Raw genomic sequence first — 288,358 nt, 5'->3', positions numbered from 1 at the left:
GTACTCCCGGAGAGGGGGCAACTCCTGGACACCACTCTCGGAAAATACATCTAAAAATTCATGAGAGAAAAGATGGCACAGTCTTGGTAGAAACCTCTGAAAGAGATGCCGTGAGGCAATTCTCTCTGCAAAACTCACTCCAACCATTTATTTGCCTTGCTTGCCAATCAATGGTGGGATTATGTTTATTGAGCCAGGGTAGCCCCAACACTAGAGGAGTAGGTAATCCGTTTAAGACGAAACATGACATATCCTCAATATGAGCGTCACCAACAGTCAAACGGATATTGTAAACTATCCCCTTTAACGATCTTTAGGAAAGTGGAGCGGAATCTATAGCAAAAATAGGTATATACTTTTCCAAAGTGCATACCTGGAAACCATGCGTTGTTGCAAATTGATTATAAATTAGATTGAAAGCTGCTCCACTATCTACAAAAGTCTCACAAACAATGTTCTTGCTGTCTAGCGCCACCCTGGCAGGTAGGAGAAAATGGGAACTACAAGCAAACGGCAAACCTTCAATTTACGCATCAACCTTGCCAATAGTAGCAAATGGAAAGTTTTTAGAGGGTTTTTTTCTTTTTGTTTTTCTTTTATTACCCTCAGAAAACTTCATGAATCTCCTAGAGGCGCAAACATTAGCTAAATGATTTATACCCCCACAGCAGAAACAAACCCTCCTCTGAGAGCTAAATCCTCTACTATCAGAGGCAAGCAAACCCAGCTGCATGGCCTCCTCCTCAGAGGGGATTGAGACAGAGTGAGATCCCTGCGCACTGAATGAGACAGCCCCACTGTCCTTGGGCTGTATATGACAGGAAAGAGTAGTCTCCTCTCTCTCTAAGACGCTAGTCAATACGAACAGCTAGAGACATGGCTGACTCTAAGGACGCAGGTCTCTCATGAAAAGCGAATGCATCTTTCAATCTTTCCGAAAGACCATGGCAAAATTGACTTCGAAGTGCAGCATCAGTCCAACCAGTATCAGCTGCCCATCTCCGAAATTCAGAACAATATATCTCTGCGGACTGTTTACCCTGGCATAAAAAACGCAGTTTAGATTCAGCCAGAGCAATACGATCCGGGTCATCATATATTCATCCACCGATCGGAGTGGCTGTGCCCCCACCGGCAGCAAAAAGGCCCAAGACTGAGCATTATCCCTGAGCAGCGAGCTGATGATCCCCACCCTCTGCTCCTCATCACCAGAGGAATGGGGAAGTAGGCAAAAATAGGTATATACTTTTCCAAAGTGCATACCTGGAAACCATGCGTTGTTGCAAATTGATTATAAATGAGATTGAAAGCTGCTCCACTATCTACTATTGATCCCGGAGACAGATACTTGATTCTTTCATTATTAATTGGTGGACGTGAATTCACCTTTCTTAACGCCTATGCCCCCAACCAAAACCAGGCCTCCTTTATTCTGGACCTAGTTGACAAAGCCCTTCCCCTGATTCGAGGAACGGTTGTCTTTTGCGGCGACTTTAACCTCACCCATGACCCAACACTCGACAATTCGACTGGACGTGCCTCCCTTCCCTACTCCGCTATTAAAGTTAAGAGCATTCCTCAAATTACAACTCTGCGACCCATGGCGCCTCCAACAACCAGCAGACAAAGACTATACTTTTTATTCTGTCCCTTACTCTTCCTACAGCTGCATAGATTACATTCTCCTCCAACAACCGGCTCTATCGTGGTTGGACTCCACACAAATAGGCAACATCCTGTGGTCGGACCATGCCCCGATATTTTGCTCCCTGAAACTTCCCTTTCTTACAAAAAATGAATGGACCTGGGGTTTAAACAAATCTCTCCTTCTTGACCCGGTGTGCGCTGTGGACTTTACCAGCACTGTGTCAGATTTTTTGGTCTGATCACATTGCGGACACCACTCCAATGAAATGGGAAGCCCTGAAATGTGTCTTTTATTAAACATGGCTCCCGTCTCAGGAAGGAGAAAGCACATTCCCTCAAACTTGCATTTCAAATGGTCACCACCATGGAAATTGCCCACAAAGGAGCAGTCTCCTTGCCGACTCTCCGTGATCTTCAAAACGCACGTTTGGACGCCAAACGCCTGTTAGAAGTGTCTTACAAACGCATGATACAAATATGTCGTAGTAAATTCTACGAATATGGAAATAAGAGTGGGTTCAGTTGGCAAGGGCTATTTGGGGAAAATTAGCTGTTTCACACATCCCTGCAATCAAAAACCCTATGCATCGCATGGTACACACCACAAATATTGCGTCTTCCTTTCATTCTTTTTATTCAGAGGTCTACAATCTGCCCTGTGCTTCCTCAACACAGGCAGACTATACATCTGAACCCCCCCCCCCTCAGCTCCCCAAATTATCTGCACTAGAATCTGCTAGCTTGGAGACGCCATTTACAGAAGCCGAGCTCCATACGGTTCTCAAATCCTTAGCAGGAGGCAAGAGCCCAGGCCCTGACAGGCTCACAGCCAGGTTCCTTAAGTCCTTTGCAACCTCTCTCCGCTCTTATGCTTCTGGGCTTCCCTTCCCGGCACAGACCACCGAGGCCCATATTCTGGTAAGGACCCACACCTATGTGCTAGCTATCATCCTATCTCTCTTTTGAATGTAGATCTCAAAATATTTGCCAAGCTATTGGCCAACAGGTTAAACGCACTCTTACCCTCAATTATCAACCCTTATCAGGTGGGGTTTCGTGCCGGGGCGGGAGGCCTGGGAAAATACCCTTAAAACTCTGGATATCATCCATCATGCAAAAGCAAGTTAAACTTCTCTTCATGATCTTGTCACTTTATTCACACCGTCCTCTCTCACCTGGGCATAGGTCCAGCTTTTTTGTCGAAGGTTCTCAGTCTGTACCAACAACCCTTGGCGCGAGTTAAGATTATCGGCACTCTTTCCCCTTCCTTCCCTATCCATAATGGGACGCATCAGGGTTGTCTGCTGTCTCCTCTGCTTTACATTTTGGTAATGGAGCACCTTATGTCCTCCATACGCGCCAACCCGGACATCTCGGGAATAAAGATTGGAGAATGTGAATACAAATGCGCGGCTTTCGCAGATTATCACTTGCTCTATATAACTAAACCGAGCATTTCTCTGCCGTCTTTGCTCCGTGAGATCTCCCAACTTCAAAATTAACATGTCCAAGTCGGAGGCCTTGGATGTCTCCTTATCCAGTGCACTGGTCTCTTCCCTTAAAACTTCCTTTCCCTTTTCCTGGCCGTCAAATGGAATAACATATCTAGGTATAAAAATCACCGCTGACCTGACGCGGCTTTTTAGATTAAACTTCACCCCTCTCCTCCAACAATTTCAGAAGAATCTTGAAGCCTGGCGCCAAAAGGATTTCTCCTGGTTTGGTAGGATTAGCATCCTGAAAATGACTATCCTACCAAAACTATTCTATCTCCTGCAGACCATCCCCCTCTGTATTCCGTCCATATTCTGGTCTCACATACGCCGATGCTTCACACAATTTTGCATGGTCACCCGGTAAGATGAATCAAATGGAAAATACTGACCTGTTCTAAGGAGACAGGGGGAGTGGGTCTCCTGGATTGTCGACTATACTACCACGCTACTGCCTATGCCCGGCTTTTAGACAAGTCCTGGGTTCACATTGCACGTGACTCCTCCTGCTCTATAACAGCCCTACCATGGCACCCCACGTCCTACTCTTTCTAAGTTATCCTTCACAGCCCATCATACGTTTGCAACATTAGCATCCATAAGTCACCACACCTCACTAATTGACCCTAAAGGTCCTCTGGTTCCAATAACGGATCATCCTCTTTTCCCTCCGGGACGCTCGTCACAGCCCTTTCTCCAGGGTACGAGGATCAACCTGATCAGATTTTGCCATGTCTTCTCGGGATCCTCATTAAAACCTCTCCCTTAACTACTTGGGACTCCCACCCGATCAACCCGAAACTCCTTTGAATATTTACAACTAAAGCACTTCCACTCATCCATCTGTAAGACCCACACACTGACTCGAAAACTTAAATCATTTGAGCAGATGTGCATCTCCTCCTCAGCGGTTTTTAGAAACATATCAACTATATATAAGCTGCTGATACATCAACGCTCCTTGTACCCTCCTCCATTCTGTCAGGCCTGAGAACAGGACTTAGGTACTCACCTCACCCCATCCCAATGGAATATAAGTTTTCTTCTCTCTCACAAAGCACAAATCTTTACCAAGGCTCAAGAAACGAGCTACAAAATTATATCCAGATGGTACAGAGTACCTGCGTTGCTCCATAAATGGTTCCCCACAGTGTCAGATCGCTGCTGGAGATGCCACACGGAAGAAGGTACGATGATCCATATCTGGTGGCATTGTACTATTCTACGTCCATTTTGGAACTCCGTACATAGGGTAATCGGAGAGGTAATAGGCATCCCCATTCGGAATACCCCTGAAGCTCTTTTATTGCTTATATTTGAACGTTCCGTTCCTCAGAAACTTTCTGGAACAAACAAATGAAAACTCTACATATCTAGCTATTGATATCCTCCTAACCTTAACCCCCCCCCCCGTCTAATGTCCACTCTTATATGTCTTTTCTTAAGTATTTGATTTTGTACTACTTTAATGTTTGTTTCCACACGGTTGCGTGGCTTACTATGTTGAGCAGAGTAACATTAGAGTTCGGGCTCATGCACACGACCGTTTGCCAGCCATGCCCGTGCTGCGGTCCGCAATGCAGACACCGACCATGTGCCTGCTGTCTACGGACACAGACCTATTCACATGAATGGAGTCTGTGATCCAAATCCGATAGTCCTCACAGCAAAAAAGTAGTGCAGTGCACACACCGTATCCCCCGCAATACAGGCATGGGCCACCTACTGTCGTGGTTATGAGCTCTTTCTTTACAGCTCCGGAAAATTGTCACACTGGTTCTAATCCATCCACGTGTCTACCAGGACAGAATGAACAATCTTACTTCTACTGATATGAGTATTCTTTCATTTCTTACTACTTTAATTTATATTCATTTTCCTACCACAGAAAAAGAAAACTAGATGAGTATATTCTACACAAACATAGAAGAGGATTCTTTACGGTAAGAGCAGTGAGACTATAGAATTCTCTGCCTGAGGAGGTGGTGATGGTCACTTCACTAAAAGAGTTCAAGAGGGGTCCTGGATATATTTCTGGAGTGTAATAATATTACAGGCTATAGCCACTATAGATGGGTTGTTGATTCAGAGAGTTATTCTGATTGCTTAATTGGAGTCGGGAAGGAATTTTATTCCCCTAAAGTGAGGAAAATTGGTTTCTATGGGTTTTTTGCCTTCCTCTGGATCAACTTGCAGGGTAACAGGCTGAACTGGATGGATGGATATATTTTTTATTTATTTTTTGCCTTACAAACTATGTTATATTAATGGCTTCTCATTCATCAGCAACTACAGTATAACAAGTGTAGGATAACTTGTGATATTGGCATTCAAAAGAAAGACCTGGCCATAAACCTAATATATATGAAAAAAAATGAGGAAAAAAGTGCACAGATTTATAGTGCGCAGGTGCCGACATCATTTCACCTGCAAGCATTCTTTATCTCTTTCCTGACATCTTCACTTCCAGGTGGGATGTTAATCTGCACTGTCGTAGAGCACATGTGCCAATTTTGTGCACAACAGCGCGGGCGCCAGATGAAAGAACTAGACATGATGTCTAGAGCTAGCAATCAAAGGAGAGGAGGAGGGAGTGTAGTGAGCACTAGGGGCATGGCAGCAGTGGTGCTCGCAGCGTAACAGCCCTTACACCCCTTGGTGCTCCAACTGCCTAATTTGAAAGAAGATAAAAATCCACATAACTCAGCAACCCTGAGAGCTACAGAGAAAATAAACTTTTTCTATCAGCATAATCAACCCTACCAGGCAATATGCCTTGTTTAATAGGGTTGATCATGCTGACAGAGGCTCTAAGTACACTTACATTTCTCCCTGCATATCAGCTGATCAGCAGTAAGCCTGGGGCTTGAACTACATAGTTGTTCCTGCTGCTGAAGCAGTGCTGCTCAATCCACTCCACACAGGCTGAGGCCTGCTTCTCGTCTGCTGTGCCTCTCACTGCCCATGGTTCATACTCTGCCTGCCCTGACCTTGAATTGTCTTCTGGCTACAGTTTTGCTTGATCCCTCTGCATCGGTGTCTCTTGACCCCTGTTGATCAGCAGTCACTGAACAGAGATTAACTCAAGGGGTAGTGGCCTGGTGGTTCCTCTGCAGTGGAGTTCAGATCCCCTTGTATGGGTTAAAGGTTGGAAACCAGGTTGGCCACTTAGATAATAGCCTTAGGATTAGCCCTAAGTCAAATCTGTTCAGTAGCACTGCACATACTTATCCACTTCATAACAGAATGTTAGAACTAGGCACTTGAACTACACAGTTCCATACAATATGTAGCATGAGCATGCTGCTCCCATTCACTGAAAACAGCTTATCAGCAGGGGTGGCGGAAGATGGACCTCTGCCAATCTGATATAGATGACTTTCCCTAAGGATAAGCCATCAGTATTGAAATTCTGGAAAAGTCCTTTACCAAGTATGGATTGTCAAAAGCAGACAACTCCTTTTCAGTGGTACGCAATAATTTCATATGCTCGTGTACTGTACTCTCAATGTTTTTGGGATTTCCACCAGCATCTGCTTTATACTTACAGTTGACCACCCAGCTTTTAAATGTGGGAGCAGCTCAAACTGAGGATGTGTGCTTTTACTGAATTCATGAGGGATTCAGCCACTGTCAGACACCCCTGGCAGTAACAAAATACTAGGCATGTTGAAATCCAACGTGCCTAATTCTCGTTTCTCTTGACGTTTCCTTTAGGCTGAGGCTGTAAACTTTTTGTGGAATAACTTTTTTCACATATATTGACAAGTCATTTTCAGGTTAATCTATGGAACAAAATAAAGTAGTTCCAACTTCTAAAATCACTAACAAGACTTCTGACCGAGGTGATTTTGAAGAGACTTTAAGTCAGGCATGTCCAAATTGCGGCCCTCCAGCTGTTGCTAAACTACAACTCCCAGCATGCCCTAATAGCTGTAAGCTATCCAGGCATGCTGGGAGTTGTAGTTTGGCAGCAGCTGGAGCGCCGCGATTTGGACATGCCTGCTTTAAAGAGGACCTTTCACTAGTATACAAACTAAAAACTAACTATACCTGTGGGCAGAGCGGCACCCAGGGGTCCCCCTGCACTTACTAGTATGCCTGGTCGCCGGTCCGTTCGCCCGGTATAGGCTCCGGTGTCTCAGCTCCGTCTGTTGTACTGGACTGATTTTTTTGTAGGAGGCGTGTCCCTTGCTGCAGTGCTGGCCAATCGCAGCGCGCAGCTCATAGCCACAGGTATAGTTAGTTTTTAGTTTGTACACTAGTGAAAGGTCCTCTTTAAGTGACTCAACACATTAATGTCAGTGATTTCAGAATGTTTCCTTTTTTGTTGTAGTAGAATGATAGGAATTCTAGGTGTAACTCTAAGAGATCTCACAAACAGCTGTCCAATCTGTCATGTAGGTAATTGGGCAACTCCCATATGAGATGGGCAGATTAATGAGCAAAGTTGTGTCTAGATAGACTGTGATCACTGAACAATATATATCATTCTCACCTTTGAATTTCCAAAAGCATTAAGGCCCTATTATATTGCATGATTTGTGGGCAAATTATCAGGAAGAGCGTTTATAAGAAGGCTCATTAACAATATTTGGCCCATACAGTCAAGCAGCCTATCAACCGATCAAAACGATTATCGGTAGCACATCTCACTGTGTAATCAAGGATGTGCTGCTGATAATGAATAGACCTCAAAGAGGGAGGAATGACTGCGATAGCAAATGTTCCTCCCACATTCAAACTTTGCATCAGCCTGTGCAATCAGACTGGTGCAAATGAGCGCCAATGGATGTGTTCATCGGGCAGCGTAATAGGGCATTTTTAGTAGCTTTATTTGCTCTTTAGTTTAATTTGAGACCTGAAAAATGGCAAAAAAAATCATATTTTACATTGTTGGATCTTAACAAGGTTCCAAGTAGAGCTTCAACATGCAGCAAGAAGAAATGAGAGTGAGACAAAACATTTTTTGAGCATTCGATTAATTGAAAATAACGATTAAACTGAAACAGGCTGTTTTTCAGCTGATCCAAATTTTAGGACCACATGCCTTTAAAAGGCCAAATCTGTGCATAGATGTGGATTCATTGTCATTTTCTGTCAGGTAGTCACACGTTGTGATGGCAAAGGAAAAAAAAACGTTTCCCTTTTTTAACGTGGTCGGGTTGTTGAACTGCATAAGCAGGGTCTCTCACAGCGTGCCATCGCTGCTGAGGTGGGACGCAGTAAGACAGTCATTTGGAATTTCTTAAATGGTCCTGAGGGTTATGGAACAAAAAAGTCAAGTGAAAGACCCAAAAAAATGTCATCAGCACTGAGCCAGAGGATCCAATTGGCTGTCCGTCAAGACACTGGACGATCCTCGACCCAAATTTAAGGCCCTTACTGGTGCTGACTGCAGCCCCATAACCATCAAACGGCATCTGAGACTGAAGGGCTTCAAAAACAAAAAACATCTTCAAAGACCTCGTCTCCTTGAACGCCACAGAACTGCTTGTTTGGACTTTGCAAGAGAGCACCAAACATGGGACATTCAAAGGTGGTAGAAAGTTTTATTCTCTGATGAGAAAAAATGTAACCTTGATGGACCTGATTATTTCCAACGTTACTGGCATGACAAGCAGATCTCACCTGAGATGTTTTCTACTCGCCACAGTGGAGGTGGCGCCATAATGGTCTGGGGTGCTTTTTTTCTTTTAGTGGAACAATGGAGCTTCAGGATGTGCAGGGGCGTCAAACAGCCGCTGACTATGTCCAGATGTTGCAGAGATCATTCCTCATGACTGAGGGCCCTCGCCTGTGTGGTAACGAATGGGTTTTTCAACAGGACAACGCTACAGTACACAATGCCCGCAGGACAAGGGACTTCTTCCAGGAGAATAATTATTTTGGCCCATCCTGCGTGTTCCCCTGATCTAAATCCAATTGAGAACCTTTGGGGATGGATAGCAAGGGAAGTTTACAAAAATGGACAACAGTTCCAGACAGTAGATGGCCTTCGTGCAGCCGTCTTCACCACTTGGAGAAATGTTCCCACTCTCCTCATGGAAACGCTTGCATCAAGTATGCTGAAACAAATTTTGGAAGTGATAAACAATAATGGCAGAGCTACTCATTACTGAGTTCATGTTTGGAAGTTGGATTTCTGTTTTGGGGGAGTTTACTTTTTTTTGGGAGGTGTGGTCCTAAACTTTTGATCAGCTGAAAAACAGCCTGTTTCAGTTTATTCGTTTTCATTAAATTGAATGCTCAAAAAATGTTTTGTCTCACTCCCATTTCTTCTTGTTGCATGTTGAAGCTCTACTTGGAACCTTGTTAAGATCCAGCCATGCTAAATATGAAAGGCATTAAGAAGTAACACATTTGTATTTTAAGTAAAAACATTATTTAATTTAAATGTTTTATATTTTTAAAATAACAAAAAAGGAAAAGGGGCTGGAGCAAAACTTTGAGCACCCTGCAAGGTTGGTACCTAGTGGCACCCTCTTTGGCAAGTATCACAGCTTGTAAACACTTTTTGTAGCCAGCCAAAAGTCTTTCAATTTTGCTTGAAGGATTTGCAACCGTTTTTTCATTGCAAGTCTTCCAGTTCTGTGAGATTCCTGCCAATACAGTATAGAATCCAATTTAAACTGCTCGTTCTCACCCACAGCTCGCCACAGTGCTGCACTGCCCTGCCCTACATCTCTTCCCTCATCTCTGTCTACCACCCTTCCTGTGCTCTTCGCTCTGTAAACGATTTATGACTGATATCCATCATAATCCGAACCTCTCACTCTGGCTCCAAGATTTATCCTGAGCTGCACCAGCTCTCTGGAATGCCCTACCCCAATAACTAAGGTTAAATCACAATAAATCACAATATACAGTCGTGGCCAAAAGTTTTGAGAATGACACAAATATTAGTTTTCACAAAGTTTGCTGCTAAACTGCTTTTGGATCTTTGTTTCAGTTGTTTCTGTGATGTAGTGAAATATAATTACACGCACTTCATACGTTTCAAAGGCTTTTATCGACAATTACATGGCATTTATGCAAAGAGTCAGTATTTGCAGTGTTGGCCCTTCTTTTTCAGGACCTCTGCAATTCGACTGGGCGTGCTCTCAATCAAATTCCCGACTGATAGCAACCCATTCTTTCATAATCACTTCTTGGAGTTTGTCAGAATTAGTGGGTTTTTGTTTGTCCACCCGCCTCTTGAGGATTGACCACAAGTTCTCAATGGGATTAAGATCTGGGGAGTTTCCAGGCCATGGACCCAAAATGTCAACGTTTTGGTCCCCGAGCCACTTAGTTATCACTTTTGCCATATGGCACGGTGCTCCATCGTGCTGGAAAATGCATTGTTCTTCACCAAACTGTTGTTGGATTGTTGGAAGAAGTTGCTGTTGGAGGGTGTTTTGGTACCATTCTTTATTCATGGCTGTGTTTTGGGGCAAAATTGTGAGTGAGCCCACTCCCTTGGATGAGAAGCAACCCCACACATGAATGGTCTCAGGATGCTTTACTGTTGGCATGACACAGGACTGATGGTAGCGCTCACCTTTTCATCTCCGACAAGCCTTTTTCCTGATGCCCCAAACAATCGGAAAGAGGCTTCATCAGAGAATATGACTTTGCCCCAGTCCTCAGCAGTCCATTCACCATATTTTCTGCAGAAGATCAATCTGTCCCTGATGGGTTTTATTTGAGAGAAGTGGCTTCTTTGCTGCCCTTCTTGACACCAGGCCATCTTCCAAAAGTCTTCGCCTCACTGTGCGTGCAGATGCGCTCACACCTGCCTGCTGCCATTCCTGAGCAAGCTCTGCACTGGTGGCACTCCGATCCCGCAGCTGAATCCTCTTTAGGAGACGATCCTGGCGCTTGCTGGACTTTCTTGGATGCCCTAAAGCCTTCTTAACAAGAATTGAACCTCTTTCCTTAAAGTTCTTGATGATCCTATAAATTGTTAATTGAGGTGCAATCTTAGTAGCTACAATATCCTTGCCTGTGAAGTCATTTTTATGCAACGCAATGATGGCTGCACGTGTTTCTTTGCAGGTCACCATGGTTAACAAAGGAAGAACAATGATTTCAAGCATCACCCTCTTTTTAACAGGTCAAGTCTGCCATTTTAACCCAATCAGCGTGACATAATGATCTCCAGCCTTGTGCTCGTCAACATTCTCACCTGAATTAACAAGACGATTACTGAAATGATCTCAGCAGGTCCTTTAATGACAGCAATGAAATGCAGTGGAAAGGTTTTTTGGGGATTAAGTTAATTTTCATGGCAAAGAAGGACTATGCAATTCATCTGATCATTCTTCATAACATTCTGGAGTATATGCAAATTGCTATTATAAAAACTTAAGCAGCAACTCTTCCAATTTCCAATATTTATGTAATTCTCAAAACTTTTGGCCACGACTTGACACAGTTTTAGATGCTCCCTAAAAACACATATTTTTTAGGTCGACCTATCACATCCACTGATCTAACACCTCTCCATAGATAGCCCATTTATCATTTCCTGAACTCCCACCAAACTCTCAACCGCACCCATGCACCCAGAAGCACTTCATATATCGGCTGGTGATTGTCTCATGCAGCTTTATATCTGCTCCCCTATTTTCCCCAAATGGCTGGACCATTGTACAAAACAAGCTCTTTTACTTCACCCCTATAGATTGTAAGCTCTTGCAAGCAGGGTCCTCATTCCTTTTTATTTTATTTTTCATGTCCAGATTTTCTCTATTCACTTCAATGGAGACAGTAAAATCCGATGTTCAGATCAGGGGACTGTGAGGGCCACAGCCATGGAGTAAAAAAATCTCACCTTCTCCCTGGCTGTGAATCTCCCTGCTGCGATTAGACAGCTCACAGCCAGGGAGAAGAAGATGCCCATTGAGAAACAGAGCAGTCTCCTCCTCCCTGTACCAATGTGAAAATTAGCATACAGGGCAGGAGAACTTAACGGGGGCCACAGCGGGCGAACAGAGCGGCGCCCAGAAAAAATAGCAAACAATATTAGATCCCCGCTGTATGCCCTACATACCCTGATACTGAGTTTATAAAGTCTGGACCCATAAAAGTTGCTCTTTAACCACTTCAACCCCCCTAATTGAAACCCCCTTGATGACCAGGCCACTTTTTACACTTCTGCACTACACTACTTTCACCGTTTATTGCTCGGTCATGCAACTTACCACCCAAATGAATTTTACCTCCTTTTCTTCTCACTAATAGAGCATTTGGTGGTATTTCATTGCTGCTGACATTTTTACTTTTTTTGTTATTAATCGAAATGTAACGATTTTTTTGCAAAAAAATGACATTTTTCACTTTCAGTTGTAAAATTTTGCAAAAACAAGGACATCCATATATACATTTTTCGCTAAATTTATTGTTCTACATGTCTTTGATTAAATAAAAAATGTTTGGGCAATGACCCCATTTCGGAAAGTAGACACCCTAAGGTATTCGCTGATGGGCATAGTGAGTTCATGGAACTTTTTATTTTTTGTCACAAGTTAGCGGAAAATTATGATTTTCTTTTTTCTTTTTTTCTTACAAAGTCTCATATTCCACTAACTTGTGACAAAAAATAAAAACTTCTATGAACTCACTATGCCCATCACAAAATACCTTGGGGTGTCTTCTTTCCAAAATGGGGTCACTTGTGGGGTAGTTATACTGCCCTGGCATTTTAGGGGCCCAGATGCGTGAGAAGTAATTTGAAATCAAAATCTGTAAAAAAATGACCGGTGAAATCCGAAAGGTGCTCTTTGGAATGTGTGCCCCTTTGCTCGCCTAGGTGGCAAAAAAGTGTCACACATCTGGTATCGCCGTACTCAGGAGAAGTTGGGGAATGTGTTTTGGCGTGTCATTTTACATATACCCATGCTGGGTGAGAGAAATATCTTGGCAAAAGACAACTTTTCCCATTTTTTTATACAAAGTTGGCATTTGACCAAGATATTTCTCTCACCCAGCATGGGTATAAGTAAAATGACACCCCAAAACACATTCCCCAACTTCTCCTGAGTACGGCGATACCACATGTGTGACACTTTTTTGCAGCCAAGGTGGGAAAAGGGGCACACATTCCAAAGAGCACCTTTCGGATTTCACAGGCCATTTTTTTACACATTTTGATTGCAAACTACTTCTCACGCATATGGGCCCCTAAAATGCCAGGGCAGTATAACTATCCCACAAGTGACCACATTTTGGAAAGAAGACACCCCAAGGTATTCCGAGAGGGGCATGGCGAGTTTCTAGAATTTTTTATTTTTTGTCACAAGTTAGTGGAATATGAGACTTTGTAAGAAAAAAAAAATCAAAAAAAAAATCATTTTCCGCTAACTTGTGACAAAAAATAAAAAATTCTAGGAACTCGCCATGCCCCTCACGGAATACCTTGGGGTGTATTCTTTCCAAAATGGGGTCACTTGTGGGGTAGTTATACTGCCCTGGCATTCTAGGGGCCCTAATGTGTGGTAAGTAGTTTGAAATCAAAATGTGTAAAAAAATGACCTGTGAAATCCTAAAGGTGCTCTTTGGAATGTGTGCCCCTTTGCCCACCTAGGCGGCAAAAAAGTGTCACACATGTGGTATCGCCGTACTCAGAAGAAGTTGGGGAATGTGTTTTGGGGTGTCATTTTACATATACCCATGCTGGGTGAGAGAAATATCTTGGCAAAAGACAACTTTTCACATTTTTTTTATACAAAGTTGACACTTGACAAAGATATTTCTCTCACCCAGCATGGGTATATGTAAAATGACACCCCAAAACACATTCCCCAACTTCTCCTGAGTACGGCGATACCACATGTGTGACACTTTTTTGCAGCCTAGATGCGCAAAGCGGCCCAAATTCCTTTTAGGAGGGCATTTTTAGACATTTGGATCCCAGACTTCTTCTCACGCTTTAGGGCCCCTAAAAAGCCAGGGCGGTATAAATACCCCACGTGACCCCATTTTGGAAATAAGACACCCCAAGGTATTCAATGAGTGTCACATGTGTGACACTTTTTTGCAGCCTAGATGCGCAAAGCGGCCCAAATTCCTTTTAGGAGGGCACTTTTAGACATTTGGATCCCAGACTTCTTCTCACGCTTTAGGGCCCCTAAAAAGCCAGGGCGGTATAAATACCCCACGTGACCCCATTTTGGAAATAAGACACCCCAAGGTGTTCAATGAGGGGCATGGCGAGTTCATTAAAAAAAAATTTGGGGGCACAAGTTATTTTTTTTCTCACAAAGTTTTTCTTTCCACTAACTTGGGACAAAAATTTAAATCTTTCATGGACTCAATATGCCCCCCACGGAATACCTTGGGGTGTCTTCTTTCCAAAATGGGGTCATATGTGGGGTATTTATACTGCCCTGGCATTTTAGGGGCCCTAAAGCGTGAGAAGAAGTCTGGAATATAAATGTCTAAAAAATTTTACGCATTTGGATTCCGTGAGGGGTATGGTGAGTTCATGTAAGATTTTATTTTTTGACACAAGTTAGTGGAATATGAGACTTTGTAAGAAAAAAATAAATAAAAAATGTCCGCTAACTTGGGCCAAAAAATTGTCTGAATGGAGCCTTACAGGGGGGTGATCAATGACAGGGGGGTGATCAGGGAGTCTATATGGGTGATCAACCCCCTGTAAGGCTCCATTCAGACGTCCGTATGTGTTTTGCGGATCCGATCCATGTATCCGTGGATCCGTAAAAATCATACAGACGTCTGAATGTTATGTTATGTTACTAAGTCCTTGTATAGCGCTCTAGAGGAACTCAATCCGATCGAAGCGCTTGTCGACGGCTATATTGGTGGGCCCCTACGTCATCCTACACAAAAAGCCAGGTCTTAACCAACTTCCTAAATTCCAGGTAATTTGATGTTGTTCTAATGTGTTCTGGGAGGGATTTCCAGATCTTGGGGGCCAATACTGAGAAACGTCTGTCCCCCTTGTCTTGAGGCGGGTTCTTGGCACCGATAACGATGGTGACGTGTTATCTTGTTTTGCAGGTAGATGGGACCTGTTTTGTAGAAAGCTTTGTGTGTTAAGCAGCACAGCTTAAACTGCACTCTCTCTTTCACTGGGAGCCAGTGGAGTTCCCTGCGTGCTTTTGTGACAGAATCTGTCCAGTCTAGTTTCTTGATGAGCCGGATGGCTCTGTTTTGACAGTGTTGCAGAGCTCCCAGATCTTTCTCTGGCAGCCCCGCATACATTGCATTACCATAGTCCAGGTGGGAGTTGACTAGAGCTCCCACCACGACCTGTCTGCATGTGTTGGGGAGAAACGGTAGGGCTTTTTTTAGAAGGAATAGGGCGAAGTTTGCTTTCCGTATTACTTCTTTAATCTGGGGACGGAGGCTCATTTCTTGATCCAAGATTATCCCCAGACTCTTTCCTTGTGTGGCGATGGCAACGTTTTCCCCAAAGATAGACGGGCGGCAGCCTCAGGTGTTTTATGTAGTGCAATAAGCTCAGTCTTGGTCGGGTTGAGTTTGAGGTGGTTATGTGCTAGCCAGTTCCTGGCCTTATTTAGTCCTTCTTGTGGGAGCTTGTAGTCATCAGCGGATTTCGATACTCTCAAAAGGATCTGTGTATCGTCCGCATAAGACTCATAGCTGATGTTATACTCCTTCAGAATAGCGAGCAGAGGTCGGACATATATGTTAAAGAGCAGTGGCGTACCGCCCATAGAGGCAGACCACGCCACTGCTATGGGGCCCGCGGCACTGGGGGGCCCGTAGCGGCTATGCGGCTGCTTTTCTCCCCAGGGCCCCCCCCATGTTTAGCTGAATCGCCTCCCAGAGGCGCGGCTAAGTCCTCAACACCCGCCCCCCTCCTCAGCGCTGCGCTCTGAAACACCCGATCCTCCTCTCGTCGGCGTCCCAAATCCCGCGCAGGCGCAGTGCCGGCGATTGCCTGCGCCTGCGCTCTGATAATACAGCTGAGGGCAACAGCTTCAACATCGTCACTGGGCATGCGCCGAGCCCAGTGACGATGTTGAAGCTGTTGCCCTCAGCCGTATTATCAGAGCGCAGGCGCAGGCAATCGCCGGCACTGCGCCTGCGCGGGATTTGGGACGCCGACGAGAGGAGGATCGGGTGTTTGCAGAGCGCGGCGCTGAGGAGGGGGGCGGGTGTTGAGGACTTAGCCGCGCCTCTGGGAGGCGATTCAGCTAAATGATGGAGGCGTTAGTAGTTTTCATATTTAGGCGGGCACGGCACTAATCAGAGGGGCACCGTTCCTGGGCACCGTGGAGAAAGAAAAACGCCCCTCTGGGCTCCAGTCCTTACAGCGTCATTTGCATGTCCTAAGAATCGATTTTTAGAAGAAAGGACAAGACTGACATGGAAAAGAAGAACACAGATGGAAAAAAGGTACTTTATTAAACATGGATCCATGAGTACCTTTTTTCCATCTGTCTTGTTCTTTTGATTGTGAGTCTTGTCATTTCTTCAAAAATCGATTCTTATGATATGTAAATGACGCTGTAAGGAGCCCAGAGGGGCGTTATTCTTTCTCCACTGTGCCCAGGAACGCCCCTCTGAAGTGCCGTGCCCGGCTAAATTTGAAAACTAATAACGCCTCCAAGTTCATCTAAATCGCCTCCCAAATCCGATCCTCCTCTCGCTGGCATCCCAAATCCCGCGCAGGCGCAGTGCCGGCGATTGCCTGCGCTATGATAAGATGACTGACGGCACTGCGCCTGCGCGGGATTTGGGATGCCGGCGAGAGGAGGATCGGGGTGTTTGCCGCAGAGCGCGGCACTGAGGAGGGGGGGTGTTGAGCACTTAGCCGCGCCTCTGGGAGGCTATTTAGATGAACTTGGAGGCGTTATTAGTTTTCAAACTTAGCCGGGCACGGCATTTCACAGGGGCGTTCCTGGGCACCGTGGAGAAAGAATAACGCCCCTCTGGGCTCCTTACAGCGTCATTTACATATCATAAGAATCGATTTTTTGAAGACATGACAAGACTCACAATCAAAAGAACAAGACAGATGGAAAACAGGTACTCTGTTAAACATGGATTCATGAAAAAAAAATTGGGGGTAAATTGCTAGTGACAGATTCCCTTTAAGGCTACTTTCACACTTGCGTTCAGAGCGGATCCGTCTGGTGTCTGCACAGACGGATCCGCACCTATAATGCAAACGCTTAGATCCGTTCAGAACGGATCCGTTTGCATTAACATGAACAAAAAAAAAAAAAATTTTTTTTTTTTGTTCATGATAGTGCAAACGGATCCGTTTTGACTTTACATTGAAAGTCAATGGGGGACGGATCCGTTTGAAAATTGAGCCATACTGTGTCAACTTCAAACGGATCCCTCCCTATTGACTTACATTGTTCAAGTGTCCGCCTGCTGAGCGGAGGACAGACGGAGCCATACTGATGCATTCTGAGCGGATCCGCATCCACTCAGAATGCATTAGGGCTGGACGGATCCGTTCGGTGCCACTTGTGAGAGCCTTCAAACGGAACTCACAAGCGGAGACCCGAACGCAAGTGTGAAAGTAGCCTAACATGGCACCCCAAATAAGGAGACCTGCAGGCTGCAGCAGATATCCCATGTGACAGGTCACCCCCAGGAAACCCCTAACAGTTTCTGTAGGTCATGTATAAATTTATTTAATGGGGGTGTGGCATGGGAGGAGCAAAGTCAGGAAGTGGGAGGGGCCATGGTGGGTAGTGGGCGGGGTTAAGGGGCCCAATTCAGATTTTTGCTATGGGGCCCAGTGATTCCTATGTACGCCTCTGTTAAAGAGTAATGGCGAGAGGGGAGATCCCTGAGGGACTCCCCACTCCACCTTCTCGACTGGGGAAAAGAATGAGCCCAGTTTGACTCTCTGAGTTCTGTTTTTCAGAAAGGAGTCAAACCAGGCAAGTCCGTGGCTATCTACTCCGATGTCAGCTTTTAATCTATTTAGGAGGATGGGATGACTGATAGTGTCAAAAGCTGCCGACATGTCTATGAGGACCAACCAGGTCCCCCCTCCCTCGTCTGCGACCCCTAGGGCTTCATCCCATAGGCTGACCAGGGCTGATTCCGTGCTGTGTGTTGGCCTAAAGCCCGACTGGTGTTCATCTAGAAGTCGATGCTTTTCTACGTGCAGCTGGAGTTGGCTTGCCACTGCTGTCTGCATGATTTTAGCTATTAGAATGATGTTGGTAATCGGTCTGAAGTTGGCCATTATATTTATGTCTGCTCCTGGTTTCTTGAGGAGGGGAGTTATGATTCCTAACTTGAGAGTCTCAGGGACATTGCCACTGAGAAAGGAGTCATTTATAATTGTTAGAATTAACGGGGCAATGGTGGTCGTGCATTCAATAAGAGATTTAGTTTGGATATTGGAGAGGGAATAAGTTGCTTTGGACATGTTTTTCATGCTTTTTGTTAGGTCTTCAAGTTTTAATGGGCATAGGGTGAAGGTGTGAGTAGGGTTTGTCACGTTGTTCTCTATGGGGGGGACAGTTGCCTGTTGAGCTAGCAGGATGTCGTTTTGGATATCGTCGACTTTTTGTTTAAAAAATTTCGAGATGTCGTTGCAGAGGTCTTGGGATTCGGGGATGGTGGTTTTGAGGCCATTGGGGTTAGCCAGATCGAAAATGATCTGAAAGATCTTTTTAGGCTTTTGAGCAGGGTTTTCGATCTCGCTAGCAAAATGATCTTGTTTGGCCTTAAAGATTGCTTTGTGGTAAATCGTCAGTTGGGTCTTATATTTTAGCTGTGAATGGAGCCTTACAGAGGGGTGATCAATGACAGGGGGGTGATCAATGACACGGGGGTGATCAGGGAGTCTATATGGGTGATCACCCCCCTGTTATTGATCACCCCCCTGTAAGGCTCTATTCAGACGTCCGTATGTGTTTTGCGGATCCGATCCATGTATCCGTAAAAATCATACGGACGTCTGAATGGAGCCTTACAGGGAGGTGATCAATGACAGGGGGGTGATCAATGACAGGGGGGTGATCAGGGAGTCTATATGGGTGATCACCCCCCTGTTATTGATCACCCCCCTGTAAGGCTCTATTCAGACGTCCGTATGTGTTTTGCGGATCCGATCCATGTATCCGTGGATCCGTAAAAATCATACGGACGTCTGAATGGAGCCTGACAGGGGGATGATCAATGACAGGGGGATGATCAATGACAGGGGGATGATCAATGACAGGGAGGTGATCAATGACAGGGGGGTGATCAATGACAGGGGGGTGATCAGGGAGTCTATATGGGGTGATCATGGGTGATCAGGGGTTAATAAGTGACAGGGGGGAGTGTAGTGTAGTGGTGTTTTGTGGTACTTTACTGAGCTACCTGTGTCCTCTGGTGGTCGATCCAAGCAAAAGGGACCACCAGAGGACCAGGTAGCAGGTATATTAGACGCTGTTATCAAAACAGCATCTAATATACCTGTTAGGGGTTAAAAAAATCGCATCTCCAGCCTGCCAGCGAACGATCGCCGCTGGCAGGCTGGAGATCCTGTCTCTTACCTTCCGAACCTGTGAACGCGCGCATTCACAGGAAATCTCGCCTCTCGCGAGATGACGCACGGATGCGTCCAGGAGGAATAAATCAACTGCCTCCCGGACACATCCGTGCGTACAGTGGTCGGGAGGCGGTTAAAGGGGTATTTCCATCTAAGTGATCAGATTTCATATTGCTCTTGAAGCAAAATTTATGAAATCTGCAATTACTTACAATCTTTGTGCAGCTTTCTCTATATATTCTTCCTGGTCCTTTATGTAGTTTACTTCAGGTTTCCATTGGATATAGCTACGCTTGCACACTGGTATCTGCGTATTTGTCTATGTGCCACTGCCTTGCCAATCTTTCAGGAGCACGTATTGTTTGCTCATATGAATTAGCTCCCAGCCTGGCTGCCTCTCTCTTTTGCTATTGAGTTGTATGGGACGGCTCTGGTACATGCACGGTAGTATTTCAGCTGTCCTACTCTGTTGTGCTTGACAGACAGCACTGAAAGTTATCTTCCTAGATAAGTCCATGGTGTTATTAGCACTGAAAGAATAGAGAGACAAGAGTTCTGTGAGATGTTGCTTTGTGAATGGATATCAGGTGCACAATATTGCTCACTCTCTAGGATGACTACATCAAAGGCTTTCCCAGGAGCCAGATAGAAATCATTACTTCAGTTTGCTTCTATCACTATTGTATAGGAGCATTGGGAACATGCCCCATAAACCTTTTTGCTTTGTCATGTGAAGAGCAGGATAAGTCCTGCCCACATAACCGGCGCAGTAGGAAAACAGGAAGTTTATGGGTATGAAGCTAGGAGAGAGAAATAACCCTTTAACCTCTTGGTAACCACTCATATGCTGTTTTATAGCGGTCACTAAGGGGCCTTAGGCTGGGCAACCATGTAGCAGAGAGAGGTGGCTCGGCTCTGACATGAGAGCTGCGCTACTGTTCTAACAGCCTGGACTGGCAGGAGTGCAGACCCGGGCTGTTTCACCACGGGCAATGGTGTACGATGTATTTAATTGGTAACAGAGGGAGCAAATGTGAGTGTGTGCAAAGGTAGACTGGGACCTGGTGTAGGCCCCAAGCCTTGCTTGAGTGTTTTCCAAAAGGGTGCGCCAGAGAGGTCAATGTCAGTATAGCACTGCCCATGAAATGCAATGTGCTATAGGGATAGTGCATTGCATTTTAGTAGCAATCAAAAGATCGCCTGTTATAGTAACTATTAAGTGGTAAAAAAAAGTTTAAAAATTACATTTATTACATTTAAAAAATTCCAATTTAAAAATGTGCTTTTTTCCATTATTAAGACGCTTTTGAATATAAAAAAAAAGCAAAAATAAAATCTTCCCCACATGTTTGGTATCGCCTCGTCTATAACGACCATCACTACAGAAATATCATGTAAATTATCCCCTATGGTTAATGGTGTAAAAAAAAATGCCAGAATTGCAAAAAAATAATTTTTCGCCACCCAAAAAACTTTATAACAAGCGTTTAAAAAGTGTTAATTACCCTAAAATGATACCAATGAGAACTACAAGTTGTTCCACAAGAGTCAAGCCACAACTCCATAGAAATAAAAATAAAAATGTTATGGGTCTTGGGATGCAGTGATTTTCTTCTTTTTTTAAAAAAGGGGTTTGTTGCACAAAAGTTGTAAAATGTAAAAAAAAAAATATAATAATTGATGTATTTAGTAATCGTACTTACGGTACCCAGAGAATAAAGATATTATTTATTGTGAAAAATGAATGCTACAAAATTTATAAAGTAAAATCTCAGTGGCAGTATTGCTGTTTTTTCCCATCTCCCTCCCAGAAGGAGTTAAAAACAGTTAATCATTAAGTTATGTGTACTGCAAAATGGCACAATTCAAAACTACAAATTGTCTCGCAATAAACAACCCCTCATACAGCTACAGTGCCTTGCAAAAGTATTTACCCCCCCCCCCCCCTTAACTTTTCTCTTGTTTTGTTATATTACAGCCAAAAGTTCAATGTTTTGTTAATCTGAATTTTAGGTGATGGATCAGAACACAATAGTCTAAGTTGGTTAAGTGAAATTAGAAAAATATATAAATAAAACTATTGTTTAGAAATTGAAAACAGAAAATTGGCATGTGCGTATGTATTCACCCCCTTTGTTAGGAAGCCCATAAAAAGCTCTGGTGCAACCAATTACCCTCAGAAGTCACATAATTAGTGAAATTATGTCTACCTTTGTGCAATCTAAGTGTCACATGATCTGTAATTACATATATACAACTTTTTTGAAAGGCCCCAGAGGCTGCAACACCTAAGCAAGAGGGATCACTAACCAAACACTGCCATGAAGACCAAGGAACTCTCCAAACAAGTAAGGGACAATGTTGTTGAGAAGTACAAGTCAGGGTTAGGTTATAAAAAAATATCCAAATCTGTGATGATCCCCAGGAGCAGCATCAAATCTATCATAACCAAATGGAAAGAACATGGCACAACAGCAAACCTGCCAAGAGACGGCCGACCACCAAAACTCATGGACCAGGCAAGGAGAGCATTAATCCAAGAGGCAGCACAAAGACCTATTGTAACCCTGGAGGAGATGCAGAGTTCCACAGCAGAGACTGGAGAATCTGTACATAGGATGACAATAAGCCGTACGCGCCATAGAATTGGGCTTTATGGCAGAGTGGCCAGAAGAAAGCCATTACTTTCAGTTAAAAACAAAAAGGCACGTTGTGAGTTTGTGAAAAGGCATGTGAAAGACTCCCAAAATGTATAGAGGAAGGTGCCCTGGTATGAGGAGACTAAAATTGAACTTTTCGGCCATCAAAGAAAACGCTATGTCTGACGCAAACCCAACACATCACATCACCCAAAGAACACCATCTGTGGGGATGTTTTTCAGCAGCCGAGACTGGGAAACTGTTCAGAGTGGAGGGAAAGATGGATGGTGCTAAATACAGGGATATTCTTGAGCAAAACCTGTCCCACTCTGTGCGTGAGCTGAGGCTAGGACGGAGGTTTAAGGGGAAACATGTAAATGTGTTGGAATGGCCTAGTCAAAGCCCAGATCTTAATCCAATAGAAAATCTGTGGTCAGATTTTAAGATTGTTGTTCACTAGCGCAAACCATTCAACTTGAAGGAGCTGGAGCAGTTTTGCAAAGAGGAATGGGCAAAAATCCCAGTTGTAAGATGTGGCAAGCTCATAGAGACTTATCCAAAGCAACTTGGAGCTGTGATTGCCGCAATAGGGGGCTCTACAAAGTATTGACTTTAGGGGGGTGAATAGTTATGCACATTAACTTTTTCTGTTTGCTTCACAATAAAGAAAATAAAAAAAATCTTCAAAGTTGTGGGCATGTTCTGTAAATTAAATGATGCAAATCCTCAAACAATCCATGTTAATTCCAGGTTGTGAGGCACCAAAATACGAAAAAAGTCAAGGGGGTAAATACTTTTGCAAGGCACTGTACATAGACTGAAAAATAAAAAAAAGGTTATAACTCTTGGAAAGCAACAATGAAAAAAGGAAGAAAAATGTTTGGTCAGTAAGACCCAATATAGGCTGGTCTAAGGGGTTAAGAGAGATCAGATGATTCCTTAATGTGCTGTAAAAAGGGAAATCAGTACAGGAATGAAGTTGTGCTAATATGTGATAACTAGTGTTGAGCTAATTGAAGCATCAAAAGTGGAATTCAATCCGAAGTTTAGGATTCGCAACCAATCCGAAATTCCTCTAACTCCATGGTAATGTATTTTTCCTAAAATGGCAGCTACATGTTGTAGAAAGGCACAAGGGACCATCATAGATGGAAGATATGTGTCACCGAGGTTCCTGGCCTCGGGGAAGTAGGAGCCAGTAGTGTATATGTCCGCAGCAGTTGCTGATGGACACTTTGATAGTTAGCATAGCTGTGAAAAGCTAATCCGAGCCGGCTCTTACTGGGAGCAGCCAAAGTGCAGGGGGGGGGTGGCTGTTCCCCATGGTCCAGGCCGGGTTTTGACGGGCTTACAAAAAGTCAGCCAGCAGGGTCAGGGGTGTGATTACCTGACTGATGGTGGAGCTCTGTGTAGCTGGTTTTGGAGCCGAGTGAAAACCAGAGGGTCTCTGCCGAGAGACAAATTTTGGGAAATCCCTACATTGTTACAAAGTGAAAGTATGAAGCCCGGGAACACAAGATCGTCCATAATGCCATGCAGACAGCCTATCAGCAGTTAGCTAGCCCCTTTGATGTCACACTCCTTTAAAAGTCTCATACCATGCTGTCTCCGCCATTTCACTTTGAGTTGAGCATAGAGAGAGAGACGTGACAAGTGTTAGTGTTGTCGGCGCTGTGTGAAGGAGGGCTGCATGGCACATGTCTTTAATATGGTTGTAACCCGGTTCCTGACGTCTTCCACCCAACTGCAAGATGTCTTTAAAATGGCCAGGAAACACTGCATGCACTATAGCCACTCTTACCATGCAAAACACACCCTCCTTGAGCTGCAAAGGCAGAATAGTGTTTTCCACTATCGCCTCATATGTGACGTTGCCAAACCCTCCACATGTTGGACAAAGAAAGGCTGTGAACGATTTTTTGATGATACAGGTGGACAGAAGTAATTGTGTAACTTTGAAGGTAGCCAGTGGCAGCTCATGCACGACACTTGCCATTTGCTCATGCCCTTTGAGGAGGCCACTTTATTTGTCAGTCGTCAGGACTATGGTATAAATTATGTTATTTCACTCCTTCACGTCCTGGAGCAGATGCGGATAAATCTGGCTGGCAGAGGAGAAGGATGACGACATTAACGCCCAGGAATTACAGTTGCAAGAAAAAGTTTGTAAACCCTTTGAAATGATATGGATTTCTGCACAAATTGGTCATAAAATGTGATCTGATCTTCATCAAAGTCACAACAGTAGACAATCACAGTGTAAGTGCCTAAACTAATAACACACAAATAATTAAATGTTACCATGTTTTTATTGAACACACCATGTAAACATTCACAGTGCAGGTGGAAAAAGTATGTGAACCCTTGGATTTAATAACTGGTTGAACCTCCTTTGGCAACAATAACAACCAAACGCTTCCTGTAGTTGCAGATCAGAGGTGCACAACGGTCAGAAGTAATTCTTGACCATTCCTCTTTACAGAACTGTTTCAGTTCAGCCATATTCTTGGGATGTCTGGCGTGAATCGCATCTCAATCGGGTTGGGGTCAGGACTCTGACTGGGCCACTCCAGAAGGCGTATTTTCTTCCGTTTAAGCCATTCTGTTGTTGATTTACTTCTACGCTTTGTGTCGTTGTCCTGTTGCAACACCCATCTTCTGTTGCGTTTCAGCTGGTGGACAGATGGCCTTAAGTTCTCCTGCAAAAGGTCTTGATAAACTTGGTTATTCATCTTTCCTTCGATGATAGCAATCCATCCAGGCCCTGATGCAGCAAAGCAGCCCCAAACCATGATGCCCCCACCACCATACTTCACAGTTAGGATGAGGTTTTAATGTTGGTGTCCTGTGCCTCTTTTTCTCCACACATAGTGTTGTGTGTTTCTTCCAAACAACTCTACTTTGGTTTCATCTGTCCACAGAATATTTTGCCAGTACTGCTGTGGAACATCCAGGTGCTCTTGTGCAAACTGTAAACGTGCAGCAATGTTTTTTTTGGACAGCAGTGGCTTCCTCTGTGGTATCATCCCATGAAATCCATTCTTGTTTAGTGTTTTACGTATCGTAGATTCGCTAACAGGGATGTTAGCATATGCCAGAGACTTTTGTAAGTCTTTAGATGACACTCTAGGATTCTTCTTCACTTCACTGAGCAGTCTGCGCTGTGCTCTTGCAGTCATCTTTACAGGATGGCAACTCTTAGGGAGAGTAGCAGCAGTGCTGAACTTTCTCCATTTATAGACAATTTGTCTTACCGTGGACTGATGAACAGCAAGGCTATTGGAGATACTTTTATAACCCTTTCCAGCTTTATGCAAGTCAACAATTCTTAATCGTAGGTCTCCTGAGAGCTCTTTTGTGCGATGCATCATTCACATCAGGCAATGCTTCTTGTGAAAAGCAAACCCAGACCTGGTGTGTGTTATTTATAGGGCAGGGCAGTTGTAACCAACACCTCCAATCTCATCTCATTGATTGAACTCCAGTTGGCTGACACCTCACTCCAATTAGCTTTTGGAGATGTCATTAGTCTAAGGGTTTACATATGTTTTCCACCTGCACTGTGAATGTTTACATGGTGTGTTCAATAAAAACATGGTAACATTTAATTCTTTGTGTGTTTATTAGTTTAAGCAGACTGTGATAGTCTATTGTTGTGACTTAGATGAAGATCAGTTCACATTTTATGACCAATTTGTGCAGAAATCCATATCATTCCAAAGGGTTCACATACTTTTTCTTGCAACTGTATATACATAAATGTGATTTATCTGCCCAAGTGACAAGAGAGGAAAAGGAGGAGCTGTCATGGCAGACAGGATACAAGTAGAGTTGAGCGAACACCTGGATGTTCGGGTTCGAGAAGTTCGGCCGAACATCCCGGAAATGTTCGGGTTCGGGATCCGAACCCGATCCGAACTTCGTCCCGAACCCGAACCCCATTGAAGTCAATGGGGACCCGAACTTTTCGGCACTAAAAAGGCTGTAAAACAGCCCAGGAAAGAGCTAGAGGGCTGCAAAAGGCAGCAACATGTAGGTAAATCCCCTGCAAACAAATGTGGATAGGGAAATGAATTAAAATAAAAATTAAATAAATAAAAATTAACCAAAATCAATTGGAGAGAGGTTCCATAGCAGAGAATCTGGCTTCCCGTCACCCACCACTGGAACAGTCCATTCTCAGATATTTAGGCCCCGGCACCCAGGCAGAGGAGAGAGGTCCCGTAACAGAGAATCTGTCTTCATGTCAGCAGAGAATTAGTCTGCATGTCATAGCAGAGAATGAGGCTTCACGTCAGCCACCACTGCAACAGTCCATTGGCATATATTTAGGCCCAGCACACACACAGGCAGAGGAGAGAGGTCCCGTAACAGACAATCTGGCTTCATGTCAGCAGAGAATCAGTCTGCATGTCATAGCAGAGAATCAGGCTTCACGTCAGCCACCACTGCAACAGTCCATTGGCATATATTTAGGCCCAGCACACACACAGGCAGAGGAGAGAGGTCCCGTAACAGAGAATCTGGCTTCATGTCAGCAGAGAATCAGTCTGCATGTCATAGCAGAGAATGAGGCTTCACGTCACCCACCACTGCAACAGTCCATTGGCATATATTTAGGCCTAGCACACAGGCAGAGCAGAGAGGTCCCGTAACAGACAATCTGGCTTCATGTCAGCAGAGAATCAGTCTGCATGTCATAGCAGAGAATGAGGCTTCACGTCAGCCACCACTGCAACAGTCCATTGGCATATATTTAGGCCTAGCACACAGGCAGAGCAGAGAGGTCCCGTAACAGACAATCTGGCTTCATGTCAGCAGAGAATCAGTCTGCATGTCATAGCAGAGAATCAGGCTTCACGTCAGCCACCACTGCAACAGTCCATTGTCATAAATTTAGGCCCAGCACCCAGGCAGAGGAGAGAGGTCCTGTAACAGACAATCTGGCTTCATGTCAGCAGAGAATTAGTCTGCATGTCATAGCAGAGAATCAGGCTTCATGTCAGCCACCACTGCAACAGTCCATTGGCATATATTTAGGCCCAGCACCCAGGCAGAGGAGGGAGGTCCCGTAACAGAGAATCTGTCTTCATGTCAGCAGAGAATCAGTCTGCATGTCATAGCAGAGAATGAGGCTTCACGTCACCCACCACTGCAACAGTCCATTGGCATATATTTAGGCCTAGCACACAGGCAGAGCAGAGAGGTCCCGTAACAGACAATCTGGCTTCATGTCAGCAGAGAATCAGTCTGCATGTCATAGCAGAGAATCAGGCTTCACGTCAGCCACCACTGCAACAGTCCATTGGCATATATTTAGGCCTAGCACACAGGCAGAGCAGAGAGGTCCCGTAACAGACAATCTGGCTTCATGTCAGCAGAGAATCAGTCTGCATGTCATAGCAGAGAATGAGGCTTCACGTCAGCCACCACTGCAACAGTCCATTGGCATATATTTAGGCCTAGCACACAGGCAGAGCAGAGAGGTCCCGTAACAGACAATCTGGCTTCATGTCAGCAGAGAATCAGTCTGCATGTCATAGCAGAGAATCAGGCTTCACGTCAGCCACCACTGCAACAGTCCATTGTCATAAATTTAGGCCCAGCACCCAGGCAGAGGAGAGAGGTCCCGTAACAGACAATCTGGCTTCATGTCAGCAGAGAATTAGTCTGCATGTCATAGCAGAGAATCAGGCTTCATGTCAGCCACCACTGCAACAGTCCATTGGCATATATTTAGGCCCAGCACCCAGGCAGAGGAGGGAGGTCCCGTAACAGAGAATCTGTCTTCATGTCAGCAGAGAATCAGTCTGCATGTCATAGCAGAGAATGAGGCTTCACGTCAGCCACCACTGCAACAGTCCATTGGCATATATTTAGGCCTAGCACACAGGCAGAGGAGAGGTTCATTCAACTTTGGGTAGCCTCGCAATATAATGGTAAAATGAAAATAAAAATAGGATTGAATGAGGAAGTGCCCTGGAGTCCAATAATATATGGTTATGGGGAGGTAGTTAATGTCTAATCTGGACAAGGGACGGACAGGTCCTGTGGGATCCATGCCTGGTTCATTTTTATGAACGTCAGCTTGTCCACATTGGCTGTAGACAGGCGGCTGCGTTTGTCTGTAATGACGCCCCCTGCCGTGCTGAATACACGTTCAGACAAAACGCTGGCTGCCGGGCAGGCCAGCACCTCCAAGGCATAAAAGGCTAGCTCTGGCCACGTGGACAATTTAGAGACCCAGAAGTTGAATGGGGCCGAACCATCAGTCAGTACGTGGAGGGGTGTGCACACGTACTGTTCCACCATGTTAGTGAAATGTTGCCTCCTGCTAACACGTTGCGTATCAGGTGGTGGTGCAGTTAGCTGTGGCGTGTTGACAAAAGTTTTCCACATCTCTGCCATGCTAACCCTGCCCTCAGAGGAGCTGGCCGTGACACAGCTGCCTTGGCGACCTCTTGCTCCTCCTCTGCCTTGGCCTTGGGCTTCCACTTGTTCCCCTGTGACATTTGGGAATGCTCTCAGTAGCGCGTCTACCAACGTGCGCTTGTACTCGCGCATCTTCCTATCACGCTCCAGTGCAGGAAGTAAGGTGGGCACATTGTCTTTGTAGCGTGGATCCAGCAGGGTGGCAACCCAGTAGTCCGCACAGGTTAAAATGTGGGCAACTCTGCTGTCGTTGCGCAGGCACTGCAGCATGTAGTCGCTCATGTGTGCCAGGCTGCCCAGGGGTAAGGACAAGCTGTCCTCTGTGGGAGGCGTATCGTCATCGTCCTGCCTTTCCCCCCAGCCACGCACCAGTGATGGACCCGAGCTGCGTTGGGTGCCACCCCGCTGTGACCATGCTTCATCCTCATCCTCCTCCACCTCCTCCTCATCCTCGTCCTCCTCGTCCTCCAGTAGTGGGCCCTGGCTGGCCACATTTGTACCTGGCCTCTGCTGTTGCCAAAAACCTCCCTCTGAGTCACTTCGAAGAGACTGGCCTGAAAGTGCTAAAAATGACCCCTCTTCCTCCTCCTCCTCCTCCTCCTCCTCCTGGGCCACCTCCTCTTCCATCATCGCCCTAAGTGTTTTCTCAAGGAGACATAGAAGTGGTATTGTAACGCTGATAACGGTGTCATCGCCACTGGCCATGTTGGTGGAGTACTCGAAACAGCGCAACAGGGCACACAGGTCTCGCATGGAGGCCCAGTCATTGGTGGTGAAGTGGTGCTGTTCTGTAGTGCGACTGACCCGTGCGTGCTGCAGCTGAAACTCCACTATGGCCTGCTGCTGCTCGCACAGTCTGTCCAGCATGTGCAAGGTGGAGTTCCACCTGGTGGGCACGTCGCATATGAGGCGGTGAGCGGGAAGGCCGAAGTTACGCTGTAGCGCAGACAGGCGAGCAGCAGCAGGATGTGAACGCCGGAAGCGCGAACAGACGGCCCGCACTTTATGCAGCAGCTCTGACATGTCGGGGTAGTTGTGAATGAACTTCTGCACCACCAAATTCAGCACATGCGCCAAGCAAGGGATGTGCGTCAAATTGGCTAGTCCCAGAGCTGCAACGAGATTTCGCCCATTATCACACACCACCAGGCCGGGCTTGAGGCTCACCGGCAGCAACCACTCGTCGGTCTGTTGTTCTATACCCCGCCACAACTCCTGTGCGGTGTGGGGCCTGTCCCCCAAACATATGAGTTTCAGAATGGCCTGCTGACGTTTACCCCGGGCTGTGCTGAAGTTGGTGGTGAAGGTGTGTGGCTGACTGGATGAGCAGGTGGAAGAAGAGGAGGAGGAAGCCGAGAAGGAGGAGGTGGCAACAGGAGGCAAAGAATGTTGCCCTGCGATCCTTGGCGGCGGAAGGACGTGCGCCAAACAGCTCTCCGCCTGGGGCCCAGCTGCCACTACATTTACCCAGTGTGCAGTTAGGGAGATATAGCGTCCCTGGCCGTGCTTACTGGTCCACGTATCTGTGGTTAGGTGGACCTTGCCACAGATGGCGTTGCGCAGTGCACACTTGATTTTATCGGATACTTGGTTGTGCAGGGAAGGCACGGCTCTCTTGGAGAAGTAGTGCCGGCTGGGAACAACATACTGTGGGACAGCAAGCGACATGAGCTGTTTGAAGCTGTCTGTGTCCACCAGCCTAAATGACAGCATTTCATAGGCCAGTAGTTTAGAAATGCTGGCATTCAGGGCCAGGGATCGAGGGTGGCTAGGTGGGAATTTACGCTTTCTATCAAATGTTTGTGAGATGGAGAGCTGAACGCTGGCGTGTGACATGGTTGAGACGCTTGGTGACGGAGGTGGTGGTGGTGGTGTTGGTGGTACATCCCCTGTTTGCTGGGCGGCAGGTGCCAACGTTCCTCCAGAGGCGGAGGAAGAGGCCGAGGCGGCAGCAGCAGAATAGGCCGAGGCGGCAGCAGCAGAAGAGGTAGCAGGGGGAGCCTGAGTGACTTCCTTGGTTTTAAGGTGTTTACTCCACTGCAGTTCATGCTTTGCATGCAGGTGCCTGGTCATGCAGGTTGTGCTCAGGTTCAGAACGTTAATGCCTCGCTTCAGGCTCTGATGGCACAGCGTGCAAACCACTCGGGTCTTGTCGTCAGCACATTGTTTGAAGAAGTGCCATGCCAGGGAACTCCTTGAAGCTGCCTTTGGGGTGCTCGGTCCCAGATGGCGGCGGTCAGTAGCAGGCGGAGTCTCTTGGCGGCGGGTGTTCTGCTTTTGCCCACTGCTCCCTCTTTTGCTACGCTGTTGGCTCGGTCTCACCACTGCCTCTTCCTCCGAACTGTGAAAGTCAGTGGCACGACCTTCATTCCATGTGGGGTCTAGGACCTCATCGTCCCCTGCATCGTCTTCCACCCAGTCTTGATCCCTGACCTCCTGTTCAGTCTGCACACTGCAGAAAGACGCAGCAGTTGGCACCTGTGTTTCGTCATCATCAGAGACATGCTGAGGTGGTATTCCCATGTCCTCATCATCAGGAAACATAAGTGGTTGTGCGTCAGTGCATTCTATGTCTTTCACCGCTGGGGAAGGGCTAGGTGGATGCCCTTGGGAAACCCTGCCAGCGGAGTCTTCAAACAGCATAAGAGACTGCTGCATAACTTGAGGCTGAGACAGTTTCCCTGGTATGCATGGGGGTGATGTGACAGACTGATGGGGTTGGTTTTCAGGCGCCATCTGTGCGCTTTCTGCAGAAGACTGGGTGGGAGATAATGTGAACGTGCTGGATCCACTGTCGGCCACCCAATTGACTAATGCCTGTACCTGCTCAGGCCTTACCATCCTTAGAACGGCATTGGGCCCCACCATATATCGCTGTAAATTCTGGCGGCTACTGGGACCTGAGGTAGTTGGTACACTAGGACGTGTGGATGTGGCAGAACGGCCACGTCCTCTCCCAGCACCAGAGGGTCCACTAACACCACCACGACCATGTCCACGTCCGCGTCCCTTACTAGATGTTTTTCTCATTGTTATGGTTCACCACAACAACAAATATATTATTTGGCCCAATGTATTGTATTCAAATTCAGCGGGATATAAATTTGAGGCCTAGTATTTAGGCGCTGGGTGACCGGTATGGATTTAGTGACAGAATTAGACTTGGAAATGCACAGAAGCGTGTGTGTGAAGTTATTCTGAATGACCCTATGTGCACCTTCAATATGATCTACCCTTTTAGGGATAGATTTCAAATAGCTCTGATATAGCAGAAACGACTAAATTATGAAATTGCTAAATTGGGAATTGTATTTCAACCCAGAACAAAAAATGTGCTTTGACGGACACTAAATAACTTTCCCAGCCACAACAGGACAGCGGTAACGAGAGATTTAGCGGGATATAAATTTGAGGCCTAGTATTTAGGCGCTGGGTGACAGGTATGGGTTTAGTGACAGAATTAGATTTGGAAATGCACAGTAGCGGGTGTGTGAAGTTATTCTGAATGACCCTATGTGCACCTTGAATATTATATACCCTTTTAGGGATAGATTTCAAATAGCTCTGATATAGCAGAAACCACTAAATTATGAAATTGCTAAATTGGGAATTGTATTTCAACCCAGAACAAGAAATGTGCTTGAACGGACACTAAATAACTCGCCCAGCTACAGCACTAGGGACAGATTTAGCGGGATATAAATTTGAGGCCTAGTATTTAGGCGCTGGGTGACAGGTATGGGTTTAGTGCCAGAATTAGACTTGGAAATACACAGTAGCGGGTGTGTGTGAAGTTATTCTGAATGACCCAATGTGCACCTTGAATATTATATACCCTTTTAGGGATAGATTTCAAATAGCTCTGATATAGCAGAAACCACTAAATTATGAAATTGCTAAATTGGGAATTGTATTTCAACCCAGAACAAGAAATGTGCTTGAACGGACACTAAATAACTCGCCCAGCTACAGCACTAGGGACAGATTTAGCGGGATATAAATTTGAGGCCTAGTATTTAGGCGCTGGGTGACAGGTATGGGTTTAGTGCCAGAATTAGACTTGGAAATACACAGTAGCGGGTGTGTGTGAAGTTATTCTGAATGACCCAATGTGCACCTTGAATATTATATACCCTTTTAGGGATAGATTTCAAATAGCTCTGATATAGCAGAAACCACTAAATTATGAAATTGCTAAATTGGGAATTGTATTTCAACCCAGAACAAGAAATGTGCTTGAACGGACACTAAATAACTCGCCCAGCTACAGCACTAAGGACAGATTTAGCGGGATATAAATTTGAGGCCTAGTATTTAGGCGCTGGGTGACAGGTATGGGTTTAGTGCCAGAATTAGACTTGGAAATACACAGTAGCGGGTGTGTGTGAAGTTATTCTGAATGACCCAATGTGCACCTTGAATATTATATACCCTTTTAGGGATAGATTTCAAATAGCTCTGATATAGCAGAAACCACTAAATTATGAAATTGCTAAATTGGGAATTGTATTTCAACCCAGAACAAGAAATGTGCTTGAACGGACACTAAATAACTCGCCCAGCTACAGCACTAAGGACAGATTTAGCGGGATATAAATTTGAGGCCTAGTATTTAGGCGCTGGGTGACAGGTATGGGTTTAGTGCCAGAATTAGACTTGGAAATACACAGTAGCGGGTGTGTGTGAAGTTATTCTGAATGACCCAATGTGCACCTTGAATATTATATACCCTTTTAGGGATAGATTTCAAATAGCTCTGATATAGCAGAAACCACTAAATTATGAAATTGCTAAATTGGGAATTGTATTTCAACCCAGAACAAGAAATGTGCTTGAACGGACACTAAATAACTCGCCCAGCTACAGCACTAGGGACAGATTTAGCGGGATATAAATTTGAGGCCTAGTATTTAGGCGCTGGGTGACAGGTATGGGTTTAGTGCCAGAATTAGACTTGGAAATACACAGTAGCGGGTGTGTGTGAAGTTATTCTGAATGACCCAATGTGCACCTTGAATATTATATACCCTTTTAGGGATAGATTTCAAATAGCTCTGATATAGCAGAAACCACTAAATTATGAAATTGCTAAATTGGGAATTGTATTTCAACCCAGAACAAGAAATGTGCTTGAACGGACACTAAATAACTCGCCCAGCTACAGCACTAAGGACAGATTTAGCGGGATATAAATTTGAGGCCTAGTATTTAGGCGCTGGGTGACAGGTATGGGTTTAGTGCCAGAATTAGACTTGGAAATACACAGTAGCGGGTGTGTGTGAAGTTATTCTGAATGACCCAATGTGCACCTTGAATATTATATACCCTTTTAGGGATAGATTTCAAATAGCTCTGATATAGCAGAAACCACTAAATTATGAAATTGCTAAATTGGGAATTGTATTTCAACCCAGAACAAGAAATGTGCTTGAACGGACACTAAATAACTCGCCCAGCTACAGCACTAGGGACAGATTTAGCTGGATATAAATTTGAGGCCTAGTATTTAGGCGCTGGGTGACAGGTATGGGTTTAGTGCCAGAATTAGACTTGGAAATACACAGTAGCGGGTGTGTGTGAAGTTATTCTGAATGACCCAATGTGCACCTTGAATATTATATACCCTTTTAGGGATAGATTTCAAATAGCTCTGATATAGCAGAAACCACTAAATTATGAAATTGCTAAATTGGGAATTGTATTTCAACCCAGAACAAGAAATGTGCTTGAACGGACACTAAATAACTCGCCCAGCTACAGCACTAAGGACAGATTTAGCGGGATATAAATTTGAGGCCTAGTATTTAGGCGCTGGGTGACCGGTATGGATTTAGTGACAGAATTAGACTGGGATATGGCCAAAAAATAAACAGACTATTGCTGGTTAAATGCACTTGGTGTGACAGCTTCACCCTGATGTAGGCTTTAGCCAAAAAACAACCACACCATTGAGGGTTAAATGCACTTGGTGACAGGCGCAGCTTGCCCCTGATTTAGTATATGGCCAAAAAATGAACAGACTATTGCTGGTTAAATGCACTTGGTGTGACAGCTTCACCCTGATGTAGGCTTTAGCCAAAAAACAACCACACCATTGAGGGTTAAATGCACTTGGTGACAGGCGCAGCTTGCCCCTGATTTTGTATATGGCCAAAAAATGAACAGACTATTGCTGGTTAAATGCACTTGGTGTGACAGCTTCACCCTGATGTAGGCTTTAGCCAAAAAACAACCACACCATTGAGGGTTAAATGCACTTGGTCGCAGCTTGTGCTGGCGCACCACAAGACACAAAATGGCCGCCGATCACCCCAGAAAAATGTGACTGACAAACGGTCTGGGCAGCCTAAAAACAGTGAGCAATTGAGGATCAGCAGCTCAATGATCCACAGCTGCAGATCGATCAGTTAATCAAGTCCTTTGGAGGAGTTAATCTGCCTAATCTCGCCCTACTGTCGCAGCCGCAACCTCTCCCTACGCTAATCAGAGCAGAGTGACAGGCGGCGCTATGTGACTCCAGCTTAAATAGAGGCTGGGTCACATGGTGCTCTGGCCAATCACAGCCATGCCAATAGTAGGCATGGCTGTGATGGCCTCTTGGGGCAAGTAGTATGACGCTTGTTGATTGGCTGCTTTGCAGCCTTTCAAAAAGCGCCAAGAAAGCGTCACAAAAGCGCGAAGAAAGCGACGAACACCGAACCCGAACCCGGACTTTTACGAAAATGTCCGGGTTCGGGTCCGTGTCACGGACACCCCAAAATTCGGTACGAACCCGAACTATACAGTTCGAGTTCGCTCATCCCTAGATACAAGATACACAGGATATAAACAAACAAGTGTCTTGGCAAGAAACTGGGGATAGAGGTCACCTCCTGACAAATCCCTACCAGCTCTCTATAGACTTCTATGCCCACGTTCAGACCCTGAAGGAGGTGGGAAAAAACGTGTCCTCGTGCCTAGACTGAAGATTCCCTAGACCCCTTAAGATGGTGAAAGGGGGAAAGAGGCAGCCTGCTCCCTCAGGACCTGGAGGGGGCAGGCGTCTCTCTAACAGCCTAGACAGACAACCACAAGAAAACAAAACCAACTTATCTTTACTGAGCAGGAACAGCAAATCCTTCCTTCCTTCTTCTGAGCCAGACAGAAGCTATAACCCGCACAGGACACTGGGAGTGGGCGTAATTTAAACTCAAACCAACGACCCCACACAGTGCACCTGAAGGGAGGCAGATATAGCTCAATTCCAAAACAAAAAGGCTACACACGTGCTGCTAACCTAGCAGACCTCCGCACATAGCCTGAGCAGGGCATGACAGTATCCCCCTTCTACGGGTGAACTCCGGACACCCTGGCCCAACTTTATCCGGGTGGGATCTGTGAAAAGCCCTCACCAGTCGGCTGGCACTAACATCCACAGCCGAAACCCACATCCTCTCCTCAGGGCCGTATCCCCTGCAGTGTACCAGATACTGAAGGGAACCCCGAAGAACTCTTGAGTCGAGAACCCTGGAGATCTCGAACTCTAAATTTCCATCAACCAGAACAGGGGGAGGAGGCAATAGCGATGGTTCCACCGGTTTCACATATTTCTTTAGTAAAGACTTGTGGAACACATCATGGATCCTCCAAGTCTGTGGAAGATCCAGACGAAACGCTACTAGATTTACCACCGCAGATATTTTGTAAGGTCCAATAAATCTTGGACCCAGTTTCCAAGATGGTACTCTCAGTTTAATATTTTTAGTAGATAACCACACCAGATAACCCACACACAGGTCCGGACCAGTCATACGTCTCTTGTCAACCATTCACTTATACCTCTCATCCATCTACTCCAAATTCACCTAGATCCTCCGCCAGATAGAAGACAAGGCAGAAGAAAATCTCTCCTCCTCTGGCATCCCAGAGGAACTAGTCCCAGAAAAGGTACCAAACTGAGGATGAAAACCGTATGCGCCAAAAAATGGCGACTTACCCGTGGACTCCTGCCTACGGTTATTCAAAGCAAACTCTGCTAGGGACAAGAATGAGGACCAGTCCTCCTGATTCTCAGCCACAAAGCACCTCAAGTAGGTCTCCAGGTTTTGATTAGTACGCTCTGTCTGCCCATTCGACTGTGGATGAAAAGCCGAAGAGAGCGAAAGTTGAATGCCAAGCCGAGAGCAGAACGCCCTCCAAAACCTGGAGACAAACTGCGTGCCCCTATCAGAAACCACATGTGAGGGAATGCCATGCAATTTCACAATATTATCAACAAAAATCCGAGAAAGAGTCTTGGCATTGGGCAGACTGACTAACGATACAAAGTGAGCCATTTTACTAAAACGGTCAACAACCACCAAAATTACTGTTTTCCCGGAGGAACTCGGCAGATCCGTAATAAAGTCCATAGACAAGTGTGTCCAAGGATGAGACGGAATAGACAAAGGAAGAAGTGAACCAGCAGGTCGAGTATGAGCAACCTTAGACCGTGCACGGGTTTCACAAGCTGCTACGTAATCCTCAACACTCTTACGTCGCCCGGGCCACCAAAACCTCCGGGACACAAGATCAAAGGTGGACTTACCACCAGGATGTCCAGGAAGGACAGTATTGTGATGTTCCTTGAATACCTTGTATCGCAGTCCATCAGGAACAAACAACCTCCCTGGGGGACAAGAGCCAGGAGCCCCCTCCTGGGCTCCTAACACCTCCATCTCCAATTCGGGTTACAGAGCGGAGAACACCACCCCATCAGCCAAAATCGGAGCAGGATCCTCTGAATCACATCTCCCAGGAAAACTGCGAGACAACGCATCAGCCTTGACGTTTTTAACCCCCGGGTGAAAAGTAACCACAAAATTGAACCTGGTAAAGAACAGTGACCATCTGGCCTGTCTAGGATTCAGACACTTGGCAGATTGCAGGTAAGCCAAATTCTTATGATCCGTATATACTCAAAGGCCAATTTGATGGCCAGCAATTCCATATCTTCTACATCATAATTCCTCTCAGCGACCGAGAGCTTCTTGGAAAAAAAAGCACACGGAACCCATATGCCAGGGGATGAACCCTGCGACAGCACTGCTCCAACCCCCACCTCTGATGCATCAACCTCCACCACGAATGTCTGAGACACATTGGGCTGCACCAGAATGGGAGCAGACGCAAAACATTCCTTAATAGCCGAAAAGGCCTGCAATGCCTCATCCGACCAGACAGAGACATCGGCGCCCTTTTTAGTCATATCAGTCAGAGGTTTCACAATGGTAGAATAGTTCAAGATAAATTTTCTATAATAATTAGTAAACCCCAAAAACCGCATCAAAGCGTTCTGATTCTCCGGTCAGTCCCATTCCAGAACCGCCCGGACCTTTTTGGGATCCATACGAAAACCAGAGTCAGAAAGCTGATATCCCAGAAACGGAAGCTCCTGCACAGAAAACACACATTTCTCCAATATGGCATATAATTTATTCTCCCGAAGGATCGTCAAAACCTGTCTCACGTGATCCTGATGGGTCTTCAGATCAGGAGAGTAAATTAGAATGTCATCCAAGTAAACTACCACGAACCTCCCCACAAAATGATGGAAAATGTCATTGACGAATCGGTGAAATACCGCTGGCGCATTAGTTAACCCAAAAGGCATAACCAGATTCTCGAAATGACCCTCGTGCATGTTGAAGGCCGTTTTCCACTCATCCCCTTCCTTGATTCTGATCAGATTGTAGGCCCCTCTTAAATCCAACTTGGAGAACACCTTGGCTCCAACAATCTGATCAAAAAGATCGGAGATCAAAGGAAGGGGATACGGATCACGGACCGTAATACGGTTCAATTCCCGGAAATCCAAACAAGGTCTCAGTGATCCATCCTTTTTCTTTACAAAGAATAAACCCACTGCCACCGGAGACTTAGATGGCCTAATATGACCTTTTGCCAAACTCTCGGCAATATACTTCCGCATGACCTCTCTTTCAGGTTGAGAAAGATTGTAAAGCCGAGACTTTGGCAATTTAGCCCCTGGGATGAGATTAACTGGGCAATCATAGTCACGATGAGGGGGCAATTCCTGAGCCCCACCCTCCGAAAAGACATCTGCAAAATCTGAGACATACTGAGGTAAAGCCATAGTAGACACACCAGAGATAGATGTGCCAAGACAATTGTCCGAACAAAATTCACTCCAACCAATGTTCTGTCTTGCTTGCCAATCTATAATTGGGTTATGTTTTGTCAACCACGGTAACCCTAAGACTATAGGAGCGGGCAAGTCCTTCATGACAAAACAAGACATGATCTCAACATGTGAATCACCCACCCTTAACAGAATACCATGAGCAATATAAGTGAGACTCCTTTGAGAAAGAGGGGAAGAATCAATTGCGAAAACCAGAATCTCTCTTTCTAAAGTGCAAGTACTTAGACGCAGATTTTGAAGAAAAAGAAAATCAATAAGGTTTACCCCAGCACCACAGTCAATGAAAAAAAAATCTTGAGTCTAGTGCCACCATAGCTGGAGGGAGAAAATGAGTACTACAGGGAGCTTGCATACCTGCTTGCTCCACCACCCCACACTACCAAGAGTCAGGGATGTTTCTTTTTTCTCTTTAAGTAAACCTCTTTGTGATTCTTTCTCATCAACATTCAGTTTAACAAAAGGACAAGCAAAAATAAAATGACCACTTTTTCCACAGTAATACCATAGTTTATGCAACCTCCTAAAGTTCCTACTACCAGAACGGATAGATACCTGACCCAACTGCATGGGTTCCTCTCCTACCCCAGAGTTACATGTCATATCACCCTGGGGAGCAGGTGAGACGAAACCACTCACAGAAGGGATCCCTTGTGCGGAGGGAGCCTTACACCTCTCTCTAATACGTCTATCTAACCATACTGCCAAAGACATTGCATTCTCCAAAGTATCTGGGTACTCATGAAAAGCAAGGGCATCTTTCAATCTCTCAGATAACCCCTGACAAAACTGACTACGTAACGCGGGGTCATTCCACCCTGACTCGGTAGCCCATCTCCTAAACTTAACGCAGTAAGTCTCTGCAGTATGTTCACCCTGTGATAACTTACGCAATTTAGATTCCGCCATCGAGACCCGATCTGGGTCATCATAAATTAATCCCAAGGCTTTAAAAAATTCCTCTAACGACTGGAGGGCCAGAGAACCGGACGGCAGAGAAAAGGCCCAGGATTGCGCGCCCCCTTTAAGCAGAGAAATGATTATACCAACCCTCTGACTTTCTTCACCTGACGAAGATGGACGCAGCCGAAAATATAACTTGCATGACTCTTTAAAGCGGATAAAGTCATCCACACCCCCTGAAAACCGATCAGGAAGAGCAACCTTAGGTTCAAGGTTGGGCTGACTCCCACCAGCGGAGCCATGAAGCAGCAACAGCATTGCGGAGGTCAGCTACCTCCCAAGTTAATTCCTACATACGATCAACCAACGAATTAATTAACTCCATCTCAAGGCTGCTGCGAAATGGCAGTCTAGATTATGGCGGGTTATAATGTCACGGCGGACAAGATATCAGATACACAGAAAAATAAACAAACAAGTATCTAGGCAAGAAGCTGGGGAACAGGGTCACCTACTGACACTTCCCTACCAGCTCTCCCTATACTGCTATGCCCACGTTCAGACCCTTAAGGTGGGAATAACGTGTCCTCGTGCCTGGGCTGCAAATACCCTAAAATCCCTAAGATGGTGAAGGGGAATAGAGCCAGTCTGCTCCCTCAGAACCTGGAGGGGACAGGCGTCTCTCGAACAGTCTAGACAGCAAACAACAAGAAAACAACAACCAACTTATCTTTTCTGAGCAGGAAAAGCCAATCCTTCCTTCCTTACCTCAACAGAGCCAGACAGAAGCTATAACCCGCATGGAACACTGGGAGTGGGTGTAATTTAAACCAACAACCCCACCCAGTGCACCTGAAGGGAGGAGGATCTAGCTCGACTCCAAAACAAAACAAAAGACTAGACACGTGTTGCTAATCTAGCAGACCTCCGCACGTAGCCCGAGCAGGGCATAACAGTCTCCGTGTTGGTGATCCCTCGTCCCTCTCTTTGTTCCTATCTCTGGTCGTCTGCTGGCAGCATTCCTTTGGTGTTCCGGCTGTGTGCTGGTTGGGGAGTGGCTGCTGGCAGTGACCTGGAGTGGGAGTATGTTTTGAGTTGGACGCAGTGTCCAGTATGTCCTTCAGACTGCTTTGCTTGCTGGCAGCCAGGGACCTAGGTGATGGTCCTGGCTTGCTGGTGGCAGTCTAGGAGGGACATGCTGACACTGATCTTTTATTCGCCACCCCCCTCCCATTGTTTGTTGGGCCCCACCAACTTCTCCTTTTTCGGTTGGGGGGGGGGCTTTGAGGGGTAGGAGTGTCAAGGCCAATTTATGTTTGACCGTGACACTGTTGCGTGCAGACTAGTTGCCGGGGGCAACGTGTAGTTTTCTGTTTGCACGTACACTTTCCTTTCTTTGGTGCTTTCCCCGTTTTGGTTGTCACCGGGTTAATTTAGGTGTGTTTGCTAGGTGTGGTGGGTGTGACCTCAGGCCTCTTTATATGATGGTGTGTTGGAGCCTGTGGTCATTCTTATTTTGTCGTCTGCCTGTATAGGAGCTCTGCTCCCTGGCGGTATGTCTTTGTGTCTGTGTGAGTCACCCTTATTTATTATATTGTTTCCTTGCCCTGGCTGTGTGTCCCCTCCGATCTGTCTCTTTTTTCCTCCCCCACCTGGTGTATGTTGTATTGGTGTGGTTGGTGTATGGAGGTTTTCTGGTGGTGTCTTGGCTCCAAAAGGGGCATGCTTTCCTGGAGGGGTTTAAGCGAAGACAAGACTGTGGATTTCCCAGCCTGGAGCCGCATTCCATCTTGGCTACGGCAGGTAAGTGTGGATAGCATAGTTATGTTGCTGTGTAACTTAACTGCCATACTGTTTATCCCATGGTCTTGCTTCCTGTCTGCCACTGGGCCTCTGGAAACACCTTTTCATCCGTGGTGTAGGATGAATGGGTTGTCACTGCCCTGTCATTAGGCCTAGGGCATTACAGGGATAGTAGGGTCCTAGGTTCGTGAACATGAGGCCCCCTTACCATCTGAGGTTGCTCATGCGCTAGGTGTCCAGGGAGAGCTCAGGGTTACTTTAGGTGTTGATCAGCTCCCTGTGTCCTGCTATCTGGTGTTGCAGCCACTGCCATTGCACGGTGGGGGGGGTTTCCCCGCTCCCCGCCGTGACATATTTCCTTCACATGTCTTTTTCTGTTTTGTACCCACTCCTGTTTTTGCCTTACAAATACTGATCAATTACTGACCGTGTGAAGATGGATACTCAAAATAATTTTTTTTTTTTTTCTTTAGTTGTTCTTCTGATGGATTTGAAGAAAGGAAAAATAAACAGTGACATCAACACAAACTTACTGCTGACACCTTCCACACTCTGTGACTGGGCCACTACTTGTATCAGTGGCTAACAAAATAGGTTATCTATCAATCTATATGGAAGCAGCAGACAGTGTAAAATGAGACAACTCTTTCACTGTATAGCAGAATCAATGCCTAATAGAGCAGGTTATCGAGCAATCTATATGGACACGGAACAAACAGTGAAATGAGACAGCTCTTTGCCACTTTAGTAGAATCAGTGGCAACAGATTAACTAGCAATCTATGTGGAAACAGCAGATGGTGTAACATGATGGGTATTATTAAAAGATCTGCACCTGTTCTGTGTTTTTGACCCACAAGTGACCAAATAAGTGAAGTGTGAACTGAGCCTAATAGTGACGCACAGTTATTTTACAGCTAACAGAGGTGATTCAAAACCATGTGTTTGCCCTGCTACAACATGGCTTAAAAGAACCTTCTTTTTTTTCTCCACTACTTTATTGGCACTGCCTACATATCATTCTTTTGTTCCACTAAAGTGTCATTAGGACACAGTTGTTGCAGGGGCACACAGTGTTTTTTTTCTTTTACTAAAGACTGCTGTATGCTTTTCTTTGGTTTAGCTAGGGGTTAGCTAGGACTGTTGCTGGCCTGCATGAAAATGCACACATCCATATACTGTATTATAACTGCCTGTCATACTGATGCACAGTAACTGTTTCACTTTCAGAAAGGACTAGCTATGCATGTTTGTCATGAGACAGCAGGTGTGAACCCACTTGTGCCACGTGTGCAATCTCCTCTAAGTGGATTGTCTAAGTGAACCCTTAGTTCTTCATAGTACCCCTAATGGTGGGGATAGCAGGCAGGGATCAAACAGGTAGCGGTGTCCAGAAACACAAGCATGGGTTACGTAAACAGGAACAAACAGAGATAACAGCAACCTTTGTAGAACACAAGGACCTTGACACTCGGGAACCTGGGAAGGGGGCTGAGCCACTTATATAGGTGCAGGTGGGTTAGGATTGGTCAGCAAGGTCACATGCGCTAACCTATAAAATAAATCACAGGAAGTGACGCTCGCTGGTCCTTAAGGAAGTGCTACAGGGATCAAGCTAAAAGCATGCTGTGCCCAGGGCTGGAAAGAAACCATGGAGGGGACTCCAGGACAGACAATGCCTGCAAGGACAGAGTCCAGGACTGCGGCATTGAATAGGGAAACACTGGCAGCAGATCACTGCCAAACACCATTGTGACTGTCCCCCTTCCCTCTTACAACCCCTTTTCTTGAGCCCAAGGCGAGACAAGAAACTCTTTACCAAATTCGGAGCATGGATTTTCTTTTCTGGCTCCCAAGACCTCTCCTCAGGACCAAAGCCTTTCCAGTCCACAAGATAGTTGGTCTTCTTTCCACACTTCTTGATGTCCAGGAAGTGTTTGACTTCAAATACATTGACAGAATCTCCAGATACTAGAGTTGGGGTAGATGGAACAGTAAAAAAGTGATTTAGAACTACTGGTTTCAGTAAGGACACGTGGAAGGCATTAGGAATCCGCAGAGAGAGAGGCAGATGTAACTGATATGTGACTTCATTGATCCTCTTCAATACTTCAAAGGGTCCAAGGAACCTAGGTGCAAATTTGAAACTTGTAACCCTTAGGCGCTTTTTAGATGAGTCCTGTCAGTGTTAACCAATACATTCCAGAACTGTAAGGGTTACATAGAATAATAAATAAATATAATGCTATGTGACCCCGTCAGTGCTTGGAGGACAGGACGGGAGCTGTCTCATAGTGCTGCTGTGAGTTCGGAGTATGCAACCCGCTTGTCTGAAAGGTGTCTTAAGTGGATATTTTTAGAGGAAAGCTTATCTTCTGAAGGGAACTAAGGCGGTCTTCTTCTTCTCTTGTCTGCATTCGCTTTCATACGAATCACCGCTTTGTTGATGCAGCTTTTAGTCTGACGCCAAATCTTCAAGAAATCCTTAAAAGAAGAATCCACAGCTGGTACCCCAGAAGACGTATGAACAGGAAGAGGAGTACTAGGATGTTGTCCACAAACGACAAAGAATGGAATGGATCCAGTAGACTTAGAGTGACTATTATAGGAGAACTCTGCCCAAAGTGGCAATTTGCTAGAGATTGTTCTCTAGAATTTGATTGACCAGCTCTACTTGCCCGTTGGTCTGGAGATGATATCCTGAACAGCCGGCAAAGAGCTCTATGTGCAAAGGTAATCCATGCAACTGGAATATGTGTTCCATGAACAATTTAGCAAGTTCAGCGCCGAGGGCAATCTGGCCAAATGGACGAGGTGAGCCATCTTAGAGAATTGGTCCACGACCACCAAGATAGCTGTACATCTGGCAGAAGATGGAAGATCTGTAACAAAGTCCATGGCAATGTGTTGCCATGGGGCATCAAGAACAGTAAGAAGTAACAACAGCCTGGGGACTCCCTGGAGACTTTATTCTGAGCACAGACTGTGCAGGCAGACATGTAATCACACACATCATTTGGCAGTGTGGGCCTCCAGTAGTGATGTGATAAAAGTTCTAAGGTCTTGCGGGTCCCTGGATGACCGGCCAGTTTGGAGTTGTGCCCCCGCACTAGAATACATCTCGTCTTGACAGGTGGCATGAATGTCCTCCCAGAAGGAATGTCTTTGACCAGGACAGGAGCCACAGTGATCAAGCGAGCAGGATCAACAATGTACTGGGGCTCCTCTTGCTGGTTGTAAAAAACAAAAGACCGAAACAGAGCATCTGCCTTGATGTTCTTCTCGGTTGGGCGAAAGTGAAGCTTAAAATTAAAATGGGAGAAGAGCACCCATCTGGCTTGGTGTGAGCAAATATGTAAGGTTTTTGTGGTCAGTGAACATTATCACGGGATACTGGGCCCCTTCCAATAAATAAGCCACTTCTCCAAAGTATGGCCAAAAGCTCTCTATCCCCTACAAAGTAATTCCTCCCGGCAGGGGAGAAGAGCTTGGAGAAAAATCCAGAGATAAACATCTTGCCGTTGGAACCTTTCTGTAGTAAAAGAGTACTGTCATCCACTTCTAAAAATAATTTGCTGGAGACATCTGAATGGTGTAGAACAGGTACAGAGGCAAAGGACCTCTTTAATTGGATGGAAGCAGCTTCAGCCTTAGGAGTCCAGACTCTGGCAATCACCCCTTTCTTAGTAAGGGCAGAGATTGTGGATGTAAGAAAATAAAAATTATCAATGAATCGGCGGTAAACATTAGCAAAACCTAGGATGTCAGTTGTATATTGTCCTGATGAAGAGGGCTTTTCTGTCCTTGAAATGCGTTGACTGTACTGCAATAAAGATCTTCCTTACATCATTCTCAATGTTCGTTTGAATCCTGCCTGGACAGCGCCATTCACCATTCAAGTGGTTCCACCACTCATTTTTTGCTTGATGTGAACTTTTCTGAAGATCGCTCGATGAGCATTACAAAGAACCGCGGCTGCAGCCTGATCACTACTGTTAGCTGGTCAGAATAATAAAAAAACAGCAAAACATATTCTAGTTGTTGTGGTTGTCCACAACATCCTATGGTAAGTGCAATATAGCTTTATACCTTCTCTACCTTCACACTGACACCACACATGTGGCACTGCCTCCTGTATCCCTTTTTTATCTTACAAAGAATGGAAAGGAAGCAGGGTCTCAGCCTTGCTGAAGACATCCACAAAACTGGCATTCTGCGACAGAAGTCCGATAAGCAGGTAGACCGATAGGAGGATCCCCAACGCAGAATGTGACTGGAGTGCCAGTACAGAACTGAAGTGTGCTGATGCAGACAGGGAAGACCAAGGATAACAGGATTCACGGAAGCTGGCAGCACATAGAAGGAGATCATCTCTGAATGCAGAACCCCTATTTGCAACTTAAGGGGCATAGTGACATGGAGCACAGTTTCGGAAAGTGGCAGCCCATTTACAGAAGCCACTAACAGAGGCCTTTCTAGACAGATGATAGGGAGCCAGTACTGATGGACCAGAGCCTGCTGAATGAAGTTACCGGCTGACCCAGAGTCCAAGACTGCAGGCACAGAGAGAGTAACTCCCTTGTGAGAGAGAGTCACCGGAACTGAAAGTTTCGGAGAGAACTTCTTGTCTAGGACCACCTCTCCAACTGATTCTAGACATTTGCATTTTCCGGCTTCTGTGGACAATTACACACAAAGTAAGTCTTGCCTCCACAATACAGACACAGGTTCTCTGCTTTGCAGCGAAGACGTTCCTGGTCATATAATCGGAGGCGGCCTACTTGCATAGGCTCTGCAGATGGTGTGGACAATAGAGCAAGAACCGGCCTCTGGAAGGATGGAGCCAGGCAAGGTGGTCTTTAGGTGCATGCGACCTTCTTAGAACCTTTCCTCAATCGCATATCAATTCTTGTGGCCAAGGTGATCAGATGAATTAGCAACCTGCTAATTCATCCTTAATCCGGTCAGAAAGGCCCTCCCAGAACACCAGCAGTTGAGTCTCATTGTTCCATGCAAGTTCTGCAGCCAGGGTACGAAACTGGATGGCATACTGACCCACAGACAAGGAACCCTGACATAGATGCAGCAAAGTTGAAGCAGTGGAGGACATGCAGTCAGACTCTTCAAAGCCCAGTCGGAAGGTAGCCAGAAAAGACTGCAGGTTAGTGTTCTCTGGAACTCCATGTTCCCAAGCAACTGCATCATCAGACTGCAGGGACACAATGGAGACGACCTGTGCAACTCGAAGTGGATCAAGCACCGGTTCAGGAATCCATGACAGGTTTTAGGATCTCCACTATAGCAAAAGGAGTTACACACCAGTGGCACTCAAATTCGGACTCACAGGTACAGTAACTGCAGGGGTAGCTGCAACTCGCGACCCTGCAGTACCTTGAGGGGAGATGGCATACAGGCGAGCAGTGACATTATGCATGAACTACATCAAGACGCCCTGTCGTTTGCATCTCATGTAACTATTCCTGTACAGCAGGCTTGGGGTGACCAGTGGGGTCCATGGCCTGTAAACCCACTGTGCCACGTGTCCTATCTCCTCTAAGGGCGTTGTCTAAGTGAACCCCTCGATCTTCACAGTACCCTTAATGGTGGGGATAGACTTTCCCGAGGGGAACACCAGGTCGCTACCTCTTGAGGAGGATAGGCACATGAGGCAGCTGGTCCAGGCGGACCAGGATGTACCTCAGAAAGGTACCAGAGATACAGGCATTGTCAGCAGGCTGTCTTGACCAGGAGCAACAGAGCAGGACCGAAGGATGAGGCAGAGGCAAAGTCAGATAGGCAATAGGGCAGGCAGCAAAGGTACAGGTCAGGCAATCCGGGTCATAAACAGGAGAGTCAAGGCAAGCAGGTAGGGATCAAACAGGTAGCAGAGTCGAGCAATACAAGTACAAGTCAGGAGCACAAGAAAATATCGGGAACCTTAGCAGGACACAAGGACCTTGACACTGAGGCATCTGGGAAGGGGGCTGAGCCACTTAGATATGTGCAGGAGGGCTAGGATTGGTTGGCGAGGTCACATGATCCAACCCATAAAACACAGGAAGTGACGCGCTGGCCTTTAAGGAAATGCTGCAGGAAACAAGCAGCAAGCATGCCGTGGCCAGGGCTGAAAGGAAACACTGGCAGCAAATCACCGCTGAACACGGCGCCAGGGACCACGGTTCTAAGCAAGGGAACAGCGGTGCACAACAGCCGCTGTTACAGTACCCCCTTCCTTATGCCCCCTCTTCTTGAGTCCACGATGAGACAGAAACCTTTTTATCAAGTTCAGAGCATGAATGTTCTCTCCCAAGACCTCTCCTCAGGACCAAAGCCCTTCCAGTCCACAATATAGTAGGTCTTCTTGCCATGCTTCTTGATGTCCAGAATGTCTTTGACCTAAAATATCTTGTCAGAATCTTCAGATACCGGAGTTGGAGTAGAAGGAGCCGTCGAGAAGCGATTAAGAACTACTGGTTTTAGTAAGGACACGTGGAAGGCATTAGGAGTATGCAGAGAGAGAGGCAGGCGTAACTTATATGTCCTTCGTTGAGCCTCCTCAATACTTCAAAGGATCCATGGAGCAAACTTTTATACTGGGAACCCCTAATCGGATGTTTTTAGAGGAGTGCCATACCTTATCTCCAGAAGAGAACTGAGGTTGTTTTCTTGTTCTCTTGTCTGCATTTATTTTCATGCAAGTCACCGCTTTGTTGATGCAGTCCTTGGTGTCACGCCAAATCTTAAAAAAATCCCTAAAATAGGAATCCACAGATGGTACCCCAGAAGATGTAGGAACAGGGAGAGGAGTACGAGGGTGTTGTCCATAAATGACAAAGAATGGAGAAGATCCAGTAGACTCACCTAGAGTGGTTGTTATAGGAGAATTCAGCCCAAGGTAACAATTTTACCCAGTTGTCGTGCTGGGCTGAAACAAAATACCAGAGATAGTTCTCTAATATTTGATTGACCCGCTCTACTTGCCCGTTGGTCTGGATGATAACCGATAGAGAAGTCCAGCTCAATTTCGAGCAGCCGGCAAAGAGCTCTCCAGAGCTTAGAGGTAAACTGGACTCCGCGATCGGAAACAATATGCCAAGGTAGACCCTGCAAGCGGAATATGTGTCTCACGAACAGTTTAGCAAGTTCAGCAGTCGAAGGCAGTCCAGCCAAAGGAACGAAGTGCACCATCTTGGAGAACCGGTCCACGACCACCCAGATAGCTGTACATCCAGCAGAAGAGGGCAGATCTGTAACAAAGTCCATGGCAATGTGTTGGCATGGGGCATGAGGAACAGGAAGAGGTAACAACAGCCTGGGTGGTTTGGTCCTGGAGACTTTATTCTGAGCACAGACAGACACATAATCACACACATCCTTAGACAGTGTGAGCCACCAGTAGTGGTGAGATATAAGTTCTGTGGTCTTGCGGATCCCTGGGTGACCAGCCAGTTTGGAGTTGTGCCCCCAAGCTAGAATAAGTTTTCTCTTGGCAGATGGCACAAATATCTTCCAGAGAGGGATGTCTTTTACCAGGACAGGAGCCACTGTGATAAAGCGAGCAGGATCTACAATATACTGGGGCTCCTCCTGCCAGTCAGAGAAGTCAAATGACTGAGACAGAGCATCCGCCTTGATGTTCTTCTCAGCTGGGCCAAAGTGAAGCTCAAAATCAAAATGGGAGAAGAAGAGTGCCCATCTGGCTTGACGAGAGTTCAGACGCTGAGCTGTCTGCAGATATGTAAGGTTCTTGTGGTCGGTGAAGATTATCACTGTATGCTGGGCCCCCTCCAATAGATAACTCCACTCCTCCAAGGCAAGTTTTATGGCCAGAAGCTCTCTGTCTCCTATACAGTAATTCCTCTCAGCAGGGGAGAAGAGCTTGGAGAAAAATCCACATGTAGACATCTTGCCCTTGGAACCTTTTTGTAGTAAAACAGCACTGGATCTTATAAAGGAGGCGTCCACTTCTAAAAAGAATTAGCAGGAGACTTAGGGATGACACAGAACAGGTGCAGAAGCAAAAGGACCTCTTAATTGGATGAAGGTGTCAGTATGGGGTCCGTGTCCCCACCACAGGGTGGCAGATCGCTGTCTGCACATCGCAGCATCATGGGTCCCAGTACTGGCTTACCTTGTAGGAGACGCAGGCGCCCGCCAGCATACCGCCGCATCCGTCCTCACTGCCAGGTGTCATCTGATGCGCTATAGCGCGCGCGCACCTCTCCCTTTCTTATAGGAGTAGGCAGCTGGATCCTGATTACCGTCTCCACCCAGAGGCGGGACTATTTGTATTTAAGGCAGCTTCACTTATCATGAAGTGCCCAAGCGTGGTTGTTATACCTCTTGACTCCCGCTGAAGCGTCCCACTGTGTCTGTTTATTGGATTTCCTGGATTCTGAGCTCTGCTTCGTTTGACTACGCATCTTCCTGCAGTCTGTTTATTGGATCACCTGGATTATAGACCTCTGCACTGTCTGACTACGCATCTGCCCATCGTCTCCTGTAAGTCTGCCCGGATCCTGACCCTGCACTGCCTGACAACGAGACCACTTATATCTGCACGCTATATTGCTCTGAACTTTGTTTCGCCCGTATCTGTCAAGTGACTTTTGAATACTGTCTGCCAGTGAAGACCATCTGTTATGTTACTCCGCCTTTGTTGGACTCTGTTCACACTACTGCAGGTAGCTGCATTCTGGTTAACTGGTGCACCAGGGTCCTGAGACTGTCGGTATAATCAGGAAAAGGGGGGGGTTGAACTCCATCCTCCTTCTGGCCCCCCATTCCAATACCCAGAAACCCCTTCAATAAGGACACTGACACTGTTCATCTTTTAACCACTTTTTTGTTGTTGGGTGGTAATCGGCCACAGCTAATTAATTAAACGGTAAAACCATAAACTTTAGCACCGTGGTCTCCCAGCGGGCAGTTCCGCCCATTTGCCTCCAACACCTCTCCGTTGTAATAACCTGCCGCCACGGAGGAGAACCGCCCTAAAACGGGGCTCCGACCACCACCCAACAAAAACGTGGCCTGCTCCACCCCATCCTGAAGACCTGAGAGGAAAATATCCAATCCAATATCAGAAAGATGCACCCCATTGGGCCTCATCAATGAGCGATTATCGCCTTCAAGCTGCCGGTGGCGAACCACCACCCTGGGACCTAACAAAGCGGGATATACGCGCATTCACCATTCTCCTGCTCCTCTCAACTGCCTCCCCACCCTGCCATACAACACGAGGGACAACTTTGGACCACACCAGAACCACTTCACGAAAAAAGGACGGTAACCGCCCCAGATCAGACCGCATGAGGGTCAACAACTCCACCAGGGGCACGGAACCTATATTGTTTCCTCCTGCAGGTATGACCAAAATCACCAGGCCATTGGCTTGCAAACCAATATCCACTACTTGGGAAAGGAGCTGCGACCATCGTAAGCCACTGATTCCTCTCCAGGATACATCAACTTCCCGGAAACCGAGGGATCTCCCGCCAGGCCGGCAATCAGCTCTCTGTGCCGCCCAGAAAATGTAGGAATGGCTGATCATCTATACAGCCGGACGCCCTGGACCTGCAAGAAAACAGAATTAGAACCAAGCAGTCACATAAATCAAAAACATGAGGAACAATGCGGCCAAAGTCTCCTGGAATTAAAACGGCTATGTTATTAATTATTTTTATTTATTTTTCATAACAAAATATCCGGCCTAATATACCTCGCAAAGCAAGCCGACTTCCACCTGCCAATCCTCATAACTTCAGGCAAACCTGTCCTGGTCGCTTCTGTAGCCACCCAAATCCGGAATGAATGAGAACCGAATTCCTTGGGATTCACTCCCACTAACTCCAAACAAAACCGCAAAACCCTGGTGAACTGGAATTTGGTCATAGGGGAACCATCTGCATGCGCAAAGAAATTGTGGCCCGCCGGGCGCAGCGCACTATAGCTACCTACCAGCCGGACCGGGCAAGTTATTCCAGGAACCGGATGTAGAGGAATCCAGGAACCTCTACCAAACTGGTCTGTATTAGAACAACTGACCCTGTTGTGCCTTTTCATAGGTAAATGCATTGATATCCAATTAATTCTAGTCAAGATGAATGTTCATTGCCTTTAAGAACCATGCTCGACTATAGTTACAATTTTGTATGTCTTGAGTAGGCCAAAGTAAGGTCGTACAAAGGTTTATACTTTTTAGTGTTATTCTTCTCATGAATGTACCAGTCTGAGAAGAATCCTCCTTGTCTACTTATAAATTTATGACGGGAGATAAAGATAAGCTCTATGCAGCTGGAAATAATTACCTATACAATTAGGCATTTATTAATGAAGCAAAATATATAATATCCATGTATTCATTTAATGACCCTAAGTTAGTCCTTAGCATAAGACAATCAGTAGGACATATAATATATATATATATATATATATATATATATATATATTGTATTTTTATATGTTATAAAGACAATATGTATCCAGTATATTATATATATTTCTCATTAGGAGAATATTTGTCTCTAAAAGAGTGTCTGTAAAGATGTGTATTTTGTAACAATGAATCATATCTTTGGTATGACAGGAGTTACTGATATCTCTGTGAGAAAACAAGGCCATTCATAGCATCATGGTCCATAAATCAACAGTGTGAGAAACATTCAGAGAGATGCCTCTAATTGCTACAAGTGTCAGAAGGAATCCTTATAGCTTTGAATTAAAGCTTCTAAGGTCAAATGTATAGAATACCTTTTATTCAGACTTACATAAGTTAACCCTTTATACGATGATGCAAATAGCTTATACAGCAGTGCCACCTAGGTATCAGTAGGTGACAATACAACAGTAACAAAAGTGCATTCTGGGTAAGGTTATGATGTCACATTTTTATAAATGTCACGCCCATCCGACAATGATTGGAAAGCTCCAAACTAGAAAGGTGTACCTAACTGATAAGTTTGTGATCATAAACCACACACAAGAGGAGAAAAAAAAAGGGAAAAGAGAGGAAGTTGAGCTCTCTAGAGGGGTCTATCAAGATGAAAGCAATGGTGAGATGCGCTATGATGGACCACCCAGCTTTCCTAGGAGCAGAAGTGAGGTTCCTACTAGGACTTGGTAAGAGACACAGAAAATGATATTTCATTTTATTAAGACTAATTTGACAGTGTGGGTGAAATTATGCCATCTAGATTGGCAAATAAATAAATAAATTAATTGATCATCTCCATATTGAGATGTAGTCTTAGGATATTATGTGGCTTCATTCTACCTGCAGAAAAATCTAGACTCATAATCTAGCAAAGCATTAAAGGGGTTGTCCCACTTCATAAAATAGGTTTTATCTAATCTATTTACCCCCACACAACATATCTTCCTATCCATGTTATTATCCAAAAGCTACCTTTCATTCAAAAAATCATGTAAAGCGATTCCTTTGTTGTTTTCTGTATCCCATGGATACGGCCTCTTTCGTCCGGCCGCATCGCTGTGCCGCGCCTGCGCACAACAGCTGAACAAGTACTCGGGCCGCCTCTCCATTCTTACAAGTACGCGCACGCCCGCGCATGCGCAAATACAGCAGGCGGGTGCCGGAATCAAATAGCCGGCACCCGACCTCTATGACAGGGAGCGGGACCTTAGGGGTTAACTGCCGCTGATTGCAGCCCCCTATCATAGAGGTCGGGTGCCGGCTATTTCACTCCGGCACCCACCTCCTGCATTTGTATTAACATTGGTGGCGCAGTGCGCCCCCCCCCCCAGTATAATATACATTGAGTGCGGCCACCCCCCCCCCCCCCCAGTATAATAAACATTGAGTGAGGCCCCCCCCCCCCAGTATAATATACATTGAGTGCGGCCACCCCCCCCCCAGTATAATATACATTGAGTGCAGCCCCCTCCCAGTATAATAAACATTGGTGGCGCAGTGGGAAGTGCCAATGAGGGTTAAAAAAATAAATAAAAATTAACTCACCTCCACCAATTGATCGCACAGCTGCCGGTCTCCTGTTCTATCTTCAGGACCTGTGGTGACGTCACTGAGCTAATCACATGGTCCATTACCATGGTGATGGATCATATGATGTACCATGTGATGACCAAAGTGATGTCACCAAAGGTCCTTTCACAGGTCTTAAAGAAAGAACAGGAGACCGGCAGCTGCGCAATCAATTGGAGGAGGTGAGTTAATTTTTTATTTATTTTTTTAACCCTCATTGGCACTTCCCACTGCGCCACCAATGTTTATTATACTGGGAGGGAGCCGCACTCAATGTATATTATACTGGGGGGGGGGGGTGGCCGCACTGAATGTATATTATACTGGGGGGGGGGGGTGGCCGCACTGAATGTATATTATACTGGGGGGGGGAGGGGCGCACTCAATGTATATTATACTGGGGGGGTGGCCGCACTGAATGTATATTATACTGGGGGGGGAGGGGCGCACTCAATGTATATTATACTGGGGGGGGTGGCCGCACTGAATGTATATTATACTGGGGGGGCGCACTAAATGTATATTATACTGGGGGGGCCGCACTCAATGTTTATTATACTGGGGGGGGGGCGGGACCTCACATACGGCTCCATGTGGATGACTCATACACATGAACGAGCACGCAGGGTGAGTCATGAGGAGGTGTGGCCTTCACTCAACTGCCTGAGAACCAGGAAGTTATCAGGACATCTACTGCTGGTAAGATTAAAAAAGCAAAGTGGGACAACCCCTTTAAATGATTGCTTTTATATATATATTTATATATATATATATATATATATATATTGATAGAACATTCTTCGCCAAGCTAAGTGATGGATTCCCACAGGAAAGACTTGTTTCAAGTCCTTCCCATTTAAGATATGGTCTAGCAAAGATCCTAGATCCCTGTTATTTGTCTTAATAGTATTACCAAAGTCATATGTGTGAAAATAGTCCAGGATGGGGTGGAAGGATACAGTTATCTCTTCTAAGTTATATCCTTGAATGGATTTGACCATCTTGAGGTCATGTGATGTGTAGTTGGTTAGAAGGGGGCGGAATGTATTTAGCATTCCATATTGATGTCTAGGATTAGACATGCCCATCTTGATATCATGAGGTTTCCTCTGAACAGACGTAATATATATAACTTATGTTCCTACTTTGATATCCTAACCCAGTGGTCGGCAAAGTGTGGCTCGCGAGCCACAAGCGGCTCTTTTGATCCTTGAATGCGGCTCTTTGGTGCGGGCTGGCGGGTGGGCGGTCACGCAGCCATATCGCGCCGCTCAAGCTGCTTGCAAAATGTCCGTCATGCGCCTCCTGCCCCGTCTGTCTGCTCCTTCCACTTTATAAATGAAGCAGGCAGGCGGGGCAGGAGGGGCATGACGGAGGCTGAGATGTCACTCTGCGCACAGCAGCAGAAGGGCGGGCAGCGGCGGACTTTCGGCAGAACACCGGCCATGTGAGGAGTGGTGAAGAGGCCGCCGCTCAGGAGGAGCGAAATGTCCTGCAGCAGAAAGGTAGGAGCTGCCCCCGATGTGTGCACAGCGCCGGGCACTGCACTGGCCCCGCTGCAAGTGTCCCTGCCTCCTCCCTCCCCCCCCACTAATACATTACTTTACTTACTGGAGGGCACTTATGGGGGATATCTGTGAATATCTGCCTTCATACATTAGGGACACCAAGGATGTGGTCATCAGGCTCCAGGACATTCAGGTCACTCCAGAAACAAAACTAGCTAGCCTCGACGTTGAGGCCCTATATTCAAATATTAGGCATGATTTAGGGATTAAGGCAGTTTCCACTTTTCTTTCTACTAAGAGCATTCAGTTTTGTGCACATAATGAGTTTCTTTTGACTCTCCTCCGATTTTTGCTCACACACAATTACTTTCTTTTCAACGGCCACTATTATTTACAAACTGTTGGGACCGCGATGGGAAGTAAATGTGCACCAAATTATGCTAATTTATTCTTAGGGTGGTGGGAGGACACTATTGTTTTCACAGCTAATTTTTCTGATTTCACTCAACGCATACTATTTTGGGGTAGGTACATCGATGATGTACTGATACTTTGGGAAGGCACTACAGAGAAATTTCACAGTTTTGTCGCAGCACTGAACACCAATGACATTGGTATGGCATTCACATCAGAGATACATGAGAGCACCATTAATTTTCTGGATTTTAAATTGGTCCTGGACCCTGATGGCCACATCCGGTCAGAAGTTCATCGCAAGCCCACAGCGATGAATAGTTTATTAGAATGGAACAGCTTTCATCCAAGGCCCCTCAGGAAGGGCATACCTGTTGGGCAGTATATCAGGGCCCGCAGGAACTGCTCGGATGAAGCATCCTTTCAAAAAGAAAGTAAGATTTTATACGATCGCTTTTGTGCTAGGGGCTATCCCAAAAAGGTGTTACATCAAGCCTATGCTAGGGCGAGTAATATCAATAGGACTGAGCTTTTGACCACCCTACCTAAGGTTTCCAGTAAACATACAGTCAGGTGCATTGGCACTTATGATGCTCAAAATGATAGGGTATTTGGAATACTTAGGAAGCACTGGCATGTCCTGTGGGCAGACAATGATTTGAGGGCGGTGATTACACAGAATCCAAGTGTAACCTACCGCCGTGGGAGAAATTTAAAAGATGCACTAGTTCACAGCTTTTTTCGTCCAGTACCACCTAAAACAACCTGGCTGAAATCAAATCTAGTGGGTACTTACCCGTGCGGAGACTGTGTCTTCTGTCCTCTTGTGAAGAGGTGTCGGTCCTTTGTTAACCCTGTGGATAAAAGAGAATATCAGATCAGACAATACATTAATTGTAAGACCACAGGCATTGTATATGCCATTCAATGCCCCTGCTGTAAGATTTATGTTGGAAAGACATCCCAACAGTTCAGGAGAAGGATCTGTCAACATATTAGCAGTATTAACACCTCAGCAGACACTTCCGATGCAATATGTGCGTCATCCACAGATATCCCCCATAAGTGCGTCATCCACAGATATCCCCCATAAGTGCGTCATCCACAGATATCCCCCATAAGTGCGTCATCCACAGATATCCCCCATAAGTGCGTCATCCACAGATATCCCCCATAAGTGCGTCATCCACAGATATCCCCCATAAGTGCGTCATCCACAGTTATCCCCCATAAGTGCTATAAAAAGTAATGAGATCCGCACACCCAAGTGGATAGTGGGTGCCCACAGAGGACGAAGAATCGTCACGTAATAGAGTGAAGAAATTCGTGGCACACCAGAAATAGTTTATGTTAACTATTTCTGGTGTGCCACGAATTTCTTCACTCTATCCCCCATAAGTGCGTCATCCACAGATATCCCCCATAAGTGCGTCATCCACAGATATCCCCCATAAGTGCGTCATCCACAGATATCCCCATAAGTGCGTCATCCACAGTTATCCCCCATAAGTGCGTCATCCACATCACATCTGCAGACAAGTTTAATAAAAGTAAAAAATGATAAAGATAAAATGAAATAATAATCAAGATCCAAATAAAAGAAAGTACCGTATATACTCGAGTATAAGACGAGTTTTTTGGCACATATTTTTGTGCTCAAAAAGTCCCCTCGTCTTATACTCGAGTCTTTGCTCCGGTAATAGCTTACTTTGGATATCTTACTTTGTCTTTGCTCCGGTAATAGCAGGCAGTGCGGGGGGCGGCGCTCACTCACTGACGTCACGCGCCTGCGCCGCCTAGTGGGAGCAGGCGCGTGACGTCAGTGAGTGAGCGCCGCTCCCCGCACTGCCTGCTATTACCGGAGCAAAGACAAAGTAAGATATCCAAAGTTAAAGGTTACTGATAAATACTACTTTATAAATATACTGCTGTGAGCGTCAGGGAGGGGGATCTGTGGATGGCACTGTAGGGGGATCTGTGGATGGCAGTGCCATCCACAGATCCCCCTACAGTGCCATCCACAGATCCCCCCTCCCCTAAACAGTGCCATCATGGCACTGTTTAGGGGAGGGGGGATCTGTGGATGGCACTGTTTAGGGGGGATCTGTGGATGGCACTGTTTAGGGGGGATCTGTGGATGGCACTGTTTAGGGGGGAGATCTGTGGATGGCTCCCTGTATTTAATGCAGAGTGTATGTGTATATAATGCACACACTCTGCATTAAATACAAGGAGTCAGAGTCAGACTCCCATCAATCTGAGTCACCCTCTTGCAGATGTGTGTATATAATGTAGAGTGTGTGCATTATATACACATACACTCTGCATTATAGCTGCATTTCCCACCCTAGTCTTATACTTGAGTCACTAATTTTTCCCATTTTTTGGGGGTAAAATTAGGGGCCTCGGCTTATACTCGGGTCGGCTTATACTCGAGTATATACGGTACATATAAAAGTATTCAAAAACACACTCTGGGCTCATGCCCACGAATGTAAGGGCGCCGTGCCTGTGCTGCAGACCGCAAATAGCGGTCCCCAAATACACGGACACAGACCATGGGGCAGCTGCATGAGGATCGCGGACCCATTCACTTGAATGGGGTTCGCGATCCGCATCCGACTGCCCGCACCGCAAAAAAGTAGCGCATGCTGAAGTGAATGGGTCCATGATGTGGGCTGCACACAGCCTGCATCATGGACCTATTCACTTCAATGGGTCCAGGATCCGGGATATGAGTGCTACAGTGTGCTTCCGTGGTGCTTCTGGCTGTGCCTCCGCACCGCAAAAAAGTAGTGCATGCGCTACCTGCCAGTGCCCGTGTATTGCTTACCCGCCGTATGCGGCCTGCAATATGGCAACGGCGGGCACGCGGTCGTGTGCATGAGCCCTAATTGTCCTCACTGGTACTGTTGACGCAATATTTTAGGTTTTAGAAATGTGGCTCTCGAAAGAAATTTCAAGCGTGGTTTTGGCAATATTTGGCTCAGTTGACAAAAAATTTTGCCCACCACTGTCCTAACCTAATAATAGCGTGGTTATATGTGACAAGTTATTTACACTCACATCTATTGTTAAGCTTGCAATGCTTTATATCCACGCTATATATATTAATTTGCATGTTTATTTACTTATATATTTGTTTATAACCTTGTAACCAATAAACCTGTGTATTATTGTATTATTATCTGAGGAAATAGCTGGACTCAGATGTGAATTGTATCGATTAGTTTGTCTACAATTCCCCAGGTCATGATTTTAAGAATTTATGACAAATTTTATCCAATTATTTTTTTATTTTTTATGGTTAATTATTTTTTTGACCATAATAAACAATTCTTAATTGAATTACCGTATTACCCCCCCCCCCCCGAATCCTCAAAGAATCATTGCCTAGCACGACATCCTGACAAGAAAGACCCCCCCGATCTGCGACAAGAGGGGGCAACCAACTCACCCACCCGGAGGGCCGCAAAAAAGGCTATACTAAAACTACACGAGAACAACGATGCGCAAACCTCAGGAAGCCTGGCAATAAGCCTACCTAGCAGGTTAAACGAGATCAGCCGCCGACTCTCCTGTGACACAAACTCCTTCCTCCAACCCCTTAGAGCCTGACGAATAATAAACTGCTTGGTCACTTCTAACCAGCCGCGCAATTTGAAATGAAAGGCGATACCCGACAGGCGTCGTTGCGCGACCGCCGCAGAAACACACGTAGCTCGCAAACGCAATAACCACTCAATTGTGTCTTCAAAGCGCAGGTCATCTCGGGAGACCACGTCTCTGTCGTCCACCATTCCCCATCATTCAGCCCATGCCTTACCATGCGCCTGCCATGTAGCGGGGGAAACTGAAGATCTGACCAGCGTCATCAGCTGCGGTCCACCAAGTCCCACAGGTACGACGGGCATCTCTTGCCCTCCAGATCCGCTTCCGGTAGAAAGGACCGGAAATCCTGCCAACGAAAATGGGAAAGGGCATCCGCAATTTTATTACCAACCCCCGGAACATGACGAGCCCTAAAATAGATATTACGTTCGAGGCATCGCAGCACTAGATGCCGCAGCAAAGCCAAAACTGGGAGGGAAGAGGAAGACAAGCTGTTGACAGCGTAGACCACACTCAAATTGTCCGTCCAAAAAGAAACATGCCTATTGGCCAACCTGTCCCCCCATAATTCCACTGACACGATAATTGGGAACAACTCCAATAACGTGAGGTTCCTGCACAATCCAGAGGATCGCCATGAGTCAGGCCACCCAGCGGCACACCATTAGGTCTCCAAAATCGTTCTTAAAACAGCATGATCCGGAAGCATCCAAAAACAGGGACAGTTTGGAATTGGGGGTCACCCCGGACATGTAACAGGTGTGGCCATTGAAGGATTGTAAAAAGGCCTTCCAAACCCGCAAGTCTTCCTTCAGTGAGGCAGTCAGTTGGATGCGATGCCGGGGAGCCCTGACACCCCTGGTAGCTAATGACAAACGCTGAGCGAAAACTCGCCCCATGAGCATCACCCTACATGCAAAACATAAAAGGCCCAAAAGAGACTGAAGCTGTGGGAGGGTAACCTTTTTGACTACTAAAAACCCATCAATCAAACCCATAAGCTTTTTGAAGCTTTTCAAGTGGCAACCGGAAAACCATATCCACTGTGTCTATTTCAATACCCAAAAACGATAAACACGTAACTGGGCCTTCCGTTTTCTCAGCGGAAATGGGGACCCCAAACTGAGCCATAATAATGCAGAACTGACGTAGAGCCCGACTCATAACGAAGAAACCCATTCTAGGAAGGAACCAAACAACTCAAAATAATGACACAAAATGGAGCAACCCATAGGGAGACACGTATCATAGTAAAACTGACCATCCACCCAGCAACCTAGCAAGTGAAAACAATCAGGGTGAACAGGGAGAAGACAGAAAGCCGATTCAATATCCGACTTGGCCAGGAGAGCCCCCTTGCCCGCCTCCAGACTAATGGCATCATTCACCGACAAACCCTTCGAGTGGGATAAGTGATGTATCAACCTGAACTTACCCGGTTCTTTCTTAGGGACCACGCCAAGCGGGGAGACCTGTAAATTAGGGAACGGTACCTCATCAAACAGATCCTTAATCCTACCCAAAGAAACCTCCTTATAGACCTTTTCCCTAAGGACCTCTGGAAGCTCCCGAGCCGATTTCAAGTTAACCGAAAAAAACCAGGAAACGGTTAAGAACAAAGGGGATAAAAAACCCAAAGTAAAAACCAAACCGGAGTTGGGCAGCAGCCTGTTTATTGGGGTACCTGTCTAACCAGGGGCCCATCTCTGCCACGCTCACCTGGGTCCTTATATCCCCCTTGTTTAAAATGTTTGGAAGGCTTAACTGCAGGGTGGGTGCACTTACTAGCTGGGTGAGGGCCGCCGCAGGCAGAGCACTCATGTTTAAATCTATACAACCTGGCAAACCTGCAGTTCCCCTCGTTAAGCAACCAGCAAGACCCGGGCAGCAGACGGCCACTGGTCCATGGGAAGACGATCCCCCTGAACTAGTTGCCGCCGCTGGAAAGGGAGGGGGGCTCTGCGCCACCATTAATCTCAACCACACATCTGTAGCTTTTACCCCCCATCCAATCTTGGGTTGTAACGCTAAACGACGACGGAACTCCTCATCATACCGCCACCAAGCGCTACCCCCATGAGATGTAAGCGCTATAGATTATATCCTGATACACGAACAGTTTGGAACACCGCTCAGGATGACGCTGCCCCATGATGCAACCCAAAACAGAGAAGGCCTGCAACCAATTGTTCATGGTCTTAGCCACTCTGGGTCTGCGATCAGAAGGTTTATCTGAGAAACGCCTCTCCTTGTCCACTGCATGTTGGTCAACCGATATGAGGGACCAAACATCCACATACTGATTAGCCCACACCTTATCCTGCACCGTTTAGTCCAGGTGGGTGCCAAGGAGGCTAACCCCGCAATAGCATGAATCCTTGAGTACCCCCGCCAACATGGGCACTTGCTTAACACTGGGAGGAGGGGGCCCCTGAGCTTGGGCAGGCTGTTGCAATAGCTCTAACAGCGTCTTCAACAACTCGGCTGTGTTCGCATCTCCCGTCCTTGCCCCCCACTCCCCTGTAAATTGGTACTCACCGGATGAAGACGGGACTGGCACCACTGGAGGAACAGGCACCGGAACCTCGGGCTGAATAGACGTCGCTGGAACCAGGCTACGAACCCTGGACGAATGACGACGCATCCGCCTCCTGCGGTGCGAATGCGTTGCTCGACCAGACTCCACCGAGGCTGCCAATGACCCTTCAGAGGAAGGCGGCGAGCACCACCTGGAGGATCTGGAGGGCCTGATCCACGCCGAGTCGCCAGACCACGTCTCCTGCTCTCCCAAGAGGAGGATGACAAACTGGATCGAACCCTGTGCTGGCGTGACCTCTGTGGAGTCAAGAGGGGGGGCTGGCAGCGAATGGGTACTCAACGCAGGGGCGGGGGAAGGGTGCACCTGCGCTCCATTATCAATGGGAGAAGGGGAGGCAACAACATCTAAAGCTGCTGCTGGTGGCAAAGCCCCCTCATCTTGTAGCCGCCCCTGGGGTACGGGGGGGCCAAGGGCTGAGTAACTGGAGGGGTGAGGGGGAGACCCTGAGATGAGGAGCTGCTTGCCTGTGCTCCCATGACTGACCGTACACTATTGCCCCACGCCGCACTCACACAAGCGGCAGCAGGACGGGACACGTGGGAAGAGGAGGCAGGAAGGGGCGGAACCTCCGCTGGCACGGCAGCACAGGGAACCTGCCGGCCAGCCTCATCCGATAGCAGTGCTTAAGGTACGGGGAATGAAGGGGGGGGCTGTGCCCGAGCCTAGCGGGGGACGGATGAGCCGAGCGGACCGCCTGCCCCCCGCTGAAGACCTGGAGCCGGACATTATTTCCTCCAAAAGGAGCGCAGCCATCCCTCACCCCTCTCCGCCATTCTCGCCATCAAAGCCTCCCGCAGGGGGGCGTCTGCTGCGGACATCTCTATGCAGACAGAGCGCTAGCTTATCCACACAGCGCTTCCGCTCAAAGAGGGAGAGAAGAGGTGGGACAGTGGCTTATATGTCCTGCTGGACGCCCGCCTCCTCCCCTCTAACCTGGATCGCAGCCTCCTTGCTGCTGCCCGTCCGTCAAGGAAGCTGGTCGGTGGGCCAATATGCGATTCAGTTCTGCACCTTAGCACCTGAAGTTTCGTGGAATACGGAGGCTTTGGTGACGGTCTTTTGGGAAGGCTTGTCTGGACGTATTAAAGACGAACTTGCAGGTCGTGATGTGCCTACCTCCCTTGAGGCTCTGATCTCTTTCTGGCTATTAAAATCAACATACGGTTTTCGGAGCAAGCTCGGGAGGTCCGTCAGGGAAAAAAGACTTCCACAACACCTGTTTAAGTCTACTATGTCTCAGCCTCCATCACGCACCTCCTTTTCAGATCCTGAACCCATGCAGGTGAATTCCACTTGGCTCTAGGATGAGGAACGTTGTCTTTGCATGTCTTCTAGACTCTGCCTCTACTGTGGTGGTCCGGGTCACCGTGTCCACAACTGTCCCCAGAAGTTGGGAAACTCCAATGCTTAGGGTCTTTGGGAGAGGCGAAAACTGTTCCACTCTCCAAATTCCTGTGACTCTGGTTCTTGGGGGCATCAAGGTCTCCATATCCGCTTCCTTGGATTCCGGGTCTGCGGGGAACTTCATACACCAAGCTATGGTGAGTCAATACCACATTCCTGTACGCCTGCTTAAAAATCCCCTGCTGGTGAATGCCGTCAGTGAACAAGTACTGACGGATTTAGTGCGGTTCATCACTGAGCTGTTGGAACTGCAGGTGGGGTGGTTACATGTTGAAAAGATTTCTCTATATGTGCTCCCTGAACTGTCCCATTCTCTTTTGCTGGGGTTGCCCTGGCTTAGGATGCACAATTCAGTAATCGAGTGGAGTTCTGGAGAAGTTCTTCAATGGGGACAGCTGTGCCAAGGCAAGTGCTTATGTTCTATTCAACAAAGGGTTTCTATATCCCTCCTAAAAACCTGGAGGCCTTGCCGGTGGTCTGTCATTCCTTTGCGGATGTGTTCGATAAAAAAGAGGCTGAGATATTACCACCCCATCGACCCTATGACTGCCTAATTGATTTACTACCTGGGACATCTCCTTCTCGGGGTCGCGTTTATCCTCTGTCTCCCGCTGAATCGCAGGCTACAGCAGATCTCATTAACCGCCTCCGGACCGCCTAACGCAGGATTGCGTTCTGGAGGCAGCTGACTCGGGCACCTTCACGCGCCGGCGCGTCATCTCGCGGGACGCGAGATTACGCTCACAGCTGGCCCGCGCATGCGCATCGCGGGCCGGCAAAAGTTAGAGGACAAGTTCGTCATCAGCATGCCAGCCAATGATCGTCGCTGGCAGGCTGATGATTTTCAAAAAAACAAATCAGAAGCCATATAACACCTTATATTTATAAATATAAGGTGTTAAATGGCTTCTGTGCTCCTCTGCTGGTCCTTTTCATCGGTTGGTTCCAGCAGAGGAGCACAGTTCACAGTGAGTACACACCAACAGTACACTTAACCCCAGATCACCCCCCATCACCCCAATTAACCCCTTGATCACCCCTGTCAATCACCTAGTGAAAGGGAAAAATGTGATCAGTGTAAACTGTCACTTTTTTTTTTCACTAGTATTGACGGTTAGGTTTAGGATAGTTTAGGCCCCTTTGTTAGGCAGTTAGCGTCGGTTAGCGCCCAGCCCATCGCACCGCAGTCGCTGATTAGCGTATCGCTAATCAGCATTGGTACTTTTATAGTATCTGTAAGTGATCAGAACTGATCACAGTCAGATCTATAATAGTATTAGTGTCACCTTAGCTCGCCCTCCACCCAAAACGCAGTGTTTGCCCGATCAGGCCTGATCGGTCGCCCACACGTGCGTTCACCCACGCCCGCCCCGCCGCAGTGACAAATTTTTTTTTTTTTTTTTATCACTGCACATCCACTTCACAAGTGCTGCGGCGATAAAAAAAAAATGATATTTGAGTTTTGATATTTTTTATCAATCGCAGCGGCTTCCGGTACTTCGCTAGCCTCCCATTTGTAAGACAGGCTTGCTTTTTTTCTTGGGTAGTCTCAGGGAATACCCCCTAAATTTAGTTGACCAAATGGCAAATAAGGGGTATTCTTCTGAAGAGGCCTACAGGTTTCTGACCCAGTCGGATGAGGAATGGGAACCCTCATCTGACGAATCCAGCGGGTCAGAATATGAACCTGTAGAAAGCAGTGGCAGTCTGACCCAAAGTTCGGATGAGGAGGTTGAGGTCCCTGATACCACCAGGCGTACCCGGCCCCGTGTTGCTAGACCACAGGTTGTGCAGGATCCTCTTCAAGGGCAGCAGAGTGGGGCTGGCGCTGTTGGATTACGTGGTGAGGCATACACCAGCAGCGCAGCCCATCCTGGACCTAGTACCAGCACTGCCGTACAACATGGTCAAGTGGCGAGCATCAGAAGAGCAGTTGAAGCTGGTACAGTGACACGTGCATTAGTTCCCCCGTCGCAGCCACCGCACAGACAGGCCCGTAGAGCCCCTAGAGTCCCTGAGGTGCTGGCAAACCCTGATTGGCAGCCCCCAACTTCAGCCGCACCAGTAGTTCCCCATTTTACCACCCAGTCTGGAGTTCGGATTGAGACAGCTCAGATTGGTTCGGCACTGGGATTTTTTGAGCTGTTCTTGACTGCGGAGCTCTTGGACTTAGTCGTGGCAGAAACAAATCGGTATGCCACTCAATTTATAGCCGCCAACCCGGGAAGCTATTATGAAAGCTATTAAAAAAATGTCTGTCTTCTCCTCAACATGGGCCTAACAAAAAAGCATGAATTGCGGTCATATTGATCCACGAACCCAATTCATCACATGCCCATGTTCTCTGCTGCCATGTCAAGGGCACGATTTGAGGCCATCCTGCGTTTCCTGCACTTTAGTGACAACAGCACCTCTCGTCCCAGAGGCCACCCAGCTTTTGACCGGATCCACAAAATTCGGCCCCTCATAGACCACCTTAACACCAAACATCAAACATCCCAAGCAAGCGCGCCCGGTATGGGGTCAAATTGTATAAGCTCTGTGAAAGGGCCACAGGCTATACGCACAAATTTAGTGTCTATGAGGGTAAAGATCAGACCCTGGAGCCGGTCGGTTGCCCTGACTACCTGGGGAGCAGTGGGAAGACAGTCTGGGACTTGGTGTCACCCTTATTTGGCAAGGGGTACCATCTTTATGTGGACAATTTCTACATAAGTGTGCCCCTCTTCAGGCATTTGTTCCTAGAACAGATTGGCTGCTGTGGCACCACGCGACCTAGTCGCCAGGGCTTCCCCCAACGGCTCGTTACCACCCGTCTTGCAAGGGGGGAGAGGGCTGCCTTGTGTAACAAAGAACTGGTCGCGGTGAAATTAAGAGACAAGCGTGACGTTTACATGCTCTCCTCCATTCACGCAGACACGACAATACAAATATAAAGAGCAACCAGTGTCATTGAAAAGCCCCTCTCGGTCCACGACTATAATTTGCTCATGGGAGGGGTGGACTTCAATGACCAGATGTTGGCTCCTTATTTAGTGCACCAGACGCTGGTATAAGAAGGTGTCTGTATATTTAATTCAATTGGCTATATATAATAGTTTTGTTCTCTACAGTAAGGCTGGGAGAACAGGATCCTTCCTCAAATTTCAGGAAGAGATCATCGAGAACCTCCTGTATCTAATGTCGTTACTGGTACCTCAACCCAAGCACCACCCCGAAAAAGATGTTGTGTCTGTAGCAGGAGTGGAATAAGGCGTGACACCCGCTATTTCTGTCCTGACTGCCCTGACCACCCTGCCCTATGCTTAGAGGAATGTTTCCGGAAGTACCACACACAGGTACACTATTAGCATAGGGATTACGTTACACAGGATAGGCACACAGGGCTGTTAGGGCCCTTTCACAGCTGCTGCAAACCTCTCCTTTCACCTGGGACAAAGTGCATAATGTACTTCGCCACATCTCTGGGTGATTTGCGCTTTGCACATTGTCCCATGGGGAAAGAGAGGTTTGTTCTTTAAAAAAAGGTTTAAAAAAAGCAAAACAAAAAAAAAACTCACTGGTAAGCAAAAAAGTTAATGTTCTGTTCAAATGTTATTATTAAGTTCATGTTAATACATTTATTGCGTTGCGGCCTGGTTTTTTCTTTTTTTTTTTACCTTCTAGGTGGACCAACCGATGAACCAACTGCAGCACTGATGTGCATTCTGACAGAAGCATTGCGCTGCTGTCAGATTACACAAAAGTCGGTGTATGCGGCGCTGCAAGACGAGATTTCTCCTCTGCAGTAAAAAAGATACGTTTGCCGAGGCTTATGAGCTGAAGGGGCGGCGGTGTTCATATGCTTTGGCAAACACTTTGTATATAAAAAAAAACAAAAAAAAAGAAACGGCAATGATTTTTTTCATCCACATCGATTGATGTGGATGGAGAAATCGGGTTTGACAGGGCATACGAGCTAAGTGGGTATGGATGTTGGGCGGAGCTCCTATGTCCTAGCAGACGCCTTTCCCCTCCTCCTCCTCCGCCTTCTCCCCTTTTTTTTTTTTTTGGCAGAGTTTTTTTCATCCACATTGATCGATGCGAATGAAGAAATCTGTGCCGTTCATTCTTTCAGCCCAGAGGCTGAACGGAAAAAAAAAATCTCATTACCTGTATGCTCAATATAAGGAGAATAGTAGAAAATCCTAATGCTGGCCCCACATGTAATGATTGCGGAGACCCTCAAATGCCAGGGCAGTACAAACACCCCACAAATGACCCCATTTTGGAAAGAAGACACCCCAAGGTATTCGCTGAGGGGCATATTGAGTCCATGAAAGATTGAAATTTTTGTCCGAAGTTAGCGGAAAGGGAGACTTTGTGAGAAAAAAACAAAAAAAAATCAATTTCCGCTAACTTGTGCCCAAAAAAAAAAAAAAGTCTATGAACTCGCCATGCACCTCATGGAATACCTTGGGTGTCTTCTTTCCAAAATGGGGTCACATCTGGGGTATTTATACTGCCCTGGCATTTTAGGGGCCCTAAAGCGTGAGAAGAAGTCTGGAATTCAAATGCCTAAAAATGCCCTCCTAAAAGGAATTTGGGCCCCTTTCCGCATCTAGGCTGCAAAAAAGTGTCACACATGTGGTATCGCCGTACTCAGGAGAAGTTGGGCAATGTGTTTTGGGGTGTCTTTTTACATATACCCATGCTGGGTGAGATAAATATCTGTGTCAAATGACAACTTTGTATAAAAAAAAAAGGGAAAAGTTGACTTTTAGAGAGATATTTCTCTCACCCAGCATGGGTATATGTAAAAATACACCCCAAAACACATTGCCCTACTTCTTCTGAGTATGGCGATACCACATGTGTGACCCTTTTTTGCAGCCTAGGTGGGCAAAGGGGCCCAAGTTCTAAAGAGCACCTTTAGGATTTCACAGGACATTTTTTACACATTTGAATTTCAAACTACTTCTCACGCATTAGGTCCCTAAAATCCCAGGGCAGTATAACTACCCCACAAGTGACCCCATTTTGGAAAGAAGACACCCCAAGGTATTCCGTGAGGGGCATGGCGAGTTCCTAGAATTTTTTTTTTTTGGGCACAAGTTAGCGGAAAATGATGATTTTTAAAAAAAAATTCTTACAAAGTCTCATATTCCACTAACTTGTGACAAAAAATAAAAACTTCCATGAACTCACTATGCCCATCACGAAATACCTTGGGGTGTCTTCTTTCTAAAATAGGGTCACTTGTGGGGTAGTTATACTGCCCTGGCATTTTAGGGGCCCTAATGCGTGAGAAGTAGTTTGAAATCAAAATGTGTAAAAAATGCCCTGTGAAATCCTAAAGGTGCTCTTTGGAATGTGGGCCCCTTTGCCCACCTAGACTGCAAAAAGTGTCACACATGTGGTATCACCGTACTCAGGAGAAGTTGGGCAATGTGTTTTGGGGTGTCTTTTTACATATACCCATGCTGGGTGAGATAAATATCTCTGTCAAATGCCAACTTTGCATAAAAAAATGGGAAAAGTTGTCTTTTAGAGAGGGTTTTTCTACTGTCTGGGCATTGTAGAACCTCAGGAAACATGACAGGTGCTCAGAAAGTCAGAGCTGCTTCAAAATGCAGGAAATTCACATTTTTGTACCATAGTTTGTAAACGCTATAATTTTTACCCAAACCAATAAATATACACTTATTGCATTTTTTTTATCAGACATGTAGCACAATAAATTTAGAGAAAAATGTACATAGAAATGTAGTTTTATTTGAAAAATGTTACAACTGAAAGTGAAAAATGTCATTTTTTTGCAAAAAAAAAATCGGTAAATTTCAATTAATAACAAAAAAAGTAAAAATGCAGCAATGAAATACCACCAAATGAAAGCTCTATTAGTGAGAAGAAAAGGAGGTAAAATTCATTTGGGTGGTAAGTTGTATGACCGAGCAATAAACCGTGAAATAGTATAGTGCAGAACTGTAAAAAGTGGTCTGGTCATTAAGGGTGTTTAAGCTAGGGGAGCTGAGGTGGTAATGACTAGAGATGAGCGATTCGTGGTAATTAATCTTTTTTTTTCCTAAAATGGCGGCTATACATGTTACAAAGTGAAAGTAAGAAGCCCGGGAATGCGATATGACCCATAATGCTGTGCAGCTAGCCAATCCGTACATAGCCATCCCCTGTGATGTCACTGCCCTTTAAAAGCCTCATCCTGCATGGTCTAACCATTTCATTGTGAGCTGAGCGTAGAGAGAGATGTGCTAGGGACTAGGGACAGTGTTTCAGAAAGCTTTTAATTGTAGAATATTGGATAGGGAGAGTGTTGGATCAGTTAGGGAGATTGTAGAGAGAGTTTTTCGACATTGTAGGGAGAGCATAGGGAGACTGCAGGGACAGTGCAAGCTGAGTGCAATCACCCTTTGCTGCACCATTAATACATATGCATAGACTTACTGTGCGTCAGACTTGGTCTCAACAGGTAGTCTAATATATAGGCGTGTTTATCTAGTTCACCTGCTGCGCCAATAATACCTAATCTGTTCTGTTATAGATAGACTTACCGTGCATCAGACTCAATGCAGAAGTGAAGCTGAAACGCCGCCCCTTGGGCAGAAAGAAGACAGATTACATCAGGTTATAAAAAAATCAGTTAGCAGTGTTCATAAGGTGGACAGCAGTTAGACTTATATGTTTTTAATACACAATAGAAGACCTGTGCATGCATATATATATAGATAATTATGCTTATTGGGCCTGTCAGTGTCCCTTTAAAGCAAAACTTCAATAATGTGCCTATTTTACAGTAGCATTAATGATTATCGGGAAGAGGATGCAGTGTTGGTTACCAGTTAAGGATGCCTTCACAGGCTGCAGATTTTGTAGCAGAAATTTCTATTTATTTGAATGAGGCGGCAAACACATGGATTTCTGCAAGCCCCATTCAGGTGAATGGAATTGATTTTCAGTTGCGGAAATTTCTGCAACAAAATTTGCACCATAAAGACATCCCCCATGTTAGCCTATGGGGTTGAAAAAGCATCAATATTAACCCCTTAGTAACCACCCATAGGTGTTTTTACGGTGGTCACTAAGGGGTATTAGGCTTGGCCGCTCCTTTTGTACGGCGGCCCAGTCTAAGCGCTGCACGCTGCACCCGCCGCATGTAAAGTGCTGACAGTGGGACCGAACTCCCTCTGTCTCCCATTGGCACCCCACAAATGTGATCGCGGGGTGCCAATGTGTGTGAAGGCTGCTTGGGGTCTGATGTAGGCCCCAGACCAGCCTTCAGTAATTTCCAGCAGGCTGCGGCTCTCTGGCGCAGCCTGCTGGTCAATATTAGAGTAGCATTGCCATTAAAATGTATTTTAAAAGCAGTCTGTTATAATCCCCTTGTGGGACTATTAAGTTGTAAAAAAAAGTTTTAAAAAAAAAACTAATTTATTTAATTAAAAAATCCCATTAAAAAATTATGCTTTTTTCAATTGAAAATACGCTTTTCAATGAAAAAAATAGCTTATTTCTTTTTTCCCCATATGTTTGGTATTGCCACATCCCTAATGACTAAGACTACATAAATATCATGTACAGTTGTAAGAAAAATTTAATGTTTACATGGTGTGTTCAATAAAAACATGGTAACATTTAATTATTTGTGTGTTATTAGTTTAAGCAGACTGTGATTGTCTATTGTTGTGACTTACATGAAGATCAGATCACATTTAATGACCAATTTGTGCAGAAATCCATATCATTCCAAAGGGTTCACATACTTTTTCTTGCAACTGTAAATTATCCCCTACGGTAAATCCGGTAAAAAATCTAATAAAATACAGAATTGCTCATTTATTCTTAGTTGGCACTGAAAAAAACGTAATAACAAGCGATCAAAAAGCGCCATTTACTTCAAAATTATACTAATGAAAAATACAAGTGGTACCGGAAAAATCAAGCCCTTGCATAACTCCATAGGAAAAAAAAAAAAAGTTATGGGTCTTGGGAAGCAGCAATGCAACCAAATTTTTATTTTTAAAAAGGGGCTTTATTGCAAAAAATAGTAAAATGTAAAAAAAAATCTATGTATTTGGTATCACTGTAATCGTACTGACCCAGAGAATAAAGATATTATGTTATTTATACCGAAAAATGAACGCCGTAAAATTTATTTTAAAAAAATGCAGTGGCAGTATTGCTGTTTTTCCCATCTCCCTTCCAGCAAGAGTTAATAAAAGTTAATCAGAAAGTTATGTGTACCCCTAAATGGTGCCATTAAAAACGACAACCTGTCCTGCAAAAAACAAGCACTCATAAAGCTATATAGACGGAAAAATAAAAAAGTTATAGCTCTTGGAACGCAGCGATAAAAAAAGGAAGAAAAACGCTTGGTCAGTAAGGCCCAAAACAGGCTGGTCACTAAGAAGTTAACATTCTGCAGCAGAACAGAACAGAAATAAAGTTTTGTTTGTGGATTTCCTGTAGCTGAATTTCTCTATTATAATATCCGCAACATTATGCACACATAAAATCCAAAGCATAATCCACAACAAAAATGTAACTTTGAAAAATCTGCAACATCTGAAGGTATCCCCAGGGAAAATAGGGTGTAGAAGAGCAGAGGATCCTATCAATGTGGTGCAAAATGGGAAATCTCTGATCTTCCAATACTTGGGGATCATCCACACATCTCCTAAAACCACATGGTCATTTAGAACAGTTCAGTAAAGAGTTCTTTAGGTCACCTGCACACGATGCAGAATACGTGTGGTTTTTGCCACGCTGATTACCGATTGGAAAAACCGCAGCGTACCATTTTACAAATCTCATGTACACTTTGCAGATTTTTCTGCGTGGAAATTGACCTTCCAAATTCTCAGCATGTCATTTATATTAATAATGAAGGGTGAGATCAGCCACAAAACCGCACACATAAATCCTCATTGAAATTCGTGTGTACATTATGGGGCACATTTATTAAGACGAGAGTTTGACGCTTACTTCTCCATAACTTTGGTGCATCCAGCACCAGTTCTAAATGCGAGACAGCTTCTGAACTGTCTTATGTTTAAATGATTTTCTATGCCTAAAACAGGTGTAGAAAATGGTGAATGAGACAGGCCTACCTGCCCATCCACGCCCACGTGCACAATTTTAAAGCTGGCGTAAGCGGGGCGAAGTTGCAGATAACCCATACCTAATTTATCTCTAAAGAATAAATCAAGACAACTGGACTGTTGTATTGATTTATTCTTTACAGATATACCATGACCTGGATAAATGAGAACCTTCACAGACATACCTAATTTAGGCGTATTTCAGCTAAGTAAATTAACCCAATCTGTGTTCACCTGCACTCGTGAGCACGTGGCCTTAGGGTTTTGTGGGCAGATTTGTGCACTCCATAACCAGGAGTTGGTTCAAAAAAAGTAGTAGTAGCTGTCCATAATATTTTCTTTCCTTTCCAAAACTGCAAAAAAAAAAAAAATAACCTGAACAAAAACTGCATGTGACAGCACCCTTAGGCCTCATGCACATGACCGTTCCGTTTTTTGCAGTCTATTGTAGAAATGCCTATTCTTGTCCACAAAACGGACAAGAGTGCTGTCCGCATCTTTTGCGGCCCGATTGAAGTGAATGGGTCCGCACCCGAGCTGCCAAAACGGCGGCTTAGATGCGGACCATAACTACGGTCGTGTGCATGAGGCCTTAGGCCCCATTCACACGAGTGAGTTTTCCGTGCGGGTGCAATGCGTGACGTGAGCACATAGCACCCGCAATGAATCCATACATGATATTTTCACGTATCAGTCCTGCATTGCGTGAAAAACGCTGATGGTTGCTAAGAGAAGTTGTTTGTAAACCTTCAGTTTTTTTTATCACGCACGTGAAAAATGCATCAAAACGCATTGCACTTGCATGGAAAAAACTGAACGCAATTGCAGACAAAACTGACAGAACCTGCATGCAAAATGGTGCGAGTTTAACTGAACGCACCCTGAACGCATCTGGACCTAATCCGTCACGCTCGTGTGAAAGAGACCTTTGGATGCTGCCCCATGTCATGGCGCTGCTGCATTGTAGATGAGGCAAAAATATATAAAAAAAGTTTACCCAATTTGTTTTGTAACAACATATGGGTTTATGCTGCAATTCCTTTCAGCAAGGGTTAAAAAAGCAAATCACACACAGCAAACATAAATTACATTAATGTAATTCAATTTTGTAATTAATGTAATTTAGGTTCGCTGTGTGTGATTTGCTTCTTTTCCCTTTGCCGGAAGAAAATGCAGCAGAAAAGCAGACATGCTGTTGCAAAAACCACATATTTATTTTATTTTTTGCACCATCCAAAACACAACAACACCATGATGTGTAACAACACCCTTTACCTGTAGAGGACCCATGCCGTACATGGATGGCGCAACCGGATGTGACTTAAGAACCAGCGCTGTACATGTACGGTGTGAGGTCCGCAGGGTTCTGGGTAAAAATCGTGGGCGGACCGGAGCGCAATGGCTTCTCTTACCGACAGGCAGCCATGCCGGGTCAGGGCAGCATCGGGTATTTCGGCCCCCCTGCAGCTCCGTGCACTGCGATTGGCCGATCAGTGAAGACCGACACATCGCAGCGCCGGAAGCACATGTAAGCTGCGGGGCGGTCAGGGGGAGGTGACTGGTGCTGAACAAGTTAGCAACTGTCCCCTCCTAGGTTAGGCAGGGGACACCAGTGTTTGGAGTCCCCTGGCAGCGCTGCGATTGGCTGGAACAACACTCCAGCCAATGGCAGCGCTATAGCTGCACAGGAAAGGGCAGAACCTCCATGCATGCAGCCATTCTAGCTGGTGACTGCATGCTTAGAGGTTCTGTGCTTCTCTGTGGATTTGTGGTTCTACCACAGCTTTAACTGCCTTTACTGCTCCTGTATAGAAGAAGATCTGCTACAGAGAGTTTTTTTTTCTGCAGCAGAAGTTTCAGATCCCTAATCCCCCCCTCTTCCCAAGTCCTAATCCCTGTCCCTATCCCACCTCTCCCTCCTCCCCATGCTCCTCCCCCCCCCCCCCATCTCCCAGTCCGATTTTGCCTGTGGCAAAGAAATTTTGACTTTTTTGTCACTTTTATCTGCACCACTTTTTCTGTGTGCGAGCTGTACTTCACTGCTCAGCACCTGGGTTCTTTTTTTTTTTGGCGCAGATATAAAAAAAATCATCTGTCCCTTTTTTTTTTTAACAAGTAATAGTTAGAATTATATATATATATATATATATATACACTCACCTAAAGAATTATTAGGAACACCATACTAATACGGTGGACCCCCTTTTGCCTTCAGAACTGCCTTAATTCTACGTGGCATTGATTCAACAAGGTGCTGATAGCATTCTTTGGAAATGTTGGCCCATATTGATAGGATAGCATCTTGCAGTTGATGGAGATTTGAGGGATGCACATCCAGGGCACGAAGCTCCCGTTCCACCACATCCCAAAGATGCTCTATTGGGTTAAGATCTGGTCACTGTGGGGGCCATTTTAGTACAGTGGACTCACTGTCATGTTCAAGAAACCAATTTGAAATGATTCGAGCTTTGGGAAATGGTGCACTATCCTGCTGGAAGTAGCCATCAGAGGATGGGTACATGGTGGTCATAAAGGGATGGACATGGTCAGAAACAATGCTCAGGTAGCCCGTGGCATTTAAACGATGGCCAATTGGCACTAAGGGGCCTAAAGTGTGCCCAGAAAACATCCCCCACACCATTATCCCACACCACCAGCCTGCACAGTGGTAACAAGGCATGATGGATACATGTTCTAATTCTGTTTACGCCAAATTCGGACTCTACCATTTGAATGTCTCAACAGAAATCGAGACTCGTCAGACCAGGCAACATTTTTCCAGTCTTCAACAGTCCAATTTTGGTGAGCTTGTGCAAATTGTAGCCTCTTTCTCCTATTTGTAGTGGAGATGAGTGGTACCCGGTGGGGACTTCTGCTGTTGTAGCCCACCTTTCTTTCCCATTCTGAGATTCAGTTTGGAGTTCAGGAGATTGTCTTGACCAGGACCACAACCATACATGCATTGAAGCAACTGCGATGTGATTGGTTGACTAGATAATCGCATTAATGAGAAATAGAACAGGTGTTCCTAATAATTCTTTAGGTGAGTGTGTATATATATATATATATACAGTGGAGGAAATAATTATTTGACCCCTCACTGATTTTGTAAGTTTGTCCAATGACAAAGAAATGAAAAGTCTCAGAACAGTATCATTTCAATGGTAGGTTTATTGTAACAGTGGCAGATAGCACATCAAAAGGAAAATCGAAAAAATAACTTTAAATAAAAGATAGCAACTGATTTGCATTTCATTGAGTGAAATAAGTATTTGAACCCTCTAACAAAAAAAGACTTAATACTTGGTGGAAAAACCCTTGTTTGCAAGCACAGAGGTCAAACGTTTCTTGTAATTGATGACCAAGTTTGCGCACATTTTAGGAGGAATGTTGGTCCACTCCTCTTTGCAGATCATCTCTAAATCCCTAAGGTTTCGAGGCTGTCTCTGTGCAACTCTGAGCTTGAGCTCCCTCCATAGGTTTTCGATTGGATTAAGGTCCGGAGACTGACTAGGCCACTCCATGACCTTAATGTGCTTCTTCTTGAGCCACTCCTTTGTTGCCTTTGCTGTATGTTTTGGGTCATTGTCGTGCTGGAACACCCATCCACGACCCATTTTCAGTTTCCTGGCAGAGGGAAGGAGGTTGTCGCTCAGGATTTCACGATACATGGCTCCGTCCATTTTCCCGTTTATGCGAATAAGTTGTCCTGTGCCCTTAGCAGAAAAACACCCCCAAAGCAAAATGTTTCCACCCCCATGCTTGACGGTGGGGACGGTGTTTTGGGGGTCATAGGCAGCATTTTTCTTCCTCCAAACACAGCGAGTTGAGTTAATGCCAAAGAGCTCTATTTTGGTCTCATCAGACCACAGCACCTTCTCCCAGTCACTCTCTGAATCATTCAGGTGTTCATTGGCAAACTTCAGACGGGCCTGCACATGTGCCTTCCTGAGCAGGGGGACCTTGCGAGCCCTGCAGGATTTTAATCCATTGCGGTGTAATGTGTTTCCAATGGTTTTCTTGGTGACTGTGGTCCCTGCTAATTTGAGGTCATTAACTAACTCCTCCCGTGTAGTTCTAGGATGCTTTTTCACCTTTCTCAGAACCATTGACACCCCACGAGGTGAGATCTTGCGTGGAGCCCCAGAGCGAGGTCGATTGATGGTCATTTTGTGCTCCTTCCATTTTCGAACAATCGCACCAACAGTTGTCACCTTCTCTCCCAGCTTCTTGCTAATGGTTTTGTAGCCCATTCCAGCCTTGTGCAGGTCTACAATTTTGTCTCTGACATCCTTGGACAGCTCTTTGGTCTTTCCCATGTTGGAGAGTTTGGAGTCTGCTTGATTGATTGATTCTGTGGACAGGTGTCTTTTATACAGGTGACTAGTTAAGACAGGTGTCCTTAATGAGGGTGACTAATTGAGTAGAAGTGTCTAACCACTCTGTGGGAGCCAGAACTCTTAATGGTTGGTAGGGGTTCAAATACTTATTTCACTCAATGAAATGCAAATCAGTTGCTATCTTTTATTTAAAGTTATTTTTTCGATTTTCCTTTTGATGTGCTATCTGCCACTGTTACAATAAACCTACCATTGAAATGATACTGTTCTGAGACTTTTCATTTCTTTGTCATTGGACAAACTTACAAAATCAGTGAGGGGTCAAATAATTATTTCCTCCACTGTATATATATATATATATATATATATATATACACACACACACACAGTACAGACCAAAAGTTTGGACACACCACACCTTCTCAAAGAGTTTTCTTTATTTTCATGACTATGAAAATTGTAGATTCACATTGAAGGCATCAAAACTATGAATTAACACATGGAATTATATACATAACAAAAAAAGTGTGAAACAACTGAAAATATGTAATATTCTAGGTTCTTCAAAGTAGCCATCTTTTGCTTTGATTACTGCTTTGCACACTCTTGATGAGCTTCAAGAGGTAGTCACCTGAAATGGTCTTCCAACAGTCTTGAATGAGTTCCCAGAGATGCTTAGCACTTGTTGGCCCTTTTGCCTTCACTCTGCGGGCCAGCTCACCCCAAGCCATCTCGATTGGGTTCAGGTCCGCTGACTGTGGAGGCCAGGTCATCTGGCGCAGCACCCCATCACTCTCCTTCATGGTCAAATAGCCCTTACACAGCCTGGAGATGTGTTTGGGGTCATTGTCCTGTTGAAAAATAAATGATGGTCCAACTAAACGCAAACCGGATGGAATAGCATGCCGCTGCAAGATGCTGTGGTAGCCATGCTGGTTCAGTATGCCTTCAATTTTGAATAAATCCCCAACAGTGTCACCAGCAAAGCACCCCCTCACCATCACACCTCCTCCTCCATGCTTCACGGTGGGAACCAGGCATGTAGAGTCCATCCGTTCACCTTTTCTGTGTCGCACAAAGACACGGTGGTTGGAACCAAAGATCTAAAATTTGGACTCATCAGACCAAAGCACAAATTTCCACTGGTCTAATGTCCATTCCTTGTGTTCTTTAGCCCAAACAAGTCTCTTCTGATTGTTGCCTGTCCTTAGCAGTGGTTTCCTAGCAGATATTCTACCATGAAGACCTGATTCACACAGTCTCCTCTTAACAGTTGTTCTAGAGATGTGTCTGCTGCTAGAACTCTGTGTGGCATTGACCTGGTCTCTAATCTGAGCTGCTGTTAACCTGCGATTTCTGAGGCTGGTGACTCGGATGAACTTATCCTCCGCAGCAGAGGTGACTCTTGGTCTTCCTTTCCTGGGGTGGTCTGCATGTGAACCAGTTTCTTTGTAGCGCTTGATGGTTTTTGTGACTGCACTTGGGGACACTTTCAAAGTTTTCCCAATTTTTCGGACCGACTGACCTTCATCTCTTAAAGTAATGATGGCCACTCGTTTTTCTTTACTTGGCTGCTTTTTTTCTTGCCATAATACAAATTCTAACAGTCTATTCAGTAGGACTATCAGCTGTGTATCCACCTGACTTCTCCACAACGCAACCGATGGTCCCAACCCCATTTATAAGGCAAAAAATCCCACTTATTAAACCTGACAGGGCACACCATTGAAGGGAAAACCATTTCAGGTTAGGGGTGGACGGTATAGGCGAAATGCAATATAAATTTGGGCCACGATATGGATTTTCGCCATATTGCCGGACCGCGATATGATCACGCTCTCTGCGCGCACCATTTTCTCCTGAGCCGGCCGGCACAGTGGAGGGAGAAGGAGGGAGTCCCTCCCTCCCCACTGTGCGCGGCTGCCACTGAACACCAATGAGGACAGAGGAGGAGGGGAGGGACTGTGACCACTGCGGCACCAATGAATGTGCCGGCCATATCCCACAGGGTCCCCCTCCTCAACCCCATCATTGGTGGCAGTGGGCAGTTCCGATCGGAGTCCCAGCAGTGTAATGCTGGGGCTCTGATCGGTTACCATGGCAGCCAGGAGTCACGCTACTGAAGCCCTGGCTGCCATGGTATGTTAGTGAGCAGCTTTATACTTATGTGCGCCGTGGCCGCTCCTTCTTCTGTCTCTGTGGCGGATTGCTAATGCTTACAGCATTAGCAATGCGCCGCACAGACCTATGAGAAGAAGGAGCGACAGGCGGCCACGGCGCACGTGAGTATAAAGCTGCTCACTAACATACCATGGCAGCCAGGGCTTCAGTAGCCTGGCTGCCATGGTAACCGATCGGAGCCCCAGCATTACACTGCTGGGACTCCGATTGGAACTGCCCACAATGATTGGGGGAGGAGGGGGACCCTGTGGCCACTGCCTCCAATGATTAATACTGGGGGGGGGGGTTTGTGTTACCAGAGGGGGCTGATCAGAGGCTGGGGGGGGCACATGAGAGACTGGCGCCATGGTCAGCTCCCTGCTGTTGTGTGCACAAAGCACAGGGCAGCAGGGAGAGTGTAAAGTCCTATTCACCCTAAGGCCCCATGCACACGGCCGTTGTTCACGGCCGTGTGCGGGCCGTGGAACCGCGGCCTGGATCCCTCCTGAGAGCAGGAGCGCACGGCGTCACTGGTTGCTATGACGCCGTGCGCTCCCTGCTGCCGCCGCAATGCAGTAATACACTGGTATGATCTATACCAGTGTATTACTGTACTGTGCCGGCAGCAGGGAGCGCACGGCGTCATAGCAACCAGTGACGCCGTGCGCTCCTGCTCTCAGGAGGGATCCAGGCCGCGGTTCCACGGCCCGCACACGGCCGTGAACAACGGCCGTGTGCATGGGGCCTAATAGAGCTCTATTAGGGTGAATATGACAAGGGTTCTAGCCCTTAAGGAGGCTAATAGTTATTAAATAAAAAGTAAAAAAAAAAAAAAAAAGAAGTTTAAACACCCCCCCCCTATAGAAAACAAAATATATCGCAATATATATCGCACATGCTTAAAATTATATCGCAATATAGATTTTAGGCCATATCGCCCACCCCTAATTCAGGTGACTACCTCTTGAAGCTCATCAAGAGAATGCCAAGAGTGTGCAAAGCAGTAATATGACATATTTTCTGTTGTTTCAGTCTTTTTTGTTATGTATATAATTCCACATGTGTTCATTCATAGTTTTGATGCCTTCAGTGTGAATCTACAATTTTCATAGTCATGAAAATAAAGAAAAATCTTTGAATGAGAAGGTGTCCAAACTTTTGGTCTGTACTGTAGGTGGCCAGTCTATGGAGACCACTGATGCGTGAAAGAGGCCTAAAGTATCATTCCTGTAACACTATGGCTATATGTGCCCCAATATTGTAAAACATATATATATATATATATATATATATATAAAAATAAATGTTGGCTGTCCGTGATTTTGGGATGAGTTGTCAAAAAAAATATATATTAATTCTGCGTCTACCCACACTTCAAAAAACCCCAAAACTTTTTCTGTATGACCCCAGGACATCCAGACACGATAACGCAGCTGTCCCATGCCGCCCGTTACTTTCCACCACCTCAGGTGCCGTAAGTGAACATGCCGGCTTGCAATGTGACAGTGTGTATGTCCGGGCATGAGGAGGAAGAGGAGGTGGTTGCTGTCTCGATGATGGTGGGAGAAGAGGAGGTGCTCAGCTGAAGCTGCTGCTAGTGCTCATGACGCAGGAAAAACGCACCGCCGGCCAAAAAGAGAGACGCTGAGAGACGGAAAAACCCAGGAATAAAATAAATCTCTAAGCGGAAGGGGAAAGGACGGCACTCGGAGCGCCCCGCTGCAAGCGGCCGTTGACAGGCCATACAAACCGACATACCGGCTCGGAGCCTCCGACAGGGAGGAGAAAACCGGCGCGGGAGGCAACGCGAAGAAGAAGTTTTGCTGCATCCGAAGTTGTGGGGGAGGATATAAAGGAAGCGAGAGGAAGACGGCCGCCCGCTATATTAACCTCTTCTCCGTTACTGTGTATGAACAGAAGCCTAGGAGGCGGCCTCACATGTCTCTCCCTGCGCCCCTGGTATGAGCAGCACCCCGGCTCCTCACCGTCTCCAGCAGGGGAGGACGACTCACTAGTCGGCGGTGAGTAAATGGCCGTCTGTCGGCTTGGTACTAACGGCAGGGCTGGTGAGGGCCCTGCCTCATACGTGTGGCAGACATGACATGGAGACGAACGTTATGTGTGCCGCCTCCACCCTGCCGCTCTCTTCCGCCTCCCCCCTTTTATTTTTATTTTTTTATAACATGATGAAGTGTAAGGGAAAATGGCTGACGTCTCTGCTCTCCCCCATCCTGTCTGGGGCTGACTGAGGATGAGCTAGCACTCCTCCTCCAGGAGCCATTGCTGTGCGCTCTCTCTCTCGCCATTTATTTTCTTTCTTTCCACTTAACCCCTTGCTGCCCGCCGGACAGGGAGGAGGCTGGTCCCGGCGGCGCTCCGTTCCCCCCATCCCCCCGTGTGTGTGTACCCTGGCAGGCCGGCATTTCCTCTCTCCGTCTCCCTCCCTTTGCCCTCTCGTTCTCTCCTCCCACTTCCCTCTTCTCTTCTGCTTTCTGCCAAACGCCATTACTGAGGTGGAGTGATTTCGAGGGGGTGGGTGGGGAAAAAGAAAAAGCGAGAGCCATGTAGGCCCTGCCTGCAATTACAGGCCTCTGACTAATTTACTTCAATGGCAGCCTGGTCTCCCCTCGCTGAAGCCCTCTAACAGCAGGCGCCCCCCTGCTGGGCCTACCCCGAGCAGCCCTCCCTGTAAAATAAAGACGGAAGCTGGCGGACATGTAAGTAGAAAGAACCCGGGCCTAGCGCACACAGCCTGGTGTGAATCCAGTCCTGGATTTGGTGGCTGTCAGTGTAACCTCTGTGTGTGACAGCCCTGGCGTCCATACTGTCTTATCTCACTGAGGACTACCTTGACTTCTGTCCCTGTTGTGTCATGCCGCTCTTGTACTGTGACTCACGGTAAAGACTTTACACTACTACTCCCATTCTCCTCCCTGCCATATGTGCACATCGGTGATAGCCAGTGCCTCCTATGATGGGACAGACCGCACGTAACTCGCACACAGGTTATGTCCTCGCTTTCTGGTCTGCCCCATGTTGTTCGCGTTCCGTTTTCTTGGCTTTTAGGGTGATCTGCGCGTCCACGTCCTGTCTGAGATGGCAGCATGTACTCGTTTAGCTCTTATTTTTATGCTAGGCTTGGCCATATGGGGCTGTAGAGAAGAGGGGGAAAAAAAAAACGTACAGCAAATGGAGACCTATAAACTCAGTTGGCGACAAAAGTGATGGACAATGCTTGGGGTTTAGCGGATAGAGCATGGACGAGTTTTACAGAGCCTTATCTGAATAAGCCCCTAGGGCTGATAGACATGATTGTGCTCGGTCCGTGCGTTGGCCTCGTTTCCCGGACTGACCACCTGACTGCGTCATAGTGATTTATGATGGTCCATTCCTATCAGATTGAGGGGCTGTTGCAGTGTACGCACGTGATGATGTGAGTACAGTACATTTAGACCCACCATCAGATAGGAGCTGACTTTATCATAAATCACTATGATGCGGTCAGGAGAGCTGCAGTCGGTCTGGGAGATGTGGTCCACGCACGGACCGCGTTTCCCTGACAGAGTGCGGTCGTGTGAATCGGTTCTTGGGGGGGGGGGGGGGGTTTCTGGATTTAGGGTTTCTGCACAGTACTAACAGAACGTCTGCACTGGTTTCTGTGCAGTTTCACCAAAAACTGCATGTGTTTTTGGGGCGCGTTTAATGCGGTTTTTCCGTAGATGTCACCCCTGCGTTGAGAGAGGGTAAAATCTGCACAACAGGTCAATTTCTGCACGGACAAAAAAATTGACATGAGATTTGTCTAATCTCCTACGCTTCGCTGGTGCCGTATTGCACTACGGTTTCTCAGCACAAGCTTCTGCGTGGAAAAACTCCCAGCATTCCTGGACAGCCTACAGCTATTAGGGCATGCTGGGAGTTGTAGTTTTGCAACAGCTGGAAGGCTGCAGGTTGAGCATGCCTGCCTAAGACAAACATTCAATGGATTGTGTTTCCTGCCTCCCTTGTGTTACCACTGCTGGATGCATGTGGAAGAGGGCTCTAAGGTTCTGCACTCCCAACTCTCCCCCAATAGCTGATGACAGGGGAGATTGTTTGCCCCATGCTTTTGTTAGCGGAAAGAGGAGCCTCTCCTCCCCCATTTACTGCATATGTACGCTGGCCTGACTATGCTTGTGTAACATATTACATAAGGCCGAAAAGACATTTGTCCATCCAGTTCGGCCTGTCATCCTGCAAGTTGATCCAGAGGAAGGCAAAAAAAACCCTGTGAGGTAGAAGCCAATTTTCCTCACTTTAGGGGAATAAAAAATTCCTTCCCGACTCCAATCGGGCAATCAGAATAACTCCATGGATCAACCACCCCTCTCTAGTAGCTGGAGGCTGTAATATTATTACACTCCAGAAATATATCAAGGCCCCTCTTGAATTCCTTTATTGTACTCACCATCACCACCTCCTCAGGCAGAGAGTTCCATAGTCTCACTGCTCTTACCGTAAAGAATCCTCTTCTATGTTTGTGTACAACTTTGTGCCTCCAGATGCAGAGGATGTCCCTTCGTCACAGTCCTGGGGATAAATAGATGATGGGATAGATCTCTGTACTGACCCCTGATATATTTATACATAGTAATTAGATCTCCCCTCAGTGGTCTTTTTTCTAAAGTGAATAACCCTAATTTTGATAATCTTTCAGGGTACTGTAGTTGCCACATTCAAGTTATTACTTTAGTTGCCCTCCTCTGGACCCTCTCCAGCTCTGCTATGTCTGCCTTTTTCACAGGAGCCCAGAACTGTACACAGTACTCCGTGTGGTCTGACTAATAATTTGTAAAGTGGTAGGACTATGTTCTCATCACGGGCATCTATGCCCCTTTTGATGCAACCCATTATCTTATTGGCCTTGGCAGCAGCTGCCTGACACTGGTATTTGAAGCTTACAAGCGAATACACCTAGATGAGTGTCTGATGGACAGCGATCTCCTGTATGTCCAGCTTAAAAAGCGTTGTCCTAGCTTAACGTTTATGGCATATTGCTAGTATATGCCACAGATATCGGGTAGGTGCAGGTCCAGAACGGGGCTCCTGAAGGGAAGGGAAGGAGAGCGCACCACACTATTTCGGCCATCTCTCCCTTTACTGCTGCATTCACTGTACGCCAGTAAATGGAGGACGGCTGTGCATGCCTAACTGCGCTCCTTTCACTTCAACAACCAGTGTCGGGCAGCTGCTACCAAGGCCAATAAGATAATGGGGTATACATGCCCGTGATGAGAACATAGCCCTACCACTTTCCATTCACTAGTCACCACACATTGAGTACTGTGTACAGGTCTGGGCTCCTGTTAACATGGCAGAGCTGGAGAGGGTTCAGAGGAGGGCAACTAAAGTAATAACTGGAATGGGGCAACTACAGTACCCTGAAAGATTAGGGGATATGAGGGGAGATCTAATAACTATGTATAAATACATCAGGGGTCTGGAGTGTAATAATATTACAGGCTATAGTTACTAGAGAGGGGTCGTTGATCCAGGGAGTTATTCTGATTGCCTGATTGGAGTCGGGGAGGGGGTCTGACATGCTGCGCTCACACCAGTCGGCTGTTCCTGTGTACCTCTGGCACTGGAACTACACTGGCTTCTTCCACTGTGTTATGGATAGTTACTGCAGCACTGCTCCCATTCACTTCAATGAGAGCACAGTTGTGTAGTTCTGGCGCTGACTTCCGGCCCCGGAGATACTCGGAAGCTGGTTGCAGGGTTGGACCCCCGTCAATGAGAAATTGATAGCCTTTGGAGGATAGGCCATCAATAAGAAAATTCTGGAATACCCTATTGATTACTACAGAGACTTCAGCACTGGACCTTAAAACTATAGTGTATCTATGTATCCCCCCTTAGAAGACGGTGAGCTCATCCAGTGTAAGCAGTGCTTGTGTATTATAAAAATGCCCTAACCTTTCCTGTATAAAGGCTGATTCAATTGGTGGTAGTCGGTCCGAGAAACATGTTCTGTATGTTAGATGCATTTCCCAGACCGACCATGGCTCCCCTGGCCCGAACTGACTGCATCATAGTGGTTTATGGTCAGTCTTTTCCTGTCTGATGGTGGATCTATTGCACTGTATGCACATGATGAGTACAGTACATAACATTAGACTTACCATCATATAGGAACTGACTTTGACTGCATCATAGTGAATTATAAAAATGTGTGGGACAGGTGTGGTGATCTCGTTTCCTGGACCGAGCGGTCATGTGAATCAACCCTAAATCTATTACTGGGGGTTCCCAGGGTTACATTATTGATGGCGTGTTTGATGCAGAGATCCGGCCAGCGCTGTAGTGATCTTCAGTGCGATATAGAGCATAACTGCTTCTAAAGCCGACCGTGCACATTCAGTAGTGGCTGACCGAGCAGTCATTCAGCTGACGGCTATTTGTTCCCCATACACATTCAGTTTGGTGAAGCATGTTTGTGTTGTCAATGGGAAGAGAAGAAAGCTGAAGCTAGACACCTCTGGCGGCAAAAGTATTGGCAAAAATATTCCCTTCACCTAATCCCTCTCTCCTCTTCACTGTCTGTAGAACCAGCCGTTTGGACGAAAATACACTAATGTATAGTGGGGCCTTAAAGGGTTGTTGTTGTTACCCCTGGGACCTTCACCACCACAGGTTCAGGTACACTAGGGTGAGCATGGCCAACCTGTGGCTCTCCAACTGTTGTAAAACTGCAATTCCCACCATGCCCTGCTGTAGGCTAATAGCAGTAGGCAGTCTGGGCATGCTGGGAGTTTTGCAACAGCTGGAGAGCCGCAGGTTGGCCATCCCTGCACTAGAGGGTTTATAGAAATCATACTTGCCTGAACCCTGCTATTGGGTTCCATCTCCATCTCTGCCCTGACTTGTCTGAAGGTTCTGTGACTCCATGCATCCATATTCGGTTTGATGAGGTCACGTGACCACTGCAGCCAATGACTGGCTGCAGACGTCATGTCTTCCCATGCATTTCCCAGTGACCTGACACATGGGTGAAAGGTCCACAGGGGTCACCAACCCTTTTAATTTATATTGCTCCATACATTTTAAGAGGCCAGATTATTTGCCCAAGTTCTATGGGCCCTTAAATAGATGATCAGCAGGGTCAAGGATTGGGCTCCTGACAATCTGATATTGATGTCCTGTTCTAAGGGTGGGCCAGTATTGTAGTCCTGGACATCCCCTTTCAAAGGGTTATCTGGGAATTTGATATTGATATCCCCAGGATATGTCCTCAACATATCAGCGGGGTTCCGACTCCCGGATCCCTGCCATTCAGCAGTTGAAAGAGCCCGCAGGTTTTGTTGAGCACCTAGTCTGCTCCCTAGTCCTGTGACATCACGTTCGTCGGTGACTTGGCCTGGGTCGGGGATGGGCAAACTGCGGCTCTCCAGCTGTTGCAAAACTACAAATTCCATCATGCCCTTCTGTAGGCTGATGGCTGTAGGCAGACTAGGCATACTGAGAGTTGTAGTTTTACAACAACTGGAGAGCCGCAGTTTGCCCATTCCTGGTCTAGGTCCAGCTCGGTGCCATTCAAGTGTGGCTGAGCTGCAGTACGGAGTACGGCACCGTGAATAGACCGCAGCACTCAATGGAGCTCTGGGAGCAGCGGCCTCTTCAAACAGCTGGTGTGGGAAGTTGGACCTCCAACTATCTGATATATCCTGAGGTTAGGCAATCAATATCAAACTCCCGGATAACCCCTTTAACATTGCTGGGAATTTCGAGGCAGTAGTGAATAATTTCCCAAGTATGTTTAATAATCCAGCTGCCCCTTGATTAGGCCACTTCTTGCGTTGTCGTTTCTGGGACGTCTCAGCAGTTGTGCCCTTACATTGGTTGTATTCACTGACCTTTGGATTCCTGTTTTTTATTTCAGGCCACAGGTGACGTTATATGGGTTGTGGTAGGGAGAAAGACTTCCTGGTGCTGGGATTGTTGGCATGTCTTCTTCTGATGTCCTACTACTTAGAAGAAGCTTTAGGGAGATAATGTTCTGATGGGAATTTTTCCGTACACACTGGTTTGTTCTGGTAAGGCCTCTTTCACACGGGCGTCATGTTTTTTGCCCGGATAAGAGGCGGGTGCGTTGCGGGAAAATGCGCGATTTTTCTGCGCGAGTGCAAAACATTGTCATGCGTTTTGCACTTGCGTGAGAAAAATCGCGCATGTTTGGTACCCAGACCCGAACTTCTTCACAGAAGTTCGGGCTTGGGATTGATGTTCTGAAGATTGTATTATTTTCCCTTATAACATGGTTATAAGGGAAAATAATAGCATTCTGACTACAGAATGCTTTGTATAATAGTGCTGGAAGGGTTAAAAATAATAAAAAAGTTAACTCACCTTCTCCTCTTGTTCGCGCAGATGCCACTCTGTTCTTTAGCTGTGGACTGAATGACCTGAGGTGACGTCAGATCACATGCTCCAATCACATGGTCCATCACCATGGTGATGGAGCATGTGATCTGACGTCATCAAAGGTCCTTTAGCCCACAGATAAAGAACAGACCGGCATCTGCGCTAACAAGAGGAGAAGGTGAGTTAACTTTTTTATTATTTTTAACCCTTCCAGCACTATTATACTAAGCATTCTGTAGTCAGAATGCTATTATTTTCCCTTATAACCATGTTATAAGGGAAAATAATACAGTGAATAGACTGTCACCTAGAACCCATGCGTGAAAATCGCACCGCATCCGCACTTGCTTGCGGATGCATGCGATTTTCACGCAACCCCATTCATTTCTATAGGGCCTGCGTTACGTGAAAAACGCACAAAGAGGAGCATGCTGCGATTTTCACGCAACGCACAAGTGATGCGTGAAAATCACCGCTCGTGTGCACAGTCTCATAGAAATGAATGGGTCAGGATTCAGTGCGGGTGCAATGCGTTCACCGCACGCATCGCACCCGCACGGAAAACTCGCCCGTGTGAAAGGGGCCTTACTTTACTATTATGCTTATGATATGCGAATAGTGGCTTCCACTAAAATCACCCACATCTTGGCACCATCAGGCTCGCTTGTGTATTTTAAGTCTTAAAGGGAGCTGTAATATCTAATATATGTGTACCAGTGATCTTGTGCATGCTGTGATCATGTGCCATGTTGTCACTCTGGATGGGACCTCTTGATGCAGCAAGTGATCAAGGAGACGGGTACTTTGAGAATTGGTAAAGCCAACAAGGTTGGAATCAGCCAACATTTCAGTATACAGTCCCCTCCAAGCCGTGTTAAGGCTGGAAACCTTGTAAGCGTGCGGTGACATGGGTTTTGGTGTTAATTAACAAAAGATGCCGGCTTTACCCCATAAGGAGCCCCTATTCTTTGTGATTTTTATAGTTATGGGTGGCAGAGAATAGCGGCTCCATCATTTATCAATCTAATAGAAGTCATCTTGATCTAAGAATTATTTTGTACATAGAATGTATTTCCTTAAAGGAAATCTGACACCTAGATAATCGATATTAAACCAAAACTATGTCCTTACAGCACTTCATACCTTATTGCCATATGTTTTTCTTTCATTCAAAAGTACCCAGGCCCGCCCCTCTACGGAGATCAAGCACACCTCTCTTCCGTTCATACACTATGCCCCCCACCCCCTACGTTACTAGCAGCCGTTAACCCTGTCCACCCTTTCCCTTCAGCATAAGGAACAGGTGCAGTACACTGCCTCCAGTTCAACTGAGGACATCAGCTTCAATGTTTCACTGCGCATGCGCTGAGCCCAGTGACGTTTTCGGCACATGCCCAGTCAAACATTGAGGCTGATGTCCTCAGTTGAACTGGAGGCAGTGTTGGGCACTGCACTTGTTCCGTATGCTGAAGGGAAAGGGTGGGCGGGGTTATCGGCTGCTACTGATATAGCTGGGGGAGGGGTGCGTAGTGTATGAGCGGAGGAGAGGCGTGCTTGTGCTCTGTATGGGGACTGGCCTGGGCACCTTTGAATGAAAATGCACCTTAAAGGGGTTCTCCAAGAGTTTAAAATGTCCCCTCATGTTTCGGGCACCCCACATGGAATATACTTACCCCGATCCCGCACCGCTGGTGCAGCTTTTCCCTGTACACGGGGATGAAAACAGCGGTGGTGCGGGGATCGGGGTAAGCATATTACATCAGGGGACATTTTATTCTCTTGGAGAACCCCCTTAATGCCTCATTAGCATATGATAAAAGTGGATTTTATGAAGATGTAATTAGAAAGCTCCAAAGAAAAACCCGAAAATAAGGTATGAAGTGCTCTAAGAACATATTTTTGGTTTAATATCTATTATCTAGGTGACTTTACAGATAAGCAAAAAAAAAATTAATAAAAATAACCCACACTTTAAGTATCCATGTGACCAAAATAACCGGTTATCTAGTGTGCAATATGTACAGTATAAACAAATAAGATATTTAAAAAAGCTTTTTATGTATTTGTCATGCAAGAGAAGTAGATACATATAAATGACTGTATTTAGTAAATTACTTAGGGTACTTTCACACTAGCGTTTTTCTTTTCCGGCATAGAGTTCCGTCACAGGGGCTCTATACCGGAAAAGAACTGATCAGGCATATCCCCATGCATTCTGAATGGATAGCAGTCCGTTCAGTTTGCATCAGGATGTCTTCAGTTCAGTCGTTTTGACTGATCAGGCAAAAGAGAAAACCGTAGCATGCTATGGTTTTTTCTCCGGCGAAAAAAACTGAAGACATGCCTGAACGCTGGATCCGGCATTTTTTCCCATAGGAATGTATTAGCGCCGTCCGGCATTCAGAATGCCGGATCCGTCGTTCCGGCATGCGCAGATCGGTAAAAATGCGAAAAATGTACAAGACGGATCCGTCGGTCCGCATGACAAGCGGAGAGACGGATCCGTCCTTGCAATGCATTTGTGAGACGGATCCGCATCCGGATCCGTCTCACAAATGCTTTCAGGCAGCAGCAGATCGGCGGATCCGGCGGCCAGTTCCGACGACGGAACTGCCCGCCGGATCACACTGCCGCAAGTGTGAAAGTAGCCTTAATCGTCAAACGGCACTAAAAATGAAATTTCTCTCCTCAAACTATGCTTTACTCAGCCATGTCAATGAAAAAACAAAAAGGTATGGCCGCTTTAATAAACAAACAAAAAAACAGCTGTTCATTAAAGGGTGTGTCTCATGAATACAGCCCATAGAAGGGGATCTCTCCGTTTGGACCCATTCTATGACCCAAAACAGACAGCCTCTCTGTCTAAGCAGCTTCTGTTCTGCAGAGAAATGGCGGCCACTGCTTTCCTCAGCTGATCACCTTAGGGGCTGCGTTCCCAAAGGGTTGTCTCTGATAAGATTCCCCCTTTTTCAGGGAGTCTGTCACCTTCAAAATCGGTTTCAAAGTAAGGACGCCATGACGTACAGTAAGTGCACTTTTCTTACAAAACGCCAGTCCTCTAGTGTCGAGAATTGGTTTTTATGCAAAGGTTTTTTGGTGCACTGTGGGCGGGTCTGCTCCATTTGGTGCACTTGGCTTCGTCATCACTTAGCTTCCTCAGGGACTATCAAGAGAGTTGGAGGTGCTGGGTGATACGTGACAATAACACACAGATTTGTTGTGGGGGGGGGGGGGGGACTCTGTGAAATCCACTTGCAAATCCTCATGAATGACATTCATGTGTGCTGGTAGCCTTATAGGATACCTGAACATGTCAGCCTGTTAACCCTCTTAAAGTGGTTGTCCATTTTACAATATTGATGACCTATCCTGAGGATAAAGCCTCATTCACACGTCCATGTCTTTGATTAATGAGGACCTTTCACCACTCCTGACACGTCTGTTTTCTTAGCTTAATGCATTCCCCACATACTAACAATTCCGGAGCATCTATTCTTATGTCTGTATGTTGTGCCATTACATTATTATTTCTACCAGAAGTTATGAATGAATTGTTATCAGTCTGCAGTAAGGGTACGAGGGAGGTAACCAGTTTCGGGGGGGGGGGGGGGGAAATGTACCTGTACAGAATAGATGTTTTGGAATTATTACAGGAACGGTGAAAGGGCCTCTTTAAAGGTGGTCAGTGAAGCTGTCCATGAAGGATCGGTGTGTGACCCATGTGTCATTCGTGTTTCGCTGATTTTCAAAGCACGTCTTCCTAATGATCCGTAATACATGGATGGCGTCTGTGGTATTCATGGACCCATAGACTATAATGGGCGTGATTGATCCGTGAACACAGACAAAATAGAGCATGCATCCATGCTAAAAACACGGATCCGTGGACGTGAGAAAAAGCCGATGTAATACACACATTAAAATGAATGGGTACATGTGTTGTCCGTGGAGAACACTTATGTGAAACACTGACGTGTGAATGAGGCTTAAGTAATATTAGTTCGGCGGGGGTCCAACTTGCAGCACCCTCCATAATCGGCTGTTTGAAGAGATCGCAGTGCTTGCTTGAGAGCTGAGTGTTCTTAACTGTTTACCTGCTTGCCATTGACATTGCAGCGTCGAGTAGTGTAATTGCAGCTCCACGTGCCATTTATTTATATAGGAAGGATCTGTTGTATTCAAGTGAATAGGGTGGAGGAGCTGTACATTACACCTGCTCGCCACTGCAATGTCGACGGCAAGCAGGTAAACAGGCAAGAGAATGCAGTGCTCGTACAAGCACTTCAATCTCTGCAAACAACTGATCATTGAAGGTACTTGGGAGTCTTTAGGCTAGGTCATCCATATTGAAAACCGGACATCCCTTTTTAAAGAGCTTCTATACCATTTCTTAATAATCAATTTTTTGGATAGGTCATCTGCATCTGATGGGCGGGGGTCCAACTCCCGGGATCCCAACAATCAGCTGTTTGAGAAGGCAGAGGCCCTCGCAGTAGCACCGCAGCCTTCTTGCTGCTTCTCGCAGGCCAGTGACTTTCTGCTTTTTAAGACACAAACGATTCCCAAATTAGTTATCATTCACCATATGTCTACTTTTGTAAATGTCATTTTATTTTTTAGGACATTAGAAGGCTTAGAATTTTAGAAGCAATTTTGCAAGTTTTCAAGAAGATTTAAGGACCTGTTCAGTTCTGAAGTGACTTTAAGGGGCTTAAATAATGGAAACCACCCACAAATGGCTCAATTTTAGAATCCCTTCAGATTAGTCAAAACTGATTTAGAAAATGTGGTTAGCAGTTTAGGAGTTCCGCAGGAATTAACGCAAAATGCATTTTAAAAGCGATGGAATATCCTAGTGATATCCCAGATGGCAATACCCCTTCAGTATTTATATATTAATGGCCTATCCTAAGGCTACAATTTCTTATTGATGTGTGTCCACCACCCTGCACCCCCACTAATCAGCTGTTTCAGGGTGGCTCTGAGTTTTAATGGGGGTTGTACAGGACCAGAATAGGCACTTGGTAGGGGTAAATCACACAAACCTATTTGGGGTAGATGGGGGGGCATGTTTGGAAAAAAACAGACAACTTCACCCCCCCCCCCCCCCCCCCAGCACAGTGTCTGTCAGCACAACAGATGTAGCTTCTTCATGGGCTGTAGAAAGACAATTAAATACAGGGATAAAGCTGTGCTGATACATGAGAGCTAGTGAAGACACAGGCAACCTGGGCACACAGTTCACATCCAGCATAAATGACTGGGACTTTCTCACATGAGAGTTCAGAAACCAGGAGCATGTTATAATCTTTATTTCAGGAGCTCTTGAAGTAAATTGCTGATTGGAGATTACAGCCTGAAGCTTAGTGCAACTTTTCTAAAGTATTTTGTTGGTCCGTATTTTTGCCTGATCCTTTCGTTATCCCGGTAGATAACTCACCGCCAAAAGTGTCTGACAGCAGCTTTCTCTGCTCTCCCAGAGCCAAATGTTTATAGGCTTCACTGAAGTTCAGCTTTGGGTTCTGTGTTCTGTAGATTTTATTTTCCATTATAACATGGTTATAAGGGAAAATAAAAGCATTCTTAATACAGAATGCCAAGTAAAATGTCCCTTGAGGGTTAAAAGATTACTCACATCATCCACTTAATCACGCAGCCGTTATAGTCTTCTTTCTTCTTGCAGGACCTGCGCTGATGTCATCGCACTCACCACGTGGTGAACTGACATCAGCGCAGGTCCTGAAGAAAGAAGACTATACTGGCTGCGCTATCAAGTGCATGAGGTGAGTGTATTTTTTATTTTTATTTTTTAACGTCTTAATGGACATTTTAGTTAGCATTCTGTATTAGGCTACTTTTACACTCGCGTTTGGTGTGGATCAGTCATGGATGTGCACAGACGAATCCGTTCAGATAATACAACCGTCTGCATGCGTTCAGAACGGATCCGTTTTAATTATCTTTTAACATAGCCTTGAAGGATCTGTCTTAAACACTATTGAAATTGAATGGAGGACGGATCCATTTTCTATTGTCATAGAAAACGGATCTGTCCCCATTGACTTGCATTGTGTGTCGGAACGGATCCGTTTGGCTCGGTTTCATCAGACGGACACCATAGCGCTGCAAGCAGCGTTTTGGTGTGCGCCTCCAAAGCAGAATGGAGACGGTACGGAGGCAAACTGAGGCATTCTGAGCGGATCCTTTTCTATTCAGGATGCAAACTGATCCGTTTTGGACCGTTTGCGAGAGCCCTGAACGGAACTCACAAACAGAAAGCCAAAACACGATGTGAAAGTAGACTAAAGAATGCTATTATTTTCTCTTATAACCATGTTAGAAGGGAAAATACAGAGAATTGACTTTAATGGAGTCCGGGGTTGCTCATCCCTATTGACTTACATCCTCTCCTAGCAACCATGTGTGAAAATCGCACCTCGTCCGCACTTGCTTGCGGATGCTATGAGATTATTATTTTTTTTTTCATGCAGCCCCATTCATTTCTATGGGGACTGCGTTGCGTGAAAAACGCAGACTATAGAACCTACTGCGATTTTCACGCAATGCAAAAGTGCTACGTGAAAAACAACGCTCATGTACACAGCCCCATTGAAATGAATGGGTCAGGATTCAGTGCGGGTGCAATGCACCCGTGCGGAATAGGCTACTTTCACATCTGCACAGACGGATCCGCACCTGTAATGAAAAAAGCTTGTATCCGTTCAGAACGGGTCCGTTTGCATTATTCTTAAAAAAAAAAAAAAAAAAAGTCAAAACGGTTCCGCCCTGACTTGCATTTAAAGTTGCTGGGGGCGGATCCGTTTTCAATCGCACCATATTGTGTCAGTGAAAACGGATCCGTCCCCATTGACACAATCCCATTGACGGATCCGTCCCCGTTCCCAGGACGGATCAGTTTGGCTCAGCATCGCCAGGTGGACACCAAAACACTGCAAGCAGTGTTTTGGTGTCCGCATCCAGACCGGAATAGAGACGGAGCGGAGCCAAACTGATGCATTCTGAACGGATCCTTATCCATTCAGAATGCATTGGGGCTGAACTGATCCGTTTTGAACCGTTTGTGAGATCCCTGAAATGGATCTCACAAACGGAATTCAAAACGCCAGTGTGAAAGTAGCCTAACTCTCCCGTGTGAAAGTAACTATGTATTTTGTGGTCCGCAAAACATGGACCTGCAAAAAATACGGATGATATACTTGTGCATTCTGTATTTTGCATAACGGAACAACTGGCTGCTAATTAAACAGCCCTGTCCTTGGTGTGCGGGGAGGAAGCGTTTGGGCCAGCGGCCCCGCAACAGTCATCGTCTTTTAAGCTAGTTTTCTTTGGTGGAAGAACATTGAAATCTATGCCAGCAAGTAGATGTCGGTATAGGCGCATGGATTGCAGGATTTATGACTAGGTGTATGTCGCAGTCTGATAGATCTGCCCCTATATGTTTCAGTCCATGTGGATTATAGTACGGATTTTCTGACATAAGTCATTTCAGATGGAAACGCAGAGGCTAAGTCTCGTTGTATGACATTTCTAAAACCACATTTCAAGGTAAAAAGTTGACATCTGCCGCCTCGGCTCAAGCTGGTGCCTGCGTGCGGATTAGCCTCGTTGAGGGGTGAAATCTTTGAATGAACCCACTGCATGCAAGATTACAGCAGAAGTTTTGTACTATGTCTCCTGGAGGGCTGTGCTCACATTTTGTAGTAGAAATCATGATGTGTTGGGTGAGTTGCTGGGTTTGATCAAGGTTTCTATGTTTTGTTGGTAAGAAGGGTGCAGCATGCAGAGCTAGTCTGGACGTAACAGGCCGTGAAGGTCTAAATTCCATGAAATGGTACAGAAAACAGTTTATACCAAGGTCTTGCGTAACTCAATAGAGAAATGAAACAAACAATATGAACTTGTGAATGTGATGAAGGCAGAAAATGAAATATTTGGAGTTTTTGGTGCATTTTTTTGACCCAGAGTCAGGCATTGATTCAAAAGGAAGGGAACATATATAAAGGAAGGATTTCGTTCACCTTCCTGCTAAACCTCCTTTGGCTGAAGGAACTGCACCGAAAAAAGAAAGTTCTATCAATCCATGAAGTGCGCTGATGTAGTGTTAACATTTAGGGGGTCATTTATCAAACAGAAATATGCCTAAATTAGGCGTATTTCTGATGCAGATTGTGGCGCAAAGGTCCTTTGCACCGCAATCTGCGACTTCCGCTCACACCAGGTCTAAAAACGTGGATGTGGCATGGGCGGGGAAGCGACCCGTCTAATTTACCATTTGTTACAACGTTTTTAGGCGTAGAAAATGGTCTAATTGTAAAACGGTAAGGAAGATGTCTTACATTAAGAAGTGGCGGAGGATCCGCCGAAGTAAGGGCTCTTTCACACCTGCGTTCTTTTCTTCCGGCATAGAGTTCCGTCGTTGGGGCTCTATGCTGGAAGAATCCTGATCAGTTTTATCCTAATGCATTCTGAATGGAGAGAAATCCATGCTGCGCTTTTTGCTCCGGCCAAAAATCCTGAACACTTGCCGCAACGAATTAATGCCCATTGAAAGGCATTGATCCGGATCCGGCCTTAAGCTAAACGTCGTTTCGGCGCATTGCCGGATCCGACGTTTAGCTTTTTCTGAATGGTTACCATGGCTGCCGGGACGCTAAAGTTCTGGCAGCCATGGTAAAATGTAGTGGGGAGCAGTATACTTACCGTCCGTGCGGCTCCCGGGGCGCTCCAGAGTGACGTCAGTGCGCCCCACGTCATCCATGCGTCCTGGGTGCCATAGTAACACTGAACGCATTTTGAAGACGGATCCGTCTTCAAATGCTTTCAGTTCACTTGTGTTTTTCCGGAACCGTCGTGTAATTCCGGCAAGTGGAGTACACGCCGGATCCGGACAATGCAAGTGTGAAAGAGGCCTAAGGTAACTTTCATATTAGCGTTTTTAGCGGATCCGTCATGGATGTGCAAAAATGCTTCCATTACCTTAAGGGTACATTCACATGTCCGTATGTGTTTAGTGGATCCGCAAAACACGGACACTGGCAATGTGCACATCGCCGCCACTCATAGAAAATGCCTTTTCTAGTCTGCAATTGTGGACAAGAATAGGACATGTTCTATTTTTTTGTTTGAATGGAAGTGCAGATCCGGAAATGCAGATACGGACAGCACATTCCGGCCCCATCGAAAATGAATGGGTTCACACCTGTTCCGCAAATTTGCGGAACCGGTAAGGATGCGTGAATGGACCCTAATGCAACCGCATGCATCCGTCACGAACGGATCTGGTTGTATTATGTCTTCTATAGCCAATAGAAAACTGATCTGTCCCCCATTGACTTTTAATGGTGCTCAAGACTGATCTATTGTCAGAGAAAACAGATCCGTCCCCATTGACTTACATTCTGTGTCAGGACGGATCTCTTTGGCTCCGCACCACAACGCGGACAGAAAAACTCTGCAGGCAGCATTTTGGTGTCCGCTTCCAGAGTGAAATAGTGACTGAAGGCAAACTGATGCTTTCTGAGCGGATCCTTTTCCATTCAGAATGTATTAAGGCAAAACTGATCCGTTTTGGACCGCTTGTGAGAGCCCTGAATGGATCTTGCAAGCGGAAAGCCAAAACGCCAGTGTGAAAGTAGCCTTATGTAGAAGCAGTCTCCTCTTCGTAACTCCGGCAGATCCAGCGCCAGGTATAGGGGTTATTAATACTGGCGTCTAAAATGCCGGTCTTAATGAATTTGCCACTTAAAGAGGACTTTTCATAGTTTACAATGTTTGGACCCATCAGGATATGTGGCGCTGCACTTACTATGATTTCTGAGCTCCACTCCGTTCGTCCGCTGTGCCCCCGGTATATTCTCCCGCTCTGTATGCTAATTGTTAGCATTGCAGCAATGGGGAGGAGACTGCCCTGTTTATCAATGGGAGTCTCCTTCTCCCTTGCAGTAGCGCTTTCCAATCACAGTGGAGAGCATCACAGCCAAGGAGAAGGAGACGCCCATTGATAAACAGGGCAGTCTCCTCCCCATTGCTACAATGCTAGCAATTAGCATACAGAACGGGAGAACATACCGGGGGGGCCACAGCGGGCGAATGGCACCCAGGAATAATAATGCAGTGAGATCCCTGGGTGCCGCTGCGCTATATATCCTGATAGTTAGTTTACAAGGTTTGGACCCATGAAAGGTCCTCTTTAAGACCCCATTCGTTCAACTGTATTTTTGGTCCACATCCGACCTGTACTCCCCCCCCCCCCCCCCCCCCCAGATTGGATGCGGACCCCTTCATTTCAACAGAGCTGCAAAAAAAATGCAGCCAGCCCACAGTATGCTGTATGGCCTTTCCACAGTCCTGCAAAAAACACATAACCTGTCCTATTCTTGTCCATTTGTGACATTGTTACAATGGGCCTGCAATTAAATGGATGCAACACAGATGTTATCTGGATTTTTTGTGGATCCGTATTTTGCAGACCACATAATACATAGTCATGTGAATGCACTCAGGGTTGTACTATGTTCGTGTGGTCACTGTGCTCATGATGTCACCAGCACAAATAGGATGGCGGTATGGGTATGCTCAAGATCTGTGTATATCTGTATTAAGAAATGCATGGCCCACTGCCTCCTTGTGACTGGTGTGGAAACCTGGCCTAAGGGCAGCATTTAAAGAATTTTGGAATAATTCCCAGCTGTTCTTACTTCATTGCTTACTCCTGCATATATCCTTGGTGACTACAAATAATAGTGGACCTATTCTCAGCCTAAGGTCTCATTCACATGGCGGTATTACGGCTCTTGCTGTATCTCCGTACAATTCTGATTTCAGTTGTCTCAGACTCCATACGAATGTACAGTACCAGTCAAAAGTTTGAACGCATGAAAATGATAGCGCACATATAGGATTCAGTAGTAAATCTAGAAGTGTTAAACCAAGCGTCTTGTATATTAGGTTCTTCAAAGTAGCCCCCTTTTGGCTTGACAGCGTTACACACTCTTGCCGTTCTGTCAGCTTCATGATGTAGTCAGCTGGAATGGTTTTCCTATAATCTTGAAGGAGTTCCCAGAGATGCTGGACCCACAAGATACGGCAAAAGATAGGACATGTCCTATATTTTGCACTGCAGAGGCACGGACCCGAAAGCCCACACAAGTGCTTTGTAGTGCTTGTGGGCTTCCGGTCCATGTCACTATTCCGCAAAAGATATCATGCGGATCGTGCACCCATTTAAAAACAACAACCCTTTTTCATGGACTCTGCAGGATGGAGAAGTGAAGTGTACTTTGCATTTGTAGCCCCCCTCCCCCCAAATTATACATTAAAATGGGGAAAGAACATGATGTGAACCCAGCCTAAGTGCAGGCCAGACAGGATGGCATGTGGTGGCCATGCTGGTTGTCACCTGCAAAGCACCCCCACGTCATCACACCTCCTGCTTCATGGTGGGGCAACACATGTAGATACCATCCGCTCACCTTTTCTGCGTCTCGCAAAGCCTTGGCGGTTGAAACCAAAAATGTCCCAATTAACACAGCAGACCAAAGTACAGATTTCCACTGGTCTAATGTCCGTTTCTTGGCTCAAGCAAGTCTCTTTTCTAGTCATTGTTCCTTATTAGTGGCTTCCACATAAAGGTCTAATTTTCAGTCTACGGTGAACAGTTGATGTGAGATGTCTGGTGCTCGATCTCTGTAAATTTGTGTAGGCTCTAATTTGAGGTGCTGTTGTGGTTTCACACTTGCGGCAGAGGATTCCAGCAGGCAGTTCCGTCGCCGGAAAAACGTATGCAAACTGATGGCATTTGTCGGGTGGATCCGGATGCGGATCCGTCTGACAAATGCATTGAAATGCCGGATTCGTTTTGCCAGCACACTAAATGCCAAATCTGGCAGAATATAATTCAATGTAAATTAATGCCGGCATTCCGGCAAGTGTTCAGTCTTTTTGGCCGGAGAGAGAACTGCAGAATGCTGCGGTATTTTCTTCGTCCAAAAAACGTAAGAGGCACTGAACTGATGCAACCTTATTGCTGACGGATTGCTCTCCTTTCGGAATGCATTAGGATAAAACTGATTTAGTTATTTTCCGGTATTGAGCCCCTAGGACAGAGCTCCATACCGGAAAAGAAAAATGCTAGTGTGAAAGTACCCTGAGGCAGATGACTCTAATGAACTTATCCTCTGCAGCAGAGGTAAGTCCATTCACACGTCCGTAGCGTGTTTTGTGGATCCACAAATCGCCGGCACTAATCGAATATGCCTATTGCGGACAAGAATCGGACATGTTCTATTTTTTTCGGGTATGGAATTGCGGACCCGGATGTACGGGTCCGCAATTCCGTATCTGGGCCGCACATCGTGCTGCCCCATAGAAATGAACGGTTCCGCAATTCCATTCCGCAAAATGCGGAACGGAATTGTGAATGGGGCCTTAGGGCTCATGCACACAAATTTCATTATTTTTTTTCTGTGTCTATTCCGTGTATTTTTTTATTTTTCTTTCCGGATAGTATGCGGACCCATTCATTTCAATGGGTCTGCAATAAATGTGCTGTCTGTTCCCCGTAGCCCTGCAAAAAAAGATAGAACATGTCCTATTCTTGTCCGTTTTTCAGATAAGAATAAGCATAATAGATGAGAAAAAAATCAAAAGCAATACGGATGTCACACAGACCTCACCCGTATTTTTTTTTTCGGACCACAAAACGCGTACGGTCGTCTGCGTGAGCCCTTAGTTTTCCTTTCCTCGAGCGACCTTTATGATTGCCAGTTTCATCATAGCATTTGGTAGTTTTCTATAACTGCACTTGCGGAAAATCTCCAAAACTTTAAAGATATCCTTATTAGACTGACACCTGGGGCAGCTGTTCCGGCAGAGAACAGCCTGCCAAAATTCTTCATATAGGTCATCGGTATCTCATTGGTGATGGTCTAGGTGTCGGACTCCACCAATCAGCTGTTTGAGAAGACAGCAGGGCTTACAGTAGTCCAGCGGCCTTCTCTCCAGTCACTGCACGTTCATCAATCGCATGACTTGGATGCAGCTTGGCCCCATAGAATTGAATGGGGCTGAGCTGCAATACCAAGCACAGCCGCTGTACAATGTGCCTGGTGAGCAGAGAGAAGGCCGTGGGGGTCCGGGTGTCAGACCCTTACTGATCAGATAGCGATGACCTATCCAAAAGATAGGTCATCAGTATTTCAATCTCTGAAAACCCTTTTAATAGTTTCATGACCAGGTGATTTCTGTGTTTTTGTTTTTTTACCCCCTGCCTTCCCTTAGCCATACGTTTATTTTTTTCCGTTCATGTAGCCATATGAAAGCTTTTAAAAAAAAAAAAAATACATTTAAATTTATTTTTTTTGCAGAAAAAGTTGTACTTTCTCATGGCACCATTTTATATTGCATAGGATATAGTGGGAAGCTGGAATTTCCAAATGAGCTGCAGTTGGGGAGGGGGGGGGGGGGATTGCAATTCTGCCATAGTTTTACAGGTTTCGCTTTTACTGCGTGCGTTCCCTATGCGATAAAACTGTCCCGTTACCTTCATTCTCTGGGTCTGTACAGTTATAGTAATGCATTTTAAGTTATTTTTCCTTTTAAAGGGAACCTGTCTCCTCAAAAAACGCATATAAACCCGCCAGCATTACCTCATAGTAGCCCCAAGTCTGTTAATAATCAGATGTTTGATCCGGTAGTCTGATGCTCCATAGATTCAAAAAAGTCAAGGGGGCAGTGGCTTCCTCGCGTCAAGGTAAGCACACCCCCTAAACGTCCCCTCTTTTGTTAGATTGACAGCTTGCAGTGCGGCTGGGATCGCACAAGTCTCGCGCATGCGCAGTGCGCCGCTGAAACCCTGCTAACAGCGAGAGCCGGAGATAGGATCATGCTTGGTACTTTCATACTTGTGGCAGAGGATTCCGGCAGGAAGTTCCGGATCCGGCAATCCTGACGCAAGCGGATGCATTTGTCAGGCGGATTCGGATCCGTCTGACAAATGCATTGAAATACCGGATCCGTCTATCTGGAAAAACGGATCCGGTATTTTTTTATTTTTTTGCATTCTTAAAGGTCTGCGCATGCGCAGACTGGAAAGCCGGATCCGTTTGGCCGGAACACTAAGTGCCAGATCCGGCATTAATGCATTTCAATGTAAATTAATGCAGGTTCCGGCATTCCGGCAAGTGTTCAGGATTTTTGGCCGAAGAGAAAACTGCAGCATGCTGCCGTATATTTTCTCCGGCAAAAAACGTAAGAGGGACTGAACTGATGCATACTGATTTTATTTTTATTTTTTCTGGTATTGAGCCCCTAAGACGGAACTCTCTACCGGAAAAGAAAAACGCTAGTGTGAAAGTACCCAAACCACGGAGTGCACTGTGCATGCATAAGACTTATGCGATCCCGGCTGCACTGCAGGCTGTCAAACCCATGGAGAGCCGGTCACTGGATCTCGGGGGGAAAAGCCCTTGCTGATGCTTGCGTCAGAGGGGCTGGGTGGGGAAGACGGATGTGTGTGATATATATACGGAGCTGTTTGAGAGCTTTTTTTTTTTTTTTTATAAAAAGGCGTCTGGATGCAATACGTTTTTTCACTGATGTTTACTAGGAGATGTTGAATATTCAGTTTTTCTTAATGTGTGTGAAAACGATGCAAACCGGATGGAGACACTGAACACTATTGCACACAAAACTATAAAATAATTTGCATGACAATCGGTTTTTCACAAAATCGACCCTGACCAAGTCTGTATTGCTTGTGTTTGAGGCCGCAGGGTAGGGGGAGCTGTATAGCTTCCTGTGACACCAGGGAGTGGAGATACAGTAACTTTATTTTTTTTGTTATTGCCCTCTCTACCGATCTTATTTTTAGGTGTTTTATGTCCCAGGTTCTGCTTGGGTTGGACTTTAGCCACCAACATACATTTTTACGTAACATTTAACCGGACTTGTCAATCAGACCGGAAGGGGGAGAGGCTCCTGCTTTACAGCCCGACACAGGGCAAGGGTGGCCTGGACCGATATCTTGGGACACTTTCTTTATATTTTTCTTCAAAATTTGTAATTGCACCATGAGACAAAAATTGCATCAAAGGAAAGCAGGAGATTAATGGAGGAATTTCAGGGATATTTTGTTTTTATTTTTCTCTAATTGGCGTTCCTTTACATTTAATAAACCTTTCACTTCTCGGTGTAAATGTTACATCAAAGTGAAGCTGCATCTCAATGGCTTCATAAGTACACCGTGGAGAAAATGTATTCTTGTCTGGAATTTGAACAGTAATGCATCCTGGCAGGTTTGGCGCATCTTGCTGGACGCTTTTTCCTTCCTTTTGCCAGCTCTGGGCTGGCTTGACACTAATGTTTTATGCCAATAATCTGCTGCATTTTATGTCTCTAACTTTTAGAAGAGGAGATGTAGTGCCACTCATCAATACTTTAAAAAATAACTTATTGAAGCCAGATAAAAGGTCCCGCAGTTCATGAGGAAAGGCAGGTAATGGGCATTTAATGTGAAGCGCGTTTTAAGGTTACTTTCACACTAGCGTTGTTAGAATCCGGCAGGCAGTTCCGGCAATCCATATACAAACGGAAAGCTTTTTTTTCCGGATCCGTTATTCCGGTATAATTATTATTTTTTTCTTCAAAAATCAAGAGAAATCCGCTTCTACTATATCCTGGTGCATGCGCAGAGCGGAAAACGGATCCAGCGATGCGGCAATTTCCAAAACACTTAGTCCCGGATCCCGCATTAATACATCTCTATGAAAATGAATACCGGATCCGGCAAGTGCAGTATTGTTCCATACAAGGGAACGGAAGACATCCTGATTAGAGATGAGCGAACCTCTGTTTTAAGTTCGGCGTCTAAAGTTCGGGTTTGGATTAGCGGAGAATCCCGATCTGGAACCGGATATGGATTCCGACTTCCGTTGTGGTCCGTGGTAGCGGAATCAATAATGGCCGATTATTGATTCCGCTACCACGGACCACAACGGAAGTCTGAATCCATATCCGGTTCCAGATCGGGATTCTCCGCTAATCCAAACCCGAACTTTAGACGCCGAACTTAAAACAGAAGTTCGCTAATCTCTAATCCTGATGCATACTGAACGGATTGCTTTCCATTCAGAATGCATTAGGACAAATCTGAGGCGTTTTTTTCCCGGTATTGAGACCCTTTACCGTATTTCACGACCGGAAAAGAATAACGCTAGTGTGAAAGTACTCTAAGCGAAGCGGCTGTTGCCCTGATGTTCCTTACTTTTCTTGTGTACTGCTGGACCTTTATTTGACTTTAATAAAGAAGCACTCACACGAACGTATTTTCGGTCTACGTATGATTCTTATTTTTTGCAGAATACATGCAGAGTTGGACTCGTTAATTTCAACGAGGCCACCAAAAAATGTTACAGCACACAATGAGGGACATTTACTAAGCTAGTTCCGCCGCTATTGTGGAGTAAAAAAGTCGCACATTATGGCACACGCCTTCTTATAAGGCTTCTCGACACTTTCTGAAGTGGCAAGAAAAGTGGGCGAGGTTTGCAAGGCCCGCAGCTTTTACTATGCCAGAAAGTGGTGAACGTTATAGCTGAAGTATAAACTATCCTGTAGCTTGCGTTGACTTCAGGTTCTGGCACACGGCAGGGCAGAGAGGCTTCTGCCTCCTAATAAATTAGGCTCTTACGCCAGTGCAGGGAGATAGACTGGATGAACCAGTCTTGATATGTCTCAAGTATGTCCGTTCCACTGCCCGCCCCAAAAAAATAGAATTTTGCGGACAAGAATAGGCATTTGTAACGTAGCGTAGGACCTGTTAAAGGGGAAAATGTGGGATGCACACGGCCGGTGTCTGTGTTTTGCGGATCCATAGTTTGTGGTCTGCAAGACTGACGCGGTCGTGTGAATGCCCTCTAAAAGTGACTTTTTAAGGACTGGTAAGAATCAACTATCTCTTCTCTTCGGAAGTTGTGTATTTGACTATATTCCTACTTTAAGTCTAGTGTAGTGTAGTGACGCTGTTTTCTTCAGCTGTCATTTTACAACTTTCTCCAAGCTCCTTTTCTAGACTGACTTCAGAATTGTCTAGTGAGTCTTGGAGAGTCTGAAACCCATAATACATTTGGTGCAGGGCATGTATGCCAGTTTAGAGGAGCAATTTCAACTGAAATTCTGAGGCATTATTGTGTTCAGTAAAATCAACACCAATGTACTTTTGGTTAGGGGAGGACTGTCTGACCCAGTTTACATCTTCTGCAAGTGGAGTTACTGGAAATGTACCATGTATTTCTGGTTGTGATGTCTGGGAAACGAGAACCAAACATTCTCCCTGAGACACAGTAAAACTCCAGAGATATTTGGAAATATGCAACTTTTAGCCAGTCTCTGAAAACACTGAAAGGGATTCTGTCACCTCTTTTTACCCTATAGAGCTGCGAACATGCACAGCTAGATCGCCGCTAGCATGTCCGCAATATACCGGTCCCATATCTCTAAGTGGTTTTATTGTGTAAAAAAAGATTTTATTTATATATATATATATATATATATATATATATATATATATATATATATATATATATATATATATGTGTAAATCAGCCTGGTACGGAGCCCAAGGGGCCGCATTAACCTCTCTGGAGCCCAGCCACGCCCCCCTGTATCCAGGAATCTCCTCCTTGCTCACTAAGTCAGATCGCCGTAATATCGCGGTGCGCGAGCTCGCGCATGCAGAGTTTCTTCCCTGAGGCTGATGCCAGCACAGGGAAGAAACTCTGCATGCGCGAGCGTGGCTGGGCTCCAGAGGGGTTAGTGCAGCCCCTTGGGCTCCGTACCAGGCTGATTTTTTTTTTTTATATATATATATATATATATCTATATCTCTATCTTTTTTTTTACACAATAAAACCACTCAGAGATATGGGACCGGTATATTGCGGACATGCTAGCGGCGATCTAGCCGTGCATGTCCGCAGCTCTATAGGGTGAAAAGAGGTGACAGAATCCATTGTCTTCTCTTGGATTCAGGAGGTTCCTGGCCACAACTGAAGCCATTGCAGGCCAGGACACTGAGCAGCACTACTTGCATTATTACCCTGCTGCCTGCCAGCTGTAACCTGAAACGTGAAACTCATACCAGTGCGTCTCCGATGTCTTGTGCGTATGCCATAAATGTTTAAGATGGGATTACCCCTTTACTCTTGTGTTGAATGTATATCCCTTTGTAGAGATTTGATTCCCTTCTGTCTTAACATCCACAATTTTTTTTTCACATCTAGTCATAATGACAGATATTCTTTGTCCCTCACCGTTGGAGCTCATTCACACGACCACAGCATCAGGTCCGTAATAAATAGGCACCGGCCGTGTTGCTGACCCATTGACTTGAATGGGTCTGCAATCCTCAAGATATGGAGTGGAAGCCCGTGGAGGTGATTCCATGAAATTTATTTTCCTATTTATTTATTTTGCGTTGCGGAACATATGTTGCGTATCTCGGACACATTCAAGTCAATGGGTCCGTATCTGCAAAGGGCATGCATAAAGACGGTGCCGGTGCATTGTGGACTGCTATTTGCAGTCTGCAGCATGGGGCTTAAGGTGAATCTGTCAACTTGAGTAAACTTGCTTATGTAGTGGCAGCTGCAGGTACACACCACCGTTGGCCAAAATGGCAAAAGAAAGAATAAGTTTGGGATCTATTTCTCTCCTCTCCATTTTACTACTAGGACATGTCTCTTTAGGGCTCTTCCTGATGTAATGTAAGAGCTGTGTCACAGCCAGCACAAGTATAGTGGTGCATTCGATTTATGCCTCAATCGCAAACTAGAAAAATGTCAGGGGTGATTTACTAAATGATATGCGCCAGAGTATATCTGTCGCAGATTGCAGCACAAAGGTTATTTGTACTGCAGTCGCATCTTTTCCCCCCGCTCACGTCAGGCCTAAAAAAGGGGTGTGGTAGGGAAGGGCACGGACTGGCAGGCCCATCTCCTTTTTCATTTTCTACGCCTGTTTTAGCTGTAGAAAATGGTTTAAATTTAAGCAAGCAAGGAAGTCTTATTACGGTTAGACCGACGCTGAAGGCTGGCACCTCGTCATAACTTCGGCAGATCCACCATCAGCCCACGGGGTTAAGACCAGTGTCCATAATGCTTGCCCTTAAGGACTAGAACCCTTGTCCTGGGTGAATAGGAGCTCACACTGTCCCTGCTGCTCTGTGCACACAGCAGCATGGAGCTTATCATGGCAGCCAGAGCTTCAATAGCGTCCTGGCTGCCATGGTAATCGATCGGGGCCCCAGGATTACACTGCTGGGGCTCCGATCGGAGGAGCAGGGGAGAGGGGATCCTGTGGCCACTGCCACCAATGATTAATACTGGGGGGGGGAGCGCTTGGGTGGGGGGGCACACTGCGCCACCAATGATTAATACTTGGGGGGCTTGGAGGGGGGGGGGGGGGGCGCATTGCGCCACCAATGAAGAGAAATCTCTCATTCATATACAGTAGGCGGGAGCTGGCTGTAGAATCGCATAGCCGGCTCCCGACCTCTATGAGCAATAGCTGCGATCCGTGGCACCTGAGGGGTTAACTACCGCAGATCGCAGCTATTGCTCATAGAGGTCGGGAGCCGGCTATGTGATTCTGCAGCCAGCTCCCGCCTCCTGTATATGAATAATTGAGAGATTTCTCTTCATTGGTGGCGCAGTGGCCATAACCCCTCCCCTTCTCTTGTCCTCCTTCCTCTCATTGGCGGCAGCACAGGGGGAGGGAGACACTGCTTCCTTCTCCCCTGTGCTGCTGAGGGAGCACGGACAGCAGCGCGATCTGTGTTCCCAATACGTTAATGGAATATCGGCAAAATAGATACCGATAACGGTCAAAATATTGAATATCTGCCGATAATATCGGTAAAACCGATAATCGGTCGATCCCTAGTCTGAATATTCTGAGCACTACTTTGTAACACCCTCTGCAAACACCCTCTGCAAACGCGCCTGTCCCCCTTGATTGACAGGGCTAGACAGCAGGCTGAGGACAGAGCTGTGTCCTGGCTTATACATATCTACTGTATATATGTGTATTATCTGTACTACAGCTCCACCACATTGATATCTGCTCTATTACTGCTTTATTCACAGGCACAATATCTGATTATAAAGACACTAATAAGTATAGAAAAGCCATGCATTGTATGTGGTAATGCTGCAGCTTAGAGGTTAAGCTATTGGTTTTGTATGTAGAGATTCCAGGTTTGAATCTTAGAGACTTAGAATTTTATTTTTATTTTTTCTTCAGGTTTTTTTAATTTATTTTTTCTCTTACACATTTATCCCATTTGTCCTTATTATATTGAGAAAAAAGTTTTTTTTTTTTAGAAAGCTAATAAATATTACTGGTTTCTAAATAATTATGTATTGTGTCTATGAATAAAGCAGTAACGGGTTGACTGCTTATTATTATGATTATGTGTTATAGTATAGCCTTTTAATATGGTTTTAAATTAAAAAAAGAAAAAAAAAAAAACTCTCCTAGGGCGTGAACCAGGTATTTCTATCATTCAATGCAGATCACTATACCACTAAGCTATAACATTACCACATAAAGATCCATGGTTTTCTATGCTTATGAGCTGACACACATCACTGGATAATCATACACTGCGCCTGTGAATAAAGCAGTGATATGTAGATTTGCGGTGAAACTATAGTACAGAGTGTGAATAATACACACAGTAGATAGATGTGTATAAGCCACGACACAGCTCTGCCCTCAGCCTGCTGTCTAGCCCTGTCAATCAAGTGGGAGGGGCGTGTGCAGAGCAGTCCTCAGAATATTCAGCCCCGCCTCGGAGTGATCGAATTAATTGCTTATTTGCATATGAATATAAACGCTGATTTCTCTGCAGCTATTTATCGTACATACAAAAGAAAGGTACAGTTTTAATCGGCATAATGAGCCCTAGCAGCCAGTGTGTCTGGGTTAATAGCCTTGATCCTAGTGACAGACACTTTAAGAATGACCCTGACACAGGAGGTGGGTGTATAATTCCTGCCGAGGGTCGGACTGGATCATCGTTCGTAGGAATGCTCTATAGCGATGATCTGGCTGCCGCCAATTACCTGATAAACAAGCAAATGCTTGTATATTGGGCAGTTGCAAAAAAATAATTTGCCAGTGGAAGATCGTGCTGTCTAATCACGATCTGCTGCTGGCAAACAATGATTCAGTATGGGGATGAGCTATGGCGTTCGAGATCGCTCCTATGGAGGAGATCACTGCATGTAAATGCAGAGGTCTCCTTCACAGGCCTAAGACATCAGGAGAAGTCTACTGTAACCCCTGAAAAATGGGGAGTCGCTCAAGCTGAGCTGGGCCCAGTTCCTGTTGTGGTTTGGACAGCATGATTTGGATGACTCGTTCCCTTTAACCGCCTCCGGACCGCCTAACGCAGGATCGCGGTCCGGAGGCGGCAGCGCTGCGCACAGTCACGCATATACGCGACAGGCGCGCGCGTTCACAGGATCGGAAGGTAAGCGAGTGGATCTCCAGCCTGCCAGCGGCGATCATTCGCTGGCAGGCTGGAGATGCGTTTTTTTTTTTTTTTTTTTTAACCCTTAACAGGTATACTAGACGCTGTTTTGATAACAGCGTCTAATATACCTGCTACCTGGTCCTCTGGTGGTCCCTTTTGTTTGGATCGACCACCAGACGACCACCGTATGATTTTTACGGATACATGGATCGGATCCGCAAAACACATACGGACGTCTGAATGGAGCCTTACAGGGGGGTGATCAATGACAGGGGTGTGATCAGGGAGTCTATATGGGTGATCACCCCCCCTGTAAGGCTCCATTATTTTTTATTTTTTTCCTGGACCGTGTTAATCTGTGGTGTTAGGTCATGGGGTATTTTTATAGAGGAGATTATTACCGACGTTGCGATACCTAATAATAATATGTCTACTTTTAATAAATTATTTTAGTCTCAAGTCTGAGAACCATTTTTTTTATCCGATGTCAGTGCTAAATTGGGATATAAATTTAGTACTCCATGGAAGTGTGATACTCCCTGAAGCAACCGTCAATGCAGAGGGCCGGATGATCGGGGCACATGTCACACTGCGTGGTGGTGTCCTTCCGTATCCCCCTCCTGCGACACACTCTGCACTTTTTTGGGGTTTGTCCCTTCTTTCCAGTATGGGGGACCACACCTGGAAAGTGTTGGCCAGGGACGATCCGGGCGCCTACAGTTACCGAGGTACTCCGGCCTGCTCTTTCCCGGTCCGAAAAGATCAGGGCCTTGAGGACTGCCTCATAGAACTGTAGGAATGTCCCTGTGCTACCAGCGCTTCGGGATAGTACAAAAGAGTTTTACATGGCAACCTGTACCAAGTAGACCGCAACTTTTTTGTACCATGCCCGGGTTTTGCGCATGGCGTTATATGGCTTGAGCACTTGATCAGAGAGATCAACTCCTCCCATATTCTGATTGTAGTCAACGATACAATCGGGCTTGAGGACCGTTGCCGCTGTACCTCGCACAGGGACAGGGGTGATGCCGTTACCATGAATTGTGGACAGCATAAGGACATCCTCTTGTCCTTATACCTGACCAGCAACAGGTTTCCAGTGGTGAGGGCACGGGTCTCGCCCCTGGGGATAGGTACCTGGAGGAGGTGGGCAGGGAGGCCACGTTGATTTTTCCGCACGGTCCCACAAGCGGACGTGGATCTGGCGGCAAGGGACTGGAACAAGGGGATACTGGTATAAAAGTTATCCACGTACAGGTGGTAACCCTTATCCAGCAGTGGGTACATAAGGTCCCACACAAGTTTCCCGGTAACACCCAGAGTGGGGGGACATTCTGGGGGTTGAATCCTGGAATCTTGCCCCTCGTATACATGAAATTTGTAAGTGTACCCTGAGGTACTCACAAATTTTGTATAGCTTCACGCCATACCTCGCCCGCTCGGAGGGCACATACTGGTGGAAAATGAGTCTCCCCTTGAACGCAATGAGAGACTCATCAACCGCGACCTCACTTCCAGGTACATAGGCCTCAATGAATTTGGCCCCAGTGATCGATGACCGGCCGTATCTTATACAGACTGTCATGGGCAGGATCCCCTCGGGGGGGGACGTGCTGCATTATCGGAATAATGCAGACATTTCCGGATGGCCTCAAACGGGAGCATGTCATGGCCGTACTGTAAAGTGGGGTCTGGTATAGGACGTCCCCGCTCCAGTACAGCCTGACACTGGGTTTCGTGACCAGGCCCATATGCAGCACGAGGCCCCAAAATGTCCTCATTTCGGCTGCACTGACTAGCGTCCAGCCACTGGGCCTGGCCAAAAAGGAGCCTGGGTGTTGAGCGACGAACTGTTGGGCGTACAGGTTCGTCTGCTCCACCATCAGATTTACCAGTGGGTCACTGAAAAAAATGACAAAAAAAGTAATTAATATTCAGTGTAGCCCACTGTGGAAATCTGGATTCCTGATTGGCCTGCAAAATCGGGAATCACGGGCTCGTATCTCTCTGGGCTACACCAGACTAGTTCATCGGCAGTGTGCTCCGGTGGATTTAACTGGTGGGCCGGGAAACCAGTATGAGCCCCAGAGCTGCTCGTACTAGGCTGGGCCACAGGGTCCCTAACATGGCGGTCCCCTGTCTCCGCCGCCTTGGGGGCTCATCGTCATCGCTAGATGATGACGAGGATGCGGATGACAACAGGAATGTGGAGTCATCCTCGTCCTCACTGGGACTCTGAGTCAGAGGCAAGCTGGGCGTATGCCTCCTCGGCCGAGAACGTCCGGCGGGCGTCCAGATGAGGTTAAGGGCTCATGCACACTAATGTATTTTCTTTTTTTTTTTAAATGGACGAAACACTGATGTTATCAGTGTGTTGTGTTTTTTTTTTTGCTGATTCGTGTTTTGCTGTCCCCAAAATACATATGGTCATGTGCATGAGCCTTTAGAGAGGGGGGCATCAAACTGCAGGAAGATGCCATGTTGTTCTGTTACGTTATATAGCAGTGTTTCATATAGTCACGTCTACTAACGCCAGATATGCTTTAGGGCCTTCTCTGTTCTGTGTCTCACTTGTGATCTAAACCACTGTAAGGCTCCGTTCACACATCCGTAATAATGGGTTGCATCCGTTCCGCAAATTGCAGAACTGGTGCGGACCCATTAATTCTCTATGGGGACGGAATTGATGCGGAGAGCACACTAGGTGCTCTCCGCATCCGCATTTTATGGAGCGCGCCGCCGATCTTCCAGTCCGCGGCTCCGGAAAAACAGAACATGTCCTATTCTCTGCAGTTGCGGACAAGAATAGGTATTTTTATGGGGGTGTTGGCCGGGTGTATTTTGGATCTGCAATGCACTACGGACGTGTGAATGGACTCTAATGGTGATGTCTGAGGAGTGGAGATAGGCCCTGCTATCTCATGGAGCTGTAATCTCCTGGGTTCCTCGGGCTCCCTTATTTCCCTGTCAGTGGATGTGAGCACTTTCCCACTGATCCGTCCCTTCTGGTTCCCTTCATACAGAAGCTTGCGCCTGTGAGACAGCAGGCCGTATGGAAGCAGCTTGGTAAGTCACTGGTAATTTACATTTGCCTGGTTGTGCAGTTTATTTTTCAAGCCCATTCCTCTCTTTGCATGACAATCATTGTTCTTGGCCAGACGTGCTCAGAGCAGTTGTCGGATGCCTTCCTCCTTTGTTGTTGGCAGGGCATATGACGCCTGTAACGCAACAGACAGCAAGGACAGGGCATGGCACTGCCGTCAATAAATGACTTCTCTAAATCTCTTTTGCATTCGGATTTTTGCGTTTTTTCTCCTACGTTTTCCTCCATTCATAATTTACCAGATTGAGATGTTTCTAAATTAGTATGGAGATGCTGTTCCAAGTAATATTGGCAGATTAAACGCCACCAACAAAGCAAGACAAAGGATGCAACAAACTGACAATAAAAAGGCATCTGTATCAGCACTCCTTGGAAAATGTTGTGCCCGCGCCTTAACCCCCTCCTGACCATGCCACATAACATTCCGCAGGTTGAAGAGGGCTACTTTGCAAAACTGTATATTCTTACTGTTTTTCTCCAGCATCCCCCCCCCCGATAAATTGATGACGGTAGTAGGTTGATCTTCAGGTATTGTGATCTGGGCTGATCTAAGTTAACGTCTTGTCAACGACAATTTAAAAATCAATCACAGAACGCTGACTTTTGTCAAGCTTTTTCTTGTCAGCAAATAAGTGACAACCGTTGACACAAAATAGTCTTTGTAAGTCTAAAATGTCTAGTGCGTGGCCAGGTTTAGACTGGTTGCACATGTTGATCTTGTTCTACATAGGATTGCACTGGACTCTAGCAGTAATGGCTTGTATGTTTTTGAAGAGATACCGTACAGTGTAAATGTACTCTAAGGCAACGTATCCCCTATTTTTATTTTATTTTTATTTTTTTCAATGAGACAAGATTTAGTAAAATTTTTTTTTACATTTTTATTTTTTTACATTTTTTTTTATTTTTATTCTTTCTGTTCATGATTATGGGGACTGTCATTAGGGCGATTGAATCGAGTAATTAGACACAAAAAATTCTCTGCAAAATTTTTTGCATCGAGGTTCTGTTTGTGTTCCGTGACCACGGAGCGGGAGTGAAGCACTTGCTATTACTTACCGCTCCGTGGTTCCCCGCCGGCCCGCACTGTGCTCCACTTTCTTCCTGACACATCGCTGGGTCATAGTGCGTGCTTACATGCACTATGACCCGATGCTGTGTGACGTCAGGACGACAGTGCAGCGCACAGAAAAGATGGAGGAGCTGTAGAGCGGCACCCCTACAGGAAAGGTAAGTACTGTAATTGGGGACATGACTAGAAGGGGGAGATGGTGGCACTGGGGGGAGGGGGTCGAGATGGGGGCAAGCTGATGGCACTGGGGGGGAATTGATGCACTTGGGCTAATCGCACAGAGGGGAACAAAGGGTGTTGGGGACTGATGGCAGGGGTCTGATGAGTGTTTATAAAGGAAAACAGTTTATTAAATTCTTTTTTTTTTCTTATTGATTACTTGATTATTCATAAAAAATAATCAATAGAATACTCTATTTCTAAAGTACTCGTTTACTGCAGCCCTGTCAGCTTTCCTGTGCCTTGAAACAGCCATATGGTGAAAAGAGCCTTGAGATTAGATTTCTGTGGGAGAATGTCCTCGGCATGCTCCTCGACCTCAGCAGGGAGGGGAGAAGGGGAGGTGTCCCCATCGCCTATTGTAAGGAGTGGGTCCTGTGTTATTTGCCCCAGTTTTATAATGGAGAGGTTGCCATTTCTTGTTCCGTTGCCCCGTGATGACGATGAGGGCCGTAGTGTCAGTCTCTTGAGGGTCCCGCGTGAAAACTGGAGAAAAAGGCATGGAAAATTTCCATCACCAACCATTTTAAAAAAGGAATGTGTAACAAAATCTTGATTCAAACAATAGGTCATTTTCAGATATTACCTTACCTTGAAATGAATCCTGAAGTGAAAAATCTGATTATACATTTATACTTTTTTCCCTACACACAGCGGACTCTGGCTTGAAGAGGACCAGTCACTAGGGATGAGCGCACGTGTGTTTTCAAGTTCAGCGTACAAGGTTTGGGGTTAAGTTATGGTCCGTGGTAGCAGAATCCGTAACGGAATTCTTGAAATACAAGTTCGCGCATCCCTACCAGTCACCACTCTGGGTGTACCTGTCTTAGGAAATCATTGTGTTCTGCATTAAATTACAGATCTGGAGCATCTGTTTGCATGACTATGTTGAGCCATTCCTATGTTATTTGTATGACTAAAGGTCCAAGTGGGTTTTATCAGTGTGTTTGTGTTGGGAGGGGGGTGTCCTTGAGACTATTCAATCAGTCCTGACAGTGGCAAACTCTGCAGGGACACACCCTCAACTGGTAACACCCAGTTGGTCATTCATTCATAAACTTATAATTGGAAAAAATAGATGAATGGCACAAAATGGTTATAAAATGACATGCTCCAGAACAGTCTTTCAATCTGGAATGCAATTATTAACCAAAACAGACCTGTCCGGCGAGGTGACTGCTCCTCTTCAACCCTTTCTCTGCTCCAACTACCAACTTGAATATTAGGGATATCCTCAACGCTGTAGGTGGCTTATTTTGGAGAGCAAGTAGCATCAACCTCAGCAGTGTAACCCTAAAGATGCCATGGCCACTCGCCACCACAGCATTTTGAGATTAAGCTGCCAGGGTTGAAGGTATGTCTGGTCCCAGCAGGTGAAGAAGAGCTCTTTCACAGCCCCACTCCTGCCCAACCATGGCATACATTTTCTTTATTGGTTTAGATTGGGGTTAAGCTATGGGGCTATCCTTAAGTTATCCCATGAAAAGTATTACTATCACTTAATAGGGTATTTCAAATGAAATGAAATACATGCACTAAAAATATTGTATGTTTTTGTACATGTTCCTTTCTGGTAGCACCTCCTGCTGTTTCTCCTTCTGGTCCACCATTAGCTACATTCAGTGGTGGAATAACTTGCTGAGTAGCTTTCTTACTGTGTTCTCCTCCCCTCATTGCTGGTGGTGTGATCTCGCAGAGAAGCCAGCAGATGAAGTGATTCAGACACTTAAAGGGGTTATCCGGACATACCCCTTTTTTCACCCTGATGCTAGCCTCCCTGAGGCTAGCATCAGAGCATCTCGTGGTCCGATGTGCTCCCTTGCCCTGCGCTAGATCGCACAGGCTCTTTTGTTTATCATAGCCCACCCATCAGTGCTGGTGAAGTCACCAGCCTTCCTTGTAGCCCCCATGGAGAGCACCGGTACGTCACCGGAACTCCTAAAAATGCCTTTGCCCTGCGCGATTTAGCACAGGGCAAAGGAGAGCATCGGAGCATGAACTGCTCCGATGCTCAAGTCAGGGGGGCTGCCTGGGTGAAAATGAAGGTATGTCTGGGTTCAGCTCTGAACCTGGACAACCCCTTTAACATTTATTCATCCCTTCTATAGATGAGTGAAATCAATTTGTCTCCTCAACAAGAGTTCTTGTTCTTCACCTGCAAGGGGGTTGTCTCCTCTGGTGAAGAAGCACCTCCTTGCCAATTCATTGACGGGCTGGTCATCTCGCCCGACCCCTGACAATCTCACGCCTGGGCTGCTGCTCCAAGTAGCAGGGCAGAAGCTCTGCTTCAGCCTGTGGAGCTGCTACCCTGTGTGCTGCTACGTTTCCAGGTAGCGGCACATGAATGGTAATCTGCATTTGTGCTTCAGAAGCAACGTGGGTGCCGGGGAGCAAGGTAAGTGCATTGTGTGCCTGGGTATATGGGGCATTTTACTAGTTGGATAACCCCTTTAAGGGTATATTAGCTGGGCAGATTTTCTGTGAGCGTTCAGGATTTGCGGGCGGAAAATTGTGCTGCTAATTACGATCTGCCGCTGGCAAACCACTGTAGAGTATAGGGATGAGTGGTGGCATAACGATTGCTGAGGAGATCACTGCATGTAATGGCAGCGGTTTTCTCAGCAAGCAAGCAGGCAATTGCCAGGAGGGAACGCTTCCCTACCGACAATGGTCTGCATGATCGGGATGTCTAATTAGCGAAGTGTCTAAAGATGCACTAAGTATTTTCAGACTGCTTTTCTAGGTTTGCAATGTTTCTGATTCATGCTGCTTAGTTTCTACTATTTTGCTTGTCAGCTTCAAGCACCTTTTAAATTCAAGTTGTCAATTTTAAGCATAGTTTTTAGTCAACCATGATTCACGTGTGTGGGGTACAAAGACTTTGACCAAATAATGATCCTAAGCCTCTTTGAATGAATTTCTGATTCTCTTTAGTTTGGTGATGGTAACAAAATGCTGTAGATGCTATCTGAATTTGGTTTCATCCTTTGAAAAAGGCAGAGAGTCGCTCCTGTGACTGTGTATACAGCTCATATATGCTGTGAAACTAACCCTTTAACGGTGTCATTAAAATAGTGAAAGCATTTGTGTCAGTGTAGAGTGTGTGTCGCTTGAGCCTACATGAACTAAATGAAGAAGAATGATAAAAGTAACGGGAAATATAGTTGTCCTCAAAGTTTGTCTGTAGCATTTCATGCAGGTCCTGACAGAATACGTCTCTAGTGATCCCGCAGAGGAGCAGTAACCAGCTCTCTCCACCACATAATGGACATGTGTGTAGGATGTCACTGGAGCTACTGCATAACATCCGTAGTGGTCTTGTGGGACTCCTGCCTAAGGATAAGCAATCCATATAAAGTACTGGGAACGTCTTGTAACCATTTAGCCATCTGCACCATAGATGTACAGCGCAGTGATCGGGCGAGCACAGGAGCGATCGGGACAGGGCCCTGCTGTTACTGACAGCCACCCCCCTGCTGTAACTGCCAGGATCGACGATAACTCTGTCGCTGGCGGATTCAACCTTTAGATGCTGCGGCCGATGCTGACTACCGCATATAAGTAGCCTACAGAGGGAGGGTCCTCACTCTTTCCACTCCATTGACGATGCGTTTGCAGGGTGCCGATGGCTGCTATGGCAGCTGGAAGCCATAAAACGGGGGGGACATTTGTGGCTAAAACTATATGTAATTGAAATGGTTTCATTTCATGTTCTTTTCTACCTGTGAGGTCAAGCCAATCACTATACTCCTAGGCGAATTCCTTGAAGTTTTTAGTTTACAAAATGGGTTAACTTTTTGGAGTTTTACACTGCACTGGACCCCAGGGTTCTGCAAATGTGAAATGGCATCTGCCCTCCAAAATCTAAATGGCACTTTCCTTCTGAGCCCGGTTGTGTGCCCATACGTTAGTTTAAGTCCACACATGTGGTGTTGCCGTATTGAGAAAACAATGCGTAACAAATTGTGGGGTGCTTTTTTTTCTTTTTTTTTTTCTTCTTCTTCTTCTGTTAACCCTTGTGAAAATTGAAAAAGCTGGTGCTAAAGGAACATTTTATTGTAAGAAATAAAATGTTTTCATTTTCACAGCCAAAAGTTTCTAAATTCTGTGAAATGCCTACACCCTCCCTCGAGAAATTCCTTGAGGGTATAGTTTTCAAAATGGAATAACGTTTTGGGATTTTCCACTATAGAGATATCTCAGGGTTTCTGCAAATGTGACATGGCTCCTGAAACCATTTCAGCCAGATCTGCCCTCCTAAAGCCAAATGGCGCTAGTTCACTTCACAACCTGTGTTGTGCCCATACAGCACCCAGATCTGAGGGGGTCCTCAAAGTGAATCGCCTACGTGTTTCCAATGGGGTCCGTGCAAGACACAGGGACTCCATAGGAGTGGGTGAGCTGGAACTACAAAAAAAAAATTTCTTCTGCTGAGCTCCAAGGGCACCGTGACGGGGAATAACTGTTCATTCATGTGTACTTTAGTTGCTGTGTACTGTGCAGAATCTGCAGCTAGTCTCCTGCATGTGAAAGGAACCTGAAAGACTGGGGGCACCCCAGAATTAGAGCAAGAGTGCTGGCACATGGTATGAAACATACAATATAAGCCAAAAAAGAGAAAAAGAATACAGAGATGAGAGCCGCACATCTAAAAAGTATCACATTTATTGAAGATAACAGAGACAAATCATTGCATGCAATAAATCATGGCTGTGTGGACCAAATAAGTACCACACGCCACCACAAGACAATAAGCATAATCCCACATGGGTAAACAATAAGTAAGATTCAGTTAAAGTGTATGAAATCCATCAACATGAATGATGTCAGTATAATACTTATCATGGAAATAGCGTGGTGGACAGGGAAGAATGCCCAACACGTATCGCCAGGCTCTGCTGGCTTCCTCAGGGGTGCCTGTTTGTGTCACATATCAACTCCTATATATACACATGGTCATAATTAAATAATAGTAGTCACCTGTGGTGTGGGCGTACATATGGTATATTGGCGGGACCTCCCGGGAAGAGGAGGTACTGGTCGTTGGTGCGGGTTCGGCGCAGAGACAGAGATGCGCGCCGAAAAGAGCAGCGGGCGGAACTGCCATCTGTGCATGCGTTTGTACACGTCGATCAAATAGGCTAGCGTGCGCTCCTTAGTTAGTACTCGTCTCCTGCATGTGCACATGGCCCAACGGAAATCATCTTGCCTCTGGCAAGCTTTTACTTACATTTCACACCTCTTCGTCATGGCAGTCCGTGCAGGGAGTGACAGGAAAGTGCCTTTTAGTTTGCTTACATCAGCGCTTGTCTTCCTGGTAGCCTAGCATGTTTTTGTTACATAAATTTATAAGTATTCTTTGTTTATATGAACCTGTCTGGGGAACGCCTTTATAAATGAGTACTGTGTTCTTAAAATACTGTATGTCCATGTACATGGCCCTACAGGTCTGTATTAGAAAACCTGTAGGCTGCCAGGGAAGAATGCCTCTATAATGACGTGTGCAAACTAAAGACGTTGTTCAGATGTTAAACTTTGGCCACTAGTATAGACCTTGATAACTGGTAAGTGCTGGATCCTCTTAAAAATGGCCTGCTATTGGCTGCTCCCCTCATCGCCAGATGTCTCGATCCGGTCAATCGGGAGATGCAGCGACGACCTCAGGAGTGATGCAGGTGACGGGGAGCAGGGCAAGTGTAATCTATATGGGGGCATGTTTCATATTTTGGATAACCCATTTAAGGGGTCATGCACGCGGCCCTAGCCGTTCTTGCAGTCTGCAATTTGCAGATCCGCAACATTGATACTGGTCTGCAGACTTTTTTTTTTTTCCCCCACAAATGTCCTATTTTTGTCCGCAAAATGAACAAGAATAGGACATGTTATATTTATAATTTTTTTGCACCGCCATGGATCGGACTTAAGGATGCGGAAGCTGCCTGCGTGTTTTGTGGCCACGTTGAGATGAATAGGTCCGCATCCGATCCACACTGAAAATATGGCTGTTTGCATGAGCCCTAATACTGATGACCTCTCCTCAGTATCCTTAGTATTGATGAGCAAAGCGAGGTTTGGATGCTTCATCCAAAGTTGCTTCGCTCAAAACATTAGATTAATGCTGTACGAAGATCTGTCTCTGTACAGCATTAAAATGTACGGCCAATAAGGCGAAATTAGTTATTTGCAAATAACTTCAGTAGTTAATTTTTAAAGTGGAAAACCACTTAAAAACTTGGAAACGAACTCTGCTTCGGCTGTGACTGGTACATTTGGCCATTGTCCGCTGAAAATGCAACTGTATGGCGTGATAGGCAGAACTTGGCTGCTGCTATCAATCTTGATCAGTTCGTTAGAAAGCATTTTTATGCTTGAACATGGGCTCTTATATTCCTCCATTTACCACTTGGATTATTCTGCCCTTTTTAGATCAGATTAAGGGCGCATTCACACACATGTGGTTTGGTTCTGAGGCTCGGATGCGGACCCATTCACGTCAATGGGGCCGCACTCTGTGTGCTGTCTGCAACTGTTGCTCCATTCTGTGGCCCCACAAAAATTATAGATCATGTCCTATTCTTGTCCGTTTTACAGACAAGAATAAGCTTTTCTATAATGGGCTGTCTGTTCTGCAAATTGTGGAAGACACACGGGCATCATCCGTGTTTTGCAGATCTGCAATTTGCGGACCACAAAACACGGCATGTTCGTGTGCATGAGCCCTAAAGGTATGTTTTTTTTTTTTTTTTTTTTTTTTTTTTTAAAGATATTGCTGCTTTTGTTGGTTGCACCCACCATTCCAACTGACAGTGATCTTCCCAGTAAACTTGTACACTCGGCTTAGATCAGGCATGCCCTTTGATTCAGTAGGGAACAGGGAGATACGCCACTTGTAGACGCCTCTGGCAGAGGCACATACTCCTAGCAGAACAAAATATCAAGCTTATTGAAATCCAACATGCAAGTATCACAGGGAGGTCAGAGTTCTGCCATACGTATATATGGGCACTGCTAAGAGGCTAGATGACCCTTAGGTTTATCAATAGATTATTAATCACTGGTCTCGGGATTTACTAGATCCAGAGACCAGCACATAGATGTCAAAATGAGATTGACATAAACTGAATATATCTGGTTAGGGCAGAAATATAACAGAAAATGTCCTCTGTTGCATCTGGAAAATAAGAACAAAATTATTTAGAAGCCAGATTGCTTGAGGCGATTGTGACGGGGACATCTGGGCTGAGGAGCAATGTTTCCTGCCTTATGCTTTGGCTCTTTCATAGGGACACTGAATATTCAGTCATTGGGTCTATAATTAGACGCTTTGATAAGTCCCATTAAATATGGTTTTCATGTACACTATAAGGTGGCTGGGAGAACCACAGGGTGGCACACGAAAAAGTACCCTGCCTCCAGCGATAGTATGACCATATGAATGAGCAACTGGATTCACAAAGTCACCAAAAATGTGAAATTGGTCCCCGGTCACGTCTGATTATGTCGGCTGATACTGCTCGTGATGCTGCGGAAGGAGTTTGTGATGTTCTCCTTGAGTTCATCCAGGGGATGTGGATTGTTGGCGGACACTTTCTGTTCTAAATTTCCCCACCGATAGAAATGTGGACAAGTCTGGGGAACATAGTGACCATAACCCTTTTGTTCACAGTTCGTTCCTCTGTAAACCATTCATTAACCCGTGCCAGTCAGTTCTGTGAGGTGCGACATGTTGCCCCATCTTGTTGGAAAAAGCTGGACATTTTTCTTCTTCTGCTCTTGGTTGTAAAACTGTTCACAGATATCCAGGTAAATTGCGGTATTCAGTTAATTTGAAAAAAATAAAATTGGGCCCACTATTCGTCTTCCTGACACTGTGCACCAAATGCCAATTGTTTGGTTGTGAAGGTGTTTCGTGAGTTAAGTGGGGATTTTCACTGGATCGGAACCTCGTATTCTGGGAATTTGTGACCTGATAAATGAGACCAAGCTTTGTCCGTCATGAAGTACAGCAATAGGTCCACATGTCTGTTGGCACCAAGTCCAGTAATTCCGGAGTTCAGCTTTGTCAGACTCTCAGTTCCAGCACATACGTTATTCAGTACGGTTTTAGGTTCAGAGATTTCGGCACTTGCTGACACGTCGTTAATGATGCACCAAATTGCTGAGACAGTCTTCCAGTTGATTTTTGGGTGCAACTTGCAATCCGCTGCTGAATTTTGTGCACAACTTCATCTGTCCTGATCGATGGTGGCCTTCGTTTCTTCATTTTTGTATTCAGCTTGCACTTAACACCTTTATTACACTTCCTGTGTACTTGGCCTATACCAAACCTATTTTTGTGTACCCAGCTTGCACGGAGCACTTTGAACCAAGCTTATTCGTATATCTAGCTTGCACGTAGCTCTTTATATATTTAACCATACGCAATATATATACTCCGCCTACGCATAACACTTTATGCACCTAAGCACTTTATTTCAGTTTATTTTGGATAACAACATTGTATGCAGGCAAAAAAATAAGTCACACTATCATTGAAACCTATAGTATACCAATTTAAGAGATCCTTAGAGAGGACAATCCCCCATCAGTTACCATACGTCACACTTTTCAAGGCATTCTGAATACATTTGATCTCTACCAGCATATAAGACTTTTCCTGTTTTTATGTCATTAATAAAATAAATTTTTTAATTCAAAACAATTATCCCATTCTATACCACGAGTGCCATCACATCTTTACATATTAACTTGGTTTCCTCATGTTTGCAACAGAACCATTTCTGAACTCTGACTCTGAATACAACGGTTAGCTGGTGGTTTGGTTCCTGGGTACTTGTCGGCAAAGGTCTAATTGATCTGCTTTGCACATAGCCTTCCACAGTCACTGTTCCAGGGAGAACACCATCTTTCTGACATAATAAACTACTCTTATGAAACGGAATAATAAATTAGTCTTAGTTGCCCATAGCAACCAATCACTGCTCAGCTTTCAGTTCCTACAGGGCTCTGAAAAAATGAAAGCTGAGCTCTGATTTGGTTGCTATGGATAACCAATGTGTATTACACCCAACAGATTATCTGACCAGTTTCTGTCCTATCAGACCAATAGTTGGCTTGTATAACAAGATCTGTTTTTGTAATTGGCCATCTGACCAATGTTAAGGTGACACAACAAGTAAAATCTTGCCCTGGGGCTACACTATTAACAGGACTGTGACCCACAATGGTTTTTAACTATCCTGCCTCTATGTGCGCAACACCATAGACAAGTTGCCTTTTATTTTTCTTTCCGTCTGGGAAATTGAATGTGGAATTTCAGTTTTAAAGGCAGTCTGTCACCCTAAAATCAGGAATGAAGTAAGCACACGGCCATGTAGGGTAGGTGCCCCAAAACACAACCATTCCTCTTTGTGACAACCCGGTCCTCTAGTCCTGAGAGATGCTGCTTTTTATTTTTAAGCAAATAAGGTTTTTTGGGCAGGGCCCCTCTGTTTAGTGCACCACCCATCCACAATGTCAGGTGCACAGAACAGAGCGCCCTCCCCCAGTGCACCGAAAACCATTTTTGCATAAAAATAAAAGGCATTTCTCTCAGTGTTAGGGTCCATTCACACGTCCGTATGTGTTTTGCAGACACTGGCAATGTGCGTTCCGTATTTTGTGGACCGCACATCGCAGGCACTCTCATAGAAAAAGCCTTTTCTTGCCTGCAGTTGAGGACAATAGGACATGTTCTATTTTTTTGCAGAACGGAAGTGCGGATGCGGACAGCACATTCCAGCCCCATTGAATATGAATGGATCTGCACCTGTTCCTCAAAATTGCGGAACGGATGTGGACCCATTTTGCGGACGTGTGAATGGACCCTTAGAGGACCAGATTTTCACAAGAAAGGTATAATGGTTGGCAGTGTGCTTACTTTCATACTGATTTTGGAGGTGGCGGATGCTTTTAATATACTGTTAAATATTATTATTTTTTTCTATGTGTGACTTTGTATTATTGAATTTATTGATAGGGAGAATATTTATGGTTATATAGTCGTAACCATCATTATTGAGGAATATATATTCTTTTTTGAAGTGATATTAACCTTTTTACATGATTCATTTTCCTTGATCCTTTTAGATGATACTTTTCCTTATGTTGGTACTTAAATAATATATTTTTTTTTCTTCCCTAAACAGGTTATGCAATGGTCTCTGCAAAACGTTCTGTGTTTGAGGTGGAGCTTCGTAAGACAGACATATGCCGGCTTGTCATCTTTATTAAAGGGACTATAATTTGTTCTCTTACGACTGCTACATAAACAGACAAAATTGCAAAGATCTGCCCTGTGTCGAGTATGACAGCCACGACCCGTGGCTCTCCAGTTGGAGGGAATGAGAGCCAGGGCCAGGCTCCCGATGGACAGTCCCAGCCTCCACTCCAACAGAATCAGGTTTGTAGACAGGCCAGCTAATGCACATTTGAAGTAAGGACCTTTTATTCTTATTGCCACTTTCCGTTGTGTATGGTGGTCATCTGGGATTTTGGCTTTGTGAAGTCATGGACTTCATGTAGAGTAAAGAATATCCTTTAATGCCCAAGAGATTTTATAGGCTATGTTGTAAAAATTCAAGCTATGTACAGATTTAAGACCATTGAGTCTTCTGGTTTTCTAGAATATTTACTATATTTGCTTTTAAATGCCTATGACTTTGCTTGCACAGTTTCTGGCTCCTGACCACTCTGTCTGAAACCTACTGTAGCCTGTTGGACCCCCACAGCTCTAATAGTTATCCCCTTTCCTGTGGTTGTCATTGAGCAGGACTGCACACTGGGGTCCTAAGGACAGACTGTGCGGAAACTTAAGTGAATGAAATACGTTTTACTGAATAATTTCCCACATACTGTATCTCAATCTGCTCAGCTCGTCCTCTGTAACATGATGAAAAATGAGTGTACAGTTTGACAGCATCCTTTTAATGCAGAAAATGATGACTTGCCTAAGGCATTGGAAGCATACTGCGGGTGTCTGCTTCCAGTGGGACCAGCTCTACCTTCTCAAAAGAAAGGAAATAAAAACCTAACAAAATGTTCATTTTGGCTGTAATAGTCAAAAATTGTTGACTCAGTGGCCAGTAAATCGCCCTTTACCCATTTGCATGCACTTCATATAATACCTTTAATTAAGGAACCCCATGTTCTACATGTACGTCATTTTAATTACATGGGCGCAGACGCTGTGACTGCAATCTCTGCAGAAGCCTGACTTGTGATAGACTGCTGACCTCTTGCTGTAAAGATCAGGACCAGAAAAATCTCCAGACTTCGGTGTTTATGCTGAGGCTCCCCAAATTTTTTTTAAATCCCCCTTTTTTTAAAAAAAAGTTAAGTGCGGGGGAGAAACACGAAAATTAATTTGTATGTATTCCCCAAAAAGGTACTAATAGAAACTTCAACCAATCCTGCAAAAACAAAACTGCTTCATCAACAAAAACATAAAAATGTATTGGTCTAGGGATATGGTGACACAAATTATTTTTTTTTTTTTCCCCTGAAACTTTTTACAAAAGCGCTAAAGCATAACAAAACCCTGTAGGAAAAAAAAAAAAAAAAAAAAAAAATATATATATATATATATATATATATATATATATATATATATATATATATATATATATATATATATATTAGTAGCAAAAAGAAGGCAGCACTCCAGATGATTGTGAAAAAGTGGACGGTTTATTCACTCATCAGCGACGTTTCAGCTCTCACATTGGAGCCTTTTTCCATCTGAGTAACATGTGCCAAATTACATTTATATATAGTGCAAGTGATTAACCAAATACAAATTGATACATCATCTAATAAAGTGCAAATGCATAAATATTACAAAAGTGATCAGTGTACCATCATGGTTCAATATAGCAGCATTATCAATATATTCATGAAAATTTCATAGTGTAATAAAAACGATATAAAATCGCAAAAAGTCCATAATTACTAATCACAGGTGACAAGTGAACAAATGTGTTTAACATAATAAATCAATGAAAATTAAAAACCTTTGAATGAATCACTTCAGGCGGAATAGACATGATGGGAGCTTGTTGGCGTCCGGAAAGGAAAACGGCGCATGCGCCGCTCCAGCCGCTATCGCGAGATTCACAGTGGTAATACAGGACGTGCAAACCACATCAAAGATGGCCACTTTAGAACATTGCTTCAGGGCGCATGCGTGTGCCAAAACACCGCCCATATAGATTTGACAGGCACTCGTACAATGCCTGAGCACCGCAGCATCTAGCAGACTGAGCTGATCCAAACGAATATATTTATTCCATAGTCATACTGACTTGTGTACTTTTTGGCGCACAGTAAAAAAAACGATTCCTTATGCAATGTCTGTCCGAATGTCCTTTTAAAGCCCTCAATAGACTGGTCTATTATTTTTACTTGTAATTTTCATTTTTTTTTTTTTTATGGCCTTAAATTCTATTCATTTTTTTTTTTCCTTTTGGTTATTTCTGTTCAGACCTCCTCACCTGATTCTTCCAATGAGAACTCTCCAGTCAGCCCTCCAGATGAGCAGGGACAAGGGGATGCACCTCCCCCACTCGAAGATGAGGAACCCGGTTTTCCTCACACTGACCTGGCCAAGCTGGATGACATGATCAACAGGTATTTTTTATTTTTATTTTCCTTTTTTTAATTTGTATTCTTGTAGCCTATTTTTAAAGCATTTTAAAAAGTGTTTATGCATAAAAGGGCTTTTCAACCAATAACCTATCCACATGAGGAGTAGTTGAATCAGAGATTGGTGGGAAAACCCCTTATAAGGATTTGTCTTGGACAACTTGAATTCCAGGATCCTATATCGGAACTCCCACAGTGATGATTGGACGGCACCCTGTGCATGTGCTCTCCTTTACATCCAGGGTCCCACACCTATCTGACATTGATGGCATATACTAGTGATATGCCGTCAATGTCCCAGATGGGCCAACCCTGTTAATGAATATCATAAGGGGTACTCACACTCAGAAACCCCACTATGTATTAGCCAGAATTGGGAGCTCCAGGAATGGTTGTTGCTCTGGCAGGCCCGTCTAGGTCATGTATCACATAGTTGCCCATTCATTTGAATGCCTGCGTGTAGTGCTACAATTTTCATAGCCAGCCACCACTGTTTGCTGGATTTCAGAAGCTGGAGCTGTAGTAATCAGCTGGAATTGCAATTCAGAAAGCAAATGGTTTTTATGTTTTTTATTTGTAATGACCCAATATAAAGAATAAATGACAGAAGAATATTTTACATGCATACCTAAATGTTTCTTTTCTGAACAGCCAAGATGAATTTAGTTTGATTTCGGTAAATGATGTGGACTTCTTTCTTCTAGACCTCGCTGGGTTGTTCCAGTTTTGCCGAAAGGTGAATTAGAAGTTCTTTTAGAAGCTGCTATTGATCTTAGTAAAAAAGGTATGTTATGTGCAGCAGAATTGAAAAGCATAGTCTTGCCATCTCATAATAGCTTTCAGTTGACACAGTAATGCTACAAGTTCCACCTGTTCTATGAATGCTTATTCTGTAGTCAAAGACATATTATTATTATTTTTTTGTTTGTTTGTTCCTTTAACTTAGGCCTTGATGTGAAAAGTGAAGCATGCCAACGATTTTTTAGAGACGGTCTAACGATATCCTTTACCAAAATTCTCACTGATGAGGCAGTGAGTGGCTGGAAGTTCGAGATCCATGTAAGTGTACAGTGCTTTTAATTCTAATAAGTTTATTACCTCCGTTCTTAATTTGACTGGGAATTACTGATTTATGAAGAGAGGCAACCATATAAAATACGTCTCTCTGAACAGCAGCTGCAGTGGTCTGCAAGGTTGTACCTTCAAAATGAAGGGGGGGGGGGGGATAAAAGTACCTGCCAACTGAATGCAAAAAAAAAATGAATTTCTCCAACCTAGTTGGCGCAGTCATATGGCATTATGTTGGTTATTCTAAAATTATGACTGCAGTCTTTCTTTTAACCGCTAGGTCAGGGATGCTTAACCTGTGGCCCTCCAGCTGTTGCAAAACTACAACTCCCATCATGCCCTGCTGTAGTCTGATAGATGTAGGCAGTGTGGGCATGCTGGGAGTTGTAGTTTTGCAACAGCTGGAGGGCCACAGGTTCGGCATCCCTGCGCTAGATAATTTCTAAATGCCCAGCGTTGCAGGCTGTGTATCACTGCAATTTATACTTTAGTAAATTTAATTGTTCGCTGCTATCCAGCACATTATCTATTTCCTCAAATTAACTTTGCCTAAAAGGATGTATTAAAGAGGACCTTTCACCAGGAAAAAGTATCTAAACTGACTATACCGACGTGTAGAGCGGCGCCCAGGGATCCCCCTGCACTTACTGTTATCCCCGGGCGCCGCTCCGTTCTCCGGTTATAGCCTCCGGTATGTTCCTAGTTAGGCTCCACCCAGGGGAACTTAGGCTCCACCCAGGGGAACCTGCCGGCGTCTTTCTCCTATGCTGTAGCGCTGGCCAATCGCAGCGCTCAGCTCATAGAATTTTTTTTCTCGCCCAATTTCCTTGGGGGACACAGAAGACCTTGGGTATAGCTCATCTCCCTAGGAGGCGTGACACTAAGTAAGAACTGTTAAGCCCCTCCTCCACAGCTATACCCTCAGCCTGGAGAGAGAGACTGCCAGTTTTTGCTTAGTGTCCAAGGAGGCAAGACACTCCCTGCTACTGCAGGGCTGTTTTTCTCCTGTTTGGTTTTTAGTTTTGATTTTTGCTTTTTGCTTTTGTCTTTTTCTTCAGATCATCAGGGACAACAGAGTCGCACTAGACCTCTCTGTTTCTCCCGGGGTCGAGCTGCGCCAGTGCCGGTCATCCGCACTGCTGCCTCCCCCACAGAAGGCAAGGTGGACCAGGGCAGCCCAGCTCCCCTGCATCCCGCCAGCGCAAGGGTCGCCCGCACGCCAAGTCCCTCTTCCAGCGTCCTGCCACTACGGTGCCAGTAGCTGAAGGGGCGACCCTGCTGGAACGGACCGAGGGTGAAGACGGCTGTGGTAAGAGAGAGGCTTCTCCAGCCCTACGTTCCCCTCATTCCCTCCCCGGTCTCCTGCGTGCTGGACCCCCATACTGGTCCCTGCTGGACCCTGAGGTGTCGTTGGGAACAGCCATTTTCTGGCTCCAGGGCTGTCTCTCATATCCAGCTGTTGCCCAATAATCATATAGCCCCACACCACCACCATACTGGTGACCGCGGGGCGACTATACACTGCCCCTTCATAGGGCATTGCACAGGGGTGAGCAATGGATGGCTGTGGAGGAATTCTGCTTTAGGACCGGAGACCCGCTCCTAGCTGCCTCTGACACAGGGGTTATGCCGGCCCTCCCCCTTACCGGTCGCAGATTCAGTACAGGGGGCCCTCGCTGACTGCCCTGTCCCTCCTCCACGGGCGCCGTTAGGGCAGGGGGTGCAGTGCTGGACTTCAGGGTCCCCCCCCCCCCGCCCTCCTTACCGGTGTCTAGGGCCAAGGGCCCGCTCCAGAAGCTGCCGGCTCCAGAAGCTGCCGGACGCAAGGCCCTCACTGCCTGCATGTACTGAGCGCGATGCTCCAGCAGGCCCCGGCTGACTGTTGAGGCTTTTGGTCGGCCAGGAGCCGCAAACTTTTGACCCAGGCTTCGGCCTGCTCGGCCGCAATCCGGCCCTTTGTCTCGGCCGGCCCGCGGGGTGGGCACCCGCGGCCGTTAGTGCATGCGTCTGCCGGCTCCCGGCCGGGTGCCGCAAACCTTTGACCCAGGCTTCGGCCTGCACGGCCGCAATCCGGCCCTTTGTCTCTGCCGGCCCGCGGGGTGGGCACCCGCGGGCCGTTAGTGCATGCGTCAGCCGGCTCCCTCCCGGTCCCTGGCCGACCGCCGGTACTCCCGGTCGGCCGGGCGCCGCGAAAATCTAGGCCCCGGCTTCTCGGCCTACTAGGCCACAAACTTCCAGCCTCAGTTGGAGGGGGCGGGAACTTCTCGCGGCGCGAATTCTTCCCGCCTGGAGGTCCCCCGCCCCCAGGGGATCGCAGCGCCGCCCCCTAGGCCGGATGTTTTGTTAACCTGTTGGGTACCGGCCACCAGGGGCCGGCTCCCATCTAGAGGACACCCTCTATGTTCTGGGCTTCCTGGTGGGCCTGTGTGAGATTGTGCCCCTGTATGGTGGCCCCTTTTTTGCCTCAGAGTGGCTGTGTTTTTAAAAAAAAAAAAAAAAAAAAAAAAAGTTAATAAATAACGGAATGGTTGCGCAGGACGCTGCAGCCTGATGCAGTAGTGCTGGCCGCACGCTATGCCCCCCTTCCGTAGGCGGCATGTTGCGCTCCTCTGCTGCGGTTCTGGCCAGCTACATGTTCCCCTTCTAGGCGGACCCTTGCCATCTCCCGGGATGCGGCGCTGACCAAAGGCAGGCGCCCCGTCTATAGGCAGAACGTCGCCTCTCCAGTTACAGGTTGGCCATGTGCATCACTCTCACTGGATTTAATGCCGGACAGGTGCATGACCCCCTTCTGGGGCAGAAGAATTGCACTCTCACCAGATACGGTGCTGGCCATGTACATGACCCCTCAAGGAGCACGGCACTCTCACTGGATTCCTGCCGGCCATGTGTGTATCCCCCTTCTATGGCGGTACGCTGCACTCTCACTGGGTTCGCTGTCGGCTATGGGTATAAAACATGTGCACGTCCCCCTTCCATATGCGGAACACTGCACTCATTGGGTTCACTGCCGGCCATGTGCACGTCCCCCTTCCATAAGCGGAACGCTGCACTCTCAATGGATTCGCTGCCGGCCTTGTGCATGACTCCCTTCCATAAGCGGTAGGCTGCACTCTCATTGGTTTCGCTGCCAGCCTTGAGCATGCCTCCTTCTCTCGGGCGGCATACATACTCTTCCTGGCTGGGGTTGTTCTCTCGCGGTAGGTTGCTGGCCACGTGCTTGACCCCCTTCCATGGCGGGGTGCTTGCACTCTCACCGGATCCGCTGCCAGTCATAGGCATGGCCCCCCCCCCCTTCCTTGGGCGGTGTACCGCACTCTCGCTGGCTTTGCTGCCGGCATGGGCATGCCTCCTCTCCTCAGGCGACATACATGCACCTTCACTGACGGTGTTTGTTCTTGCGCCAGTACGTTGCTGGCCATGTGCATGGCCCCGTCCGTGGCGGGGTGCTCGCGCTCTCCTGGGATGCGATGCTGCCGTGTGCGGTTCATTGCACCCTCACCGAATACGTTGCTGGCCAGGAGCATGGCCCTCTAAACATGGGTGCGCTGCTTGCACTTCCTTTAGAAACGGTGCTGGCCTTGTGCATGACCACTTCTCGTTCCGTGGGCGGTAATTTGCGCGCTCATGAGATTCACGGCTGTCCTTCTATATGCTGTACTGGACGTTCCCCTTTCATTGGCGAACTACTCGTTGCACTCTCACAAAATTCGGTGTTGGGTGGATTATTGCACAATAATTTAATGCCCGGATAATCCTGTGCATGCCCTTCCCCCTTCACTAGGTCCTTTGGTGCGGGCCTTTGCACTCTTGCCGTCTGCAGAGTTTGCCAGGTGCTTTTCTCCCCCCTTTTCTGGGCGGACTGCTTGCGTTCCATAGCATGCCCCCTGTACTAGCCTTGTGCATAACTCCCTTTCGGGTTGCACTTGTACTTCCATGGATACTGTGGGATGCTTGGCTGTGCGCTCTGTGCGTTGTTTGGGCCGTGTTTGCCTTCTCCTCCCGTGGGTGGGTTGGCCTTCTCGCTGCCTGCGGTTTGCTAGTACGTATGCCTCCCTTCCTCCTGCGACATACTTTTTTCTCTTGGGGTGAGGCTGCTTGTCGCTAGCTTTGCACTCTTTTCTGAAGAGGTCATTCTGTCCACCTGTATGAGCCTAAGGTGTTGTCCAACACACAACAAATGAATGCCCAATGTATTCACCGCTGTATAACTTGTATATATGTAGACGGGCTCTGCTGGCTCGCTACTGCACCGAGCTGGGTGGCACTCATTCTCTGGTGTGGTCCCGTTGTGACTGCACCAGCCATGTTCATTGGCCCTTCCACCTGGGGGGTGTTCGGGGTACCTTGATGCGTACCCGTTCGTCCTCCCGTGACATTGCTTCCCCGCGCAAGCCGTCGGGTCAAGAGCGTTGTCTTGGCGCCTTCTGCACTTCAGTCTGATCTGCTACCAGGAACAGACCGCTCCTCTCGGGTAGGGTCACCCAACTTCTCTTGGGTGCTCGTCTATCCAGGTCTGAGGGACCTCCACTTTTGGGTTCTTCAGGGTTTTCGCCTTCTGCGAGGCGATCTGCAGGTCGTCTCACAGAGTAGCAGGTATTCGGCTTTTGAACTGTCCTGTGGCTTCCCTGTTTGCCATTCCTCCTTTCGGTTTGGAGGGTGTTATGCCGGCCTCTGTCTCGACTGCTTTTCCTCGCTGGCTCGGTTGTTTTGGCTTCCTCTCTGAGTTTGTCACTCCGAGGTGGCTTCTGCACCGGCCAGGCCTCAGAGGCTGTTTTCGTCATTGCCCCCTCCCCTTCGGGGGTGAGCATGGTTGTTCATTTGGATGGTTCCGGGGGTTACTTGTGGTCTCGTACCGTCTCCCTCGTTTTCGCTGGCAGTACTAGCTGTGTGCCTGTTTGCCAGGCCTATTGCGTTCTGTCCTCCCGCTGGGTGCAGATTGCCTTTCCATTCTGGGCATATGGTCCTGCTGGACTTACCTTTTCGGTAACTTGGGAGGACTACCCTTCGGTCACGGTTGTCCTTGACTTTCCCTCACCAGGACTGTAGAACTCCTTCCTGTGGTGGCTACGTCGACTTGGACTTTGGCCTGTCTTGTCCTGGCATCTGTCGGCTGCTGGGCGGACCCTTCCGGTTTCTTCCGTCTGTCCTTCTGCTCACCCACTCCGGTTGGATACGGGACTATGTTGTTCGGGGGCCGACGGGAGTTTTCTTCCGACCCTTGGGCCGTGTTACTGGTCTGCGCCTGATCACATTGGGTTTTTTTCCCGCTTGCCAGGCGATTCCTGCGAGCGCGCTGGTGTTCGCTCCCGACTGTGCTTCGTCCGGGTTCGGTTGTCGGACTTAGGGTTCTTGACTAGGTTTTGTGGTAAGTGGGGCATTCCCCCACTCTGCTTTCTCTCCCTTGGTTCTGTCTTTCTCTAGTCCGGCCTGACCCTGGGACTGGGACTCTGTTACTGAAGTGTCAAGTGTCGGCGCTGTCCTTTCCCTTGCAGCGTTTTCTGGCCCTCCTGGGCCTGTCATGACCTTCTTCCACAGAGTGGCTCTTGGTTCCTCTGTACCGTTCCCTGGTACCGCCCTGGGAACTACACACTGAGCTCTTGGCGCTCCACTCTTTCCCTTGGTGCCGTTGTAGAAGTTCTCCCTACTCCTGCTGTCCTGTACAGTTGTGTTTTCTGTTGCCATCATGTCTGATGGGTGGCCCTTCGTGTTCTGTGCCCTCTGTCCTTTTCCAGGACGGGGCTGTTTCTCCATCCCGTCCCTTCCTTCTGAGGGTGGTATCTGCCTTCTTATCTACGAGGCTTTGGTCATCCCCTTCCCGTCTCCGGGAACGGGCGCTTCACCGCTTGGAGATTGTTTGGTTTTGCAGTTGTTACTTGGAGATCTCCGGCTCTTGTCTGCGTTCGGTCTCTTGTGTTTCCAGGATGTCCGCGCAAAGAGTTGACGGCCTCCAGGGTGGCTTTCCTTCGCTCTCTGTGTCTATTGCTGTGGTTACCGCACCAAGGGCAGGGTTCTGCTTTTGGTGTCACCGTTCATTTCAGCCGGAGCGGTCGGTGCCTCCTGGGCCGGAGGCATAAGGCTTCGGCCATGCTTTTGTGCAAGGCGGTCGCTGGTCTTCCTTGCACACCTTACTGGGTTCTACAGGGTGCGCACTGGGGCTTCGGCGTCTGCTGCCTTGGGCCGCCTGGTCTGCAGGCGGCGGTTTCTTGATGCCTTCGGGTGCTTTGCCCTGGTGCTGTGGTCCCTCCCCTCTTGGACTGCTATTGAACGTCCCAAGGTCTTCTGTGTCCCCCAAGGAAATTGGGCGAGAAAACGAGATTTTTGTATAACTTACCAGTAAAATCTCTTTCTCGCTCTTTCCTTGGGGGACACAGCACCCACCCATTCTTTGTTTCCGAGTTTGTTTTACCCGTTGGGTAGTTGGCTTGTTGGCTCCACTTTTGGACTTTGCCTTTTCTCACTACTTGGACACGCAACTGGCAGTCTCTCTCTCCAGGCTGAGGGTATAGCTGTGGAGGAGGGGCTTAACAGTTCTTACTTAGTGTCACGCCTCCTAGGGAGATGAGCTATACCCAAGGTCTTCTGTGTCCCCCAAGGAAAGAGCGAGAAAGAGATTTTACTGGTAAGTTATACAAAAATCTCGTTTTTTCTTTTTTTTCAGTCATGCATAACAGGAAAAAAAAAAACTAAAAAAAAACTGAACCATTATTTGTGCCCATAGAAATGTATTAGGATGGAGCGAAACAGAATGCCTCTTAAAGGTTTCCGTTTAGTATTCAGTGATACCTCTGTTATAACAGAACACTGTAACGGAATTTCTAACACTAATGCAAAGGTGTATTTATGAAGAGAGGTTATGTTCCCTTTTAACAAGATTGTACACACTTGTTACCCTTTTACCAACATTTATCACCTGTCCATAGGATATGGGAATTCTGACCGCTGGAACCCCACTAATCAGGAGAACGGGGGTCCACTGTCTGAATAAACTAGGTAATGTGCATGCACAGCCAACACTTTTTCACTTCTGGAAAAGATGGCAAATCGTTAGTTATGCAGGCTGCATTCACACAGTTCTTGTTCTAGTGATTGGGGGCCCAGCAGTCAGACGTCCAGAGATCACCTCTTCTTTTGAGTGGAATAGCCTGGTCATTCATTTATTAGGATTTATTTTTATTTTTATTATGAACAGAGGTGTATTATTAACAACACTCATCGCCTTGTGGAACTATGTGTGGCCAAGCTTTCCCAGGATTGGTTTCCTCTTCTTGAGCTTCTTGCTATGGCCTTAAATCCTCATTGTAAATTTCATATCTACAATGGTACACGTCCATCAGAGACAGTTCCCGCTGGTGTCCAGCTAGCAGAAGATGAATTGTTTGCCCGTCCTCCTGACCCACGATCTCCAAAGGTGAGTGACATCTGGCATGTCATGAGCTGCAGTTCTGGCACTCATCTGTTTCTTTTCTACTATGAAAGTTGACATTGATATGTTTTCATTTTTCTTTAATGCTACTTTGAGTTCTTCTTAGGATTAGGGTACTTTCACACTAGCGTTATTCTTTTCCAGCATTGAGTTCCGTCCTAGGGGCTCAATACTGAAAAAGAACTGATCAGTTTTATCCTAATGCATTCTGAATGGAGAGCAGTCCGTTCAGGATGAATCAGTTCAGTCCCTCTTCCATTTTTGGGACAGTTTTCTCTCCGGCCCAAAATACTGAACACCTGCCGGAATGCTGGATCTGGCATTAATTTACATTGAAGTGTATTAGTGCCGGATCTGGCATTAAGTGATATGACAAAACGGATCAGGCTTTCCAGTCTGCGCATGCGCAGACCTTTTAAAAATGTCAAAAAAATGAATATTGGATACGTTTTTCCGGATGACACCGGAGAGACTGATCCGGTATTTCAGTGCATTTGTCAGACAGAACTGCCTGCTGGAATCCTCTGCCACACGTGTGAAAGTGCCCTTAAGCTATATGTCCTTTGTAAAAATTGTGCTTGATAAAAGTTGTGTTACTACTAAGAGACTGTCCCAGTTTGTATATTAGATTACCAGTGATTTTGTTTTCTCAACTGCCCCAACTGCCTTTTTGTAAATGTGTATAAAAGTTCAAGTAATTGGTGAAATCAAGATATGTATGTTTCACTTATGTAACTAATATTCTTCTTTTTTGTTTGAAGGGTTGGTTAGTAGATCTCATAAATAAGTTTGGCACGTTAAACGGGTTCCAGATACTGCATGATCGCTTTATGAATGGCTCCGCATTGAATGTTCAAATCATTGCAGCTCTCATAAAGTAAGTAAAACCTGTACCCCTGTGTTTTTGTGTTGTAGCTTTAGGCCACACTGATAGTAAAAGTGTTACATAGCAGAGTAGTGAAGCAGAATTACACGTTTCTCTATAGGAGGCAACTTAGACCTCCGCTATGTTCCTTTAATTTGCTTTTAGAATGAGGATCAGTTTGATACTGGTATTATGTAATTATTCATATACAGTCTGCAGTGACTTTTGCTACTGTCTGTGTTTTTGGTAGGATCCCATACAATTCATGCATATTTCACAGATGACCTTCATTGTAAAAATGTATGTTTTTTTGTGTCAGAGGTGGATATTTTAGTTAGTGGAACTGGCAAAACGTCTTAAATCTCTGTACCATTTGACCTGGTTTTAAAAAGGGTTTCTTTTCTCCCCTGTAGGCCATTTGGACAGTGCTATGATTTTTTAACTCTCCACACAGTCAAGAAATACTTTCTTCCAATTATAGAAATGGTTCCTCAGTTTCTAGAAAATTTAACAGATGATGAATTGAAAAAAGAAGCCAAGAACGAAGCCAAAAACGATGCTCTCTCCATGATAATAAAATCCCTTAAAAACCTAGCTTCTCGTGTTCCAGGGCAGGAAGAAACTGTCAAAAATTTAGAAATTTTTAGGCTTAAAATGATACTTAGGTAAGTTGTTGGTTGATGTCGAAAAGAGATTTTTCTGTGCTTTAAATTGTGGTGATATCAGTCCCTGTATCCATCTGTTTTATGTTATTCATAATTAGCAGTAGTGCATGAATTTGAAGGCGCTCTCCTAAAAGGACAACTCCTTATTGTACAGTGGATACAAAATGAGATCTGGTGGGACATGGATGCATACAGGTTCAGTATAGTATCCTGCAGCACATGTGCCCACAGACTTTGTAGCTGGGCCTGTAGATCCTGTCCACCCTTAGGTTGCTGAAGCTGTCATACCAACTGTATGACAATAAATACTTGATTATGGCTAATTGTGGGTGCCAAACAGGCCAAAGCAGTGTTGCAGTCTTCCAGAGACATTCCTAGCAAACCCTTGAGGTGTTGGTGAGCATTGTCCTGCTGAAGAATGCCGGTTGGAAGCTTTGCCATGAGAGGCACCACATGTGGCTGCAGGATGTCCTGCACTTATCACGGAGTTGTTAGTGTCCCTGTTATCACTACTAGGGGTGACCCACTGTCATATATGATCACCCCCTGAATCATCACACCAGCAATTGGGGTGGTGTTGCTCTACAGCAGTGGCAGGATTGAAGTGTTCACCAGTCCTCAATATGGGATCCCAAACAGAACCTGCACTAGTCGCTAAAGGCGATATGGTTCCAGTCTGTAGCAGTCAAGGTTTCTCATTCACAACACAGCTGCAAACAAAGGAGACAGTGGCTGGCTGGACATATAATGTGTGCCATGACACCACATTCCTTTTGTGGCGCCACCTATGTTTTGATAGTGGAAACAAAACTGTGTGGGCTGCTTGTGTTTGTCAGTGGATCAAATCAAATGAACCTCTCTACTCTGGTGGTCCATCGCTATGTGTGCATACTCTCACATAACCACTACTCCTCCAAACAGCTAGATTAGAACATCCTAGATGGCAGGCAGTTTGTCAAATGACCATCCTTCTCTCAGTACAATGGTGCGCCCCCTCTGTCTGTCAACTGGGCAAAACATCTTCAAGTGCATCATAGCGGTAGTTGTAGCAATCATGATCATTCACCAAAAGGTACACTGCCCAAAAGTAGCCACTGAGGGCCCTTCTATATATATCTATATCTATATATATATATATATATATATATATATATATATATATATATATATATATATATATATATATATATATATATATATATATATAATGAAGAAAATCCGCAGCACTCCTCGAAGATGGCGCTCACTCGGCCCTCACCGGCTAACAACGGCTCTGTTAGCCGGTGAGGGCCGAGTGAGCGCCATCTTCGAGGAGTGCTGCGGATTTTCTTCATTGTTTTACGTCTCGAATCGAGGGACCACCGCCGGCACCACACAGCTACGGCTGAGTAAAACGACAGGAGTGCTGCCTGAAACTTCTTTTATGGATATATATATATATATATATATATATATATATATAGCAGCCCTCTTGTGCTGAGACCCCGTTTTTGTCTGGTCATTGAGTGTACTTTTCTTCAGGTGCTGGCTATAAGAGCTACGGCCATATCCACGCTTCATGCTGTTTTAGAGAACTTGTCTAGTTTGGACATGCCCTTAAGTTCTTCACTCCATGCAAGCAGGTGCCAGACCAGTAGTCTGTGTGGCATCTGGCTGTTTCCAAACCTGTGTCTGGCAGTAGACACTCTTTCCATTCTTTATAAGGGTCATTGACCAGCTTTGTTAGATCAAGCCACGTATCCAGTCCATGTGTAGTCCTCTTCAGTTGAACATGCATCTTGCAGCTTTATGAGGTACAGGGAATATAAATTTGAAACTTTAAGGACCATCATAGACTGTAGTGTTAGTCAGCTCTTGATATTTTTTGATGAGTTTACCTCTGCGATATAAATGAAATGTTGTGTAAAATTAACCTTTTGTTAATGTAATTTCGTTCTAGGTTGTTACAAATTTCATCCTTTAATGGAAAAATGAATGCACTTAATGAAGTCAACAAAGTTATATCAAGCGTCTCATACTATACGCACAGACATGGCAATCCAGAAGAGGAGGAGTGGTTGACCGCAGAGCGGATGGCAGTAAGTTCAACTTTTAGAGTTTGTGTTATCAAACCAAATGTAAAGTATAAGGGCTCTTTCACACGAGCAGATGCCGTGCTGGAAAGAGAGCCAAGCCCCGTTCCGGACAGCAGAGACATGGAGCATTAACATGATTTAAATGTTCTGTGCCTTTCTGATCTTTTTACTACAAAATCAGAGTGAAATAAAGTTATCACTGTGATTTTGTAGTAAAAAGATCACAGAAAGGCACAGAGCGTTATCAATCGTGTTAATGCTCCGTGTCTCTGCTGTCCAGAGCGTGGCTTGGCTCTCTTTCCCGCACAGCATCTGCTCGTGTGAAAGAGCCCTGTAATTACTCTCCACTGCCACTTCAAACTATACAGCGTGTAGGTAAACATTGACGAGCGCTCGAAGGCCTCTTTCACACGGGCGAGATTTCTGCGCGGGTGCAGTGCGTTGCGTGAAAATCACACAATGTGATTTTTCACGCAACGCAGGCCCTATAGAAGTGAATGGGGCTGCGTGAAAGCAAGTGCGGATGCTGTGCGATTTTCACACATGGTTGCCCAGAGATGATCGGGATGGGGACCCAATCATTATTATTTTACAATATAACATGGTTATAAGGGAAAATAATAGCATTCTTAATACAGAATCCTTAGTAAAATAGGGCTGGAGGGGTTAAAAATAAAATAAAAAATAATTTCTCGTGCTTTTTTCCATTGGGGGACACAGACCATGGGTATAGCTTAGAGGTATTAGTAGGAGGGACACTATGCAAATGAAAGAGCTCCTCCTCCTCGGGCTATACCCCCAGACTCCACCAGGAGGAACTCAGTCTTTGCTTAGTGTCTGGTGAAGGAGGTTGACACTCTCTGATTCTACTCCTTTTTGTTATTTTTATTCTAGATGGGGACACAGGTCGGCATGGCGCCTTCCTGGTCCCCCGTGGAGTGCCCGCCGCCGTCTTTGGGACGTTGCCTGGCTGCCTCCATTTCCCCCCAAGAAGATAAGTGGATCCGGGCTCGACCTGTTAGCTCCGGCATCCCACCAGCTGCTGGGACGCCTGCTGCCTACCCTCCTCCAGAGCACTGTTCTCCTGGATTGGAGTCAGAAGTCTGAAGAGGCGCATCCCTGCTGGTCTGGACATCGAGGGAGCATGCTGAGCAGATAAGTGTTGCCCAATCCCTCCCCCTCCCTCTGTGTCTATTTGTCTGTGGCTACCTGGGTGAACTTGAAGAAGGATCCTGATGGGGCACTTTCTTCATTTTGGCACTGGAGTACTGGCATCTCTTCCCCCTTAACTGTGGGCTTCAGCGCTTCTCTCGTCGGGCCTTGGCTGCTGCGCTCCCTCAGCGCCCGCCGGCAGGCCGCTCCTCCACGTGGTGTTTGTTTAAATCACGCGCGCGCTTATTTCCGCGCGCGTGCGCATATTTTCGCGCGTGCGCTTATTTTCGCGCATATTTTCGCGCGTGCGCTTATTTTCGCGCATATTTTCGCGCGTGCGCTTATTTTCGCGCATATTTTCGCGCGTGCGCTTATTTTCGCGCATATTTTCGCGCGTGCGCTTATTTTCGCGCATATTTTCGCGCGTGCGCTTATTTTCGCGCATATATTCGCGCGTGCGCATATTTTTCGCGCGCTTTTTTCGCGCCATAATGACGCGTTCGGGGAGGCGGAGCCTCGGCATGCCGCTCTGACTCTCCTTACACCGGAGACTCTGTTTGCTCATGGCCGTGCAGCTCCTCATCACTCTACTCCGTTTTGTGCCAGGCAAGCTGGTAGCTCAGTGGTACTGCTGCTGCTGCCCCATGTCCAGGCTTTCTGAGTTCAAAGCCCCTTTCAGCCTTCAAAAATTGTTTATATTATTCTAGATGGGGACACAGGTCGGCATGGCGCCTTCCTGGTCCCCCGTGGAATGCCCGCTGCCGTCCTTGGACGCTGCCTGGCTGCCTCCATTGCCCCCCAAAGAAGACAAGTGGATCCGGGCTCGACCTGCAGCTCCGGTATCCCACCAGCTACTGGGTCTCCTGCTGCCACCCTCCACCAGAACACTGCACTCCTGGACAAGGAGTCAGAAGCCTGATGAGGTGCATCCCTGCTGGTCCTGGAGTCGAGGGAGAAGTTTTGCAGGAGAAGTTCTGCAGGAGCAGATAAGTATTACCTGCATCCCTGCCTTACCCCCCTCCTCCACCCCTCCTCCACGTCCCTGGGGGCCTGCGGTCCCCGCTTGGGCATCTGCCATGTCCAGCGCGGCCGCTAAATTGGTCTTAGTCGCCAAGGCAACCATGTCCTTTAATCCTGTGGCGCTAACGACTCCATCTCTCTCAGTGGTCCCCACAGTGGGTGACTGACTACGAAGAGGCAGCGTGAGCGGCAGCATCCCACCTCGGATGTCTCCGTCTCTCCACCCACCTCACCTCGCCGGTGGCGCTTGCGGACTGCTCTTCCCCCTCCCTAGGGAGAGTAATCCGAAGGAGAATTATCCGGCTCGGACGAGCCAGGTCCTTTTTGGACTATAGGGCATTTTCAAATCCTGTGACGCCAACCACCTCTCTAAGTGGTTTTCCACAGAAGACGCCCGACTACTAACAGGGAGAGTGAGCAGCAGCATCCCTCCTCGGATGGCTCTGGCTCTCCCCCCCCCCCCCCCCTCGTCTAGAGGCGCGTTCGGGCGACTCTCCCCTCCCTTAGGGAGCGCAAGTCTGAAGGAGAATTTCCGGCTCTGATTAGGTCATGGAGCGGGACCCCTCGCCTAAGCTCTCCACCAGGGTGGCTGACTTAGTGGTGACTGTCCGAGACACCTTTATTCTCCAAGGGGATTCTCCTCCTTCCACTGGTCAGGAGTTCCCCCTTTTTCCGTCCAGGCAGTCGGAGACTACCATGTTCCCGGTCCATGAGGGATTTTTCCGCGGTCATGTCCAGGGCCTGGGGTGGTCTTAATAAGGTTCTCGACCACCCAGCGCATGAATATACTTTCCTTTCCCTGCTGACGGCGAGGAGAGGTGTCTCCTCCCCCTAAGGTGGATCCTCCGGTGGCCGGATTAGCCAATTATGTGGCCCTTCCTGTCTTAGTCAGTTCCTCTTTCCAGGATGCTGTAGACAGACGCATAGACTCTCTTCCAGGTCCTTTTTTCGCTGGCAGCGCGTCCCTGTGACCTACCTTTCACTCAGCAGGGGTAGCCAGTGCTCTCTCGGTGTGGTTACAACACCACCACCAGGAACTGGCGGTACGAGATGCGGCTACTAACACACTGGAGTTGGTTCTCCAGATGTCTCAGGCTTCTAAGATTCTTTGCGAAGCTTCTAGGGACATTGTTTCCCTCTTTGCCCGCAGGTTGGCCATCTCTGTCACTCAGCGCGAAGAGATTTGATTGAAGGTGTGGGATGCTGACGCCTCCACCAAGCGTTCCCTTGCTAATCTCCCCTTTGGGGTTTCCAGACCTTATGGGGATCAGCTGGACGAGTTCATCTCTGCATGCCTTTTGCCATTTCTCATCTGGTAGGCCGTCGCCTGCTTCCTCCGCCGGGGGTCTCAGGTCGCCCGCAAAGAGCCCTTCCTTTGCACCAGCCTTCCCGGCACTAGAGGGCCCAGTCAGCCCGCCCTGCTGCTCCTAGGCCTATCACATGTCCCGATTGCGGAATCCCACCATCGATTCCTGCGCTTCGCCATTATGGGTCGACACTGTCAGTTTGTCGCCCTTCCTTCGGGTTGGCGACCACCCCGCGGGTCCTTGCCACGGTCCTGGACCGCTCATGGCGCTTCTTCGTACCAGGGGCATTCCTTTGCTGCCCTATCGGGACGATATCCGGATAGAGGCCCCCCTCTCTACCGCAGACCACGGACAGCGTCCGGATCACTGTTCAGACCCTGGAACGGTTCGGCTGGCTGGTAACTTTCCCAAACTCCTGCCTCTTCCCGTCCCAGAGGCTCTCCTTCCGGAGGGTGATTTTGGACACCTCGGCTGCCTAAGTATTCTACCAGCCTTCAAGTCCTCCCAGGTCCAGGGGGCAGTGTCGCATCTGCTGCGCTCCCCGTGCCTCTCCATTCGGGAATACTTGCAGGTCCTGGGTCTTATGGTAGCCTCTTTCGAGGCCTTCCATATGCCCAGTTTCACACTCGCCTGGCGCAACAGGAGATCCTTTACCTTTCAGCGGGTTCGGGCAGCTCTCCCTTGGTGGCTGTTCCCAAAGAACCTGAGGTCGGGGAGTTCCTTTCTCGCATTCTCCTGGACGATCGCCGCCACCGATGCCAGCATCCTGGGTTGGGGGGGCGTTTTCCAGTCTCGCACGGTTCAAGGAATTTGGTCGGCGGCAGAGTCTCGCCTTCCAATCAACTTTCTGGAACTGAGGGCGATTTTTTCCGCTCTCTCTCTCCTATTGGACCTCTCTCCTTGCGGGCCTCCCAGTGCGGGTTCAAACGGGCAATGCCGCGGCCGTGGCCTATATCGACCATCAGGGCGGGACCCGCAGCCGGATGGTGATGCAGGAGGTGAAGAGAATTCTGACGTGGGCGGAGACGCACGTTCCGGTGTTGTCAGCAGTTTGCATTCCAGGAGTGGACAACTGGACAGCGGACTTTCTAAGCCACAACACGGTGGATCCAAGCGGGTGGTCTCTGCATCCAGAAGGGTTCGAGGAAATCTGCCACAGATGGGACCGTCCGGATGTGGACTTAATGGCGTCCGGGTTCAACAACAAGATCCCAGTGGTCCTTGCTCGCGCCCGAGATCCTGAGGCGTACGGATGGATGCGCAGGTGTCTCCGTGGCAGGACTTCAGCCTCCTCTGTTTTCCTCTCCTACCAAAGGGTCTACGCCAGTTCGAGGCGGAAGGGACTCCGACCGTTCTCATCACCCCAGAGTGGCCTCGCCGCGCGTGGTTTTTTCGGACGTGGCTCGGTTGCTGGCGGACGCCCCATGACCTCTTCCCGACGGACAGGACCTACTGTCTCGGGGCCCGTCTTCCACCGGAATTTGCGGTCTCTTCGTTTACCGGCGTGACTGTTGAAACCGCCATCCTGATAAAGATGGGGTTCTCGGATTCAGTGGTTAGGACCATGATCAGTCCGGGGAAGTCTTCTTCCTCCCGGATTTACTATCGTACCTGGATGGCCTTCCTATCCTTTTTTGAGGGTTCGGGGTTCCCTCCCCTTCGGTTTTCCATCTTGATGGTCTTTTCTTCAGTCTGGGCTTGTGCAGGGACTGTCGCTTAGTTCCCTGTAAGGTCAGGTTTCGGCGCGGGCCGTCAGAGGTCCCTTGCTCTTAAGGGTCCGGTGGTGACCTTTCTTCGGGGGTGGCGCCTTCGGTTCCCCGTATGTTCCCCCTTTGTCTCCTTGGGATCTCAATTTGGTTCTGCGCGCTCTGCAGTCGGCCCCCTTCGAGCCTTTGAGGAGGGTCTCTCTGACTGTTCTCATCTGGACTTCCTTGTGACCATAGCTTCTGATACAGCTACATAGCGTAGTGATTAAAGTTCTGGGCTATTATGCAGTGGCTGTGAGTTCACGTCCCATCACGAGCTTTTAAGTCAGACTGGTGTCGGAGCTGGCCGCTCTTTCCTGTCAGGAGCCTTTCTGGTTTTCCACCAGGATTAAGTTGTGCTCCGTCCAGTCCCCTTCTTTTTGCCCAGGGTGGTCTCTCCCTTCCGCCTTGATGAGGATCTTGTCCTGCCTTCCTTTTGTCCTTCTCCGGCTAACCCCAAGGAACGCACTCTGCATTCCCTGGATGTTGTACGGGTCCTGGAGGTGTGTCTCGCGGCTACTGCTTCCGTCCGCCGTTCTTGGCGCTCTGGATCTGCTTGGCTATTTCCGCGGCTTGTCACGCTTGTGGTGGAGTTCCCCCGGCTAGAATTGCCGTTCTCTCCATTGGGGCGGAGGGGGCTTCCTGGGCAAGACGCAGTCGTGCCTCTGCGTCTCAGCTGTGTACGGCGGCCACCTGGTCGTCCTTGCATACCTTTGCAAATTTTTGTCAGTTGCATTCACTGGCTTCGGCTGATGCGGCTTTGGCCGCATGGTTTTGCAGGCTGTGGTTCCTGTTTGACCGTTGGGGCGTTCCTCCTGGCGGTGCTGGTATTTTTTCCCACCCCATGGACTGCTTTTGGACGTCCCATGGTCTGTGTCCCCCAATGGAAAAAAGCACGAGAAAAGGAGATTTTTGTGAAACTCACCTGTAAAATCTTTTTCTCGTCTTTTCCATTGGGGGACACAGCTCCCACCCATTATTCCTGTTGCAGGAGGGGTCTTTAGTTCAGTTTTTCTGTTTCTGGTTGGACCTTATGGCTTGGTCCGATGGTTTCCGTGATTTTTTCTTGCTCCTTCTCCTACTGCTTGTGCAACGCCTGAGTTCCTCCTGGTGGAGTCTGGGGGTATAGCCCGAGGAGGAGGAGCTCTTTCATTTGCATAGTGTCCCTCCTACTAATACCTCTAAGCTATACCCATGGTCTGTGTCCCCCAATGGAAAAGACGAGAAAAAGATTTTACAGGTGAGTTTCACAAAAATCTCCTTTTAACTCGCCTCATCCACTTGTTCCCGCAGCCCAGCTTCTCTTCTGTCTTTTTCTTTGCTGTCCAGTAGGAAAAGGACCTGTGGTGACGTCACTACGCTCATCGCATGGTCCATCACCATGGTGATGGATCATGTGACGGACCATGTGATGAGCGCAGGGACATCACCACCACAGGTCCTTTTCCTCAAAGAAGAAGAAAGAGAAGCCGGGCTGCACGAACAAGTGGATTAAGGGGAGTTAAATTATGATCATAATATATATATTTTTTTTTAACCCCTCCAGCCCTATTATACTATGCATTCTGTATTAAGAATGCTATTTTCCCTTTATAACTATGTTATAAGGGAAAATAATAAAATCTACACAACACAAAGAACTGCTTATTGGCTGCAAAATGGACAAGAATAGGACATGTTCTGTAATTTGCATAATGTCAGCATTTTTTGTATTCCTGTAGAAATGAATGGGTCTTCATGCGACAAAAAATGTGAAAGGGATGCGGAATGAAAATACGGCATGTGAATGTACTCAAGCTGTAGATGCGCAGGCTGGCTTCTCAGCTTGCCTCTTCCAGCCGCTGCCTCCATACATGTGTATCACCATGTGTCTGACTTTTTATTAAGAAACCTGCTCTTTTACAAATCTGGAGGCAGCAGCTGGAGCAGAGAGAACAGATGCAGGCTGAGAAGCCAGCCTGTCAATCTTTGATATCTTTATTCATATTCAGCATACAGTACAGGCTCAAGGCTGATTCTCCTTTAAAGGGTTGTACAAGATAATAAATTCAAACAACCCCTGTTCACAAACAGCAGCAAGGACATGCCTGACTACTACATGTGACCGCTGTCCACAATGCTGGCTAAGTGAGACTGTTTAAATCAAGTTTTTATTCTAAGCAGATTTTTATAGAGATATAGACCAAAAGTTTGGACACACCTCATTCAAGGAGTTTTCTTTATTTTCAGAACTATGAAAATTGTAGATTAACACGTGGAATTATATACATAACAAGTGTGAAAAAACTGAAAATATGTTATAGTCTAGGTTCTTCAAAGTAGCCACCTTTTGCTTTCATTACTGCTTTGCACACTCTTGGCATTCTCTTGATGAGCTTCAAGAGGTAGTCACCTGAAATGGTCTTCCAACAGTCTTGAAGGAGTTCCTAGAGATGCTTAGCACTTGTTGGCCCTTTTGTCTTAACTCTGCGGTCCAGCTCACCCCAAACCATCTCGATTGGGTTCAGGTCCGGTGACTGTGGAGGCCAGGTCATCTGGCGCAGCACCCCATCACTCTCCTATATGGTCAAATAGCCCTTACACAGCGTGGAGGTGTGTTTGGGGTCATTGTCCTGTTGAAAAATAAATGATGGTCCAACTAAATGCAAACCGGATGGAATAGCATGCCGCTGCAAGATGCTGTGGTAGCCACGCTGGTTCAGAATGCCTTCAATTTTGAATAAATCCCCAACAGTGTCACCAGCAAAGCACCCCCACACCATCACACCTCCTCCATGCTTCACGGTGGGAACCAGGCATGTAGAGTCCATCCGTTCACCTTTTCTGCGTCGCACAAAGACACGGTAATTGGAACCAAAGATCTCAATTGGACTCGTCAGACCAAAGCACAGATTTCCACTGGTCTAATGTCCATTCCTTGTGTTCTTTAGCCCAAACAAGTCTCTTCTGCTTGTTGCCTGTCCTTAGCAGTGGTTTCCTAGCAGATATTCTACTATGAAGGCCTGATTCACACAGTCTCCTCTTAACAGTTGTTCTAGAGATGCGTCTGCTGCTAGAACTCTGTGTGGCATTGACCTGGTCTCTAATCTGAGCTGCTGTTAACCTGCGATTTCTGAGGCTGGTGACTCGGATGAACTTATCCTCCGCAGCAGAGGTGACTCTTGGTCTTCCTTTCCTGGGGCGGTCCGCATGTGAGCCAGTTTCTTTGTAGCGCTTGATGGTTTTTGTGACTGCACTTGGGAACACTTTCAAAGTTTTCCCAATTTTTAGGACTGACTGACCTTCATTTCTTAAAGTAATGATGGCCACTCGTTTTTCTTTACTTAGCTGCTTTTTTTTCTTGCCATAATACAAATTCTAACAGTCTATTCAGTAGGACTATCAGCTGTGTATCCACCTGACTTCTCCACAATGCAAATGGTCCCAACCCCATTTATAAGGCACTTATTAAACCTGACAGGGCACACCTGTGAAGTGAAAACTATTTCAGGTGACTACCTCTTGAAGCTCAACAAGAGTGTGCAAAGCAGTAATCAAAGCAAAAGGTGGCTACTTCGAAGAACCTAGAATATGACATTTTCAGTTGTTTCACACTTTTTGTTATGTACAGACGTGGACAAAATTGTTGGTACCCTTTGGTCAATGAAAGAAAAAGTCACAATGGTCACAGAAATAACTTTAATCTGACAAAAGTAATAATAAATTAAAATTCTATAAATGTTAACCAATGAAAGTCAGACATTGTTTTTCAACCATGCTTCAACAGAATTATGTAAAAAAATAAACTCATGAAACAGGCATGGACAAAAATGATGGTACCCCTAACTTAATATTTTGTTGCGCAACCTTTTGAGGCAATCACTGCAATCAAACGCTTCCTGTAACTGTCAATGAGACATCTGCACCTCTCAGCAGGTATTTTGGCCCACTCCTCATGAGCAAACTGCTCCAGTTGTGTCCGGTTTGAAGGGTGCCTTTTCCAGACTGCATGTTTCAGCTCCTTCCAAAGATGCTCAATAGGATTGAGGTCAGGGCTCATAGAAGGCCACTTTAGAATAGTCCAATTTTTTCCTCTTAGCCATTCTTGGGTGTTTTTAGCGGTGTGTTTTGGGTCATTGTCCTGTTGCAAGACCCATGACCTGCGACTGAGACCAAGCTTTCTGACACTGGCTAGTACATTTCTCTCTAGAATTCCTTGATAGTCTTGAGATTTCATTGTACCCTGCACAGATTCAAGACACCCTGTGCCAGACGCAGCAAAGCAGCCCCAGAACATAACAGAGCCTCCTCCATGTTTCACAGTAGGGACAGTGTTCTTTTCTTGATATGCTTCATTTTTTCGTCTGTGAACATACAGCTGATGTGCCTTGGCAAAAACTTCGATTTTTGTCTCATCTGTCCACAGGACATTCTCCCAGAAGCTTTGTGGCTTGTCAACATGTAGTTTGGCATATTCCAGTCTTGCTTTTTTATGATTCGTTTTCAACAATGGTGTCCTCCTTGGTCGTCTCCCATGTAGTCCACTTTGGCTCAAACAACGACGGATGGTGCGATCTGACACTGATGTTCCTTGAGCATGAAGTTCACCTTGAATCTCTTTAGAAGTCTTTCTAGGCTCTTTTGTTACCATTCGGATTATCCGTCTCTTAGATTTGTCATCAATTTTCCTCCTGCGGCCACGTCCAGGGAGGTTGGCTACAGTCCCATGGATCTTAAACTTATGAATAATATGTGCAACTGTACTCACAGGAACATCTAGTTGCTTGGAGATGGTCTTATAGCCTTTACCTTTAACATGCTTGTCTATAATTTTCTTTCTGATCTCTTGAGACAGCTCTTTCCTTTGCTTCCTCTGGTCCATGTCGAGTGTGGTACACACCATATCACCAAACAACACAGTGATTACCTGGAGCCATATATATAGGCCCAATGGCTGATTACAAGGTTGTAGACACCTGTGATGCTAATTAGTGGACACACCTTGAATTAACATGTCCCTTTGGTCACATTATGTTCTGTGTTTTCTAGGGGTACCATCATTTTTGTCCATGCCTGTTTCATGAGTTTATTTTTTTACATAATTCTGTTGAAGCATGGTTGAAAAACAATGTCTGACTTTCATTGGTTAACATTTATAGAATTTTAATTTATTATTACTTTTGTCAGATTAAAGTTATTTCTGTGACCATTGTGACTTTTTCTTTCATTGACCAAAGGGTACCAACAATTTTGTCCACGTCTGTATATAATTCCACATGTGTTAATTCATAGTTTTGATGCCTTCAGTGTGAATCTACAATTTTAATAGTCATGAAAATAAAGAAAACTCTTTGAATGAAAAGGTGTGCCCAAACTTTTGGTCTGTACTGTATGTGTGTGTGTATATGTGTGTGTGTGTGTGTATATATATGTGTGTATATATGTATGTGTGTATATATGTATGTGTGTATATATATATATATATATATATATATATATATATATATACCTGATATGTTGACTGTGTTTTGTAGAGATGACTTTTCAGCAGTCATCAACACCTCTATAGATGAGGCAGGACCCAGCGTTCACGATAGGTGATGATCCTAGCTTCTCTGCTCCCTCACTGTACAATGACCTCGGCACAGGTCACAGAGCATGCCTGGGAAACTCTTCTATAGAAGTCATTGAGCTTCAAACTGTTGTCTGTGGCCCATGTGACTGCTGTAAAGAAATTTTTTTAATCTATGATTTGCAATCTGGTTTACTTGGCAGAGAAAAAAATTATAGGTGACCCTTTCCCTTTTTAAAGAGGACCTTTCACCAGGATACATGTATTGAAATGGTTATATTACCTTACAGTGCGGCCCCCAGTGATGTCTTTCCACTTTTTTATTATATTTTATATAAAGGACCCCCCTTTCGTCCTTTGTGGTCCCCGTTTGTTTTGGCGCCACATATGCTAATGAGGCGGTTTGGTTCATCTAGGCGGGGACTTGAATTTGTCCTGTGCGCGGTTATCTTATCCCTGGCTGCGAGTGCATCCAATCAGAGCGCCCTCACCCCGCTCTTAGCCAGGGAGAAGGAGCTCCAGTTCTCGCGAGAACTTGAGCTTTTACACATGCCCAGCCGTGCGCCATCTTGGAGTCCTCGGCGGAGAGCACTGCGGCGGCAGCATCCTGTGGGTAAGTATGAAAAACAACCCTAGAAAACTAGCAACTTGTTCAACCTTTACTAATACTCCCACTAGGCAAATGAGCATGATGTTAGTTTTACAAATTTACCTCCCACCACCCCCTAAGGGACTCCAAGATGGCGCACGGCTCGGGATGTGTAATAGCTCAAGTTCTCGCAAATCTTCCTGGCTAAGAGCGGGGTGGGGGCACTCTGATTGGATGCGCTCGCAGCCAGGGAGAAGATAACCGCACCCAGGACAAATTCAAGTCCCTGCCTAGTTGAACCGAATCACAAAAATGCTGCCATTTTTTATGTATACAATATATAACGTGTAGGCATGCATTCTGCTTCTAAAATTCACTAAAGATTCTCCTAAAATCTTGTGTATATAGTACAAACATTCTGCTGAGGAAGTGTTACACATTGGCTTTCAGCATCCTATATAACCTAAATACTTTTATAACCACATACCAAACATTTTCTGACAGATCTATTTACTACTGTGCCTAGCTAAACCCTGTTGTATTATTTACCGTAGATGTGTGTGTGAATTTGTGATTACTAAAAAGCCTCTGGGCCTCCGGTTTGATGAGTCACTTCACTTTAGTTCATTTCTTTAGAAATGTAATATTTTTGAGAAGTATCATAAATGTTAGCTTTTATTCTACTTTTATTATGATTTTAAAAACCTTTCTATTTTGTTGTTGTACTTGTATTCTAGGAATGGATTCAGCAGAACAATATCCTATCTATAGTTTTACGAGATAGTCTTCATCAGCCACAGTATGTGGAGAAACTGGAGAAAATTCTTAGATTTGTCATCAAAGAAAAAGCCCTAACATTGCAAGACCTAGACAATATTTGGGCAGCACAGGTAAAATGATATATACTGTGCAATATACAAGAGTATGAAACGACCTGAATTCAGTGTGCCTATGTGCATTATGACTTCGTGTTAAAGGGGTTTTCTGGGACACAGCCTATTCTTAGACTGATTTAAAGGCGTTTTCAAAGACCTTTTTAATGACCTGGCCTTTGGATAGGTCACCACGTTCTGGTGGGAAACAGACACCCAGGACCCCCACCGATCAGCTGGTTGAGAAGGCAGTGGTGCTTGCAGTGCCGTCTCGGCCTTCTCTCAGCTCATCAAGCACAGCGCTGTCCATTTGATAGTGACTGCTTGGTATCACAGCTCAGCCCCATTCACTTTGATGGGGTTGAGCTGCACCTAGGCCACGTAACCAATGAATGTGATGTAACATGGCTTAGAGATAGCTGCAAGAAGGCCAGTGCTGTCTCAAACAGTGAATCAGCGGGGTTCCCTGGTGTCAGACCCACACCAATCAAATATTGATGACCTATCCAGAGAGGTCATCGGTACAAATATCTCTGAAAACCCTTTTAAGGGGCCATCTACCGGGTACAGTCTGTTTCATTGTTTACCAGGCACAGCTTCACAATTTTTCTAGCGCCTGTGTCAGGTATTGCCATTCTCTGGAGCTGTGTTCCTTTTCAAGTGAATTGTACTAAATTACAATACTAGGTATTGTCACCACAAAACACACAAAGCAGACCTGTGCCTAGTAAGCCTTTTAGTGGTCTCTGTGCTTGCTGGAGTGTCAAGAGCACCGTCAACAATCTGATCATAGTGGGTGCTGTGAGCTGGACCTTCACTTATCTGATATTCATGGCCTATTCTTAGGATAAAAACCTATATATAGCCCTAACAAAATTGCGGGCTTACCCCTAATTAGAATATATATAACCGATTGAAGGAGTAAGATAAGTAAAATATAATTTGATTTAAAGAAAATATACTACAATAGTACAAAAATACTCAATTTTATTAAGAAAATCACAGAAGACACATGATCAGCACTGGTCACAAATAAGACAATACATACAGGTTACAATACATGTTAAAAACCAAGTGAACCGATGGTGGGCTGCCAATACAAATATCTAAGGTAAAGTGCAAGTGCATGATTATACCCAAAAGGTCATAAATGGTGGACATATAGTGTCCAAACGCTGTAGCCTTTAGACACCACAAATATCCACATGTATATATGTGTCAAAATTTGCCACAAGCCGGTGTGAATATATACACCAAAGTTATCAAAATTAGGGCAATACCAATAATCACAATTGTATTTGACACATGATTCATCAATATTCACTTCGCTGGGCAGCGGCTACAACTCTCCAGGTCACGATCCTGCGCATGGGCAATCGAATCCTCCTGGCATCGTTCGTGTGTAATCTTCTGCGCCTGCGCCCCGCCGTGGTTAGATCGCGCCTGCGTACACACCCTGCCTGCGTCCCCGAGCCTCTGCCTCATGCGCCTGAAGCGCTGCTGCTATGAACAGTGTCTGACGCATGCGCATGAGGCAGAGGCTCGGGGACGCAGGCAGGGTGTGTACGCAGGCGCGATCTAACCACGGCGGGGCGTGGTCAGTGTCCCTTTAAACTTTTTATTTTCTTTTTAGCTTTTTTTGTATGTATGTGTAAAATATATATATATATATATATATATATATATATATATATATATATATATATATATATATATATATATATATATATATATATAATTCTTATCCTGGCCTGCCATCTGGTGGCCAAAATAAGAATTGAAGCATGAACACTCGGCCTCATCAGCAACTACCGATGCCCCATTGGCCACAGGGAGTGTCGGTAGGAAGCGCTTATGGATTTATTTATTTTTGCGTTTAGATGCCGTGATCTCAAGTGATCAGTGCATCTAAGGCTACTTTCACACCTGCGTTCGGTGCGGATCCGCACTGATAATGCAAACGCTTGTATCCGCCCTGACTTGCAATGAAAGTCAATGGGGGACAGATCCGTTTTCAATTGCACCATATTGTCAGTGAAAACGGATCTGTCCCCATTGACTTACATTGTAAGTCAGGACTGATCCGTTTGGCTCTTCATCGTCAGGTGGACACCAAAACGCTGCAAGCAGCATTTTGGTGTCCGCCTCCAGAGTGGAATGGAGACTGATCGGAGCCAAACTGATGCATTCTGAATGAATCCTTATCCATTCAGAATGCATTGGGGCTGAACTGATCCGTTTTGGGCAGCTTGTGGGAGCCCTGAAACGGATTTCACAAGCGGACCCAGAAACACCAGTGTGAAAGTAGCCCAAATCCTTTAATTACTGCGATCTGCATTATTGCTGGTCACTGTAATTAGCTGCAGGTCTCTGCTGTTTGAAACAGCAGCTCGCCATGACGCCCTCTGCACTTGTGAGCAGGCGCCATGTTCGCCTATCGTTCCTGGTAGCAAACTGATTAAACCGCTGGCCCATGAACTTAAGGGCTACCTCCCATTGAAAGCATGACACAGTCTCAGACGGAATATTGGTGTGATGTCTGCGCCAAAATTATGTGTGAACAAGCCCTGATGATTCAAGAGCATTGTGCCATAGTTCTGTTATTCCAATAGAGTAGTTATGAGTACGTTGAAAACTGTCACCATACCTCCTGGCAAAGATGGGTGTTCCTACATAGTCTGGCACAGATTGGTCCCCCAAATGTTAACAGTTGTAAGTTTATTCTTTATCGGATTTTCTGGTACTTAGATAATGATGGCCTATCCTCAGGATAGGTCATAAATGTCAGATCGGTGAGGGTCCAGCAACCCGTGCCTCCACCGATCACCTGATTTGGCGATAAGTCCTCAACATCTAAGTACCTGAACACGTCTTTAAATTTCTGTGAGGGGGAAAAAAAGAGAAACCTCAAACTGCATAGATCTAAGAAAAAATGTTTTATATTTTTGTCATTTCATGGGGAATTAAAGTATGTATTGAGACAGATCTGCCAGAAATGCTGATGAGTCCTGTTCAAAGCTTATACTTGTGTAGAATCCCCCCCCCCTTACATTTCCTCCTACACATTTTCTCTTGATACTAATATTTATCCAGTTTTGTTTTCTTTTTATTATTTCTCTGATGCACAATTTAGACCTTTATGAATGCAAATGAGAAGTAATCTGTATAGTTGTCAGAAACTATTTGTTAGTCACTTATTTGCTTCTTACTCCACTACAGATAATTTAAGATTAGAACAACTTGCTGCAGTTTTTTATGCTTATTTTCTATGAATGGAAACGCCACTTTCATCTTCCACCTCCTACTTGTACTACCAGGATCTGCATGCTTTATTAACCCTTTCTCATAATAGACTAGGTCTGCAAATGCCTACATATGTCTTTCACAGTAGCTGTATTGATATCTGTTGATACCTCTTAAGTCTTCTACCGTTTTGACAAATCGCCCATAAAATTGAAGCGAGTCAGACTTCTAAAGAATAAGGATTTTGACTGCATGAGAGACGATCATGATCAGTCTTCATCTCACTACTTCTTCTTAAACTTTTATTCTGGTTATATTAAGGTATCCCCCTATCCACGGGATAGGAGATGACTGTTAGATTGGTGGGGTCCTACCGCTGGGACTCCCACTGATCACAAGAATGGAGACCACATACCCTGTGCTCCCCCCCCCCCACAAAATGAGCAGATCGGGCATGAGCGCAGCCGCCCCATTCATTTCTGTGGGAGCTCTGGAGACAGCTGCGTGCAGCCGCTCGGCTATCATAAATCTAATAGTTATCCCCTATCCTGTGGGTAGATGATAACTTAATATAACCGAAAAACCCCTTTAGGGCTGCTGATCCCTGCCCGATTGACTAGATATAGCTATATTTACATGCAGGAAAAATCTTCAGTACAGATGCACTTTGTTGGCAGCAGACTGATCTGATGGAGGCAAGCAATTTTATGTGCAATGTGATCATGGACTCCTTTTGTCAGTTGATCATTTTCACATTTAAATGGGACAGTATCAGGATTGAGTGTTAGGGTATGGGCATATGATGTGTTGTGGTTGCACCTTTTTAGTCGGTCTGTCTCGTACATGACTGCGCAACACCCGCAATACTAAGCGGTCATTAACATTGCAGATCTACAAAACCGTGTGGTCCTCATTAGTTTGACAGGAGCTAGCTGCAGCCATAATAGCCGTGTGGTAATCTGCCACAACCGCGACACAATCGGAGGCCTGTACTCCAGCCAGGAATTAAGGATCTATTGTGTGTGTTAAGATAATGTACAGAATCATGGTTTTATGTGACCCAAAACATCTGGAAATTTGCATGTTCTTTATTTTGACATACAGAAATAACATATTTAAAAAAATTAATGTTTATTATTTACTCCTGTTCCAGGCAGGAAAACATGAAGCCATTGTGAAAAATGTCCATGACTTGCTTGCTAAGCTGGCATGGGATTTTTCCCCAGAACAACTTGACCACCTCTTTGATTGTTTCAAGGTAAATGTACAATATTGCTTTTCTACTATCTGTGCACACTGAGCTTTAAATATTTGTGACTAATTTTTCCATATTTGCCAAATTTTTCTCTTGTTTCTTGCTCTACACAATGATTTAAGCAGTGCAATGTTCTGCCCTCTATGTAACCCATGCAGATATATAAAAACAAGAAATTTAGAAATAGTGACTGACGGACAGTGCTGACACAATTTATATAATGCTTTTCATTTAACTTAAGAACTCCCACAAACTTTTTTTTTTTTTTACATTAAAGGGAATCTGGGTCACTTTTTACTAAAATCTTGTATTGAACTGCTGATGAATCCTGAATATTCTCCTGGCTTTCTCTGTCCTCTGGCTGTTAATTCTGTTGGGGGGAAAAAAAAATATGTCAGTTGGTGGCAGAGGGCGGAGAAAGCCAGAAGCTCGTGAAAATCACGACTCCTTGCCATGCGCTGTAGCTGTTGGGACCTAGCAGTATAAAACCGGTGACAGATTCCCTTTAGGGAGTTACATGGTGTAAGCAGTAGGGCGGGTAGTCTGCTTATTGGCTGCTTTTATTCATGAGAAGAAGCTCCGTTCCAATGATCTTCTGTGACATGAAACCGGCGCTCACTTGGTGAATCTGGCAGCTCCTTGTATGTGGACCGAAAGTCACATTCTCTCTTCATTCCGATGCGACGCTCAGTCTGAGTCTTCTGGTCATGTTGGCAGGCACAGCAGAAGACCAGCGTGGAGCTCCCATCTCCTGAATAAAGCTGACAGTAAGCGGACTACCGGCCCTATGACTTACATCACGTAACTTGGTAATAGACTAAAGGATCACTAGCTCTTTTGTGGGAGTGCTTCTTTAAAGACTTGCCTTTTTGTTTTTAGGCTAGCTGGACGAATGCAAGTAAAAAACAGCGGGAAAAACTATTAGAGTTGATACGACGACTAGCAGAAGATGACAAGGATGGAGTAATGGCTCACAAAGTGTTAAATCTTCTGTGGAATTTAGCGCACAGTGATGATGTACCCGTTGATATAATGGACCAAGCCCTGAGTGCTCACATAAAAATTTTGGATTACAGCTGCTCGCAGGTTGGTAAATCGGGCTCACTTTGTAATTTGGTGATTGTGTTGTTTTGTTGTAAAAAAAAAAAAGGGTTGTATTTTATTTTTATTTTTTTCTTCATAGCACAAAGTGCGACTAATATAGTTTGCATTTACTGGAGGTGTGGCTAGAAGTGACGGGTTTTCTTTTTTTTTTTCTCCTTTTTTTTTTTATAAATATTTTGTTTTGTCTTTATTTTATTGGTTTGACATATTAACACTAGATACAGGGGGAATATTGACTCTGGAGTCTCATTGCAGAGATTAAGACCCAGCAGCTCCTGCAGGCACACGCTTATATGCAGGGGTGCTTCCAGAACTGCATATAAGATGCTCAGAGCGCCTTGCATACAGTAGTCAGGAAAGCAGGTACATTAATAAACAGTCTCTGCTTTCTCTGTGGGGAGTCTGCTATCCCTGACAGCCGACTCCTGCGGCTGGATACTCTGTAACTTTAAAGAGGACCTTAATGGGTCCGAACACTGTAAGATAACTATCTGGACATGTAGAGCGGCGCCCATGGATCTCACTGCACTTACTATTATCCCTGGGAGCCGCCGCTCCGCTTGCCTGCTGTGGCCCCGTTGCCTTCTCCCGTGCTGTATGGTAATTGCTACTATTTGTAAACCAGGGAGGCGTCTGCCCTGTTTCTCCCTGGGCGTTTCTTCTGCCTGGCTGTAGTGCTGTCCAATCGCAGTGCAGAGCTCATAGCCTGGGAGTCTTTTTTTCTTTTTCTTCTGGCTGTGAGCTCTGCGCTGCGATTGGACAGCGCTACAGCCAGGGAGAAGGAGCACCCAGGGAGAAACGGGGCAGACTCCTCCCTGGTTTACAAATAGTAGCAATTACCATACAGCGCAGGAGAAGGTAACGGGGCCACATTGGGCGAACGGAACGGGCGGCGCCCAGGGATAATAGTTAGTGCAGTGAGATCCCTGGACACTGCTCTACATATCCAGATAGTTATCTTAAAATGTTCGGACCCATGAAAGGTCCTCTAAGTTCTAGGCCGTCTTAGAGCAGTTAAAGAAGCACTCCAGCAAACATTTTTATTCTCTAGTCTGTAAGAAAAGTCCATGATGCAAATTTTGGTGACAATTTTTTTTAAAGCCAAACAATGTTGCAGAAAGTTTTGTCAACTGAATACGCATTCCATTCATCTGAATACCTTTGCTTTGAAAATGCAAACTTTATTTCTCGCCCAGTTTCCTTGGGGGACACAGAAGACCTTGGTATAGCTCATCTCCATAGGAGGCGTGACACTAAGTGAAAACTGTTAAGCCCCTCCTCCACAGCTATACCCTCAGCCTGGAGAGAGAGGCTGCCAGTTTTTGCTTAGTGTCCAAGGAGGCAAGACACTCCCTGCTCTGCAGGGCTGTTTTCTCCTTTGTTGTTTTAAAATTTTTGATTTTTACTTTTTTCTTTTCTTTTGTTCCAGAATACGGGACAACAGAGACGCACTAGACCTCTCTGTTTCTCCCGGGGTTGAGCTGCGCCAGTGCCGGCATCCGCACTGCTGCCTCCCCCACAGAAGGCAAGGTGGACCAGGGCAGCCCAGCTCCCCTGCATCCCGCCAGCGTAAGGGTCGCCCGCACGCCAAGTCCCTCTTCCAGCGTCCTGCCACTACGGTGCCAGTAGCTGAAGGGGCGACCCTGCTGGAACGGACCGAGGTGAAGACTGCTGTGGTGAGAGAGTGGCTTCTCCAGCCCTACGACCCCCTCCCCGGTCTCCTGCTTGACTGACCCCCATACTGGTCTGGCCATCCTAGTTTGTTTTATTAGTTCCCTCTCCTCCCCTCCACTATAGGTGCATCCACTGAGGGGTTATGCTGGCGTCCCTATCATGCCGCCCAGGGAGCTGCCTCTATCCTTGCAGGGTTCCCCATCCCCCCCTATCGCCTTACCGGTGCGCAGGCATCCCTCCTTGAGACGGCTCAGGGCCAGGGCCCTCTCCTGACTGCTGCTGCGTAGGGCCCTTGTTTCCGGTCCGCGGGGTGGGCTCCCGCGGCCGTCATGACTGCGGTGTTCAGCAGACCCCGGCCGACCGCAGGTGCTCTCAGAGAGGCTGTCTTCCGGTCGGTCGGGCGCCGCAGAAAGATTCTATCCCGGGCTCCTTCCCGGGCCCCCTGACTCTCCGGTCCGCGGGGTGGGCTCCCGCGGCCGGTATTATGCATGCGCCGCTTCGCTCCCTCCAGATCCCGGCCGGTACCTCCGGGCACCGCAAAATTTAGGCCCCGGCTTCGCGGCCTACTAGGCCGCAATATTCCGGCCTCGATTGGAGGGGGCGGGCATTCGCAGGCGCGAATTCTTCCCGCCGGAGGTCCCCCCGCCCCCAGGGGATCGCTGCACCGCCCTCAGGTCCGATCCGTATTAACCTCTTGGACGCTGACTGCTCCCATCTGGAGGAGACCCTAGGATGGCTAGCCTCTCAGTGAGGCTGTGCTCTTATATGGTGGCCCCTTCCTGCCTCAAAGAGGCTGTGTTTTACAATAATAAATAGAAAAAAAAAAAATAATAATAATAATACTAATAATGAAGTGTGAATATATATAGATATATATCATATATAAGAAATATCTGTATTTTATGTTGGCTGCGCAGGATACTGCAGCCTGACCTTAGAGCGCTGGCCGTATGCCTGCCCCTATTCCATAGGTGGCATGTTGCGCTCCGTGGCACTGGCCAGGTATACATGTTTCCCTTTCTAGGCGGACCCTTGCCCTCTCCTGGGGTACGGCGCTGGCCAGGTGCAGGCCGCCTTTTCTATAGGCAGAATTAGTCGCCCTCTCCAGTCGCGGTGCTGGCCATGTGCATGACCCCCCATTATAGGCGGCATACTGCACTCTCTGGCTGCGGGCTGGCCTTGTGCATGACCCCCTTCTGTAGGCGGAATACTGCCCTTTTACCTCATACGATGCTGACCATGTGCACGACCCCCTTCCATAGGCGGAACGCTGCACTCTCGCTGGATTCGCTACGGCCATATGCATGACCTCCTTCCATAGGCGGAACGCTGCACTCTCGCTGGGTTCGCTACGGCCATATGCATGACCTCCTTTCATAGGCGGAATGCTGCACTCTCGCTGGGTTCGCTGCTGGTCATACGCATGACCTCCGTCCAAAGGAGGACTGCTGCGCTCTCTCTCTCTCTGGATTCGCTGCCGGCCATATGCATGACCTCCGTCCATACTCAGAACGCTGCACTCTCGCTGGATTCGCTGCTGGCCATATGCATGAGCCGGCCATGTGCATGACCTCCTTCCATAGGCGGAATGCTGCACTTTCTGGATTCGCTGCCGGCCATACGCATGACCTCCGTCCATAGGCGGAATGCTGCACTCTCTCTGGATTTGCTGCCGGCCATGTGCATGAACTCCTTCCATAGGTGGATTGCTGCACTATCACTGGATTCGCTGCCGGCCATGTGCACGACCCCTTCCTTGGGTGGTGTGCTGCACTCACTGGAATCGCTGCCAGCAATGAGCATGTATCCTTTCCTCAGGCGGCATACACACAACGCCACTGACTGTGGTTGTCTTCTCGCCAGTGCGTTGCTGGCCATGTGCATGTCCCGCATCCTTGGCGGGGTGCTTGCATTTTTTGCTGGATGCGATGACGGCCGTGTGCATTACCCCGCCCCTTTCTGGGTGGAATACTGCTCTTTCGCCGGCTGTGTTGCGGGCCATACACGGCCCTCCTCATCCATGGGCGAAAATTTGCACCCTCACGTGACCCATGGCTGTCCTTGATATGCTGTGCGGGATTCTTGCATGTTCTCCTTCATTGTGGAGTAGTTGCACTCTCACAGTATTCGGTGTTAGGTGGGTTATTGCGCACTCGCTTAATGGTAGGATAACCCCGTGCATGTCCCCCTTTCACTGGGCGGACCTCCTGCGTTCCCGCTGGGTACTGTGCGGCCATGTGATTGGTCACCTTCTGGGCAAACTATGGTATGTTCTACTTCTCTGAAGTTGTTACTGGCCTTGGGCATCCCCCCTTTGGGACGGGCCTTTGCATTCTTACCAGCTGCAGTGTTGCCAGATACGTTTCCCCCTTTTCTGGGGGGCCTGCCTGCGTTTCCATCGCATGCTATACTGATGTCTTGTGCATAACTCCCTTTCAGGTTGCACTTTGCACTTCCGTTGATACTGTTGGACTCTGTGGCTGATCCCCTTCACTGGGTGACTATTTTTTTGCAGTGAGCGGAATTTCTGGTGCGCTCTGTCCGTTTTTTGGGCCGTGTATGCCTTCTCCTCCCATAGGTGGGTTGGCCTTCTCACTGCTTGCGGGGCTGCTCGTACGTATGCCTCACTTCCTCCTGCGACATACCCTTTTTTCTCTTGGGATGTGGTGCTTGTCACGGCCTTGCACTCTTCTCTAAAGAGATCATTCTGTCCACCTGTATAACCCTTGGGTGCTGTCATACAAGCATTAAAAGAATGCCATTGTATTCAAAGGTGTATTCTTTAGATATGAGTAGATGGGCTCTACTGTTCTCTACTTCGCCGAGCTGGGTGGTGCTCGTTCTCTGGTTTGGCCTGTATTTTGTGGTCCCGTTGTGTCGGCATCCACCATGTCCGTTGGCCTTTCCACCTGGGGAGTGTTCGTGGTTCTTGGATACGTACCCTTTCGTTCTCCCGTGCACTCGCTTCCCGGCGCAAGTGGTCACTGGGTCGAGAGTGCCGTTTGCAGTGCCACTCGATTTCTGCGTTGGCTCTGGCGGGACTGCTGTTCCCTCGCCTGCTACAGTTTCCTCCTCTTCGGGTGTCGTGCAGTATGAGTCTTTTCTTTTGGCGCCCCCTCTGCGCTTCAGGCTGGTCCGCTACTGGGTTCGGGCCGCTTTTCTCGGGATGGTCACCCAGCTTCTCTTGGGTGCTCGCTTACCCAGGTCCGTAGGACCTCCACCTTGGGTTCTTCAGGGTACTTGCCTTCTGCGTGGCAGTGAACCGGGCGTCTCAATGAGCGGGGTTCTGCCTTTGAGCTGTCCCATGGCTTCCCTGTTGCCCACTCCTCCTTTCGGTTGGAGGGTGTTATGCCGGCCTCTGTCTCGACTGCCTTTTCTCGCCGGCTCTGCTTGGCTCCCGCTCGGTTCGGCTCTGCTCCCTCCGATGTGGCTTTTGCCCCGGCCGCGCTTCAGTGGCGGTTCCTTCACTGCCCTCCCCTCTGGGGAGAGCTTGGTTGTTCATGTGGATGGTTCTGATGTTCCTCTTGGCCTTGTACTGTCTCCCTTGTTCACTCTGGCTGTAACTTGGGAGGACCCCCATTCGGTCGAGATTGTCATTAGATCTCCCACACCGGGACTGTAGGACGTCTTCCTGTGGTGGCTACATCGACATGGACTTTAGCCTGTCTTGTCCTGGCGGTTGCTGGGCGGACCCTTCGGTTCCTTTCCGTCTGTCCTTCTTCTCCCCCACTCCGGGTGGTTACAGGACAACGTTGCTCGGGGGCCGACGGGACCAGTTTTGCCGACCGTTCTGCCCGTGTTACTGGTCTGCGCCTGTTCGCATTGGGTTTTCACCCGCTTGCCCAGGCGACTCTTGCGGGCTCGCTAGTGTTCGCTCCTGGCCGTGTTTTGTCCAGGATCTGTTGTAGGCCTTAGGGGTTTTACCGGGGGTTCTGTGGGAAGCTGGGCGTTCCCCCACTCTGCCTTTCTCTCTCCATGGTTCTGTCTTTCTCCAGTCCGACCTAGATCTGGGACTGGGACTCTGTTGCTTGAAGTGTCAAGTGTCAGCGCTGTCCTTCCCCTTTCGGCGTTCCCCGGCCCTCTGGGCCTGTCAGGACCCTCTTCCGTGGAGCGGCTTTGGGGTTCCCTTGTACTGCCCCTGGGTACCGCCCTGGGCATTGCATACTGGGCTCTTGGCACTCCAATCTTTCCCTTGGAGCCGTTACAGAAGTTCTCTACTCCTTCTGTCCTGTACGGTTATGTTTCCGTAGCCGTCGTGTCTCTGGCGGGTGCCTGGGTGGCGGCCCTTCTTGTTCCGAGCCTTCTCTTTCCTCAGGACAGGGCTGTTCTCCATCCCGTCTCTTCCTTCCTTCTGAAGGTGGTGTTTGTCTTTCATTTTGACGAGGCTTTCGTCCTCCCCTTCCCACCCCCGGGAACGGACACTTCACCGATTTGGGAGTTGTTTGGGCTTTGCGGTTTTTACTTGGAGATCTCCGACTCTTGTCGACGTTCGGTCTCTTGGTTTTCCAGGAGGTCCGCGCAACGGGTTGGTGGCCTCCGGGGTGGCTTTCCTCCGCTTTCTCACAGTGGTTATTGCTGTGGTTACCGCACCAAGGGCAGGGTTCTGCTTTTGGTGTCACCGTTCATTTCACCAGAGCGGTCGGTGCCTCCTGGGCCGGAGGCATTTGGCTTCGGCCATGCGTCTGTGCGAGGCGGTCACTGGTCTGCCTTACAGCGTTCTACAGGGTGCATACTCTGGCTTCGGCAGATGCTGCCTTGGGCCGCCTGGTCTGCGGGCGGCGGTTTCTTGATGCCTTCGGGTGCTTCGCCTTGGTGCTGTGGTCCCTCCCCCTTTTGGACTGCTTTTGAACGTCCCATGGTCTTCTGTGTCCCCCAAGGAAACTGGGCGAGAAAATGAGATTTTTGTATAACTTACCAGTAAAATCTCTTTCTCGCTCTTTCCTTGGGGGACACAGCACCCACCCATTCTTTGTTTTTCTCTACACGGTTTCCGAGTTGTTTTACCCGTTGGGTTGTTGGCTTGTTGGTTCCACTTTTGGACTTTGCCTTTTTTTCACTACTTGGACACGCAACTGGCAGCCTCTCTCTCCAGGCTGAGGGTATAGCTGTGGAGGAGGGGCTTAACAGTTTTCACTTAGTGTCACGCCTCCTATGGAGATGAGCTATACCAAGGTCTTCTGTGTCCCCCAAGGAAAGAGCGAGAAAGAGATTTTACTGGTAAGTTATACAAAAATCTCGTTTTTTGTGCTTCCAGGATCGAGACACCCAAAAAATTCAGTGGATAGATCGCTTTATAGAAGAACTGCGTACAAATGACAAGTGGGTCATTCCAGCACTTAAACAAATTAGAGAAATTTGCAGTTTATTTGGTGAAGCACCGCAAAACTTAAGGTAAGGTTCTAAATAAAAAATTAAAAAATTCTGATTTATAAGAGCTGTTGGTCAAACAAAATACAAATTGCATGCGAGTATGTGCATCTTGATTTGTCAAGTTAATATTTTTCAGACGTAGGCAAATGCTGCATGTTTATAATCATGAGTCGGGATGTGATCTTAAAGTGTCACTCACATTTTAACGTCAACCTCCCACTCTGCTACTCTGCTAAATCTTACCCCTTTAGCTATCTGACACCCAAATCTAAGGAATATTAGCTGCTACCACTTGTCATATTAGGCAGACAAGACACCTTAAACTAGGTCACCCACTAATGCCCATCATGCTCTGGGTTAATACACAAATATACGTAACGCTTCTTCTAAGGTCGTGGAATCCTTTAGAACACAAGCCGTCTTTTATTAAATTGAAGTTTTAATATCCACAGGACAGTGCATACAAAATTAGTTATCAAAATGTAAAAATACAATAACATACAAAATAAGCAACAAATAACAGTTTGAAAATAGAAAGCATTACAGAAACAGAACTTAATACATTACGAGACTTAGAAGTCCAGTTGCCTGGAGTAGCCTGAAAGTCGGCCAAATCATCAAACGAGTTGTCCCGCCAAAGAAATGACCATGTTCTAAAGGATGACACACTTTTAAGAAGGTCTGCAGATTCCACCACTAGCCCCTCTATCTCTCATGTCATGGAGATGCTAGTGTGTATGCTATTGGCCTTTTAGGCCTCTTTCACACGGGCGTCAGTATTTTTGCCCGGATAAGAGGCGGGTGCGTTGCGGGAAAATGTCATGCGTTTTGCACTCCCGTGAGAAAAATCGCGCATGTTTGGTACCCAAACCTGAACTTCTTCACAGAAGTTCGGGCTTGGGATTGATGTTCTGAAGATTGTAATATTTTCCCTTATAACATGGTTATAAGGGAAAATAATAGCATTCTGACTACAGAATGCATAGTATAATAGTGCTGGAAGGGTTAAAAAAATAAAAGTTAACTCACCTTATCCTCTTGATCGCGTAGTTCCCGGTCTGTACTTTACTAGCTGTGGGCTGAATGACCTGTGGTGATGTCAGATCACATGCTCCAATCACATGGTCCATCACCATGGTGATGGAGCATGTGATCTGACATCACCACAGGTCCTTTAGCCCACAGCTAAAGAAGAGACCGACCGGGAACTACGCGATCAAGAGGATAAGGTGAGTTAACTTTTTTATTTTTTTTAACCCTTCCAGCACTATTATACTATGCATTCTGTAGTCAGAATGCTATTATTTTCCCTTATAACCATGTTATAAGGGAAAATAATACAGTGAATAGACTGTCACCTAGAACCCATGCGTGAAAATCGCACCGCATCTGCACTTGCTTGCGGATGCTTGCGATTTTCACGCAACCCCATTCACTTCTATGGGGCCTGCATTGCGTGGATTATCGCACCGCAACGCACAAAGAGGAGCATGCTGCGATTTTCAGGCAACGCATAAGTGATGCGTGAAAATCACCGCTCATGTGAACAGCCCCATAGAAATGAATGGGTCAGGATTCAGTGCGGGTGCAATGCGTTCAACTCGTGCATCGCATCCGCGCGGAATACTCGCTCGTGTGAAAGGGGCCTTACGACTGCATTTTCTGAGGTCAATTTAATAAAGGTTTTGTCTCAAAATCTTTCCACCAAGATTTATTTTCTTGTGGACATCATAGTGACTTCATATTACCTTCATCCACCCTGTCGTAATGTTCAACACATGCATATCAAAAATGGAGGGGGTTAGATGCAGTATTTGTTGAGTTCCTTTATTACTACATCTTACAGAGCCCTGAGTGAGCTGACATTAAAGAGGACCATTCATTACAATAAAAAAAATCTAAACTAAGCATACAGACCTGGAGATTGGCGCCCAGGCATCTCCCTGCACTTACTATCCCTGGGCGCCGCTCCGTTCTCCCGGTATAGGCTCCGGTATCTTCAGATTTTCGGCTCAACTGGGAGGAGCCTGCCGGCGTCTCCTTCACCCAGGCCGTAGCGCTGGCCAATCGCAGCGCTCGGCTCATAGCCTGAGTTTTTTTTTTTATCCCAGGCTATGAGCTGAGCGCTGCGATTGGCCAGCACTCCAGCCTGGGAGAAGGAGACGCTGGCAGGCTCCTCCCAGTTGAGCCGAAAATCTGAAGATACCGGGAGAACGGAGCGGCGCCCAGGGAGATCCCTGGGCGCGGCTCTCCATGTCTGTATGCTTAGTTTAGATTTTTTATTGTAATGAAAGGTCCTCTTTTTAACACAGGCAATGCCTGTAAATGGCCCAAATCCAACATGACCAGCACACTGACGAATTATGGATTAGGTCCAGTATTTCTTTGAGGAGTTTTCATCTGTATGGGGTTTTTATACATGACCCCTTCTGCATGCTAAGCTATCCTCAGCCTGACCATTCGAGCAGCTCCACCAGATGTAGGGGGTTTTGAGGAAACTCCCGATTCCAGGATATGTTTTATGAGGGGTAATCTACTCTAGCTAAAAAAAAAAAAAAAAAAAATTTAAAATATTTTGTTCTCTAGAACACGACACTGCAGTCAGTAGGTGTTCTGACTTGTGTTTTACCAATAAAAAAAAATATATATAATTAAGGATAATTTATCAGTTGGGTTAATGTTATGCTCTTGTTTTTATAATTTCTGTTGTACATTTCAATTTCAGTCAGACACAGCGCAGCCCTCATGTGTTCTACCGCCATGATTTAATCAACCAGCTCCAGCATAACCATGCCCTCGTCACTTTAGTTGCTGAAAATCTCTCTTCCTATATGGACAGTATGCGACAATACTCAAAAGGTACCAAATTGTGAAATTTTTAGTCAGATTTCAAAATAGTCTGTAAGGCCTCATGCACACGGCCGTTGTTTTGGTCCGCATCAGAGTCGCCGTTTTGGGACAAGAATAGGCAGTTATATGTAAAGGCTGTCGGTGCCGTTCTGCAAATTGCGTAATGCGCACGGACGCCACCCTTGTTTTGCGGACCACAAAACACACCATGGTCGTGTGCATGCGGCCTAATCCTATAAAAATGTAATCTATCTTTATAACACTTTGGTTCTGGTCCAGCAACCATGACTTATTACAGTAGCTGATTTCACTTCTTTTCTCTTCAAGAACACGGTGAGTACGATCCACAGACTGTGAGGCCTGGAAGTCGCTATAGCCATGTACAAGAAGTCCAGGAAAGGCTAAATTTTTTAAGGTAAATTTATGCAGAATTGTCTTCCAAGGATGTTACATTTTCTATTACTGTGACTGAGATCCACTTGTGGTAGAAGTAATATTTGTGGTTCTGTAAATAAAAATTGTATTCTTAAAGGGGTTGTCTCTCTTGAGCAAATGGAATTTATCATGTAGAGAAAGTTAATACATGGCACTTACTAATGTATTGTGATTGTCCATATTGCCTTGATGGCTTGATTCATTTTTCCATCACATTATACACTGCTCGTTTCTAGGTGTTGCGACCACCCTGCTATCCAGCAGCAGTGTTTGTGCTTGAACACTATAGGAAAACGCTCCAGTCTCTATGGTGGCCAGGACCACGGTAGTGTGCATCAGCCGACGCTTTTTCCTAAAGTGTGCAAGCGTGACCATTGCCGCTGGATTGCAGGGTGGTCGTAACCCCTGGATACAAGCCATGTATAATTTGGTGGAAAAATGAATGAAGCCAGCAAAGGAGACAATATGGATAATCACAATACATTAGTAAGTGCCTTGTATTAGCATTTATCCTGTAGAGAAAGTTATTTGCTAAAGTCAGACAATACCTTAAAAGAAGTCCCAACCTTTTATATCTTATGAAGGACTGTAAAACAATTGCAGCTGTGAAAATGGTTGATTATATCTTCTTGGCTGATATTTAGCATATTTTTGTTTTTTGTCTTTCTCACCTATGAGTGTTACTGTTTGCTTTGGGCATTTTCACTTTTTGAAGGAAACCTGTTTTCATCTCCGGTAACAGGGAACTGGATTCGTTCTTCAAAGAAAAGCTACAAACTACAGTACCTATGTAACTTAATTATTGACACAGGCTTGTGTCTTGCTTTATACCCAAGATTATAATAAAGATAATTTCAGAAAATAATATTGTTCTAACAGCTTCTTTTTTTCCCTATTTTTTTTTATTTTTTTTTATAGATTTCTATTGAAGGATGGTCAGCTCTGGCTTTGTGCCCCTCAGGCAAAACAAATTTGGAAGTGCTTAGCCGAAAATGCCGTGTACTTGTGTGATCGCGAAGCTTGTTTTAAGTGGTATTCCAAGCTGATGGGTGATGAGCCAGACCTTGATCCGGATATTAATAAAGACTTCTTTGAAAACAATGTGCTGCAGTTAGATCCCTCCCTGTTAACAGAAAATGGCATGAAATGCTTTGAGCGGTTTTTCAAAGCCGTTAACTGCAGAGAAGGAAAGCTTGTAGCAAAGCGGCGAGCTTACATGATGGACGACTTGGAGCTTATAGGACTCGATTACCTTTGGAGGGTGAGTGCTTTCAACTTGCAGCCAATCTCTACAATATTCAAAACTTATAGGGGTATGCCATGTTTAAGGACAAAAAATAAAAATCGGACCTCATATAGTACATGACGGTCTTTTTCTAACAGAGCTAGAACAGCCCTGTCCCTCACATACAGTGGAGGAAATAATTATTTGACCCCTCACTGATTTTGTAAGTTTGTCCAATGACAAAGAAATGAAAAGTCTCAGAACAGTATCATTTCAATGGTAGGTTTATTGTAACAGTGGCAGATAGCACATCAAAAGGAAAATCGAAAAAATAACTTTAAATAAAAGATAGCAACTGATTTGCATTTCATTGAGTGAAATAAGTATTTGAACCCTCTAACAAAAAAAGACTTAATACTTGGTGGAAAAACCCTTGTTTGCAAGCACAGAGGTCAAACGTTTCTTGTAATTGATGACCAAGTTTGCGCACATTTTAGGAGGAATGTTGGTCCACTCCTCTTTGCAGATCATCTCTAAATCCCTAAGGTTTCGAGGCTGTCTCTGTGCAACTCTGAGCTTGAGCTCCCTCCATAGGTTTTCGATTGGATTAAGGTCCGGAGACTGACTAGGCCACTCCATGACCTTAATGTGCTTCTTCTTGAGCCACTCCTTTGTTGCCTTTGCTGTATGTTTTGGGTCATTGTCGTGCTGGAACACCCATCCACGACCCATTTTCAGTTTCCTGGCAGAGGGAAGGAGGTTGTCGCTCAGGATTTCACGATACATGGCTCCGTCCATTTTCCCGTTTATGCGAATAAGTTGTCCTGTGCCCTTAGCAGAAAAACACCCCCAAAGCAAAATGTTTCCACCCCCATGCTTGACGGTGGGGACGGTGTTTTGGGGGTCATAGGCAGCATTTTTCTTCCTCCAAACACAGCGAGTTGAGTTAATGCCAAAGAGCTCTATTTTGGTCTCATCAGACCACAGCACCTTCTCCCAGTCACTCTGAATCATTCAGGTGTTCATTGGCAAACTTCAGACGGGCCTGCACATGTGCCTTCCTGAGCAGGGGGACCTTGCGAGCCCTGCAGGATTTTAATCCATTGCGGTGTAATGTGTTTCCAATGGTTTTCTTGGTGACTGTGGTCCCTGCTAATTTGAGGTCATTAACTAATTCCTCCCGTGTAGTTCTAGGAAGCTTTTTCACCTTTCTCAGAACCATTGACACCCCACGAGGTGAGATCTTGCGTGGAGCCCCAGAGCGAGGTCGATTGATGGTCATTTTGTGCTCCTTCCATTTTCGAACAATCGCACCAACAGTTGTCACCTTCTCTCCCAGCTTCTTGCTAATGGTTTTGTAGCCCATTCCAGCCTTGTGCAGGTCTACAATTTTGTCTCTGACATCCTTGGACAGCTCTTTGGTCTTTCCCATGTTGGAGAGTTTGGAGTCTGCTTGATTGATTGATTCTGTGGACAGGTGTCTTTTATACAGGTGACTAGTTAAGACAGGTGTCCTTAATGAGGGTGACTAATTGAGTAGAAGTGTCTAACCACTCTGTGGGAGCCAGAACTCTTAATGGTTGGTAGGGGTTCAAATACTTATTTCACTCAATGAAATGCAAATCAGTTGCTATCTTTTATTTAAAGTTATTTTTTCGATTTTCCTTTTGATGTGCTATCTGCCACTGTTACAATAAACCTACCATTGAAATGATACTGTTCTGAGACTTTTCATTTCTTTGTCATTGGACAAACTTACAAAATCAGTGAGGGGTCAAATAATTATTTCCTCCACTGTAGATCCAGAGATCGCCCCATTCATTGCTTCAATTGATTATACTGGATTTATTTCAGGCTGGCAGCTCTGGTTTGTGTCCTTTCTGCTGTACCTCTTTCCCCGTAATTGCCACAGCTTCTAACAGAAGATATGGCTAGTGGCAGTTGAAGATTTAAACTGAGAATTGCAACCACCTCAGTGGACAAAAAAAGGAAAAGAACAGCAGGTGGCACTATACATATACATTTTATTGAATAACTCATTGGCTATGCTAAATTTATAATTACATGCAATTACAAATGTGTTCGTGGCACCACCCCTTCAAGTCTGAACCATAAAGTGGATCTCTACCTTTTAATGGCATGTTGTATTTGAGCAGACCTTCTGTGAGGTGTCCTTTCTTAGTGTTGGAGATCCTTTTATTGATTACAGAACTTGAGTCCGCTGCATTTGTTTAGACTTTAAATTTATTTTTTATTGAATGTTCCCAGTCAAAAGCTCCTGATGGTCTGTTCTGTTTTTTGGTTCCTCGTATAACCGTCAGATGCGGACCCCATTCAAGTGAACGAGTCTGTGTCCGCATGCGGCGGCCCTCCGGTCGGTGCCCATGCACTGTGAACCACAGTTAGGCTACTTTTACACTTGCGTTTGGGTTTCCGCTTGTGAGATCCGTTTGAAGGCCCTCACAAGCGGTCCCGAACGGATCCGTACATCCCCAATGCATTCTGAATGGATGCGGATCCATTCAGAATGCATCAGTATGGCTCCGTTCCGCCTCCATTCCGCTCAGGAGACGGACATCCAAATGTAGCTTGCAGCGTTTTGGTGTCCGCCTGGCCGTGCGGAGCCAAACGGATCCATCCTGACTTACAATGCAAGTCAATGGGGACAGATCCGTTTGACGTTGATACAATATTGTGCAATTGCAAATGGATCCGTCCCCCATTGACTTTCAATATAAAGTCAGGAGTCCCTATTAATATACCATTGGATCGGATTTCTCCAATCCGATGGTATATTTTAACTTGAAGCGTCCCCATCACCATGGGAACGCCTCTGTTAGAATATACCATCAGATTTGAGTTAGATCGTGAAAACTCAGATCCGACAGTATATTCTAACACACAGGCGTTCCCATAGTGATGGGGACGCTTCAAGTTAGAATATACAAAAAACTGTGTACATAACTGCTGCCTGGCACCACCCGATCTCTTACAGGGGGCTGTGATCCGCACAATTAACCCCTGCCGCACCTGAGGGGTTAATTTTGCGGATCTCAGTCCACTGATCGGGTGCTGCCAGGCAGCAGGGGCCAGACCCCACTCCCTCCCCAGTTTTAGCATTGGTGGCCAGATATTGGGGGAAATACCACCTTGTGGAACCTCAAAAGCTATTCTTGCTGCCCTACTCGATCACATGAACAGCAGTGCATGCTGTGTGATTCTTGCATTCATAATCTCCAGTCAATGGGGTATACCGGGCGGTGTGACAGATTGGACACATGGCTTTCTTTGATGAAAGGTCACAATGAACAGAGCCTTATAATGTAGCACTGATCAGAAATAATAGTGAGGTCCTCAAGGCATAAATTGGCTATAATTTTAATTGCACATGAACAGCACTACCAATCTGCATAACAAATGTATGTGTTTACTCAGTGGGATCTACCCTATCCGGTATTGTGTGTGGCTTAGTGGGGTTGATGCTGCCTTTTTAAATGGAATCTGTCGCCACAGAAATAAGAGCATTTCACAAGAGCACTGGTGACGCCCTCATTGCACCAAAGGCCTAATTTGCATATTAGAAAGTATCTTACTCAAGAATGGAGCCTCCGATAAACAAATACAGCGTTTAAGCTACTTTCACACTCGTGTTTTGTGAAGCTTAGTCATGGATGGATCCGTTCAGATAATATAACCGTCTTCATCTGTTCAGAACGGATCCGTTTGTATTATCTTTAACATAGCCAAGACTGATCCGTCTTGAACACCATTGAAAGTCAATGGAGGACGGATCCGTCCCCATTGACTTACATTGTGTGCCAGGACGGATCCGTTTGGTTCAGTTTCATCAGAAGGACACCAAAACGCTGCATTCTGAGCGGATCCTTTTCCATTCAGAATGCAAACTGATCCGTTTTGGACTGCTGGTGAGAGCCATGAACGGATCTTAGAAACGGAAAGCCAGAACGCCAGTGTGAAAGTAGCCTTAATCGGATGAGCCACAGTTGCATAGGGAGGTTGATGGTGACAGGTTCCCTTTAAGTTTCATAAAATGATACTTCCACATTTAAGATGTTAATGTTTGCTTAGTTATTTTACTCCGCTAGTATTATATTCTTACTATTTAATGCTATTACAGGTTGTAATTCAGGGTAGTGATGACATTGCAAACCGAGCAATAGACCTTCTCAAGGAAATTTATACGAACCTTGGGCCGAGGTTACAAGTAAATCAGGTAGGATTGTCCGTTTTTTACCCTCTGTGTGCACAAATGTTCTGGAGATTGTAGAAGTGCCTGTATGGTTTGTGATGAGTAGAAATAAGTCATTTTTCAGAAGTGCTTTATGTTCAGTAATAATGCATTTGTTGCCTTAACCTATGGTTGTACAGTAATGCTAATTCATCTACCTTCTATATGAAGCATGGCTGGAACATATAATTGACGTCATTTGATTTCACTCTAGGTGGAGATACATGAGGATTTTATTCAGTCTTGCTTTGATCGTTTGAAGGCCTCCTATGACACGTTGTGTGTGTTAGATGGTGACAAAGACAGTATTAATTGTGCAAGGCAAGAAGCTATTCGAATGGTCAGGGTTTTAACGGTCCTCAAAGAATATATAAATGAATGTGACAGCGACTACCATGAAGAGAGAACAATTCTTCCAATGTCCAGGTACTGATTTCTTGTAATATATTTTTTTCAAGGTTATGCTTTCTCTAGCATAGTTTAACTTTTTTCCTGAACTATACTTAATAAGTTTTTGATAAATCATTTATCACCTGCTTATAGGATAAGTAATAATGGTTTGATTGCTGGAACCCTTCATTCCATAACTACCGTACAGTTTGAACGGAATGGAAATGCTGATGTTTGACCACTGGCCATTTCAAACTCCTCTTTATTGTGGCTTGTGCTGGTGAGAAGGAACAGAGGACTTGGAGACTCTGTACTAGTGATCATTGTGAGCTCCCTGAAATCAAACATTAATTACCTAACCTGTGGCTAGATGATAGATGCATTTGGCAGGGAAACCCCTTTAAAGTATTCCTAAACTTTCTAACAATTTTATTAAGACCTTTAATTAGGCCTCATGCACACTACCGTATGTATTCTGCAGTATGCAAATTGTGCATCCTGTCCACAGTGCACGTCCTGCCGCCAAGTTTGACATGTTCTATGTTTTTGCAGAGTCTACATAAAGATCTGTGTGCTTTTTGGATTTGTTCTTACGAAAAGATACAATATGTCCACAAAAAACAATGCACACGGACCGCATCCATATTTTGCGGCTCTGCATTTTGTGGACCTCAAACCTTATATGGTTGTCTGTGTGTATGAGGCCTAAATGTCATACTTTGTTTGTAATAATACCTTTTCTCATTAATGTCATTGGGGGACACAGCACCATGGGTATATGCTCAGCTACCACTAGAAGGCGACACTAGATATCAAAAGGTTGGCTCCGCCCAGGTGGGCTATACCCTCTCCATAGCCACTAGGCCAGTGATGGTGAACCTTTTACAGACCGAGTGCCAAAAGTGTAACCCAAAATCCCACAACTTTATCGCAAAGTGCCAACGTGGCAATTTAACCTGAATACTACAGTCCAATATAGTATATCTTCCATGTACTTTATCATTTAGCTATAATAGCCTGCCTGCATTCAGTGCACTGCCTGTGCCATTCATAGTGCACCCTGCGCTGATGAATGTCATATTGGTACACCATAGACTTTTTCCAGGGTGCGGGTGCCCACAGAGGGCTCTGAGTGCCGCCTCTGGCACCAGTGCCATAGGTTCGCCATCAATGCACTAGGCTAATTAGTTTTAGTCTAGTGTCTGTAGGAGGCAGACATGACCTGCTCTGTTTGCAGGTCTTACTGCTTTTCGTTTTTTTTTTTTTTTTCTTTCTTCTTGAGGTCTCTGCCCACTGCAGGATGGGGCTCAATTATGGATTGAGTACTTGTAGTACCTACGCCGGTCACCCAGTTCCCCATTACTGCAACCGCATTGGCATGCCAGCAATCAGTGTTGATTTTGCTGAAGGGGTGACCCTGCGGCGCCTGAAGACGCCAGGCGGTAAGTATTCTCCCCTGCGTCCCTCTCCCAGGGGGCCCCCCGGGTTAACCCCCCTTTTCTGACCAGGGGATCGGACTCATTTTACTTGGGGGGCCTGCTTAGGCCCCCCCTTTGGTTATCCTTCTCCTCCCTGGCCACCCATGCCTCTCCCTGCCTTTCCCTTTACTTTAGTCCCCGGCTTCTGACGGGGCTAGTCTGCATCTTCCCCGGCCTGTCCTTGGGCCCCTGGTGCTCCTTTTTTTTTTTTTCCCCCCTCCCTGAGCGTCGCTCCTCCTCAGGAGCCCCCCTCGCCTATTTTTATAAAAACAAAATTCCTTCCGGAGGAACCCTGGTCTCCCGCGGATCCAGTCCTCCGACGGCGCACCTCATTAATCGAGGCCCCAACTTCTTTCTTGCCTAGGCCACGTCTTCTCCCACCCCCCTCACTTCCCTGGCTTTTTCTGGGCTCCTCTCCGCTTTTGGGATGGGTTCTCTTCCCCTCCTATCCCAGCCAAGTGCAAGCATTAACCCTGTGGGGGGAGGTTTTCACTTAACCTCTTTTTCAAGAAGAAAGAGCGTACATCTTGCCGGCAATCCTCCTTGCACCTCTTTGGGGACACAGCACCTGGGGCTCCCTATCAGCCCCTATTTCCTCTTCCTCGCTCCTGGTCGCCATGTATTTTACGTGCGCCCTTTGCGATAAAAAGTTGCCATGCAGTCAGCCTTCCCTGTTTGTGCGCAGTAGTCCCTGCATGTAAGACTCTCCCAATTCATGGTAAAGTCGCTGGACCGCTTGCTTGCCCTATTGCGGCCGCCTCTGCCAGGGACTCCTCAGCAGACGGGGCTTGTTCACATTCAGACACCAGGTCCCGCAAACTACCTCTGGTTGTCACAACTATGTCCTGCTCCTCCTCGCAATCCTCAGGACAGGTCTGAGGCTGACATATTCTCCACTGCCGCATCTTCCGCCTCCTTGGGGGACACCTCTGCACAGATTCGGACTCTGAACAGAGCATCAGAGCCATGTTCTCCTGGTTGGGTCACAGGGTTTTCCAGCAGCTGTGCGTCCAACTTTTTTGCATGAGATTTCCTTCCCACCCTCGGGGACTGCTTTGGGACGTCCCATGGTGCTCTGTCCCCCAATGACATTACTGAGAAAATTTGATTTTTTTACTTACCGTAAAATCCCTTTCTTGTTCAATTCATTGGGGGACACAGATCCCACCCTTTGTTTTCACTTATTTTCCTGTCACCGGGCTGCTGTTCTTGTTTCCAGGACATGTTGGTTCTTCGCTTTTGTTTCTCTCTCTCTCTCTCCTTCTGCTATTGGTAAACTGATTAGCCTAGTGGCTGTGGAGAAGGGTATTGCCCACCTGGGCGGAGCCAACCTTTTGATATCTAGTGTCGCCTCCTAGTGGTAGCTGGGCATATTATTATTTATTATTAAAGCGCCCTTCATTCCATAGTGCTGTACATATGAGAAGAGGTATACATACATAATACAGACAATTGCACTAATCCTAAACAAGACACGTAAAATAATGGTACAGGAGGAGAGAGGGCACAGTAGGTGTGGGTGAAGTTGGTCATGGCGGTATAGAGGCAGCAGGGTCACTGGTTGTAGGCTTGTCTGAAGAGGTGGGTTTTCAGCTTTCTTTTGAAGTATTCCACTGTAGGTGAGAGTCTGATATGTTGGGGTAGCGAGTTCCAGAGTATGGGGGATGCATGGAAGAAATCTTGGAGTCTATTGTGGGGAAGAGAAGATAAGAGGAGAGGATAGAAGGAGGTCTTGTGAGGATCGGAGAGTGCGTGTGGGGATGTATCAGGAAAGTAGCTCAGAGATGGAGGGAGCGGACAGGTTTTGGACGGCCTTGTATGTATTTGTTAGTACTTTGAAGTGAATTCGCTGGGCAATGGGGAGCCAGTGAAGGGATTGGCAGAGGGGGCAGGCAGAAGAGTAATAGGGTGAGAGGTGGATTAGTCGGGCAGCAGAGTTGAGGATGGATTGGAGGGGTGCGAGAGTGCTAGATGGAAGGCCACAGAGGAGAGTGTTGCAGTAGTCTAGGCGGGAGATGAGGGCATGTATAAGCATTTTGCAGATTCAAAGTTAAGGAAAGTGCGGATGCAGGAGATGTTTTTGAGTTGGAGGCGGCAGGTGGTGGAAAGGGCTTGTATGTGCGGTCGGAAGGAAAGGGCAGAATCCAAGGTCACTCCAAGGCAGTGGACTTGGTTGACCGGGGAGATTGTGCAGCCATTGATCGTGATAGATGGTTCTGTTGTGGAGGGGGGGGTTAAGTAAGGCTACTTTCACACTAGCGTTCAGGGCTCCGCTTGTGAGTTCCGTTTGAAGGCTCTCACAAGCGGCCCCGAACGCATCCGTACTGCCCTATTGCATTCTGAGTGGATGTGGATTCCCTCAGAATGCCTCAGTCTGGCACAGTTTGTCATCCGCCTGGCCGTGCAGAGCCAAACGTTTGACGTTTGAAGTTGACACAATATGGCTAAATTTTCAAACTGATCCGTCCCCCATTGACTTTCAATGTAAAGTCTGGACGGATCCGTCTGAGCAACTTTCACACTTAGAATTTTTTCTAAACTATAATGCAGACAGTTCTGTTCTGAACGGATCCCATCGTCTGCATTATAGGAGCGGATCAGTCTGGGCAGACACCAGACGGATCCGCTCTGAACGCAAGTGTGAAAGTAGCCTAAGATGGGGGGAAAGATGATGAATTCTGTTTTATGTTACGTTTTAGAAAGTGAAAGGCGAAGAAGGATGATATATAAGATGGACATTGTGGGATTCTTGAAAGTAAGGTGCTGATGTCTGAACCAGAAAGGGAGATTTGTGTGTCGTCAGCATAAGAGTGATAATGAAAGCCATGGGACTCTTGCCCTGGGACAGCTCATAAAGTAGAGATGGAGAAGAGCAGGGGTTCTAGGACAGAGCCTTGCGGGAGAGGATATGAGACGAGGAGGTGGTGCAAGAGTGGGAGACGCTAAACGTCCGGTCTGTGAGGTATGATGTGATCCAGGAGAGGGCCAGGTCAGTGATGCCAAGAGATGAGTTTTCAACAGAAGGGAGTGGTCAACCGTGTCGAAGGCAGAGGACAGGTCAAGGAGAAGGAGGACAGAGTATTGTTTCTTGGTTTTGGCTGTTAGTAGGTCATTGGTGACTTTGGTAAGGGCAGTCTCAGTCGAGTGGTGGGGTCGGAAGCCAGATTGTAGGCGGTCAAAGAGGGAGCAGGAGGAGAGGTGAGAGGACGGTTCAGAATGGATATGCTCAAGTAGCTTTGAGGCATACAGAAGAAGTGATATGGGGCGATAACTGGACAAAGAGGGGTTAAGTGAAGGCTTTTTGAGGATGGGTGTAATGATAGCATGTTTTAAAGCAGAGGGGATGACACCAGAGGTTAGTGATAGGTTGAAGAGATGAGTTAGGGCTGGGATAAAGACTGTGGTGAGGTTAGGGAAGAGGTGGGATGGGATTGGATCAGGTGGTCAGATGAGAGCTGGAGAGTAGAGTGGAGAGTTTTTCTTCTGTAATGGTGGAGAAGCGGGTTTTGGGAGAAGAGGACCGAGCAGTTGTGTACCCATGGTGCTGTGTCCCACAAGGAATTAAAATTAAACTAGAGAGGGATTTTACGGTAAGTACAAATATCCAATTTTTCTCCGTTGCTTACAAAAGATGCACCTGAAGTGCTGACTCATTCTATTGTGGGGCCACAGTGAGGGCTCCTGCCTGTATTAAACCTGGCATAGCACGCTTCTGTGCTATGCAGAACTAGGCGAGCGGATGTAAGCACGTACTCTGCATAGCACATTGCTGCTCCTGCTTGTCCCTGCTCCACTATATCCTGGCATAGCTCATCTGATGTGTCGGTGGTGTACGAGTGTACGGATTCAAAAGCTCTATAGGACCCTGTACTTCAGGTGTCTGTTTGTTTGTTTTTTAAGTCAAACTGAAATATAAAGCGTATTACAATTTTTTTCTATTTATTTTTTATTTTTTTATGACCTATTTATCATAGATTTTAATAGAATTATTAGGCAGGTTAGGTAGACTTTTAAGTAGTTTGTTTGGTTTCTAATCTCCCTTTGTAATCCACAAAGCCAGTATTCTTCAAAATGTGGAAGCACAATCCTGTTCCTTACAACCCCACCCCCAATATTTGATTAGTTTGTTGTATGTTTAATTAATTTTTTTATTTTTTTTTAATTTTTTTTCCCCTCCTTTCCACTTTTAGGGCTTTTCGCGGCAAACACATAACCTTGGTTGTGCGATTTCCCAATCAGGGCCGCCAAGTGGAGGACTTAGATATTTGGTCTCATACAAATGACACAATAGGTTCTGTTCGCCGTTGTATCCTTAATCGCATCAAGGCCAACAGTGCTCATACGAAAGTGGAACTTTTTATTGGTGGAGAGCTAGTAGATCCTTCAGAAGACAGAAAGTTAATTGGCCAGTTGAACCTAAAAGATAAAACTGTAAGTAAATTTCCTTTTTATGCTTCATCCTCCTGCAGATATAAGTTTAAGAAATATGAAAGTGAAAGTATCAGAAAATTTATATAAATGTAATTTTTTTTATTTATTATAAGCATAATGTATTTTTTATTTTATTTTTTAACTTTTTTATTGTTGATGTGACATATCCATATAAAATAAAAATCCTGAGCTATTGTAGTGTTCTTACCAGCTTCTGGAGCACAGGCAATAGGATGCAGTTACCTCTTAGGCTTGGCTGTGTATATAGAGACAGTGCTAGCAGCCTCTCAGCGCTGTATTATTAGTGGGCAGGGGATTGATGCGTCTGTTGTCCCGCTGGTTACCTAGATGAAGATAACAGCGCTTTAAGGGCCCCTTGCACAGGTTGAGAATTGGCCAGATAATCGCTAACAAGCATTCGTAGGGCTATCTGAAGGTGTAAAGGTGCCGCCCATTACCCAATGAACGAGTGAAATGCATCTTTCATGCAGTCACATAAATCGTTGTTTGACGGTGGCAGATCGTGCTGTCTAAACACACTCTGCTGTTGGCAAACAATGATTCTGTATGGGGGCGAGCGATGGTATTAGCTAAGTTGTCCTGTATACAGGGACCTTTACTCACAGATCTTTCCCATCACTTTCCGTGGAAGAGGTTTGCTCCTTTTCCTGGAGCCTGTCAGTCTTTGGAAACTTTTTGTCCACGAATTCCCTTTCATTGCAGCTGCCATAAAGTGTGCACAAACTTCTGTTATCTGCAGAAAATTTAGGATGAAAGTATGCTTTTCAAGATGACTTTACACACACAAAATAACGATCAGCTGCTGATTTTCTATTCTTATAAGCTCATGATGCACGAAACGCAATAGAATTGTTCTGCTTCTGTGTGTATGCAGTTTTAGACTATTTTATTTAGAAGGAAGTTGTGCTGGACTTTCAGAAATTCTTAAATAGGGCCTTCCCTATATAAATAGCAGCATTATATTTATTTTTTATTTTTTTAAGTGTTTCCTCATCTCAGATACATTAATTTAAAACAAAAAATTATAGCTGCAATCTAGCTGCAATCTATGCCACCCCATAGTTGGCATAAATTTCTGTTTCTTTGGTCCATGAGCAGCCTAAGATGTATCAAATTTAATTAGAGATGTGCGCCTCTTAAAAAATGTGGCATATCTTACGCCATTAGTCTTTTGACTAAGGGTACTTTCACACTAGCATTTTTCTTTTCCAATATTGAGTTCCATCACAGGCGCTCAATACCGGAAAAAAATGATCAGTTTTATCCTAATGCATTCTGAATGGAGAGCATTCCGTTCAGTATGCATCAGGATGCCTCAGTTTAGTTCTTCTTACTTTTTTGGGTCGGAGAAAATACTTTTCTCGCCCAGTTTCCTTGGGGGACACAGAAGACCTTGGGTATAGCTCATCTCCCTAGGAGGCGTGACACTAAGTGAAAACTGTTAAGCCCCTCCTCCACAGCTATACCCTCAGCCTGGAGAGAGAGGCTGCCAGTTTTTGCTTAGTGTCCAAGGAGGCAAGACACTCCCTGCTACTGCAGGGCTGTTTTCTCCTTGTTTAAATTTTGATTTTTACTTTTTTCTTTTCTTTTTGTTCCAGACATTACGGGACAACAGAGACGCACTAGACCTCTCTGTTTCTCCCGGGGTAGAGCTGCGCCAGTGCCGGTCATCCGCACTGCTGCCTCCCCCACAGAAGGCAAGGTGGACCAGGGCAGCCCAGCTCCCCTGCATCCCGCCAGCGCAAGGGTCGCCCGCACGCCAAGTCCCTCTTCCAGCGTCCTGCCACTACGGTGCCAGTAGCTGAAGGGGCGACCCTGCTGGAACGGACCGAGGGTGAAGACGGCTGTGGTGAGAGAGTGGCTTCTCCAGCCCTACGACCCCCTCCCCCCACCCAGGTCTCCTGCGTGACTGACCCCCATACTGGTCCCTGCTGGTCCTAGGCTGGCCCCATCCTAGCTTGTTTTATTAGCTCCCTCTCCTCCCCTCCACAATAGGTGCCCACTGAGGGGTTATGCTGGCGTCCCTATCATGCCGCCCAGGGAGCTGCCTCTATCCTTTACGGGCACCCGGTCACAGGGTCCCCCGCCCCCCTATCGCCTTACCGGTGCGCTGCTCAGGGCCAGAGGCCCTCTCCTGACGGCTGCAGCATAGGGCCCTTGTTTCCGGTCCGCGGGGTGGGCACCCGCGGCCGGAATGACTGGTGCGGTGTTCCAGCATACCCTGGCCGACCGCTGGTGCTCTGAGAGGCTGTCTTTCCGGTCGGCCGGGCGCCGCAGAGGGATTCTGTCCCAGGATTCCGGCTCCTTCCCGGGCCCCCTGACTGTTCCGGCCCGCGGGGTGGGCTCCCGCGGCCGGTATTATGCACGCTCCGCTCCCTCCAGGTCCCGGCCGGTACCTCCGGGCACCGCAAAAATTTAGGCCCCGGCTTCGCGGCCTACTAGGCCGCACAGTTCCGGCCTCGATTGGAGGGGGCGGGCACTCTCCAGGCGCGAATTCTTCCCGCCGGAGGTTCCCCCGCCCCCAGGAGATCGCTGTACCGCCCTCAGGTCGGATCCCTGTTAACCTCTTGGATGCCGACGGCTCCCATCTGGAGGAGACCCTAAGGAAATGGCCTGTCTAATCCACCTAGCATAGACGATGACGTCGGCGCAGGCTGTGCCCTTATATGGTGGCCCCTTCCTACCTCAAAGAGGCTGTGTTTTAGAATAATAAATAAAAAATAAAAATTTAATAAAAAATATAAATACAGAAATAATATAAAACTAAACTGTATGTGTGTATGTGTGTATATATATATATATATATATATATATATATATATATATATAGACATATCTGTATCTTTTTTGTTGGCTGCGCAGGATGCTGCAGCCTGACCTTAGAGCGCTGGCCGTATGCCTGCCCCTATTCCATAGGCGGCATGTTGCGCTCCGTGGCACTGGCCAGGTACATGTTCCCCTTCTAGGCGGACCCTTGCGCTCTCCTGGGATACGGCGCTGGCCAGGTGCAGGCCGCCTTTTCTATAGGCAGAATTAGTCGCCCTCTCCAGTCACGGTGCTGGCCATGTGCATGACCCCCCATTCTAGGCGGCATACTGCACTCTCCCTGGCTGCGGGCTGGCCTTGTGCATGACCCCCTTCTGTAGGCGGAATACTGCTCTTTTACCGCAGACGGTGCTGGCCATGTGCACGACCCCCTTCCATAGGCGGAATGCTGCACTCTCGCTGGATTCGCTACGGCCATATGCATGACCTCCTTCAGTAGGCGGAACGCTGCACTCTCGCTGGGTTCGCTACGGCCATATGCATGACCTCCTTCCATAAGTGGGATGCGGCACTCTCTCTGGATTCGCTGCTGGCCATACGCATGACCTCCGTCCAATGGAGGACTGCTGCCCTCTCTCTCTGGATTCGCTGCCAGCCATATGCATGGCCTCCGTCCATAGGCAGAACGCTGCACTCTCGCTGGATTCGCTACGGCCATATGCATGACCTCCTTCCATGGGTGGAGTGCTGCAGACCTCCGTCCCATGGAGGGCTGCTGCACTCTCTCTCTGGATTCGCTGCCGGCCATATGCATGACCTCCGTCCATAGGCAGAACGCTGCACTCTCGCTGGATTCGCTGCTGGCCATATGCATGACCTCCGTCCATAGGCGGAATGCTGCACTTTCTGGATTCGCTGCCGGCTATACGCATAACCTCCGTCCATAGGCGGAATGCTGCGCTCTCACTGGTTTCGCTGTCAGCCATGTGCACGACCCCCTTCCTTGGGTGGTATGCTGCGCTCTCACTGGATCCGCTGCCGGCCATGTGCATGACCCCCTTTCCAGGGGCGGTGTGCTGCACTGACTGGATTCGCTGCCAGCAGTGGGCATGTATCCTTTCCTCAGGCGGCATGCGCACATACCCTCTGACTGTGGTTGTTCTCTTTCAACGCCACTGACTGTGGTTGTTTTCTCGCCAGTGCGTTGCTGGCCATGTGCATGACCCGCATCCTTGGAGGGGTGCTTGCATTTTCACTGGATGCAATGACGGCCGTGTACATGGCCCCACCCCTTTCTGGGCGGAATACTGCACTTTCACCGGATGTGTTGCGGGCCATAAACAGCCCTCCTCATTCCATGGGTGGAAATTTGCACCCTCACGAGACCCATGGCTGTCCTTGATATGCTGTGCGGGACTCTTGCATGTTCCCCTTCATTGCGGAGTAGTTGCACTCCCACAGTATTCGGTGTTGGGTGGGTTATTGCGCAATCGCTTAATGCTAGGATAACCCCGTGCATGTCCCCCTTTCACTGGGCGGACCTCCTGCGTTCCTGCTGGGTACTGTGCGGCCATGTGCATGGTCTCCTTCTGGATACTGTTGGACTCTGTGGCTGATCCCTTTCACTGGGTGACAATTTTTTTGCAGTGAGCGGAATTTCTGGTGCGCTCTGTCCGTTGTTTGGGCCGTGTATGCCTTCTCCTCCCATAGGTGGGTTGGCCTTCTCACTGCTTGCTTGCGTATGCCTCACTTCCTTCTGCGACATACTTTTTTCTTTTGGGATAAGGTGCTTGTCACGGGCCTTGCACTCTTCTCTAAGGAGATCATTCTGTCCACCTGTATAACCCCTGGGTGTTGTCATACCAGCATTAAAAGAATGCCATTGTATTCAAAGGTGTATACTTTAGATATAAGTAGATGGGCTCTACTTGCTCTCTACTGCACCGAGCTGGGTGGTGCTCGTTCTCTGGTTTGGCCTGTATATTGTGGTCCCGTTGTGTCGGCATCCTCCATGTCCGTTGGCCTTTCCACCTGGGGAGTGTTTGTGGTTCTTAGATACGTACCCATTCGTTCTCCCGCGCACTTGCTTCCCGGCGCAAGCGGTCACTGGGTCGAGAGTGCCGTTTGCAGTGCCACTCGACTTCTGCGTTGGCTCTGGCGGGACTGCTGTTCCCTCGCCTACTACTGTTTCCTCCTCTTCGGGTGTCGTGCGGTATGAGTCTTTTCTTTTGGCGCCCTCTGCGCTTCAGGCTGGTCCGCTACCGGGTTGGGGCCGCTTTTCTCCTCATGGTCACCCAACTTCTCTTGGGTGCTCGCTTACCCAGGTCCGGAGGACTTCCACCTTGGGTTCTTCGGGGTATTCGTCTTCGGCGTGGCAGCGTACCGGGCGCCTCAGTGTAGCGGGGTTCTGCCTTTTAGCTGTCCTATGGCTTCCCTGTTGCCCACTCCTCCTTTCGGTTGGAGGGTGTTATGCCGGCCTCTGTCTCGACTGCCTTTAATCGCCGACTCTGTTTGGCTTCGGCTCGGTACCGATCACTCCGATGTGGCTTCTGTCCCGGCCACGCTTCAGAGGCTGTTCTTTCACTGCCCTCCCCTCTGGGGAGAGCATGGTTGTTCATGTGGATGGTTCCGGTGTTCCTTTTGGCCTCGTACGGTCTCCCTTGTTCTAGCTGTGTGCCTATTTACCGGGTCTACCGCGTTCTGTCCTCCCTTTATTTTCCATTCTGGGCAATGGTCCTGCTATGGTCTTACCTTCTCGGTAACTTGGGAGGACTTCCATTCGGTCAAGATTGCCCTTAGATCTCCCACACCGGGACTGTAGGACGTCTTCCTGTGGTGGCTACATCGACATGGACTTTGGCCTGTCTTGTCCTGGCGGTTGCTGGGCGGACCCTTCGGTTCCTTCCGTCTGTCCTTCTGCTCCCCCCACTCCGGGTAGATACGGGACAACGTTGCTCGGGGGCCGGCGGGACCAGTTTTGCCGACAGTTCTGCCCGTATTACTGGTCTGCGCCTGATCACATTGGGTTTTCACCCGCTTGCCCAGGCGACTCTAGCGGGCTCGCTAGTGTTCGCTCCTGGCCGTGTTTCGTCCAGGATCTGTTGTAGGACTTAGGGTTTTTACCGGGGGTTCTGTGGGCAGCTGGGCGTTCCCCCACTCTGCCTTTCTCTCTCCATGGTTCTGTCTTTCTCCAGTCCGACCTAGATCTGGGACTGGGACTCTGTTGCTTGAAGTGTCAAGTGTCAGCACTGTCCTTCCCCTTTCAGCGTTCCCCGGCCTTCTGGGCCTGTCAAGACCCTCTTCCGTGCAGCGGCTTTGGGGTTCCCTTGTACTGCCCTCGGGTTCCGCCCTGGGAATTACATACTGGGCTCTTGGCACTCCAATCTTTCCCTTGGAGCCGTTACAGAAGTTCTCTCTACTCCTTCTGTCCTGTACGGTTGTGTTTCCGTATCCGTTGTTTCTCTGACGGGTGCCCGAGTGGCGGCCCTTCTTGTTTCGTGCCTTCTGTCTTTCCTCAGGACAGGGCTGTTCTCCATCCCGTCTCTTCCTTCCTTCTGAAGGTGGTGTTTGTCTTTCATTTTAACGAGGCATTCGCCCTCCCCTTCCCACCCCCGGGAACGGACACTTCACCGGTTTGGACGTTGTTTGGGCCTTGCGGTTTTTACTTGGAGATCCCCGACTCTTGTCGACGTTCGGTCTCTTGGGTTTCCAGGAGGTCCGCGCAAAGGGTTGGCGGCCTCCAGGGTGGCTTTCCTCCGCTTTCTCACAGTGGCTATTGCTGTGGTTACCACACCATGGGCAGGGTTCTGCTTTTGGTGTCACCGTTGTTTCACTGGAGCGGTCGGTGCCTCCTAGGCCGGAGGCATTTGGCTTCGGCCATGCGTTTGTGCAAGGCGGTCACTGGTCTTCCTTGCGGAGTTCTACAGGGTGCATACTCTGGCTTCGGCAGATGCTGCCTTGGGCTGCCTGGTCTGCAGGCGGCGGTTTCTTGGTGCCTTAGGGTGCTTCGCCTTGGTGCTGTGGTCCCTCCCCTTTTTGGACTGCTTTTGAACGTCCCAAGGTCTTCTGTGTCCCCCAAGGAAACTGGGCGAGAAAACGAGATTTTTGTATAACTTACCAGTAAAATCTCTTTCTCGCTCTTTCCTTGGGGGACACAGCACCCACCCATTCTTTGTTTTTCTCTACACGGTTTCCGAGTTTGTTTTACCCGTTGGGTAGTTGGCTTGTTGGTTCCATTTTTGGACTTTGCCTTTTTTCACTACTTGGACACGCAACTGGCAGCCTCTCTCTCCAGGCTGAGGGTATAGCTGTGGAGGAGGGGCTCTAACAGTTTTCACTTAGTGTCACGCCTCCTAGGGAGATGAGCTATACCCAAGGTCTTCTGTGTCCCCCAAGGAAAGAGCGAGAAAGAGATTTTACTGGTAAGTTATACAAAAATCTCGTTTTCTCTCCGGCCAAATATCCTGAACGCTTGCCGGAATGTCAGATCCGGCATTAAAATTGCTGCATCAACGGATCCATTCTTCCAGTCCACGCATGCGCAGACCTTTAAATCTGTAAAAATAAATAAATACCAGATCAGTTTTTCCGGATGACACTGGAGACACTGATCCGGTATTTCAATGCATTTGTCAGACGGATCCTCATCCAGATCAGTCAGACAAATGCCATCAGTTTGCGTCTGGATTGTCGGATCAGGCAGGCAGTTCCGGCGACGGAACTGCCTGCCGAAATCCTCTGACACAAGTATGAAAGTACCCTAACCCTGGGTTCACACCTGAGCGTTTTACATCACGTTCAAACGCGCTGTAAAACGCTCAACACATGAAAACCAATGCTTCCCTATGGCCCTGGTTCACACTTGAGCGTTTTACAGCGCGTTAGAGCGCGCTGAAAAACGCCCTACGCTCAAAAAAAGTTATTGCGCTTCTTTGGGGCGTTTTGTCGCGCGTTCCCGTACATAGACTTTCAGGAACGCGCGACAATTGGCGTTCGCTTGTCTCTGTATGCGCGATTGTAAACGCCGATACAATCGCGCATACAGAGCGCTTCTTTCAGAAGGCTCAGGTGTGAACCCAGGGTAAGACTGGCATTTCATGCATCGCTCCCATTGTGATTTTGCTGCATAGTTAATGGTTTCTAGACACCTTGTGACATGAAAAAAAAAATATTCTTGTTAAAGGGGTTCTCCCATGACTAATGTAAGTAATGACATGAAGACCTCTTTCTAACAAAGCTAGAACCAGCCCTGTACCTCACATGGATCCAGAGATCTCCTCATTCATTGCTCTACAAGATTTATATTGAGCTGAAAGCTCAAGGGGGATTGTCTTTTCTGCTGCAGCTCAGGGGGCGTGTCCTGTTCTCCCTGTCACAGCTCAGTAGGCAGTTGAAGGCTAAAACTGAGCATGTGTGGCCATCTCAGTGAGCAGGACAGATGAATAAGAAAAAGCAGGTGGCGCTATACAGATGCATTTTTATTAAATGACTCGGTGGCTATACAGAAGTTTTTATTACATTCAATTATAAAAGTATGCAGATACAGGTGCTGTTTTGAAAAGGTCTTTTTCATGGGACAACCCCTTTAAGTGGTTACCTTAAGTAAAAATTAAGTTTGTCTGCTGTCTTTATTCATCATTTTTTAGACCCCCTCATATACTGTTTGAAATCTACTCCTAGTTTCAGGCTTTTCTGAAGTGGAAGTGTGCTACCCAGTAATACATGCTGGAAGTTAGGGGCTGTGCGTTCCAGGATTCTGCTTGTTTACACTAAACTTTCATTCCTGGCTTGTTTTCCCCTTCCACTCTGGAGCTGTGATCTTTTATCACTTGTCCTGATAGTCGCTGATGCTGAGCATTGTGGGTTCCCCATCTCTATAGGGTTTGCTATGGGTGCTCTGCTTTCTCACTTCACTTTTAAACCGCTTTTATGATTCTCCTTCTGCAAAGTGCATTGTGGGTTCTTTGCTCCCTATCTACAGCCTTTGCAAACTCCCCGCTCCACTGTATGATCTGCAGTGTACAACTTCACCCCCCTCCTTGCAGTTATGTATAACACTAAGAGAAGGAAGGGTGATGGCAGTCAGAAACGGGAGCAGAGTTCTGAAGGATTCTGCTGCAGCAGCTAAGTGAAGGAATTGCACACATTCTACAGAAATTTTACTGAAGTGTATTTTGAAAATTGCTAAATTTTGCATTTGGGAAGCAAATGAAGAAAAAAAAAAAAAAAAAGCGGTGCCAAGGAGTCTTTAAGGTCTTTTATAGTCTTTCATTAAATGAATGAAACTAGAAGTAAATACAGCATGCAGATTTTAAAATTGGGCATTTGTGGATTCCTAATGTAAAACATGTCTTCTATATACAGTGTATAGTACTGATTTTAAAAATGTATGTTTGTTACAGTTGATTACTGCCAAGTTAACACAGATAAGTTCAAATATGCCTTCAAGTCCTGATAGTTCTTCAGACTCCTCAACTGGATCTCCTGGCAATCATGGAAACCACTTCAGTGATGGTCCCAACCCAGAAGTTGAAGGCTGCTTGCCTGGAGTGGTCTGTATAATTACTGAATACTCTAAAAACATAAAAATCCTAGAGCTCTGTTCACACTACTGCTATAACTTTCATTCTTAGTAGAGCCATGGGAAGAGCTATTTACTTTCTAATACAGGTAAAACTCAAAAAATTGTAATATTGTGCAAAAGTCCATTTATTTCAGTAACGCAAATGAAAAGGAATTGCATTAATGCAGCTTAAAATTTGAATTTTGTGAAAAGGTTCAATATTCTAGGCTCAAAGTGTCACACTCTAGTCAGCTAATTAATCCATATCCCCTGAGCAAAGGGTACCTCAAAATCGTGACTTTGGGGTTTCATAAGCTGTAAGCCATAATCATCCAAATTATAACAAATAAAGGCTTGAAATATCTCGCTTTGCATGTAATGAGTCTATCTCATATGTTAGTGTCACCTTTTAAGTTGCATTACTGACATAAATGAATTTGGCCCGATATTCAAATTTTTCGAGTTTAACCTGTACATCCTGATGGATCCAAGTGACTTGAAATTGGGCTTATTAGATTTCTGGTCTTTTTGACGGCAAGAATATCTTTGGTTACGCTGTTCTTGTAGGTTGAAACACTTAGGCTACTTTCACACTAGCGTTCGTCGGTCCGCTCGTGAGCTCCGTTTGAAGGAGCTCACGAGCGGACCCGAACGCCTCCGTCCAGCCCTGATGCAGTCTGAATGGAGCGGATCCGCTCAGACTGCATCAGTCTGGCGGCGTTCAGCCTCCGCTCCGCTCGCCTCCACACGGCCAGGCGGACAGCTGAACGCTGCAGCGTTCAGCTGTCCGCCTGGCCGTGCGGAGGCGAGCGGATCCGTTCAGACTTACAATGTAAGTCAATGGGAACGGATCCACTTGAAGATGACACCATATGGCTCAATCTTCAAGCGGATCCGTCCCCTATTGACTTTACATTGAAGATCTGAACGGATCCGCTCAGGCATCTTGCGCACCTAGAAATTTTTCAATGCAGACGGATCCGTACTGAACGGAGCCTCCGTCTGCATTAATATGATCGGATCCGTTCAGAAAGGATCCGATCAAGCGCTAGTGTGAAAGTAGCCTAACCTAGACAAAATAGTAAAAACAAAAAAGGCTGATGTGAACAGAGCCTAAAATGTATGCCTTTTTAGCCACTGCTTTTGTTCCAGTGGCAATATACAATTCACTATTATGCATCAAAGCACTAAAGGCTGTCGTGCAGGTGTACTTTGATTTTAGGCTTTGGGAGAAATTAACTTTGCAGAATTGTTTGTCTGCTGTCTCTGCTTTGTGTTATTTAAAGATCAGATCAACCACCTCAATCACTGCCTCTCTGTAATTTTAGTTTTTGTTTCCCTTTCTGGCTCTAGATAATGTCATTACACCATCGATATATCTCTTTTCTTTGGCAAGTTGCAGATTTAGGCAGCAGCCTAAATATGCCACCTCTACGTGATGGTGCACGTGTACTGATGAAACTCATGCCACCAGGTAAATACAGAATGATATGGGTCACTTGCATGTGTTTCAGCCTCAGATTCATGTGCACAGTGGTTCTGGATGATGTGAGTGTATTCAGAATTATATATTGTCTTAAATAATGTTATGAATGAAATCAGACAGATTTTCATACTTTGCAGATTCAACTTGGGCCTCATGCACAAGACCGTTGTTTTGGCGGACCCATTCACTTCAATAGGGCCGCTGAAGATGCGGACAGCATGTGTGCTGTCCACATCCGTTGCTCCGTTCCATGGCCCTGCAAAAAAAAAAAAAAAGTCTGGTTCTTGTCTGCGCTTTGCGGACAAGAATTGGTAGTTATATTAAAACCTGTCCGTACCGTTCCGCAATTTCGGAACGCACACTGACGCCATCCGTGTTTTGTGGATCCGCGATTTGTGGACTGCAAAACGCACAACGGTCGTGTGCATGTAGCCTTATAGTGATTGATTGCAGATTTCTTGCACACTGGAATGCAGGCAGAATCCAGTATAGTAGAATGTGTTTTTGCACAACTGTAGAAGCTAAATAGGGCTTGCTACTATTCTGTATACTGCCCACTGGCTCCTTATCTAGCTATAACCAATGTCAAGTATTGTAGTTCTTAAAGGGTTTGGTCCATGACAACAAGTTATCCCCTATCCACATGGGTGTATTTTTTGATGGCCCCTAGGGCCCACACTGATCACTAGAATGGGGGCCCATGTTTAAATGGAGCTGCAGATACACATGCTTACCTGCAGCTCCATGTAAATCTATAGGTCTGCCAGAGATAGCAGAGCACAGTTTCCATTTAGTAATACTGTTAGCGTTTCCAGGTCTATACTTTTCTCTTTAATATGTGTTTAAATGACAGTTTGGACTTGCAAGATTTTTTTATTTTCTATCACTTTTTCCTTTGTTTAATTATTTTAGACAATACAATAGTGGAAAAGCTGCGATCAATTTGTTTAGACCATGCTAAACTTGGAGAAAGCAGCCTAAGTTCATCTTTGGATTCACTCTTCTTTGGACAGTCAGCTTCACAAGTTCTGTATCTGACAGAGGTAAGTGTTTGTACTTTTTGTATATTGGAAAACGATGAGTATGTGTATAGTGCTTAAAGGGTTTGGCCACTTTGAGGACTTGTTGCTAATGTTTGTTGGACAGAAAAATATAACACGTGCTAACACGTCTATCATTAGTCTGCATTTGTTTTTTTCCCCCCCCCCCGGCAAACCAGGTCAACTGGTGAAGGAAAATATTCCTCCGGCCATTACACCATTTTCATCCAGTATAGCTCGTCACCTGGAGGAGCATGTAAACAAGATTTTCCATGCCTGAAGGAGTATGAAGTTTTAGCTGTGAATCTGCGCATGTGCTGGTTTCCATTTTTTTTCGGGGAATGGTGCAGATGCAGTGGGTAATCAGTAGCTTATCCCTTCTGTGATATGCTTCTGTGCTGTCTTTCTGGAGATCCAGGATGAGCACAGGTGCCATTTCTGTTAAGCCTCATTCACACATCAGTGGTCAGTGATTTCCATCAGTGATTGTGAGCCAAAACCAGGATTGGAGCCTCCACAGACATAAGGTATAAGGGAAAGAGCTGTCCCTGTTCTGTGTTTAGAGCTGCACCTGGTTTGGGCTCAAGATCACTGATGGAAATCACTGACCAAGATACTGACATGTGAATGAGGCTTTGGGCTGAATTCACACTTCCGTGAAAAGTGGTCCGTGTGATACCGGACTGGCATCCTCCTTAGTGCAGGAGCGCACTGCTTTGTGCTGCCGCCGCAGTAATACACTCGTGAGCTATACGAGTGTATTGCTATACTGCGTCATAGCAACCAATGATGCCGTGCGCTCCTGCACTAAGCAGGATGCCAGTCCGGGTTTCTCATGGACAATGTTCCACGGACATGTGAATTCAGCCTTATGAATACAAAATCGTGCTCTTATACAGGTCCAGAGTCTTGTGCAGACGCAGGACTGAGGCGCTTGTGACAAATACATGCAACATGCCTCTAAAGCCTCATTCACATGTCAGTGTTTCACGGATGTGTGCTGTACGTGTTCTCCACGGACAGCACACGTCCCCATTCATTTTAATGTGTGTATTCACACACCAGTGTTTTAGCAGGGTCCGTGGATTCGTGTTTTTAGCACTGGTGCCTGCTCTATTTTGTCCATGTTCACAGATCCATCACATCCATAAAGTGTATGGGTCTGTGAAAACCACGGATGCCATCTGTGTTGCATCAGTGTTTCACGGATCATTAAGAAGAGATGCTTTTAAAATTATTTTTCAGCTGATCAGATGCAACACGAACAGCAAAAAACTGACACATGGATCCAAAACGCATCCTTCACGGACAGCTTCATGAATGCATCACTGACCACCTGCTCACAGATTTGAGCACGGACGTGTGAATCGGGCTTAAAGTGGTTTTCTCATCTCAGACGATAGAGTAGTGGATGCATGGAATAGCCTTCCTGCAGAAGTGGCAGCTGCAAATACAGTGGAGGAGTTTAAGCATGCATGGGATGGGCATAAGGCCATCCTTCATATAAGATAGGGCCAGGGGCTATCCATAGTATTTAGTATATTGGGCAGACTAGATGGGCCAAATGGTTCTTATCTGCCGACACATTCTATGTTTCTACGATGGGGGCATATCGCTAGGACATGCACCTATATCGAGAACGATTCCCCGAAAGTGAAGGAGAGCGCACTGCCCATGCGCATCCGCCCTCCATTTATTTCTATAGGGCCGCCGAAATTAGCTGAGCGCTGGCTGGGCTATTGCCGTCTGCCCCATAGAAATGAATGGGAGCATGGGCCGTGCATGCGCGGCATACTCCCATTCACTTCTATGGGAGAGGCGGGTATTAGCGCTTGGTGGCGGACGGACCCGGGGAAATCCAGGGTCATCCAGCCACAGTGCTCCCTGCTCCGTTCTCGATATAGGTGCGGGTCCCAGTGGTGGGACCCGCACCTATCAGACAATGGGGGCATATCCTAGAGATATGCCCCCATTGTCTAAGATGGGAATACCCCTTTTAAAGGGACTCTGTCACCAGTTTATAAGCCCCACTTTTAAAAATATTGTTCTGTCCATGGAGCCCTTGTGATTACTATTGTGGTCTTATAAGCTAAATCTGCTGGCTCGTTTTGTTAAAAAAAAAACGTTTTATCTAACCTGTCAGTCATATTGTTAAGGTGCCCAGGGCGTTGCTCATGGCCTGAAGATGCCGCCCGACCGCCGTTGGTGCCCAGCTCCTCCTCTGCTCTCGTCGGCGCCGCCTGAAAATACTTAGATACGCCTCCGGCTCTCCATCACTCCCCCCTCCTTCTTTTCTAAGATCCCGCACGTGCGGCAGTGTTCGCGTTATCGGGAGGTTGAGCGAAGTGCCCGCGCATGCGCACTTCGCTCAATGAGGCTGAACGGAAAAGTCCGCACGGGCGCATCAGGCACAGGCCTGTGCGCACGCGCGGGATCTTAGAAAAGAAGGAGGGGGGAGAGAGGGAGAGCCGGAGGCGTATCTAAGTATTTTCAGGCGGCGCTGACGAGAGCAGAGGAGGAGCTGGGCACCAGCGGCGGCGGGCGGCATCTTCAGGCCATGAGCAACGCCCTGGGCACCTTAACAATATGACTGACAGGTTAGATAAAACTTTTTTTTTTTTTAACAAAACAAGCCAGCAGTTTTAGCTTATAACTCCACAATAGTAATCACAAGGGCTCCATGGACAGAACAATATTTTTAAAAGTGGGGGTTAGAAACTGGTGACAGAGTCCCTTTAACACTGTGGGGGCGAGGCATGCCCAAACTTCACTCCCTGATTATTGCAGTCCAGCACACACGTGGCCACCAGAGAGAAGACTACAATGCCAGTGTGGCCAAGTGGTATACTAATAAAAATTTATATGATTTATTTTTACTCATTCTGGTTTTTTTTTTAAGTGTTCTTTAATATGAGACTTAATAAATATTGTCATTGGTGGCCAACCCCTTTAACTGCCTCATTTTTTATTTATTTTTTTAAACCAGGACAGTCTGCAAAACGCGGTCTGCAAAACGCTAATCCACAAGATACGTACCCATCAACTTTAGTAGGTCTGTGAATAGGATGTGTTACATCTTCTGCTGAAAAGACACATGGATTCGGAAAGCACACTGTGTCCATTCTGCAAAAGATACAACATGTCCTATTGGCCGCAAATGCAGACCAAGGACCCGTTAGTCAATGGGTCCACAAAAAAAATGCGCACGTCACATGGACAGCACCCATATATTGTGGACCACTAAGTACATACGGTTGTGTGAATGCCCCCTTTTGATGTGGTTGTATGTTTCTGATTTCTAGGTTGTTTATGCCTTGTTAATGCCTGCCAATGCACCCTTGGGAGAAGATGCTAGTGACTTTCAATATAATTTCCTCAAAAGTGGTGGTTTGCCTCTTGTGTTGAGCATGCTTACACGGAATAACTTTCTGCCAAATGCTGACATGGAAACGCGGAGGAGTGCTTATCACAATTCACTGAAAGTCGCCAAACTTTTGCTTACTGCGATTGGTTATGGACATGTGCGAGCTGTTGCTGAAGCGTGCCAGCCTGTTGAAGGATCCAATCCTGTGTCACCAGTAGGTTGATAATATTTTGAGCAGCTTTATTATATATTTTTGTTGTGAACAGAAATGTTTGACTTAATGATATGCAAAGTATATTTTCTTATATTCTGTTAAGTGGACTCCTCTTCCCACGAGCAAAGGTTAATTTAACCTTTTAGATCATGTAACATACAAATGTTTTTCAGTTTGAATTATTAAATGAAAATCTACTTCTGCCCACTTTCACATGGTCTGTATTTGGAAACCAGTAGTGGGTCCAAAAAAGAGAAGAGGCCGAAATATATCAATCATATATTTTCCTGCTGATTCCACTCCTGGTTTTGTGCTTACAAATACTGATGCCAACTACTGACCATTTGTAAGTGGCCCAACTCTAAAAATTGCACCTATGGCGCCCCTAGATATTGTATTGAGTTCTTCTCAGTATAACCAGATAATTTGGCCAGTGCTGGTTAGAAAAATCTGCTTCTAGTGCATCAATTAAAATTGACTCCTGTACAATAGAAGGAATCGCCCCAATGACCTTTTACAAGGATCCCAAGCAGTGGGACAGAGCTATTGAGCATGTGAAACTACTGACACTAAACATTAAGTGAACGTTCTGAGGGGGATCTAGAATGTGGAAGGACCTATACCCATGGTGACATGTTCCCAGATGAATTTGGTGAAAATTGAGCAGCTTTCTCTCAGGTTCTACATGGCAGATCAATGTGTTGAGAAGGATGGAAAGCTGCCAATTCCTCAGGAGGGAGGGAAGAGATCGCACAGGCTAGGTGTCTTTATGTATAGGGAGGTTAGCACAGATGGCAGGGTGAGATGGAGGAAATCAATCAGCATATACGATCCCTCATGATCTATAGAAGGAGAAATCTGTACAGTGAATGAAGCTGTTCGGAAACGCGAGAACTAGTGAAGTCAGCAGCATCTTAGACACACAGGGCAAGATTTTGTAAGATTTGCATTGCATACACTAGTCTTTAACTGTAGTTTAAGGTTTTCTTTTGAGAATTTGAGAGGTGGAAGCCTCTTACTGAGTTTGGGCTCATCTTTGTCCTAAAGACCGGAAAATGAAATCTATGCCAGCAAGACATGTGCTAAGATGCTTGCCAGCATGTGTCTAAAATGAACAAAGAAATGATTGCAGACAAAAAAAAAGTTGCACTAATGTGTAAAAATCATTTGTCTGCTACAATGTGGATTTCGGGTGAAGTTATTAATAGTAAATGTAACACTAATTATGTGATTCATAAATTCTTTTACTTCAGGCTACCCATGATCAAGCAGTGGTGCTACAAAATGCCCTCCAGAACATTCCTAACCCTACATCAGAATGTATGTTAAGAAACGTAGCAATACGCCTGGCACAACAAATATCTGATGAAGTAAGCGTTCTTCCGTTATGATTTTGGAGACCCGATTCACTCAAACTTGTAATTAACAGCTTGAATTCCACGTTTATTTTAGGCTTCTAAATACATCCCCGATATTTGTGTCATTCGAGCAATACAAAAAGTAATCTGGGCATCTGGCTGTGGATCTGTTCAGCTGGTGTTTTCCGCCAATGAGGAGATAAGCAAAATTTATGAGAAGGTAACAGAGATGCGTTTTATCCAGAACTTTTTTTGCCAACCTATTATTTTTGTCTAAAGTGTCTGAAAAAAAAAATATTTTGAAACAGCTTGCCTTGCAGAACTGGTGTCTCCAACTTAATTATCTGAATGATCAGATATGATTTCATTGTGCTACGCTGTGTGTATGGACCCCTATTTATATAGCTCTGCAGATTTACATTTCACCATCTTTATTTCACAGACCAATGCTGGTAATGAGCCCGACCCAGAAGATGAACAAGTTTGTTGTGAGGCTCTTGAAGCGATGACCTTGTGCTTTGCTTTGATACCAACAGCACTGGAAGCTCTCAGCAAAGAGAAAGCATGGCAGACCTTTATTATTGACTTGCTGCTACATTGTCAAAGCAAGTGAGTTATTTCCCTTTATTTTAATTCTGTTGCAAAGGATTTTGATCTGAATTTTACATAGATTAGGATTATTATTATTTTTTTTTAGAAATTTTTTATGGTTTTTAGATGTGTAACTGTTCGAGCCCAGACACAAATTTAAATGTGTACACTGCTGCCGGTCTTTATCCTTTCAAGTACTCTAGAAGTTTTTTTCCCTTTCATAATTTAATAGGTAGAAACCCTTCTACTGTAAAATAGTTTTTACTTTGGTTTACATGAAAGGGTTTACGCACAGATGTCACCTCCCCATAACTCTTCCTTTTAAATGGTTACTGTTATTTCAATAGTACAGGCAAATATAAGAAACTTTGTAATATTTATCTTATCTTAGAGAAAAATGTGAGGTCGAGGAGCTGATAACATAAAAAAATCAACTCTGAGGAGGAGATTCACCTTAGACCAGTGGCATATGCTGGGCTATGATACCCAGGTGCGCTGCCAGATGCAGACAAATGCCTTGTCATAAGTTGGGTGCAGCATCTGGCAGTCCATGTGCTTCAACTATAATCTATTCCAGCCAGGAAAAGTGGCGTAGGAGATAAATGTAGCGGGGCTTCCAGCCTTGCCCTCTCTCTGTCCTTGTCATGCTCCCTTTTCGGGAAAGTGGTGAGGACTGCGGAGAAAACTTTGCACATGGCGTTGAAAAAAGAACCTCGCAGTTTGCGACCTTTTCACGGCAGAAAGCTGGCATACAAATATGATAAATCTGGCCCTAAATTCTGTGTTGGATATGTCTTGTTACCCAGACAGGCAGCCTGCTCACAGAAGGATCAGGTTACATCATCCCATATAAGTCCTGTGGGGATCAGTGAGGAGCAATGAGCAGCAGGAACGAGACAGACTGAAGACTGCTCATGACTTCCCTATAATGTGGTGAGGGTGAATTAGGAAGCAGAATTTGCTTTGTTCGTGTGTATGCTATGGGCAGACATGATGAGCAGCTAGCCCCCACCCACCCTCTCAGAAACAACTGAGGATTATAGATGTGCCCTGCAAAGGAGGGAAATTCCAGATACAAGTCCTGTAATGGTGAGATATTGTGCTATCGCTCATGCATACGCATACAGCAGCTTGTTCTGAAGTGACAGGTACAAGCAAGCGAGAAAATGTTGTTGTACCATTTTTAAAAATGTTTCTGAACGTTTGGTCCTCCTGTTGTACCGTGACCTGCACTCTGACGCTCCAAATCATGCAGGCTCTTTTGGGTGGACCAGATGTCAGTCTGTCCCTGCATTTCTGAGAGTCTCAATTATTGCACGGAGAGACTGTTGTACTGGCCAGACAACCCCTTTAAATAGAATGGAGAGATTTATCAAAACTGGTGTTAAGAAAAATTGGCTTGGTTTATATGGGCAACAAAGCCAGTTTTCCTTTACACCAGTTATGATGAATCTCCCCCATGTCTGTATTCTCTGCACTAAAGATGGTGCTGCTTGCACCCAGGAAGGGTGTCTGCAATGAGAAGAAAACCTCCTATAGGTACCTATGCTTTTATTAGTTCAAATGTGTCTAAAATTCCCAGTCCATTATTGACAGACGTTGTAATAGGAGTCTTTGTCCATGACTGTGTTTGTTCAGGCAAATATCCTTTTGTTTTGCAGACTTGTGAGACAAATGGCACAGGAACAGTTCTTTCTTATGGCTACTAGGTGCTGCATGGGGCAGAGACCTCTAATTTTCTTCATCACGCTGCTCTTTACAGTACTAGGGGTAAGCCCTTCTTCACATGTTTAAGAGTGTATTATTGGAGATATTTTATGTTTGTCCAAACTTCACCTTCAAAAAACACTACCCAACACCAAGCTTTGGGGGAGATTTATCAAACTGGGGTAAAGTAGAACTGGCTTAGTTGCCCTTAGCAACCAATCAGATTCCACCTTTCATTTTCCACAGCTCCTTTAGAAAATGAAAGGTGGAATCTGGTTGCTATGGGCAACTAAGTTAGTTCTACTTTACACCAGTTTGATAAATCTTTCTTTGTATGTCTCCAAACTTGTGAAACGTTTTTAATGGTGTCCAACAGTATGCCGCATAAAATGTCATGTGTTAAAAGGTCATGTTTGATGTAGATGATGTGAGCTGTAAAATGGTGGTCAAATTGGTTACAGTCTTAAAGGGGTTGAACCTGGATATAAGCTGTTCTTTATTAGACTACATATCAGTGGAGCATTTCCTTGCACAATGCTTCCACTTGTCACGCTGCATCACAAGGCTGTGTTTTTGTGCTGGTGACATACCAGTCTTTGCATCACTATGCTAAGCAGAGACTTCCGCCTCATAGGGAATGCGGTGACATCACCGGCACAGATGGATGGCGTCTTGCGCTGCCGGAGGCTGTTTTGGAGGTGGGTACTATGCGAAGCCTCCAAAACGGCCTCCTGTAGACCACCCATCTGTGCCGATGATGTTAACAGGCTCACTGCAAGGCAGAAGTCTCCACTTCGCATAGTGATACGAAGCCCGGTAAATCACTGGCACAAAACAAACAGCCTTGTGATGCAGCGTGACAAGGGAGAGCATCGGAGCAAGGAAATGCTCCACTAATATGTAGTCAAGGAAAAACTAACAGCTTATAGCCAGGTTCAGCCCTGAACCCAGAGAACCCCAATAAAGGGAACCTGTCAGCAGATTTGTACCTATGAAACTGTCTGACCTATTACACATACACTTGGCAGCTGAAGGCGTCTGTGTTGGTCCCATGTTCATCATGTTTTAATGTATGCAAATGAGACTCTGAGAGCAACGGGAGCGTTACCATTACATCTAGAGGCTCACCTCTGTCTGCAACTGCTGCTCCCTCTCCATTTTAATTAACACGTCATCACACCTGGCCCTGTCGGTGTGATTGGGTCGTGTAAACTGCAGATCCGTTAATCTTTACAGGACTGCCTAAGATGGCACAGTACAGCACTTGGCTATCTACGGCAGTCAGCCTACGTCTGATCCATCAGTATCTGCTATCCAGTAGATAGGGGATAACTTGTCTTAACCAGAGTATCTCTTTAAAACAACATTTTTGCAATATATATGAGAGGAAAAAAAACAGGGGACGTGTCTTCTTTTTTTAAAATCATGTTTAACATTGAAGTATTTTGAAACGCCAATCAATAAAGGACTAAATGTTTTTTTTTTGTTTCATTTTCAGAGTACAGCGAGAGAACGAGCCAAACATTCTGGGGATTATTTCACCCTTCTGAGGCACCTCCTGAATTATGCCTACAATAGCAACATTAACATCCCCAATGCAGAAGTTCTCCTAAACAATGAAATTGATTGGCTTAAAAGGATAAGGGTAGACGTCTCATGTGACTTGAATCTGATTTTATTTTTTTGTGTGATATTTTGAAACTTGTTTTTAAAAATTTCAAGATAAAAATGTAGCGGAGGTCTATTTGAAGCCTCTGTCTGCACAGTAGACTGTAGGTGGTGGGAACGGCCAGCAATCTAACAACTGATCCTCTTGTTTTTGGGACTTAAAGGGAATGTGTCATCAAAAAATGACGTAGGGTTTAAATCACGTTTTTATGTTTAACATGTTTTAAAAAAAAAAAAAGTTTGTTTAATTTTTCATGTTAATATCTATTTAAACAGAAACCATATAGTCCTACAGTTTTCTCACTGACCCCCAGGCCTAATGCACACCACTTTTTGGTTTGTACAGATTCATTTACTGCAGTTACCTTCTTATCTGTCATTCTAATCCTGCCTGTAATGATATCACCTCTGTACAGATACCACAGGATCCACCATTCACAATAGGTGATTGTCAAAGCTCATCTATTCTTTCCTTGTACAATGACCTCTGCACAGGTCACAGCACATGTCTAGATAACTCTCCAATAGAAGTCAATGAGGTTCCCTCCTGTCCATTGTGTCTGCAGCTTTCTAAAAGCTGTTAAAGCGTAACTACTATTCTATTCTATTTTTATTTGTGTAGGGGCAGTGATACTGACCATTTTTGTATTTTACTTTAATTGCTGAAATCGTACATTTCTAATAAATAGCTCTAAAGTGGCCCATTTTTAGCCTTAGCAACGCTCCTTTGTCTTCTGTTTCCATAACAGTGGAGACTTGCTCAACATTGACTGTTATGTAAACAGAAGACAGAGGAGTGTTGCTAAGGCTCAAAATTTGCCTATTTTAGAGCTATTTTTAGTTATTTTTTAATAGAAATGTATGATTTCACTAATTATAGTATATCGCAAAATGGTTACCATACTGTCCCTATACATTACACAAATAAAAATAAAACGGCAGTTACACTTTAACCCCTTCCTGACCTGTGAGTCATGGGAACTACTGCGTTCCCAGAGCGGTGCACGTGCGATCACTGCACTGCAGGGGTGCGGCAGTCCGTGGTAGCCGAGCCCCTGCTGTATCCACTGGCATCGATGTAAAAGCCGAAGTCGGCGGATTAACCCCTTCTATGCCGCGGTCCGCGCTGACCTCGACATAGAAGGGGTTTGTGTCGGGTGAGTGATCGCATAGATTCCCCGAGCTGCTGTGGCGGGGACCCGATGTGTCTCAAGTCAGCCCGATGCCGTGCAGAGGCTGCCCAATGCCTTGCACTGCATTGGGAACTGCCTTCTACGGGTGCCGAGGGGATCCAGTCATACACTATCATACACTACAAATGTATTGGGAACATCATAAATAAAGTAAAGAAAAAAAAGTTTTTAATAAAATCAATAAAGTAAAAAAGAAAAAACGCCCCTTTCCCCTTATTTTATAAAAAAAAATAGAAAAAACCGAAACTAACTAAAATTAGATGTTGCCGCGTCTGTAATGACCGACTCTATAAATATATCACATGATCCACCCTGTCCGATAAACACCATTAAAAATAAAATTAAAAAAAGTGTAAAAAAAAAGCAATTTTTGTCTCCTTGCATCACAAAAAGTGCAACACCAAGCGATCAAAAAGGCATATGTCCCACAAAATGGTATCAATAAAACAGTCACCTCATCCCGCAAAACATTTAAAGGCGTATGCCCTGTTGGGTATATAAAGCAAATGCTATAATAATATAAACGGATCAAATGAAAAATTATGCAAATGATATTGATCCGCAAGATGGACATAAACATCTCAAAAAGAGTTCCATTGAGAACCTGATTATTTTGTGCAATCAGTAAAACAGGGTACAAGCGTCTACGCAAAAATATAAATGGTTGATTATACAATAGTTTAAAATACAATCAAAAATTCATCAACGTAAATTTCAATAATATGCATACCCAGCATTTGCCACTATATGATGCCAACAAAACACTACTCAACCAACACAAGAATATTATGTAATGCGGCTTTAAAATTGTGAGAGATATACAATCAATGGATTATGCGAAAAACTCAATCAAGAAAATGACAGATTCAAGCCCTTGCTCTGCCCAAAATGATCACCAATCTCAGATATGGGATAGTATTGCAACAAAACTTATAAATTATTGGCTTGATATCAAACTAGGCAATATAAAGATTCCCAACAGAGAATTTCTCCAATATTATCCCCTTTTTCTCGCCCAATTCCTTGGGGGACACAGGAACTCTTGGGTATAGCTTATCTCCATAGGAGGCGTGACACTAAGTAAAAGACTGTTAAGCCCCTCCTCCAGCAGCTATACCCTCAGCCTGGAGAGAGAGACTTCCAGTTTTTTGCTTAGTGTCAAGGAGGCAAGACACTCTCTGCACTGCAGAGTTGTCTTGTGAAGATTTTAGAGTTTTTAATTTTTTATTTTACTTTTTTCACTTGGATATTTCCACAGGGACAACAGAGTCGCAGTAGACTTCTCTGTTTTCCCGGGGTTGAGCTGCACCAGGGCCGGTTATCCGCCCTGCTGCCTCCCCCACAGAAGAAAAGGAGGACCAGGGCAGCTCATGCTCCCCTGCATCCCGCCAGCACTGGGTCGCCCACCTGCAAGCCCCTCTCCAGCTACTGTCACTCTGTGCCAGTGGCTGAAGGGGCGTCCCAGCTGGATGGACTAGAGGGTGAAGACGTCGCAGGTGAGGTGGCTAGTGCAGCCGTTCCGCTCCCCTCCCCCTCCCTCCCTCCCCTCTCCTCTCCGGTCTCCCCTTTACTGATGGCCTCGTTTAGCGTTCTGTTGGCGCGATTCGGCGGCCTGGCGCCCTGTTTTGTACAGTCTGGGACAAGTCCCAGGAGAGCTGAGCGGCGCTCATGGGGGAGACTTGTTTGAGGGCGGCCGGGTATGCGACCGCTGTGCCGTTGCATGGCAGGACGCCGACACCCGGTCCTTCTCTTTGGGCTTCCTACCTCGCTTCCGCTGCGGCGGGGGCCATTGGGGAGACCTGTAATGGTTAGGCGCGGCATTTGAATCGCGCGCGCGCGCGATAATTTTTTTCGTTGGGGGGCGGAGTTTCGGACCGGCCCAGCGCTGGCTTGGTCTTCATTCAGGGGCCGGACGCCTTTCTTCCCGCGCCTCTTTGGTCCCGCCCACTCTCGTGCCTGCGTGCTTCTGGGAGCTCACTGCAGGACGGACCATTGCTTTGATTGCACACCGCCGTTCTTCTGCTGCTGCCGCTGCCGTTCAGCTTCCTTCCTTCTGTGACCTGGTAGGACTGTTGACCCTTCCTCACTGTAGCCCCCTGGCCTGGACTCGGGTTTTTTTCCTTGCTCCTACCAACATGTCTGACCCCTTAGTGCCGGTGGGACCTTGGTATCATACCTGCACCGCATGTAAGGCGCCCTTTCCTCAAGGGCAGTCTGACCCGCATTGCTCGCTTTGCAAAGACCCATCGCAGGGTCCGCCATCTGTTGTGTCACCCCCTGGCCTCTTGGATCCCCCTGACTGGGCTAGATCCCTCTCCCAGGCTGTGGTTAGTCTCACTAGCGTTGTGGGCCGACTTGCAGATGTGTTGCCCTTATCGCAGCCGGATGATTCCCCTGCTGGGCCCTCCGGGTCCGCTGTCCTGGCCGACCCGTCTGAGTCTCTCTCTGCAGGCGATTCCTCTAGAGCCCGCCAATCCCAGAAGCGGTCTAGGGCGGATCACCGGTCATCCTCGGATGCTTCGGTATCCCCCCCAAGGGTGCGTTCTCAGTCGGGCCCTTCCTCCTTGCAGGATTTGCCCTCTGAAGGGGAGCTGGTTGATTCCGATTGGGATATGGATTCGGCGCTGCCTTCAAAGCTGGCTTCCGCTGTGGGCCACCTTATAAACAGTATCCGTGATACCTTTAAAATTCGCGATGATCCTCCTGATCCTGAGAAAACCAGTGTTTCCTTTTTTCGCCAGAAGCAGGCTTCTGCGGTTTTTCCCCTCCATGCTGACTTTTCGTCAGTGGTTTCTAAGGCCTGGGCCTGTCCTGATGCACGGTTTACCCCGCCAAAAAAGTTAGATGTTTGTTATCCGTTTCCGGCGGATTGCATCACAAACTGGGCGTCTCCTCCTAAGGTCGACCCCCCTGTGGCCCGTTTGTCCAAGAGCACGGCTATTCCCGTCGCAGATGGTTCTTCCTTACAATCCACTGAAGATCGCCGTATAGAGGCCCTTACAAAGGGTATATTTTCGGCCTCCGGATCCGCGCTTAGGCCAGTCTTTGCTTCCGCTTGGGCGGGTAAAGCGGTTTCAGAATGGGCATCTCAGCTGGATCTGGAGCTTGAATCTGACGTCCCTATTCAAGACCTCCGTGCCCTGGCTCAACTTATCGTTCAGGCTGGAAAATTTGTATGTGAAGCATCCCTGGATGCAGGGGCTCTTATTGCCCGTTCGTCTGCTCTGGCCGTGTCGGCTAGGAGAGAGCTTTGGTTAAAGGTTTGGTCGGCGGACGCCGCGTCAAAGCGGTCTCTTACTAGCCTTCCTTTCTCTGGTGCTCGTTTATTCGGAACCCGTTTGGATGAAATCATCTCGGAAGCCACGGGGGGGAAGAGTACCCATCTTCCCCAATCCAAGGCTAGGAGCTCCACTCGTGGTCGTCCCACCTTCTCCCGTTTCAGGTCTTCTCGTAGGGCTTCCGCTCCTCGCTCCGCCTCTGGTCCGTCCGCTAACCCTGTCCAGGACAGGCGTAAGAAACCCTTTTTTCGGACCCAGCCCTCCTGGCGCAAATCTCAACCTGCTCGCGCTCCCGCGACCAAGCAGCCCCCCGCCTGAAGGTGCGCCCCCACCCACCCGGGTGGGGGGACGTCTCCTCCTGTTCAGGGACTTCTGGCAGGCGCACGTCTCCGACACCTGGGCTCTCGAGGTTGTGTCTTCCGGGTACAAACTCGAGCTTGCGTCCCTTCCCCCAGTTCGGTTCTTTCGCTCTCGGGTTCCCCGGGATTCCCGAGGGGCGGCCGATTTCTTTGCTGCCGTTCAGACTCTTCTAGACAAAGGAGTCATCACCCCGGTTCCTATGGGAGACAGGTTCAAGGGGTTCTATTCGAACCTTTTTGTGGTCCCCAAGAAGGAGGGTTCGGTGCGACCCATTCTGGATCTAAAACGGCTGAACCGCTTCCTTCGTCTTCAGCGTTTCCGGATGGAGTCTCTCAGGTCGGTGGTGGCCTCTCTGGAACAGGGGGAGTTCCTGGCCTCCATCGACATCCAAGACGCCTACCTTCACATTCCAATCGCACGGTGTCATCAGTGCTTTCTGCGTTTTGCAGTGGGGTCCGAACACTACCAGTTCGTTGCCCTTCCCTTCGGGCTGGCGACGGCCCCTCGTGTTTTCACGAAGGTCCTGGCCCCGGTCCTCGCCTTACTTCGTTCCAGGGGAGTTTTTCTGCTTCCATATCTAGACGACCTCCTAATCAAGGCGCCTTCTCTGTCACTGACTTCAGCCAGCGTGGATCTCTCGCTGCAGACCTTGCGCCGGTTCGGTTGGGTTATCAACCTGCCCAAATCCTCTCTTGTTCCTTCCCGGCAATTGGTCTTTCTGGGGATGCTGCTGGATACCGATTCAGCGGTGGTTCGACTTCCGTTGGAGAAGCGCCTGCTCCTCCATCGGTCGGTTCGGAGCCTTCTGTCCCACCGCCGTCCTTCTTTCCGGTTCAGCATGCGGGTCCTGGGTCAGATGGTGTCCTGCTTCGAGGCGATTCCTTATGCGCAGTACCACTCCCGCATCTTTCAGACGGCCATTCTGTCCGCTTGGGACAAGTCCCAGGAGAGTCTGGATCGGCATTTTCCCCTTTCCCCCCAGGTTCGTTCCTCTCTCCTCTGGTGGCTGCGGGCCCCTCTTCAGGGGAAGTCTTTCCTGCCAATGACTTGGCTGGTGATTACCACCGATGCCAGTCTGCGGGGTTGGGGGGGAGTGTTTCCTCCTCGGTCCGTCCAGGGCACTTGGTCTCCGTCGGAGTCCAGACTGCCGATCAATGTTCTGGAGCTGAGGGCCATCCTCTTCTCGCTCCGACACTGGACTTCGTTGCTTCAGGGTCGCCCTGTTCGGGTCCAGTCGGACAATGCCACGGCTGTGGCGTACATAAATCACCAGGGGGGCACTCGCAGCACGGCGGCGATGAGGGAGGTGTCTCTGATCCTTCGCTGGGCGGAGGTTCATGTTCCGGCCCTTTCGGCCATTTACATTCCGGGGGTGGACAATTGGGCGGCGGATTTCCTCAGTCGGACGACGATCGACCCGGGGGAGTGGTCTCTGCACCCCGACGTCTTCGAGTCTCTTTGTCTCCGTTGGGGTCGTCCGGACGTGGATCTCATGGCCTCCAGATTCAACTACAAACTTCCCATCTACGTGGCCAGGGCCAAAGATCCGGACGCTTACGGCGCGGACGCGCTCGTCCTCCCCTGGACGGAGTTTTCGCTCCTCTACGTGTTTCCGCCCCTGCCTCTTCTTCCGCGTGTCCTTCGGAAGATTGCGGCGGAAGGCACGCCAGCAATCCTAATCGCCCCGGACTGGCCGCGTCGTCCGTGGTACGCCGACCTTATGTTGCTTCTGGCAGACGCTCCCTTGCCTCTGCCTCTCAGAGAAGACCTCCTCTCTCAGGGGCCGATCTTCCACCAGCATTTAGGGTCGCTACGTTTGACGGCGTGGCTATTGAAACCGCGGTCCTGACGCGGCGGGGGTTTTCGGCTGACGTGGTCCGTACCATGATTCGTGCACGAAAACCGGCCTCGGCCAGGATTTATTATCGTACCTGGCGGGCCTATTTGGCTTTCTGTGAGGCCTTGGGGACTCCCCCTCTGAGGTTTTCCCTTCCTACGGTTTTATCCTTTTTGCAATCTGGTCTGGTTCTGGGCTTGGGTCTCAGTACCCTGAAGGGTCAGATTTCGGCTCTTTCGGTCCTTTTTCAGCGTCCACTGGCTCCGCTCGGTCCGGTTAAGACCTTTCTTCAGGGGGTTGCTCACTGTGCTCCCCCCTATCGCCCTCCTGTTCCTGCTTGGGATCTCAACGTTGTGTTGGCGGCTCTCCAATCTTCCCCTTTCGAGCCTCTGCGCAAGGTTTCCCCTCGCTTGTTGTCTTGCAAAGTTTTCTTTCTCGTCGCTATCACGTCTCTTCGGCGTGTGTCTGAGTTGGCGGCTCTTTCTTGCGTGGAGCCCTTCTTGGTTTTTCACCAGGACAAGGTGGTTCTCCGCCCTGTTCCGGAATTTCTTCCGAAGGTGGTGTCCGCCTTTCACCTGAATGAGGACATTGTCCTTCCTTCTCTGTGTCCGTCCCCGTCGCACCCCCGGGAGCGGGAGCTTCACCGTCTGGATGTTGTTCGGGCTCTCAGGATCTACCTGGATGTGACCAGACCCTTTCGACGCTCGGATTCTCTGTTTGTGATTCCGGAGGGTCCGCGCAGGGGGCTGGCGGCGTCTAAGGTGGTTGTTGCCCGCTTTCTCAAGATGGCTATCATTGAGGCTTACCGTGCTCGGGGCAGGGATCCGCCCTTTGGTGTTACCGCTCATTCTACCAGAGCGGTCGGGGCTTCCTGGGCTCAGCGTAATCGTGCCTCGGCTGAACAACTGTGCAAGGCGGCCACCTGGTCTTCTTTGCACACGTTCACCAAGTTTTACAGGGTGAACACTTATGCCTCGGCGGATGCTGCTTTGGGCCGCTTGGTCTTGCAGGCGGCGGTGCCTTAATGTTTACGGTGCCTAGTTCGCTTTTGATTGTGGTCCCTCCCTGTTTGTGGACTGCTTTTGAACGTCCCAAGAGTTCCTGTGTCCCCCAAGGAATTGGGCGAGAAAACGAGATTTTTGTATAACTTACCAGTAAAATCTCTTTCTCGCTCTTCCTTGGGGGACACAGCACCCGCCCATTGTTTTTTTTTGGCCTTCGGGTGCTTTTTTCTGACTTGTTGGTATTGGTTTGGTTACTCCTTGCCTTTGTCTTGCACTACTTGGGCACATAACTGGAAGTCTCTCTCTCCAGGCTGAGGGTATAGCTGCTGGAGGAGGGGCTTAACAGTCTTTTACTTAGTGTCACGCCTCCTATGGAGATAAGCTATACCCAAGAGTTCCTGTGTCCCCCAAGGAAGAGCGAGAAAGAGATTTTACTGGTAAGTTATACAAAAATCTCGTTATTCAGTTATATGCATCGTAACTGAAATCAGATAAAACTTTGATGTAGCAACTAACGTTACACGTCCGCAAATGAGCTGGTATCTGGCCAATTAATTTATATCCATACTACATAAAACAAAAATATACATTACCCACGGGTCAAGTGATGTGCAGAGTCTTGCGACAGTCAGCTCAAGAGTTTTTCCGATCATCCATATCTTTCTTCCAGAGATCTCCCTTTCTTTCTTTTTTAACCCTTGCTTTGCTACTGGAAAAAATTATTAAAATGTAAAATCTGCCAAAAAAGTTAAATTCTGAAATTTCATCTCCATTTTCCTTTTATTCTTGTGGAACACCTAAAGAGTTAACAAAGTTTGTAAAATCAGTTTTGAATACCTTGAGGGGTAGTAGTTTCTAAAATGGGGTAATTTTTGGGTGTTTTTCTATTATGTAAGCCTCAGTGACTTCAGACCTGAACTGGTCCTTTTTAGAAAGTGGGTTTTGGAAATTTTGCTTCCAAGCCTTCTAACGTCCCCAAAAAATAGTCATTTTTAAAATGATCCAAACATGAAGTAGACATATGGGGAATGTTAAGTAATTACTGTTTTTGGAGGTATTACGATCTATTATAAAAGTAGAGAAATTGAAATTTGCTAATTTTTCTAAATTTTGTATTTTTTTAATGAATAACTGATTTTTTTTTTAACTCCTTTTTACCACTGTCATGAAGTACGATATGTGACGAGAAAACATTCTCAGAATGGCCTGTATAAGTAACAGCATTTTAAAGTTATTACCACAAAGTGACACATGTCAGATTTGCAAAAAATGACCTGGGCAGGAAGGTGAAAACAGGCCCGGGGTTGAAGGGGTTAAGAACAGCTCAGGCAAAATGGCATCCCCCATAATCATGTTTAGGAAATGGAATTATAAAATCCACAAATAGAAAATAAAAACAAATAAGAAGAAAGGATATGTGTTGCTAAATGATTTTACCTGGTGGATTAAAAATTTGGTGACACTTTCCTTTTAAAGGGGTTCTGCAGTTTGTTTAAACTGATCTGGATAGATCATCAGCATCTGATTGGCGGGGGGGCCGCGGTAAACAGTGAGAAGGCCGCAGCGCTGCAGGAGCGCCGCTGCCTTTTCAAACAGCTGATCGGCGGGTGTCCCAGGTGTCAATCAGATGCTGATGATCTATCCAGATCAGTTTTAAACAAACTGCAGAACCCCTTTAAAAGGAAAGTGTCACCAAATTTTTAATCATTAGTTTAAACAAACTGCAAAACCACTGTAAGCGACTGGCAGAGGTGTCTCACAGCTGATTACTACTCTCTTCCTATTGAGAACACATACACTGAACCAAAATATAAACGCAACACTTTCGGTTTTGCTCCCATTTTGCATGAGCTGAACTCAAAGATCTGAAACATTTTCTACATACACAAAAGACCTATTACTCTCAAATATTGTTCACAAATCTGTCTAAATCTGTGTTAGTGAGCACTTCACCTTTGCCGAGATAGTCCATCCCACCTCACAGGTGTGGCATATCAAGGTACTGATTAGACAGCATGAATATTGCACAGGCACACATTTGCAATATTCATGCTGTCTAATCAGCACCTTGTTATGCCACACCTGTGAGGTGGGCTGGATTATCTCGGCAAAGGAGAAGTGCTCACTGACACAGACTTGGGGCTCGTGCACACGACAGTATTTTGCGTTCAGTATACTGGACGTTTTTTGAGTTCAGTATGCGGAACATATACTGAACCATTCATTTCAATGGTTCAGCAAAAAAGACTGAAGTGTCTGTGTGCATTCCGTTTCAGTATTTCTGTGCCGTGAAAAGATAGAACATGTCCTATTCTTGTCCGCAAATCATGGTGCTTGGCTCCATTCAAGTCAATGGGTCCGCAAAAAAAAAAAACTGAACACATACGGAAATGCATCCGTATGTCTTCCGTATCCGTTCCGTTTTTGCTGAACCATCTATTGAAAATGTTATGCCCAGCCCAATTTTTTCTATGTAATTACTGTATATAGCATACGGAAAAATGGAAACAAAAAACGGAACGGATCCGTAAAAACTGACCGCAAAACACTGAAAAAGCAATACTGTCGTGTGCATGAGCCCTTAGACAGATTTGTGAACTATATTTGAGAGTAATGGGTCTTGTGTATGTAGCAAATGTTTCAGATCTTTGCGTTTTTATATTTTTGTTCAGTGTATAAGCTCAGGTGAGCCAAGTCTTTATGGGGTCTTGGGAGAGCTAGCTGTTGGCTGAATTCTGTCAACTATGTGAAGTTCATATTATTAATGGAAAATATCTGCCTTTTTTCATATTTTTTATTTTATTTTTTCAAAGGATGATGTGAAGAGAACAGGTGAGACAGGTATTGAGGAAACCATCCTTGAAGGTCATCTGGGAGTAACGAAAGAATTACTAGCGTTCCAAACACCAGAAAAGAAGTATCACATTGGCTGTGAGAAAGGGGGTGCTAATCTCATTAAGGTATTGTCTCTGCTTTTATATTTGGCCCTTATTTACTGAATGCTTCTATGTTGTTGTCTGCATCAATCTCTTTCACACCATTACCAAACTTTAACTTTACAAGGTAGTTGTCACATGAGGCTGTTGTATGCCTTGTCCTCCCAGGCAGTAATGCTGTGGTTGGAAGCTGGACTTATGACCTCGATTGTCGCCCATTTATCTACATTGAACAGGGCTCTTGAAAATAGTTTGTTTTTCATGGGTTAAAGCCCACTAGAGCACCATGAATAGTTTTTCTGTCCCGATTAAATGATCTGTAAAATCACGTGTTTGCATTTTTTTTCAAAGCTTTCAAGTGCATCAAAAACGTCCTGTGGAAGCCCAAAAAGAAAAGCTGCAAACCAACCCTTTCAAAGCTGCTAGTTATGAACATGGCATAAATAAAATGGCCTGGTTTCTAGTTAGAAACCTAACTATCTGTGTCCTTGAACCATAGCTTTTGACTTAGTGGCTGATCATTTTCAGGCTGCTGTTCACCAGTGTGTATGTACGATGACTATATGGCACTTATTAATATAGCCTTTTTTGATATCATGTGCATTTTGCTATATCTCACAAGCCATGTCTCCTTGTTAGGCAGATCTGTGCATTCTGAATGATGGACACATCACTCAGAGTCCTCTATTCAAATGCACTGCACTAAACTCCAAACAGTTCAAAATGCAGATGCAGTGTATTTGAATGGAGGAGACATCCCATGGAGAAGAAAAGCACAAGCTCCTCCCTGATGATGCTCTCCGTTACGATCATCTAGGTAAGTAGTGCTTTTTTATTTTTGCAAAACTACAAGGACATAACTATCAGGGCACTAAAAGGGCATACCTAGTGTGAGGGGGCACTAAGTGGGCCTATCTACTGTGTGAGGGGCACGGAGGGGGTCCTAACTACTGTGTGAGGGGCACGGAGGGGGTCCTAACTACTGTGTGAGGGGCACGGAGGGGGTCCTATCTACTGTGTGAGGGGCACGGAGGGGGGGGGCCTATCTACTGTGTGAGGGGCACGGAGGGGGGGGGGGGGGGGGCCTATCTACTGTGTGAGGGGCACGGAGGGGGGGCCTATCTACTGTGTGAGGGGCACGGAGGGGGGGCCTATCTACTGTGTGAGGGGCACGGAGGGGGGGCCTATCTACTGTGTGAGGGGCACGGAGGGGGGGCCTATCTACTGTGTGAGGGGCACGGAGGGGGGGGCCTATCTACTGTGTGAGGGGCACGGAGGGGGGGCCTATCTACTGTGTGAGGGGCACGGAGGGGGGCCTATCTACTGTGTGAGGGGCACGGAGGGGGGCCTATCTACTGTGTGAGGGGCACGGAGGGGGGCCTATCTACTGTGTGAGGGGCACGGAGGGGGGCCTATCTACTGTGTGAGGGGCACGGAGGGGGGCCTATCTACTGTGTGAGGGGCACGGAGGGGGGCCTATCTACTGTGTGAGGGGCACGGAGGGGGGCCTATCTACTGTGTGAGGGGCACGGAGGGGGGGCCTATCTACTGTGTGGGGGGCACGGAGGGGGGGCCTATCTACTGTGTGGGGGGCACGGAGGGGGGGCCTATCTATTGTGTGGGGGGCACGGAGGGGGGGGCCTATCTATTGTGTGGGGGGCACGGAGGGGGGGGCCTATCTATTGTGTGGGGGGCACGGAGGGGGGGGCCTATCTATTGTGTGGGGGGCACGGAGGGGGGGCCTATCTATTGTGTGGGGGGCACGGAGGGGGGGCCTATCTACTGTGTGGGGGGCACGGAGGGGGGGCCTATCTACTGTGTGGGGGGCACGGAGGGGGGGCCTATCTACTGTGTGGGGGGCACGGAGGGGGGGCCTATCTACTGTGTGAGGGGCACGGAGGGGGGGCCTATCTACTGTGTGAGGGGCACGGAGGGGGGCCTATCTACTGTGTGAGGGGCACGGAGGGGGGCCTATCTACTGTGTGAGGGGCACGGAGGGGGGCCTATCTACTGTGTGAGGGGCACGGAGGGGGGCCTATCTACTGTGTGAGGGGCACGGAGGGGGGCCTATCTACTGTGTGAGGGGCACGGAGGGGGGCCTATCTACTGTGTGAGGGGCACGGAGGGGGGCCTATCTACTGTGTGAGGGGCACGGAGGGGGGCCTATCTACTGTGTGAGGGGCACGGAGGGGGGCCTATCTACTGTGTGAGGGGCACGGAGGGGGGCCTATCTACTGTGTGAGGGGCACGGAGGGGGGCCTATCTACTGTGTGAGGGGCACGGAGGGGGGCCTATCTACTGTGTGAGGGGCACGGAGGGGGGCCTATCTACTGTGTGAGGGGCACGGAGGGGGGCCTATCTACTGTGTGAGGGGCACGGAGGGGGGCCTATCTACTGTGTGAGGGGCACGGAGGGGGGCCTATCTACTGTGTGAGGGGCACGGAGGGGGGCCTATCTACTGTGTGAGGGGCACGGAGGGGGGCCTATCTACTGTGTGAGGGGCACGGAGGGGGGCCTATCTACTGTGTGGGGGCACGGAGGGGGGGCCTATCTACTGTGTGGGGGGCACGGAGGGGGGGCCTATCTACTGTGTGGGGGGCACGGAGGGGGGGCCTATCTATTGTGTGGGGGGCACGGAGGGGGGGCCTATCTATTGTGTGGGGGGCACGGAGGGGGGGCCTATCTATTGTGTGGGGGGCACGGAGGGGGGGCCTATCTATTGTGTGGGGGGCACGGAGGGGGGGCCTATCTACTGTGTGGGGGGCACGGAGGGGGGGGGCCTATCTACTGTGTGGAGGGCACGGGGGGGGGGGGGCCTATCTACTGTGTGGAGGGCACTGAGGGGGGGGGGGGGCCTATCTACTGTGTGGAGGGCACTGAGGGGGGGGGGGGGGCCTATCTACTGTGTGGAGGGCACTGAGGGGGCCTAGTTGGGATTAGAGGCATGGCTTAAAGGGAACCTGTCATGTGGATATTTGATTATAATCTAACTGATTATATACAATCATTAACTACTAAAAAGTACCTTAGATGTATTCACTTACTGGTGTGACAGATGGTTACCTCATAATATACACACAAAGATGCTGCATGCTAATGAGCTGATTCGATTCCGGCGTGATGTCATTCAGTCCAGCGTATATTTAATTCAGAGCTATAGCCACTCCCCTGCCCACCTGCTGCTGATTCCTATGGAAACAAACTGTCATTCAGCAGCAGGTGGGCGGGGAGAGTCAGGAGCTCATGAATATTCATGACTCATCATTATCAGCTGGAGCTTTTCAGTACAAGATGTTGGCAGATTGACTGGGTCAATTAAAGAAAGTGACCCAGCATTTTGCTAAGCGAATCAGTCACTTATTTATGTTGCCCTTGGTTAGGACACCATAAAACTGGTGACGGGTTCCCTTTAAGTTTTATTGCGGCTCTGACCTTCACCCAACAGGAGAGGGTATGTGGAACTTTATTAAAAGTACTTGAGTACCTCTGACTTATGGAAATGGCACAGAATTTCAAAGTCTGTGCCATGTAATCATCTTAAAACACGTTGGTCAACAGTAGCCAGAAAGTGGCCAACCCCTTTAACTGAATTCTTCTTGTGGATTCTTGCACTTTTTAGAATATTAACGGTATATAAAATACCTCATTCTTTTGGATGTGGTATGTTAGTGGATATAAATGAGCAAGCAAAACATATGTCCCAAACAAGATGTGAACAGAGCTTGAGTTGTGATCCTTGGGGACTGTTGTAAGAAATTGTGTATGCTAATGTAGTCCATTTTTATTTTAGGAGCTGATTGATGACTTCATATTCCCAGCATCCAACGTTTATCTGCAGTATATGAAAACTGGCGAGCTTCCGGCTGAGCAAGCTATTCCAGTATGCAGTTCACCAGCTACAATAAATGCAGGATTTGAATTGCTGGTTGCATTAGCTGTGGGATGTGTTCGAAATCTCAGACAGATTGTAGATACATTGAATGAAATGTACTACACAGGTAATGTAAATCATCTTGTTCTGTTTATTTCTGTATAAATATGTAAATGCTGTCAAGATTCTCTTTGTTGCTGGATTTACTCACACAATCTCAACTGTCCCGATAGCATTTCACCATTTAAAGGAGTTGTGCCAGGTTTTGAAATTATTCCATATCCACAGGATAGAGGATAACGAAGTGATCGTTGGGGGTCTGACTGCTGGGATCCCAAGTGATCCTGAGAATGAAGGTCCCATTCCCCCGCCCTAATCGAGCGGCAGGCCGAGAATGCTCCCTGCCACTTCATTCTCTATGGGACCGCCAGAAATAGCAGAGCATTGTACTCGGTTATTACTGGTAGTGCTGAAGAGAATGAATAGGGCAGCAGGGATCAGAGGTGGTCCAGTCCCAGCAGGCTGATTCCCACTGATCACCTACTTTTTCCCCATCTTGTAGAGAAGGATAACTTGAAAACTTGGCACACCCCCTTTAAAACATTACTTCCATAAAACTGCCCATTGAGGAGATAAACTATTACCAAACGCAGCTTTCTCCCCTTTCAGAATGCATTCATGATAAACCACTTTCTGAATTTCGGTTCTTGTTTGTGAAGATGGTCATCTTGGATGGTAAAGCCCAAAGCTAAAATTACAAATCCGATTTAAAGCACAAAAAATTTCTGCTACCGCACTTGAAAATGACCAAAAAGACCTTACACGTCAGATGGACTTTTTGCTGGATATCTCCCATCAGTTTGCATCTGTTAGACTCGTTCATGTCATGAAAGGGCACTGATTGTCAGCAGAAAGCTGTGTAATGTCTCTCAAAAACGTATGACCAGCTTTATGGTTTGTCTTTTAAAAAGACTGAAACATAAAATTGTGCTGATGCTGTCGCATTTCTAAACCTATTTGGTTGACTTCTTTTTATAATGTGAATCAACTTGACTGAAAGTTGATGAATCGACACAATGAGGGAAGGATAGATGAACATAATTTCTGGGTTTATGTCTTTTTTTGTTTGTTTTTTGTTAAGAGTTGTAGGATGTTTATGTACTTTCTCAATCTTTCTCTACCATATAGGTTGTGAAGCACTTACAGAGTGGGAATACCTTCCCCCAGTTGGACCACGACCGCCCAAGGGCTTTGTTGGGCTGAAAAATGCTGGTGCTACATGTTATATGAACTCTGTGATCCAGCAGTTGTATATGATACCTGCTATCAGGAATGGAATTCTTGCTATTGAAGGCACTGGCAGTGATGTTGATGATGACATGTCTGGGGATGAAAAACAAGACAATGAGGTAGCCTAACCAGTCTTACTTACCATGGAGCAAATTTAGATTTTACAATGGTTTCTTCACCTACCAACAGCATAACTGATGAATGTCTGATTGGGGCCTTACCACTGGGACCTCAACTGGTCACTAGAGCACGGTTCTCAATCGCCCTCTTTCTCCTTACTGCACAATCACTGTGAGGGACGGAGCAGTGGTTGTGCATTTACACTTACACCCCATTTAGAGTCTAGATTATCTGACCAATTTCTGTCCACTCAGGCCAATAGTTGGTGTGTGTATAACAAAAGATCTGTGTGTGTAAACGGCCATCTGACCACTGATTGGTCCGAAAATCTGTCAGATAATCTGTTGGTGTAAATGCCCCCTAACACTTCGCTGTTTCCTTCAGTGCTATAAACTTTGAATGGAGCGGCAGGGTGTATTCTCACCCTCCAATCCATTCAAGCACCTAATTTTGGTTGTGCAGTGAGGAGAAACAGCGGCTTGCACATAGCTGATAAATGCGATGTGTAGGAAAACCCCTTTTAAAGGTAGTCTCTTAGCAGGAAATTGACAATTTAATTAAACCAGGCATTGCTGAATATAATAACATATAAAACAGATACTGGGCACTCTCTTAATATAGGAACCTCATAGTTTATTGATAATACCACACATAAACAATTAATACTTCACTATTAAAGATAATAAAACATGCAATAAAAATACAAAAATGTAATACAATAAAAAAGATTCCTTAAATGATTGGTACCGATCACACATAAAGTAAAACAAATAAAATATAGATAAAAATCTATAGAGAAAGTCTCTGGGTGTTTGAGGGGTAAAACAGGATCTCCAATTTGCTGTCCCTCCAACTTAAATTTGGATGTAGGAAAGGTCGTTTATGGGAGTGTTATATAAGTCCTCCACAGACCGAAATAGCGATATAGTTGCAGTGATCTATTAAAGCGGCGTCCCGCAATTACTCACTGTTTCGCTGTACACTTGTGCATCCGCCGCTATATCCGTGTTGTAATTCAGGGATGTTCGCTGATAGTCGCAATCCCTTAGCTGTCTTCCCGGCGCCGCTCCGTAGATCTAAGAGCCGGCACTTGGGTAAGTTTACAGACTCCTTGTACCACGCTGAGCTTGCTGTATAGGTGAGCGTGATAGACTCTTACAGCCTGTCCTCAGAAGTGCGTGTAGGGTCTGCAGTTGAAGACAGGAATGATTTTGATGCGGGCGGTGTAATAGCGCACAAAGTCCAAGTCCATCCAGGGGTCCTAGCACCAAACGCGTTTCGGGGTCTATTGTTACCCCTTCCTCAGTGGTCCACTGAGGAAGGGGTAACAATAGACCCCGAAACGCGTTTGGTGCTAGGACCCCTGGATGGACTTGGACTTTGTGCGCTATTACACCGCCCGCATCAAAATCATTCCTGTCTTCAACTGCAGACCCTAAACGCACTTCTGAGGACAGGCTGTAAGAGTCTATCACGCTCACCTATACAGCAAGCTCAGCGTGGTACAAGGAGTCTGTAAACTTACCCAAGTGCCGGCTCTTAGATCTACGGAGCGGCGCCGGGAAGACAGCTAAGGGATTGCGACTATCAGCGAACATCCCTGAATTACAACACGGATATAGCGGCGGATGCACAAGTGTACAGCGAAACAGTGAGTAATTGCGGGACGCCGCTTTAATAGATCACTGCAACTATATCGCTATTTCGGTCTGTGGAGGACTTATATAACACTCCCATAAACGACCTTTCCTACATCCAAATTTAAGTTGGAGGGACAGCAAATTGGAGATCCTGTTTTACCCCTCAAACACCCAGAGACTTTCTCTATAGATTTTTATCTATATTTTATTTGTTTTACTTTATGTGTGATCGGTACCAATCATTTAAGGAATCTTTTTTATTGTATTACATTTTTGTATTTTTATTGCATGTTTTATTATCTTTAATAGTGAAGTATTAATTGTTTGTGTGGTATTATCAATAAACTATGAGGTTCCTATATTAAGAGAGTGCCCAGTATCTGTTTTATATTTTTCTATTTTATCAAAGGAAGGGTGAGTCCTTTTTACTGAGAGCACCTCTCCAGCTGTTAGCACCAATCCAGTGCGCCACTTCTTTTCACTTAATGAATATAATAACACCTTTCACTTAGCCATCCATTGCTTCATTTTGGAGAAAAAGTACTATGAGGAGTGATTCCTGAGCTTAAAAAAAAACACTTTGTAATTCCCACCAAGCTAGCATAAGTGAAGGTTTGTTTAACTTATTTACCTATTTTTGTGACTACTAACAAGTATGAACACTGAATCTCAAAGCAGAATTATTTTCTCTTTTGACAGAGTAATGTAGACACGCGGGGGGATGATGTCTTTGGTTACCCTCACCAGTACGACGACAAACCCTCACTGAGCAAAACGGAGGACAGAAAAGAATACAATATTGGCGTGCTTAGACATCTGCAAGTTATATTTGGCCACCTGGCAGCATCTAGGTTACAGTACTATGTCCCAAGAGGTTTCTGGAAACAGTTTAGGTTAGTTACATGTGCTATGGTACTAATGTCATAGATCTGTATCCTGCATTTTTATTCATAACTTTGGCTTTCTATCTTTCACTTTGCAATAGAAAACAAAGAAGCTAAGATTTCTGTGTGATCTTTCATTTGTGCAAAAAAAATAAAAAAATATAGAGGTTTCTTTGCTAGGATATGCCATAAGATTGTTTTGTGGGAGCTTGACCTCCTGGAACTAACCGGCTCGCTCATCCTCACTGTGCTAATGACTACAACAGGTGAATTGGGCTGTGTTATATTCCCCTGTAGAGCAGGTGGATGGGACCAACATTATGCCGGTAAAATCTCCAAAAGAGCCTAGTTTATTCTAAAGATCGTTACGGGTCCTGTATTTGAGCCTTTACCTATCAGGAAGGGATGGCATATCCTAGCAATAGACCTTGATTTGGAAATATAACTTCTTCAAAATAAAAAGTAAAAAAAGCAGAAAAGTAAAAGAGCAGATGTCTGCCTCCTACGGACACTAAGCTAAAACTGATTACGGTAGCTCAGTGCCTGTAGGAGGGGTTAACATTGTTTACTTGGGGTCTGCCTCCTATTGGCAGCAGCTTATACCCAAGGTCTTTGCTGTATCCCCAATGAACTAGCAGAGAAAAGCAATTATTCTAATCATATGTTTATTGCTGTTTTTGTGAGGAGAGGGGATGCATGCAGCAAGGTTAAACTCAAACCCTGTGTGCAGTGCCCTTTTAAGCATACATGCCTTGCACATCTCTTGACATGTACAACAAAGTAAACTTTGATAGGGTACCTATCGTTTTATGGAAAAAAATAACTCTTGATGTGTCATAGTTGGTGCTGAGACCCTAACCGAAAAACTAAGCGGCAGAAGTCACTGTGCCCCTTTATTTCTGACTGACTCAAAAGCATAACGAGCATTGTATGGTGGACTCATTAGAGTGGATTAATCATAAGTCATATTTGAAGTCAGTTTTGCTTAAGTCTGTATTGGCGTACCTTGTGCCAAATTTGTCAAATGGTACGTGGTTGCTAAATTTGGTGCAAATGGTCAAAAAGCCCTTTTGAAAGACCATTTTGGAAAGCATGGTTTGATAAATTACCACCTAGACTTTCTATATGCCTGAACAAGGTTATCTCTGTACCTCCAAGGATCAGAAAAGTCGAGCTAATAAGAATCAAAGGAGTGTGGCGCTCAGCTGAGCACTTCTGCCCATTCATATCGGCGACTAGATAGGGAAAAAGGGTGTCATATGCAGTCATACTTCTGTCCATGCATTTAGCTGGACTAGGGCTGAAACAATTAGGGCTCATGCACACAAACTTATTTTCTTTCTGCTTCCGTTCTGTTTTTTGTTTTTTTGTGTGGACCGTATGCGTAACCATTCACTTCAATGGGTCCACAAAAACAACGGAAGGTACTCGGTGTACATTCCGTTTCCGTATTTCCGTTCTGCAAAAAAGTAGTACATGTTCTATTGCCTGCAAATCGCGGTCCGAGGCCCCATTCAAGTCAATGGGTCTGCAAAAAATACGGAAAGCACACAGAACACATCCGTATTTAGCGGATCCATACTGTAGAAATGCTATGCCCAGCCCATATTGCTCATGTGTTTCAGTTTCCAAATCGGATTGCATACGGAAACCATACAGATATGTTTTGTGTAATAACTGAATGGAAGAGGACTTAAAAAAAAACAAAAAAAAAAACTCTGATACGGAACAACGGATCCGTGAATAACTGATCGCAAAACAACAACTTTCGTGTGCATGAGCCCTTACTCGAATGAATCAAGTAATTCGAGCCCAAAAAATCCTTGATGCAAATTTTTGGCATCAAGGATTTGTTTGTGTCATGTGACCACGGAGCAGGAGTGAAGCGCTTTTATTACTTACCACTCCGTGGTCACCTGCCGGCCCGCACGGCGCTGCACTTTCTTCCTGACACATCGTCAGTTCATAGTGCACGTAAGCGAAGATGGAGGAAAAGATGATGGAGGAGTTGTGGTGCAGCGGGCTGATCGCACAGGGAAGAACAAAAGGGTATTGGGGACTGATGGCAGGGATCTGATGAGTGTTTATAAAGGAAAACAGTCGAATTTTTTTCTTCGATTAATCGTAAAAATAATCTATTAGAATACTAGATTTCTAAAATAATCCTTTACTGCAGCCCTAGGCTGGACTGTTTGGATGTGTTGTATTTTTAAACAAATCTTTCATCTTGGAATTGCCTAAAATCATTGTAAAGAAATAGATCTGTGATTTGCCCTATGATGATCTTCATCCTTGCTCTGTTTACCAATGACTGAAAAATCCATGCCCTAAGATGTGCTGTGTGAGTACTACTTAGGACCTGAGGGCGCTTTATTATAATCTGCTATACAAACTCTAAATGTATAATTATGTAAAATATGGGTTCGTTTTTCTATTTAACATTTTTTTCATCTCTGTTAGGCTTTGGGGAGAACCCGTTAACCTTCGAGAGCAACATGATGCCTTAGAATTTTTTAATTCTCTGGTTGACAGTTTAGATGAAGCTTTAAAGGCATTAGGTCACCCTACAATGTTAAGCAAAGTCTTAGGAGGTTCCTTTGCCGATCAAAAAATTTGCCAAGGATGTCCTCATAGGTGAGCTTCCAGATAAGTCACTTGAATAAAATGTAGTTCCCCTAACACCAGTGCAAAAATGGATTTTATAAGGCTTTGAAACCTAAATCTTCCAACTTTTCAGGTACGAATGTGAAGAATCTTTTACAACCCTGAATGTAGATATTAGAAACCACCAAAACCTGCTGGACTCAATGGAACAATATGTCAAAGGAGACTTGCTCGAAGGGGCAAACGCTTATCACTGTGAAAAATGCAACAAAAAGGTAAGTTCTCTGCATGATGTACATAGCAGATATTTACACATATATTTTAATTTGAAAAGACATAAGATGTTACTACTGAGGGAAGCTGTGGACAGCCAGGAACTTTCCCTGCAAGGAAAACTTTTTCTACTCCTCACTCTGTCCAATGGCCAGTCTTCCAGGGTCTGGTTTCGAGCTCGGATCAAATGCTTCCATAATGTGCATGTGCCCTAATGGGGCATACAGAAGCATTAATTTTATTTTATTAAAGGGTTATCCCCATCTTGGATATTTGGGGCCCTCTATTCATTTTTATGGGACTGCCAAAAATAGCTGAGCGCTGGCTCGGCCATTTCTGTAATCCCTATAGAAGTGAATGGCCACACTTGCATGGTGTGCTTCCCATTTATTTCAATGAGACTTCCAAAAATAGCAGAGCGACACCAAATGTCCCACTCAGCTTATTTCAGCGCTTCCATAGAAATGAGTGTAGGGTAGCCACGCATACGCAGTGTGCCCTCTGGCACTTGGCGGGCTCCATTCTAATTGCCTCTGGGACCTGCACCTATCAGAGATTAGGGGCATATGGTCAACAATGGCAATATTCCTTTAATGTATTTGCTACATTTGACACCAAACTGCTTTTCATTATTCTGAATTTTTTCATGTTTGGTAGTTTACAGTTGCTTTCAAGCTAGTGTATTGGGGACAACTCTTTTCCCCTATTCATTGGATATGGTATAAGTGTCATCAAGTGTGAACGTCTGGAGACCACCAGTTATGATAGAGGGCATTCCACGTTCCTCTGTTTAAATGGAGTATCAGTCATGCATATTTCCTGCCTCTTTTTGTGCGACTGCTGGAAATAACCAAGCATTGTACATGTATGTTTTTGTGATTCTTTGGATGCATTGGATGTAGAGATCTTCTCAGATCTTGGCTTAGGTTCCTCCCTACATACACAAACATATACCGTATTAATCACTCCATAAGAAGCGCCTAATATTTGGAGGAAGAAAATAAAAAGTCATCAGACTAGATCAGAGACTCCTAATCCTCATCAGACCTCAGAACAGACCCCAAATTAGACCACTTGCTCATTAGACCTCAGATCATACCCCAATTCCTTATTAGACCTCAGATCAGCCTCCCATCAGACATAAAATAAATAAATGAACTTGCCTCTCCAGCTGCTAACTCTGCAGTTCCAGCGGCATTTCCTGCACTTTGCCACTCCTTGGTCTTCTCCAGGTCTCTGGGCGCCTCTCTGCGCTGTGACCTGACTTTGAGGTTGTATGCAGTCAGGACAGTGCAGTGCCCGGAGAAGACCAGAGAATGGTGAGTACAGCCAGCACCAGTAGCCTTATTGAGTGAAAAATACATTCAATTATATTCTTTGTCCAGGGCAATGTAATAATGTAGTCAGAGAACTATTTCTGCCAAAGGGAAGTTGGAAAATGTATCTCTAACGAATGTTTTTGTCTCCAGGTTGATACAGTGAAGCGCTTGCTAATAAAGAAGTTGCCTCCTGTTTTAGCCATCCAGCTAAAACGCTTTGACTACGATTGGGAAAGGGAATGTGCAATTAAATTCAATGACTATTTTGAGTTTCCCCGTGAACTAGATATGGAGCCATACACAGTGGCTGGTGTAGCAAAATTAGAGGGAGACGACGTAAACCCTGAAAATCAAGTCATCCCCAATGAACAAACTGAAAATGAGCCTGCTGGAAGCACCAAGTACAGGCTAGTAGGGGTGTTGGTTCACAGTGGGCAGGCCAGTGGAGGTCATTACTATTCTTACATCATCCAAAGAAATGGTGGAGATGGTGAAAAGAACCGCTGGTATAAGTTTGATGATGGCGATGTGACAGAATGCAAAATGGATGATGATGAGGAAATGAAAAACCAGTGCTTTGGGGGCGAGTACATGGGGGAAGTATTTGATCACATGATGAAAAGAATGTCGTACCGACGTCAGAAGAGGTGGTGGAACGCTTACATTCTTTTTTATGAGCGCATGGACACTCTAGACAAGGACAACGAACTTATCAAATATATTAATGAACTAACAATCACCTCAAAACCCCATCAGATCAAGATGCCATCCGCTATTGAGCGCAGCGTACGCAAGCAAAATGTGCAGTTCATGCACAACCGAATGCAGTTCAGCTTAGAATATTTCCAGTTTGTAAAGAAATTACTAACCTGTAACAGTGTCTACCTGAACCCTCCCCCAGGTAAGTTGTATTTCACCTTACAGATATTTGTATAGTGTATCTTATGGTCTCTCTGTTAGGGTACTTTCACACTTTCGTTAAAGTTTTCCAGTATTGAGTTTTGTCACAGGGGCTCAATACCGGAAAAAAATGCTTCAGTTTTATCCCAATGCATTCTGAATGGAAAGCATTCTGTTCAGTATGCATCAGGATGTCTTCAGTTCAGTCACTCTTACGGTATTTTCTCCAGCCCAAATTCCGGAACACTTTCCGGAATGCTGGATCCAGCATTAATTTCTATCAAAATGTATTAATGCCGGATCTGATACCAAGTGTTCCGGAAAACTGCTTCCGGTTTCCTGGTATGTGCATGCCCAGACCTTTAAAAATGTGAGAAAAAATAAATACTGGATCCGTTTTTCCGGATGACACCAGAGAGATGATGGATCCGGTGTTTCAATGCATTTGTCAGGCGGATCCGGAAACCAATGCTATCAGTTTGCATACGGATTTCCGGATCCGGCAGGAAGTGCGGCAAAGGAACTGCATGCCGAAATCCAAAAATGCAAGTGTGAAAGTACCCTTAAAGGGAGTTTTCCACTTAAACAACACAAGTGTCTGATCCGCAGGGGTCTGACTGCTGGTGCCCCTACCCATCACAATCAACTCCTGTGAGACTGCCAGAGGTAGCAAGAGAGCTGCTGCTGCCTGTTTTCAGCAGTTCCATTGAGTTGAATGGAGCAGCAGGATAGGGGATCTCCTTTCTCTTAATTGCCTTAGGCCTCTTTCACACGGCACATTGCTGAAAAATGTGCGGGTGCGTTGTGGGAACACACGCGATTTTTCCGCGCGAGTGCAAAACATGCGTTTTGCATGTGCGTGAGAAAAATCGGGCTTGTTTGGTACCCAAGATTGTATTATTCTGAAGATTGTATTATTTTCCCTTATAACATGGTTATAAGGGAAAATAATAGCATTCTGAATACAGAATGCATAGTAAAATAGCGCTGGATGGGTTAAAAAAATATAATTTCACTCGCCTTAATCCATTTGCTCGCGTAGCCGGCATCTCCTTCTGTCTTGATCTTAGCTGTCTGCAGCAACAGGACCTGCGGTGACCTCAGTTTTTCTAGGACCTGTGGTGATGTCACTCCGGTCATCACATGATCCATCACATGATCTTTTACCATGGTGATGGATCATGTGATGACCGGAGTGACGTCACCACGGGTCCTGTTACTGCACAAAGCTCAGATGAAGACAGAAGGAGATGCCGGGCTTCGCGATCAAGTGGACTAAGGTGAGTTAAAAAATTTTTTATTAATTTTTTAACCCCTCCAGCGCTACTTAACTATGCATTCTGTATTCAGAATGCTATTATTTTCCCTTATAACCATGTTATAAGGGAAAATAATAATGATCGGGTCTCCATCCCGATAGTCTCCTAGCAACAGTGCGTGAAAATCGCACCGCCCCATAGAAATGAATAGGTCGGTATTCAGTGCGGGTGCAATGCGTTCAACTCGCGCATCGCATCCGCGCGGAATACTCGCCCGTGTGAAAGGGGCCTTAGGGCCACAGCTTTTGGATTCTGTCTGTGGACACTTAGGGGCACATTTATAAGACCGGTGTTTTAGAGACGCCGGCCTCTACATAACTTTGGCAGATCCTCCGCCACTTATAAAAGTAAGCCAGCTTCCTAGCTATCTTACATTTAGACCATTTTCTACGCCTCAAACAGGCTTAGAAAATGGTAAATGAGACGGCCTGCCACACCACATTTTTTTTTTAGACCCGGCGTGAGCGGGGTGAAGTCGCAGATTGGGGAGCAAAGGACCTTTTGCACCACAATCTGCGCCAGAAATAAGAGAACAATTTATGAACGCTTGATTTTTATTTTTTTCTGAAATAATGTAATCTACATCATTTGAAGTTTTTTTTGTAAGGGGTACACAATTCCATTAGAACAGTGCTTTCCAAAATAACCAAAGTATATCAACATAGAACCTTTATTTTTCAAAAAAAAAAACAGATGATCATAATTAGAGAACAGGAATGACTGTAGAAAAAAGAAAGATTGAAACTAAATTTTCTGAAGGTTACACCAGTCACCAATCAGTAGACGTGTACAGGCCCTAGACTTCAGCACTTCTGATGCCACAGGAAATCACTAGTCTCTCACACTGCTCTGGTGGGATTTTGCTCCACTCTTCCAGTCTCCCCAACAGTTCTGTGACTGTTGTGGGTTTCTTGACCATAACTTTGTCATGAAGGATTTTCCAGAGGTTTTCTATTGGGTTTAGATCAGGACTCTGGGCTGGCCGTTTCAATGTTTTCAGATTTAAGTAACTGCTTTACCCGTTTTGCTGTGTGACAGGGGGAATTGTCCTGCATGAAAATTGCTGGCTGATTGAGTGATGAACGCAAGGAAGGAACCATGTGTTGAAGAAGGTTCTGATCCACACTTTCATTCACTCTGCCATGTAGCTGTAGGAGAGGTCCAACTCCTGCTGCAGAAAACATTCCCCAAACCATGACACTTCCTTCTCCACCTTTCCCTGATGACTTTACACACTTTGGGTTCAGTCTTTCCCCAGTTTGCCAACTAATGTTTCCCATCAGACCCAAATTAAACTTGCTTTCATCACTAAATTGAACTCTGGACCACTTCTCTGTCCACACAGCATGCTCCTCGGCAAAGGTGATCCTAGCCTTTTGATTCTTTCGGCTAATGAGGGGTTTGGTCAGTGCAGAGTGGGCTTTCAGTCCAAATGCTCCTGAACATTGAGACCCTGTATGATGAGACAGATCCTTACCCTGTTCAGTGCGGAACTGGAGAGCAATTCCAGCTGCAGTGTTGAAACGATTACCCATGGAGATTTTCCGCATTATCCTGTCCTCTCTCGCAATTTGTCTTTCGAGGCAGACCAGCCTTCTTGGGGGACTTGAATGAGTTTGTGATGTTGTAAAGATGCAATATTCTAGAAATCACAGACTTGGAACGACCACCTTCTCTTGCTATGGCTGATAGGGTAATCCCTTTGGCCTTCATCTGGACAACCTGCTGCTGGAGGGTTTCAGTCACTTTGGAACGGCACACCATTTTGGCAAAGTCGGTGAAAACTGGAAAGTTAGGCTGCCAGTTAAATAGGGTTTGTCAGATCATTAAGGAAATTAGCACCAGTTGCCAGATTAACACCAATAACTTGCAGGTATCTGAAGGTGTTCTCTAATTTAGATCAATGTTCTTTTTCAAATATCTTATTTACATATTTATTCTGTGCTTTAGAATAAATACAATTTATGGAATCTTAAAATACTGCTATTTTTACTCATGTAAGGATATATTCACATAAAAATTGTGTGTTTGTTCTCCAATTTTGATCACCACTGTAAGTCTAATTTAGGCTACTTTTACACTCGTTTGGTGCGGATCCATCATGGATCTGCACAGACGGATCCGTTCAGATAATACAACCATCTGCATCTGTTTAGAACTGATCCGTTTGGATTATCTTTAACATAGCAAAGAGGGATCCGTCTTGAACACTATTGAAAGTCAATGGAGGACTGATCCGTTTTCTATTGTCATAGAAAACTGATCTGTCCCCATTGACTTATTGTGTGCCAGAACGGATCCGTTTGGCTCAGTTTCGTCAGACAGACACCAAAACACTGCAAGCAGTGAAATGGAGACTGAACGGAGGCAAACTATTGCATTCTGAGCGGATCCTTATCCATTCAGAATGCATTAGGGCAAAGCTGATCCGTTTTGCACCGCTTGTCAGAGCACTGAACGGATCTCCCTAACGGAAAGCCAAAACGCCATTGTGAAAGTAGCCTTAGTCGTATTTCTGTTTGAAAAATTACCCCCTTAGCCCCTATCCTTCTAAAGAGGTTGAATGTAAGTTTAATATTAATGGCCTCTCCTCAAGATAGGTCATCATTATCTGCTCAATGGGGGTCTGGCACCCCCACCAATCAGTTGTTTTGAAGAGGCTGCATGCTTTTGCTGAGCACTGCGGCCTTTTCCTAGGCAAGTCAGGGCTCCAGATGGCGACCAGAACGGTCGCCAATGCGCCTTAAAATTTTTAGATGGCGACAAGACTTTACCGCCGCGATCCTGCGCATCTTCAGTAGCACAGCACAGTCAGTGGAGAAGGAAGGAGTCCCTCCCTCTACACTGTGATGTGGCCGCCACTACCACCAATGGGGAGATAGCAGGGAGGAGGAGGGGAGGAGCTGTCGCCACTGCGCCACCAATGAATGTAAAACATAAGTATAGACAGCGGTATCACAGACCCGGCCTCAATAACAGGGCATGCGATCTGCGGTAATTAACCCCTCAGGTGCCACAGATCGCATGCCCTATTATTGAGGCCGGGTCTGTTATACCGCTGCCAACAGGAGTTAAAGAGGACCTTTCATGGGTACAAAGAATATTAACTTATTAGTAGTAGGCTACATAGAGCGGCGCCCAGGGATCTAAGTGCACTTACTATTAGTCCTGGCCGCCGCTCAGTTCACCCGCTGTGGCCCCCGGTAATTTCAACATTCAGGGCAAGGAGGAGGAGACGCCAGTGTCTGTCCTTCCCCCTGACAGCAGCGCTGACCAATCACAGCGCAGAGAGAGGGAGTTGTTTTTTTTTTTCTCCATCTCTCTGCGCTGTGATTGGTCAGCGCTGCTGTCAGGGGGAAGGACAGACACTGGCGTCTCCTCCTCCTTGCTCTGAATGTTGAAATTACCGGTGAACTGAGCGGCGCCCAGGACTAATAGTAAGTGCACTTTGATCCCTGGGCGCCGCTCTATGTAGCCTACTACTAATAAGTTTAATATTCTTTGGACCCACGAAAGGTCCTCTTTAATTACATTCATTGGTGATGCAACCCCCCCCCCCCCATTATCACTGGCCACAAGTGTCGTTCCCCCCCCCCCCCCCCCCCATTGTTATGGTGGTGGCCACAGTGTCCCGTCCCCTCCATTGGTGGCAGAGGCAGATTACACTGCTGGGGCTCAGATCATTACCATGGCAGCCAGAACGCTACTGGAGCCCTGGCTGCCATGTTCAGCTCCCTGCTGCTGTGTGCACAAAGCACAGGGAGATGTGTGAGATCCTATTCACCCTGATAGATCTCTATCAGGGTGAATAGCACAAGGGATGAAAAGATCCAGGTTCTAGTCCTAAGGGAAGAAATGGTTATTAAATAAAAAGTTCAACTAAAAAAACACCAAAATACTAAGTTTAAATGGCCCCCTTCCCAGTTTTACATATAAAATTTACAAACAATAAAGAATTAACATATTACATATCGCCACGTCCAAAAAAGTGTGAGCTATTAAAATATAAAAAAATATTTCCGCTCGGTGAAGGCCGTAACAGAAAAAAAAACTCTAAACCACCCAATTCGCTATTTTTAGTCACCTTGTCCCCCAGAAGGTGTCCCTGGATGTGAGAGGTATGTGGTGCTGTTTTCTCCTATATGTAGTGCTGGCTCACTACTGTGACCTGCGTCTCATCTTCTCAAAGTCCTTTTTTTTTTTTTTATTATATGCATTTTAAATTTGGCGACTAAAAAATGTAATTTGGCTCCTAATTTTTTTAGTTTAGGAGCCAATGGCTCCTGGTAATTTTTATTTTTTTTTTTTTATTTTTTTTTTTGTCTGGAGCACTGCAAGTGATGTCACCGTACACTAGTCACAGGGCCTATGCACAGTTCAGTCCCATTCAAGCAAATGGGGCTGATCTGCGATACCAGACACATATGCTCTCCAGTGGATGGCTCTGTGCTTTGCAAGGAGGCCATGGCACTTACTGGAGCGCCCCAGCCTTTACAAATCGGCGCTGCCTTCCGTTGACGAGCCTGTGAGAGCCAGCCCCCTGGATCTCACAGGCCGGAATCTGTATGAGTAATACACGCTGTATTACTCATACAGCCAATGCATTCCAATACAGAAGTATTGGAATGCATTGTAAAGGGGATCAGACCCCAAAAGATGGGGGGGAGAGTTGACTTATTGGGTATCGCTGCGTCCGTATCGACCGGCTCTATAAACATATCACATGACCTAACCCTGCAGATGAACACTGTAAAAAATAAAAACTGTGCTAAATAAACCATTTTTTTGTCACCTTACATCACAAAAAGTACAACAGTAAGCGATCAAAAAGGCGTATGCCCTCAAAATAGTACCAATCTAACAGTCACCTCATCACGCAAAAAATGAGCCCCCTACCTAAGACAATTACCCAAAATTGGAGACACTAAAACATGATTATTTATTTTTTTTGTTTCAAAAATATTATTGTGTAAAACTTGCATAAATAAAAAAAAGTATACATATTAGGTATCGCCGCGTCCGTAAAATATCACACGACCTAACCCCTCAGGTGAACACCATAAAAAAAGGTATAAAAAAAGCCATTTTTTTTTGTCACCTTGCATCGCAAAAAGTGTAATAGCAAGCGATCAAAAAGTCATACGCACCCCAAAATAGTGCCAATCAAACCGTCATCTCATCCCACAAAAATCATACCCTACCCAAGATAATCGCCCAAAAACTATGGCTCCGACTATGAAAACACGAAAACACTTTATTTTTGAAAAAAATAAAATAAAATCATTGTGCAGAACTTACATAAATAAAAAAAAGTATACATATTAGGTATCAGCAGGTCCGTGACAACCTGCTCTATAAAAATACCACATGATCTAACCTGTCTAACCTAAAATAGTACCAACAAAACTGCCACCCTATCCCTTAGTTTCTAAAATGGGTCACTTTTTTGGGGAGTTTCTACTCTAGGGGTGCATCAGGGGGGCTTTAAATGGGACATTGTCAAAAAACCAGTCCAGGAAAATTGCCTTCCAAAGACCGTATGGCATTCCTTTCCTTCTGCGCCCTGCCGTGTGACCGTTACAGCAGTTTACGACCACATATGGGGTGTTTCTGTAAACTACAGAATCGGGGCCATAAATATTAAGTTTTGTTTGTCTGTTAACCCTTGCTTTGTAACTGGAGAAAAAAAAATATTTAAATGGAAAATCTGCCAAAACAGTGAAATTTTGAAATTGTATCTCTATTTTCCATTAATTCTTGTGGAACACCTAAAGGGTTAACAAAGTTTGTAAAATCAGTTTTAAATACCTTGAGGGGTGTAGTTTCTAGAATGTGGTCATTTTTGGGTGGTTTCTATTATGTAAGCCTCACAAAGTGACTTCAGACCTGAACTGGTCCCTAAAAATTGGGTTTTTGAGAATTTATGAAAAATTTCAAGATTTGCTCTATGCCTTGTAACAGCCCCAAAAAGTAAAATATCATTCCCAAAATGATCCAAACATGAAGAAGACATATGGGGAATGTAAAGTAATAACTATTTTTGGAGGTATTACTATCTATTATAGAAGTAGAGAAATTGAAACTTAAAAATGTGGCAATTTTTGGTAAATTTTGTATTTTATTTTTTTTATAAATAAAAATGATTATTTTGGACTCAATTTTACCAGTGTCATGAAGTACAATATGTGAGCAAAAAACAGAATGGCCTGGATAAGTCAAAACGTTTTAAAGTTATTACCACATGAAATGACATTGGTCAGATGTGCAGAAAATGGTCTGGTCCTTTAAGGTGAAAATGAGCCAGATCCCTAAGGGGTTAATCTTTAAAAATGTAAAGGTGACATTTTCCTATTGCATGATTATTAGCATTTAGGTGTTTTTCTTGTGTGTGCAAAGTTTTTGTGTTTTGTATGTTGTGTTCATAAATTAGCATACATTGTACATATATATTTGTATATTTTTAGGGCAAGAACATTTGATGCCTGAGCCAGAAGAAATAACCATGATTAGTATACAGCTTGCTGCTAAATTCTTGTTCACTTCAGGATTCCATACAAAGAAAGTCGTCCGTGGTCCTGCCAGTGACTGGTGAGACAGTGTCTGTTAACCTGTAACTGCCAGATGAGGTACAATGTACCTGAGCTAGCAAAAAGTGGAGAATTTGATGCAAATTCATCTTTCAGTGTTTTTTGTAGAATTTTTCTATTAAGAAGTTGCTTCCCAGTAGTCCTCCAATAAGAACACAGGCTCGCTGCTTCCCCCTTGCTGCACTCTTCACAGCGCATGCCCACAACATTCTTCCATAGCAATCAGTAGGTTTTTGTTTTCTGACTGAGGTTTCCTATGGCCATGCGACTTAGAGCAACAGTTCAAGTAAGATGATAGACAGTAATGTAAAGAAAGAACCCATTAGAAACTAAATCTAGGCTGGTAATATGTATAGATAGGTGATACATTTCCTATAGCATAAGATATTGCGATGTGATGCGAGATGCTGTGTGCTGACTATGTTCAATGCTTTTTCGTAGGTATGATGCATTGTGCATCTTACTCCGCCATAGCAAGAATGTTCGCTACTGGTTTGCACATGGAGTTCTTTTCGCCTTTCCAAATCGCTTTTCAGAATATCTTTTGGAGTGCCCCAGTGCTGAAGTTAGAGGAGCTTTTGCAAAACTTGTAGTATTTATTGCACATTTTTCTTTGCAAGATGGACCCTGTACTCTACCCTTTGCCTCACCTGGACCATCGAGTCAGGTATGCTTCAATTTTTCCTTTTGAGCAGGGACATTCATTTGCCAACATTTGCAATGAGTTTATCGCTCATCTCTACAGTGTGGATCACAATTCTGGGTCCTATCTATATTCATTTTACACTTTTCAGGCTTATGATAATTTGACCCTGAGCGATCAGTTGCTACGGGCAGTCTTGAACCTTCTGAGAAGAGAAGTGTCGGAGCATGGACGTCATTTACAGCAGTACTTCAACCTTTTCGTCATGTATGCTAATCTTGGTGAGAAAAAAAAACATCTTTGTGTTTTAAATTTTATTATTATTCATTAAGAGTGAATTTTAACACCGCGTTTTTTATTTTCAGGCATGCAAGAAAAGACCCAGCTCTTGAAACTCAATGTGCCTGCAACTTTTATGCTAGTAGCAATGGACGAAGGGCCAGGTCCTCCAATCAAATATCAGTATGCTGAATTGGGCAAATTGTACACTGTAGTGTCACAACTAATCCGGTGTTGCGATGTATCATCGCGTATGCAGTCTTCTATAAATGGTAACGCGCTACATTTAAATGTGTTGCTTAATGTGTCTCCCCTGTGGGGCTGTATAAAAGAAAGTAGATTTACCTGCAGTCCCCTGCCACAGCTACATATTGTTTTTAGCATGGGTTAGATTTGTTCAGTAATTATTGGTATTTATGACGTTGGTGTCACTGTCGTCACACTTTTGGTGTCACATGCTAGGCTACTTTCACACTGGCGTTTCTGGGTTCGCTTGTGAGATCCGTTTCAGGGCTCTCACAAGCGGCCCAAAACGGATCAGTTCAGCCCCAATGCATTCTGAATGTATAAAGATCCGTTCAGAATGAATTAGTTTGGCTCCGTTCCGCCTCCGTTCCGCTCTGGAGGAGGACACCAAAACGCTGCTTGCAGCATTTTGGTGTCCTCCTGACGATGCTGAGCCATACGAATCCATTCTGACTTACAATGTAAGTCAAGATCAGTTTTCACTGGCACAATATGGAGCCGTTTTGACTTGGGGCTCTTTCACACTTGCGTTGTCCGGATCCGGCGTGTACTCCATTTGCCGGAATTACACGCCGGATCCGGAAAAACGCAAGTGAACTGAGAGCATTTGAAGACGGATCAGTCTTCAAAATGCGTTTAATAGCGTCCTGGCTGCCATAGTAACACTAAAGTCCTGGTTGCCATAGTAGTAGTGGGGAGCGGGGGAGCAGTATACTTACTGTCCGTGCGGCTCCCGGGGCGCTCCAGAATGACGTCAGAGCGCCCCATGCGCATGGATGACGTGTCCAATGCGTGTGGGGCGCCCTGACGTCACTCTGGAGCGCCCCGGGAGCCGCACGGACGGTAAGTATACTGCTCCCCCGCTTTACCATGGCTGCCAGGACTTTAGCGTCCCGGCAGCCATGGTAACTATTCAGAAAAAGCTAAACGTCGGATCCGGCAATGCGCCGAAACGACGTTTAGCTTAATGCCGGATCCGGATTAATGCCTTTCAATGGACATTAATTCCGGATCCGGCCTTGCGGCAAGTGTTCATGATCTTTGGCCGGAGCAAAAAGCACAGCATGCTGCGGTATTTTCTCCGGCCAAAAAACGTTCTGGTCCTGAACTGAAGACATCCTGATGCATCCTGAACGGATTTCTCTCCATTCAGAATGCATTAGGATAAAACTGATCAGGATTCTTCCGGCATAGAGCCCCGACGACGGAACTCTATGCTGGAAGAAAAGAACGCAAGTGTGAAAGGGCCCTTAGACTTTTTTTTTTTTTTTTTTCTTTAAAGAATAATGCAAACTGATCCGTTCTGAACGGATATGTGCATTTGCATTATCGGTGCAGATACGAGACTGATCTGCACTGAACGCAGGTGTGAAAGCCTTAAAGGGATTTTCTGGGTCTTAGATATTAATCACTGTCACAGTATAGGTCCTCAAAATCAGATCGGTGGAATCAGGTAGTCGGCACCCCTACCGATCCACAGTTTTCAGCCGCACCAGAAACAACACTTCAGCCACTGTGTGTATTTGGCCATACAGGTGTACTGCAACTCTGCTGCCATTCACTTAAATGGCCTCTGCACAGTGGATGGAGCCTTCTGCTTCCGGCTCTGTCCACTGTATCGTTTCAGTGCCGGCGGCTGCCAAAAACTGTTGATCAGTGGGGGTGTCAGATCTCCACGATCTGATATTGATGATCTTATCCTGAGGATAGTTCTCAACGTCTAGAAATTGGAGAACTCCTTTAATGTTTGAATTAAAAAGTGAGATTTTTGGGAGAGTTTTTCCAATTTGAATGCGATTGTTGACAGGTTAATTATGCCCAAAAACTCATTTCAAATTCACCATTTTGTATTTTTCTTTTATTCTCAATGCCAGGTAACCCACCACTTCCCAACCCCTATGGAGATCCCAATTTATCGCAGCCTATAATGCCCCTGCAGCAGAATGTGGCCGAGTTGTTGTTTGTGAAAACCAGTTACGTAAAGAAAATAATTGAGGACTGCAGCAACTCTGAGGAGACCATCAAACTTCTACGATTTTGTTGCTGGGAGAATCCACAGTTCTCCTCTACAGTTCTCAGTGAATTGCTGTGGCAGGTGAGAAATGACTGGGTGTATTAAAAATTATATTATTTATGGGTTTTTACTTTTTATAATAGTCAATGGTGTCGCACTGTGACACGACAGTCTAAAAAAAATTCATCCAAGTAGGCAGTCAGAATGGATAAATCCTGCTGGGAATAGAAAATGGCTATTGAGAAGGTCAAAGCTGTAGGGGCAGATCATGCCTTTGGCCTGTCAAATCGACATGTCATTGAGAAAGGACAACAGTGTTCATTGTGAGAGTCAGTTGGCTAGACCACACAGCCTAGGTCACGCTTCAAATTTCAAAAATTTTGGTGTTCACGTCTCTATCAAACTTTTTTTCAACCGCTTTGCTTGCTGGTTTGTGTCTCCTCCATCCTATCGGTCATTTTTCTTTATTTTCTGTAGGTGGCATATTCTTACACCTATGAACTTAGACCCTACTTGGATTTGTTACTCCAGATTCTGTTGATTGAGGACTCTTGGCAGACCCATAGGTGAGTCACCTATTAAAGGTTTAGGACCAAGTAAAATAACACAACTGTTTGGGGATTTTATTTGCCTACAGCATCATTAATCACCCTTAACTTAATGCATACTTGTCTTATCCTTCTTTAGGATTCATAATGCACTTAAAGGAATACCAGATGACAGAGATGGTTTGTTTGACACCATCCAGCGCTCCAAGAACCACTATCAGAAGAGGGCTTATCAGTGCATAAAATGCATGGTGGCTCTCTTCAGCAACTGTTCTGTTGCGTACCAAATATTGCAGGTAAGGCTATGGAATATAAGCCGTCTTATGTGCATTTAGCCATATGATATATAGGGAGACTGTACAAGAGTTACACATATTTTTGTTTAAAGTCTTGTCTTAGCCGCACAGAGGGTTTTACATGGAATGTGGTGTGGATTCTGCACCAAAACTGCAAGGCACCCACACAGACTTGTTTTCAATGGGAGGCTGGTCTGCCCTGTGGTTGCTGTTTATTGTCCATGTTTGCGCCAGGAAAGGGCATGTCCTTTCTTGGCTCATTTATAGCAGCCAGATGACAAAGATGCTCCTGAGGAACAGGAGTCAAGAGTGTCTCACTGCGACACCAATGACTATCATTACAAAAAATGTTGCTCACATATTGCAGTGTAGCACTAGCATTAAAGGGAGTCTGTCACCTAATCTGAGCCTTTTAGACCACCCAGATCAGGTTATAGACTCCTGTGCCCTCATTTGTGCTATCCCTCGCGAGATCTTCCAAAAAATACTTTTAAAACGTATGCTAATGAGGTTCGGCATGTGCCCAGGGGTGGCGTTACTGCGGCGATGTGCCCTCTCCTAGTTTTACCTCCTCCTTTCCCTCTCAAATCTCGTGCTTACTAGAGGAAAGACGCTGCTGCGCCAACCTTCCCCTTCTTTGGCTTCACTGCAGTCCTCAGCAGCGGCTGGTTACTTCCGCCCGCTGGATTGCAAGCTATGGATCGGCGCATGCGCAGTCCAACTCCCAGTTCTTCTGCCCATAATGTCCTGAACCTGCACACTGCTGTGCCCAAGTGTGGAGCGGTGCAGGAGCGAGATTTGTGAGGGAGAGGAGGTAATAGGAAAGGAGGGCGGGCCAGAGGGGTGAAATAGGTGTGGTTTTCTGTGCACATCGCCGAGAGGCCTGGGCACTTGCCTGAACCTCATTAGCATAAGTTTTAAAAGTCTTTTTTTTTTTTTTTTTTTTTTTTGATTTCGGCGAGGGACAGCACAAATAAAGGTACCATTGTAATGTGGCCAAAGGAGTCTATAACCTGATCGGAGCGGTCTAAAAGGCTCAGATTAGGTGACAGATTCCCTTTAAAGGGGTTATCCCATGACTAATGTAAAAAATGAAAATCAGACATAACATAGGACATGACAATATCTAAAGCTAGATCCAGCCCTGTACCTCACATGAATCCAGAGATCTCCCCATTCATTGCTCTGCTAGATTTATATCAAGCTTGCTCAAGGGGAGTGTCTTTTCTGCTGCAGCTCAGGGGCGTGTCCATGGTCTCCCTATCACAGCTCAGGAGGCAGTTGACGATGAAACGGAGCATGTGCAGCCTTCTCAGGTGGCGCTACACAGATACATTTTATTGATTACCTTCATGGCTATGCTATATTTTTAAAAAGATGCAATTACAAAAACATTCAGATACAGGTGCTGGTTTGAAAACTGTACAATATTTTTTTGTGGGACAACCACTTTAACCATGTTTTAATTTACATCAAAGTGATATCCTCTAGTTCTGATTGTTCGACCGAGCTGTGTCTAGGCTATGTGACCAATGAACGTGTCCTCACTGTCCTAGGAAGAGGCTGCAATGCTACAGTGGTCTTTTGAAACAGGTTAAAGTAATAGCGTGATCAGCTCTTGATATGTTCATAGAATCTTGCATAAATGGGCCTTACACATGTCATTAGCTATATAATCTAACTGGTCCATGTAGTAGTTCTTTTAACTCCTTATTGGTTATAACCAGGCGCCAAGTATAACTGCGTCCGTATAACCAGATAGACTTTCATGCAGCATTGAGTTGATTTCAATTAACTATTCTGCTACCACATTAAAGCTTATTTTTTGCGGTGTGTATCATAATCCTCCTTCTTTTCCCTTTTCTAGAGTAATGGAGATTTAAAAAGAAAATGGACTTGGGCAGTGGAATGGTTGGGAGATGAATTGGAGCGCCGGCCTTACACTGGCAATCCTCAGTACACCTACAACAACTGGTCTCCACCAGTACAAAGCAATGAAACCTCCAATGGCTACTTTTTAGAGAGGTCACACAGTGCTAGGATGACTCTCGCCAAGGCCTGTGAGCTCTGCCCAGAAGAGGTAATGTTTGCTTTTATAGAATATTCAGAGATGGTAGGGATCCTTTTGTTTGTTTCTGGTCTGTATGGAAGTAAATCCTCTTCAGTGGGTATTGTTGGGTAATCTAAACACCATTTTCTATCATTCAGCATGAACTTACCCTTCTTTGCCCTTTACCATGAGTGTCCACCTTTTGCACACTTCCTGACGCTTCCAAGTATTTTAACAGTACGGACGGGTCTGTCTTTGAGATGGGCCCTACCAGTTACTAGAATGAAGAGGTCCTTTAGGTGACATACCATATATGATGAAATGATCTCAGAAGATTTAGAAAAGTAAAGCTTCATTTTAAGATAAAGCACACTATAGAAAAGTTCTCGATAATGAATGTCTGGGAATGTCTTCATGAAATGTTTTACAGAAATGACTGAACCAAGCAAAGCTTTTTATCATATAATACTCGTTTATATTGAGCGCTACTAACTCTACTAATTTTCTACTAATAACATTTGCCTCTTTGAGTTTGTATCTTTGGCCTGAAAGGAATCTAAAGAATGTTTAGGGTCCATTCAGACGTCCGTAAGTGTTTTGCGGTTTGCAAATTGTGGATCTGCAAAACAGGATACCAGCCGTGTGTGTTCCGCAATTTGCGAACCGCACATGGCCGGCCCTATGCCTAATCTTGTCCCTGATTGCGGACAAGAATAGGACATGCTCTATCTTATTTGCGGGGGCCGCGAAACAGAACTACGGATGCGGACAGCACGCAGTGTTCTGTCCACATCCTTTGTGGCCCCATTGAAATTAATGGGTCCGCACCCGTTCGGAAATTTGCGGAACGGATGCGGACCCAGAACTACGGACGTGTGAATGGACCCTAAGGTAGACGCTTGCTTTAGGAATTTGGACCCCTGGACTTGTTCAGGCACACTTATTGCATGTATTAGGTGATCAGCTACATTTGGTGTAGTCATTTTGCAGGAATAAATCAACAACAGTTCTGGTAATTCTGTTCTTGCATTACTATGGTGTTCACTTCAACAAGAATATTTAGATACATTAAATGGGTTTTCCTTTCGTAAGGAAAGTTCATCAATTTCTGATTGGTGGCGTTCCCACACCCAGCACCGCCACTGATCGGCTGTTTTGAAGAGGCTGTGGCTTCCTCACTGCTAACCAAGCACAGTGCTGTTCATTGTATAGCGGCTGTGCTTGGTTATTGCAGCTTCACTTGAATAGAACAGAGTTGCGCCTAGGCCATGTTGACGATGAACGTGACATCGCTGGCCTAGGAAGAGGTTGGAACACTGCGGTCTCTTCAAACAGCTGATAATAGAGGGAGTCACCAACCAATGAGATATTGATGATCTATCCTGAAGATAGGTCATGAATATTTTACTCCTGAAAAACCCTTCTAAAATATAATGTATATATAACTGGCCTTAGAAAAAGAGCATAGGACTAAATAACACTGGATTCTTCTGGCAGTGAAATCTGTTGAGTCTAAGTTGGTAAACTTGTATATGTAAAATTCGACTCTTGCAAACTTTGTAGGAGCCAGATGACCAAGATGCTCCTGAGGAACATGAGTCCTCCCCTCCTGAAGATGCCCCATTGTACCCCCATTCACCTGGTTCTCAGTATCAGCAGGTATAAGATGCACTTCTATGTTATCTTTCTATTTTACTGATCTTCTATCCCAGATATAATACATCTTACTGATTTAATGTTATGATCCACTTAACCATGTGATTAATTTATATACAGTGTGCTGGTTCTCCTCCATGTCCATGGGAAAATCAATGGCATCATTGATTTCCCAAAGGACTGTTTTAATAGCTGCTCCACATAAAACCAAAATCTGGAGATGACAGAAGCCATGACTGCTGCTCGTGACATCTGCTTTGGTTTTGGATTTTTACCTTAAACTGCAATGTATGGATGGCTTGCTTTATAAGATTATATTCTCATGGAGCAGTCATTGTGCCACAGAGACCCTCAATAAATAAAAAAATTTAAAAAAAAAAGGAGAAATCACATGGAAGTACATAGAGGTATTTACAAGTTTTACAAAAGAAACACTTCTGGGGAAATGTTCCTAGAACTGCTTCTACTGAATGTAGTCTTGCAATTGCAGCACCCCTCAGTTAGCACCTGGCGTTTCAGGGTAAGGATGACTGATCATAAAGATGGTGATAAATACAAGGAGTGCTTTTGCCCTTCAGTTAGTGCATGTGTCTGATGCTTTGGCATGAATGTTTGACAATGGTCAGATTCTGCTGTGATGTTAACAAGGAGCTGATTTACTATCCGTAACTCTTACTAAGGGCCTTCAGCTTCTGAAGGTAGGACTCACCCACGTTTGCAGTGTTAATTTATTAACTGCCACATTTTTAATTGTGCACTCATGAAGAATATAGTGTGTGTGTATTGCAGAAACCTCCTCGAACATGTAGACCTATCGTGCAGAAACCCTTTTATCATCATTGGGGTAAAACATTTTCTGTTCTGTCTAACCCCTCCTGGTCTTAAATCACATGCCAGAAATCCACAAGAGTTCTTGCATCTTCATTCACATGGAGAAGTACATTTCTGCACTGATATCTGCCATGGAAGTAAATGAAATGTCACTCGGTTTAGTGGGAAAACATGAAGATTAGCCCCATTACATGGCAATGGAGGCTATTCCTTGTATGAATCCGCAGAAGTGCAAACTCGGGTACACCTGTGGCAGATACCTAAAAGTCATCTTAAGATTTCTACCTCTGAAAAGAAACCTCTGATTTTAATCCATCGTGCGCACATACCTAATGGTAGCTACATTCAGATTTGGACAGAAAGATTCAAATACTCTTTACACCACCAGACCTTAAAGAGGACCTGTCACCCCTCTTGACATGTCTGCTCTAGTAACTACTTGCATTCCCCATGCATTCCTTTATTATTCCTGCTAGAAGTTGTAAATGAATTGCTAGCAGTCTGCCAGTGTCACTGTGCAGACACACACCCTCAGCTGATAACGCCCATCGAGACCTCAGCTGCAAACTTGCAAGCCATTCATTCACAACTTTTAGTAGGAATAATAAAGGAATGGTACAACACAGGGTCATCTGGACCTTCATTGCAAATTTGCTAGCTAATATAATAATTTCTAGTATGAATAAAAAAGGAATAGCGCAACTTAGGCATAAGAATAGATGGTCCTGAATTGTTCTAAGAAGGGTATGCAAGTAGTTACTGAAATAGACATGTCAGGAGAGGTTACATGTCCTCTTTAAGGTCCCCTTACACATTATTAGAGTATTGTTCACTAAATTCACCGTTTTTCATAGGATCTGCCCCAAAAAAAAATCTGTGTGCGGGGGGTGTCTCATGACTCTTCCACAACACATTATGTTGAAGCAGAGAAGGCACTTAATATTGCAGCACAGGATCCTTTGGTTAATAAGCTGCCTGTGGTAGAGGCTTTCTTCTCTCTCCCTAACATCACATATACACTCACTGCGAGACAAGCATGTATGTTCATGGGGGAGTCAGAAGAGGGCAATTGTGGGAGAGGCGTCTGCCTCATTTATTCACCGGCTCCCTTACCCAGCACGCGTGTCTCTCGTGCCTCACCCTCTCTCCCCTTTTCTCTGTTGTCCTTCTCAAGGTATGCCCCCTTTTAGGCCTACCCGCGTACCTGATATATTCACAGCAATGTATCTCAAGGCATTTGGCTTGGGAAAGGGTCGTGGGGGAACTGAAACTTCGCTGTGAGATGTGTGAATAAATACACTTTTTTTTCACCATCTACAGAGGGGTGCCGTGGACTTTTTTGCATATATACGTACCAGGATCAAGGGTTGAATGTGTGTGTATGTATATTATTTATTAGTGGGGACAGAGGAAGGTTTCTGAAGGTACAGTAGGTGTTTCAGCCCAGCAGTGTGTCCCCCTTTTTTTTTTTAACATATATAGCATGTGTATATAATCTAACATATAACTCTGTATCTGTAATGTCTTTCTAGAATAACCATTTGCATGGACAACCATATACCGGCCCAGCAGCACACCACATGAACAATCCACAGAGGACAGGCCAACGAGCACAAGAAGAATTTGAAGGCAGTGAAGAAGTCCCCCTAATTCAGACAAAAGATTAGTGAAACTCTTAGTCATTTTACGTAACTCCTCTGAGACTGTGCACCCAGGCCTTACAGTCCAACCTTCCTTTGTGTCTGGCTAATATTTAAAACTAGAAAAGAAAAAAAAAACTTCCTTATCAACCTGGAGTGGAGAGTCTATTCACTGTCTTATCTGCAGAAATTTGCTGTCAATATATAACCCGCCTGCAGTGGAAAGTGTATAGTGTTTTGTAATAAACGGCCTGATGCTAATGTGTAAATGGCAAAGGTGTACATAGTATATTAATGTTTGACTGTTAATTCTTAAGCAAGACCTTTTTTTTTTTTTTTTTTTTTTTTCTTTTTTCTTTCTTTTTTTTTCACTTTTTCTTTTTTTATTTTGGGGCTTGACAAGACACCGATTTACAAAAAAAAAAGGAAAATGCAAAATCTCTGGGAAACAAAAAGAAAAACTTTAGTTTCTTGAACTATGTGCTCTGCGCAGCAAGAATTATTATTTTTTTCTGCCTCAAGGCAGTTGGATTCTGACGACAAAACCTTTCCATGCCAACCACCAAAATAATTCAACATCTCGCCACCATGATGGTTTCGCCCTGAACAACTTTGATGGCTGGTAATCTTTTCATGTTTCTGGTTGATGTGGATAAGTGACAAGATTTGTTTCTAGAGTTTCTTCCATTGCCTTCTCCATACTCATAATAGTCTGAAGATCATTGCTGTAACATATAGCATGGCTTCACATCAGGCTAGTGTAGCCAGACACAGGGGGTTCAGGAGGGGTAATGAGGACTATATGCCATGATCTACAAACAGTTGCACTCTTCAGGGCTTTTATTTTAATTTTTCTTTTGTGTGTTTCTTAGACCTCGATGATAAAGTGAACAGAGAAATCGGAGGCAAATTGCACATGTGCCCATTTGTAATATTTGAGAATTGCCTGTGAATGATACATGACACTTTTACGTTTCAATAATTAACACAGGATGGGGGAGATCAAATATGCAAATAATCGCTATGCCAGGACCCCTGCCGCATAGAGATGGTATTTTGTGTGCTTTTTTTTGTTGTTTTTTTGTTTTTTGTAAAGCTGATTTAAGACACTTATCTGGCACTTTTCCCTTCTACTGCATCTCAATAAAGTGAAGGCCTGTGACTCTCTATTACACTTCTGAATACCACTGCCTGGGTAAAAATTGGTGGTGTTTGCTCAGTGTACAACGTTTCTACTTGAAATTAGTTTGTCTTGTAGTCTTTAATCGGCTCTGTGAGAAATATTTAACGTTAAGCAGGGACTGAACAGAAGAACTACTGGTTAGTCATATACATTTATGCGGGGTAGCGCGAGATCCAGCCTAAAATGTTTTACGAACTTCAAGCAAAGCAGTAAATACTGTATTTAAGAGAAAATTGGTAACTTGAATGTGTGTAATTTTTGAACCTGTCTAAAAAAAAAAAAAAAAATACCAAATACTCCCTGCAAAACAGATACAGCCCATCCTATAATATTTAAATATTTTGCTGTTTTATTTTATAGAAATTATTTTGCTGAATTCACAAATAGAATTTGATTTAAGAAGAAATCCTGTTGTGTGTTTTTTCCTTATTGCACAAACATAATTTGTATCATAGAGTTCAATGCAGAATGTTATGATCCCGATATTTATTTTTTTCAGAACCATCACCACCCCGTCTAATAGGCAATAGGTTTGTTTTATACATTTGCCAGTAGGGTTAGTGTATCACCTGTACGTATATATGGAATCTACACATAGCAATAAAATTTAATAGGCAAGGTTGGTGGTTATTCTAAGGTTTTTGATTTGTTTTCCTGTATAAATATGTCAAAATATATCGTTTTGCCTTCTGCTTTTTCACCCAGGTGCTCCTCTGTACAGCTATTTTCCCATTACATGGATTTTAATGGACAAGCGCTTTTCAGAGGCTTTCTTGCAGACCTGTTTTGATCTCCCAACCCGTTCAAATTGGGTGGCATACATGAAAACCGCACTCCTTATAGCTAGAAGGTGCTCCCAGAAGGACTCTTCAGACCATACACCATGTAGAAAAATTCACGGCACATTACTTTCACCAGTTTCAGACGAGCGCATTCAGTCCAGTAAACACGCTATGCGTGGGAGCAGTATTTCCCGGACTGAACAGTGCTCCTCTGATGTAAACTCGCAGCATCTTAATGATTTAGGATGCTGTTAATTTCCATCTAAGGCTACTTTCACACTAGCGTTCGATCGGATCCGTTCTGAACGGATCCGATCATAATAATGCAGACGGAGGCTCCGTTCAGAACGGATCCGTCTGCATTATTTTTAGCATATAACAGCTAAGTGTGAAAATAGCCTCGTACGGATCCGTCCAGACTTTCAATGTAAAGTCAATGGGGGACGGATCCGCCTGAAGATTGAGCCATATTGTGGCATCTTCAAACGGATCCGTCCCCATTGACTTACATTGTAAGTCTGGGCGGATCCGCACGGCCAGGCGGACACCCGAACGCTGCAAGCAGCGTTCAGCTGTCCGCCTGTCCGTGCGGATCCGCTCCATTCAGACTGCATCAGGGCTGGACGGCTGCGTTCGGGTCCGCTCGTGAGCTCCTTCAAACGGAGCTCACGAGCGGACCGACGAACGCTAGTGTGAAAGTAGCCTGAAGTGGGCTTTACTATATGTTATTTGTTTAGGCCATATGAAATGATCCATCTAACGGTATCGAACAAATTTAATCCTTTGCACCGTAACAACAGATATTTTCAGATTGGGTTATGCAATGTTTCCATCCAATTCAAGGATCCTTCCAGGATCCGTCACCTGCCCACTTCTCTATCATTTGTCCACTTTGCCTTATTACCAGATTCGGTTTGAGAAAGGTCTTGAATTGGACCGAAACGTGCATAACCCAATCTAGAAAAGGATTGAACACTCTTTCGGTTTTGATGCCTGGATCATTTGATTTATGGTCTGAATACATAAAACCTTACCTATTTTGCTTTGTAAGAAGCGTGCCATGAACTTTTCTACATAATGAAAATGGGTCAATGGGAATCTGCAAAATGTGTGCAGTACCATTTTCCCCAGGTGCTCTTATTTATCATGTAGAGAATTGTAGAGCAAATTATGAGTACTTGACTTTACTGTCAAAAGTTGCCTCTGCACATGTTCTCCATTATATTTTGTATGCAGGCGGTGCAGAAATTATTACAGTTACGGTAGCTTGGTGCTGGTATATCTGATGTGTCCTAAATCTTCACAAAATATTGTTCTGGGTTTATCCTGTAGACTTAGATCATCATATGTATTTTTGTATTATGATGTTCGTGTTATTTAAAGCCTCAATGCATTTCCCCGTTGTGTTCAGGATGGCGCTGTCACACTGCTGCTACGATGCACACAATACATGGGATCTTCATGGTTTCTGAAAGCTTTACATGTACAGTAGAAAGACTTATCTGAATGCTTGTCGTGCATTTAGAAATATTACACAGGAACGTTTATATTTAACAGAACTATATTCTGTCAATCAACGACGTGGGTTTCTCCGTTAAATAAAAAACAAACTACAAAATGGTCCATCGTAAGAACTGTTGTGTTGCTAAAATAAAAAGGAATTTTCTTTTGTTATATTTGGAGCAGTGCTTCATAAATTTCATTATTTTTTTTGCAGTCCATTTTGATGAGTTATCTATTGGGGAAACTGCTTTGGTATCTAGACCCTTGTTATAGGCAGCCTACAATCAAAGGGCATCTGTGCATTTGTTCCTATGAAACTGGCTGACCTTGTTACATGTGCGCTTGGCAGCTGAAGGCATCTGTGGTCTCGTATTCATATGTGCCCGCATTGTTAAGAAAATTTGTAATTTTATGTATGTAAATGAACATCTAGGAGCAATGGGGGCATTGCTGTTATTACTCCTAGAGGCTCTGCTTTCTCTGCAACTCCTGCACCCTTTGCACTTTAGGCCTTATGCACATCTTTGCAGCCTCGTTGAGCTAATTGGTCTGCATCTGGTGCGCAAAATCACGGATTGGCTGCGGACTGAAACTACAGCCGTGTGCATGAGGCCTTAGAAGTCAGGGGCGGGAGTGATCACGTTTATACTGCCTTGCCCTGTCCATCAAAGTGTAAAGGGTGCAGCAGATGTAGCAGAGCCTCTAGAAGTAATGGTAACGGCCCTGTTGCTCCTAGAGGCTTTTCTCAGCAATGCGGGCACATATGAACATGAGCCCAACATAGATGCCTTCAGCTGCCAACGCACATGCATCAGGTCAGCCAGTTTCATAGGTATAAATCTGCTGACGGATGCCCTTTTAACTATACTAATCACAACCGGTTAAAGGGAACTCTTTCTGTGAATATGCATTCCAATGTGCAGGCAGCAACTTATAGAACAGGGAGAGTTGAGAAGTCTGATCTGTAGCTTGCTGGGAAAATATACAGCCAGGTAGTTTTGTTGGCCAGTAAGAAATTATAAATCCTATAAGCAGTTTTTTTTGGGGGGGGGGGGGGGGTTTAATGGTGTTTTTTATTTATTTATTTAAAATCACAGCATGCTGAGTGTCTTTTTCTGATGTTTTATTATAGACTTCTCTATAGGTAAGTCTTAAAGGCCATTCCAGAAACTTAAACAAAAAATCATGCATTTTTTTTTTTTTAAACCAGCCTACAAAGATACTGTGTGACTACACCCTGAATCTTGTATTTTATTAATCTCTGCCATTGAGCCCAATGGGCAGTCCTATTAAGAGATGGACAGATGCATATGTCTTTCATCTCTCTGTGTATGAACATGCTTTTAATCAGCTATTTCAGTAAATACGAATTTTGCTTCATGGAAATTTGCTAATTTGAGTATTTTACATTCAAGGCCTCATGCACACAACAGTTTCCGTTTTTTTTCCAACTACAAATTGCAGATCTGCAAAACACGAATATCGGCTGTGTGCATACTGCATTTTCCCCTTCCACAGGCTCCACACTATATATTACAAATGTCTATTCTGGTCTTCAAAACAGACAAGAATAGGACATGTCGTACTTTTAGTCCGGCTTCTGCCAGAACTCTGCCTCCATTATAGTTCTAATATATGTGGATATTATGGATAATTTTGCTTGCAGACCTTTATTATATACAAACAATAGCCTCTCTTAGGCCTCATGCACATGGCCGTTGTGTGCATCCGCGTCTGTTCTGTCATTTTTCACAGTTTAGCGGAGGTCCATTTCATTTCTATGGAGCTGTGAAAAAAAAACTGATAGTCCTGTTTTTTCTCTGCGTCCGTGATTCCAGTCAAAAAAAAAATAACCTGTCCTATCCTATTCTTGTCAGTGGAAAACGGAGGACGAACCCATTCAAGTCATTGGTCCGTCAAAAATAACGGATGCACAACTGGTATGTCGTCCGTGTCCGTTTTTTTATACAAGACCTTGGTGCAATAAAATTACACTTTTTATTAACCTTCATTTTTTATTATTTTTTTCCCTGTCTGACAAAAAAAAAAAGGAAGACACAAGGAAACACAACTGAAGCACAATCACTGACAGTGAAAAAACACGGTTGTGTGCATGAGGCCTAAAGAAAGGGAAAAAAAGTCCTGTAATTATCTTAATAGGGCTAAAGATGGTGTCAGTCATGTGCCTCTTGGCATTCAGTTAACTGTCCAGATATCTTAGGGTAATATCAGTTTGAGATGCAGAACATATAAATACAGTATTACTATCTCCAGCAGTATTTCATGTCAGTGTCTTTGTATTTTATTTATTTACAGTTAACTTTATTAATAACATCACCTAGAGACAGGCACCCATTTTACACATACAACAAAGTAATTCTAATTGCTAGAGATGAGCGAAGTGAGCTTTGGAAGCTACACCCGAAGCCACGTCGCTAAAAAATTCATTATAATACTGGGACCCACACCAATTAGCTGTTTGAGAAGGCATCAGCATCCACAGCTTAGCCTAGACCCGTGATGGCTAACCTCCGGCACTCCAGCTGTGGCAAAACTACAACTCCCAAGATGCACATACAGTATTAGAACACATTTTTTTATTTTATTTTTTTCTTCTAGCAAAGCAACTTCAGATTGCCTCAATGGTTTCCATCATTTAGTCCAGGCATCCTCAAACTGCGGCCCTCCAGCTGTTGCAAAACTACAACTCCCAGCATGCCCGAACAGCCTACAGGTATCAGCCTACAGCAGGGCATTGTGGGAGTTGTAGTTTTACAACAGCTGGAGGGCCGCAGTTTGAGGATGCCTGATTTAGTCCTATGTAGTTATCCCATGGAAGTGTGCTGACCCAGCATATGTCATGTAAAGCTGTTGCATGCTGAATAGTGTGCATGACTGACACCATGTTTAATTTAGGCCATGAATGCATTACACAGGACTAATTCATGGGATTAACCATTCTTCTGTGCAGATAGGCGTCAACAACCTCATATCAGAAAGGTATTTAAGCAAAAGTTACATATATATTACAAAAGTGTATCATTTCCTAATGTATAAACAAATGTAAAATAAAAAGGGAATACCTCTTTAAGGCAAAATTAGAATAGGATGTGAAAAGTTTTTATCATACTTCTCCACTGTTCATTTTAGTGTTAAAAATTAACAGACTGGGAAATACGGCCGAATACTGAATCTTGTCCCACAAAACGAAATGGTAATCTTCCCAGGTCCTTCAATTTCACTTGGTGCCCACAGGTTGGAGTTTTTAATGTGACTGGTGAAGTTTAAAGTGGTATTTCAGGATTTTAATATTGCAAGCAATAAGAAGGTCTCTACCACCATGTCACCTTACAAGAGGCAATACAGACATTATGTAACACAAATTGGCACCCAGATATCATTAACAAAGCTTTTTTAAACAGGAAATTACATTGATGTAGTGACTTCAAATCCTCACAAAAATGTACAATGAAATCCATATTACAAGGGTTTTCCGAGAATGTTATACTTATTGTCACCTGGGACCCCCGCCAATCAGCTGTTTGAGAAGGCATCGGCATCCGCAGCTTAGCCTAGACCGTGATGGCTATCCTCCGGCACTCCAGCTTTGTTAAAACTACAACTCCCAAGATGCACACTTGCTTGGCTGTACTCAAAACTCCACAGAAATGAATGGCGCGTGCTGGGAGTTGTAGTTTCACCACAGCTGGAGTGACAGAGGTTAGCCATCACGGGTCTAGGCTAGTGGTGAGGATAAGTCAACACTGCCTCCTTTAAAGCTGCAGCTAACGATTGTTTGAATAATCGATTAATAGACGATATTATCGACAACTAATCGGGAAAAAACACCAAAATGACAAAAAAAAGGGGTTTATATGATTTTACTTGAAAAATTATGTTCAAAGGCCATATTAAAACAAATTGTGAATGGCACTGTTATGGGGAGGGGGCTCTGTGGATGACTATGCTATGGGGGGATCTATGGATGACACTATATTGCATCTTATGCTATATGTGTCAGCCACAGATCTCCCCCATAGCAGTGTCATCAACAGATCCCCCTCCCCATAACAGTACCATACACAGATCCCCATAACAGCCCCGGCCCCGCTGCTCACAGCAGTATTCCTTAACCGGCAGTAACTTTTACTTTAAATCACTGCATCTTCTTTTTCCTTACAATGATGCTCCAGTAACAGGCAGAGTGGGCAGCGGCGTAACGTCACTTACTCACGTGACGCGCTTGCTCCGCCTACTTTATGAATGAAGCAGGCGGAGCATGCGCATCATGTGAGTAAGTAACGTTATGCCGCCGCCCGCTCTGCCTGTTACTGGAGCTTCATTGTAAGGTAATAAAGATGCAGTGATCTAAAGTTCAAGGACCCGCAGGCATAGAAACGAATCGGCCGTTAATCGATAACGTCGATTAATCGTTGCAGCCCTAACCTTATTGTAATTTCCTGTTTAAAAAAGCTTTGTTAATTATATCTGGGTGCCATCATTCACATGTTCTAGGCGCAGTTCAGCCCCATTGAAGTGAATGGGGCTGAGCTGTGATAGCAAACAGCCGCCGTACAATGTATGGCACTGTGCTTGGTGAGCTGAGAGAAGGCAGCGGCAGTACTGCTGAAACAGCTGATCGATGGTGGTCCCGGGTGTCAGACCCCTGCCACTCAGATCCTGATGACTATGGATGAGCAAATTTCATATTTTGAAATTCCTTTTTGGTTCGGGTTGTGGTATGATGTGAATTGCGTTCTGGATTCCATTACCATGGACCATAATGCAATTTAATTGCGGAATGCCTTTATAGTCCTCTCCTGCATAAAGGAAACCGTACGGATCCGTTATGCAGGCCATAGACTTCTATGATCATGGAATGCCTTTAAAGGCATTCAGTTATGCATTTAGTCATGGAATTGCATTATGGTTTGTGGTAATGGAATCCAGAACGCCATTCACGTTATATCACAACCTGAGCCGAAAACAAATTTCAAAATATGAAATTCGCTCATCCTTACTGATGACCTATTTAGAGGATAGGTTAACAATTTTGTCTAATTATCTTCTATATAAAATTAATCTTCATATAAAAGAGAGGATCCTAGAAAAATAAAATAATCGGATCCTCTAGGCCAGTGGTGGAGAACCTAGGGCTCTGAGTGCTGCCTCTGGCACCTGTGCCATATCTGTGGGCACTCGCACCCTGGAAAAAGTCTATGGTGTACCAATATGCCTTAGACTTTTCCTGCTTTTCATCAGTGCAGGGTGCACTATGGACAGCACAGGTAGTGCACTGAATGTAGGCAGGGTATTATAGCTAAATGATAAAGTACATGGAAGATATACTATATTGGACTGTAGTATTCAGGTTAAATAGCAGTGTTGGCACTTTGTGATTAAATAAGTGGGTTTTGGGTTGCAGTTTGGGCACTCGGTCTCTAAAAGGTTCGCCATCACTGCTCTAGGCTGACATATCACCTCCTAAGTTCTTTGATAAGGAATCTTAATTCATTTTGTGCAATCAGTGAAACAAGGGACAGATATTTATGTAAAAATATATGTAATAATTTATTTATAACGAAGTAAAATCAAATACAAAACAGACATAAGATAAATGGATAGACAAATTGACGTACTACCAACAAACCACCACTAGATGGTGGTGTAACCCAATATTACTTTCTCACCAGCACAAAACTTATCAGAAAGCCAATGAAATATATATCATACAAAATTGAAGATAAAAAGAATAAACACGGATTAAGGAAGAATAACTGATCCACTGTCTCCTTATGACCAATCAAAAATGATGTTAATATGATATTATACCCTACTCTGCAATCAGACTATGGAAATATAATTTCCCAAGGTTTTTCCTCTACTCAGATAATGTCTAATCTCCCATTAGCAATATGCATCTTTGCTAAGGTTTGGCATTAGGGAGGTGTTTAACACTATATGTTCCCACAGTAAGGGAACTCTTGACTATATGCTGAGAGGAATATCTTATTAATACCACCATCATTAAATACAATATATGTTACCTGGTCAAGGATGAACAGAGTTCCTGGTGTGATCAATTCTCAAAAACTTTTCCAGTTCCAATTAATCCAAGTTCCGTTGTGGTAAATCCTTCTTATGGACAATTTTCTTTGTGTCAATGTTTCTTTGTAGCAAGTTTTTTTCTTGTATTGTAGTTACTCTTGTAGTTTTTAGTTGTAGCCTAACCTCTTACATGCATACTTTATACCCCATGTTATCTAAGAACCCACCCCCTTCTAAATTAGGGATTTCTCGTGCTTTTTTCCATTGGGGGACACAGACCATGGGTATAGCTTAGAGGTATTAGTAGGAGGGACACTATGCAAATGAAAGAGCTCCTCCTCCTCGGGCTATACCCCCAGACTCCACCAGGAGGAACTCAGTCTTTGCTTAGTGTCTGGTGAAGGAGGTTGACACTCTCTGATTCTACTCCTTTTTGTTATTTTTATTCTAGATGGGGACACAGGTCGGCATGGCGCCTTCCTGGTCCCCCGTGGAGTGCCCGCCGCCGTCTTTGGGACGTTGCCTGGCTGCCTCCATTTCCCCCCAAGAAGATAAGTGGATCCGGGCTCGACCTGTTAGCTCCGGCATCCCACCAGCTGCTGGGACGCCTGCTGCCTACCCTCCTCCAGAGCACTGTTCTCCTGGATTGGAGTCAGAAGTCTGAAGAGGCGCATCCCTGCTGGTCTGGACATCGAGGGAGCATGCTGAGCAGATAAGTGTTGCACAATCCCTCCCCCTCCCTCTGTGTCTATTTGTCTGTGGCTGCCTGGGTGAGCTTGAAGAAGGATCCTGATGGGGCACTTTCTTCATTTTGGCACTGGAGTACTGGCATCTCTTCCCCTTAAACTGTGGGCTTCAGCGCTTCTCTCGTCGGGCCTTGGCTGCTGCGCTCCCTCAGCGCCCGCCGGCAGGCCGCTCCTCCACGTGGTGCGCTTATTTTCGCGCATATTTTCGCGCTCGCGCATATTTTCGCGCGCGCGCTTATTTTTCGTGCGCGCGCTTATTTTCGCGTGCTTTTTTCGCGCCATAATGACGCGTTAGGGGAGGCGGAGCCTCGGCATGCCGCTCTGACTCTCCTTACACCGGAGACTGTTTGCTCATGGCCGTGCAGCTCCTCATCACTCTACTCCGTTTTGTGCCAGGCAAGCTGGTAGCTCAGTGGTACTGCTGCTGTTGCCCCATGTCCAGGCTTTCTGAGTTCAAAGCCCCTTTCAGCCTTCAAAAATTGTTTATATTATTCTAGATGGGGACACAGGTCGGCATGGCGCCTTCCTGGTCCCCCGTGGAATGCCCGCTGCCGTCCTTGGACGCTGCCTGGCTGCCTCCATTGCCCCCCAAAGAAGACAAGTGGATCCGGGCTCAACCTGCAGCTCCGGTATCCCACCAGCTACTGGGTCTCCTGCTGCCACCCTCCACCAGAACACTGCACTCCTGGACAAGGAGTCAGAAGCCTGATGAGGTGCATCCCTGCTGGTCCTGGAGTCGAGGGAGAAGTTCTGCAGGAGCAGATAAGTATTGCCTGCATCCCTGCCTTACCCCCCTCCTCCACCCCTCCTCCACGTCCCTGGGGGCCTGCGGTCCCCGCTTGGGCATCTGCCATGTCCAGCGCGGCCGCTAAATTGGTCTTAGTCACCAAGGCAACCATGTCCTTTAATCCTGTGGCGCTAACGACTCCATCTCTCTCAGTGGTCCCCACAGTGGGTGACTGACTACGAAGAGGCAGCGTGAGCGGCAGCATCCCACCTCGGATGTCTCTGTCTCTCCACCCCCCTCACCTCGCCGGTGGCGCTTGCGGACTGCTCTTCCCCCTCCCTAGGGAGAGTACTCCGAAGGAGAATTATCCGGCTCGGACGAGCCACGTCCTTTTTGGACTATAGGGCATTTTCAAATCCTGTGACGCCAACCACCTCTCTAAGTGGTTTTCCACAGAAGACGCCCGAATACTAACAGGGAGCGTGAGCAGCAGCATCCCTCCTCGGATGGCTCTGGCTCTCCCCCCCCCCCCCCCCCTCGTCTAGAGGCGCGTTCGGGCGACTCTCCCCTCCCTTAGGGAGCGCAAGTCTGAAGGAGAATTTCCGGCTCTGATTAGGTCATGGAGCGGGACCCCTCGCCTAAGCTCTCCACCAGGGTGGCTGACTTAGTGGTGACTGTCCGAGACACCTTTATTCTCCAAGGGGATTCTCCTCCTTCCACTGGTCAGGAGTTCCCCCTTTTTCCGTCCAGGCAGTCGGAGACTACCATGTTCCCGGTCCATGAGGGATTTTTCCGCGGTCATGTCCAGGGCCTGGGGTGGTCTTAATAAGGTTCTCGACCACCCAGCGCATGAATATACTTTCCTTTCCCTGCTGACGGCGAGGAGAGGTGTCTCCTCCCCCTAAGGTGGATCCTCCGGTGGCCGGATTAGCCAATTATGTGGCCCTTCCTGTCTTAGTCAGTTCCTCTTTCCAGGATGCTGTAGACAGACGCATAGACTCTCTTCCAGGTCCTTTTTTCGCTGGCAGCGCGTCCCTGTGACCTACCTTTCACTCAGCAGGGGTAGCCAGTGCTCTCTCGGTGTGGTTACAACACCACCACCAGGAACTGGCGGTACGAGATGCGGCTACTAACACACTGGAGTTGGTTCTCCAGATGTCTCAGGCTTCTAACATTCTTTGCGAAGCTTCTAGGGACATTGTTTCCCTCTTTGCCCGCAGGTTGGCCATCTCTGTCACTCAGCGCGAAGAGATCTGATTGAAGGTGTGGGACGCTGACGCCTCCACCAAGCGTTCCCTTGCTAATCTCCCCTTTGGGGTTTCCAGGCCTTGTGGGGATCAGCTGGACGAGTTCGTCTCTGCATGCCTTTTGCCGTTTCTCATCTGGTAGGCCGTCGCCTGCTTCCTCCGCCGGGGGTCTCAGGTCGCCCGCAAAGAGGCCTTCCTTTGCACCAGCCTTCCCGGCACTAGAGGGCCCAGTCAGCCCGCCCTGCTGCTCCTAGGCCTATCACATGTCCCGATTGCGGAATCCCACCATCGATTCCTGCGCTTCGCCATTATGGGTCGACACTGTCAGTTTGTCGCCCTTCCTTCGGGTTGGCGACCACCCCGCGGGTCCTTGCCACGGTCCTGGACCGCTCATGGCACTTCTTCGTACCAGGGGCATTCCTTTGCTGCCCTGTCGGGACGATATCCGGATAGAGGCCCCCCTCTCTACCGCAGACCACGGACAGCATCCGGATCACTGTTCAGACCCTGGAACGGTTCGGCTGCCTGGTAACTTTCCCAAACTCCTGCCTCTTCCCGTCCCAGAGGCTCTCCTTCCGGAGGGTGATTTTGGACACCTCGGCTGCCAAAGTATTCTACCAGCCTTCAAGTCCTCCCAGGTCCAGGGGGCAGTGTCGCATCTGCTGCGCTCCCCGTGCCTCTCCATTCGGGAATACTTGCAGGTCCTGGGTCTTATGGTAGCCTCTTTCGAGGCCTTTCCATATGCCCAGTTTCACACTCGCCTGGCGCAACAGGAGATCCTTTACCTTTCAGCGGGTTCGGGCAGTTCTCCCTTGGTGGCTGTTCCCAAAGAACCTGAGGTCGGGGAGTTCCTTTCTCGCATTCTCCTGGACGATCGCCGCCACCGATGCCAGCATCCTGGGTTGGGGGGGCGTTTTCCAGTCTCGCACGGTTCAAGGAATTTGGCCGGCGGCAGAGTCTCGCCTTCCAATCAACTTTCTGGAATTGAGGGCGATTTTTTCCGCTCTCTCTCTCCTATTGGACCTCTCTCCTTGCGGGCCTCCCAGTGCGGGTTCAAACGGGCAATGCCGCGGCCGTGGCCTATATCGACCATCAGGACGGGACCCGCAGCCGGATGGTGATGCAGGAGGTGAAGTGAATTCTGACGTGGGCGGAGACTCACGTTCCGGTGTTGTCAGCAGTTTGCATTCCAGGAATGGACAACTGGACAGCGGACTTTCTAAGCCACAACACGGTGGATCCAAGCGAGTGGTCTCTGCATCCAGAAGGGTTCGAAGAAATCTGCCACAGATGGGACCGTCCGGATGTGGACTTAATGGCGTCCGGGTTCAACAACAAGATCCCAGTGGTCCTGGCTCGCGCCCGTGATCCGGAGGCGTACGGATGGATGCGCAGGTGTCTCCGTGGCAGGACTTCAGCCTCCTCGGTTTTCCTCTCCTGCCAAAGGGTCTACGCCAGTTCGAGGCGGAAGGGACTCCGACCGTTCTCATCACCCCAGAGTGGCCTCGCCGCGCGTGGTTTTTCGGACGTGGCTCGGTTGCTGGCGGACGCCCCATGGCCTCTTCCCGACGGACAGGACTTACTGTCTCAGGGCCCGTTCTTCCGCCGGAATTTGCAGTCTCTTCGTTTACCGGCGTGACTGTTGAAACCGCCATCCTGATAAAGATGGGGTTCTCGGATTCAGTGGTTAGGACCATGATCAGTCCGGGGAAGTCTTCTTCCTCCCGGATTTACTATCGTACCTGGATGGCCTTCCTATCCTTTTTTGAGGGTTCGGGGTTCCCCCCCCTTCGGTTTTCCATCTTGATGGTACTGTCTTTTCTTCAGTCTGGGCTTGTGCAGGGACTGTCGCTTAGTTCCCTGTAAGGTCAGGTTTCGGCGCGGGCCGTCAGAGGTCCCTTGCTCTTAAGGGTCCGGTGGTGACCTTTCTTCGGGGGTGGCGCATTCGGTTCCCCGTATGTTCCCCCTTTGTCTCCTTGGGATCTCAATTTGGTTCTGCGCGCTCTGCAGTCGGCTCCCTTCGAGCCTTTGAGGAGGGTCTCTCTGACTGTTCTCATCTGGACTTCCTTGTGACCATAGCTTCTGATACAGCTACATAGCGTAGTGATTAAAGTTCTGGGCTATTATGCAGTGGCTGTGAGTTCACGTCCCATCACGAGCTTTTAGGTCAGACTGGTGTCGAAGCTGGCCGCTCTTTCCTGTCAGGAGCCTTAATGGTTTTCCTCCAGGATTAAGTTGTGCTCCGTCCAGTCCCCTTCTTTTTGCCCAGGGTGGTCTCTCCCTTCCGCCTTGATGAGGATCTTGTCCTGCCTTCCTTTTGTCCTTCTCCGGCTAACCCCAAGGAACGCACTCTGCATTCCCTGGATGTTGTACGGGTCCTGAAGGTGTGTCTCGCGGCTACTGCTTCCGTCCGCCGTTCTTGGCGCTCTGGATCTACTTGGCTATTTCCGCGGCTTGTCACGCTTGTGGTGGAGTTCCCCCGGCTAGAATTGCCGCTCACTCCATTGGGGCGGAGGGGGCTTCCTGGGCAAGACGCAGTCGTGCCTCTGCGTCTCAGCTGTGTACGGCGGCCACCTGGTCGTCCTTGCATACCTTTGCAAATTTTTGTCAGTTGCATTCACTGGCTTCGGCTGATGCGGCTTTGGCCGCAGGGTTTTGCAGGCTGTGGTTCCTGTTTGACCGTTGGGGCGTTCCTCCTGGCGGTGCTGATATTTTTTCCCACCCCATGGACTGCTTTTGGACGTCCCATGGTCTGTGTCCCCCAATGGAAAAAAGCACGAGAAAAGGAGATTTTTGTGAAACTCACCTGTAAAATCTTTTTCTCGTCTTTTCCATTGGGGGACACAGCTCCCACCCATTATTCCTGTTGCAGGAGGGGTCTTTAGTTCAGTTTTTCTGTTTCTGGTTGGACCTTATGGCTTGGTCCGATGGTTTCCATGATTTTTTCTTGCTCCTTCTCCTACTGCTTGTGCAACGCCTGAGTTCCTCCTGGTGGAGTCTGGGGGTATAGCCCGAGGAGGAGGAGCTCTTTATTTTGCATAGTGTCCCTCCTACTAATACCTCTAAGCTATACCCATGGTCTGTGTCCCCCAATGGAAAAGACGAGAAAAAGATTTTACAGGTGAGTTTCACAAAAATCTCCTTTTCCAATCAGACAAGGTGGGTGTATTCGTATGTAGATAACAATGATGTCATTTTAACCCTTGAAATACTGGTGCAAATGACATACTATTATCCATCTACCTTCAGGTGGCACTGTTGTACCACATAATAATTTCAGACATTTTAAGAATTAACACATATAAATGGCTTCATTATACAACTTAAACTTTAACCTTTTCCACCTTATATCAATTAGGAGGGATTCTTTGACACTTTAGAATCACTTTCCCAGACATCACGGATCCAGCTTGCCTGTTAACATACCATCTTATTTATGGTCAGATAAGAGAACAATAATCTTTTAACTTTTCTCCTGGTTTGTGTACCCTAACTGTCTCAGCTATTGAGTAATGATGTTTGAAATAACATCAGCTTCTCTGCATGGATCCTATTAGGAAAATGCAACTTAAATGCTAGTCTACAACTCCTAAGAGTATATATCCACTTGGTATAAAATATAAATTAACAATATTCAGTTATAATATATCAATATTGTAGATTATATATGAATCATTAATAAGTTCAAACGCTAAATAAATGCACACAGGAATATGAAGAAAAAAATATATATGTGCGTGTGTGAATATATGAATAGATGTCCATAAAACACATCTGCCATGAAACACCCATTGTTCCTCAGACAGACATGTTTACAGAAACCAGTACACTCCATATAGATAAATCCATGTCTAAGCAATAATTAAAAGTATAATGTTCACTTTTAACACATTGAACTAGTGTTTTTTTTTTTTTAGGTTCATGCTGATCACATGCTGTTAAAGGCATTGATCATGCATATTGAATATAGTATCATCCGATACATCATATACTTATGAAAATGCACAACAGTTTAGAAATCTTAGATAACCCATCCATGCAGCATTTCATCCACAAAAGATCTGCAACATCTCTACTTAGTAGATTTTCCCTATTTTCTATTTTGTCCACCATGACGGCTTAACCATGAGATTGACCCCTTGACCTTTATAGGGGCAGGAACACAAGATAATTTAAAAGGCCACCACCCACTCTCACCCTCAGTGTTTCCTGTCCCTTGGGGCACCACACAGAGAGACCTGTGGAAAGTGAAGATTATTGTTTTTTAAATACCTGTGTGTAGGTCTTTTCTCTTTTCCTCTGCCCTTATGCGGTTTATTCTAAAGCTGGGCAGAGGAGGACATTTTGGAGTAGATCTTGTTCCTGTACAGCAGGGGCCTGTTATCTCTCTACATGCGCATGGTCCTCCTCGTTGGAAGTTGACCGCGCACTACAGAACACGCTGCACACTGAAATTGTGGCAGATATTTTTCTCTTCTGAAGATATGGAGGAATTATTGGGAGCTGTGAGAACTACCATGGGCATTGGGGACATACAAAAGCCCCGGTCAGTCCAGGATGAGATGTTTGGAGGACTTAGAACAAAGAGATCCAAAGTGTCCCCAGTAAATGAAAATATTAAAGAGATGATTCTGGTCAAGTCGACGGATCCAGAAAGGAGATTAGGTGTCTCTAGGGAGTTTAGGAACAGACTGTTGTTTGATCAAGCTGAAGTACAGATCTTTAATGAAACACCAAAGATTGATGTCCAGGTAGCAAAGGTTGTCAAAAAGACCTCCCTTCCTTCCTTTCGAGGATTCCTCTCAACTACAGGATCCAATGGAAAGGAAGGCTGATGCTCTGCTGAAAAAATCCTGGGAAGCATCCATGTTTGGAATAAAACGAACATAGCAGCTATATCCATGTATTTTTGGATCAGCGAAAAACCATATTAAAACAGGACTCCTAGAGAGGAAATGCTAAACTCCATTCCCCTTCTCAGGTCAGCCACAGCGTTCTTGGCAGATGCCTCAGCTGAATCCGTTGGGTTCGCCGCAATAGATGCGGCTCTCTCTAATTCAGCGAGAAGAGCATTGTGGATGAAGTCTTGGTGGGGAGATAGAACATCTAAAGCTAAGTTATGCTCTATAGCTTTTTCTGGAGAGTACATGTTCGGTCCGGTCTTAGACTCTATTCTCGAAAAAGAAGTTGATTTAAAAAAAAAAAGGGTTCCCTGAAGAGAGTAAAAAGAAGCCCTTTCGTGTCTTTAAACCTGTCTAGATCCTACAGTGGCAAAGTAAAATTGGGGAGGTGGAGCTATCAAAAAAGGGGGAAGGGCAGGGGTTTCCTCATCAATCCCCAAAATAAACAATCCGATATACAAGGAATCCAAAGTTGGGGGAAGGTTGAGAAGTTTTTAATCCAAGTGGAAATCCATTACCCGGAACCACTGGGCTTTGGACATAATAGAAAACCGATACAGGATAGAATTCTCCTCAACTCCTCTAGAGAAATTCCTGATAACTTCACAAAGTCAAAGCTTGTTAGGGAAAACTCGGCAGGGATTCTTAGATTTAATAGACTCAAAAGCGGTAACAGAAGTCCCCGAACTAGAAAAGGGAAAAGGTTATTATGCAAACCTTTTTTTAGTCCAAAAACCAGATGGGTCTTGTCTAACACCATCTACTCTAATTAAATTCCTAGAGGTGATGCTAGATTCTATAACCCAGATGTCATCTCGACCACAAGAAAAGTTGGTATCCTTCAAGGGAAAGATAAAGAGTTTCCAATCTCAAAGTCTGTGCTCTATCAGAAGTGCCATGAGCATTCTGGGAATGATGACCTCTTGCATCACCGCAGTGGCATGGTGCCAGGCCCATACCAGGATAACTCAATGCTGTATATTATCGTAATGGGACAGAAAACAGTCTTCCCTAGAGGAAAAGATAACCACCCCCTTTGCGTAAAATCAGATTTAAACTGGTGGACGGAAAAGAATTGCCAAGGGGCGTAACCTGGTGGTTGAGAAATCCAGAAGTCCAGATCATTACAGATGTAAGCGGTATGGGATGGGGAGCAAAGTTAGCCTCCTCAAACTACCAAGGAAGGTGGTCAAACTAAATAGATCATCAAAGTACAGAGAGTTGAGAGCTGTCTGGGAGACTGTAAAATTACTGTCAGGAAAACATCTAAAAATATTCTTGCACAATGTAACAGCGGTGGCCTACCTAAAACACCGGGGGGAGGGGGCAAGATCTCCAATCCTAAGGGATCTGGCAGAAAAAATATTCTTCTGGGCAGAAAGAAATGTGCTTTCAGTCACAGCGATCCATCAAAAACAGGCATGTCCAAACTACGGCCCTCCAGCTGTTGCAAAACTACAACTCCCAGCATGCCCGAATAGCTGTAAGCTATCCAGGCATGCTGGGAGTTGTAGTTTTGCAACAGCTGGAGGGCCGCAGTTTGGACATGCCTGATCTAAAAGGTTCAGAAAACATAGACGCCAACTACCTCTTAGGCCCAGGGGAGTGGTCCCTAAATCAAGACATTTTTCAGAGAATTTCCAAAAAAAGGATTTTTGTTCTCTAAACCCCAGAGAAGAGCCATGGGCAATTGACGCCTTTTCTGTCAGGTGGACCTGGAACCTCGTTTACGCTTTTCCTCCCTGGGCCCTAATCCCTTGAGTACTGCAGAAAATAATAACCGATACTGTAGCAGTAATACTGGTGGTTCCCTATTGGCTGAAGAGAAATTGGTTCCCTGTCCTGAAGGAACTAGCTTTGGAAGAGCCATGGAAAGTATCTCTACAGAAGGGCATTCTATCACAGGGTCCCATCCTTCACCAAGATCCCAGCGTGTTCCAATTATCAGCATGCTTCCTGAACGCAAGATCTTAGAGAGTAGAGGTCTGTCAGAAAATGTTATTAATACACTAAAATCCATCAGGAAAAGAGTTACTTCTGTAATCTATCTCAAAATCTGGAGAAAATACTGCAGTTGGCTGGCATAAGATTCACCAATAAATTCTACCCCAAGTATCGAGAAGATTTTAGATTTTCTCCAGAGGGGGCTGGATATGGGCCTCAGACTCAGTACACTAAAGGTACAGATCTAGCCAGCCATAGGTGGATAAGATTATTTGTAAGAGCTGCTTCTAGATTAAGGCCATCTAAAAACCCAAGGATCCCCTAGTGGGATTTAAACCTTGTCTTAAAGGGTTTAATGAAATCTCAATTTACTCCCTTACAGGACATTTCAATTAAACATCCTACTTTCAAAGCTGCGTTTTTAATAGCTATAACATCAGCTAGACGCCTGGGAGAGATTCAGGCTCTCTCTTGCCATGAGCCCTATCTCTCTATCTTTCCAGACAGGATAGTTTTGAAACTGGATCCGGGTTTTCTTCCGAAAGTCGTCACGGATTTTCATAGAGACCAAGAAATCGCCCTCACTTCTTTTCCTGAAGATGTAAAGAATTCATCTGAGGAACAATTCCAACTCCTGGATGTTAGGGAGACTATTATACAATACCTGGTGACTATCTCCTTATTCAGTTTGCTTGTCAAAACAAGGGTAGAAAAGCATTCAAGGCATCTATAGGTCGTTGGATTAAGTCAACTATATCATGCAGTTACCAAATGTCGGGCCTTACTAGTCCCACAAATATAAAAGCGCATTCCACAAGAGCAATGGCTTCTTCATGGGCTGAATAAGCGGGTGTTTCCCTATATATACAAATTTTTAGGGCTGCACCCACTTGGTAATTTGTAAACACTGAGGGTGTGAGTGGGTGGTGGCCTTTTAAACTCTGTGTTCCTGCCCCTATACAGTCAATCTCATAGTTAAGCCGTCATTGTGGACTCAAGGAAACAGAATTACCGGTAAGTCTAATTAGGTTTTTTCTAGCTAATATAGGAAAAAAGACAATGTTGGACATTGCACAACTCAGTATGTAACAATTTTGCATGAAAAAAAACCTTCAATACTTCAGTAAGCCTTAATTATATGCATTAAATCAGGTAAGGTAAGTCCCGATTTTCAAATATATTGTAGCATACTTCTTTAGAAGTATCTCTAAAGAAAAAAATGGCACCAGTATTAAAGAATGTCAAATATTTTAGGCTACATTCACACGAACATATCTGTTTTGCGGTAGACCTATTAGTAGCCTCCCAAACCAGTTTTCTTCTCGTCTTTTCATCAATTTTGGAGGGATGTCCAATTCTTGGTAATTTCACTGTTGTGCCATATTTTCTCCACGAGATGATTACGGTCTTCACTGTGTTCCATGGTATAGCTAATGCCTTGAAATTCTTTAGTACCCTTCTCCTGACTGATACCTTTTAACAATGAGATCCCTCTGATGCTTTGGAAGCTCTCTGTGGACCATGGCTTTTGCTGTGGGATGCGTCTAAGAAAATTTCAGGAAAGACCAACTAGAAGAGCTGAACTTTATTTGGGGTTAATCAGAGGCACTTTAAATGATGGCAGGTGTATGCTGACTCCTTTTTAACATTATTTTGAATGTGATTGCTTAATTCTAAACACAGCTACATCCCAGTTATAAGAGGTTTTAGTTTTTTTTTTGTTTTCTACTCTCCACCGAAAAGATTTCAGTTTGTTTTTCAATTTAGTGGTACAGTTTATAGGTCACATTAAAGGTGGAAAAAGTTCTGAAATAATTTCTTTGTCTCATTTTTTTACAGCACAGAAACCTGACATTTTAACAGGGGTATGTAGACTTTTTATATCCCCTGTAGATGCATTTTTCTCAGTCCCATTAATAGAAATGGCTTTTGGTCCATAAAAGGACAAGAATAGGACAAGTTTTGTCATGTGTTGATGTGTTGTCCATTTATTTTTTATTTTTTTGCAGACCCATAGAAATCCGTGTGTGATCCTCAAAAAATTTGGATCCAAAATATGGTCATGTGCATGATGGCTTATCCAAAGGAAAAAAAATACAGAATTGATTCAAATGGGTTTTTCACGAGTTTCTTAATATAGTTAAATCTACTTTTAATTTATGTTTTCAAAATAATAATTATTTTCTGTCTTTGTGTTCCAACAGCATATCCCATGATTGCTTCAGTAGTACTGTTTACGAGTATGTTCACATATAACAGTTGAGCTGAACTCAAAACTGCAATGTGGTTTTGCTTGTAGTCTTTAGTAACAGTTTACAGTACAAGCCAGGTGGATATGATTTTTATAAAAGTCAATTGTCCTGAGGGCTTTACTCACCACTTTCGGCCTTTACAATGCAAATTTAAAATACAAATAGGTAGCAACTATCGCCAAACTAAAGCCAGCTGGTAAACTGTACATTGTATGATGTGGAATACATATTAATAAAATAGTCCTGCACCAATCAATCAAAATATACAATGACTTGAAGTCCAAATCCCTCCCCCCCCCCCCCCCCAAAAAAAAATCATAATCAAGCCTTTATTAGGAAAACAAACATTTTAAAACCAAGTTTTAAAAAAAGTGAGGGCACAAATGAGGACAGCATCCAAAGAAGCTACATGTGTATAAAGTGAATGTGTTCAATGCCAAATAATACTGAGGTGAATACTCTATATCAATATCTACAGATGGCTACTCACTTTATAAAGTTTAAAAGTGCAATGTGCAGATACATTATCAACAATAAAGAAATCTCAAAATGTTGGCAACATCAGATTACTGTATTTTTTTTACTTAGATGCACCTAGGTTTTAGAGGAGAAAAAAATATTTTTTATCGGACTTTGGCTCAGCTCCTCAATGCAAATCAGAGCCCCAATGTTAGGCCTCCTGCACACGGGTGTTCGTGTTGCGGCCTGCAAATTGCGGGCCGCAATGCACGAACACCATCCGTGGGGCAGCGGATCGCGTACCCATTCACTTCAATGGGTCCATGATCCGCCCGTTCTGCAAAAAGATAGGACATGTTCTATCTTTTTGCGGAAAAGAAGTATGGGACAAAACCTTATGAAAGCACTCCGTAGTGCTTCCATTCCGCACCTCCGAATTTGCAAACCCATTGAAGTGAATGCGTCCGCATCCGTGATGCGGAATGGCGTCCGTGTATTGCGGATCCGCAAATGCGGGCCGCAATACGGCAACGCGGCCGTGTGCAGGAGGCCTTACGCTGTAGCTAAGACCCCAGTCTTAATCAGACCTCAGATTTTAAAAAAAAATCTATTCACCTCTCCTGGTCTAGAGGAAAATAAGAAAAAAATATATTATTTTTTATCTAACCTCAGATCAGAGCCCCCTATGTTAATAAGAACTCGGCTCAGGCCCCCAATGTTAATAAGACTTCATATAAAAAAAAATACTTCAACTCACTACTGTTCCAGACACGAACGATCCTGAGATCCAGCACTCCTCCTGCCACGTCTACATCTTCACGCTGTGTGCTGGTTACAGCACAGTGTGCGGTGCCTGCAGGAGAAGACCAAGAAGCAGTGAGTACAGAGCCAGCACAGGGAGCGATGTATTCAACACTCCCCAACCCTACTATACTAACAAGTGCTTCAGTAATGGAAGCGCTAATTAGAATTTTCCCTACTTTGGTGGAAAAAAGCTCTCCTTATAGGGCGGAAAATACGATATGGAGGTAGAATGCACATGAAAGAAATGTCAGGAGCCAGCACCTAAATGTGAACAGAGTACTAAGGCTACCTTCACACTAGTGTTAAAGTTTTCCGATATTGAGTTCCGTCATAGGGGCTCAATACAGGAAAATAGCGTTTTATCCTAATGCATTCTGAATGGAAAGAAATCCATTTAGTATGCATCAGGATGTCTTCCGGAACACTTGCCATTGAAATGTATTAATGCCGGACCCGGTACCAAGTGTTCATGAAATTGGCGGATCCGGTTTTCCCGTCTGTGCATGCGCAGACATTTAAAAATTTTAAAAAAATAAATTCTTGATCCATTTTTCCAGATTACACCGGAGAGACAGATCCGCTATTTCAATGCATTTGTCAGACTGATCCTGAAACAAAGGATATCCATTTGCATATGGATTTCCGGATCCGGCAGGCAGTTCCGGCAACGGAACGCTAGTCTGAAAGTACCCTAGTAGTAACATAGTACATAAGGCCGAAAAAAGACATTTGTCCATCCAGTTCGGCCTGTCATCCTGCAAGTTGATCCAGAGGAAGGCAAAAAAAAAAACTGTGAGGTAGAAGCCAATTTTCCTCACTTTAGGGGAATAAAAAATTCCTTCCCGACTCCAATCAGGCAATCAGAATAACTCCCTGGATCAAACACCCCTCTCTAGTAGCTATATCCTGTAATATTATTGCGCTCCAGAAATACATCCAGGCCCCTCTTGAATTCCTTTTTTTGTACTCACCATCACCACCTCCTCAGGCAGAGAGTTCCATAGTCTCACTGCTCTTAGCGTAAAGAATCCTCTTCTATGTTTGTGTACAAACCTTCTTTCCTCCAGACGCAGAGGATGTCCCCTCATCACAGTCACAGTCCTGGGGATAAATAGATGATGGGATAGATCTCTGTACTGACCCCTGATATATTTATACATATTAATTAGATCTTCCCTCAGTCGTCTTTTTTCTAAAGTGAATAACCCTAATTTTGATAATCTTTCAGGGTACTGTAGTTGCCCCATTCCAGTTTTTACTTTAGTTGCCCTCCTCTGGACCCTCTCCAGCACTGCTATGTCTGCTTTGTTCACTGGAGCCCAGAACTGTACACAGTACTCCATGTGTTGTTTGACTAACTTATTATAAAAGTTGATGGGAGCCAAGATTGTGCCCACTCTGACACGCCTTTCAGCAATGCCAAGTGGCAAACTTTAACTTTTATTTTAAGCTCGAGAAGTTCATGCATGTCACTTATGCGTTATCTCAAATGCATATATCTATCCTCACAAATAAAAACTGAAGTTAGCAAAAGTGTGATCCAAATGCTTGTAAACAATTGTTAATAAATGTTATTAGGTGCAGGGGTAGTTTCATCCTGTGCCCCTACTTCAAACAAATTCTGCATTTTATATATAGCATTCACATGATTCCAAGATCCAAGCTAGGATTCTCGGCTTTTATTTGATACATTTTTACTTTAAATGTAAGTGTTGTATTTCATAGATCATAGGTTTTCGTAGTGAATGGGTTAAAGGGATTTGCGATTTTATACAATTCCATTTTGTTAGTGTCGGTTGAGAATGCCACTCCATTCAAACTCTGTGGGACTGCTGGAGATAAGTGCAGCTTTGTGATGATCAAATACTTGTGATTGTGAGAGCTCTCATGAGCAGGTCAATAATTCTTCTCCTTGTATGGTTTAATCAGTTCCTACTGTGCTTGAATTGGTGCCTTTACAACTGGACCACCAAAAAGTGCACAAAAATATTAAAAGAACCACTTCAGAAAAAAAAATGTTTTCCCTATATAGTGCAGCATATGCTATTGGGAAATGTAATGTAGAGGTTTCTATGTATGCCTTCAGTTGTGTATACCTGTTTTAGTTGATCAGTAGGGATGAGCTAACCTGGACTGTAATGTTCGGTATCGTGCCAAACATTGCGATGTCTGGGCAATTAAACACTGACTTTGGCGCGAAAGTCTGTGTTCTGATGAATGATAAAGCTTATTGAAAGGCCAATCAACAAGCTTTTAATATGTGGGCACATTGAAGCCATACAGTCATGCCTAGTATTGGCATGGCTGTGATTGGCAGCACAGCACGTAACACTGCTTCCATAAATGCTGGATCACATGTTGCGCCGCCATTTTGCTCTACATAGTGTAGGGACAGGAGAAGGGCTGAAACGAATAGAGTAATTCGAAACAAAAAAATCCTCGATACAAATTTTTTGCATCGAGGATTAGTTTGTGTCATGTGACCACGGAGCGGGAGTGAAGCGCTTGCTATTACTTGCCGCTCTGTGGTCCCCCACGTATCGTGCCACACTAGATCCTGACACATCGTCAGGTCATAGTGCATGTAAGCATGCACTATGACCCGACGCTGTGTGATGTCAGGATCCAGTGCAGCGCATGGAGAAGATGAGAAAGGAGCTGTGGAGCGGCGCCCCTACAGGAAAGGTAAGTATTTTATTTCACTGGTGCTGGGGACATGGCACTGAAGGGGGATAGCCGGCAATGGATGGCATTGAGGGGCTGATCTAGTGGCACTGGGGGGACATGGAGGGGCTGATCTAGTGGCACTGGGGGGGGGGGGAGGGCACAGGGGGGGATAGTGGAGCTGATGGTACTGGGGGAACTGATGCACTTGGGCTGATGGCAGGGGGTCTGATGAGTTTTTATAAAGGAAAACGGTCTATTAATTTTCTTAATATCAAAATAATGGGTATTAGTACAAACAGTACCTATCACTTAACGATACGTGATGTAATCCCCTAAGGGAAGATATATGATAAAGCAGCGGGGGGGAAAGGAAATAATGGACTGACCCCTTGATAGGGACCAAAGGGAATAAAACTTAACATTTAATGGTAGATAATTTAGAATAAGTGGCACAAAAAAGGATACATAAATGGACAAGCCCGGATGGGCCAAAAGACAAGAGCACGAAGGAAAACCAGTGTAAAGAAAGGAACGTTCTCACCCGAGATGAACTTGATGGATAGATGGATGGGTCTATGTAGACGAAGCCAGGTTGGAGATGCATCAAGGGAGATGTCCAGTTCTTATGAGGTGGTGATCACTGGAAACCGTGCGTTAAGGATGATCGTACTGAAGATTGCTTGGTAGTAGGCAAGGTCGGGCATGCCAGCACTTGTGGTCCTTCTGTGAAGATAAGTGTGTTGTCAGGTCCCACTGGCCTGGCCACCGTACCCTGAGCTCGAATTGGTCCCACTGGTCCATTCTGTTTTGTCTTTTAGCCATTTCGGCTATAATGACCCAGCTCATAGCCTGTAGCCTTTTTTTTTTTTTTTTTTTTTTTTTTTAGCCCATCTGGCTACCATTATTGCTAATTTTCCAGGCGCCTCATTGCCTGTTACCCTGTATTTTTCACGTCCCCTGATGAGTTTTTTCAACTGAAACGTGACACGTCGGGACATCTATAGGGCATACTAGGGACACCGGCCCGCACTAGGGTTAGGTATCCGGACGGGGTCGCTCCTGGCGGAGCAAGCACTCCGTATAGGTAGGCAGGGTCTACTAGCCCCTTCCCTCCTTCCAGGGACACACTAGGGACTTCGTTCCCGACCTTGCCTACTACCAAGCAATCTTCAGTACGATCATCCTTAACGCACGTTTTCCAGTGATCACCACCTCATAAGAACTGGACATCTTCCTTGATGCATCTCCAACCTGGCTTCGTCTACATAGACCCATCCATCTATCCATCAAGTTCATCTCGGGTGAGAACGTTCCTTTCTTTAGACTGGTTTTCCTTCGTGCTCTTGTCTTTTGGCCCATCCGGGCTTGTCCATTTATGTATCCTTTTTTGTGCCACTTATTCTAAATTATCTACCATTAAATGTTAAGTTTTATTCCCTTTGGTCCCTATCAAGGGGTCAGTCCATTTGCTATTTAAAATTTGGGATTATTTTGGTCAAGGCTTCAAGCTAGACCTTGTGCACATTTTTGTAAAAGAAAATAATCAAAGAAAGAAGAAAAAGGAGGATGATCAGGGGATGCTATCCCTGTAATACCCTAGTCTGTCCTCAGCCCAGGGTCACCCCCTGATAGTGGAGGTTCCCTGTCACGGAAGGTGTACAGATAACTAGAAGACACAAAATGAAGATCCGACTGACTGGATCCAAAACTAAGGAAACAAAGGGAGAGCCCTGCAACAGACCTGGCTCTCTCCCTAACTGCTCAGCCTATGCAAAATTCTCAATGGTAGATGATCACATATCCTCGTTCCTCGATTGTATAACACCTGAACACCCTATAATAGTGAGGGGACATGACCACCGGCTCCCTACACTTGATACGGAGGGAGTCAGGGTCACCTGGGATCCAGCAAACAGGAAAACACAAATGAATGAACAAAACTTCTCTGTAGAAGACTCAGTAGTAGCATCCAGCATTCACACACTCCAGGAAGTTGTATAAACCGCAAAGTGATGCAGTATGGGAAGGGATTTAAAGGGATGCAATCAGTGTAACTACATGACAGCTGAGAGAGGCTAACAAGATGAGAAAACGAAAGCAAAACAAAAGGAACCTCAAGGAGGAGGTTCTGAAGAACGTCTGTGAGAGCTTCTCAGATGTCTGGTGGTGACAGTACCCCTCCTTCTACGAGTGGACTCCGGACACTCAAAGCCCACCTTCTCAGGATGGGACCTATGGAAAGCCCTGATGAGACGAGTGGCCTTAATGTCAGTCACTGGGACCCACATCCTCTCCTCAGGACCATAACCCTCCCAATGAACGAGGTACTGGAGAGAACCGTGGACAACACGAGAATCCACAATCCTAGAGACCTGAAATTCAAGATTACCATCAACCACAATCGGAGGAGGAGGCAAAGACGAGGGTACAATGGGTTGGACATAAGGTTTTAATAAGGACTTATGAAAAACATTCTGGATCTTCCAAGTCTGAGGAAGATCAAGACGGTAGGCAACAGGATTGATGACGGACAAGATTTTGTAAGGCCCAATAAACTTAAGACCCAACTTCTAGGAGGGAACCTTTAATTTGATATTCTTAGTAGACAACCACACCAGATGACCAACATTCAGGTCTGGACCAGGCACACGTCTCTTATCCGCCAGACGCTTATATCTCTCACTCATGCTCTTTAGATTATCCTGAATCTTTTGCCAAATAGATGACAAAGACTAGGAGAATCTGTCCTCATCAGGTAAACCGGAAGACCCCTCTCCAGAGAATGTCCCAAACTGCGGATGAAACCCATATGCACCAAAAAATGGTGACTTATCAGAGGACTCCTGACGACAGTTATTTAAAGCAAACTCAGCAAGGGACAAAAAAGAACACCAATCCTCCTGATTCTCCGCCACAAAACAGCGCAGATATGTCTCCAGATTCTGATTGACGCGCTCTGTCTGGCCATTCGACTGCGGGTGGAAAGCAGAAGAGAATGACAACCGAACCCCCAAGCGAGAACAGAAAGCCTTCCAGAGTCTGGAAACAAACTGCGTGCCCCTATCAGAGACTATGTCTGAAGGAATACCATGCAATTTGACAATGTGATCAATAAATGCCTGCGCCAGCGTCTTAGCATTGGGCAAGCCAGGAAAAGGAATGAAATGCACCATTTTGCTAAAACGGTCCACCACCACCAGAATCACATTCTTCCCCGAGGAACGAGGCAGATCCGTAATGAAGTCCATGGACAGATGTGTCCAAGGACGGGAAGGAATGGGTAACGGAAGGAGAGGACCTGATGGCCGTGAATGAGGGACTTTGGCACGAGCGCAGGTCTCGCAGGCTGCCACAAAACCCTCAACCGACTTACGAAGCGCCGGCCACCAGAATCTCCGAGCGATGAGATCCACTGTGGCTCTTGCCCCCGGGTGCCCAGCAAGGACAGTATCGTGGTGCTCCTTAAAAATCTTGTGTCTTAAAGCGAGAGGCACAAACAACCTCCCAGGAGGACAAAGATCAGGAGCCTCTGACTGGGCTACCTGAACCTCTGCCTCCAATTCAGGATAAAGAGCAGAGACCACCACACCTTCAGCCAAAATGGGACCCGGGTCCTTTAAAATTCCCACCTCCCGGAAAACAACGTGACAGGGCATCCGCCTTCACATTCTTAACCCCATGGCGGAACGTGACAACAAAATGAAACCTTGAAAAGAACAGAGACCACCTGGCCTGTCTCGGGTTCAGACGCTTGGCTGACTCCAAGTAGAGCAGATTCTTATGGTCCGTAAACATGGTAATAGGGTGTCTGGCTCCCTCTAGCCAATGGCGCCATTCCTCAAAAGCTAATTTGATGGCCAACAACTCCCTATCTCCCACATCGTAATGTCTCTCTGCGGAGGAGAGTTTCTTCGAGAAAAAGGCACATGGTCCCCATTTGGCAGGAGAGGGACCCTGAGACAAGACCACAACCACACCCACCTCAGAAGCATACACCTGAACTATGAAGGACAGAGAAATATCAGGCTGTACCAAGATGGGAGCGGAAGCAAAACTCTCCTTGATATTAGAAAAGGCCTTACGCGCCTCTACTGACCAGGAGGAAAAATCTACCCCCTTTCTAGTCATATCAGTGAGTGGTTTAACAGAGGAATAATTCAAAATAAACTTCCTGTAATAATTGGCAAAACCCAAAAAACGCATTAGCGCCTTCTGATTCTCAGGAAGCTCCCACTCAAGCACAGCGCGGACCTTCTCGGGGTCCATGTGAAAACCAGAAGCGGAGAGAAGAAACCCCAGAAATTGAATTTCTGGAACCGCAAACACACATTTTTCCAGTTTAGCGTACAATTTATTCTCCCGCAGGATGAGCAAGACCTGACGTAAGTGTTCCTTATGAGTTTTGAAATCAGGAGAAAAAATCAAAATGTAATCTAGATACACTAATACAAATTTCCCCATTAAATGATAAAAAATGCTGTTCACAAAATGCTGAAAGACGGCTGGAGCATTCATCAAACCAAAAGGCATAACCAAATTCTCAAAATGGCCCTCAGGGGTATTGAAGGCCGTCTTCCATTCGTCTCCTTCTCTGACCAGGTTGTATGCCCCTCTTAGATCCAACTTGGAAAAAACTTTAGCCCCAGCAATCTGGTTAAACAGGTCCGGGATCAGAGGAAGCGGATAAGGGTCACGAATTGTGATACTGTTCAGCTCCCTGAAATCCAGACATGGTCTTAAAGAACCATCTTTTTTCTTAACAAAGAAAAAACCAGCGGCAACAGGTGACTTCGAGGGTCGTATGTGTCCCTTTCTCAGACTCTCAGAGATATAAGCATGCATAGCGACCCTTTCAGGTTGGGAGAGATTGTATAAACGAGATTTAGGCAGCGTGGTGCCTGGGGTGAGATTAATAGGGCAATTGTACTCCCTGTGAAGGGGGCAAGTCCTGAACACCACGCTCAGAAAACACATCCGAAAATTCAGAGAGAAAAGATGGTACAGTCTTAGTAGAAACCTCAGAAACAGATGTCGTGAGGCAATTCTCTCAGCAAAAGTCACTCCAACCATTTATTTGCCTCGCTTGCCAATCAATGGTGGGGTTATGTTTAGTGAGCCTGGGTAGACCCAACACTAGAGGAGTAGGCAACCCGCTTAGGACGAAACATGACACATCCTCAACATGAGTATCACTCACAATCAAACGGATATTGTGAACTATGCCCTTTAAGGATTTCTGAGAAAGTGGAACGGAATCAATAGCAAAAACAGGTATATCCTTTCCCAAAGTGCGCACCTGGAAACCATGAGTTATAGCAAATTGATTAGCAACGAGATTGACAGCTGCTCCACTATCTACAAAAATCTCAAAAAAAAATGTTCTTGCTCTCTAGCGCCACCCTGGCAAGTAGGACAAAACGGGAACTACAAGCAAACGGAAAACCTTCAATGTCTGCATCAACCTTGCCAATAGTAACAGATGGAATGTTTTTAGAGGATTTTTTTCTTTTTGTTTCTTTATCACCCTTTAAAAACTGCCTGAATCTCCTAAAGGGACAAACATTTGCCAAATGATTTATACCTCCACAACAGAAACAAACCTTCCTATGAGAGCTGAATCCTCCTATTGTCAGAGGCAAGCAAACCCAGCTGCATGGGCCCCTGCTCAGAAGGGATTGAGAGCGACTGAGACCCCTGTGCACTGAATGAGACCGCCACACTGTCCTTGGACTGAGTATGACAGGAAGGAGTGATCTCTCCTCTCTCTCCCTAAGACGCCTGTCAATACGAACGGCCCGAGACATGGCAGAGTCCAAGGAGGTAGGTCTCTCATGAAAGGCAAATGCATCTTTCAATCCCTCTGAAAGACCATGGCAAAATTGACTTCGGAGTGCAGCATCATTCCAACCAGTATCAGCTGCCCATCTCCGAAATTCTGAACAGTATATCTCTGTGGACTGTTTACCCTGGCATAAAAGACGTAGTCTAGACTCAGTCAGAGCAATACGATCCGGATCATCATATATCTGACCCAGGGATAAAAAAAATTCATCCACTGAACAGAGGGGCCGTGCCCCCACCGGCAGCGAAAAGGCCCGGGACTGAGCGTAATCCCTGAGCAGCGAGATGATGATCCCCACCCTCTGCTCCTCATCACCAGAGGAATGGGGAAGTAGGCGAAAATGGAGTTTGCAAGCCTCTCTAAAACGAACAAAATTCTCACTACCCCGAGAGAACGTATCCGGGAGCGAGATCTTAGGCTCAGAACAAACTCCATGAACGCAAGCTGAACCGGTCACCTGAAACTGAGAAACAGTTTTACGGAGATCTGCTACCTCCAATGAAAGACCCTGCATGTGTTCAGTCAAAAGTGAAACCGAATCCATGCTTGAGACTGTTTTGGCGGTTTATAATGTCACGGAAGGTGTACAGAAAACTAGAAGACACAAAATGAAGATCCGACTGACTGGATCCAAAACTAAGGAACCAAAGGGAGAACCCTGCAACAGACCTGGCTCTCTCCCTAACTGCTCAGCCTATGCAAAAATCTAAATGGTAGGTGATCGCATATCCTCGTTCCTCGACTGTATAACACCTGAACACCCTATAATAGTGAGGGGATACGACCACCGGCTCCCTACACTTGATACGGAGGGAGTCAGGGTCACCTTGGATCCAGCAAACAGGAAAACACAAATGAATGAACAAAACGTATCTGTAGAAGACTCAGTAGTAGCATCCAGCATGCACACACTCCAAGAAGTTGTATAAACCGCAAAGTGATGCAGTATGGGAAGTATGCACAATCAGTGCAACTACATGACAGCTGAGAGAGGCTAACGAGATGAGAAAACGAAAGCAAAACAAAAGGAACCTCAAGGAGGAGGAGGTTCTGAAGAATGTCTGTCAGAGCTTCTCAGATGTCTGGTGGTGACATTCCCTGTCCCTGTGCCTAATCCTAGAGCATCCCTTTTAAAAACCCTATAAACAACGGATATAACATACAAGTTAGATGAACAAAGAGATGTTTCAAAGATATATAAATATATAGATTAAGTTCGGTACACCGCAGATAATCGGATACCGACACTTATGCAAGCAAAAAACCCAAGTTCGGTACACTGCAGATAATCGGATACCGACACTTATGCAAGCAAAAAACCCAAGTTCGGTACACCGCTGATAATCGGATACCGACACTTATGCAAGCAAAAAAAACCTACGCGTTTCACCTAAGAGCAAGGATCATCAGGGGGTGAATTGGGGAAACACAATATAAATAAAATAGATGTATACTTAGCTCCCCGTTCTGATGAAGGGAAACATCAATCTTGGCTGAATTAATTATGCCCTAAAAAGATCAAGGTTAAATGTCACATAAACTGTAGCAAAAATAATGATACCAGGTGTGGAGAAATCAATTGAAGGTGCTTACTTACATTCTGCCAAAATATGATTAATTAATGTTCCAAGGGAGCTGTCAGCCTTATTCCTACCTATTTGTAATTAGTTTTTCCCGCGTCCACATTGATGTCTGGACGCCGCATGCATGAGCAGTCAAGAGAGGAATTCCCAGGTGTCAGTACCTACGGACTCGTAGGAACTGTTCTTACCTGGTAAATTTTCATAGGGATTCAAAAAAACTGAAGAACAGATTGACACAGAGGGGCTACCCACAGTGTCTTTTGAGGGATGCCTTCCAACATGCGGAGTCAAGTAATAGGGAAAATCTTCTTGTCCCCAAATTATAAGACGGAAAAGACAACAAATTAATGTCTTTTATCCACATTCGACACCGCTAATAAGGAAGTTTTATCCACCCTCTGTACTTGCTGGCCTATCCTTACCATGGACCCGGAACTCATAGGTGCCATTAATGAATACCCTCAGGGTTAGGATTTTGATGTGGCTTATAACTCTGTGGGTGACCTATAGGCATTTTTTGTGGGTGCAACACGACTCCTTTTCACCAGTGACAAAGAAATGCAATACTTATTCAGGCTGTTAATTTTGTTGGTGACACACCCTGGATGGGGTAGGACCAGATTTTATTAGGACTGGGTGTAGCCATGCATTGGGCTTAGGGCTCTTTAACACGAGCAGATCCCGTGTGGCTAATCCGCTGTGTGAAAGAGAGCCAAACCCCACTCCGGACAGCAGAGACACGGAGCAGTAACATAATTGATAATGCTCTTTGCCTCTCTATGATCGTTTTGCTACAAAATCACGGTGACAACTTTATCTCACTGTGATTTTGTAGTAAAAGGGTCACAGAGAGGCACAGAGCATTATCAATCATGTTACTGCTCCGTGTCTCTGCTGTCCGGAATGGGGCTTGGTTCTCTTTCACACAGCAGATTAGCCACACGGGATCCGCTCGTGATAAAGAGCCCTAAGCCCAATGCATGGCTACACCCAGTCCTAATAAAATCTGGTCCTACCTCATCCAGGGTGTCGCTGGCGTCGGCTTGATGTCCGCTGGATCCAGAACAAGGTCCTTGCGGTGATAGAGAAAAAAAGAATAATTACATAAGGAAGGGATGGTGACTGCCCCTATGAAACTACCAGCAGGGGGCACTGTGCTGGCCTGGTAGACTGAGCTATGCCAATGTATAGCAGGGTAATTTAGGACATTTCCCCTAAGTGCTACCACACAGTACTAATGTCCACATTGTGGCCCCTCACCGTACTAATGCTCACCTTGTGGCCTTTTACAGTAATTAAGCCCACCTTGTGGTTCCTTCACAAAAGTTATGTCCTTCTTGTGGCCCCTCACAACAGTTATGCCCACCTTTTTCCTATCACAGTAGTTATGCCCAGATATGTGCCCCCTCACAGTAGTTATGCCAAATATGTGCCCCCTCACGGTATTTATGCCAGATATATGCCCCCTCATGGTATTTATGCCCAGATATGTGCCCCTCACAGTAGTTATGCCCAGATATGTGCCCCTCACAGTGGTTATGCCCAGATATCTGCCCGCTCACAGTGGATATGGCTAGATATGTGCCCCCTTTACAGTAGTTATGGCCAGATATGTTCCCTCTCACAGTAGTTATGGCCAGATATGTTCTCCCTCACAGTAGTTATGACCAGATATGTGCCCCCCTACAGTGGTTATGCCAGATTATGTGCCCCTCACAGTAAATATTCCCACATATGTGCCCCTAAACAGTGGTAATGCCAGATTATGTGCCCCCCCCCCCCCCCCCACAGTAGTTATGCATTCATATTTGCCCTCTAATAGTTATTCCTTTATATGTGCCCCCCTCACAGTGGTTATGCCAGATGATGTGCCCCTCACATTAGATATGCCCACATATGTTCCCCTCACAGTGGTTATGCCAGATTATGTGCCCCCCCCCCCCCCACAGTAGTTCATATATGTGCCCCCCCTCACAGTAGTTATGGCAGATTAGGTGCCCCCCTCAGTAGAGATGCCCATTTTTCTGCCCCCTCACTCTAGTTGTGCCCATCAACCCCCTCTTCCCCTTTGCCCCCAGTCTGCAGTGTTAGGAAAAGAGGAAAAAAAAATAATACATATTTGATGTTGCGCTGCCACACTAACATCGTGCTTCTAACTGTACAGAAGTCAGTTTTCCGAACCTTCAGAGCTCCTCCCACAGCCAACAGCGCGATGTGCGGCCAGCAGAGGGAGCGCTAGAGCTCCTGCTTCACTGATGATCTGGAGACAGCCCGGCAGTTCACTGCCGGGCCGAGTGTATGTGAGTGAGTGAGTGTGCGCATCCCCCCCCACTCTGCGCAAAACTCCCCCACCTTGCCTTATATTAAACATGTAATGGAGCGCCCTGGCGGGGCCTGGCATTGTCACTGTACTTTAAGCCGGGCCCCGTCACAGCGCTTCATTACATGTTAGTACAGCGGGCCCAGTCACAGTTGCACCCCCTGTGCCCGCGATCGTTACGCCCCTGCATAGATGCCCAAACACTTATGTTTGAGGATGTGGAAGGACCACCGCAGTACGTCTCTGATGATGACAAAACACAGGTCAACTGCTGCGGCATTCTGCAGTGTGCAGACTGGCCGGGGTGAGCAGTGGGTGGAAGATGATGTCCTAGACACCACATGGAATCAAGGTCATTCGAGTGCTGTGTGCAGTTTGGAGGAAGAGGTGGTAGTCAATCAGCGCCAGCTGCACAGCAAAAGAGGGAGCAGGGTGCAAAATCACAGCGGCTGGTCCCTATCCAGTATGCCTGCTACTACCCACCGTGCTCAGGGACAGAGCACACCAAAGCCAGCTCAAAGGAGTTCCCTGGCATAGCAGTTCTTCAGGCAATGTGCTGACGACAAGACACGGGTGGTTTGCATGCTGTGCAGTCAGAGCCTGAAGCGAGGCATACATGGTTTAAACCTGAGAACCACCTGCATGACCAGGCATCTAAATGCAAAGCACAAGCTGCAGTGGAGTAGACACCTGAAAAACCACGAAAGATCTGAGGCACCTCTGGCTCCCTCTTCTGCTGTGGTCTCGGCCTCGGCCTCTTCCTCCCCCTCTGAAAAGACAGGCCCACCTGGCACCCTGCAAAGATAGGATGTGACAGCATCTCCACACTGTCTAATGGAAGCCTTCAGCTGTCTATCCCCCAAACACTAGAGAGAAAGAGGAAGTATCCCCCTACCCATCTGCGATCCCTGGCCTTTCAAAATATTGCCATTCTGTCTGGTGGAGAAAGACCGTTTTAAAAACTAAATGATCGTGGCTGTCCCACAGTAAGTGGTTCCCGGACAAAATGAAGTGTGCACTGCTCAACGCTATTAGTGGCAAGGTCCACATAAGCATGGGCAGCGACGTTATCTCTCCCTAACTGCCCACTGGGTAAATGTAGTAGCGGCTGGACCTGAGGTGGAAAGCGGTTTGGCGCATGTCCTACCGCCACAGAGGATTGCTGGACGTTTCTCTGTGCCTCCTCCATTTCCACCTCCTCATCCGGTCACCTGCACCACCAACTTCAGCAGGCTGTTCTGAAACTCCTCTGTTTGGGGGAAAAACCTCACACAGTGCAGGTGCTATGGAAGAACAGACCAATGAGTGGTTGGTGCCACTGAGCCTCAAGCCCAGCCTGGTGGTGTGTGATAATGGGTGAAATCTTGTAGCAGCTCTGGGCCTAGCCATTTTGACACACATCCCTTGCCTAGTGCATGTACTGAATTTGGTGGTGTAGAATTTCCTGAAAAATTACTCTATGTCAGAGCTGCTGCAGAAAGAGCAGGCCATCTATTTGCGCTTTTGGCATTCTCACCCTGCTGCTATTCGCCTGTCTGTGCTGCAGCTTAACTTCTGCCTTTCTGCTCACCGCCTCATATGCTACGTTCCAACAAGGTGGAACTCCACTTTGCACATTCTGTACAGACTGTGTGAGCAGCTGCAGGACATTGTGGAGTTTCAGCTGCAGCACGCATGGGTAAGTTGCTCTGCGGAACAGCACCACTTCACCACTGAGTGGGCCTCCGTGTATGTTTTGAGTACTTCACCAACATGGCCAGCGCTGATGATGCTGTAATCAGTGTTACTATCCCACTTCTATGCCTGCTTAAAAAAAACTCTTCAGGCGATGATGGATGAGGATGTGGCATAGGAGGAGAAGGAACAGGGATCATTCCCACGGTTATCAGGCCAGTCGTCTACACGTTGCTCGGAGGGTGGGTTCTGCACCAACAGCGGCCAGGTACACAACTGTCCAGTCAGGGCACAGTTTTGGAGGAGGAGGAACTGTGTTCACAGCAGGGTGGCACCCAAATCAGCATGTGGGCAGCAATGGAGTGTGGCTGGGAAGATACAGAGGACATAGACAATATACCTTCCACTGTGGACAGCTTGTCGTTGCCTCTGTGCAGCCTGGCACATATGAGTTGCCCTGATTGTTACCAGTGCTGATTACTGGGTGGCTACCCTTCTGGATCTCCGCTACAAGGACAACGTACTGACCTTACTTCCATCACTGGAGTGTGATCGGAAGATGTGTGAATACAAGCACACGCTGGTAGACGTGCTACTGGCGGTGTTCCCAACTGACAGCGGGGGCTTAGTGGAAGCACAAGGAGAAGGAGGAAGTCAGGAACGCAGCTGAGCCACTTCAGAAAGGAGTAACCCATGGCTAAAATGGGGAAAAGCTTAATCAGCACGCCGCAACATCCAGCAACCCTATCTGATATGGACTGTCTTAGCAGGAGGCAATGTGGTGGAAGAATATGTGTGGAGATGTCTGCACGTACTAACTGATCGGTCTTCCCCATTTAACTCTGGGTCTCCAAATTGGACACATGGCCTGAGCTTCCCCTTTACGCATTGGAGGTGCTTGCCTGCCCTGCTGCAAGTGTATTGTCCGAACAAGTGTTTAGCAGAGCAGAGGATGTCTCGGACAGACGCGTCCGCCAGTCCACAGCCAACGTGAAGAAGCCCACATTCATTAAAATGAACCAGGCATGGATCCCATAGGACTTGTCCGTACCTTGAGCAGAGTAGAGAAGTATATCGGCCGCACCCAGCCACTTTGTTCCGTTTGCCTTTTCCCAATGTTTTGGGGCCTCCCCAAATCTAAATAAAGAAATAAATAAAAAATTTAATAAAAAACAAAACACAAAAACAGTGTTAGCTATCTCCTCCGCCTCTCCCACCTACACGCTATGTCCTCCTCCAGTCGGACCTCAACTCCTGGTTCAAGATTATTATTTGTAGAGTAATGAAATATACCGGCCGCACCCTAAAAACTGGCTATAAGTCACACACAGAATTAACAGACAAATAATAAAAGAAAGAAACAAAACAAAAAAAAACTGTGTTGCCTACCTTTCCACTTACACCGTCACGTCCACAGCCTACACCACCTGGACCTCCTCCTCCTGGTTCAAAATTATTTTTTCTTTGTATGTATTTTATGTTATTTTAAGTAATTTCCCTATCCACATTTGTGCACAGGGCAATTGTCCTGCTCTCACCCTCATTTTGCTCCCTTTTTCAGCCCTTTCTATGACTATTTTACAGCACCAAAGTTCGGGTCCCCTTTGACTTTAATGGGGTTCAGAGTCAAGTTCGGGTACCCGAACCAAACTGTGAACCAAAGTTTACTTGAACCCGAACATCCGCGGGTCTGCGCATCCTTATTAATAAGCCATTTTTGTGGGTTGCCTGCAATCTTGATTCCTTCATACCCACATATAGGGTTTCCCTTATGAAGTCCCATCATTAATTTGGCTTTTTAGGGAAGGGAAGTGAAGTTTCATTATGAAGGTCGCACTGCAACGTCTCAGTGTATTCATTGTGGTACAGCTTCAGCCTGCTTGTGATTAGTTGCTCCATGTTTTTACAAGCAGGAGGAGAATAGTGTAAAGCTACATCACCTAGAAATATACTGGTGGTTCTGTATACAGTCCGCTCCCATTATAAACAAGCAGTGTGAGTTTTATAACTACAGCTAATCATTTGTGTGGACTCATCTACTATATTACTGCACTCCTGGTCTCTTACATAAGACAGAAATGAGATCTTCAGCAGCACTTTATACTTATGGATCATACAGAAATCGAGGTGTCAGGTGCGGAGGGGGCTGAGATGTGATAGGTGATGATGCAATCCTATAACTTAAAGGAACTCCATTACAAAGGGGAAACTTATCTCCCCAGGAAAGCAGTTTCTGGACTTGGGTTCAAACTGATATCACATGACCAGAGATTTATGGGGTCATGTATCAAACTGGTGTAAAATAGAACTGGCTTAGTTGCCCATAGCAACCAGTCAGATTCCACTTTTCATTTTTCAAAGGAGCTGTCAAATGAAAGGTGGAATCTGGTTGCAATGGGCAACTAAGCCAATTCTACTTTACACAAGTTTGATAAATGACCCCATTAGTGTCTCCCACTCACACGCTACTTCCCCGTCTCATACCCTCTCTGTTGGTGTCCCTCAAGGCTCTGTCCTAGGATCCCTGCTCTTCTCAATCTACACTTGGGACAGCTTATAGAATCCGACTGATTTCAGTAACCCTTTTATGTTGACGACACACAAATTTACATCTCTGGTCCAGATATCACCACTGTACCATCCAGAATCCCACAATCCTTATCTTCTGTATCCTCCTGTGTCACATCATCAATAAACACTAGGGACCTAGTGCCACTGGCAGCCATGCATGCCCAAGCCATAATAACGCCTCCGTCGTGTTTTACAGATGATGTGGAAAGCTGTACCATGCCTTTGGCATACTTTTTTCTTTCCATCATTCTGGTAGAGGTTGATCTTGGTTTCATCTGTCCAAAGAATGTTCTTCCAGAAGTGTACTGTTTTTTTAAGATTTTCACAGTAAAATCTGCACAGTAAACTGAGGAGACCAGTCAGAAAAATTTATGTTTTTGATCAGCGCTCAGCAGGTGCAAAAATCTATACTAACACTACCTAACTAAAAGTGATTTCTATGTAACACTACATATATTTTTTTCACCAAAAGAAAACTAAAAAAACTTTTAAAAACAATTGTACTTATTTGTGCTCAGGGCTGCAGAACGCACGCAAGCTGATGTTTGGTGCGTCCATGCAGACACTGCAGTATAAAAATTTACTGCAGATACAAAAAAAAACACTAGCTAAAAATTAACATATACAGTACAGACCAAAAGTTTGGACACACCTCATTCAAAGAGTTTTCTTTCTTTTCATGACTATGAAAATTGTAGATTCACACTGAAGGCATAAAAACTATGAATGAACACATGTGGAATTATATACATAACAAAAAAGTGTGAAACATCTGAAAATATGTCTTATTCTAGGTTCTTTAAAGTAGCCACCTTTTGCTTTGATTACTGCTTTGCACACTCTTGGCATTCTCTTCATGAGCTTCAAGAGGTAGTCACCTGAAATGGTTTTCACTTCACAGGTGTGCCTTGTCAGGTTTAATAAGTCAGATTTTTTGCCTTATAAATGTGGTTGGGACCATCAGTTGCGTTGTGGAGAAGTAAGGTGGATACACAGCTGATAGTCCTACTGAATAAACTGAATTTGTATTATGGCAAGAAAAAAGCAGCTAAGTAAAGAAAAATGAGTGGCCATCATTACTTTAAGAAATGAAGGTCAGTCAGTCCGAAAAATTGCTCTAAACGACTGTAGGTGAGGGCCTGCTGATGAGCTGACCCTCAAAAACATTATATGCGAGGGCCTGCAGGTAAGCTGACCCTCTAAAAGATTGTAGGTGAGTGCCTGCTGGTGAGCTAACCCTCTAAAACATTACATGCGAGGGCCTGCAGGTGAGCTGGCCCTCTAAAAGATTATAAGTGAGGGCCTGCTGGTGAGCTGACCCTCTAAAACATTATATGCGAGGGCTTGCAGGTGAGCTGACCCTCTGCAACATTAGGAGCGAGGGCAGACTAATAAGCATGTTGATATGATGGAAGAGGAGGAGGACGAGAAAAGGAAGATTGAACCATATACCCTTTTTTGTGGTGGAAGGGGTGCATGGGAATACAGTGTATTCAGTACATTACAGGGAGTGCAGAATTATTAGGCAAGTTGTATTTTTGAGGATTAATTTTATTATTGAACAACAACCATGTTCTCAATGAACCCCAAAAACTCATAAATATCAAAGCTGAATATTTTTGTAAGTAGTTTTTAGTTTGTTTTTAGTTTTAGCTATTTTAGGGGGATATCTGTGTGTGCAGGTGACTATTACTGTGCATAATTATTAGGCAACTTAACAAAAAACAAATATATACCCATTTCAATTATTTATTTTTACCAGTGAAACCAATATAACATCTCAACATTCACAAATATACATTTCTGACATTCAAAAACAAAACAAAAACAAATCAGTGACCAATATAGCCACCTTTCTTTGCAAGGACACTCAAAAGCCTGCCATCCATGGATTCTGTCAGTGTTTTGATCTGTTCACCATCAACATTGCGTGCAGCAGCAACCACAGCCTCCCAGACACTGTTCAGAGAGGTGTACTGTTTTCCCTCCTTGTAAATCTCACATTTGATGATGGACCACAGGTTCTCAATGGGGTTCAGATCAGGTGAACAAGGAGGCCATGTCATTAGATTTTCTTCTTTTATACCCTTTCTTGCCAGCCACGCTGTGGAGTACTTGGACGCGTGTGATGGAGCATTGTCCTGCATGAAAATCATGTTTTTCTTGAAGGATGCAGACTTCTTCCTGTACCACTGCTTGAAGAAGGTGTCTTCCAGAAACTGGCAGTAGGACTGGGAGTTGAGCTTGACTCCATCCTCAACCCGAAAAGGCCCCACAAGCTCATCTTTGATGATACCAGCCCAAACCAGTACTCCACCTCCACCTTGCTGGCGTCTGAGTTGGACTGGAGCTCTCTGCCCTTTACCAATCCAGCCACGGGCCCATCCATCTGGCCCATCAAGACTCACTCTCATTTCATCAGTCCATAAAACCTTAGAAAAATCAGTCTTGAGATATTTCTTGGCCCAGTCTTGACGTTTCAGCTTGTGTGTCTTGTTCAGTGGTGGTCGTCTTTCAGCCTTTCTTACCTTGGCCTTGTCTCTGAGTATTGCACACCTTGTGCTTTTGGGCACTCCAGTGATGTTGCAGCTCTGAAATATGGCCAAACTGGTGGCAAGTGGCATCTTGGCAGCTGCACGCTTGACTTTTCTCAGTTCATGGGCAGTTATTTTGCGCCTTGGTTTTTCCACACGCTTCTTGCGACCCTGTTGACTATTTTGAATGAAACGCTTGATTGTTCGATGATCACGCTTCAGAAGCTTTGCAATTTTAAGAGTGCTGCATCCCTCTGCAAGATATCTCACTATTTTTTACTTTTCTGAGCCTGTCAAGTCCTTCTTTTGACCCATTTTGCCAAAGGAAAGGAAGTTGCCTAATAATTATGCACACCTGATATAGGGTGTTGATGTCATTAGACCACACCCCTTCTCATTACAGAGATGCACATCACCTAATATGCTTAATTGGTAGTAGGCTTTCGAGCCTATACAGCTTGGCGTAAGACAACATGCATAAAGAGGATGATGTGGTCAAAATACTAATTTGCCTAATAATTCTGCACTCCCTGTATAAAAAAACACATTTAAAGTGCCTTTATGTTCAGCCGCTTTCCTCTGGTAGAGTAGAGAAGTCAGAGGCAATCCAGGCATTGTTCATTTTTATAATAGTTAACCTGTCAGCATTTTCAGTTGACAGGTGGATGCGCTTATCAGTTATTATGCCCTCGGCAACACTAAATACCAGCTCTGACAAAACGCTGGCGGCAGGGCTGGCCAGCACCTCCAAGGCATAGAGCCCCAGTTAATGCCACATGTCCAGCTTGGACACCCAGTAGTTGTAAGGCACAGAGGGATCATTGAGGATGCTGACATGGTCTGCTACGTACTTCACCATCTTCCAAAATGTTTCCCTCCTTGTGACACTAGGCAGCGCATCAGGGTGAGGGTGCTGGCGGGGTGTCATGAAACTGTCCCAGGCTTTGGAGAGTATTGCCCTGCCTCTGTTGGAACTGCTGTGTGTTCCCCTTGTATCCCCTCCTCGGTTGCCCAAGGAACTACATACTCTGCCGCCAGCATTGTCAGCTGGAAATTTTGGGAGCAATTTTTCCACAAGGACCTTCTGGTATTGCATCATTTTGCTCATCCTCATCACCACAGGAATGAGAGAGGAGAAGTTTTCTTTGTAGCTGGGGTTGAGAAGGGTGAACAACCAGTAATTGGTGTTGTCCAAAATGTGTGGGTAACGGGAAAGGCAGCCGAACATAAAGTCATCCATGTGTGCCAGACTCTCAATCCCCTCATCCTCTTCTGCCCATCCACACTGAACAGATGGAATTAAACTTCCATGGCTACTACCCTCTGTAGTGGAGGCAACCATCTCCTGCTCCTCCTCATCATCCAATTTGCGCTGAGAAGACAAACTAAGGGTGGTCTGGCTATCACCCTGTGTAATGTCTTCCCACATTTCCACCTCTTCCACATGCAAAGCGTCGGCCTTAATTGTGAGCAGCGAGCGTTTGAGTAGACACAGAAGTGGGATAGTGACGCTGATAATATCGTTATCGCCGCTCACCATCTGTGTTGATTCCTCAAAGTTTCTTAGAACCTCACAGAGGTCCAGACATTTATACCCACTCCTCGCTTGTGAAGAGCAGAAGCTGACTGTAAAGGCGACTACCATATTGCAGCTGGTATTCCACTACTGCCATCTGCTGCTCACAAAGCCCGGCCAACATGTGGAACGTGGAGTTCCAGAGCGCGCTCACGTCGCACAACAGTCAGTGAGCTGGCAATTGTAAGAGTTGCTACAGTGTTGACAGACCGGCACAAGCTGTCGATGACTTGCGGAAATGGGCACTAGTGATGAGCGACAGGGGCAATATTCAAATTCACTATATTTTGCGAATATTTGGTAGAATATTTGTCATATATTCGCGAACTCAAGATTATTTTCTTGATCGTGAAAAATTGGCAATGTAATACTCGCGAAATACAGGCGTGGGTCACTACAGCTAAATTTTTCAAGCTGCTAGAAGTTTCCTGAGACTGGAGAAAATGGTTGGCACGGCAGAATATTACAATAGCTTTATATGCAGATAGAGTGCTCCAATATATTTGCGATTGCGAAATCGGCACTAATGATGCGAATATTTTGCTGCAATATGTGCATAATTTTAACAGGTCTGACTACTTATTAGTGATTGGTGATTGCTGCACTAAGTATTGTTGTGAACCTTTGACATCACAGCACTATGTATGTATGCATGTATGTAGCATACATACATACAGCACTATGTATGTAGCATGCATGTATGGACAGCAGAACCTACACTATATCACTATCTAACCTACACTGACTATCTCCCACTAACTAACTGTATTATACAGTGGGATGCTAAAGTTTGGGCAACCTTGTTAATCGTCATGATTTTCCTGTATAAATCGTTGGTTGTTACGATAAAAAATGTCAGTTAAATATATCAGGAACCTATATATAGCCCAAAATAGGTTCAGGGTCCACCCCTGATTAAATTATGAAAACCGACCAAAAGGAGTGGGTCAATAGAGTACAAAAAAAACACTTATAATACCAAGGTAATCCAAACATAGCATAATTTTATTAGAAAATCGCAGAAAGACATAATTGACACAAGTCACACAAAGACATTTAATACAGGTCACAATACATGAACAAATTAAAAACCAAGAGGACCGATGGTGGACTGTTGGTATATATTAGTAAAGTGCACGTGCAATAATCTTGATTGGTCATCAGTATAAGGTGTGTAACACCTAACCACTATTGCCCCAAATTACATAATCCAACCCATATGCAAATATAGTACAATAAATACCAAATTTTTAGGGGTAGAAGTACACACCACACAGGCTAACTAAGGCAAATGGTGATTACAGTTGTAATAGGCACATAGAAAATACTGACCAAGCAGCTTGGTATACCTCACAGGAACACCACCGGTCCGCTCCCCAATGCACATTTTGCGTTTAGCTTTTTCAAGGGGTACTGGCTAGTGTGATAAGGATAGTCTCTTAAATAGGTGGAGCGGCTATGTCATATTTACTGACAGGCTGACGTTAATCAGAACACTAATGTCATTGGCTGGCCTGTCATCCATCTGTTCCAACTCACCTGACTAGTATAACATGGTAAGTGCTCTTTACATGGCGCCCGATACTCTGCCTTAGACGCCGCGAAGGGGGGCACGCCCAGCCGGTCCGGAGGAGGAGAGTCACGCAATTACTGCGCGACGATCGTCATCCAGGAGCGGCGGACGGCACCTCAGCGCGGCGCATGCGCAGACCATCGGGCGCACCGCAACCACCATATTAGGTGAGGGCATCTGGATCGGCCACTATTACAATTAAATACCACAGGATTATACTATCAATACTCAAGCTCCATACACTTATCCACCATCGGTCCTCTTGGTTTTTAATTTGTTTATGTATTGTGACCTATATTAAATGTCTTTGTGTGACTTGTGTCAATCATGTCTTTCTGTGATTTTCTAATAAAATTATGCTATTTTTGGATTACCTTGGTATTATGTGTTTTTTTGTACTCTATTGACCCAATCCTTTTGGTCGGTTTTCAGTTAAATATATCATATAGGAGACACACAGTGATATTTGAGAAGTGACGTGAAGTTTATTGGATTTACAGAAAGTGTGCTATCATTGTATAAACAAAATTAGGCAGGTGCCTAAATTTGGGCACCACAAAAAAGAAATCTGTAAATCTAATAAACTTCATTTCACTTCTCAAATATCACTGTGTGTGTCTCCTATATGATATATTTAACTGACATTTTTTATCGAAACAACCAACGATTTATACAGGAAAATCATGACGATTAACAAGGTTGCCCAAACTTTAGCATCCCACTGTATATATAAGCTAACTAAATATCTAATGTAATGACATAGGAAAGCAGAGAGCACAGCAATAACACTGCTTTCTCTCTCAGATCTGCAAAATACTGCATACAAGGGCTGCTGGGGAGGTTCTTATATAGTAAGGGGTAAGCAACTTTCCTATTGGTTGCTAGGGATGTTGCTAAGCCCAGACAAAGACATTGCAGCCTTCTCATTGGCCCACAAGCAAGAAGGGAGGTTACTGATGAAAAAAAAAATCTAGAATATTCGAAATTACGAATATATATAACTATATTCTAAATATTCGCGAATTCTCGAAGTGCTAATATTCGTGATTAATATTCGCTATTCGAATATTCGCACCCAACACTAATGGGCACACACACGGGGCACCTTCACCAGTAGCTCAGGCAAATTGGGGTAGGTTTTGAGAAACCGCTGATCCACTAAGTTGAAGACGTGGGCTAGGCATGGGATGTATGTGACCTTGCCGAGCTACAAAGCCGCCACCAAGTCACGGCCATTATTAGACACAACCATGCCTGGTTCTAGGTTGAGTGGCGAGAGCCACCGCTCAGTCTGGTCTCTTATTCCCTGCCACTGCTCTGCGGCGGTTTGCTGTTTGTCACCTAAGCAGATCAGCTTACGCACGGCCTGTTGACGCTTCCCCACTGCAGTGTTACACTGCTTCCAGCTACCGACTAATGGCTGACTGGTGCTGCAAGAGGATAATTCTGAGGTGGAAGTGGAGGCAGAGGAGGAGAAGTGGGGTTTGGAGCCACTATCGTAGGTGGTGGTGGAAACCCTGGTGGAATTAGGGCCCGCAATCCTTGGCATTGGTAGCACCTGTGCCATCCCAGGGTATGACTTGCTCCCGTCCTCCACAACATTCACCCAGTGTGCCATCAGGGAAATGTAGCGTCCCTGGCCAAAAGCACTTGTCCATGTGTCAGTGGTTAAGTGGACCTTCCCAGTAACTGCCTTAGTCAGGGCACAGGTGATGTTATGGGACATATGCTGGTGTAAGGCAGGCACGGCACACCGTGAAAAATAGTGGCGGCTGGGGACTGCATAACGAGGAACGGCCGCCGACACCAGGCTGCGGAAGGCCTCGGTGTCCACAAGCCTAAATGGCAACATTTCCAGGGCCAGTAATTGGAAAGTTGCGCATTTAGTGCTATGGCCTGTGGGTGGGTGGCCAGGTATTTGCGCTTACGTTCAAATGCCTGGGGTAAGGAAAGTTGTACACTGTGCTGGGACATGGAAGTGGATGTGGTCGCTGAAGGTGCTTGCGAAGGTGCAGGGCGGGAGGCATCCGGGCCTGCGCCTTCGACAGGGGATTGGCCAGCACGTAACACGGGAAGAGGAGGCAGTGGTGTGACCCGCAGACACAGATTGTTGACCCAGGCGTTCATCCCACCAATTACGGTTCTTTGATGCCATGCGGCGGATCATGCTGGTGGTGATGAGGTTGCTAGTGTTCACGCCCCTACTCATTTTTGTATGGCACAGGTTGCAAATTACAATTCTTTTATCTTCCACACTTTCCTCAAAAAAAGCGCCAGACTGCGGAACACCTACCCCTTGGCAAGGGAGATTTCCGCAAGGGTGTGCTCCAGGGACCAGTTGCGGGCCTGTTTGGTGTGGCCCGCATTCTCCCTGTTGCCACCCCTCTGCCTCTTCCAGCCTGTTGCAGTGCTGCGGATCCCTTCCCCTCTGTACTGCTGTCCTTGCTCGGCTTGCCACCTTCCCAGTTTGGGTCAGTGACTTTATTGTCCACCACCTCTTCTTCCACTTCCTCACTCTGCTCATCCTCCTGACTTGTTGACATAACAGCAACCTCAGTTATTGACAACTGTGCCTAATCTTCATCATCAACCTCTTGAGATGCTAATTGCCATTGACTCAGGGCCGGTGCAAGGATTTTTGCCAACACAAGCAAAGCTACATTTTGGCACCCTCCTCGCAACTCACCTGGCCCTGGTCCCGTCCGCAGCAGCTGGCTTCTTCTCTGTGTGGTCCTGGTATCTTCTCTCTGCTTCAGACAATCGCTGGTTTGAGGACTGTATTTTTCGCCCTCTAAGACACACCGGCCCATAAGATGCACCTAGGATTTAGAGGAGTATAATAAGAAAAAAAAGAAATCCATTGCACCTCAGGTCAGACCAGCAATCAGACCCCTAACGTTAATCAGACCTCAGATCAGCCCCCCAATGCCTCAGATCAGCCCCCCATGTCAGCCATCATGCCCCCATGTCAGCCATTATGCCCCCATGTCAGCCACCATGATCCCATGTCAGCCACCATGATCCCATGTCAGCCATCATGCCCCCATGTCAGCCATCATGCCCCCATGTCAGCCATCATGCCCCCATGTCAGCCACCATGCCCCCATGTCAGCCATCATGCCCCCCATGTCAGCCATCAGCACAAATAAAATAGCTTACCTCTCCTGCTCCTGGACGCCGCCACTCCTCACCACCAGCGCTCTCTCTCTTCTTCCTGGTTCTCGGCTGTCAG

At 45.8% G+C, this 288,358-nt stretch overlaps 1 protein-coding gene across 3 annotated transcripts; it reads left to right on the top strand.

Moving 5' to 3' along the window:
* The first annotated feature begins 80,268 nt into the window (after window positions 1–80,268).
* On the top strand, window positions 80,269–241,779 carry USP9X (ubiquitin specific peptidase 9 X-linked). Of its 3 annotated transcripts, none has more exons than XM_044283614.1 (45): window positions 80,269–80,743; window positions 123,263–123,516; window positions 125,596–125,741; window positions 126,461–126,540; window positions 126,703–126,815; window positions 134,017–134,235; window positions 135,012–135,127; window positions 135,529–135,780; window positions 137,720–137,858; window positions 149,957–150,109; window positions 154,488–154,592; window positions 155,469–155,675; window positions 162,622–162,758; window positions 165,463–165,596; window positions 165,915–166,002; window positions 166,941–167,283; window positions 171,386–171,481; window positions 171,711–171,922; window positions 177,555–177,795; window positions 186,984–187,133; window positions 188,498–188,618; window positions 189,543–189,673; window positions 192,973–193,248; window positions 194,502–194,618; window positions 194,701–194,826; window positions 195,049–195,215; window positions 196,859–196,967; window positions 198,403–198,549; window positions 209,058–209,204; window positions 212,971–213,178; window positions 214,240–214,460; window positions 216,801–216,994; window positions 219,446–219,619; window positions 219,723–219,864; window positions 221,332–222,082; window positions 229,865–229,988; window positions 230,429–230,654; window positions 230,782–230,911; window positions 230,996–231,181; window positions 233,030–233,250; window positions 233,647–233,735; window positions 233,857–234,013; window positions 235,881–236,093; window positions 237,627–237,722; window positions 240,083–241,779. In XM_044283614.1, the coding sequence occupies exons 2-45, from the start codon at window positions 123,421–123,423 to the stop codon at window positions 240,215–240,217; spliced, it is 7,635 nt and encodes a 2,544-aa protein (XP_044139549.1). In that variant the 5' UTR covers window positions 80,269–80,743; window positions 123,263–123,420; the 3' UTR covers window positions 240,218–241,779. The 3 variants fall into 3 exon arrangements, with proteins under 3 accessions (XP_044139549.1, XP_044139552.1, XP_044139550.1); XM_044283615.1 differs by lacking the exon at window positions 80,269–80,743 and adding an exon at window positions 81,123–81,439; XM_044283617.1 differs by lacking the exon at window positions 237,627–237,722.
* Window positions 241,780–288,358: the final 46,579 nt, after the last annotated feature.

Source organism: Bufo gargarizans, chromosome 3 (genome assembly GCF_014858855.1).
Source record: "Bufo gargarizans isolate SCDJY-AF-19 chromosome 3, ASM1485885v1, whole genome shotgun sequence".
NCBI lineage: Eukaryota > Metazoa > Chordata > Amphibia > Anura > Bufonidae > Bufo > Bufo gargarizans.
Note: the sequence above shows the minus strand (reverse complement) of the source record. Positions and strands in the feature narration are given on the sequence as shown.

Excerpts from the sequence above, each read along its gene's own strand:
- USP9X (XM_044283614.1), top strand. The coding sequence starts at position 123,421 with ATGACAGCCACGACCCGTGGCTCTCCAGTTGGAGGGAATGAGAGCCAG. Across the intron at positions 125,742-126,460 it reads CTGGATGACATGATCAACAG|ACCTCGCTGGGTTGTTCCAG; the intron begins GTATTTTTTATT and ends TCTTTCTTCTAG. Across the intron at positions 231,182-233,029 it reads TATGCAGTCTTCTATAAATG|GTAACCCACCACTTCCCAAC; the intron begins GTAACGCGCTAC and ends TCTCAATGCCAG.